At 43.3% G+C, this 288,358-nt stretch overlaps 2 protein-coding genes across 8 annotated transcripts; one reads left to right on the plus strand and one right to left on the minus strand.

Moving 5' to 3' along the window:
* The first annotated feature begins 9,763 nt into the window (after nt 1–9,763).
* LOC137328060 (coiled-coil domain-containing protein 73-like) lies at nt 9,764–166,514 on the plus strand. 7 transcript variants are annotated; one of them, XR_010964603.1, is made up of 20 exons: nt 9,764–9,832; nt 48,761–48,863; nt 49,783–49,944; nt 65,723–65,794; nt 68,119–68,190; nt 68,950–68,985; nt 69,639–69,713; nt 71,799–71,837; nt 76,184–76,319; nt 92,948–93,027; nt 103,700–103,828; nt 106,752–106,811; nt 110,429–110,533; nt 123,929–124,039; nt 130,746–130,886; nt 136,702–136,909; nt 141,727–143,313; nt 146,413–146,546; nt 151,284–151,415; nt 153,581–153,664. XR_010964603.1 is itself a non-coding variant. In XM_067994181.1 (19 exons), the coding sequence occupies exons 3-19, from the start codon at nt 49,783–49,785 to the stop codon at nt 166,490–166,492; spliced, it is 3,342 nt and encodes a 1,113-aa protein (XP_067850282.1). In that variant the 5' UTR covers nt 9,764–9,832; nt 48,761–48,863; the 3' UTR covers nt 166,493–166,514. The 7 variants fall into 7 exon arrangements, 6 of the variants coding, with proteins under 6 accessions (XP_067850282.1, XP_067850278.1, XP_067850281.1 ...); XM_067994181.1 differs by lacking the exons at nt 151,284–151,415; nt 153,581–153,664 and adding an exon at nt 166,298–166,514; XM_067994177.1 differs by lacking the exon at nt 151,284–151,415 and having other exon boundaries at nt 153,581–155,518.
* Nucleotides 154,144–191,688, minus strand: eif3m (eukaryotic translation initiation factor 3, subunit M). Its single transcript, XM_067994184.1, has 11 exons — nt 191,578–191,688; nt 185,449–185,581; nt 185,112–185,250; nt 181,967–182,090; nt 181,305–181,399; nt 172,536–172,619; nt 172,082–172,181; nt 169,983–170,064; nt 157,736–157,879; nt 155,490–155,550; nt 154,144–154,424 (listed from the first exon to the last, which is right to left on the minus strand). Exons 1-11 carry the CDS (start codon nt 191,617–191,619, stop codon nt 154,304–154,306), a joined length of 1,125 nt encoding a protein of 374 aa, XP_067850285.1. The 5' UTR covers nt 191,620–191,688; the 3' UTR covers nt 154,144–154,303.
* Between the last annotated feature and the right edge of the window lie 96,670 nt (nt 191,689–288,358).

Below are 288,358 nucleotides of genomic sequence, written 5' to 3' on the forward strand. Positions count from 1 at the left end.
TGACAGGCACATCACCCAGACACACGTCCCGCTCTCTTGCAGAAGAAGGTGGCGCATATCAAGAGGCAGCAAGTGGCAGTGGTATTTAGCCCCTCGAGCCTGTTCCACCATTCAATGAGATCATGGTGGACCTGTGACCTAAGTCCATATACCTGCCTTAGCCCCATATCCCTTAATACCCGTGGTTCACAGAAATCTATCAATCTCAGATTTAACTTTCACAAGTCAGCTAGCATCAACTGCCTTCTGCAGAAGAGCATGTAGTGCCCGTTATTTCGGCACTACACGGCCTCTCTGACATCCACTCTTTGCGTGTAGAAGCATTTTCTAATTTCACTCCTGCACGTCTTGGGTCTGAATGTTAAGCTTTGTCCCTGCGTCCTAGTATTCAAGTGTAGCAGACCTCCAAAAACAGTTATAATTGTCTCGGCAGCCAGAAGCAATAATCCAGCCACTAACCTGTAAATCCTGCATGGTCCCTTTAAATAGCACCGGTGGGGGGGGGTCCTCCAGGCACTTTAACATAATAGATCAGGTAAGTTAAATCAATTACACGTTCAGATGGTCAGGGTTAGGACTGTGCGTTGAGTTGCGCGTTAAGTCCCAAAATAGTCTCCATCACTTTAAATCAGCATTGCACACTGATTGAAGCCATTTTCTCCCTACTTTACATGATTCCAGCATTCGTTATCTGTGCCTGCGTTAACTCCTATACCAAGATGGCGTCTGGCGCACATCACGCTGGAAACGTGGGTGCGCATCCAAGACGCCATCTTGGATGTCAGAGAGGCCGTGTAGCGCTGAGACAACGGGCACTACACGGCCCAATTTAGCGCCCGAGATGCCTGGGAATGTGTCAATACTTTCTGGGGTCCACACAGCTAGGGGTCCACCACACAGTAAGTTTAAAAACCCTGCTGATCTGAAGTAATAATGCTTTTACAACAATTGCTGTAGGAAAAATTAATTAATTTCAAAGGAATGTTTGGTAAACATTACTTACACTTTTCAGTTTTTAAGAGTCAACTCAGTGATGTGCGCAGTATTTCAAAAGTGGCACAGGTCCCAAGGTTGGCAACTAACAGTACAACCATGTATCATTGCCCTCCTTTATTTTCAATAAGAATGTGTTGATTATGATGTAATTGATTTAACTTACCTGATCTATTATGTAAACAATTATAAAATGTTTCAAATCATAAGTGTTACCATGATTCTAGAGTTTACACATACTTCTATATTTTTTTCAAATTTTTTTTGTAACTGATGCTTATTTAGATCAACCAATGATTTCAGGAACAATTCAGAAGAAACAGATATGCAATCTGGCAATAAAATATAGGAACATAGGAATTGCTAGATGAAAAAAGACCAAAAGACCAAGGTCCATCTAGTTTGCCTTCTCCCATCCTGGTAGTCGCATGTTACAATGATAATGGAGTTGTTAACTAATCAGAGCAATCAATCTCTATCAATTAGTCTACAACAGACCCAGAAATGGCACAATTAAAACCCCAGTGGTGGCGAGCTTTATAAACCATAGGTCCAAAGTCACCTTTTTCCTCCCAAGCGTGTTACACTTACCACATGTCATGCTTTGTGATTATCTTGAGATTCTGTCCAATTAACTAAAGTGCAGCCTTCTTACTAAAACAGGTTGATGTCTTCATTAAAATAGTGGACAGGAAAATATATGAATGTGTTAAACACTTGCCCAGGACTATCATCAACAGTAATTTCTCAAATCCAGAATAGAATTTCTCCAATTCATAGTAAATGGTGGATTCTACCTAATTGTCCATCATACTTGCCATGATTTCCGCACGCAGGTTTGCTTGCAGTACTGAAGAAGGGGTGGTGAAGGATATTATCCAAGTAACTTACATAGAACATTTCAAACCTAATTTTTTTTTGCTCTAAGCACAGACTGGATATGATTTTGATGAAGTGACTTTTCTTTCGTATATTTTAATGCTGGATCTGTGATACCATGTTAATACAGGTGGCAGAATTTCCTTAGTACATGACGTAAAAATATTACTGCTACAGATATTTTTTAAAGAAGAGAAAGAAAAATTCCACATTTCCACATGAGTTCTGATTTATAACCTGAAGAGCATCATTAAATAAATTTAAAACAGAAATAGACAGTTTCCTAGAAGTAAAGGGAATTAGGGGTTACGGGGAGCGGGCAGGAAATTGGACATGAATTTAGATTTGAGGTTAGGATCAGATCAGCCATGATCTTATTGAATGGCGGAGCAGGCTCGAGGGGCCGATTGGCCTACTCCTGCTCCTATTTCTTATGTTCTTATGTAAACTCTGATTGACCCCATCCTGCATGGTTCCTTCAACAAACAAAAAAATGCTGATGAGCTGAGGCTCTATTTACTGCATGACAATTAGATTCTGTGACCACAAGGGACAGAGTTCCATTTTGGTAGTAGAATAATACATCATGCGTTATATATTTTAATACTTTTCTCCTTACAAAAGAGCATATTACCTATCAGCAATGCCATGGGATCTCTTATCCATCACATCACACTTCCTTGTGCCGCAGTTGGGCATCACATTTAATTATATTGAACTCTTGCAACAGATTGGCTAATACATAATGTATCATTGTAGGTACAGCACAGGAGGAGGCCATTCTGCCCACTGTGCCTGTGCCGGCTCTTTGAAACAGCTATCCAATTAGTCCCATTCCTCTGCTCTTTCCCCATAGCCCTGTAAAATAGTACATTCTTCCAGTTGATTGAATCATTTGAAAATTTCTTAATGTGGTTAAATTTTTAATGCTGGCATAGAGATTTGGAACATAATAAAGATATAAACATTTAAATAATTTAGAATGACATTATTACACTTACCTATAATGCTGGCTTTTGTGCCTCTGAGGATTGGGAGAATTTCAGAAACCAGCAAAGGACCAAAAAATTGATAAAGAGGAAGAAAATAGAATATAAGAGTAAACTAGCAAGAAATATAAAAACAGATTATAAGAGCTTCTACAAGTATGTAAGAAGGAAGCGAGCAGCAAAAGTAAACGTGGGTGCCTTAGAGGCTGAAACAGGAGAAATTATAATGGAGAATAAGGAAATGGCAGAGACATTAAACAAATATTTTGTATCTGTCTTCACAGTAGAAGACATAAAAACTTACCAGAAATAGTGGGGAACCAAGGGTCTAATGAGATCGAGGAGCTTAAAGTAATTAATATTAGAAAAAAACAAGTACTAGAGAAATTAATGGGACTAAAAGCTGACAAATCCCCTGGACCTGATGGGCTACATCCTGGCGTTTTAAACGAGGTGGCTGCAGAGGTAGTGGATGCATTGGTTGTGATCTTCCAAAATTCCCTAGATTCTAGAACAGACCAGTGGATTGGAAGGTAGCAAATGTAACATCGCTATTTGTAGGAGGGAGAGAGAAAACAGGGAACTACAGGCAAGTTAACCTGACATCAGTCGTCGGGAAAATGCTGGAATCCATTATTAAGGACAGGTGACAGGGCACTTAGAAAATCATAATATGATTAGGCAGAGTCAACATGGTTTTATGAAAGAGAAATCATGTTTGACAAATTTATTAGAGTTTTTGAGGATGTAACTAGCAGGGTAGATAAAGGGGAACTGGTGGATGCAGTATATTTGGATTTTAAAAAGGCATTCGATAAGGTGCCACATGAAAGGTTGTTGCACAAGATAAGGGCTCATGAGGTTGGGGGTAATATTTTAGCATGGATAGAGGATTGATTAATGGACAGAAAGCAGAGAGTATGAATAAACAGGTCATTTTCAGGTTGGCAGGCTGTAACTAGTGGGGTGCCGCAAGGATCAGTGCTGGGACCTCAGCTATTTACAATCTATACTAATAACTTAGATGAAGGGACCAAGTGTAATGTATCCAAGTTTGCTGACAATACAAAGCTAGGTGGGAAAGTAAGCTGTGAGGAGGACACAAGGGGCCAGTGAAATCGGTGTGCTCCGCACGCGATTGCAGCCTAATTGAAGGTACTTACGCGTGCTTCCGGGTTTCCCGTTCCAGACCTGCGCAACGGGCGCACTGCGCACCCGCATCACAGGCTGTCAGCAGGAGGAGCCCTATTTAAAGGGGCAGTCCTCCAACGCTCCTCCTGCAGCAAAGAACCATATTGGCAGCATGGAGCAGGCCAGAGGCAAGGCTGCTCCAAGGTTCTCTGACTCCTCACTCCAGGTGCTGCTCGATGGGGTCAGGAGGAGGAGGGAAACGTTTTTCCCAGCGGACGGGAGGAAGTGGCCTCCCTCTGCCACCAAGAAGGCCTGGCTCGAGGTGGCAGAGGAGGTCAGCAGCTGCAGTAACATCTCCCGAACCTGGGTCCAGTGCAGGAAGCGCTGTAATGACCTAACCAGGTCAGCCAAAGTGAGTATACTTACACATTCTCCCACACTCTGTCTTCCACATCACCTCCCACCACCACACAACTCCTTCTGCACTGCCACCACAACGCTCTCGCATCACTCCTCACATCCACTCAACCATCATCCTCACCTTGCCTGCACTTACTCACCGCCCCAGTTCCCATTCGAACACTACCACGCAACCCAATCCTCATACAATCTCATGCCTATGTCTCACACGCACCCTCCCATGCATCTCCCTCACGGTCACCCCCACCCACACCAATGCATGCAGCGGGTCACTATGGAACCATCACTCAATCACGCCTCTCTGTGTTTTGCCTTGATAGGAGAAGAGATGCCAGAATGCCCGTGAGAGGGCAAGGTCCGGAGGGGGCCCGCCACACCAGGTGGTCCTCACCGACGCAGAGCAGCAGGCACTAGAATTAAGCCGTACGCTGGAGTGCCTGTCCATTGCGGACGCCGAGACTGGGAGCGCACAAACGGCTGGTGACAGAAATCTAACACTCAGCACTCATGATAGCGAATTATCTTATCATTTGGCATCTGCAGCACCTCAACATCTGTCCACATGCTTAATATTGTTTTCTGTTCTCTTGCAGGGCCATCTGCGACCGCCGTGACTGCGGAGGGCGATTCCTCAGAGGACCTGCCGGCCTCTGAGCGTCACATCCGAGCAAGCCATCCACCAGTGCAGATACACACACCTCGGTGGGTCCCCGTCCTCAGTTAGTTGGGGTTGCACATGGTGAGTTACCATGTACATGTGAGCACGAGCAGACCCTGGTGGCAGGGGCAACCATGGAGAGTCCACGTCGGTAGGAGCACTCTTCTCCAGGCTCTGCTCAGCTGGACCCAGATGCTGAACCCTGGGGGCCAGCCATGAAAAGGAGAATCATCGAGAGACAGCAGCACATTGCTGAGGTACTGGAACAGGTGCCACGCGCACTCTCCACAATCGCGCAGAGGATGGAGGAGTCCAACTCCTGCATGAGTGGAATGGTGGCACAGGTACAGGAGGGTATCTCTGAGATAGTGTCACAGAGATGTGAGGGCATATCTGAGATAGTGTCGCAGGTAAGCGCAGGAATGTCTGCAATGGATGGAAGGCTAGCCTCCATCGAGCTTCAAGCATGGCTCAACAATGAGTCCATTCAGGCCCTGACAACGGCCGTTCGGATTCAGGGTGAGCAACATTCTGCCACCTTAAACAGGCTGAAAGATACTTTACAATTGGCCTTCCAAGGCTTCACACAAGTCCTCCAAACTGTCGTCCAGCAGGGTGGAAGGAGTGAGGTGGGCCTGGCCCAGGAGAGGGATGATGGCAAAAGGGGACATGGAAGTGGGGACGCCACTCAACATCTCACCCATTGCCCCCCTCTCAACCAGTATCCATAATGCTGCCTCCTCTCCAGGTGGTCGAGTCTGCCCCTGCACAGGTGCGGGTGGAGCAGTCTTTGGAGGCTGGTGATGCTGTTCGTCCTCCGATGAGGTCATGACTGCAGCTATGGCGGCCCCCATCCGGAAGATATACATTTAAGGGGGTCCGCAAGGTAGGTAAATGTATCTGCACACCGGGGTTGAGGTTCCAAGTTGGTGAATTTTAGTGTTAGGAGGAGGGTGGTGGAGGCCAAACTTTGTCTAAAGTGACAGAGTGGCCTCCTGCAATGAGTGAGGGTCTCCCTCCCACCTGTCAAATGGGCCTTTGCAGCTCCCACTGGCTGGTGGCTGCAACACGTCTGTTTCAACTGGGAGTGTTTCCCCCAGTACAGGAAACATGCTCTGTTGAGATGAAAATCCCACCCCTCCTAAAATATCCTCCCAATCAGGTCTGCAAATGACCTGAACTATCAAAATAATTGCTTTAAGTGGGATCCCGCCGGCTTTAATTGCCTGTGCAGTCCCGCATGCAGGGGCTGCGCACGCATCTAAGCGCGTCATTGGGGAACCCGGAAGTGGGCGGGTTGGAGCCAGGCTCCATACCCGCTCCGGGAATCCCCGATTTTAGGAGCCCCCTGCCACGACGCACCCGCTCGGCCATCCGAAAATTGACCCCAAAGAGTCTGCAAAGGGATATGGACAGGTTAAGTGAGTGGGCAAGTAGGTGGCAAATGGAATATAACGTGGGGAAATGTGAAGTTATTCACTTTGGTAGGAAGGATAGAAAAACAGAATATTTTTTAAATGGTGAGAAACTATTAAATGTTGGTGTTCAGAAGGATTTTGGTGTCCTTGTACATGAAACACAGAAAGTTATCATGCAGGTACAGAGAGCAATTAGGAAGGCAAATGGTATGTTGGCCTTTATTTCAAAGGGGTTGGAGTACAAGAGTAACAAAATCTTGCTGCAATTGTACAGGGCTTTGGTGAGACCAGTTTTGGTCTCCTTACCTAAGGAAGGATACATTTGCCTGAGAGGCGGTGCAACAATGTTTTCACTAAATTGATTCCTGGGTTGAGAGGGTTATCCTATGAGGAGAGATTGAGCCTATACTCTCTGGAGTTTAGAAGAATGAGAGGTGATCTCATTGAAACATATAAGATTCTGAGAGGGTTTGATGGGGTAGATGCTGAGAGGCTGTTTCCCCTGGCTGGAGAGTCTAGAACTAGGGGGCATAGTCCCCTAGGATAAGTGGTCGGCCATTTAGGACTGAGATGAGGAGAAATTTCTTCACTCAGAGGATTGTGAATCTTTGGAATTCTGTACTCCAGAGGGCTGTGGTTGATCAGTCGTTGAGTATATTCAAGACTGAGATTGATAGATTTTCGGACACTAAGGGAATCAAGGGATATGGGGATCGGGGGGAAAATGAAGTTGAGGTTGAAGATCAGCACTGTGGGAGAACCTTCACCACACGGACTGCAGCGGTTCAAGAAGGCGGCTCACCACCACCTTCTCAAGGGCAATTAGGGATGGGCAATAAATGCTGGCCTCGCCAGCGACGTCCATATCCCATGAACGAATAAATTTTAAAAAATGATCTTATTGAATGGCGGAGCAGGCTTGAGGGGCCATATGGCCTACTCCTGCTCCTACTTCTTACGTTCTTAGTATTTTTATTAACCTTTTCTTACTTGTAAGTCTCAACCTCTCTGAAAAGCTTAGGGTATGAGTTGATATTCTTCCCACAGCCGACACCTTGTCAGCTGAGGTGCCTTAATAATTACAATTCCCAGAATGCATTAGTCTGGTCATGTACACTGTGAAGCAATCTCTCAGCAGGCATCAACATGATTGTCTCCAGCAATGCTGCACAACTCAAACCATGTCTTTCCTCAGGCTATAACAATAACTATGAGTTTGTTTTCCAAATGACTTCCAAGCAAGTTATAGCATGAAATTCAGAACTTTTTTCTGAAGCAAATTCCGACAAGAAAACTATTTTTAACTGCTTACTTTTCCTTCGCTCTTGCCCCTGAGTCAGAAGGTTGTAGATTCAAGGTGCACTAATCCAGGCTGACACTCCCGTGCAGTACTGAGGAATTGGTGCACTGTCGTAGGTGCCCTCCTTCAGATAAGACGTTAAACCGAGACCCCATGGTGGATGTAAAAGATCCCATGGCATTATGTCCTGGTCAATGTTCATTTCTCAAACCACATCACTAAAACAGATTAACTGGTCATTATCTCATTGCTGTTTGTGGGAGCTTGCTGTGCGTAAATTGGCTGCCTTGTTTCCTTACTTTTTTTTCATTCTTTCATGGAATGTGGGCGTCGCTGGCAAGGCCAGCATTTATTGCCCATCCCTAATTGCCCTTGAGAAGGTGGTGGTGAGCTGCTGCAGTCCGTGTGGTGAAGGCTCTCCCACAGTGCTGTTAGGTAGGGAGTGCCAGGATTTTGATCCAGCGACGATATATTTCCAACAATATTAATTACACTTCAAAAGTAACAAAAGTTGTTCAAATAAATTTCTTTATCTCACCGAAATCGGTAAGGAAAAGAATCATTTTTTTTCCAGGAACTAATTAATCATACTTCGTTGTCCCTCGGGAGATCTCTTTACAAATGCCTTCCCAAATTCTTTCACTGGCGATGTCGACCCATGTACTTCTCCATCCAAGCAACCTCACCCTGATAATAGTATTGTAAACAATTTTACAACACCAAGTTATAGTCCAGCAATTTTATTTTAAATTCACAAGCTTTCGGAGGCTACCTCCTTCCTCAGGTGAACGATGTGGAAATGAAGTCCTCGAAAAAAAAAAAAAAATTTTTTTTTTTTTTTTCGAGGACTTCATTTCCACATCGTTCACCTGAGGAAGGAGGTAGCCTCCGAAAGCTTGTGAATTTAAAATAAAATTGCTGGACTATAACTTGGTGTTGTAAAATTGTTTACAATTGTCAACCCCAGTCCATCACCGGCATCTCCACATCATGATAATAGTATGACCTCTGACACACAGAAAAATATTATCAATGTGTAATTATTACAAATCACATTCCCAAAATTGTAGAATATTATAATAACAAACATTTCTAAAATAATAAGCTTGCTGAATAGAGAACGTTTTCTCTACCTGTGGTGTATGGGAAACTTTGTTTATTGTAATGGGGTTGCTAAATTTTTGCACTGCAACACATGTACTTCGCTGTAACCAGGCTTTCTGATTTTCTGTCGCCCAGAAGGAGCAATTAAGGACATCCTAAACCATCTAAGTTAAAGCTTGCTGCAGAAGATGATTCATCTTTAAAAAAAATGCTTGTTGCATTGAGCCACTTTGGAGTGTATTAAATCGAATTACAACTACAACCTTCCACATGTTTCTGTGTTATCAAGCAGGTGTATTAAAACGTGTTGGTTCTTAAAGCATTGAATTAATAGTCTGTATCAAACTGGGATGGAGATTCATTTGCCTTAATGGTCTTGCACTGTGTTGCAGAAATCCACCATTGTCACAATTGGCTCACATCTACGAATTATTTAATAACTCAAAGGAACTAGAAAAGAACAGCTTATTAATAGGCTCAGATTATATTATAATCTCTCGGATATTTCTCTTCTCCTAAATACACACTCCAGGCCAAGGAAGCAGAGGAGGCCAGAATAAGCTGACAGATATTAATTGATTTCCGTCATGGCATATTACCTTTATCTTCCTCAATGTTTCTGACGTTCCACCCCATGCCCGTGGGGGTGCCTTTGAAATCCACCCTTTTTTGCTGCGGCATGTCTCCTTCAGATTTCGGTCTGTAGCTCAAATGTGCGCTCATTTACTTCCTTACCGCGCTGCGCCGCTTGCCTTGCACGGCTGCTGGCGCTGCCGGTCGAGTTTGCAGGAGGACCATGATGGCCGCATAGCTATCCCGGCATGCACAGCCACAGTGAATACTCCCTATATCCCGCGCTGCCGCTGAGGATCTCGGGATGGTTCGTTCCCCCGTCACCTGTTAACGGAGCGCGAGCTGCGGTGGCGGCGACGACCGGCAGGTAGGAGAGGAGAGGAGCGGAGCGGTTAAACCGAGTTTAAGTTAACCCGCCGATTATATCTTTTCGCTGTTTGGGTTTTTTTTGTCTCAGTTTGCCATCTCTTCGTTGCCTCGCACTGTCTCTTTAGTTTTGACCACGCGAGATGTAGGGTTGCCAACTCTCCCGGATTGCCCTGGAGTCGCCAGGAATTAAAGATTAATCTGCAGGACATTTGCTGCCAACAGAAAAATTGTATCTTTTAATTTTTTTGAACACTTTTGCTTATTAGTTATAAAAATATTGGAGATTGGGGAGGAAAAAGGCTGTTTCCCTGGGTGGGGTGGTTGGAGGTCATATAATGACACCTCCAGAAATGCGTCCAACCAGAGGTGGCAACCCTACACAAGAAACCCTCAGCGGTTGACACTTAGCCAAAGATGGGGATATTAGGACAGGTGACTGTACAGGCTCGAGGGGCTGAATGGCCTACTCCTGTCCCTGTGTATCATTTAATGTTTTCACCTCTTCTCTGATGGTCCTCTTGTTACTGTAGTATTAAAAGAATTTTTAATTTTTATGTTTTGTCTCTGCAGTCCTGTATTTAGTCATGTTTCTTCCCACCACACTGTTGTTTACATAGAATTTACAGCACAGAAACAGGCCATTCGGCCCATCTGGTCTGTGCTAGTGTTTATGCTCCACATGAGCCTCGTCCCACCGTATTTCATCTAAACCTATCAGCATATCCTACAATTCCTTTCTCTCTCATGTACTTATTTAGCTTTCCCTTAAATACATCTATGCTATTCACCTCAACTACTCCATGTGGTAGCAGGTTCCATATTCTAACCATTTTTCTGGTTATTCCCTAGTGTCACAGCAGACTCACTTTTGGTCATCTTATTTCTAGTGCTTCTAGTGTTCATATATAAGCATCTTAATGTAGAAGTGCATTCAAAGAGTGCTTTTAACATAGCAAGCAGTCCAAGGTGCTTCCCCTCATCCTGGGGAGCTGAATGAAGATGTGGTCGAAAAGGCATCCTTTGAGGTGGCTCGTGAAGGCGTCAAGGTGGAGGGGCTTCTAGAAAGTTCTAGAATGTAGGGCTAGCAGCTGAAGGTACTGCCACCAATAATGGAACAGAGGAGAGGAGAAAGATACAAAGGAGACCAGGTTAGTAAAGCAGAGGACATGTACTGTCATGTAGACCAGGAAGAGTTTGGAGAGGCGGGTGAGACGAGGCCATGTAGGGATTTATAAATGAGGACGAGGATTTAAAATTCATTGTGTTTGAGAATGGGTAGCTAGTAGAGGGCAGGACTGATAAGGAAGTGGGACTTAGTGCAGGATAAAATGTGAGTAGCAGAGATCTGATGAGTATAGGGTATTGTAGTGTGGCTATGGTACAGGACTAGGTTGTGAGTTCAAACTGAATTTAACAAAGTTGGGTAATTTGTGGGCTAGTACAGTACTAGAAAACTGACTGTGAATGTTGCTGTTGGACTGTTGTAAAAATCTGCAAGTGACTCCAGTCCCACACCAGGTGGTTGACTCTTACTGCTATCTGAAAGTCTCATGAAGGACATCTGCCTCTTCACTTTCTCGGGTAATAAATGTGGCTTTACCAGTTCAGTTTTTATATTACTTGTTCTCGGGGAGGTTGCCCACGTCGTGATTAAATTTAAAAACGCGAGTTGGAGTTTAGAGGAGAGCGTTGGAGAAATTGACAAAGCAGAGGGTGAGGGTGTCAGTGGAAGTGGGGGTAATATGTAAGAAAATAAATCAGATAACATAGTAAGTGTTATGTCATAGTACCTGACTCTTGGGGATTGATCAAAGAATTTCAATATTAAAACCGGCGGCAGCCAGACTCCCATTCATTCATTTATTCATTTAATGAATTCATTCTCTGGATATGGGTGTTGCTGGCAAGGCCAGCGTTTATCGCCCATCCCCAGTTGCCCTGACAGGGGCTTGCTAGGAGTTAAGAGTTGACAACATTGCTGTGGTGGGAATATGGAATCCACAACCACATGGAGTAGCTGAGACGAATAGCATAAATGCATTTAAGAGGAAGCTACTTAAGTACATGCGGGAGAATGGAATGGAAGGATATGCTGATAGGGGTGAGATGAAGTAGGGAGGAGACTTGTGTGGAGCATAAATACCGGGTGCATAGACCTGTTGGGCCAAATGGCCTGTTTCTGTGCTGTAAAATTCTATGTAATGTATTTCTCAGCCACATGGTGTGCATCGGAGAACAGTACAACAGGTATGCACAGCACCATCAAGCTGTTGGAACCTGGTACTGCAACAACGTATGAAATTCAGTGTAGAAGCTTGTTCCAGCATGTCAACAACATCCTTGCCTCCCATCCATGAGACGACTTCTTGCATCCACTGGGACACGGTTTATTCTAGACTGCTGCTAATGTCCAGGAGAATAATGGCAACATTTAGTCAGCTGTGCTGATTAGCATCTAGATTCACACTGTCACTGTCACTGCCACAAGGGTCCCACTGGTGTCTGAGTCCATTCCCAGTATCCAGGAGGATGCCACAAGGTTCTGCATCTGTTGTATTTTATCTTGACCTCAGTATCAGCCTGGCTAGGTCTGCTGCTGATAGTCACTGATAAGCCAGCAGACTGTATTGACATTGGCAGCACAAACAGCTTTACTGAGTTTTGTGTGGCTCCCTGGCCACTGTCTGAGGCTGAACCAGACTGTTCGCAACCTTAGTGTCCTATTTGACCCTGAGATGAGCTTCCAACCACACATCCGCTCCATCACCAAGCCCATCTACTTCCACCTCCATAACATCGTCCGTCTCCGCCCCTGCCTCAGTTCATCTGCTGCTGAAACCCTCATCCATGCCTTTGTTACCTCTAGACTTAACTATTTCAATGCCTTTCCTGGCTGGTCTCCCATTTTCCACCCTTCATAAACTTGAGCTCGACCAAAACGCTGTTGCCCATATCCTAACTTGCACCAAGTTCCATTCACCCATCATCCCTCTGTCTGCTGACCTACATGGCTCCCGGTCCTGCAATGCCTCAGATTTAAAACTGTCATCCTTGTTTTCAAATCCCTCAATGGCCTCACCCTGCCCTATCTCTGTAACCTCCTACAGCCCTCTGAGATCTCTGTGCTCCTCCAGTTCAGACCTCAAGTGCATCCCCGATTTTAATTGCTCCACCATTGGTGGCCATGCCTTCTGCTGCTTAGGCCCTAAGCTCTGGAATTCCCTCTAAACGTTTCTGCCTCCCTTATTCTCTATCCTCCTTTAAGAAGCTCCTTAAAAACTACCTTTCCGACCAAACTTTTGGTCATGTCCTAATATCTCCTTATGTGACTCGGTGTCAAATTTTGTTTGATAATGCTGCTGTGAAGTGCCTTGGGACGGTTTACTACATTAAAGGCCCTATACCAATGCAAGTTGTTGTTGTTTGCTGTCATAGTCCTGCAATTACCACTTTCCTTCATTCTGAAGTTTGCACTTTTGCCTTCCTGGGGAACATTGCTATCTTCCCTAAAATTCCTGCGTGCAGCACATGGCCATTGCTACATTTCCCAGGACTGACAGTTTTTTTTGAGATGTTGCTATCTGCCATGATCAGTGACCCTGTTGCTGGCCTTGCTGATAATGCTTAGTACAGTTTGCAAAGACTGCCCCTGAGAAGCTGCTGCTGCTTTTCTCTTAACAGATTTGAAAGGTTTCTGATGGGAGCTAATCTTGATCACCATTGTATCTTAGATTACATAGAATTTACAACACAGAAGCAGGCCATTCAGCTCATCTGATCCATACTGGTGTTTAAGTTTCACACGAGTCTCCTCCAACCCCTCTTCATCTAACTCTGTCAGCATAACCTTCTATTCCTTTCTCCCTCGTGTCTTTATCTAGCTTCCATGTAAATGCATCTATGCCAGTCACTTCAACGACTCCTTCTGATAGAGTTCCATATTCTAACCACTCTCTGGGTAAAGAAGTTTCTCCTGAATTCTTTATTAGTCACTATCTTATATTTATGGCCCCTAGTTTTGGACTCCTCCAACAAGTGGGAACATTTTCTCTACGTCTACCCTAGCAAAGCTCTTCATGATTTTAAAGACTTCTATCAGGTCACCCCTTAACCTTCTCTTTTCTAGAGAAAAGAGCCCCAGCCTGCTCATAAGGGCCGAGAGCAGAGATGATGCACTTGGTATTTAAGGGAGTAAGTAGACATAGTAGCATTATGAGCTAAATCTGTCTACCCAGAAACAAGCCGATGGGCTATCGCTTTTTCACTTCCCATTTATTTGAATCAACTTGTTGTACTGTATACAATATCGTTGAATAATTGCAGTGAGCCTAATAACTAATGAGCATTGTAGTCAGGAATGACTTATAAAAGACACTCCTGAATCTTGCACATTGTTGTTACTGAGTATCCTTTCTGTACCACAAATACTGGCGAAAGGTTTCCAATAATGTAAGTGCAGTGTTTTGGCTGACGACATGATATGGCATTCATAAGAAAAGAAATGCCATCCTTTGAACCAACACTATTCAGAAGCTTATTGTAGACTAAAATGGTGATCGGTGTTGGAAGATGACAGCCACTGGGATCCCTACAGGAGCTAGTTTGTGAATGGGAATCCATTTTGAGTCGCTGCCTAAATGGAAAGGGCACGAAATTCCAGGGGCCAGGGAGGATAAAGGATGGGCAGATTAACTGGTGGGTGGGGGTGGAGGGGGGATGGGGGGGTGGGGTCGGGGTGGAGGGGGGATGGGGGGGTGGGGTCGGGGGGGATGGGGGGGTGGGGTCGGGGGGGATGGGGGGGTGGGGTCGGGGTGGATGGGGGGGTGGGGTCGGGGTGGAGGGGGGATGGGGGATGGGGGGGGGTGGAGGGGGGATGGGGGGGGTGGAGGGGGGATGGGGGGGTGGGGTCGGGGTGGAGGGGGGTGGGGTCGGGGTGGAGGGGGGGATGGGGGGGTGGGGTCGGGGTGGAGGGGGGTGGGGTCGGGGTGGAGGGGGGATGGGGGGGGTGGAGGGGGGATGGGGGGGTGGGGTCGGGGTGGAGGGGGATGGGGGGGTGGGGTCGGGGTGGAGGGGGGTGGGGTCGGGGTGGGGGGGGATGGGGGGGTGGGGTCGGGGTGGAGGGGGGTGGGGTCGGGGTGGAGGGGGGGTGGGGGTGGGGTCGGGGTGGAGGGGGGTGGGGTCGGGGTGGAGGGGGGGTGGGGGGGGGAGGGGGGAGGGGGGGGTGGGGGGGGGTGGAGGTGGAGGTGGAGGGATGGGGGGGTGGGGTCGGGGTGGGGGGGGTGGAGGGGGGATGGGGGGTCGGGGTGGAGGGGGGTGGGGTCGGGGTGGAGGGGGGTGGGGTCGGGGTGGAGGGGGGTGGGGTCGGGGTGGAGGGGGGGGGAGGGGGGAGGGGGGGGTGGGGGGGGTGGAGGGATGGGGGGGTGGGGTCGGGGTGGAGGGATGGGGGGGTGGGGTCGGGGTGGAGGGGGGATGGGGGGTGGGGTCGGGGTGGAGGGGGGATGGGGTGGAGGGGGGTGGGGTCGGGGTGGAGGGGGGGTGGGGGGGGGAGGGGGGAGGGGGGGGTGGGGGGGGGGTGGAGGGATGGGGGGGTGGGGTCGGGGTGGAGGGGGGATGGGGGGTGGGGTCGGGGTGGAGGGGGGATGGGGTGGAGGGGGGGTGGGGTGGGGTCAGGGTGAGGGGAGAGCAAAAAAATTTGTCATTTTAATCTTCCAGTCTAGATAAAGGCCTTTGGCTCTGACACCTTAGTGTGGCAAGTACCTCTGTTGTGCCCATAAAAGCACTGGCTATGTGTCCTGACATTCATTACAGTCTCAACAATAGTTGCAAGTACCGTATCAACTTCTTGTTTTGGATAATAAGTGTATATATAGTAATTATTTTTTAAAGAATGCACAATTCTCTTTGGATTATGCATTTTCCATATATATTTTTCCTTTGAATTGAAAGTTTGTTTTTAATTAAAGCATGTTCTTATCACTGATCAAAATTTCACTATTTGTACAGAACAAAGTGTGAGTGTTTTGGGAAATCACTCTTTAACTCAATAACACCTGTGCATCGGAAATAATAATCCGGAGTCATGAGTTCAAATCCCGCCACGGCAGCTGGGGAATTTAAATTCAATTAATTAAATAAAAAAATCTGGAATTAAAATACTAGTATCAGTAATGGTGGCCATGAAACTACCGGATTGTCGTAAAAACCCATCTGGTTCACTAGTGTCCTTTAGGGAAGGAAACCTGCCGTCCTCACCCGGTCTGGCCTATATGTGACTCCAGACCCACAGCAATGTGGTTGATTCTTAATTGCCCTAACAAGCCACTCAGTTGTAAAATCTCGCTTAAAAAAAGTCACAATAAGAATAAAACCGGACGGACCACCCGGCATTGGACCACTAGGCACCGGACACGACAAAGGCAAACCAAGCCCAGTCGACCCTGCAAAGTCCTCCTCACTAACATCTAGGGACTTGTGCCAAAATTGGGAGAGCTGTCCCACAGACTAGTCAAGCAACAGCCTGACATAGCCATACTCACAGAATCATACCTTTCAGCCAACGTCCCAGACTCTTCCATCACCATCCCTGGGTATGCCCTGTCCCACCGGCAGGACAGACCCACCAGAGTTGGCGGTACAGTGATATACAGTCAGGAGGGAGTGGCCCTGGGAGTCCTCAACATTGACTCTGGACCCCATGAAATCTCATGGCATCAGGTCAAACATGGGCAAGGAAACCTCCTGCTGATTACCACCTACCGTCCTCCCTCAGCTGATGAATCAGTCCTCCTCCATGTTGAACACCACTTGGAGGAAGCACTGAGGATAGCAATGTACACTGGGTGGGGGACTTCAATGTCCATCACCAAGAGTGGCTCGGTAGCACCACTACTGACCGAGCTGGCTGAGTCCTGAAGGACATAGCTGCTAGACTGGGCCTGCGACAGGTGGTGAGCGAAGCAACATGAGGGAAAAACTTCCTTGACCTCGTCCTCACCAATCTACCTGTCGCAGATGCATCTGTCCATGACAGTATTGGTAGGAGTGACCACCGCACAGTCCTCGTGGAGACGAAGTCCTGTCTTCGCACTGAGGACACCATCCAACGTGTTGTGTGGCACTACCACCGTGCTAAATGGGATAGATTGAGAGCAGATCTAGCAGCTCAAAACTGGGCATCCATGAGGCACTGTGGGCCATCAGCAGCAGCAGAATTGTATTCCAGCACAATCTGTAACCTCATGGCCCAGCATATTCCTCACTCCACCATTACCAACAAGCCAGGGGATCAATCCTGGTTCAATGAGGAGTGTAGAAGAGCATGCCAGGAGCAGCACCAGGCGTACCTAAAAATGAGGTGCCAACCTGGTGAAGCTACAACTCAGGACTACATGCATGCTAAACGGGGGAAGCAATATGCTATAGACAGAGCTAAGCGATTCCACAACCAACGGATCAGATCAAAGCTCTGCAGTCCTGCCACATCCAGTCGTGAATGGTGGTGGACAATTAAACAACTAACGGGAGGAGGAGACTTTGTAAACATCCCCATCCTCAACGATGGCAGAGTCCAGCACGTGAGTGCAAAAGACAAGGCTGAAGCGTTTGCAACCATCTTCAGCCAGAAGTGCCGAGTGGATGATCCATCTCGACCGCCTCCCGATATCCCCACCATCACAGAAGCCAGTCTTCAGCCAATTCGATTCACTCCACGTGATATCAAGAAACGGCTGAGTGCACTGGATACAGCAAAGACAATGGGCCCCGACAACATCCCAGCTGTAGTGCTGCAGACTTGTGCTCCAGAACTAGCTGCACCTCTAGCCAAGCTGTTCCAGTACAGCTACAACACTGGAATCTACCCGACAATGTGGAAAATTGCCCAGGTATGTCCTGTCCACAAAAAGCAGGACAAATCCAATCCGGCCAATTACCGCCCCATCAGTCTACTCTCGATCATCAGCAAAGTGATGGAAGGTGTCGTCGACAGTGCTATCAAGCGGCACTTACTCACCAATAACCTGCTCACGATGCTCAGTTTGGGTTCCGCCAGGACCACTCAGCTCCAGACCTCATTACAGCGTTGGTCCAAACATGGACAAAAGAGCTGAATTCCAGAGGTGAGGTGAGAGCGACTGCCCTTGACATCAAGGCAGCATTTGATCGAGTGTGGCACCAAGGAGCCCTAGTAAAATTGAAGTCAATGGGAATCAGGGGGAAAACTCTCCAGTGGCTGGAGTCATACCTAGTACAAAGGAAGATGGTAGTGGTTGTTGGTGGCCAATCATCTCAGCCCCAGGACATTGCTGCAGGAGTTCCTCAAGGCAGTGTCCTTGGCCCAACCATCTTCAGCTGCTTCATCAATGATCTTCCCTCCATCATAAGGTCAGAAATGGGGATGTTCGCTGATGATTGCACAGTGTTCAGTTCCATTCGCAACCCCTCAAATAATGAAGCAGTCCGAGCCTGCATGCAGCAAGACCTGGACAACATCCAGGCTTGGGCTCATAAGTGGCAAGTAACATTCGCACCAGAATAGTGCCAGGCAATGACATCTCCAACAAGAGAGAGTCTAACCACCTCCCCTTGATATTCAACGGCATTACCATCGCCAAATCCCCCACTATCAGCATCCTGGGGGTCACCATTGACCAGAAACTTAACTGGACCAGCCATATAAATACTGTGGCTACGAGAGCAGGTCAGAGGCTGGGTATTCTGCGGCGAGTGACTCACCTCCTGACTCCCCAAAGCCTTTCCACCATCTACAAGGCACAAGTCAGGAGTGTGATGGAATACTCTCCACTTGCCTGGATGAGTGCAGCTCCAACAACACTCAAGAAGCTCGACACCATCCAGGACAAAGTAGCCCGCTTGATTGGCACCCCATCCACCACCCCAAACATTCACTCCCTTCACCACCGGCGCACCGTGGCTGCAGTGTGTACCATCCACAAGATGCACTGCAGCAACTCGCCAAGGCTTCTTCGACAGCACCTCCCAAACTCGCGACCTCTACCACCTAGAAGGACAAGAGCAGCAGGTACATGGGAACAACACTACTTGCACGTTCCCCTCCAAGTCACACACCATCCCGACTTGGAAATATATCGCCGTTCCTTCATCGTCACTGGGTCAAAATCCTGGAGCTCCCTTCCTAACAGCACTGTGGGAGAACCTTCACCACACGGACTGCAGCGGTTCAAGAAGGCAGCTCACCACCACCTTCTTAAGGGCAATTAGGGATGGGCAATAAATGCCGGCCTCGCCAGCGTCGCCCACATCCCATGAACGAATAAAACAAAATAAGCTAATGCTTCAGTTGGGTCCCTTCATCAGGGTGCCATCTGAAACATTAACCTGTCTTTCTCTTTCAGATGCTAACCTATGTACTTCCAGTTCCATTTGGGTTCCTTGACTGATTTGGGGATTGGAAGAGAGAACCACGTGACAGGATTTCACTGATCTCATTAGTACTGTCAGGTTTGCTGATAGGGTTAGATGAAGTTGGGTGGGAGGAGGCTCATGTGGAGCATAATCTCCGGCATAGACCAGTTGGGCCGAATGTCCTGTTTCTGTGCTGTAAGTTCCGTGTAATTATATGTCATGCTGATCCAGCAGAGGCATGGCTGCATTGGGGTTCTGGCTCTCAGGGTGACAACTCATCTGGACTGCCCCACCAATCAAGTCCAATGACTACAGATGTGACAGAAAATTGATAGCATCAGACGGTCCCTACAGCTGTGGAAGTGGCAACTGGAACGCCGCAGGAACAAGTTTGTGGAGGTGAAAGAGCACCTAAATCCCAAGAACACACAGCAGACAGCCATCTCACTTCCTCCTTCCCCTAGAAGGAACAGCGGGTTACGTTTTAGATCATAAAAATCATACACCGTCACCAAGGGGAAGCACTGAGGTAAAAAGACACTCGGCACAAATGACATTTAAGGAAATAAAATTTCGTTGCACTTAAGTTTTACTCCAGAGAGTGGATTTGGTATAGTGTTGAATAATGTAACATTCTTCAACATATGCCAGAGGGGGTGGTGGAGGCCGATTCAAAAGGGAATTGGATAAGTACTTGAAAGGAAAAAAATTGCAGGGCTACGGGGATAGGGCGGGGGAGTGGGATGAGCTGGATTGCTCTTGCATAGAGCCGGCATGGACTCATTGGGCTGAATGGCCTTCTGTGCTGTAACCTTTCTATGGTTCTATTTATTTGCAGATAATACCTAATGTAGATGAAGTTTCATTAAGTAATGGCATGATAAGATGTACAGAGGCTTTGTGGTGCATTGGGTAGTATTGGTAATGAAGGTCTCTGAGAGCCTGGTGTACGTCTTTAGTAGTTTTAAAAGATGTTTGTGTAATAGGATTCTCTGGCATCCCTTGGTCATTTTGTTGCTGTGGTAAAAGTTGACTGCTCTGTGACCTGGACAGCCACTGATAGTACCGTGCTTGTGGAGTTTGGCTGGAGGTCAGATTGTTATGGCTGTCGCAGCCTCCCCTCATGAATCACAGTTTACAAAGTACGAGTTCCTCTGGAGAAATGCAAGTAAATGTGCCTCTGCCTATGTATCTGGTTTTTAAGGTAATAGGCTTGTCTGCCTCTGGTGCAACCTCTTCTGCTTGGCATTCCTCCTTTGCTCCTCCTCTTCTTCCTACAAATAGCATAAAGGTATTGGAATGCCCATTTCAGTTGCACCGGCTGAAAATTGCAGTGCCAAAACTCCAAAAATCCAAGTGAAAAAACACCAGTTTTCCTTTGAAGCTGTATTGAGAAATTGATGGATCTTATTGACAGCTGACATTCTGTGGATGAGATATATTTAGATTTGAGCAAGGTTTTTGAATCTGTGTCACACAAGTGATTAGTCTACAAGATAGGCAGGCATGGAATAGGAGGCAAGCTTCTAAGGTTGATTTGAAAATTGCTAAATCAGAGAAAGTTTCAAAGGGTGATTGTGAATGGAGCAGTGTCAGCATGACATGGGGTCACCAGCAGGATGCCACAGTGATCAATTTTGGACCGTTGCCATTTATAGTATATAGAGATGATTTGGAGCTGTCTAGGTTTGCAGTTGACACCAAATCAGGATGGCTTTCAAATAAAAGGGAACAATCAAACCAAATACAAAGGGAAAACAAAAAGCAAAAAACTGCAGATGCATGAAATCTGAAACAAAAACAGAAAATGTTGTAAACACTCAGCAGGTTGGGCAGCATCTGTGGAAAAACAGGCAAGTTAATGCTCATGGTGTGGATCCTTCTTCTAAACTGAAAAATAAGAGGTGGACAGGCATATTAATACAATTGGTATATATCAAACCCAGAGAGGAATCATGAGTGGAATGGTGTAACAGATCATGTTGGTCAAGTAAAGGACACATACACGCCAACAACAACTTGCATTCATAGCACCTTTAACATAGAAAAACATCTCAAGGCACTTCACAGAAGCGTAATCAAATAAAAATGGATGCCGAGCCAAAGTAGGAGATACCAGGAGCGGTGAACAAAGGAGGTTGTTTTTAAGGACGGCATTAAAGCAGGAGAGGGAGGTGGCGAGGCAGAGAGGTTTAGGGAAGGAAATGCAGAGCATAGGGCCTAGACGGCTGAAGATACGGCCACCAATGGTGGGGCAAAGGGACAGATAATGCACAAGAGGCCAGAGTCAGCGGGGTCGAGACAGGTGGTGGAGAAATAATGCGGGGTGTCGCCAGTGTAGATGTGGAAGCTGAATCCATGTCTTTGGACGATGTTGTCGGGGGCAGCATGTATATGAGGAAGAGGAGGGGACCAAGGATAGATCTTTGGGGGACACGAGAAGTAACAATGCAGGAGATACTTTGATTACATGCATGCATCCTCTTGGTTTGAATACTTGTCCTTTAATCTGTTTGATTTTGAAAACTGTTAAGGTCAATTCGCCACTTGAAAGATCATAACAGCTTTGAGCAAATGTGCTCAATATTTTTGCATCTGTTTTTATCCTGTTTGTGCCTAGTATGAATCCAGCCAATACTTAATGAGTGAGCGTATATCTCAGTATGCCAGTTCTTATGATAGGACAGCTGAAGGGGAGAAGCCCAAACGGCAATCCTACACAGAACCTTGGTTAGACCACACTTGGAGTATAGCGAACAGTTCTGGTCTCCACACTATAAAAAGGATATAGAGGCAATAAAGATTTACTAGGATGATACCAGAAATGAGAGGTTATACCTATCAGGAAAGATTGAACAGGCTGGGGCTCTTTTCTCTAGAAAAGAGAAGACTGAAGGGTGACCTGAGAGGCCTTTAAGATTCTGAAAGGTTTGATAGGGTAGACGTAGAGAAGATGTTTCCACTTGTTGGGGAGACCAGAACTAGGGGCATAAATATAAAATGGTCACTAACAAATCCAATAGGGAATTCAGGAGAAACATCTTCACGCGGAGAGTGATGAGAAGGTGGAACGTGCTACCACAGAGAGGAGTTGAGGTGACTAGCATAGATGCATTTAAGGGGAAGCTGGATAAACACATGAGGGAGAAGGGAATAGAAGGATATGTTGATAGGGTTGGATGAAGAAGGATGGGAGGAGGCTCGTGTGGAGCATGAACACTGGCGTAGACCTGTTGGGCCGAATGGCCTGTTTCTGTGCTGTATATTCTTTGTAATTCTTTGTAAGAGTGAAAACAAGCAAGGGCAGTCCCACTGAACTGGAGTAGAGGCATTGGAGGAGGATGGTATGGCCAACCATGTCAATGCAGAGTTTGTGAAGGACGAGGGGGGATAGTGCACCATGGTTACAGTCTGAGGATGTAATTTGTGACTTGTTTCGGTTGTTTCAGTGATGTGGCCATTTGTGGCGTTTATGTTAGCTAGCATGGGAAGTGAAGTTGGGTGGTCAGCAGTTTAGTGGGAATGGGGTTAAGAAGCGAAAGATGAGCTTGGAGAAGGCATGAGAGAGATAGAAGCGAAACTAGTAAAAGACGTGGGTTGGTGAGGAAGAGGAGGAAGCAGCAGAGGCAGCTGAATGGATGGTCTCAATCTTAGTTGCAAAGATGTCCATAAGCTCCTTGGAGGTGAGGGTGGATGGTGCATGAGAGAGGGGTTTAAAGAGTTGGTGGACAGTACATAAGAACATAAGAACATAAGAAATTGGAGCAGGAGTAGGCCAATCGGCCCCTCGAGCCTGCTCCGCCATTCAATAAGATCATGGCTGATCTGATCCCAACCACAAATCTAAAGAACACAAGAAGTCGGAGCAGGACCCGGCCACATAGCCCCTGGGCCCTCTCCGCCACCCACAGGGCATTGACCGATCCGAACTCAGCTTCATGTCCAATTTCCTGCCCGCTCCCCATAACCCCTAATTCCCTTTACTTCTAGGAAACTGTCTATTTCTGTTTTAAATTTATCTAATGATGTAGCTTCCACAGCTTCCTGGGGCAGCAAATTCCACAGACCTACCACCCTCTGAGTGAAGAAGTTTCTCCTCATCTCAGTTTTGAAAGAGCAGCCCCTTATTCTAAGATTATGCCCCCTAGTTCTAGTTTCACCCATCTTTGGGAACATCCTTACTGCATCCACCCGATCAAGACCCTTCACAATCTTATATGTTTCAATAAGATCGCCTCTCATTCTTCTGAACTCCAATGAGTAGAGTCCCAATCTACTCAACCTCTCCTCATATGTCCGCCCCCTCATCCCCGGGATTAACCGAGTGAACCTTCTTTGTACTGCCTCGAGAGCAAGTATGTCTTTTCTTAAGTATGGAGACCAAAACTGTATGCAGTATTCCAGGTGCGGTCTCACCAATACCTTATATAACTGCAGCAATACCTCCTTGTTTTTATATTCTATCCCCCTAGCAATAAAAGCCAACATTCCGTTGGCTTTCTTGATCACCTGCTGCACCTGCATACCAACTTTTTGATTTTCTTGCACTAGGACCCCCAGATCCCTTTGTACTGCAGTACTTTCCAGTCTCTCGCCATTAAGAAAATAACTTGCTCTCTGATTTTTCCTGCCAAAGTGCATAACCTCACATTTTCCAATATTATATTGCATCTGCCAAATCTCCGCCCACTCACCCAGCCTGTCTATATCCCCTTGCAGGTTTTTTATGTCCTCCTCACTCTCTACTTTCCCTCCCATCTTTGTATCATCTGCAAATTTTGATATGTTGCACTCGGTCCCCTCCTCCAAATCGTTAATATAGATTGTAAAGAGTTGGGGACCCAGCACCGACCCCTGTGGAACACCACTGGTTACTGGTTGCCAGTCCGAAAATGAACCATTTATCCCAACTCTCTGCTTCCTGTTCGATAACCAATCCTCCACCCATGCCAGAATATTACCCCCAATCCCGTGATTTTTTATCTTAAGTAATAATCTTTCATGTGGCACCTTGTCGAATGCCTTCTGGAAGTCTAAATACACTATGTCCACTGGTTCCCCTTTATCCACCCTATACGTTATATCCTCGAAGAACTCAAGCAAATTTGTCAGACATGACTTCCCCTTCATAAAGCCATGCTGACTTTGTCCTATTAAATTATGCTTATCTAAATGTTCCGTTACTGTCTCCTTAATAATAGACTCCAAAATTTTACCCACCACAGATGTTAAGCTAACTGGCCTATAATTTCCAGCCTTCTGCCTACTACCCTTTTTAAATAACGGTGTTACATTAGCAGTTTTCCAATCTGCCGGGACCTCTCCTGAGTCCAGGGAATTTTGGAAAACTATCACCAAAGCATCCACAATCCCTACTGCCACTTCCCTCAAGACCCTAGGATGGAAGCCATCAGGTCCAGGGGATTTATCCGCCTTGAGTCCCATTATTTTACTGAGTACCATCTCCTGAGTGATTTTAATCGTATTTAGCTCCTCCCCCCCTGTTTGTCCAGTGTTGGGATATTCTTAGTGTCCTCTACTGTAAAGACTGAAACAAAATATTTGTTCAGCATTTTTGCCATCTCCATGTTTCCCACCATTAATTTCCCGGTCTCATCCTCTAAGGGACCTATGTTTGCCTTAGCCACCCTTTTTCTTTTTATATAACTATAGAAACTCTTGCTATCTGTTTTTATATTTTTTGCTAATTTCTTTTCATAATCTAACTTCCCTTTCTTAATCAATCCTTTAGTTACTTTTTGCTGTCTTTTGAAGAATTCCCAATCTTCTATCCTCCCACTAAGTTTGGCTACCTTATATGTCCTTGTTTTTAGTCGGATACTATCCTTGATTTCTTTACTTAGCCACGGATGGCTGTCATTTCTTTTACACCCTTTTTTCCTCAGTGGAATATATTTATTTTGAAAGTTGTAAAATAACTCCCTAAATGAACACCACTGCTCATGTACCGTCTTACCCTTTAATCTATTTTCCCAGTCCACTTTAATCAATTCCGCTCTCATACCATCATAGTCTCCTTTATTCAAGCTCAGTACGCTTGTTTGAGAATCAACCTTCTCACCCTCTAATTGGATATGGAATTCAACCATGTTGTGGTCGCTCGTTCCAAGGGGATCCTTAACTAGGACATTATTAATTAATCCTGACTCATTACACAGGACCAGGTCCAAGGTTGCCTGCCCCCTTGTAGGATCAGTTACATACTGCTCAAGAAATCCATCCCTGATGCACTCAATGAACTCGTCCTCAAGGCTGCTCTGCCCAATTTGATTTGTCCAGTTAATATGATAATTAAAATCCCCCATAATTATGGCTGTTCCCTTATTACATGCCCCGACTATCTCCTGATTAATACTTCTTCCAGCAGAGTTGCAACTATTAGGAGGCCTATATACTACGCCCACTAATGTTTTTTTTCCCTTATTATTCCTTATCTCCACCCAAACTGTTTCATTATCTTGATGCTTTGTCCCAATATCATTTCTCTGTATTACAGTGATTCCTTCCTTTATTAACATAGCCACCCCACCTCCCCTTCCTTCCTGCCTGTCCTTCCTGATTGTTAAATACCCTGGCATATTTAATTCCCAGTCATTGTCACCCTGCAGCCATGTTTCTGTAATGGCCACAAGATCATACCCATACGTAGTTATTTGTGCCGTTAACTTGTCCATTTTATTACGAATGCTACGTGCATTCAGATAAAGAACTTTCAAATCTGTTTTGTGACGCTTAGTTCCTGCTTTTTCCTTTTTTAACACTTTACCTATTACTCCATACCTTCTGTCCCTTCCTGTTACGCTTTCCTCTCTCTCCCTGCTCAGGTTCCCAACCCCCTGCCACTTTAGTTTAAACCCTCCCCAACAGCACTAGCAAACACTCCTCCTAGGACAGCGGTCCCGGCCCTGCCCAGGTGCAGACCATCCGGTTTGTACTGGTCCCACCTCCCCCAAAACCGTTTCCAGTGTCCCAGGAATTTGAATCCCTCCCCCTTGCACCATTCCTCTAGCCACGTATTCATTTGAAATATCCTCCTATTTCTACTCTGACTAGCACGTGGCACTGGCAGCAATCCTGAGATTACTACCTTTGAGGTCCTATTTTTAAATTTACCTCCTAACTCCCTATATTCTGCTTTTAGGACCTCATCCCCTTTTTTACCTATATCGTTGGTGCCTATGTGCACCACGACAGCTGGCTGTTCGCCCTCCCCCTCCAAAATGTTCTGTAGCCGCTCCGAGACATCCTTGATCCTTGCACCAGGGAGGCAACACACCATCCTGGAGTCTCGGTTGCGGCCGCAGAAACGCCTGTCTATTCCCCTTACAATTGAGTCCCCTATCACTATAGCTCTGCCACTCTTTTTCCTCCCAGCCTGTGCAGCAGAGCTACCCGTGGTGCCAGGAAGTTGGCTGCTGCTGCCTTCCCCTGATAAGTCATCCCCCCCAACAGCATCCAAAGTGGCATATCTGTTTGAGAGGGGGATGGCCACAGGGGACCCCTGCACTACCTGCCTGCATCTCTTACTCTTCCTGGTGGTCACCCATTCACTTCCTGCCTGTATACCCTTTACCTGCGGTGTGACCAACTCGCTAAACGTGCTATCCACGAGTTTCTCTGCATCGCGGATGCTCCACAGTGAGTCCACCCGCAGCTCCAGCTCCGAGATACGATCGGTCAGTAGCTGCAGGTGGACACACTTCCCGCACACATGGTCGGCAGGGACACTGGTAGTGTCCATGACTTCCCACATCTTGCAGGAGGAGCATATCACGGGTGCGAGGTCTGCTGCCATGACTTGCCTTCGCTGAGTTACCCCTTTTAGTAGAGAAAAGAAGCCGGGAGTTACCTTTGATGTCCAGAATGATCCTGTAGTAGTAAGCAGTTTTGGCAGAGGGGAGCGAACCCTAATAGTGATTCATATGGTTTAGCCAGATCTGATGAATGATGGCTAAACCAGCTGAGCGCCAGTGTGCTCAAGTCTGTGCACCTTGTACTTGAAGTGAAGATAAGGCCATACATGGCCAAGAATGATCAGGATGGGAGAGTGTATAGCTTTTACTGGGGCTAAGGGCATCAAAGATGGAGGAGAGAGTATGCTTGAGCAGATTAATAGCTGTAGAATTATTGTGGTGAATGGAGAGCCAAAAGCTAGGCAGCTGGGAGTTTGAAAATGTCGTTTTAAGTGACTTGGGGGAGAGTTTTTTTCCCAGGGATGGATGCAGAGGGAAATAGGGTTGGTAGGGGGATGTGGGTGGTGAGAGATACACAGAAGTGGTTGGAGTTGGCTCTGACTGTGACTGAGACCATGGGAGTAGAGAGGTAAGGAGAGATGGCAAGATTGAGGACGTAGCCATGAATATGGGTAGGAGTTTATTTGGAGGGAAAGGTTAAGTGAGGACAACGGGGCAACAAAATCAAAGGAGAAAGGGCAAGGTGAGTTGAGATGGAAATTAAAATCACCAAGGATGAGGAGTCTCTCAGTGCAAAGGTTGAGAGAAGAAAGGAGGGAGGATATCTTGATGAGAAACTTGGGGTGGGGCTTGGGGGACACAAGAAAAGGAATTGAGTGACCTGTAAAGTGCTAAAGTGGAAAACAGGAGATGTTTAAATGGCAGAAATTATATAAGCAGGAGACAATAGGAGGCATAATGAGAGAAATGAAAGACATTTATGACAGTGAATGTGTGACTAGCTGAGGAGGTGGGAGTGAGGCAGGTTGAAATAGAAACACAAAAATTGGCATCTGTAATTTTTTAGTATATCTATTTCCCCTCTTTTTACTGATTATATTAACATGCCTATCAGCCCCTTTTACAGTTGTGAAGTAGGGTGCGCACCCAGAATGCTGTTTTGTCTGTTCTTTCCACAGATGCTGCCCGACCTGCTGAGTTTTTAATTACAAAGGGACACGGATAGTTTGGGAAGGTGGACTGGTGATTAATCAAATTATGTAAAGGAAATGAACAGTGGGAATAAAACTAAATGATTGTGGGCTACAGGGCACAACACAGGAGAGGGATCTGGGATATTCGTAGATAGCTCACTGAAACTTACATCGCAGTGTGCAGCACCAGGAAGGAAAGCTAACCGGTTCTTGGCACGTATAGCCAAAACCACAAGACATCTTGAGCTGTGTACAATTTTGTACAGCTACACTACAGCAAGGATATCCAGGCATTGGAGGCAATGCAGAAAAGGGCAAACAAATTGATTTCTGGCTCAAGGCATCTGAGCTACGAGGAGAGGTTGAAGAGACTTGGATTGTTTATTCTGGCATAGATTCTTAAAAGGAATAGATAACTTAAATCCTGATAGCATTACAGATTTAAAAAAAAGAAAAAAAAACAGCAAATGTTGGAAATCTGAAATAAAAACAGAAAATGCTGGAAGTATAGAACAGGTGAAATGGAGGCTATACCCCTGAAACTTGTAATGTGTCTTTTCTCATTACAAATATTGACTGATCTGATCTGTGTATTTCCAGCATTTGCTGTTTTTATTTTATTTCCAATAAAATGTTTGACTCTGCCACAGACTTTAGAACCAGGGGTCATGGTTAGGACGGCGAAGGTGCACAGACAGTTTAGATATAACTACTTTATGCGGAGGATGGTGAATGTATGGAATGGACTGCCCATTGAGACGATAGAGGCAGATATTGTAGAAGAATTTAAAAGAGAATTAGGTATCAGCTTTTGAACTGTAGAAATTTTTCTAGTCCCGTACTTTCCAAAATGCTGACTTCCTATCACAATTTAGAAATTTTAAATGGCTGCTTATATATTGGCATGTCACATTCTTAGTGTGAATCATGAGTGTGTATTAAAAAGCAATTTAAATGTTCAAATTAAGCTGCATATTTTTTGCAGGAGCTTCCTGCCCCAGTACAGCCCGATTGTAAATGTGCATCAGGGATATTATGGGTAGAGATCTGGTCAGTACAATCTGCCCTGACTCTGGCCCCTTACACTGTATTCAAGGTGCTGTGAACAATTAGAAAATCATTGCATTTGTCTCGTCCATTTCCACGGTTGAAAAAGTTCTCTGCACGAAGGACACGTTGGACAGCTTCTACTTTTTAACCCATTCCAGAGGCCCACATTATCATATTAAATGAGGTAAAAAGAATTTAATCACTTGGTAACATATTTCCAGCAACCAATTTATATTGAAAATGACAGAAAAAAAATACAATGCCCATTTGCCATGTATGTTGACATTTTAGCCCACTAGATGGTGATGCAGCTTGTGTTATGTGCTGATAAACTACAGCTTCATAAGCTTGAGTAAATACGGATGGATCTAGTTAGTGTTGTTACTGTACAACCGCAAGAACCAAAGCGAAGTCTATGTGGGCTTAATCTTTCTCTTTCAAATGCTATTTGTGTCAATGCATCTAATTTCCACCTTTTTTGATGTAAATTATATTGGTATCAAATTTTTCTTTTAAAACTTGATGTCAGTTGACACCATTTATTACATTATTTAAGGGTTGTGTTACTAGCGATGTATATGGTATGTTCCTTGCTACTATTAAGGGCTATGAAACCAACTTTCAGCTAGTGTTAAGGTCAGAGACTGATAAATTCTATTCCTTTCATTAGACATACTTACCCTAACATTTGAGGACCATCCTACATTTAATTGTGTTATTGATGCTCGGGAAAGAGGAAGGGATAGCTTTTTTAGGGGCATATCAGCCCCCATAGGACATTTCTTGCTGTTACTGTAAAACCAGAAGAACTGTCCATAGTTTTGCAGTATTTTTCATTTTACCAGTTTGAAGGAACACTATGCTGTTGACAGGACTTTTCATTACTAACCTTTTGCAATTCTATTGATATCAGCCTGCTGATTGAAAATATAAAGCCCTACAATTTTCTTGAAAAATGTTTTGGGAACCAGAGGATCACTTCACTGGCTGCCACTGACATTGTGGATTGATGGAATTGTGACTGAACTTTCCTACTTACCTGCAGTCTGACCCCGTTTCCCAGGTAGCACACCCTGTGGGACAGATCAGTTAAGCTCACTCAAGGCAAACAGAGAAAGCTGCAAATTCTGGAAGTCTGAAATAAAATTGCAAAATGCTGGAAATGCATAATAGGTCCATTAACATCTGAATAGAGAAAAGATTGGATCATTGTTTCTTGTGGCCAGACTCTGACTCGGTATGGGGGTTGACTGGTAGGGTTAAGGATTCGCTACACCAAGTACTTCAAAAATAGATGGCAGTAATTTATTTTTAATTAAGAGATAATGGGGGGAAAATTGGATAGGGCCTGTTTTTGGGAGGGGGTAGCGCGATCCGCTATTACCCCGCGCCTAATGGCCCCTGCACAGGCAGGACGAGACTTTTATCATGCCTGAGGACCTACCTGCAATTTGCATTGGAAATAAGCGTTGAACTTGGATTCAATGCAATTTGCACTTTCCACCAGCAGGGGGAGCTCCAATCTCTTAAAGGCAGGCTGTCTGTTAGAAATCTCTTAAAGGTAGCTGGTACCTGTCATTTGCTGAAAATAATAGTCTGCTGTCTGCACAGAGTCTGAACGGAGATCAGACATCGCACACGTAAAGCACAGATGCAGGTTCCGTCCCTATGTTTACACACTGAGTTATGTTAAAACATTGAATAAAGGTTGTGCACCACTAAATCCCACATCCTCCAATCTGCATGCCAGACCTCACCAATCTGCCGATTTGAGTTTGTGCCAGGCGTGCGAGAGTGTGTGCACCAAGGTTCTCTGCTGATGCACTAGGGGTCTTGGTGCAAGAGCTGGACAGAAAGAGGGACATCCTATATCTGCGGGGGTGGGGGGGTGGGCAACAGGCCCTCCAAACATATACTCAAAAGGCAGTGGGAGGCAGCGGGGGGCCGAAGTCAATGCCAGGCGCACAGCATCATGAACATGGATGCAGTGTAGGAAGAAGTTCAATGCGTTGACATGAGTGTTCAAGGTGAGTGAGGTCAACCGTTAAGTGGTCTCTCCTACCAGCTGCACCACGCACTACAGCCCCCATCCCCCACATACCAATGAACTCTTTCCATCAGTATTCAACTCTTCCAATCAGATGCTTCCTCCCGCCCTTACACATTACCACTGTTTCAAACCACCCAGAACAGCTCACAGGCCACATACACTGGCAGCTATTCAACCATGACAGGCACATCACCCAGACACACGTCCCGCTTTCTTGCAGGAGAAGGTGGTGCATATCAGGAGGCAGTTAGTGGCAGTGGAATTTAGCCCCTCGAGCCTGTTCCACCATTCAATGAGATCGTGGTGGACCTGTGACCTAACTCCATATACCCTTGGTTCACAGAAAATCTCAGATTGGTTCACAAGTGAGCTAGCATCAATTGCTGTCTACAGAAGAGTGTTCCAAATGTCTCCCACGCTTTGCATGTAGAAGCATTTCCTAACTTCACTCCTGCACGTCCTTGCTCTAAATGTTAGGCTATGTCCCCGTGTCCTTGTATTGAAGTCTAGGAGACCTCCAAAAAGAGTTACAAATGTCTCTGCAGGCAAAAGCTATAATCCAGCCACTAACCTGTAAATCCTGAATGGTCCCTTTAAATAGCTCTGGTGGTGGGTCCTCCAGGTACTCTAAGACACGTTCACATGGTCGGGGTTAAGACTGCGTTGAGTTGAGCATTAAGTCCCAAAATGGTGCCTCTCATTTTAAATCAGCTTTACATACTGATTGAAGCCATTTTCTCCCTACTTTCATGATTCCAGCGTTCGTTATCTCTGTCTGTGCTAGCTCCTATACCAAGATGGCGTCTGGCGCACATCACGCAGGAAACGTGCGTGCACATCCAAGACTCCATCTTGGATGTTGGAAAGGCTGTGTGGCGCCGAAACAACGGGCGCTGCACGGCCCAATTTGGCACCCAAGATATTTTCCTCTTCTGTTTTGCATTTTGTTTTTCTGTCTGTCGATTTACTTCTGCACTTAAGACCTTTTTTATTTCCCTTTTCAGATCATGTTTCTCTTTAGTTTTGTTCTTCTTTTTGCTTGATTTTCAATATCTGACAAGTTGGGAAAGCCTGAGATTTTCATTCAGACCCATTAGCAAATCTGGTTTATCAAGGAAGGCAGTCACACAGTCCTTTTTGAAATTGAAAGCAGCAAGTGGGAAGAAAGTAGTTGTTTTTTTGTAAGGATTGTGGGAATAACCCGGTGTACCACTGCTAAAGTAGCACATGAAGAACACTGGACAAATTAGATTTAGATTTAGACAAAGGTGATACAGTTTATTTCAAGAAAGATTTGGAATTAGTTTTGAGGTTTTTTCCTCCCTTTATGGTTATCAGAAAAGGGTCTCCTTTTATTTCAAACTAGTGTATCTCGTGTGACGTTGCTCACAGTGATTTGAAAGATATGGTTAAAAATTTAGAGAGACCGTGAAGTCAGTGGATAGTGGTAATGTGTTTTTGGTTGATTCTTGGGACGTTTTGAGCCAATCAGAATGGTATGACTGGTTTCTCTTGTACTACGGACACCATTAAGTATGACACTACACATTAAACTTTTAATTATATTAATATATGTTCTGTTCCCTTTCTTGGAGTGGATACCTAGCACAACCGAGACACCTACATTCATCCTGCTTTTCTTTTTTCTTAGTGTATATTTCCAGCTTTTTAATTTTCATTTAATGTCTGGCCTGCATCTTGTAATTGTACAGTTTCAGGAATAAAGATGATATATTCCTGTTGTGCTTTCAAAGCATTATTCATCGTAGAAAAGAAGTGTTTAACATATCTATATATTTATGCTGTTTACCAAACAAAGAGCTCCTAATGATTTTGGTCATGTTCTGGTTTAAGTTGCTAATCTTTTCTTTAAGGTTTTTAGGTTTCATGCATTAACAGCTAATGTATCTATTCTCATATTACTAACCTACCATTCATTTGTTTTGGAAGTGATTCAAAATCCAACTCTATAAAGCTTGAATTCCTCTGAGAATATTTATAGTTAAGTTATTTCAGAAAAGACTCAAGACTAATAACCATGATTAAATCTTATCGAATACACGCCAAGGTGGTATTGTCAGGAATAAAGGCATGATCTAATAGAATGGTGGAACAGGTCCAAGGGGCTGAATGGTGTACTTCTGTTCCTATATTCCTATTATCTTCTTGTTCATTCATGCCACTCTAATTAGGAAAGATCACAAGGATATGATCTCTTCTTCTGGCAGTATAGAAAAATAAAGACTCACATTTATATAGCATCTTATCACTTCTTTCAGAAACGTCCTAAAGCATTTCATATACTTTGAATTAATTTGCAGTGGAGTGACTGGTATGTGAGTAAACACGGCAGCCATTTTGTGTAGCACAAGATCCTAGAGACAACAATGAGATGAATGACAAGTTCATCTTTTTATTTGCTGATGTTTATTTTTATTCGTTCATGGGATGTGGGCGTCGCTGGCGAGGCCGGCATTTATTGCCCATCCCCAATTGCCCTTGAGAAGGTGGTGGTGAGCCGCCTTCTTGAACTGCTGCAGTCTGTGCGGTGATGGTTCTCCCACAGTGCTGTTAGGAAGGGAGTTGAAGGATAGGGAAAATAGTTCCTGTTCTTCAAAAGGTGTCATAGGATTTTTAATGTCCACCTGCCTCACTGGAACAGATAGACAGGGTTTTAGTTTAGCCTTTCATCCAAAGAGACAACATGCCTGGAAATGCAGCTCTCCTTAGTTTTACCCTGGAGTGTCACACACAAGTCCTGGTATGGGGCTTGAACCTTCAGCCTTCTGACTTGAAGTTGAGGGCACTATCAACTGAGCAAAGCTGATATATTAAGACCGTCATCTTATATTCAACCAAAACTACTGTGTTTGGCATAATTAATTGTTTCTAAAACAAGTCCATAAATGTTGTTGTATGTTTTTGAAGTTTCAAGTTGTACATTGGCTAGAGAATAATCTTTCACCATTACTGACATCCAGTATGTTGCCTCAGGTGCTTTCCCTTGACCTGATATCATCTTGTGCAGAATTTGTGCAAGCTTCCAGAAGGTGATGGAACAAAGCAAAAAAAGGCTCTGATGACTGTCAGCCTTCATCTTACTAGAGGTGATTGAGACAAAGATGTCATTGAAAGGACTGAATTAGTCAAACCTATTTTCATTGATCTTGGCAGGCTGCACTGACTAAGGACTTTTCAGACCCCTGTAGGGAATTCTGCAATTAGTTAATCTGCTATATCCATCATTTTGCTTAGACAACATTTGCCTTGGTCTGTTAAGTCAGTCACCAGTTTTCCTCTGGCTTAGTGGCAGCAACAATAAACTAAGCAAGATTTCTTCAATATAGCTAGGGTAAGGCTAATTCTGGACTCTTCCATGATTTATTTATTTGGCAGAATTCATCCTTGTCATGAGATATTGTGAAACAGGCCAAAGCATTGATTATTGACTTTTGGGTCTCAGTTGGTATGGACTCAGGATACGAATAATGAGTGTTTTACAGCTGTAATTGCCTGACGAAGTTTGATACAGTGATACTGAACACTTCATAGACAGTGAGGCTGATCACTCCATATGTAACACCTTCAAAAGAAGTTACAGAAGATGTATGAACAGTGCCTTGGTGGAGATATACTGGATAGTCAAGGTGTTGGCACAGAAATTGTATGGAAAAATAACTGCAAGTTTATCTTACTGTTATAAAGATGGAATAACTGTGTAGGGATTCCTTTTAACACCTTGGTACCGGGGATAAAAAAATATGGCTTTCACGCCTCTTCAGTTCAATGGATGTTTACATGCTGAACGTATCAAATGAGAACTTGTTGTTCAGAGGGAGAGGAATCTTGCCATCATCTTCCATCTAATCTGCAGTTGGCAACCTGAATGTTCAGAGGGACGCATTAAGAGACTTATGAAGTTTGGATAGGAAAGAAGACTTCATTATTCTATCTCCTCCTAGTATTTGCAAAATCAGTGACTAGTCCAGCATCAGTGTGCACATTACAACTACATCAGTCTTCTATTTTCTTACAATGGAGATTGACCACTTTCAAATTTATAAATGACATGAACTCGCTGTTATAACATCCGTACCCTCCTCTTGAACTTATGGCAGTCACTGATGTGAAATTCCTAATTTGGAAAGCTGTCAATCTCACTACACTGTTACCGGCCAGGAAAATGAATGAACAGCATACTCTTGTCACAAAAACAGCCATGCCTTGTTTGGGATGAATTAAGGGCAGTGTTTTATCTACATCATAAATTCTTTATTAAGCTAGTGGCTGAGTTTCAACAAATCCAGGATTTCAACATGCCGTCCTTTTGCCCTACCCCATGCAAGTCTGAAAAGGAACATATTTTCCAATGTATGGATGCCTTGGGGAGCTCAGTAAACAGAATACTGGAATAGATGTTGCATTAGATTTAGTGTTTATTAGTCCACAAGGACTAATTAGTAATTGAGAAATGGGTGAACACTTGGGCTATAATCAGTATGTAGTTATTTTTGATATTTTATTGAAGACCAAAGCCAAAAATAGTAATAAGGAAATAGAATAGAAAACTTTGGAGCCACAAGAAGAGCCCTATGGAGGATTAAGTAGCAAATAGAACTTGAAAATAAAGCAAGAAGAACTTTTTAAAACAAAAGTTTAAAAAAAACATTTTAGGAGATATGGAAAGAAAATGTTTTCCATTATAAATATATATATAAAAAAGAAGCTAACGATTTTCAAATTTTTCTTTTTGGTGGACTCCCTGTAACTGTTTCCACATTTCCAGGATTATCTGTCGTAACTTCATTTAGCTCCCGAAAGGAAAGCAGTGATCGTATACAACTACAGTAATAATGTGTTAGTAAGTAGAGAAAAATATAGACTGCCAAATTCTTGAGATACTGCTTGCAGCATGTGGTAAGTCAGGCCCCAACAATCAAAATTATGGTGAATAAGGAGGTCAAAACTAATTAGAAGGCCTAACAGCAAGTGTTAAATCTCTTGTTTATGTCTGTAACATTGTATTGTTTTGTTGTACAGTAATGAGCCTCTAGCCCTGTTGATTCTTCTATTGTATTTGTTATGAATGATCGGTCTGATCTAGATATTCTCTTGGGTTCAGCATCACTGGTCATTCTCATTAGTGGACCTGGTGTGCCATGTGAAACTGGAGCGCATCTATGCTACCCTGTATCTAGTTAAACAATAATTTGACTTGGGGGCCATAACAATAAGACCCCTTATGTGTACTGGGTACCGTGATCTTCCACATGCGTTTCTCCTATCTTTCGAAAGTCGAATTGATAAGCATTCAAGTGATTATGGGCACAACTCACTTTACTTGTCAGCATTGTTGAATTGATGGTTCTAACTTACAATGTGAGTCTTCTTTGCCTCTCTCACTGTTCCAGATCTAAAACTAGTGTAAACGTCTTCCAGCAAGATGGGAAGCTATCTCCTTCCATTCTCCATTGGCTCGTTGAGCTGCCAATCAAAGCTACCGCCTTGAATGAGGAACCTCTGCCCTCCTGATGGCGTGGGAGAAATCATTTACATTTTGTTTAGCCAGGCCTTCTGTTGTGCCCAGTGAAACTCCTTCAATCTAATAGGTGCTAAACAATCCTCCAATTGCCTCAAACTGATAGTGTTGTGAGACTACACAGTTCTAAGGGGCACTTTGTCTGTTAACCCCAAACTAAAGGTCCGAATCAACATCCTAAAAAGCTTTTGTGTGCCTGGGAGTTAAACCCATTTGAACTGAATTTAACTTCATAGAAACAAAATAATGTAAATTAATCCCACAATCCCTTCCAAGCTAAATAGGTAAAAATCTTGAAATGTGATCGTGTCAAATGGTTAGATCCCAACATTAATCCATTCTAAATGTATGGCGCTAGACCAAACAGATTTTTGGGGAAGAGAATTTCAACTCATTTTTTGGCCACTCTGATAAATTCTCATTTCCTCCTCTCGTTAGTCTTTCACCCGGCCATTGTACTCACTGTACCTAAACACTGCTCCTTCGCAGATCCGCCACCCTTATCGAGTGCTTCAGTTAGAATCATACAGCACAGAAGGAGGCCATTCGGCCCATCATGCCTATGCTGGCTCTTTGAAAGAGTTATCCAATTAGTCCCACTCCCCTGCTCTTTCCCCATAGCCCTGCAAATTTCTCCTTTTCGAGTGTATATCCAATTCCCTTTTGAAAGTTATTTTTGAATCTGCTTCCACCACCCTTTCAGGCAGTGCATTCCAGATCGTAACAACTTGCTGCATAAAAAAAATTCTCCTCATTTCCCCCCTGGAGTTTTTGCCAATTGTTTTAAATATGCTCTATCCCTTTCAGACCACCTTGGGTGCTCCCAGCAACAGTTCCACTTACACCCTTCTCAAAAACCCTACTTGAGTGCTCCAGTCCCCACTCTTTCCTACATCCCATGCCCCTAGACTCCTTTTCTTCCCAACCCCTCCAACTGAGTGCAACATCCTCACTCGTACTGAGGTCTGCCGCAAGTTTGCAGCCCTGGTATTCTGCGTCCATGTCCTACTTAAGGTTGTGAGCAATGCTCTAGTATTTTAAAAGGACACAAAATTGACTACTGGGAGTCATACAGATTCAATTGAAGAAAACTAAAAGGGGAGTTAGAAGACAGGAGCACAATAGAAAAGCAGAATGTAGACAGCAATAGGAGGGATACAATGCACTTTTCTTTACCTATGTTAGTAATAGTACAGTAACAAATACAATTCTCTTTTTAAGGAAAAAGTGGAGAAAAGAGGATCAAGGAATGGCAGATGTATTTAATTAGATTCTTTACAGCCTATGACTGTGGTCAAATTTCCAATCCAGTTGTTTTGGCTCCGGAATCTATACCACAAGTAAACAGCAATAAAGCATACTTGGTGAAGAAATTCATATAATTAATTGTACAAGGTGCCTGGGCTAGATAAGGTACACCCTAGAATTCTCAGAAGACATGAAAGAAGAAAAAAGGGAGGCTCTGGTTAATATTTTTAGGAGCTCCAGAAACATAGGAGCAGTACATGAGAATTGGTAGATTACGAATATTATCCCAATGTTAGGGGGGAAAATAGTGTGATACATGCACCTGGAAATTATAGACCAGTTAGACACACACCTGTGGTGGGGAAAATATTTGACAGCTTTACCCGAGATGAAATGAATGCTCATCTGAAGAGCACCACGCCATAAGGAGAAGTTGTCATGGATTTAAAAGTAAAAGGTCATGTCATGAAAATGAAATATCTGAATCAAACAGCATTTTTTTCCCCAAAAAGAATTTAAGGAGCTCTCTATTACTATGCCATCAGTAGTGTTACTAACTCTAGTTTTCTCATTTAAATGAAAACTGCAGAATTATATTGTGGGTTAATAGTATATTCATGTTTAATGCATTAATCTGAAATTCCTCTCTGCTTTATTTTAGCAAAAGCATTAGCTTATTTATTTTAAACAAGTTAACACTAAAGTAACTGAGAAAGGAATTTCGGATGAGTATATTAAACATTCATACCTGTTATCCCACAACTGGGATGGTGTTTTAACAGAATACCAATAACGGCAGTATATAACTAGCAAGAGGAACAGGCAATCATATGTTTTTGTGAAATCTTCTATATGGAATACAGCGCCTGCCTTATGCAGCTGATTTCAGTTGCAATGGGATGGCTGGTGTACAGGCCTTAGAATTCCTCTACCGTTAGCTCACTGGTTTATACATTAGTGTAAAATTCCTGAATGAGTTATTTTATAAAAGTAGTTATCCTAATTTTAAGGAAAAGGATTAACAACTTTGTTAAAATAACATTTATTGAGAATTTTATTTTATTATTCTTATTGTGTAAATGTTATGTGAAACAATTGATGCCAAGTCAATACAACTTGGGAACTGGATTGGCGATCGATCATTTTGGCTAAAGAAGTGAAACCGTCTCCATAGGTGGTTTCACACTCTCTGGTTTTGCACTGGGTGTAGTATCACTTGAACCTGGTGTGAAGCCACTTTTTAAAACAAAATGTTCAAGCAGTTAGCTGATTAGCACGGTGTAGACACCATATGAACTACCTGCAGCGGTCACTGGGTAGTGAAAACCTTGGTCAATTCCGTCGCCTGCCCTCCCCTCCCAAAAGCAGCACAATTGAGCCCAATTCTAGTTCCCCTACTACCACTTCAGCTGAGATCAACTTATTCAGCATAGACTGGGAATCAAATTGGGGGCCTTGTGTACTGTATCGCTGTGTTAAGCACTTTAACCAACAGAGCCGTGAGGGAAGCTTTATATATTTTATTGCACAATGTTAATCGTACTTCACTTGCACACATCTAGTTATAGTGTGCAAATGCTTGGCTTGCAAGCTGATATTTTAATGAGGGTAGTTTCTCTGTTCAAATAGATGTATGTTGAATTTTTGGAAAAAGATACTACTTTCACTATAATCTGAAGTGCAGTGGATGTGTTGCTTGGGGCATTATTGTCTAAAGGTTATATGTATCTGGACTAATGTTTTAACACGTTTCCTACAGGCGTTTAACCACATTGTAAGCAATAAAGCATGTCTATCATGACCTTTACGTTTAGGCCCTTCCCTTCATCTTCAGGTCATTGTCTTAACCTTGTTTCAAGTAACCAATTACAAATCCTAAAGGCTTACTATGAGTATTTTCCACCACCTTACAATTTTCAGAACTGTTATAGCATTTTCTTAACTTCCATAATACTGACACAAATGTTCGCTAAGTGTCCCATCAATTTTAGGTACTGATGTTTTAACAACTTTAATTTTCCAAAGTTGTAATTCAACTTTGTGAGCTATCAATTTATTTCTATTTTCATGGCTGCAGCAATTTAAGCTTTTGAATTCTGAGACTTGAAAGGAATATAGAGTTCTACATCATATTTGCATTTGTCAAAATATGATTGTAAGTTGTCGACATAATAGTTTGAAATTAATGCAGTAGAATGAATGAAGTAAGGAATGGACCAGGAAAGTAAAATATCTTTTGGCCTTCCCATTGCTTTCAATATGCTTTGTGAGTTGGATTGCAAGCTGTATATTTTATTAAAATGGCCCTTATTATTGCGCACCTATTGAAACAGAATAGGCTTCTATAGATTGAATGCATTTAAACCTGTACACTAAGCACAGAAAACACTTAAGTGGAATAAGCTGTATTAGAGACTTGAAGCTTATTCTCCTCTACCTTTTGGTTCTGGTACAGTGCTAGTGCAAGCATTGAATTCACAGAAATAGATTTACTGAGGTTTACAGTGAAAATGACTGCAAGCACTGGCACCTTGCAGGATTGCTGACAAACTACATGAGTATGGTGACATTGTTGGAAATGAAATCAATGGACTGGAATGTGTTTTTTTAATGCAAAATGTCAGTGTAAATGTTTAAATGCAGTCCTTATTTCTCTCCTGAAAAATGCCCTATACTGAAAGCCAAGTTAAATTTAGTAGCATCCGGTTGGACACTAAGGCGTAGAGTTTCTGTTCGGGGTGCAATCAGGAAAATGCGCCCGGAATGCATTGGACACTTGTTGAGGTGAAGTTACGCCTCGGTTTCCGTGCAAACTCATTAGTATAAGCCTGAATGTAAAATCTCCCATGAATCAGCGCAATCAAACAGCGTTATCGATCGTAATCGATTAGTGACTGGAACAGGGCAAACTCCAGCATCACAAAGAGGAGTGGGATTGTCAGGCAATGAGCCATTCTTCAACTGACTTGATGTAATGCTCTTGGCCTTACTTTTTAATTGGCTTCAATTGACCTGCTGGTCACAGGTCTCATGTACCAAGGGCAGATCAATTGACCAGATCAATTGACCAACTAATTTAAATTGAAGTTAGAGTAATAACGACGGATTAATGTGAACATGGGTGCCTGTGCGCTTGAGAGTCTAGGCGCAATGTTGTGACCACCTTCGAACGGGCGCAGTCAGCAGAAACTTGCCATTCCGACCTGAGGGCATGGCCAGTTTTGTGGGTGGGGACTGCTTGTGGTGAAGGGACTTTTGAAGAAGTGTCAAAGATGCCGGAAACTTCAGTGTAAATGTTTATAGGCACAACTCATTGCACTTAGAATTCCACGATCTTTTGCGCTATTTCATTCCACTGTTATCCAGGCGGGAAATTATGCGGAAACTCCAGCCCACAACTGCTAGTTATTTTCTTTGAAACTGTTTGTCTTGCAGGAGTGGAAGGAGTAGAATGGTTGAGTTATTTCAGTAATGGAAGTACTTAATCCACTGGAATGTATGTTATGCTATAATATCATCTGAAAATAATGATTACTAGGTTTTAAATATAGAAAGATGAATATTATGAAGTGCTCATGGGGCAATACTTTGGTCCTCAAACTGGTTTGTAGTTATACTGTAGCCACCACAGCATAGGGTCATGAAAGAAACACCACTTGGTCTTGTCTATCAGCATCAGCAGTGTGAGATGGCATGTGGCTATTACAGAACAATTATTTGACTGTATATAGTCGAGTTCCAGAACTGTCCAATAACAAGTATGGGAATATTTTTGGACAAGAGCAACAATGACATTTAAATATTGTGGAAAAATTGTTCATAACTTGTGCATATTGTGCTGCCCCACAAACTAACGCAAAATGTTCAAACTGAATCTTCATTTACATTTTAGTTCTCAATCACGTGCTATGAAATCAAATTGATGCAGTTTATTCTGCAAGTGATGCTCAGTATACAATAGCCCGTTTAAGCTTTTTGCTGTCACACTTTTTTAGCAAGAGAGTAGTTAGAATGTGGAACTTGCCACCACAAGGAGTAGTTGAGGCGAATAGCACAGATGCATTTAGGGGGAAGCCAGATAAATGCATGAGGGAAAGGAATAGAAGAGTATGCTGGTAGGGTGGGAGGAGGGTCGTGTGGAGCATAAACACTGGCATAGACCAGTTGGGCCAAATGGCCTGTTTCTGTGCTGTAATGTAATTCTGTGTTTAAAAAAACCTTATGTTTAGGCTTGAGCAAACTGCACTTGAGAACATTAACCTATATATTCCTGTTTGTCTTGCTAGTTAATAACATTTCAGAACTGTGCAGCATTTTGTAAATTTTAGCAAAATAAGATGAAAAATTTCAGTAAAAATTCGCAGAAAAAATACTTGAGAGAAAACGGCTGAAACTCTGAGTTTTAGAGGACGCCTTTGAAACATTTTCTCAATGGCTTTAAAAAGTTGAATCTAAGCTTTCAAAAATGATGGAATTGGGAACTGCACCAGGAAGTGGAAGGTGCATTATAATTATTGAATAATTCTGAATTTTCCCTTCTCTGTGGGGATAAGACTCACCATGACACTTCCCTACCAATTTACATTGAGATTAGTAACGTGTTTGAGTAATTGAGTGCGAACCTACATCCTAATATTCTACAAAACATCTATTGGTACAGTATGGACTGTCCATATTTCATACCTACAAAAAATAAATTGAGATTTATTGGGATGATTGAAAATATTGTATAAAATAATTTTGAAAAGAATCTGAATGGTGTTTCATAAATCATTTTTGTTGTGTAATTGATAACTGTCTAGTTGGTTACTAAATTGATGTCAGCGTGTGATTCTTCCAGAGTGCTTCTAAAAAATACTTTTGCATATTAACTGGAATCTTGCATCATTTGTGTGTTGCCATGATTCTTTTTTTGCAAAAGACCATTGCATGTCACTTATACATCAGTGCTTCTGACTTGTGTTTTCATACTTATGAAATAATTCTTACAATTTGCTGTTCAGTATGTATCAATTTTGAGAATCACGGGTATGAAATCATCTAGAAAGGTCGCATTAAATAGAATATTTTAAACTAAACAATCCATTATGCAATAGCTTTATTAGTGACAGTTCATAAATATAGGCTTTCTTAATTTTTAAATAAATTACAATTGTAATGCTCAGGGTAGGTAAATGTCGCACTAGCTATCCTGATCTTTGGAAAGTAAGGGATTACACTTTGCCTTTTACTGTTGCTTGCATTCAACTCCAGTGACAAATGGCTTTTTGCAATGTGATTAAATGCATATTAGTGTTTGCCCAAGGCACTTGATTATTATCATCTTTATTTTCATTACATTGTTACTGTAAGGCCATATAATTCATAAAGATAATACAGAAATCACTTTGTTGCTGCTAGAAATAATTCTGCTTTATGGATGATGTCCTTTTAATTTTTCCTTTCATGGATTATAAAATTGGTTAATATCCATTGAACTGAACCAGTGGAGAAGCAAATAAAGATGTTGGCCTCAGGTCACAGTGTCATTTGTGATACTGGCAAATTCTTACAGGCTCATTTATCCCTGTACATGATTGATAACGTTATGGGTTAAATGGAGAATGGTTTGCTTCCATTAAAGGATCATCTCTAGTGAAGACCTCCCACTTAAAAGTCAGGCATGGCAACATCTGTGATGAGAAGACAAGAGACTATCTACAGGTCAAATTAAATAACTTAAATAATTTAACTGGAATGACAGTGTAATTTGTCCATTCTGTGTTATTACCTTGACCCCTATCAGACTTGTAGGCCACCTTGCATCCCACCCCAGGGTATTTAAGATGTAATTTTTTTAAATAAATAAAAGTTCAAGATTAGGCATTTATGGCATTCAGTGCTGTGAAAAAAGATCTGAAGGAGAATTGAGTATTAAGCAATAATACTCCTTTAACTGTAGCTGAGAATAAGTTTTTTAAGTTGGGGTATTTTAAAAAAAAACAATAAACATGATTTAACCACGCCATAATTTAGAATAAAACCCTGGCCAGTGTCCCTGCCTCAACCAGCACCACTTAAAAAAAAAACAAAGGATAACAGGTCATTCATCTCGTTGTTTGTGTGACATTGTGGAAAACAACAGTTGACGTGTAACAGTCACTGCGCTTCAAAAGTACTTCATTCGAGGTGGCCCTAAGTGATGAGGCATCATATAAATGTGTATATTTATGTTCGTCTGACTCATATGGGAGCTCTCTTACCTTTTGGGTTGGAAAGTAGTGGGTCAGTCCGGTCTTGAGGGAATGCTAAATTGTAGGATGAGCTAAAACTAAGGTTCCATTTGCCTGTTCTGGTGAGCCTTAGGCAGTATTGGAAACCTGGATTCCAAGGGTTAAATTACAAAGAGAGATTACACAAACGAGGGTTGATTCCCTGGAATTTAGAAGATTAAGGGGTGATTTGATTGAAGTTTTCAAGATGTTAAGGGGAACTGATTGGGTGGATAGAGAGAAACTATTTTCACTGGTTGGGGAGTCTAGGACTAGGGGACATAGCTTAAAAATTAGAGCCTGGACTTTCAGGAGTGAAATTAGGAAACACTTCTACACGCAAAGGGTGGTCGAAGTTTGGAACTCTCTTCTGCAAATGGCAATTGATGCTAGCTCAATTGTTAATTTTAAATCTGAGATTGATAGATTTTTGTTAACCAAAGGTATTAAGGGATATGGGGCTAAGGTGGGAGTTAGGTCGTGAATGACGGAACAAGCTCGAGGGGCTAAATTACCTACTCCTGTTCCTATATTCCTAACAGCAGGGAGTTCCGGAGCTAGATTTTCCTCTTATTTGTTCCTGGAGGATGCTCATTGCGTCAGGTCTATGCTTCCGTCAACGTTGACCTGGGATTTCTGAGGATTCCCCAATTGGATGTTAGCCCAGGATATCAATGTAAATGAGGCAGGAGGGACTGTTCTTGGTCTCTTGTTTCACCTGAGGCACCCAAGAAATATGGCAATGGAACTTGTACTGGAAGGGCTGTGGTGGTTCCGGGAACATCCTGAAGAAATAAGGAGGCATGAAGGTATTTCTGGTTCTTTTCCCACCCCCACCCCACCTCAAGAAAAGTCTTCAGGCCTTTGGACCTTCTGGCTGCTGCTTTCGTCAGCACGTAGATAGCCCTGATGCTGGCAGCGAGGAGCGTACCTCCACTCAAGCCTGCAGATATGCTACAGCCTCTCCCTGATCCCAGTGCAAGGGCCAGGGGCCTGTTAGGAGACAAGCCTGTGCTTGTTGGGCATCCGGTCCAGGAAATTTGAGTGCATTCCTCACCTCAAAGGCATAGTGCACCTCTGGTACGCTGTGCCTGTTGGGCACCCAGTGAGAGCTCAGAGAAGAAAATTGTCCATGTGATCATCTGGCCAAAATTCCTCTCTCAACCAGCGTTATCAAAAAATAGATGACTGTGTCTGCGATGGTTTGGGATTCTTTGACCACATTTTCACAGAAAGGACTTAGATATGAATCGTGTTGAGATGTGTTTTCCAGCAAAAGCTTGCCTTAAAGGAGTTAGCTTCCCAAGACAGGCCTATAGTGAGTTGTGGATTGGTCGGCAGACTATTTGTAATTACAGCTGAAGATAAGATGTTCTCTCTGAGACATGTCTGTTTATTCAAAGAGACACTTTGCACCTTAGTATTGGAAACCTTTTTTTCCCCCTCTATTGGGGTTGTGAGAGAGTCTTTTAAAAATCAGTATGCAAGAGGCAGTCAGGCACCATAAAGCTGTGAACCAGGCCTAGCTTGCACCATTGTCTTGTTCACCCATAACCCCTGTGCTCACTGACCTACATTGGCTCCAGGTCCAGCAACGCCTCGATTTGAAAATTCTCATCCTTGTTTTCAAATCCCTCCATGGTCTCTCTCCTCCCTATCTCTGTAATCTCCTCCAGCCCTACAACCCTCCGAGAATCCTGCGTTCCTCCAATTCTGACCTCTTGCGCATCCCCGATTTTCATTGCTCCACCATTGGCGGCCATGCCTTCAGCTGCCCTGAGCTCTGGAATTCCCTCCACAAACCTCTCCACCTCTCTACCCCTCTCTCCTCCTTTAAGATGCTCCTTAAAACCTGGCCTTAATATCTCCTTATGTGGCTCGATGTCAAATTTTGTTTGATAATCGCTCCTGTGAAGCACCTTGGAATGTTATACTTTGTTAAACGCGCTGTATAAATGCAAGTTGTTGTTGTAACACTTGAACAGAAGTTATACTGATTGTACCAAGTGTGTCTCATTATACTCGGTGTAATTCTACCAAGTATCTCTGTTCTGTATGTTTTACCACATGGAATAAAGCAGCTTACAAATCAAACCGAATCGAACCTCGTCTTGTCGGTCCTCCCTCTGAGAAATTGAAGGAGTACGTGTGAGTAATATGCAGTGATCTAGTGCAGAACACAAGGAAGTTTGTAGAGCTAGTAGGCGTGGGGCAGTGGGAGCCGACTTCTGTTATAAGCAGGTGACCAGACCGTGTAAGGGAGTGACTGACACCACTGGACCTGAGTAAATGTCTGTGACAGACCCAAATTTGTAACATTGTCAGTTGTCTCATTGCTGTTGTGGGATGTTGGTCCTGAATGGTTACTGTGTTTACTAACGTAACAAAAGTCACTCCACTCTGAAATTAATTCACTGTGTGACGTGCTTTGATGTTACGATATTGTGTTATATAAATGCATGTATTATATTAAATGTAACTTTGTGTTCCTATAATAACCAGTTAATTTCAACGAACTTAAGAATGGTGAAGTACTTCCTTTCCCCTACTTCACCCTTACTTTAGGTGCAAAAATCACTGTTCAATGCAGGTAATGTTTGCTTCAAAAGTCATTTTTTAAAAAAAAAGAAAAACAAGATCAATTGTAGCAAAAAACAAGTTATTTTAACACAGTTACTAATTCAGACACAAAAACAGTGCATAATTTACAAATTTGCTAGATTTGTTTGGTTTGGGACATTAGAATTTCCATCTACTGATGATGCTGACTCTTTTTGGGGTACAGTCCCATGCATACTGGCAGCTCACCGAAGTGTCTGAGACTGAGTCTCTATCAATCACAGAGCATCATACTAAGTCTAGTCCTGTCCTTCCCTGACATGAATACACTTTTCCAGCATGGGTGACTGTAACATTTAGGACGGGGAATATTGTTTGACTTTCCCTCTCCCCAGGAGCACTGAGGCCAATTGTAGCACTATTCTGGCTGAGATCAGCTAAATCAGCACAAACTGGGGATTCGACTTGGGACCTTTTTGGCCTTTATGGCTTAATATCACACCACGAGATGCATTTACTCACTGGAACATCTGGGTGGGAGGGAGATGGGTGTTAAAATTTGGGACATTTTACATCATATTGTGAAAACAGCCACAATAGTAATATTTATCAAGCATCAGTGAGATTTGGCATATATGCTATTTATTTCTGTTTTATTTACATACATGTTCTGGGTGCATTTATGCTTTGTGTTTCACAGTAAAAACTGTTTCGTAATATGGATACTTGATGAGACTAATATGCTGTTTTGCAAAAGTCAGGAAAACCTAATAAAAGCAACAAATTTTCATGCAAGTTATATGGGCCTAGGTGACGAGTGTAATAAGGTGTTCCCATCAATAATACTGTTTATGCAACTGGTGCCTTTAATTCTTTGTGTGGTTGCTAATTAACTTTTGACTTCAACTTGACTTCTGCCAGCATCAATAAGTTGACTATTTCCTCACTCCGTTATGTAATGTGCACATTGGTAAGCACTTACTGCATGTTTTCCACCTCAGTGGCTGTTTTCTACTGTCATAAGTAGTTGGAGCAGTAAAACAAAACGCACACAAAAAATTGTGTTTCCTTTTTTAAAAAATAAATGTATAGATGGTGTGGACAGGAGTTAATTTCTAAACAAAAAAGATGTGACTAATATCTACAATGCAAAACAATTTTTATATATAAAAAAGCCAGTCATTGACCTGGAATCTGAAATTGACAAACAGTATTCTCTGACCGTAACAGTTTATAAATAGCTGTAATCACTTGGATTTACCCATTTAGATCACTGGCATTAAAAGTACAGGCCGGATTCACAGCTAAACATCACAATCATGCTCGAAACTTGTGACCACATGTGAGCAATGTCATGGGAGATATACTAGTCTATATCGAATTTTTCAGAATGCCTGTGACACTTCAGATGTCTCACTTCAAAGTACTAAAAAAAGAGAAAGAAACACAGTCATTTCATGCTGGCCATTCCTGACCTGGAGCTGGAAGTTTACAAGCAACGTAAATGTCCCTGTTCAAACAACAATTAAACTCTGATTGTCCTCAGGCTGTGTTTACTTACAACCGTTAGATAGTTTAATGCCTTAAAAGGGCAGGTCAGCTTAAACACAGTTCCAATTTAGCAGCAGTATCATAGTGTGTCACATGATATAATGCTCCTGTTATAAAACTTATCATCTAACCTTCTGTTAATGCTAAATAGAAGAAAGAACATTTCAGCTTCTACCTATTTGCTTATTCTGCTGACATACCCAGGGGTACTTTTGGCATGCAATTTTTGAACTAGCTTCCTAGGTAAGGAAAGAAAATTGCAAGAGTGTTTATTTTGCACTACTAGTAACTGAAAACCTCCTTTGTCAATAATAAATCAGTGACCCTTAAGAATATTGTCGATGTGATTTTTTTCATCCCTTTTTATCTCCTATATGATGTCACAGAATAGAATTTTTACACCAGTGATGTTTGTTGGATTCAAAGATAGCAGTCAACAATGCTGAATAGAAGAGAGAAGGGAATTTGATCTTGTAATCCAGCACTAAGGTACATGTTTATTCTGTGCATCTTATTATAAATGTTTTTTTTTGTTGTTTTCAGACGTACCTTTTTCCAGTTTCCTTAAATTAGGAAATCAAGGTTGAAAAACCCATTAAAGTTGGGAAGGTGCAGTAATGTAGGCTATGGAATTCTCCAGTAATATGAGTGCAATGGAGGAGCAGGAACTCTGTCCAGTAGCCAGGCCAATAACAGATAGAACACCCATCTGTGAGTTAGTGGTAGTCAGCTTGGAGTTTAATGCATGATCTTATGGTTTGGAGGCAAGAGTTTAAAGTCTTGAATCAATCCTATTTCAATACGTTTTAAATATGTTACATATTCATAGTAGGTACAACAGAGGAGGACCATCGTGCCTGTGCCGGTTTTTTGAAAGAGTTATCCAGTTAGTCCCATTCACCTGTTCTTTCCCCATATCCCTGTAATTTTTTCCCTTCAAGTATTTATTTATCTAATTTATGTTACATATTAAAAGGAAAGAAAAAGGGAAACATTTTGGAGGTCAGGGGACTGAGGGGTGCTATGATTAGACCATTGTCTACTGTCAGTAAGAGTTGTATGTGAAATGACTTGGAGAAAATAGTAAAAAAAATGGGTTATCAGTGTAACAGAAAATGGTTCATAACTTTTTTCAGTTAAAATTTCTTTTAAATAGTCTTGAAACTACATTTTTCTAACTGTTAAATGTATCATTTTCAAACTACAATTGTAAAACTTTGGTTTATTTAATAAATCCTGGTGGTAGTTTTTTTTTTCTCCTCAAAAAAGTGCTTTAATTATCACAGACCATCACTGAAGAGGTTTGTCATTAAGTAAAATGCCTTTTGGTATAAGAAAATAAAATTGGAAAATGGTCTGCATTACTGTTAAAAAAATCACTGCCTGAAAAACGTTTCTTGTTGCATAGATGGACAATAAAAAGACTGAAGTCTCAAAAAGAGACTCAAATGCTGGAGTATGTATCGCATACGACTTTCAGAACTCTGCCACAGCTGCACTTAGGTCTGTTCAACAGCTAGAATTTAAAACTAGCCTTCTTGAGGTGGTCGAGGAACTTCGTATCCGTCGTGTGAGTGGAGCATCTTTATTTTAGTAAATAATCAATAGTCATCTTTTGCTCGTATTTTCCTGTAAGGCAAAAACTTGGATATAGAATAAAACCTGTTATTTCATTTCCAGTTTTTGTTTCAAATACTTAATGTTTTAAAGTAACTAATTTATGGGCTCAATGTGTAACATAAATTTGAAATCCAAATAAAGCTGTAAATTAGAGTACTCTGTATTTATCTGCAATATGATCTATCCATGTGTATATATGTATACGTATCTGTGTAAAGATGTATGTGTGTGTGTATAAGTGTGTGTGTATATATGTACAGAGTGAGATAGAGAGCCTCAAGTAGAATTTATGATCTGCGCCAATTATTTTTAGTGTTTTGTTCTTTTGTAAATATATCTTTCCTTACTTCTTAGCTTAGTGGTAGCACTCTCACCTGAGTCAGAAGGTTCAAGCCCACTTGAGGACCTGAGCACACAATGTAATGACACTGTAGTGCTGTACTGAGGATGCTCTGCATTGTTGGAGGTGCCATCTCGGATGAAACATTAAAAACTTTTTTGAAGGAGAGCAGGAAGTTCTCCTAGTGTCCTAGTGAATGTTCATCTCTCAACCAACACCACCCAAACAGATTAATTCATCATTCATCTGACTGTTGTTTGGAGACTGTGTTATGTGCAACTTGCCTGCTGTATTTTCTCATAAAATAACAATGACTATACTTCAAAAATAACTCAATGGCAGTGAAAGTTGGGATGTGGGTGATGCTGGCAAGGCCGCATTTTATTGCCCACCTCTAATTGCCCTGAGAAGATAGTGGTGAGGCTTCTCCTTGAACCGCTGCAGTCTCGTGGTGATGGTGCTCCTACAATAATGTTTAAGTGCTTTGGGACATCCTGAGGACATGATAGGCACTGTAATATTGAAATCTTTCTTCTTTTTTGGGTACAATGGGAAAAGTCAGAGATACCAAATTTCCTTACTATGGGAATCGTCTACCCTACTGGTAATACTGAGCAGCGTAGAGTGCTCCACAAAACTATTTAGACCTACGTTTAATAGAATTCAGTACTCAACAGCTAGAACAATGCCAGTGTATATATAATGGAAGAGGCAATCAATTTTACACTATAGATAGATGGCGTCTCTAAACTGAAGATTTACACTGGTTTATGCTTCTCACTAGTGACCACTGGAACTTAATTTGCTCCATTAGCATCACACAAAGTGGGTGTGGAGTGCATTAAAAGTAGTGATTTCAACATCAGTCATGGCATGAAAATGATGTTATGCACTGTCAAGGCTCTTAAAAATAATTTAAAAAATCATGTCTCTAATTGTAGAAGCTAAACTTGCTGTGCCATCTTAAAAAAAATCTGCCACATTTTAAGAATATGCTGATCATTTAGTAAGTTATTAAATCAGGCTTTCCTTCATTTTTAAAAATCTGCTCTAAGAGGACTTTCCAATTGATGTACTGCCTCAATAACTATGTGGAAAAATATTGGAAGAATGTCTGTCTATCATACATTAGAAGTCTTTGTGTATCACACACTTACTTCCTGCAAAGCTTTCTTGTCCTTTTCTATCACACTTTTTCTGTCGCCCCATTTTCATCAAGCCTGCCTGTCACACTTTTTTTATTGGTTCTTGGGAGGTAGCCGGCAAAGCCACCTTTATTGCCCATTACTAATCGCCTGAGCAAGGGATGGTGAGTCATCTCCTTGAACCACTGCAGTCCTTGAGTTTGTAGAGAATTCCAGGATTTTGACCCAGCAAAGATGAAGGAATGGTGGAATATGTCCAAATCAGAATGGTGTGTGACTTGATGGGGAACTTGCAGGTGATGGTGTCCCATATGTTACTGCACTTGCCCTTCTTGGTGGTAAATGTTATGGGTCTGAGAGGTGCTGTTAAAGTAAGATTGGTAAGTTGCTGCAGTGCATCCTTTAATTAGTACATACTGCAGTTACTATGCCCCAGTGGTGTAGGGGATGCATATTGCGATCAGTGACTGGGGTACCAATCAAGCAGACTGCTCTATCCTGGGTGGTGATGAGCTTCTCGAGTGGAATTGCAGCTTCACCTATCCAGGCAAGCGATGAGTATTCCGTCACACTCCTGATTTGAGCCTTGTAGATGGCGGCGAGGCATCGAGGGCACCGGGACGTGAGCCACTTGTCGCAGAGAACCCAGCCTCTGCCCTGAGCTTGTAGCAACTATGATGATAGGGCTAGTTGATGGTGAGGGACTTGGCGCTGGTGATGCTGTTGAAAGTAAGGAGGAGATAGTTGGTTCTTGTTGGAGATGGTCATTACATGGCATATGGTGCAAAAAATACCTGCCACTTGCCAGCCCAAGCCTGAACATTCATGAGCTTATGACAGAAGGCCATTGACAATGCTAAAGGGATCAAGGGATATGGGGAAAAGCGGGAACAGGGTACTGAGTTAGATGATCAGCCATGATCATTTTGAATGGCGGAGCAGGCCCGAAGGGCCGAATGGCCTACTCTTGCTCCTATTTTCTATGTTTCTATGATGCAGCTGAAGATGATTGGGCCTGTTACAGTGCCCGGAGGAACTCTGGCAGTGATGTCCTGGGGGCTAGTCTCGCACAACCATGACCATTTTCCTTTGTGTCAGGTATGACTCCAGCCACTGAGGGGTTTTCCCATGAATCCCCATTGATCTCAGTTCGTCAAGTGCTGCATTGGTATATAGGGCAATTACTCTCACCGCTCCTCTGTCATTCAATGTTTCCATCTATGTCTGGTTGAAGGTTACGACAAGATCAGGAACCTTAACTGAGCATTGGCGAGCAAGTTATTAGTGAGTAGGTGTTGTTTGATGTCCCACTGACATTCGAGTTTTCGAAGTATATTGAGATGGAATGTTGCGACCCACTCAGCAATCCCAGGTTCTGCTTGCACGTTTATGTATAAGTGAATCTCCCATGGCATTGCTCATAGTCAGTTGGCTTATGTGCTGTTTCAAAAGGATAGGAATATTATATAGCACCTACTGCTCAATATATCACTGCTGCTGTGTCCCTTTATGGCCAAAAAATCTAATTGTTTCAAAATAAACATACAATCAAAGGTCAATCAGAGTTTAATTGTTGTTTTATCAGGGAAACTTTGCAGATTGGAAAGTGCTCATCAGTTTCATCTACAGGTTTAAGATAATTGGCAAAAGAACCAGAGGGGAGATGAGGAGTATTTGTTTTAAGTAACGAGTTGTTATGATCTGGAATGCACTGCCCGAAAGGGTGGTGGAAGTAGACTCAATAGTAACTTTCAAAAGAGAATTGGATATATACTTGAAAAAGAAAATATTGCAGGGCTATGGAGAAAGACCGGGGGAGTGGGACTAGTTGGATAGCTCTTTCATGCCTAATGGCATCCTTCTGTGCTGTATAATTCCATGATCCTCGGACATAAGCACCCAATATTAAACTAAATATGATGTGTGCACACTTCACGTGTACATTGACGGTGGAAAACATACTACTAGCTGTGTACACTTCACACACTGCCAGTAAAATGTTTTTGCATGGTTGAGTGGATTCACATTGGATTGCAGACCAATTCAGAGTTGTAACCCTCATTAAAATTGAGTGTGGAGCTTCACCTGTGTACAGATGGCTCCTCCTTGTCAGTACCTCTTGAGCAGACCCAAAATGACCTGTATTGAGGTGGGAATTTAAAGTTGCTTTTTAAAGTAGCATGTTTATTTCTTCTGGTGCTTTTACATAAAAGACATTGAAGTGCCTTCGATTCAAAATCTTCCCCTTAAACTTTCCTCCCCTTGAATCACAGACATAAAATCAGTTTTCGGCTCACAAAATGTTCTCTCCCTTTGTTTATCTGCGTTTTTGGGAGGTGCATTAATTTATCCTCCAGCCTCAAACACATGAGTTATATGGTTGGTGCCAGTCTGTGGCTTATTTACCATAGACCACTGGTCCTCTTCATTCCTGTTTCTCATGCACAACTAGTTTCAATAAATAGGCCGCACTCAGTAATTAATCTGTGTCTAGCCCGCTTGTTGAGAATAGGTTGATTCTGAATGAGAAATGGGCTTAATCCCCATAATGTCAACAAAGTGGTAACGATACTTGAATTATTTCATTTTTGCCTGGTGATAAAAAGCACAAGGGTACGGCAAAAGCCTGACCAATTCCACATAAGTCAGTTCTACTCCTGTAAATGATTTCATGCTCACCCTGATGTATGAAGAGTTCTTTGAATGCCAAACTTAATGAAGTACAGACCTTTCCTATTACCTGGCCTCCAGCTTGCATGTTGTGCACTATTATCCGAGTGTTCTGTGAAACTTTCTTTTTCCTGAACAACATCAATAAAGTTTCACTTAGACCTGAATGGTTGACCTTATAAAATACAGAGTAGAATTTGTTCATGAGTTAAAGATCAGTTATAATATCATATGCAAAAGAGACCAGCATAAATTAAAGCAGTTTTATAGGATTTTGTCAACTTTCTTCCCCATAAACTGTAGAAAAAGCATCTTAAAGGATGCCGTTATCAATATGATTTATATTTTTTTGGTAAAACGGTCATGTTTTTACAACTGATGTTGTGTTGCCAAGAAATCTTCTTAAGCTTACCCTTCATTTCACCTTTTTTGCTGGGGCATTCTGTGATATCCCAATCAGCGTATCAAAACAGAGGAGGCTGTGAAGTATGAAAACTATTTGGCTTAGAGTCATGAGAAAGAGAAGATTGCTATTTTGTAGGAGGTAGATTATGAGCTTGTAGAAGATAGTAAAAGCACCTAACAACAGTCTTTTTTTAAACTCTCTAGACCTAAGCCAGCTACAGTCTGTCCCTAAATCTGTTCAGGGTCAAGAAGCAAAAATCTCTCCAATCAAAACACTCTGCTTAGAAAATAACTTCTTGCAACAAATAAAAATGAACTTGCTGTTTGGGGGAGTTAGAACGGCGTAGTAAACTATCCATTGTCTGTTTGGTCTGCTGTTAGCATGGAACGCCTGAATCCTTTCATGTAGTCAGACATTCACTGACCTGACACCTTCTGGGTATTTGTGTTCCTTGTGCCACATTTGATCACTCAGAAGAGCAAGGAGGATAAACTCAGCCCTGATTTACTTTGCACGCAGCATGTAGCATTACTTAGGTTCTGATACATAATTTGTAATGTAGTTGAGCATTTCACGATATCTTCTATGATAATTTTACTTGTTAACCACAAGGATGTTTTACTGAACGGCGGAGCCCTCAGGCTGGATGCAAAGGGCAAAGAATCATAGGCACAGAAGGAGGCCATTCGGCCCATTGTGTCCATGTCGGCCGAGAAAGAGCTATCCATCTTAATCCCAATTTCTAGCACTTGGTCCGTAGCCCTGTAGGTTACGGCACTTCAGGTGCACATCCAAGTATTTTTTAAATGAGTTGAGGGTTTCTACCTCTACCACCCTTTCAGGCAGTGAGTTCCAGACCCCCACCACCCTTGGGGTGAAAAAAATTCTCCTCAGCTCCCGTCTAATCCTTCTACCAATTACTTTAAATCTATGCCCCCTGGTCACTGACCCCTCTGCTAAGGGAAATAGATCCTCCCTATCCACTCTATCTAGGCCCTCATAATTTTATACACCTCAATTAAATCACCCCTAAGCCTCCTCCGTCCCAATGAAAACAACTGAGCCTATCCAATCTTTCCTCATAGCTAAAATTCTCCAGTCCTTGCAACATCCTCGTAAATCTCCTCTGTACCCTCTCAAGTGCAATCACATATTTCCTGTAATGTGGTGACCAGAACTGTACGCAGTACTCAAGCTGTGGCCTAACTAGTGTTTTATACAGTTCTAGCATAACCTCCCTGCTCTTATATTCTATGCCTCGGCTAATAAAGGAAAGTATCCCGTATGCCTTTTTAACCACCTTATCTACCTATCCTGCTACCTTCAGGGATCTGTGGACATGCACTCCAAGGTCCCTCTGTTCCTTTACACCTCTCAGTATCCTCCCTTTTATTGTGTATTCCCTTGCCTTGTTTGCCCTCCCCAAATGCAATACCTCACATTTCTCTGGATTGAATTCCATTTGCCACTTTTCTGCCCACCTGACCAGTCCATTGATATCTTCCTGCAGTCTACAGCTTTCCTCCTCACCATCAACCACATGGCCAATTTTTGTATCATCTGCAAACTTCTTAATCATGTCCTTTACATTTAGGTCTAAATCATTTATATATACTCCACAAAAGATCTAAATCATTTACATATACCAAAGGGGAGGAATTTTTGAAGTGTGTTCAGGAGAACTTTCTTGACCAGTATATTTCCGGCCCAACGAGGAAGGAGGCATTGCTGGATCTGCTTCTGGGGAATGATGTGGGCCAAGTGGAGCAAGTGTCAATGGGGGAACATTTAGCGATCATAGTATCATAAGGTTTCGATTAGTTATGGAAAAGGACGAGGAGCAATCTAGAGTAAAAATACTCAATTGGAGGTGGGCCAATTTCAGTGGGATGAGAACAGATCTGGCCTAGGTAAATTGGAATCAAAGATTGGCAGGCAAAACTATAATTGAACAATGGGTGGCCTTCAAAGAAGTGATGGTTCAGGTACAGTCTACGTACATTCTCACAAGGGAGAAAGGTAGGGCAACTAAAGCCAGATATCCCTGGATGACACAAGAGATAGAGAGTAAGATGAAGCAGAAAAGGGGGGCGTATGACAGATGTCAGGTTGATGATACAAGTGAGAACCAGGCTGAATATAGAAAGTTCAGAGGGGAAATGAAAAAGGAAATAAGAGGGGCAAAGAGAGAGTATGAGAATAGATGGCGGCTAACATAAAAGGGAATTCAGAAGTCTTCTATAGGCATATAAACAGTAAACGGGTAGTAAGAGGAGTAGTGGGACCAATTAGCAATCAAAAAAGAGATCTACTCATGGAGGCAGAGGGTATAGCTGAGGTACTAAATTAATACTTTGCATCTGTCTTTAACAAGGAAGAAGATGCTGCCAAAGTCACAGTAAAAAGAGGTAGTTGAGATACTGGATGGGCTAAAAATTGATAAAGGGGAGGTGTTAGAAAGGCTAGCTGTACTTAAAGTAGGTAAGTCACCTGGTCCGGATGGGATGCATCCTAGGTTGCTGAGGGAAGTAAGGGTGGAAATGGTGGAGGTACTGGCCATAATCTTCCAATCATCCTTAGATATGGGGGTGGTGCCAGAGGAATGGAGAATTGCAAATGTTACACCCTTGTTCAAAAAAGGGTGTAAGGATAAACCCGGCAACTACAGGCCAGTCAGTTTAACTTCGGTGGTGGGGAAACTCTGAGAAACGATAATCTGGGACAAAGTTAATAGCCACTTGGACAAGTGTGGATTAATGAAGGAAAGCCAGGACGGATTTGTTAAAGGCAAATTGTGTTTAACTAAACTTGATTGAGTTTTTTGACGAGGTAACAGAGAGGGTTGATGAGGGCAATGCGGTTGACGTGGTGTATGTGGACTTCCAAAAGACGTTTGATAAAGTGCAGCATAATGGGCTTGTCATCAAAGTGAAAGCCCATGGAATAAAAGGAGCAGTGGCAGCATGGATACGAAATTGGCTAAGTGACAGGAAACAGAGAGTAGTGGTGAATGGTTGTTTTTCGGACAGGAGGGAGGTGTAAAGTGGTGTTCCCCAGGGGTCGGTACTAGGACCACTGCTTTTCTTGATAGATATTAATGACTTGGACTTGGGTGTACAGGGCACAATTTCCAAATTTGCAGATGACACAAAACTTGGAAGTGTAGTGAACAGTGAGGAGGATAGTGATAGACTTCAAGAGGACATAGACTGGCTGGTGGAATGGGTGGGCACATGGCAGATGAAATTTTACACAGAAAAGTGAGTATGATAGATTTTGGTAGAAAAAACGAGGAGAGGCAATATAAACTAAAGGGTACAGTTCTAAAAGGGGTGCAGGAACAGAGCGATCTGGGGGTGTATGTGCACACATCTTTGAAGGTGGCAGGGCAGGTTGAGAAAGCGGTTAAAAAAGCATACGGGATCCTGGGCTTTATAAGTAGAGGCATAGAGTACAAAAGCAAGGAAGTTATGTTGAACCTTTATAAAACACTGGTTTGGCCACAACTGGGGTGTGGTGTCCAGTTCTGGGCACCGTACTTTCGGAAGGATATGAAGGCCTTAGAGGGTGCAGAAGATATTTACTAGAATGGTTCCAGGGATGAGGGACTTAAGTTATTTTTTTTATTCGTTCATGGGATGTGGGCGTCGCTGGCGAGGCCGGCATTTATTGCCCATCCCTAATTGCCCTTGAGAAGGTGGTGGTGAGCCGCCTTCTTGAACCGCTGCAGTCCATGTGGTGATGGTTCTCCCACAGTGCTGTTAGGAAGGGAGTTCCAGGATATTGATCCAGCGACGATGAAGGAACGGCGATATATTTCCAAGTCGGGATGGTGTGTGACTTGGAGGGGAACGTGCAGGTGGTGGTGTTCCCATGTGCCTGCTGCTCTTGTCCTTCTAGGTGGTAGAGGTCGCGGGTTTGGGAGGTGCTGTCAAAGAAGCCTTGGTGAGTTGCTGCAGTGCATCCTGTGGATAGTACACACTGCAGCCACTGTGCGCCGGTGGTGAAGGGAGTGAATGTTTAGGGTGGTGGATGGGGTGCTAATCAAGCGGGCTGCTTTGTCCTGGATGGTGTTGAGCTTCTTGAGTGTTGTTGGAGGTGCACTCATCCAAGCAAGTGGAGAGTATTCCATCACACTCCTGACTTGTGCCTTGTAGATGGTGGAAAGGCTTTGGGGAGTCAGGAGGTGAGTTACTCGCCGCAGAATACCCAGCCTCTGACCTGCTCTTGTAGCCACAGTATTTATGTGGCTGGTCCAGTTAAGCTTCTGGTCAATGGTGACCCCCAGGATGTTGATGGTGGGGGATTCGGCGATGGTAATGCTGTTGAATGTCAAGAGGAGATGGTTAGACTCTCTCTTGTTGGAGATGGTCATTGCCTGGCACTTGTCTGGCGCAAATATTACTTGCCACTTATGAGTCCAAGCCTGGATGCTGTCCAGGTCTTGCTGCATGCGGGCTCGGACTGCTTCATTATTTGAGGGGTTGTGAATGGAACTGAACACTGTGCAATCATCAGTGAACATCCCCATTTCTGGCCTTATGATGGAGGGAAGGTCATTGATGAAGCAGCTGAAGATGGTTGGGCCTAGGACACTGCCCTGAGGAACTCCTGCAGCAATGCCCTGGGGCTGAAATGATTGGCCTCCAACAACCACTACCATCTTCCTTTTTGCTAGGTATGACTCCAGCCACTGGAGAGTTTTCCCCCTGATTCCCATTGACTTCAATTTTACTTGGGCTCCTTGGTGCCACACTCGGTCAAATGCTGCCTTGATGTCAAGGGCAGTCACTCTCACCTCACCTCTGGAATTCAGCTCTTTTGTCCATGTTTGGATCAAGGCTGTAATGAGGTTTGGAGCAGAGTGGTCCTGGCGGAACCCAAACTCAGGTTATTGGTGAGTAAGTGCCGCTTGATAGCACTGTCAACGACACCTTCCATCACTTTGCTGATGATTGAGAGTAGACTGATGGGGCGGTAATTGGCCGGATTGGATTTGTCCTGCTTTTTTGGACAGAACATATCTGAGCAATTTTCCACCTTGTTGGGTAGATGCCAGTGTTGTTGCTGTACTGGGACAGTTTGGCTAGAGGCGCAGCTAGTTCTGGAGCACAAGTCTTCAGCACTACAGCTGGGATGTTGTCGGGGCCCATAGCCGTTGCTGTATCTAGTGCACTCAGCCGTTTCTTGATATCACGTGGAGTGAATCGAATTGGCTGAAGACTGGCTTCTGTGATGGTGGGGATATCGGGAGGCGGTCGAGATGGATCATCCACTCGGCACCTCTGGCTGAAGATGGTTGCAAACGCTTCAGCCTTGTCTTTTGAACTCACGTGCTGGACTCCGCCATCATTGAGGATGGGGATGTTTGCAGAGCCTCCTCCTCCTCCTCCTCCTGTTAGTTGTTTAATTGTCCACCACCAACCACGTTATGTGGATAGACTGGAGTAGCTGGGGTTGTTCTCCTTAGAGCAGAGAAGTTTAAGAGGAGATTTGATAGAGGTATTCAAAATCATGAAGGGTCTAGACAGAGTAGATAGAAATAAACTGTTCCCCTGGACGGAAGGGTGAAGAACCAGATACAAAAGACAAGAATGAAGCGTTTGCAACCATCTTCAGCCAGAGGTGCCGAGTGGATGATCCATCTCGGCCTCCTCCCGATATCCCCACCATCACAGAAGCCAGTCTTCAGCCAATTTGATTCACTCCACGTGATATCAAGAAACGGCCGAGTGATTGGCAAAAGAACCAAAGGTTACGAGGAAAAACTTTTTTACACAGCGAGTGGTTAGGATCTGGAATGCACTGCCCGAGGGGGTGGTGGAGGCTGATTCAATCATGGCTTTCAAAAGGGAATTGGATAAGTACTTGAGAGGAAATAATTTGCAGGGCTACGGGGAAAGGGCGAAGGAGTGGGACTAGCTGGATTGCTCTTGCATAGAGCCGGCACGGGCCCGACGGGCCGAATGGCCTCCTTCCGTGCTGTAACCATTCTATGATTCTATGATATGATTCTTCGGAGCAAGTTCACCCCTGCAGGAAGGTCAGGGTGGAATTTCTACCAGCAACAACAACTTGTAGCGCCTTTAACATCCCGAGGCGCTTCACAGGAGCGCAATCAGACAAAAATTGACACCGAGCCAAAGAAGGAGACATTAGGCTTGGTGACCAAATACTTGGTTAAAGAGATAAGTTTTAAGCAGCTTCATAAAGGAGGTGGAGAGGCGAAGAGTTTTTGGGAGGGAATTCCAGAGCTTGGGGCTTAGACGGCTGAAAGCACGGCCACCAATAATGAAACGAAGGAAGTGGGGGATGCGCAAGAGGCCAGAGTTGGAGGAACACAGAGTTCTCGGAGGGGTGAAAGTCTGGAGGAGGTTACAGAGATAGGGCCGAGGCCATGGAGGGGTTTGAACACAAGAATGAGAATTTTAAAATCGAGGCATTGGTGTACTAGGAGCCAATGACCTGCCGCCTGACTCTTCCCCTGACCCCAACGCACTTTCTACCGCTGCAGCTTGCAAATAGCAATGCACCCACTCCAGTGCCAGAAGGAGAGGAGCCAGCCTTAAAGGGGGCAGAAGTGCCTATATATCTAATGACATAATTTATTATAGGACTTGGGCTGACTTAAGGCCTAAAAAGTCAGTGATTAGGGGCTTGCTCCATATATGTAATGTAACCAGCCGCTCCTGGAATTACATAGAATGTACAGCACAGAAACAGACCATTCAGCCCAACAGGTCTGTGCCGGTATTTATGCTCCACACGAACCTCCTCCCTCCCTACTTCATCTAACCCTATCAGCATATCCTTCTATTCCTTTCTCCCTCATGTGTTTATCTAGATTTCCCTTAAATGCATCTATGCTAGTTGCCTCAACTCCTCAGTTCCACATTCTAACCACTCTCTGGGTAAAGAAATTTCTCCTGAATTCCCTATTGGATTTATTAGTGACTATCTTATATTTATGGCCCCTAGTTCTGGCCTGCCCCGCAAGTGGAAAAATCTTCTCTACGTCTACCCTTTCAAACCATAATCTTAAAGATCTCTATCAGGTCATCCCTCAGCCTGCTCTTTTCTAGAGAAAAGAACCCCAGCCTGCTCAATTTTTCCTGATCGGTTCTGGTATCATCCTAGTAAATCCTTTTTGAACCTTCTCCAGTACTGTGCAAGGGCTGCCTGAGGTTATTCATTTACTGAGAATTCTTGGTTTCCCTTTTCTCCCATTAGTTTTTGCTGTCATTGCCATTAATTTGGCTGAGATTGACCGACTGGGGAACAGCAAGTACCAACCCATTTCCCCATTGATCTGTCCATTTTAAATTTATGGATGCTGTTAATATCGCTGTTATATGATGGGAAATACGCATATATTTTGAAAGACCCAGTTTCAATTTGCAAATGAGCCTCAAACATTTGAATATCCCGTTACAATGTATTCATAGAATCATAGAAAGTTACGGCACAGAAGGAGGCCATTCGGCCCATCGTTTCCGTGCTGACTGAGAAAAAGCTATCCAGCTTAATCCCACTTTCCAGCACTTGGTCCGTAGCCCTGCAGGTTACGGCACTTCAAGTGCACATCCAAGTATTTTTTAAATGAGTTGAGGGTTTCTACCTCTACCACCCTTTCAGGCAGAGAGTTCCAGACTCCCACCGCCCTCTGGGTGAAAAAATTTCTCCTCAGCTCCCGTCTAATCCTTCTACCAATTACTTTAAATCTATGCCCCCTGGTCACTGACCCCTCTGCTAAGGGAAATAGGTCCCCGCTATCCACTCTATCTAATCTCATCGTAATTTCATACATCTCAATTAAATCTCCCCTGTTCCAAAGAAAACAACCCAACCAATCCAATCTTTTTTCATAGGTAAAATTCTCCAGCTCTGACAACATCCTCGTAAATCTCCTCTGTACCCTCTCTAGTGCAATCACATCTTTCCTGTAATGTGGTGACCAAAACTGTACGCATTACTCAAGCTGTGGCCTAACCAATGTTTTATACAGTTCTAGCATAACCTCCCTGCTCTTATATTCTATGCCTTGGCTAATAAAGGAAAGTATCCTGTGTGCCTTTTTAACCATCTTATCTACCTGTCCTGCTACCTTCAGGGATCTGTGGACATGCACTCCAAGGTCCCTCTGTTCCTCTACACCTCTCAGTATCCTCCCATTTATTGTGTATTCCCTTGCCTTGTTTGCCCTCCCCAAATGCATTACCTCACATTTCCCTGGATTGAATTCCATTTGCCACTTTTCTGCCCACCTGACCAGTCCATTGATTTCTTCCTGCAGTCTGCAGCTTTCCTCCTCACTATCAATCACACGGCCAATTTTTGTATCATCTGCAAACTTCTTGATCAAGCCCTCCACATTCAAATCCAAATCATTAAGATATACCACAAAAAGCAAGGGACCAAATACACTGAGCTTTGCAGGACCCCACTGGAAACAGCCTTCCAGTCACATAAACACCCGTCAACCATTACCCTTTGCTTCCTGCCACTGAGTCAATTTTGGATCCAACTTGCCACTTTTCCTTGGATCCCATGGGCTTTTACTTTTTTGACCAGCCTGCCATGTGGGACCTTTTCAAAAGCCTTGCTAAAATCCATGTTCGTTACATCGTTACCCCCATCGACCCTCCTTGTTACCTGCTTAAAAAATTCAATCAAGCTAGTCAGACATGACCTTCCCTCAACAAATCCATGCTGACTGTCCTTGATTAACCCATGCCTTTCTAAATGACAATTTATGCTGTGCCTCAGAATCGATTGCAATAATTTGCCCACCACCGAGGTTAGACTGACTGGCCTATAATTACTTGGTCTATCTCTTTCTTCCTTTTTAAACAACAGTACAACGTTAGGTGCCCTCCAATCCTCCGGCATCATGCCTAAAGCCAGGGAGCATTGGAAAATGATGGTCAGAGCCTCTGCTATTTCCTCCCTTGCTTCTCTTCACCGCCTGGGATACATTTAATCCGGGACTGGTGATTTATCTACTTTCAAAGATGCTAAACCCTTTAATACTTCCTTTCTCACTATTTACATAAGAACATAAGAAATAGGAGCAGGAGTAGGCCAATCGGCCCCTCGAGCCTGCTCCGCCATTCAATAAGATCATGGCTGATCTGATCCTAACCTCAAATCTAAATTCATGTCCAATTTCCTGCCCGCTCCCCGTAACCCCTAATTCCCTTTACTTCTAGGAAACTGTCGATTTCTGTTTTAAATTTATTTAATGATGTAGCTTCCACAGCTTCCTGGGGCAGCAAATTCCACAGACCTACTACCCTCTGAGTGAAGAAGTTTCTCCTCATCTCACTTTTGAAAGAGCAGCCCCTTATTCTAAGATTATGCCCCCTAGTTCTAGTTTCACCCATCCTTGGGAACATCCTTACCGCATCCACCCGATCAAGCCCCTTCACAATCTTATATGTTTCAATAAGATCGCCTCTCATTCTTCTGAACTCCAATGAGTAGAGTCCCAATCTACTCAACCTCTCCTCATATGTCCACCCCCTCATCCCCGGGATTAACCGAGTGAACCTTCTTTGTACTGCCTCGAGAGCAAGTATGTCTTTTCTTAAGTATGGACACCAAAACTGTATGCAGTATTCCAGGTGCGGTCTCACCAAGAGGTCTGTTATTTTTAATTAAATTAGAGAGGTCTGTTATTTTCAATTAAATTAAGTGGTTGAAAATAGAGGATGGGAAAGTTAAATACAGGTTTTGTCCATTTCTACCCAAAACCACAATGTTTCATCGCATTTGGTTCTAGTAAATGATAGATGCAACCAAAAATATGTTGCAGGACAAAATGATGACCTATTTGCAGGTCGTGTATGGTCTATACATTATTGCAAAACATTTGAAAAATCAATCATTGAACATTTAAAGGTTTAGTGACAAACAACCAATTAGGACAATTATTTGATGGGTAAATTTTGTGTATTAACTTTCAATTAAGTTGCTTTTCTATAGTGATTAAATTATTTTAGTACCATCATTTTCTAAACTACTCGGGGAGTTATAAAATATATTCCATTATCCTTTTATGTGAATATGAAAAGAAAAATAACCTGCATCATGTCTCAGGAAGTTCCAAAGAATTTCATACACACAGAATTACTTTTGAAGTGCAGCCACTGTTGTTGTGTGGGTGAACATGGCAACCATTTTTGCATGCAGCAAGATACCTAAAAAAACAATGAGTTGAATATCCAGTTAATCTGCTTTTGGTGGTCTTGGTTGAGGGAAGAATATTGTCCATACTCTCCTGTTCTTCAAATGGTTCCATGGGGTCTTTTAACACCCACAGGAACAAGTAGATGCAGCTTCATTCAAAGGATGGCACCTGCAACAATGCAGTCCTCCCTCAGTAGTGCACTGGTGTCAATCTGGATTATGTGTTCATGTCTTGTACATAGCTCCATAAACAAGGTTGGTCGGTTTAAGAATAAAGTGTCTCTTATTCACTGAAGTTAGAAAAAAATTGTTTAGTGAACAGGGTGAACTCAGATTGTGCACAAGGTACGTAAACAACATACCTTGATGTTATCTTTGTCACGTAGACAGAGTGCTGAATTTTATTATTTCTGTCATTGTGCTATATGTAACTGCAGAAAGATGCAAAGAAAGGTTGCTGTTGAGTTACCTCTATAAAACTTCAGCAAGGAGACATGACCTTTCTTTGGTGCATAATCTTTTTTTGTATTCTGCACTTTCAAATACTTAAGTGCTTTATCTTGTGTGTAATTTCCACTGTTATGGTAGCAGCACTCTCTAATGACATTGTATAAATAACACTGCACAAGATTGTACTCCTACCTCTAAATAAAAAATCAGAAGGTGCATGAGGTAATTTGCTTTATTTTTCCACCTTGGGGGAGCGGAGGAGGAATAATTACAGTTTTGTGTGATGTCGTTTTCAGTAAAAATTGTTTTCTTTATAGTACCAGAGTGTTGCAAACTTTATTTTTTATTAATATCACAATAAGAGGCTGTGTTTCATGTAAGATATTGTTGCAGTCAGTTTAGTTTATTGAATTATTTTGCTGGATCATACAGCAGATAATACAGCACTGCTGGCATAATTGAAGTTCGAGTTTTACTAAAAGACATTTTTGTACTGATTTACTGAAGAATACCCTGTTGTATATTTTAGGCTGCAGAAAGTCGGTATGAAGAACAGATCAGTAATCTTGTGGTGGAAAAGCAAGAACTAGAGTGGCAAAAGGTAATGTATTATGTTTACAAAAAACATAGTATAGTATTAGGAGCCATGCAAAAACATATGTTTTGGTACTCTTATTAGAAATGAAGCCATAAATAATGTCCAATATACCAGTGCTGTAAAAGCCCCTTTTAAAGGAAGTCTACTATATAACACAGTTGCTTATTTATTTGATTGTTTTCTGCCCATTTTCCTTTTTTTGATAACTAAATTCTTATATCTACATTACTGTTTGTTGGGGGGGGGCATGGCTCACATTACTGCTCTTTAGCCATTTTGCTTGGAGCTGTGCTGCACTAGTGCAAAGTAGAATCCCGTTCTGGACATTTGCTGTCCCTACTCCAGCTCATTGACAAATTTGTCTCTAGGGAAATCTTAACTGGAGGGCTTGAGACTCCGGTCTCCCAGCCGAGGGCTCAGCACTACCAATGTGACTGTTAGGCTGTATATTCAGTTGTTCTTTTATGGATTTGATTAAAATGAGAGCATCTTATTAGAATGTTACTTGTTTTATGTATTTGTTTTTAACCTTTCTTATAATGAACTATCTATTCTTTGTACAGTGTTGAGTTATACTTGCCTGGAAGTTAAAGTTAAACTGAGAGCAGTCCAGTAAGTTGTATTACAGTACTGGTTTGGTTTCCCAAGCAGATACATGTGGATTAAGTGCCAGGACTGTCTGTTATCTTAATGCACTTGACGCTGTGGTAGTGAGCTACATCAGTCCTTGGCTAGATCACTGGGTACAGAATGAAACACTAGTTGACCGTATAATTTTATGTTCATATAAAATGAGTGGATCTCATGGGGGGTGTTGCTCACGTTGAGTCCTAGAATATGCTGTTTCATAACATCTCTCAGGACAGATGCCTTCTCTCTGCCCCTCCCCCCCCCCCCTCAACAAGCTTCTCTTCTTTTCTCTTCAATTAACAGGGTCTTTCTCTCTCTCTCCTGAATGTGCACATTTTGTTTGTTTACCTCAGGGCCCCAAAAAATGAGCCTTTGCTGGCTGGTTGGGGATCATGAAGCATGGGACAGAGGGTGTACCTGGAGTCCAGTATGCTCAGAGATCTGTGGGGTGCATCATGCTGTTTGGGAGGTGTAGTGGGAGTTGTTGGAACCAAGCTTAGGTACAAGTTGGTGATTTTGGTTTGTGTATGTTTGCTATTTGAGGGGTAGGTGAGAAACCGATGTGGTAGCTGCATGTTGGAATTTTTTATTGCTGGAATGTGATTGGTTAGAAAATTGGAATGGGGAGGAAAGGTTTGCGTAATTTGATTGGCGAATAACAAAAGTGAAAATAACCAAAATAAGCCACTGAAGGATTCAAATACAGACAACCAGTGAGGAAGGCTTAATGGTCATGATGTGGATGATGGTCATAGAAGCAAGAAATTGTCTTACGAAAATTATGTTTAGACATATTTGCCATCTGCTAATTTTGAAGAACTAGTTAATGTTTGCGAATTATGTACAGAAATCTTTTGGAAAGAAAAAACCTGTTCAAAAAATAGAAGTTACATATTTTACATATATATTGATCAGAACTTGATTTTTTACCACATTCATTCGATTTCTATGTATTCTGGAGAAATGGAGGGGGGTGGGAAAGGGAAACAAACAGTAAGGGTCATTGTCCCTTTAAGCGCAGAAATATTTTGGTAAGATGGTCACAGTAAACAACTCCATTATGTGGCAAGTAGAGAGGTAACCCTATCGAGATTATGGTTTTAAAAGCTTGTACTTGCATGTTTTTAAAAAAAGATCTGTATATATACCCATTTCATTGTAAAGTTTTCCCATCTGTCTTTTGGTTTCTTCATTCTCGTGTTATATCTGCCCTTGGCTGCCTTTACTCCGATGGCTAGACCATGACTGGATGCTCACCATGTGGGGGGTTACAAGTACAAATCCATGTCCAACCACTCTGCAAAGTGTGATGTTCACTGACCTGCTTTGATACCAGGCTGCCACTGCTTTTAAAATTATTTCTTTAGCTTCATCATTTACATGTAAATTCTTGGTTATATGAGGACATAATATAAGCTCTGCATTTGAGCTATATTTTAATTGTGGTAGTGTGAAGTAAAATTGTATCTGTTTAAAATAATCATATAGGACAGGTTACATTTTAAAATATATACATTTCATTGAAATAATCAATAATTTAATTGATAGACTTTGATAAATATGTCTGACAAACAGTTGTGGCCAAATATTGAGATCTGTGCTTAAAATGTGAACAACTGAGGCAGTTGTTTGCTTCATTTATTAACCTGTATTTCACAGGATATAGTTTGGTTCACTGGTGTTTATTTGCAAAGCAGGAATCATTACAGCATCAGTACAATGCACTATCCAGTCAGCACGAAGAAGCTATGACTGTCCTAAAAAAGCAGGTATCTATCTTTTGAGATCGATTTAAGAAAAAGTAGATTTTGTTTGACAATGAAACAGTTTATAACAGCCGATCGTTAAATTTTAATGGTGAAAAATCTGTATGGTTTAACCTATTTTATGCTGCTGGTAATGAACAGGCATCTGGAATATGAGAGTTTAATTATTTGTATTATTAATCTATGAGGCTGTGTTGTAACCTTTTCGCTATCCGATGATACTGTAGGACATCAACCCCTCCATTGGTTGTATAAGATGGAACAGTTTTTATCTACTCATAAATATAAAGCACTATCAAAGATAATTAATTATTTCTGCGTTAAACATAAAAACATTATCACAGATTTAAATCCAGATGCCATACATCAAGATTAAAAATACTTAAACTAGCCAGTGATGATATATGCATACTGTAACAATACCATTATACAATTCATTTTCACATGTAAAGTACCTAACCATTGCTGCACCATTTATTTTATGCTTAAGCTCTTAGAACAAGATTGGGTTTTGTGCATTGTGAGATTCTGCTTAAATGTAATATTTTTTCATTTGGTTTATGCTTTGATTAATTTAGTTAAAATATTGATAGAACTGCATAAACACCTTATTTTAAATTTGAGGAGATGAAGCTATTCTGTCACATGTGGCCCAAGAACTGTAAGAGTAAAATGCTGTCAAGTGTAAAAGGGTTATGATGTGGGCTTGTTTTATCTTTATTTTAACGAGCATTGATATTAACTGGATTTGTTTCCTTATAGTTTCAGACACGAGTAACTGCAGTGGAAGAGGAGAAGGTATTGCTTATCATTAGGAATGCTAAACCACACAGTAAACGCTGTATAGGAGAACATTACACATTACTGTAAAACTTGTCTTCTAAACGGTTATTGTGTCTTTTGTTGTTTCCATTACTGTTGCAACCATTATTTCAGTCCTGTGCGTTTGCTAAATGTTACTTGTTTCTGGTAATTAATTATCAGTACATTGATCTCATAGGAGCAACTTCACCCCCTAAGTCTCCCTATCAGTAATTTTAGCAAAACAGTTATCAAAACAGAGACTTTAATCATGGAAATGTGGCTTCATTTTAATTTACCTCTTCAAAGCAAATACAGTAGACTCCCTTTATAATACTGATACACTGCAGTCTTTGACATAATTTATGGCTCCATTACTAATAAAAAAAACACACATAAAGCACCTGCTTCTCTAATTAGCTTTCAATTATGTTCCTGACCACAGTATTTACAAAGGATATACTGTATGTTAGAGCAAAAATCATGGAATATTTGAAAAGACAGAAATATAAATTTTGTTCAATTTTAAAATAGATTCCTAAACAAGAAATTGTTCCTTTTATTCTGCATATACTAATCATGCTGACCCCTGCATGTAGAAATCTGTATATAGGCTAGATAGCTGTGATAATGAATACTATTTTTTGTAGGGAAAATTCCAGCTTACCTCAGAGTCAAAAGAAAGAGAAATCAATGGACTTAAGGAAGAACTGAAAGTACTGCAGGTAACATGGATCAGTGTTTCACATTCTTAAAAACAAAGTAGTGATGTGGTAAGTAAAGTATTAAATAGGGCTCTACACAGCCTAATTTAATCTGGTAAATATTTTCAATAGCCAGATTGACCATACAACATTAGTCATGAAATTAATTAGGCTAGTTTTCGAAATAAACTAGATATGGCTTACAAAGAAAATAGTTTGGAGTTTTTAAAAAAATGTTTTAATAGCTTTGTAATATTTGAAGGGAATCCTATTAGATTTAATGTTGTGGCAATTGCTACTAATTTTTAATCCATCTGTTGTTTATTTCTGCATATGTTATCAATTAGCAGTTACTTGCCACACAGAACTTTGATGTACAATCGAATGGAAAGCCCTATAGTAAACCAGAGGTGATTGGTGCTGATAAATAGTACTTTGTAATTATGCAAATGTTGTAAAGTTGTCCGTGTACTAAGTAGTAGATTAAACTACACAATTATATATCAGATTGTCAGTAAAGGAGTCTATAGTACGTTGTAAATTTATAACTGTCGCACTTTGCTGCAAAAGCAACTGTGACTTATTACTGTATAAACAGATTGATCTTAGCATGGATGGATTAACTACAACATATCACAGAAGCCAGTTTCCAAACTCTTGGCATAAATGTACATGAACAGGGTCATATTCATGTTTTTTAAAAATTTCATGCTTATATTAAGAAATGGAATAGAAAAAGCTTGTAAATTGTGACCGATACAAAGAGAATATGATGGCCATTACTACGATGTTAATGGGACTCGTATTAACAAGGAAATGAATCACATATTAACTATTAAATATAATCAAACAGAGGGACTAGACATATTTACGTACAGGTTTTTTATAGGAATGGATTAATTCTGAATAAAATACTAGTTGTTTCAAGTACATTAAGTGTCGGAAAAGTGCTTCTGTAAATAGATTACCTGGGTAATTCGACAGCTGGTTCTCAAGAGAGCAGCATCCAAAATGAAGTCAATGACTGGAACGTCTACAATAACTCTTGGACTGGGTGCTGCTGACCTCATAAGTGCTGGCAAATATCATACTGTGTTATCTATATAGGTCTCAATATCATTTAATGTAAAAAATTCCATTATCTCACTTAGAGAAGGCCAAGAGTTCTTTTTATTGCTCTACAATACCTATGTGTCATGTGCAGCAGAGCATGGCAAACCCTATACATCACCTATGCTATGTCACAGATTGAACAAGCCAAACAAATCCTTACAGCTACAGCGCAAAAGGTCAGGCATGAGGAGGTATTTTGTTGGTTTTGAAAGCACACCCTACATTAACCAGATGATTAAAACAAGCAGAAGGTGACACAAGTAACTAACTACTCTGTTTATACAGGAATTTTAATTAGATCAGAGTATGCAAAACAAAAAAAAATGGAATACTGCAGCTGTAAATATAAACTGGTTTCTGTGATATGTTGCAGTAAGCTAAACATTGCAATTCACTTTGGAAAATAAGCCAGCTGAGGATCAAGCTTCATGAGGCATTTTTAACTGAAATATTCTATGTGTAAATGGGTCTTACATGACAGAATTGCAAAGCCACTAAAGATTCCATTAAAACCACTTTGTGTCAGATAGTAGAAAGCCAAAAGTATAAATAGTATTATTTGGAAAAGCTATTTAGAATGAAGCTTTTTTAAAAAAAAAAATTAGGAACTTGGGGAGCGCAATAAATTCAAATGACCCTTAGTCCTACTCTGTTGTCTTCCTTTATTCAAGCATGTTAGTGCAGTATATTTAGAAGGAAGGTGTTAAGTATTGTGTAGCAGGCATATTAAATAACACTCAAGAAGATCAACAGAACTGGAAGGTAAATGTTTTTTTTGGAATTGCTATTTTGTACTCAATGTGTTGATTGTATTATTTACAGCTTATTTTTAAAGACATCACAAGAAATAGGAAGAAAGTAACAATGTGTCATACTGCGCGTGTGGTTTTTAAAGCGAGGGAGAACTTGAGCAATCATGCTTCTTTGTTTCAAATTGTTGTTTTTATCTGAGAAATTATTAACACCGTGGCTATCTCCCCTCCCTCCCCATAGGTTTCCAAGTACAGTCTGGAAAAGAAGCTAGGTGAACTGGTAAGGAACTATATTGCTATCCAGTCCATTGTCCAGCCAAATGGGGAGATTGAAGAGTTGAAGGCAGAAAACAAAAATGGGATGGGCCAGTAAGGCAAAGGGAGGCTGTGACTGGAACCTCAAACACTGCAGGAGAGCTTTGCTTCAATGCCAGACACCTTATTGTTCAAATTATTCTAGGCAGTAATTGCTGATAAAACTTTTACAAATCTGTTTATACTACGGCTGTTGAGAATTAAGCCAGGCCATTAAAATATTTCATTGTACTAGTTTTGATTAACAGAGGTGGAATAACATTTCAACCTTTACTGGGTGCTTCACACATTCTCGCCTCCCTCATCCCCAGCCTAAAATTGTCAAAACATTTTTAACTATTTCAAAGTTATGATCCTTTCTTCATGGAGAGTGTTCTTCCTCAAATTGTTTTTGTTGTTATAAATAATGCTGCTCCATATTTCTTTAAAGATTCATCTTTTTTCTCACATGAAAGATCCTCATTTAGAAAACAACAAATGTTTGCTAGTTTATTGTTCTGCACATATAACCTAAACCTATTTTCCTTGGAAAGAACACCTTTGTTTTGTTGATCCTATTGAAATCTAAAATGTAATGATCATTTAGTGAATACCAGTATAAACACTTTATTAGATGCTTATTTGTGTTCTCCAATATAACAATTAGTCGGTGAATGAACTGGACATTTGTGCACTTGATATACCAGTGTTCTTTTTGTCATAACACAAAAGCATACACGGTGCTGAAATTCACGATGAATGTTCATATGGTACAGGTTTCACAAAAGTGCTGATGATGCTTAGCTTTACCTTTTGATTCCCTTAGTGTTGGGTGACTCTACAACTGCTTGCCCAACACTAAGTCTTGAAAGAATCCAAATTTCTTCCAGCTTGATGTTGGCGAAACTAAAGCCACTCCTTTTGGCTCTCTATGTACCTCACCACTTAATTTTATCGACTGCTACCTGAGGCTATGGAGTGTAAAAAGTCGGATAGCCAGGTGGTGAAGGGTGGAATACTAGAGCCTGGTCTTCAGTTGCTTCCAAGCCGTTATTCACAGCGATCCACATTACCCACCATGCACCCCCTAGATGAGCTCTCATATAAATGGATACAAGAGAGTCTCCAGTTGATATGCACCACCTGAATACAATTAACACTAATTGATATAAATCATATGGATACAATTAACAAGTAGGGTGGTGTGAAACTTTGGTATGCTAGTTGATCCTGAGCTATTTCCTTCCAAACATCCATTCTGTCGGCAAGACTCTGTTGCCATGACTGTCACCATCCACCTTGAAAATGTTTTCCACCTCTGTCCCGATCTTTCCCTTATTGTTTCTGAAACTCTAATCCATGACCTTATGCTGAGTTTCTGACCCGATATCTTCTCCATCACAAAGATTACCTCCTTCCACCTCCGTAACATCTCTCGTCTCCGCCCCTGACTCAGCACATCTCACCCATGCCTCCAGATTCGACGATTACAGTGCTCTCCTGGCTAGCCTCCCATCCTTCATCTTCCATAAACCAGCTTGTCCAAAACTCTTCCACCCATATCCTACCCTTGCTGCTCATCTTGGGGGTAATTTTAACCCTGGGGGCAGGTGGGTAGCAACCCAGGCGTGTTTGGGTGCGCACGCGCGCCTCCGAAACTCGGAAGTCGGTCTCCTATTAATGCAAGCAGGCGGATCGTGAAAGGGGCAATTCACCTACTTCACATACTTATGGTAGGTAATTTTTTGTGGATTCTGAACCTGAAACGAATGTTACCTTACGGGTTTCCCATGGCTTCTCAAACTTGCCAGTGAAACGGAGATGAGATTCATGTAAAAGTTGATTTGGCCCTTTAAACCTGTGATTGACACAGCTCAAGAAAAGCTCATGGATTGCAGCTGGTCTCTCAGTTCTCTCGGGCAAACGTTTGGCTGAGTTTTGTTTTCTGTTGGGTCTCTATTCACTCTTCCAGCCATCACTCAATTAAATAAACTAAAAATAATCAATTGTTAACATCCTCCAAACAGTGTTGAGTGTGCACAAGTTTATGTTTTTAAGAATGATGACAACATCTGAAATATTGGAATATTCTGCAGTCAAGTTACTTGGAAGAATCATAACACTTTGTAAGAACTTGGCTGTTTTGCTAATAAAAATGATAGAACTTCAAATGTGTTTCCAATTCTCATCCATTATTTGCCTTTGTGTGGTCCATCTCTTCCCTCCTTTATCTGCCTTTCTCTCTCTCCATCTTTGGCAATAGGCTGCCCATAGATATTTATCACAAGCTCAGACTGCCACAACTATATTGATTGTGTTTCTTCCCGCCCCAGTAAATACTTCATCCCCTTTTCTAATTTTCTCCTCCTCTATTTTCCACACCAGAGTTCCTAAAGGTCCTTCTTTTTCCTCAGCTGAGTCTTCTCTCAGCAGTGGTTGACCAGCCCTTTGATTGAATCCACCACATTTCCCATATGCAGCAGAATATAACTGCCAGGAACATCTGTTATGGTTTTCATCTTTTAATGCTAATGCTGGTGCTGGTGCTATTAGGAAGTTTAAAAAATGAATGTTACTGATCATGAAATCACTTATCTCCTTCTCCACCTCACCACCTTCTCTCCCTCTCTCCTCCTCCTCCTGCTCCCTCTCTATTCCTCCCTTCCTCTTTCATTTTCCCTCTCTCTTCCTTACCATCCTCCTCTCCCCTCATTTCTCCCTAACCCCATCCCTCCCTTGTCCTCACCCTCTATCCGCCCTCTCTCCCCTCCCCCTCGCTGCCTCTCCCCACCCCCTCGCTGCCTCTCCCCAACCCTTCCATTCCCCCTCACTCAGTCTACCTTCACTGTTCTCACCCTCTCCAATTCTCTTACCTCTCCCCTGTCTTGGTTCAAATATCTCCCTTGGTTGATGTGAAAAGTTGCATTGGTTTTGACTCCCCACGTGCAATGCCACGGGAGATCAACTCGCAAGAACAGCAACCAACGATTTAAAAAAAAACTATCCCCTGCAGCACCGCCATTGCATCACATTCTACACCCCCTGGTAGAATAATAAATGAGGCCCCCACTTAACTGAGCAAAAAAATAAGAATCAAACCCACCCACTGAGCAAAGATTGGGAACCAAGCCAATGAATATATATCGGGAAACAACCCCCTAAAAAATGATCATTAGGCCAAATGCATCCCCACAGCTTATGACCACAAACACATAGTAGAAATTCCAGGTTAGGACAACAAACCTTCTCCACCCCATCACTGAGCAGAAATTCTGGCATAGGATTACAAACTCTCATTAATCCCCATCTCAGAAATTGCTGGTTAGGTTATTAAACCAGCATTCAAGCCAAGACCCTCCCCCCCCACCCCCCATGGTCGAGACCCCCCGATGGTTGCCTCGGGCATCAGACCCCCCTGGCCCCCCCCACTCCATGGCCCATGATCTCTCCCTCCCTCCCTCCCTCCCTCCCTCCCTCCTCTCCAATTCCTGGCTGCTTCCCTTCCCGACAGCCAGTCAGCCTCTCAATCTGGCTGGCTGTTGCGCAGGATACCCGGAAGTGAAATCAGTTGCCTTCAATTGGGTTGGAATCGCAGAATCCAGCGCGCTCACTTGACCTCTGGGTTTTCCACTCGATAATCTACCCACCCACTCAGTTTCCGGCTCCATGCTAAAATCATGCCCCTTATCTCTGTAACCTCCTCCAGCCCTGCAACCCTTCGAGAACTCTGCATTCCTCCAACTCTGGCCTCTTGTGCAACATCAACTCCCTTCACCCCACCATTGGTGGCCACGCCTTCAACTGTCTTGGCTGTAAGTTTTGGAATTCTCACGGTAAATCTCTTCGGCTCATCACCTCCCTCTACTTTAAAACCCACCTCTTTGACCAAGTTTTTAGTCAACCCTCCTAATATCTCCTTCTTTGGCTTGGTGTCGATTTTTGTCAGCTTACATGGAGTCCACAGCACAGAAACAGACCATTCAGCCCAACTGGTCTATGCTGGTGTTTATGCTGCACATGAGCCTCGTCCCACCCCTCTTCATCTAAGTTTATGCTTCTATGAAGTGCCTTGGGTTGCCTTTTCTACATTAAAGGCTCTATATAAATGCAATTGCTGTTTATCACTTCGAAACTCCATTACCCCAGTCCTCACCAGATCCTACTGGCTTGCCATTCCCCTTCAAAGTCCTTATTGTTGCATTCGAATGCTCCAAGGTCTCACCCCACCTTACTTCAGTGAGACTTTTAGCCTTATGGAATTTTAGTTCCATTTTGTAGTAATGAATTAGAAACTGCATTTAAATGCATTTTTTTCTTTTTTATGTTTTGCAGGAGCAAAAAGTGCAGTTGCAGTCTGTAGCTAAGGATAACCAGCTCAGTCAACTGAGTGAAGTTGAGAAACGTTTTGCAGCTATCAGTCGCCAGTGTGGGTTAGTCAAACAAGCTCATGAGAAACTTGAACAAAATGGTAAGTAAGATTTGTAAACCCACACACAATACTTTTTTGTAGTTCAGTTTAGTGCAATAAAAATAACATGGCACATTTGAGGTCAGTTCGAATGTAAGAAGCTAGGAATAAAAAAAGGCAATTCCGTTCCATCCAGATCACTTTAGGGTGAAATTCCTGTTAGAACACAGTGGGCTAGAAATTCGGCCGTGTAGTGCCCTTTGTTTCATATGCTATGCGGCCTCCCAAAGTTCCAAAATGGCGTCTGGGATGCACGCGCACACTTCTAGCGTGACGTGCGCCGGATGTATCTTGGTAAAGGGATTTGTGCAGGCGCAGATAATGAATGCTGGCAGCATGTAAAGTAAGGAGGATATGTGTTAGATCAGTGTGCAATGTTGATTTAAAGTGATAGACACTATTTTGGCACTTAAAGCTCTACTCAACGCATTGTCTGAACCATGAACACTTGAACATGTCTTAGACGGCTTGGTGAACCCCCCCCACCACTGCTATTTAAAGGGACCATGTAGGATTTACAGGTTAGTCGATGGATTATTGCTTTTGGCTGCTGGTGCATTTATACCTATTTTTGGAGTTCTCCTGTATTTAAATACTAGGACGAGGGGACATAGCCTAACGTTTAGAGCTAGGAGTGAAGTTAGAAAATGTTTCTACATGCAAAGGGTGGTAGAAGTTTGGAATTCTCTTCTGCAAACAGCAGTTGATGCTAGCTCAATTGTGAATTTTAAATCTGAGATTGATAGATTTCTGTGAACCAAGGGTATTAAGGGATATGGGGCTAAGGCGGGTATATGGAGTTAGGTCACAGTTCAACCATGCATTGAATGGCGGAACAGGCTCGAGGGGCTAAATGCCCTGCCACTTGCTGCTTCCTGTTATGCGCCACCTTCTCCCGCAAGAAAGCGAGAAGTGTGTCGGTGAGTGTCCTGCAGGATATCAAGGTGATGTGCCTGTCATGGGAGAATAGCTGTCAGTGTGTGACCTGTGAGTTGTGGGTGTGCAGCTTGCGACGGTGGGAATGTGTGAGGGTGAGAGGAATCATCTGATTGAAAGAGTTTGATGGTAAATGGGTGATGGGGGGTGTAGTATGTGAAACAGTGGATGCGGCTAGTGGTACAGTTGGTAGGAGATGCCATTTGTCAATTTCCTTACTCACCTTGACCACTTGTGTCAAAGCATTGAACTTCTTCCTGCACTGCATCCATATTCATGGTGCTATGCGCCTTGCATTGACTGCGACCCCTACTGCTTCCCACTGCCTCTTGAGCATATGTCTGGAGGGCCTTTCTCTCCGCTGCAGATATAGGATGCCCCTCCTTTTGTCCACCTCTTGCACCAAGGACTCTAGTGAATCAGCAGACAACCTTGGTGCACGCACTCTTGCAGGCCTGGTACAAACTCAGATCGGCAGATTGGTGAGGTCTGGCATGCAGATTGGAGGATGTGGGATTTAGTAGTGTGCAACCTTTATTCAATGTTTTAACATAACTCAACAGTTTGTAAACACAGGGACGGGACCAGCATCTGTGTTTTATGTGTGCGATGTCTGACCTCCGTGCGGAACTGTATCTTATTTTTTGCAAATAAGAGGTGCAGCCTGCCTTTAAGAGGTGCAGCCTGCCTTTAAGAGGTACGAGCAACTCACTGGAGATTTGGGCCCCATCTGTTGATGGGAAGTGGAGAGAACAGAGAAAATGGAGAGGCATCTATCTTTACCAAGGAAGAAGATGCTACCACAGTCTCAGTAAAGGAAGATATCTATGAGATACTGCATGGGCTAAAAATTGATAAAGAAGAGGTACTTGAAAGGCTAGCTGTACTTAAGGTGGATAAGTCACCTGGTCCGGATGGGATGCATCCAAGGTTGCTGAGGGAAGTAAGGGTGGAAATTGCAGAGGTACTGGCCGTAATCTTCCAAACATCCGTAGATACGGGGGTGGTGCCAGAGGACTGGAGAATTGCAAATGTTACACCCTTGTTCAAAAAAGGGTGTAATGATAAACCCAGCAACTGAAGGCCAGTCAGTTTAACCTCAGTGGTGGGGTAACTTTTAGAAACGATAATCCGGGACAGAATTAACAGTCACCTGGACGAGGGTGGATTGATTAGGGAAAGCCAGCATGGATTTGTTAATGGCAAATCGTGTTCAATTAACCTGATAGAGTTTTTTGATGAGGTAACAGAGAGGGTAGATGAGGACAATGCATTTGATGTGGTGTATATGGACTTTCAAAAGGCGTTTGATAAAGTGTCACACGGTGGGCTTATCATCGAGATTGCGGCCCATGGAATAAAGGGGGCAGTAGCAACACGGAGACAGAATTGGCTAAGTGACAGGAAACAGAGTAGTGGTAAATGGTTGTTTTTCGGACTGGAGGGAGGTGTACAGTGGTGCTCCCCAGGGGTCAGTGCTGGAACCACTGCTTTTCTTGATATATATTAATAACTTGGACTTGGGTGTACAGGGCACAATTTCAAAATTTGCAGATGACACAAAACTTGGAAGGGTAGTAAACAGTGAAGAGGATAGATTAAATTTAATGCAGAAAAATGCGAAGTGATACATTTCGGTAGAAAGAAAGAGGCAATATAAACTCTAAAAGAGGTACAGGAACAGAGAGATCTGGGGGTATATGTACACAAATCGTTGAAGGTGACAAGGCAAGTTGGGAAAGGCATTAAAAAAGCATACGGGATCCTGGGCTTTATAATTAGATGCTTGCCTTGGCAACGGGCAGTTGCAGGGGCATTCTGTAAACACCATGTATTGTTCTATATGTATAAATGCGTAGGCTTCGAGGAGCTCCTGAACATTTACCTGAGGAAGGAGGAAGCCTCCGAAAGCTTGTGAATTTAAAATAAAATTGCTGGACTATAACTTGGTGTTGTAAAATTGTTTACAATTATAATTAGAGGCATAGAGTACAAAAGTATGGAAGTCATGATGAACCTTTATAAAAACTGGTTCGGCCACAACTGGAGTATTGTGTCCAGTTCTGGGCATCGCACTTCAGGAAAGATGTGAAGGCCTTAGAAAGGGTGCAGAAGAGATTCACTAGAATGGTTCCAGGGATGAGGGACTTTACACAGCGAGTGGTTAGGATCTGGAATGCACTGCCTGAGGGGGTGGTGCAGGCAGTTTCAATCATGGCCTTCAAAAGGGAACTGGATAAGTACTTGAGAGGAAAATATTTGCAGGGCTACGGGGAAAGGGCAGGGGGGAGTGGGACTAGCTGGATTGCTCGATGGGCCGAATGGTCTCCTGTGCTGTAACCTTTCTATGATTCTATGATTCATACGCAGCTAGGGCTCTACGCTGCGCATCTATCAGGTAAATTAAGTTGCAGCACCAATCTAACTGCATAGTAGATACCACCGGGCGCAGGCTAATCTGTGAATTAGGATTCGGAGGTTAACCAACATAACCCCCAGTGTGTTTATTTCCTTTTTTTTTGTAGCACAACATCAAGGAAGCGCAACTTTATTCTTGGATTCCTGGAAGCTTGGGTGCATTAAGGGGTGCTAAAAATAGCAAACTACTGAGTGACCGATGCAACAAGTACCTGCAAGAAAGCAGCACAGTTAGCAGAACAGCTGCTTAGCCAGTCTGAAGGTCTTAATTACACATAATAGGCCAATCAAGCAATTTCTGGGAAAAATCGACAGAGAACACAGCAGGTGTAAACCTAGGTTAAGCAATGGTGGCTTGCGACTCACAAACAGTGTGACAGCATGGAGGCCAATTTATTTTTATAATGATGACATATCGATTGATGCCAATCAAAGTAAATTACAGGGATTGGACCTGTTCCCTTAAGTAGCTTCAGTAATTTAATCCAAATTGATTCAGTAACCTGCTGGAATTGAAACACAAAGGGAACTAATGAAGATTGTTGAGAGCTGGTTAAGCCAGCCATACAAAAGAAGAAAATCTAGAAATATGCAGGTGAGAAAGATTGAAGATTTGTTGTCATTATTCAGTCACTTGCAGCTGACAATTACAAAGCTGTGAAGCATTCTGTAGCGTGGTACCGTACATTCAGACAAGCTATGCGAATGGCTGTAAACATTGCTGTTGCCGAAAAATCCTCTTTGCTGAAGTGTATATGCCCCTCATTTAATGCATATTGTTTGCCTTGCAGAAAAAGGTTACTTTTAACAGAAAGCACCAAGCTTTGGAGAGAGGGTGGTGGAGTACACCGAGTCAAACCTCTCACTCCCATTCAAGGAGGCTATAATGCAGGTCATTGTCTGAATGTCTGTACACTGCATGGGCGACGCATAAATTGCAGGAGGCTTCTCTGTTAGCCCCTGTTCCATTCTTTTCCTCCTCCTCATCCTATGACTTGTTTCTGCTCTTCATTGAGAAACAAGCTATTTCTATCTCTGCAGCTGTGTTGTGCAGTACACTACTGCCACTCTGCGAATTCTCTGGGACATTTTGTAATTGACTTGCTGGTGTAATCCAAAATATCTGAACCATTATTTCAGCACACCAAATGTCTGCTCGATGAGATTCCTGCCTCTCTCATGCGCTTAATCATGGACCTTTTGCTGAGCAGTACAGGTGCTATGATCCACATTACTCTTGGGACTTTTGGAAATCGGACACCGAGGTGCAAAATTCTTTAGCACTGGTTGCATGCCACTTGGATGTTCGTAACTTCGTATGCTTTTCCATTGAACCTCTTAGCAGGCCGTACAGGTGCTTGAACAGTGATTTGGGAATGTCACATCCTTAAAAAAAACCCTGTGCCTATCATGCTGCTTCTGTTGAATTGCTGAATTTAATGCTATCGCCAACAAGTCAATGCGGAGCATCTGCAACAGTGAATTACAAACTGGCTAATCCTTACCATGTCTCCAGCTGAGTATTGGAATGATTCTGTGGCAAAAAAAGAAGTTGAGTTGTCACTCTTACCACATAAGACTGTTGCTCTTTGGTTGCAGGAGAAGAAATCTCATCTGTAGCTTCCGTGGTAAGGTTTAGCCTCCTCACACAATACTCTGTGGTGAGTATTTTTGTTAGGCAAGGGTATTAAGGATTACAGAACCAAGGCGGGTAGGCTCGAGGGGCTGAATGGCCCACTCCTGTTCTTATGTGAGCTCTGTCACCTGGAGTAGACATGCTGCTTGGAGTAGTAGGTATCCCGATGGCCCTCCTCCTTTGGTCTTGGACCTCTTCTTCGGATGATCCTCCTACAATATATCTAGGAAATTTAGACTTGTTGCCCTCGAATCCTTCCCAGTGCCCTTTTTTTTATAGTACTCTGGGCAAAATTGGACACAACAAGGGAATTCCGCGATCCCACACTCCCAGTGGGGGACCGTGACTGCAGGGAGCACAGGTCAGAGATCCCTATCTTCAACGCATGTTGCCTTTCTCAAATGCTCATGGTCTCATCAAAGCTTTCCACTGCATCAGTATTCTTTAATAAAAACAGAAAATGATGGAAACACTCAGCAGGCCAGGCAGCATCTGATGGAAGCGAGAAACAGAGTTAACGGTTCAGGATGATGAACTTTCATCAGAACTGGAGAATCAGTATTCCTTACTTGGGCTTGTACTCTATGGATATGTCTCCATGTCAAGGATTCACCGCTGCAAATAAATGTGCAAATCTTATCTGAGAAGAAAGTGAAATGCATACTTCTATTCCTTTTGCATTGCCGTTGCTGAAAGCCAACCAGTGACCTGCTATATAGTATTTTACAGGTAAGGTTTCAAACTACAGAAATTGCTTCCAAAAACATAGAATAATAAAAATATTAAGCAACAGCCAGGTCCTGGATAATAAATGTCAATGCGCAAGACTGTTGGGTAATTCCATGACAAACCATAGCCATCCCAGCATGACACACAAGATTAGAAATTGCTGTTGGCAATATTAACAGACAAAACTTTAACATATTTGTATGAAATTCCTGTCTGCTATTTTAATATAAGCAGTAAGCAGTTTGTTTTAAATGCGTTAATGCCTCTGCTGAAATACAGAGGAATTTTATATAAACGTGTTAACTGTTCCTCCGTTGATATTGCAAATGGTAGTTTATAGGCTATGGTGCATCGGTAATTGTGTATATTTATGTTAAAATATATATAAAATATTATCGTAAAGTGGATTAAAAATAGAATCCAGCAGGAATGTTTGTAAGATTAAAAAGAGATAAGTTTTGTTTTAAAAGCCTCCAGCTGAATTTATAGCCTTTTTTTAATCTAACAGGTTCATGCTAAGGGTGGGAGTTCATTTGCCATTTGTAGTAGTGGGTACAAACCAGCTGGACACTGGCTTTTAGTTTATTGATGGAAACTCAAAACAGTCTTGCTGTCTGATCCTACTTTATTATTACCCGACACGTAATTCTTAAAGTGCAAGGGGTCAAAATCTTAAAATTAGAGCTAGGCCATTCAGGGGTGATGTCAGGAAACACTTTTTCACACAAAGGGTGGTGGAAATCTGGAACTCTGTCCCCCAAAAAGCTGTTGAGGCTGGGGGTCAATTGAAAATTTAAAAACTTTAAAGGAGAAGGAAAATGTAGAGTGAAGTACTTCAATCTAAAATACTGTCCCATGATACAGGCAAGTTTTATTTAAAAAAAACTAGCTTAATAAAACTGTTAATGAGGCAAAGATTAAGCTCAGCTATGATGCTATAGGCTGCCTAAAATTATGGATGAAGAATGGCTGCTAGTTCATTACAACAGTGACTGCACTGCAAAAGTACTTCATTGGCTGTAAAGCGCTTTGGGATGTCCTGAGGTCATGAAAAGTGCTATGTAAATGCAAGTCTTTCTTTTAGTGTTATCAGAGACCCAGGCTGCAGTCAACAAAATTAATGAAATAAAGATTAGGATTTCATTGGGGAAAATTAATTAAATATAGGAGTTGCCCTTGAGGGAAAGGCGGAGAGGGACAGTGGTTCGCAGAGTGAGTCTGACAATCGTCCGAAAACTGAGCAGAGAGCGAGAGCAGTGTGGGCCAATCACAGCTGTCAGTGGATTAAGGACCTTTGGGGGAGGCAGAGAGGGAAATGGGGACGGTGGATGTGGGGGGAGAAGGGGCCAGAATGGGGAGGTCAATTAGCCAGTGACGGTGGGTAATGGGCCACAGAACAAACTGGGTGAGCAGCTGTAGAAGCGATGGGAGCCAGTCCACAGTGAGTTGAAGGGGTAAGGAGAGCAGCAGACCATGCCCTGACTAGTAGTTGGAACAAGCAGCTTGTGGCGGCGTGATTATTTCCAGTGGTTGGTGAAGGGAAGAGCAGGCTTTGGGCGGGTGAGCCTATCAGTGCGCAATGTGGTCACAGCAGCAGAGGCAGTTTAGATTGTTAAATGCCCACAGAAAACATTGATTTACAGACTGGAAAAAGTTCCGAAGGAGTGATTTTGCCCCATGTGCTGAATTTAATGTAACAGATTGGTTAACGCCATCATTAAAATAGCAGGTGGACGAATTGCTCATGATTGCACGAAGTGCTCATTTGCTAATAGTACCTACAGCAGTTTCTAACTTATAGTATTTTTATACCTTATCCTGATATTTTTAGAAAGCTCGGTACTTGCACAGTGCATGCCCAGAGTTAGATTTTTCTGTGCTTACCCTTTTAAACAATAGATTTAATAACTCCAACTATTATGGCTGAAAATGCTACCTTTGCTCCTTAGCTACTAAAATTAACTAGATGTTTATCCTTGTGATCCTGATATTATGATTTTGAATTCCAAATTTGTGTCTAAAAGTGGATATTACTGCTCTCTGTTTTGTATATGTTTGTCTTATTAGGGTGACCTTAGAAGTGATTCCAAGGTTTATCCCGAGAACAACCAGCATGGAGATACAGAATCAGATCCCATGTTTGAGGCTGCGCTGGTTCATAATAAAAAAAACATTGGTTGATTTCCAGTGATAAGCAAGCGTTTGGTTTCTGAACATTTCTAGAATTTGTTTATGTTGCCAATGTAGGAGATGTCCGGTTTGTTTGGATAAAGTAAATATTTAAAATGTTCTGTTTACAGAATAAGTATCTGCACTAATGTTGTCATAATTTGTCCAAAACGGTATCCTGGACATTTGAAGAAAGAGTTCTGCAGTGAAGGGAATTGTTTTTGTACCTTTATTTGTTTGTAGCATTAATAGAACTTTGTGCCACAGGTCTGTGAAATGTCAGCACATTTCACAGACCTGTGACGCTTGCAAATCTCTAAAAATCTAATGTGTAATCTATAATTGACACATAAGATGCTGTATATGAGCAGAGTAAATGACTACATTATCAAAATAGGATGGAAAATGGGGGGGAAAAGGACATAACAATAGCAGAGACTGAGGAGAAAGAACATTATGATTTCTTAGCTGGTGGGATGATGGAAATGCCATGCAAAGCAAGGGGACTGAAATAGGATGTATAATGTTGGATACATGTTGTGAAGTTTTGTTTTATTGATCTTTAGTGAGAGGGGATGAATTTCATGGAACTTCATCAGGAAATTAAATGAGCTGGGTAGAGTCTATGATAGAGTGAATTATACTTGGTCTATGGAAGGAACGGGCGTGATTGATAAAATTGCCTTTTCCAGTTCCATTTTTTTTTTGCATTTTCAGTCACATTTAACCTAGGCCTTAATTTAGTACTAGTCAGTGGAATGAAAATTGACATTATTCAAATGCACAGTAATCAAAAAAAGTTAATCCTGCAAGGGGCTATAACGTCAGTAAGGAAGACGTGTTGCAAATTTATTCTGCTTTACTTCTCAAAGAATGCACATTTGCTGAATGAAAGGAATGCAAGAACCACATGGAGGGAAAAAAAATTGCACTATTGCAACTGGTTGTAGGTTGGGTGCCCTCTATATGGATAAGGTAATATGGTCAGGACACCAAGTAAATAAAGAGCCAAATCAGATTGAACAATATAAATATTGTGGCACTTCTATCCAGGACAGTGAGCAGCCACCATGATGGAAAGTCCATTAGTTGTGAACCAGGCCTAGAGGAGGAAAGGCTTATTGCACGTGTACATTCAGAACCCACACTTCTCTGAACTGATGAGTAGTACTGCAGAGATAATCAAAGAATAAACAAAGAGAAAGAGAAAACCACGCATCTTTTGTGGCTCCAAATTATTCAGTGTGTGTGAAAATCATCCGTGATCTTATTGAATGGCCTACTCCTGCTCCTATTTCTTATGTTTTTATCATAATTGACATGAAACTATAGGGCAGAAAGCTACAACATCAATAATCATTTTGAGCATTTCGTCACCTGTAGGTTCTGCCGATCATTTCTTCATTCCTCTAAGTCTATGCTGTCAGCAGTTCATTCCACCTGAGGCATTCAGGACTTCACTGCATATAACTCATTTACAGAGTTAATGCATCTTGCATTCAAAGAGAAATGAAGTACAGCCTTTTTAGGCTGATTAATGATCACATTCTTTCAAAGAATAAAATGTTAATATTCTTCTATTGCTTTTAATGTAGTATCAACAAAGTGATAGCCTTAATGGTCCTTGTACTAGATATCTTTTCATGTAAAGAAAGGGGTTTCCCCTTAGTAGCCCTTTTTAAAGAAAATGATGATTAATGTCATTTATATTCTTCTGAATCTCAATTTTTAGGATTGTATTTTAAAACAGTGAGTGCTGATGACATTACTGTAATTGACCCTGATCATGTGACAAGGGGAAGCATAGCACGGAAGGAGGCCATTTTAACTATCATGTTTGTGTTGTCCTTTTGCTGGAGCAATCTGGAACTAATCTCACTGCCTTACACTCTTCTCATAACACCCTGTATCATCATCTGCTTAAAATATTTACTCTTCACTTGAAAGTTGCAATGTTCTCTGCCTCAACTACTGTCTGTAACAAAGCATTCCATACTCTTAACGGCTCTCTGCGTAAAGAAGTTTCTCCCAACCCCTCTCTTACTGACCATTTTAAATTGATGGCCTCTTGTCGCTGACTCCCCAACCAGAGAAAATAATTGCAGTAAAGAGTGACAAATCCCCAGGACCAGATGGTTTCCATCCCAGGGTTTTAAAGGATGTTGGTGAGTACATTGCAGATGCCCTAACTATAATCTTTCAAAGTTCTCTCGATTCATGAACCGTTGCTTTAGATTGGAAAATTGCACGTCACTTCACTATTTAAGAAAGGTGAGAGAGAGGAACCAAGGATTTACAGACCAGTTAGCCTAACATCTGTTGTTGGGAAATTACTAGAGTCTATAATTAAGGATAGAGTGACTGAACACCTTGAAAATTTTCAGCTGATCAGACAGAGCCAGGAGTTGTAAAGAACCTGATTAAATATTTTGAAGACGTGACTAAAGTAGTGGACAGGGGAATGTCTATTACTTGTCAATGATATGGATGTTGTTTATATGGACTTCCAGAAGGCATTCGATAAAGTCCCTCATAAGAGACTGTTAGCTAAAGTTGAAGCTCATGGAATTGAGGACAAATTATTGACCTGGCTAGGAAATTGGCTGAACGGCAGGAAACAGAGGGTAGAGATAGTTGGCAGGTATTCAAATTGGCAGGATGTGACTAGTGATGTCCCACATGGATCTGTGCTGGGGCCTCAACTATTCACTGTATTTATTAACCACTTAATTGACGGAATAGAGAGCCACATATCCAAGTTTGCCGATATCACGAAGATAGGCAGAATTGTAAACAGTGTAGATGGAAGCATAAAATAGATTAAGTGAATGGGCAAAACTGTGGCAAATGGATTTCAATGTAGGCAAGTGTGAGGTCATCTGCTTTGGTCCTAAAAAGGATAGATCAGAGTACTTTCTAATTGGTGAAAAGCTCGAAACAGTGGAGGTTCAAAGAGACTTAGGGGTCCATGTACAGAGATCATTAAAATGTCATGGACAGGTACAGAAAATAATCAAAAAGGCTAATGGAATGCTGGCCTTTATATCGAGAGGACTAGGATACAAGAGGGGTAGAAGTTATTCTGTTAATTGTATCTATGTGATTTAAATCAGTTAGTCTTAATTGTATTCAAGTGGTGGGTATGAATTGGGGACTCTCGTATCAATTTATAGGAGTCTGTGTAATGGGATCTCTGTGAATAAAGGCTTGGAAGCAACAGAAGACCAGACTCCAGTATTCTATCCTTCACCACCAGGCTATCAAGTTATAACAATGCTACAGCTATACAAAGCCCTGGTTAGACCACAACTGGAGAACTGTGTTCAGTTCTGGGCACCGCACCTTAGGAAGGATATATTGGCCTTGGAGGAAGTGCAGCGCAGATTTACTTGAATGATACCTGGACTTTTTTTTTTATTCGTTCATGGGATGTGGGTGTCACTGGCGAGGCCAGCATTTATTGCCCATCCCTAATTGCCCTTGAGAAGGTGGTGGGGAGTCGCCTTCTTGAACCGCTGCAGTCCGTGTGGTGAAGGTTCTCCCACAGTGCTGTTAGGAAGGGAGTTCCAGGATTTTGACCCACCCACGATAAAGGAACGGCGATATATTTCCAAGTTGGGATGGTGTGTGACATGGAGGGGAACGTGCAGGTGGTGGTGTTCCCATGTGCCTGCTGCCCTTGTCCTTCTAGGTGCTAAAGGTCTTGGAGGTGCTGTTGAAGAAGCCTTGGCGAGTTGCTGCAGTGCATCCTGTGGATGGTACACACTGCAGCCACGGTCCGCCGGTGGTGAAGGGAGTGAATGTTTAGGGTGGTGGATGGGGTGCCAGTCAAGCGGGCTGCTTTGTCCTGGATGGTGTCGAGCTTCTTGAGTGTTGTTGGAGCTGCACTCCTCCAGGCAAGTGGAGAGTATTCCATCACACTCCTGATTTGTGCCTTGTAGATGGTGGAAAGGCTTTGGGGTGTCAGGAGGTGAGCCACTTGCCGCAGAATACCCAGCCTCTGACCTGCTCTTGTAGCCACAGTATTTATATGGCTAGTCCAGTTAAATTTCTGGTCACTGGTGACCCCCAGGATGTTGATGGTGGGGGATTTGGTGATGGTAATGCCGTTGAATGTAAAGGGGAGGTGGTCATTGCCTGGCACTTGTGTGGCGCAAATTTTACTTGCCACTTACGAGCCCAAGCCTGGATGTTGTCCAGGTCTTGCTGCATGCAGGCTCGGACTGCTTCATTATTTGAGGAGTTGCGAATGGAACTGAACACTAATTCCCACGCCTCCACTATTCGCCTTCAAACAGCCACCCAACCTCAAACAGACCATCGTTCGCAGCAAATTACCCAGCTTTCAGGAGAACAGTGTCCACGACACAACACAACCCTGCTACGGCAACCTCTGCAAGACATGCCAGATCATCGACACAGATACCACCATCACACGAGAGGACACCACCCACCAGGTACATGGTTCATACTCCTGTGACTCGGCCAACGTTGTCAACCTCATACGTTGCAGGAAAGGATGCCCCGCAGCATGGTACATTGGCGAGACCATGCAGACACTGCGACAACGGATGAACAGACACCGCGCAACAATCGCCAGACAGGAGGGTTCCCTCCCAGTCGGGGAACACTTTAGCAGTCAAGGACATTCAGCCACCGATCTCCGGGTAAGCGTTCTCTAAGGCGGCCTTCGAGACACACGACAACGCAAAATCGTTGAGCAGAAATTGATAGCCAAGTTCCGCACCCATGAGAACAGCCTCAACTGGGATCTTCGGTTCATGTCACGCTACACGTAACCCCACCAGCGGAAAAAAAGTTATCTTTTTAATACAACTGGACATTCTCTCTCTCTCTCTCTCTCTCTCTCGCTGCCTTTCGGGTCTCTTTCTCTCTCTGGCTTTGTAATCTGACCCATTGTGTATTCAGTATACTGGGATGTAATGTTTTCCGTGGCTAACCTGTCTGAACACCAATGACATCTTTGATTGCTGTGATCATCTCCCAGGCTAATATAACCTGGTGTTGTAAGATTCCTTACATTTGTCCACCCCAGTCCATCACCGGCATCTCCACATCAAACATTTAAACAGCTTTATAAAAAATACCTTAATTGTAACTGACACTGATAATTTTTTTCCACGATGATCTAAATTGTATCTGGGGAACAACACAATTTGATTATACCTATTCTTCAACCTGATCTTCATAAAAGGTAACAGCATCCACTACACACAATTCGGAAAGGACCTTCAGACCTTTATTGCTTTGTTCATAAATACAGATCACTAATTTGCAAGAAAAGTCCTGGGATGTTACAAGTGATACAATCACTATGTTATGAGGAGAGGCTTGAGATACTCCACCGGAGCAGAAAAGAAGAAGCGATTTAATAGGAGTTTTAAAATAATTATTAAGAGTTTTGATAGGGTGAATAGGGAAAGGCTACAGTATTTCCTCTAGGAACAAAGGAACAGGATTGGCCAGTTAGCCCCTCGAGCCTGTTCCATCATTCAATGAGATCATGGCTGATCTGTGGCCAAACTCCATATCCCCGTCTTAACCAGAGGTATTAAGGGATATGGGTCTAACAAAAATCTATCAATCTCAGATTTAAAATTAACAACTGAGTTCGCATCAACTGCCGTTTGCGGAAGAGAGTTCCAAACTTATACCACCCTTTGCGTGTAGAAGTGTTTCCTAACTTCACTCCTGAAAGTCCTGGCTCTAATCTTTAGGCTATGTCCCCTAGTCCTAGACTTCCCCAACCAGCGGAAATAGCTTCTCTCTACCTACCCTAGCAGTTCCAATTAATATCTTGAAAACTTCGATCAAATCGCCCCTTAATCTTCTAAATTCCAGGGAATACAACCCTAGCTTGTGTAATCTTGCCTCGTAATTTAACCCTCCACAAAAAGCAGGACAAATCCAATCCGGCCAATTACTGCCCCATCAGTCCACTCTCAATCATCAGCAAAGTGATGGAAGGTGTCGTCGACAGTGCTATCAAGCAGCTCTTACTCACCGATAACCTGCTCATGAATGCTCAGTTTGGGTTCCGCCAGGACCACTCGGCTCCAGACCTCATTACAGCCTTGGTCCAAACATGGACAAAAGAGCTGAATTCCAGCGGTGAGGTGAGAGTGACTGCCCTTGACATCAAGGCTGCATTTGACTGAGTGTGGCACCAAGGAGCCCAAGTAAAATTGAAGTCAATGGGAATCAGGGGGAAAACTCTCCAGTGGCTGGAGTCATACCTAGCACAAAGGAAGATGGTAGTGGTTGTTGGAGGGCAATCATCTCAGTCCCAGGACATTGCTGCAGGAGTTCCTCAGGGCAGTGTCCTAGGCCCAACCATCTTCAGCTGCTTCATCAATGACCTTCCCTCCATCATAAGGTCAGAAATGGGATGTTCGCTGATGATTGCACAGTGTTCAGTTCCATTCGCGACTCCTCAAATAATGAAGCAGTCCAAGCCTGCATGCAGCAAGACCTGGACAACATCCAGGCTTGGGCTCATAAGTGGCAAGTAACATTCGCGCCACACAAGTGCCAGGCAATGACCATCTCCAACAAGAGAGAGCCTAACCACCTGCCCTTGACATTCAACGGCATTACCATCGCCAAATCCCCCACTATCAACATCCTGGGGGTCACCAGTGACCAGAAATTTAACTGGACCAGCCATATAAATACTGTGGCTACAAGAGCAGGTCAGAGGCTGGGTATTCTGCGGCAAGTGGCTCACCTCCTGACACCCCAAAGACTTTCCACCATCTACAAGGCACAAATCAGGAGTGTGATGGAATACTCTCCACTTGCCTGGAGGAGTGCAGCTCCAACAACACTCAAGAAGCTCGACACCATCCAGGACAAAGCAGCCCGCTTGACTGGCACCCCATCCACCACCCTAAACATTCACTCCCTTCACCACCGGCGGACCGTGGCTGCAGTGTGTACCATCCACAGGATGCACTGCAGCAACTCGCCAAGGCTTCTTCGACAGCACCTCCCAGACCTTTAGCACCTAGAAGGACAAGGGCAGCAGGCACATGGGAACAACACCACCTGCACGTTCCCCTCCATGTCACACACCATCCCGACTTGGAAATATATCGCCGTTCCTTCATCGTGGGTGGGTCAAAATCCTGGAACTCCCTTCCTAACAGCACTGTGGGAGAACCTTCACCACACGGACTGCAGCGGTTCAAGAAGGCGACTCCCCACCACCTTCTCAAGGGCAATTAGGGATGGGCAATAAATGCTGGCCTTGCCAGTGACACCCACATCACATGAACGAATAAAAAAAAGTTAAATGTTTGATGTGGAGATGCCGGTGATGGACTGGGGTGGACAAATGTAAGGAATCTTACAACACCAAGTTATAGTCCAACAGTTTTATTTGAAAATCACAAGCTTTCGGAGCTTACCTCCTTCGTCAGGTGAGTGAGTGAAGGGTTCTAAGATCTCATAGCATATATTAGCCTGGGAGATGATCACAGCAATCAAAGGTGTCGTTGGTGTTCAGACAGGTTAGCCACGGAAAACATTACATCCCAGTATACTGAATACACACTGGGTCAGATTACAAAGCCAGAGAGAGAAAGAGACCCGAAAGGCAGAGAGAGAGAGAGAGAATGTCCAGTTGTATTAAAAACAGATAACTTTTTTTTCCGCTGGTGGGGTTACGTGTAGCGTGACGTGAACCCAAGATCCCGGTTGAGGCCGTTCTCATGGGTGCGGAACTTGGCTATCAATTTCTGCTCAACGATTTTGCGTTGTCGTGTGTCTCGAAGGCCGCCTTGGAGAACGCTCACCCGGAGATCGGTGGCTGAATGTCCTTGACTGCTGAAGTGTTCCCCGACTGGGAGGGAACCCTCCTGTCTGGCGATTGTTGCGCGGTGTCCGTTCATCCGTTGTCGCAGTGTCTGCATGGTCTCGCCAATGTACCATGCTGCGGGGCATCCTTTCCTGCAACGTATGAGGTAGACAACGTTGGCCGAGTCACAGGAGTATGAACCATGTACCTGGTGGGTGGTGTCCTCTCGTGTGATGGTGGTATCCGTGTCGATGATCTGGCATGTCTTGCAGAGGTTGCCGTGGCAGGGTTGTGTTGTGTCATGGACGCTGTTCTCCTGAAAGCTGGGTAATTTGCTGCGAACGATGGTCTGTTTGAGGTTGGGTGGCTGTTTGAAGGCGAGTAGTGGAGGCGTGAGGATGACCTCACTTGCTACACGTAACCCCACCAGCGGAAAAAAAAGTTATCTTTTTAATACAACTGGACATTCTCTCTCTCTCTCTCTCTCTCTATCTGCCTTTCGGGTCTCTTTCTCTCTCTGGCTTTGTAATCTGACCCATTGTGTATTCAGTATACTGGGATGTAATGTTTTCCGTGGCTAACCTGTCTGAACACCAATGACACCTTTGATTGCTGTGATCGTCTCCCAGGCTAATATATGCTATGAGATCTTAGAACCCTTCACTCACTCACCTGACGAAGGAGGTAAGCTCCGAAAGCTTGTGATTTTCAAATAAAACTGTTGGACTATAACTTGGTGTTGTAAGATTCCTTACATTTAAATGTTTAATGAACATATGTAATGAAAATAATATACTTACAGATGAACTCCAGGTACAAAGTTATATATAAAAATGGGGACTACCTTTTAGATTAACTTGTAACAGAATTTTTTTAAGTGATTTCCAGAAAACATTTTGATATTTCATGTTTTTTTTGCAGTGGAGGAAGCAACAAGGTTGAACAAAAAGCTAATGACAGTGAATAAAAATCAGGAAAATGCCATACATGACCTGAAACAGGTAATTCAGAAACCGCAAGGAAGGATCAATAATACTGCACATTTAAACTCTGAGTGCAATGGATTAAAAATTCCTCAGGTTGCATTGTAAATGTGTTTAATTCTGTTTAATATTCCTGACTTTGGAAATGCATTCTTTTAGAACGTGGTTCTGATTTCACAAGAAATAGCCGACAGAGGAAATCTTTGCAAGTGATTTACAATGCCTACATATCATTATTGAGGAATTTTTACCGCAGTGATAGCATTCTTGAAGTAAGAGGCAGTGATACACAGTTACTGTTTATTTTTTGAGTTTAGGCAATGGTGCAGCGACTGGAAAATTGAACTGTGGTTGATTCAGCTTTCTAAGAACTTTTCTTGTCTGCTGCTGTTTTGTCTGCAACTAATTTGCTTCTCCTTATTGCTTTATGTCTCCTTGTTCACTGACCACAATAGTTTGTTGCTAGATCTCTCCTGGTACCGCTGTAAGCTAGCCACTATTTGGCATGCGAGGGTGACATGGATCTTGCTATATGAGGAATCACTGGGGAGAACCTGCACCCCTTCCACTTTGGCACAGTGTGTCAGTGTAGTAACACATCAAGCCTATGGTTTTGGATTCAATTTTTTAATCAGTAATGTAAACTTACAGAAAATTATTTTGCAAACACTATGATGTGTGTGTATATATGTATATATGTGTATAGTATTTATTTTGACTCAGGGCTCAAAGGATTCTAACAACAAAATATAATGTAAAATGAAACCCTAGATTTAATTGTTTAAATTGCTTAAGGTTGCTTTATGTACTGTACTTGTCCTGTGAATCTGGTGTCGATATTGCACAATGGCATTTTTATAGAAAGTGACTTTAGGACGCTGGTTATCGCTACACATAATTTTCCAGTGTACAACAACGCAGGACTTTGCTGCTGAATTAAAAGCCAAAAATGCTGCAGAGGTGAAACAATAAACAATTCTGGAAACATGCAGCAGGTCAGTCAGCATCTGTGGAGAGGACAGACAAGTTAACGTTTCGACTGTAACACTTCATGAGAACTGAGAAGATGAAAACTGAACAAGTGTTTAAATAGAATCAGAACGAAGGGGAGGGCGAGGGAAAGAACACAGGGAAAGAACACAGGAGAGGAAGTATCAGCGGAATGGCTTGGAATCTGCAAAGAAGGAAAACAGGAGATGGCTGAGATGATCAGACGATGGGAACAGGGGTGGACTGGCTCCTGCGAAAAGGCGCGGGATTCTTTGCGATTCTCACGGAAAGGTGGGGGAGGGGCATGGCGATAATGCAGAGTTATGGAACCATTCACAGAGGGGGCAATCAGGAAATTGTCTGATTTTTCATATGGCCTGCCTGCCCCAGGTGGGAAGTAGCATCAAAAGAAGAGAAACAAAGAATATGTGAACAGGTGAGTCAGTGGAAGATAAATCAGATTTTAAATTGAAACGGTAGAATCTAGCAAATCAGCATGTTACTGCTAAGTGTCTTTAAAACTTGGAGAAACTAATTTTAATACTCATCGTCTGGTGTTTTTATTCCAATGTATGTTACTGTGGACACTTCTAGAATTAAGTTTGATGTAATTCAAAACTTGATCCTGCAGATATTTCCACCCAAGTACTAGGTTATCTGTTTAAAAAATAGATTATAGCAGTCCTTCAAACATTGTTTTAAGAAACAGTAACTTTGGACAAATACTGAGATACAGGTTTAACGATGTGGGGCAGTCGGCCATAAATTGCTATAATATAATAGGATATATAAATAACAACTAGAAAAAATTTAATACATGAGGAGACCGTTTAATCCTTCTTCTGTGAGCTGAATTTAGGCCTATTTTGGAGGCTGATTTTACACAGGCCCCATTTTCCTTATTTCCCGCCCCCATACCTTGGTTTAAATAATCAACCAATACATTTTTGGATGCTGCAGTTGATTTAGCATTAATTAACACTCAAGGCAAAGCATTCCACATTCCCATAACTCTTTTTGTGAAAATGTTTTTTCTAATGTTTCTAGCCAGCACGGACACGATGGGCTGAATGGCCTCCTCCTGTGCTGTATGATTCTATAATCTCCTCCCTTTATATTACTACTGCTTATCTTGAGATATTGGGGGTGAAATTGGGCCGTGTAGCACGTTTTTTAGGCGCTACGCAGACACCTCGGTCCCGAAAATGGGTCCGAGATGCGCGTGCACAGTTCCAATAGGAAGTGCACAGTTCCAATAGGAAGTGCGCAGGACGCCATCATGGAAAAGGGGTTTGCGTGTGCGCACCTAACGAACGTCGGCAGCATGCAGAGTAGAGAGATTATGACGGGGATCAGTGTGAACGCTGATTTGAAGGCAATGCTACTATTTTGCACAGCTGAACAGGACTTAAAGGGCATGAAGGACCCCCCCCAGCAGCTCTCTTTAAAAGGATCGTGAAGTACTTACAGGTTAGTGGCTGGATTATTTCTTCTGGCTGCTGGTGCAATTGCATGTGTTTTTAGAGGATTCCTCTACTTGGATAAAGTTTCATTACTCCACAGGGAGAGTGGTCTGGCTGATTTGCTGTACTCTTTGTGTCATTTGAAATATTGTGCTGAGAAAAGTTGCTTCCAGACATGGGTGGCCTGGTAGGGCTTCCTCTGGCAATTGAACATGACTGGGACACGCAGAGAAGGACAAGCTGCTAGATGCGGGGGGAGGAGGAGGAGTATGGTACACAGCAGCAGGCCATATCTGCAGAGGGTCTTCAGGGAGCAATTCTCTTCCCTCAACTTCAGTGACGACCAGTGCATCAGACGTCTTTGGTATACGAAAGAGGTTGTGACTGAAATTTGTCAACTGCTGCAGCCACAAAGCAGAGCAAGGACAGCACTGCCTGTGGCTGTCAAGGTGACTGTGGCTCTTAATTTTTATGGCTCTGGCTCCTTTCAGGCTGCTGCTGGAGATATAAGCAGTATAAGGGAAGTCACTGAGGCTCTCTATTCAATGAGAAACACATTCATCTCATTCCCTTTTGCCAGAGACAAACAGGAGGAGCGAGCATGAGGTTTTGCTCACATTGCAAGCTTCCCCATGGTGCCATTGACTGCATGCACATTGCCTTGCATGCTCCTCATCTGAACTCTGGCATATTCGTGAACAGAAAGGGATTCCATTCCCTCAATGTGCAGCTGGTGTGTGACCACAGGCGCACATCATGTAGGTCAGTGGTCGCTATCCTGGCAGCAGTCATGATTTGTTCATTCTGCGGAAGTCCTCTATTCCACCTGTATTTCAACCAGCACGGCAAGTACCCAGCTGGCTACTGGGCGACAAGGATTATCCCCACCTGACATGTCTCATGACTCTGGTCAGGAACCCATGCATGTGTGCACAGCAGGCCTACAACGAGAGCCATAGGTGTCCTCAAGCAATGCGTCTGCTGCCTGGACCCCACTGGAGGAGCCCTGAAGTACTCAGCTGAACGGGTATCAAGATTTGTCATTGTATGCTGCATGCTGCACAACCTCGCCATTATGAGGGAACTCTCCTTGCCACTGCCTATCAGGTGAGAACCTGAGGAGCATGAACAAGAGGCGGAGGAGGAGGAGGAAGAAGTGCAACAGGAAGTGGAGGAAGAGGAAGGGAGGCTACAATGTAGACAGACCCTTTCTGCCAGGACTCTATGTGATCAGATTATTAATGAGCGATATCAGTAACCTTAACTACACCTCCCCATTCACTAACAGTCCCACACTCCTTATCTTTCCTCTCACATGACCATCACATCGTCCTGCTTATGATTACACATTGGTTTCTCCCTCAGCTCATTGCAGAAATAAAAACCACCACCAAATGCAAATTCAAATCCACATTTATAAATTAGTACATGAAATTAATGCAAACAAAAAGAGACAATTCACCCTTGTGCATTCCCTTAGTATCTGTCTTTCGTGTGCCTTTTATATTTTCTAGTGCTCCCATGAGGAGTTTCCCCACTGGCTGGAACATGGGAGGTGGAAGGCTGCTGACGTTCAATTGAGGAGACTGCAGATGGCCTTGGAGGACGACCTCAAGCAGTTCTGGGCCTAGAGGGCCCGGCTTCAGACCACACCATCTCTGCCTGAGCTGCAGCAGTATGGGCCGGCTGGCTAAGAAGCAACAGCAAGGGCACTGGCGGAACGGCAGGGGTGGGAGCAGGAATACTGTCAACACGAGAAAGGACAGCAGGTTCGTCTTCCACGGAGCCACTGTGACTCTCTCAGGCGGCGCCTCAGCAATCCTGTTCGAGAGCAGATTGTTGGACTGCTGTGACGCCCTGGAAGCACCTTTTATCAGTGGTACCCAGAGCCATGAAGGCAGCAGTCAAACCTTTGATGGATGCTGTTATATCGATCATTGGATGCTGCATTGTGATGGGTTCCACAGTTGTGCTGATGGAGGTGACAGCCCGTTCCATGTTGAAAAGGATGGGCTCCAAGCTCTTCGCAAAGCCCTGTGCCAAGTTGGAGCTGGACTCTTCCATGCTCCTTGACATTGTGCGCAGGCTTTCTGGCAGGCTTTCCAGTGCACCAAGCATTTGGTTGTGTACGTCCATCAGCCTTCTTCTGTAGCCTGGCCCATCGAAGTCATCTTCTGAATCCTCTGTAGCAGAGCTAGTCTGCGACCTTGCCGCGACCTCTCCCTCCGGTGAGCTGGCACCTTTCCCCCCCGCCCTGACTCCTGCACACTTGTGCCCGGTGTCTCACCACATGCAGATCCCTCCTCTATCCTCGCCTATAAACTATGCGCAGTGTCAGTCTCTAAGCTGGTGGCTGCGAGTGTAAGATTGAGTGACGGTGTTGCTTCATCATCACTGTCATCTTCCTCTGCCTCCTCTGACTGTGCAGGTTCCAGTTCTTGGGTATCTGAACTGACAAAGGGACACGGGTTGGGTTGTGGTGAGGGGAGAGGAGAATGTAAAAAGCGTGTGCTTACACAATCTACTGCACGTGAGTCAGAAAAGATTGTGGGATGAGGGAAAAGTGGGAAGAGAGAAGGAGGATTAGGTATGCAGAGACCCTCATCATTGATCCTTCCAGCACCACCAGTGGCCACAGCCTTAGCGATGGCTTTTCCCATGATGGCCAGCAATGTCTCTCCATGGGAGTTAAAACATGTAGACAGGCTTGTCCTCCTCCAGTTGTTTCTTGCTGCCTCTTGATACGCGCCAGAAAGAGGGAAGTGTGTCAGTGAGTGTCCTGCAAGATGTTTGGGTGATGTGGCTGTCATGGTTGAATAGTTGCCAATGTGTGTGAACTCTGTGAGTTGTGGGTATGAGACTTGCAACAGTGCTAGGTATGTGAGGGTGAGATAAAGCATCTGATTTGAAAGGTTGAGTACTGATTGAAAGAGATTGTTGGTAGGTGGGTGATGGGGGCGTAGTGCATTGAGCCGTGGAATACGCTAGTAGTGCAGTTGGTAGGACATGCCACTTGAAACTTGAACTCACTCACCTTGACAACTCGTGTTAAATCATTGAACTTATTCCTGCACTGCATCCATGTTCTTGGAGCTATGCTCCTGACATTTACCTCCTCCGCTACTTCCTCCCACTGCCTCCTGAGCATATGTCTGGAGGGCCTATTACCCCCCATGCGGAGACAGGATTCCACTCCTTTTCTCCACCTCTTTCACCAAGGCCTTAAGTGCATCATCAGAGAACCTTGGTGCACGCTCTCTTGGCGCATCCATTCTTCAAAGTATTACAACACTGGATTACTTCACAAACGACTCCTACCACTTCTTGCAACCACAATGCACCTCCCCCTTAAGAGGTGCAGGCTGCCTTTAAGAAGCGCGAGCCACTTGCGATATCAGGGCCCCCTACCGATGCGTGCAGCCAATTAACGGTGCAGGTAGCGATGGCTGCACGTAGCATTCATTTAAAACAGCACAAATATAACATGCTGCCTGCATCGCAACGACTGGGCACGGGTTAATTGTGTGCCGCACTCTCCATGCCCGTTTTCAGGGGTTATCCAATTTAACCCCCACTAGCTTCTTGTCTTCGATTTATTTGCAATGGAAATAGCCTATCTATGTTCACCTTTCTTATTCCTTTTATAACTTCTACTGCAAAATTACAGCTCAGATACAAAAAAACATTTTTCTTCTTTACCAAATAAACAGTAGGGCTTTTTAATGCGAGAGGGCATGGAGAGTGTGGCACACAATTAACCCGTGCCCAGTCGTTGCGATGCAGGCAGCATGTTGTATTTGTGCTGTTTTAAATGAATGCTAATTCTTTGGCCACTTGTACATTGGAACTGCCCTTCCACTTCTATCAAATCCTGCCTGGTGTAGCTGCAGTGAAATATTCACTAGTTTTAGATTAAGCTATACACCGGTATTTGGATGTTGAGAGACACCAATCACAGATAATAACATTGAGAAATAATGGGAAAAAAAATTTGCTCTGAGGCTATATAATTGCACTGTTGGTCAATATTAATGCATCGTAATTATTCTTTATTAGTCTGTATTTTATAGTTGTGTCTGTTCACAATTATTTATTACTTAAGATTATTATTAAATTCTCTGGTGCTATTTGATGATCTGCGGAGATTTGTACAGAGATATGAAACTATCAGCGCTGGAATCTGAATAGTTAGTTGGCAATTTGCTATAATTATAGTAATATTTTTAAGAGACATAACAGCTATTTAATGATTCTGTCACTTGTTTAAAAAATCTGATTTATAGCCTTTGCTCAGCAGGAATATTTAGCTTTGATTATTAACTCTAAATAGTGCTCACTTAAAAGCCTAGAAATTACTATTGACGATATTAGTGGATGAAAGCTTAATGTGTTCATATAACATTGCTTTCACCGCTATTTTAGCGGAGGCTTTAACCGATTTAAAATAAACTGACTAATGCCTGCTTTAAAATAGCAGACAAAGAAAATCTCAAGCAAGCTCATTAAGAGTTCTATTCTTAACATCAACTTATTTGATATATATATGTCATTGAAAGAGAAGATAAGTTGGTATTAATAATATATACATACACAGTAGTCCAGGTCACACATATTTGACTTCGATGAGGTCAAATTCCATTCACAAAACTATTTACATTTATTGCAATGAAAAATATGATCACTAAGGTCAATTCTATGGAACAAAAAAGGCACAGGATGAAAATTTTAGTAAGTTCAAATTTCCTGCCCTTTTTCCCATATCTTAATTTGTCACTCAAAATCACTATTTTAAACATTAACCAGTTAACATTTCTAAACCAGAAAACAGCTGGAAGCTACTTTGACGATGCCATCTACAAATGCCTAACACCCTCATACCAAATTCTTCCTCTGTTATTTAGTGGAGGCGATAACCTGTTTTATTTTAATGGCGTTGTTAAAAACTGCATAATTTTGAATATATTAGATTTTTTTTGGCAGTTATTATTAAATGTACAGTTTGACTGTTAATGGGATGTACGTGCAAGTTGACGATATTCCAAACAGCTAAAAGCTCATGTCCCAAGTGCTGGATGGCACAGAGGGTGCCCATTCTCCACAGGGAGTTCGGTTCAGATCTAGTTCAGATTGGATGACCGACTCCTTTGCTGGCTGTGAGTCTGTTGTGAAATGAGTTTGGAAAGCCTCAATACAGTTCCTGGGGAAATGGGCCTACAGCACAAAGCTGTCCTTAATTTGGCATTAATTGGCAATGGTAATCAGACAGGCCCAATGATGGTTGGTGTTGAAAATGGTGGGAGCGGGGGGGGAGTTCAGCATGCTGGGTAGGGATTGTAAATTATGCGATGGAGGAAAATTATATGCAGATCCCAGAATGTTCACAGGCTCAGTGGGGTGCATTTTGCTATTTGACATAACGTCTGGTTCCACATGTACGCTGACGGCACCCATCTCTACCTGATTACCACCTCTCTCGACCCCTCCACTGACTCTTTGTTGTCTGACTGCTTATCCGAATTCCAGTCCTGGAATTTCCTCCAATTAAACATTGGAAGATCGAATCCATTATCTTCGGCTCCCATCAAAAACTCTGTTCCCGCCACCAATTTTATCCCCCTCCCTGGCCACTGCCTCAGGCTGAACCAGATTGTTCGCAGCCTTGCAGTCCTATTTGACCCTGAGGTGAGCTTCCGACCCCATATTCTCTCCATCACCAAGACTTCCTATTTCCACCTCCGTAATAACACCTGTCTCCACCCTTGTTTCAGCTTATCTGCTGCTGAAACTTTCATCCATGCTTTTGTTATCTCCAGACTTGACTATTCCAATGCTTTCCTGGCCGGCTTCCCATCTTCCACCCTCCATAAACTTGAGCTTATCCAAAGCTCTGCTGCCCATATCCTAACTGGTACCAAGTCCTGCTCACCCAGCTCCCCTGTGTTCGCTGACCTACATTGGCTCCCGGTCCACCAATGCCTCGATTTTAAAATTTGAGATCCTTGTGTTCAAATCCTTCTACGGCCTTTCCCCTCCCTATCTACGTAACCTCCTCCAGCCCTATAACCCTCCAACTCTGGCCTCTTGCGCATTCCCCACTTCTTTTGCTCCACCATTGGCGGCCGTGCCTTCAGCCGTCCAGGCCCAAGCTCTGGAATTCCTTCACTAAACCTCTCCGTATCTCCATCTCTCTCTCCTCCTTTAAGACATTCCTTAAAACCTGCCTCTTTGACGAAGATTTTAGTCACACGTCCTTCATTGGCTCGGGGTCAATTTTTGTCTGATTATGCTCCTGTGCAGGGTCCTAGAACATTTTCCTTTGTTAATAGGTGCTATAGAAATGCAAGTTGTTGATGTTATGGGGTGTGATGAAGAGACAGTTGTTGGAGTCAAACTTCTGAGCGACCTTGTTTTTTTGATGACCCTTTTCTGTGTTTTTTCATAGAATCATACAGCACAGAAGGAGGCCATTTGGCCCATCATGCTTGTGCAGGCTCTTTGAAAGAACTATCCAATTAGCCACACTCCCTGCGCTTTCCATAGCCTGCAAGCTTTTCCTTTTCAAGTATATCTCCAATTCCCATTAGAAAGTTACTATTGAATCTGCTTCCACCACCCTTTCAGGCAGTGCATTCCAGATCATAACAACTTGCTGTGTCTGTTATCTGGTAAATTTTATTTTTAGGGGTGTAGACAATTTTTTTTGTTGAATGTGGCGGGGAGAAAGGTTATGTGCAATATGATACATAAGTAACAAAAGTATACAATAACCAAAACAAGCAATAAAAATATAGAGCCTTATAATAATGAAGAAGAAGAAAAGATGTTTAATCAATAAGGAAGGAATTTGATGTGTAAAACAGACATTTTATTATAAAAATATATTTTAAAAATGAATTCTAAATAGTATTATGATTAATTGTACATGTTTTATGTAAACATTCTGCAGTATTCCCAAGGATGTATTTTTTTATTAAGCAAAAAGTATTATGCTTTGAAATCCTCCCCCATGGGCACTGAGGGTATGAAGTATGTGCCAGGGAGGATGATGGCATATTTACTTGGGAGTTTTCACAAGTTTATGTCGCTCTCCCAAATATAAATCTGCATTTTAAAATCATAATCTACTTGTAATATTTCTTTGATTTGGAACCTGTGAGTGAGCATAATTTTAAAAATAGCTGCAATGATGTTGACGTTAGATTACTCATGAACAAATGATGAACTTCCACAGGACATCACTCTATAAATGCAGTTGTATTTATGAAAAAAAATATTTCCTTCACTTTGACTCTGTTTTAGTTTCCTTATTTCCTTTTGGTTGCTTTGGGAAAGATTTAGCTGACATTATTTTAGGTAAAATGAATGAGATACTAGACCGTTCCTGTAAAATATGAGAGAATTAACAAATATGCAGAGCCACAGAGAGTGCCCTTGTACTCATCCCTATTTACAGTCCATCCCTGCACTTCACCTAACTGGCAACTGACTGCTGAATTGCTGTAAATTAGTTCAGTTAATGAGCAAGTAGTTTTATTGTGCACGAATGTACGTATATATTTAATATAAAAAAATGCTACATTTTAAGATTTGGATGTAAAACTACTGCAATGCGTTTGCAATTACCACATAAAATTAAACCTTCTGTTTGTACCATTATTTGATTTAGTCCAGAGCAGCTCAACAATTGTGATGCGATAAGATGGAATTCCAGTTTTTCGTGAAAAGTTAAACAGACCAAACATTTGCCAGATAAAACTATTACTGTGCTGAATCCTTAGTTCAATATGATGGCATCATCAAGAATCCTTGATATTATCAGAGAGCTTACATTCATAACCTCTGCCGTTTGTCTGAGTAAATGTCAATGTGCTCAAGGAGTGAAGGATATAAAGCAGACTACCCTGCACCAGAAAGGGAGGGGGTGGGGGAGAAAAGGGCAGAATATTTATGACTTGAAGTTCCATAAGTTGTCATTAATTGAGATCAAAGCTCGTAGCTTTTTTTTACACCCATCAGTTCAAACAGTGGAGTAAATTAATGATTTAAATTTGTCCCATTCTTATTGAATTGAAAGGGTAGCTGGTGAAGTGGGAAAGAAGGGTTTGGCTTGTAATGGTGACCACCAGCTTTATTTTCGAGAGTTGTTTAGATTTTCTTTTTGAAAAAAAGAAAAGAAATGGCAGTTTCAGAGTGGATGATATTCAAATGACCTATTGTACACTTTTGTCCCTATTCAGGAACTGGAGAAAGTAACTGCAGACTTGATAAGATCCAAGGTCACTTCTCAGTGCAAACTGGGAGAAGAAAACATCCATCTTACAGCACGGCAACAACAGCTGCAAGAGCTGAAGCAAAAACTGCAGATGGTTTCATAACAAATTTTAAATTTAGTCACTATGTACTCTTAAGCTGGAACTAAGTAGATATAAACATACATGATTTTACAGTGAAGTTCTCCTTGGGATCTGTAAATATATTTTGAAACTATTTCTAAAAACATTGGCAAAACTGATGGGGATCATTTTGACTTTGTGTGATAGTGTAAAACGGGTGATAGGGAATCGGCAGCCTGTTTTACATCTCTCCCCGTTGAAGTCAATGGAAATAAAAATGGGGAGAGATGTAAAGCGAGCTGTCGATTTGCTATCACCCTGTTTACACTATCGCGCAAAATCAAAATTGCCCCTAATGTGTTATACTTAAGAAAATTGATTCTAATTTTGACTTTCTGAGAATTAAAATGATGTGGTGTGCTGGGGAATTACAATAGCATAATATTGGGTCAAGAAAATTGAAAATAATGTTTAATAATTGTCTTCAGTTCCATTTTTTAAAATACTCCATACCTCTCTAGTGTGGTACAACATTTGAAACAATGGGGTCAATTTTCGGATGGACGAGTGGGTGCATTCACGGCAGGGGGGGCTCCTAAAATTGGGGATTCCCGGAGCGGGTCCGGAGCCCGACTCCAACCCGCCCACTTCCGGGTTCCCCATTGACGCGAATCGGTGCGCGCGCAGCCCCCGCATGCGGGACTCCCACCGGCAATCAAAGCCGGTGGGATCCCACTTAAGATCAATATCTGGGTACTTGAGGTCGTTTACAGACCTCATTAGTTGGAGATTTTAGGAAGATTTGGATTTTGGACTACCCAGGGCGTGTTTCCCATGCTGGGGGAGACACTCCCTGTTTAAACAGACGTGTTGCAGCCAGCAGTCAGTGGCAGCTGCAAAGGTCCATTTAACAGGTGCAGGGTAAACCCTCATTCATTGCAGCAAGGCACTTTGTCACCTCAGACAAAGTTTTGCCTGCCATACCGTTGTCTCCACACTCCAAATTATTAAATCATACCCTAAACTCTGCTGTCCAAACACATTTACCTACTTTGTGGACCCCCTCACACTCACACCGTCAGGATGGTGGGGGGTCCATTGCTGCATTCATCACTCCACTGGAGGATGAGCAACATCACCAGCCTCGCCAGGCATGCCGTCCACATCCGCCACGTGGAGCTACACAACACAGTGTTGCGCAACAGGCACCTGCACAATGTAGTCGTGAAACTACACATACACCCACTGTAGGGTGACCCAATGGGTGGCATCAAGGGTCTTCATGGAGAACCTCATGAAAGGGCCTTATTGCACAAGTCAGTCAAGAATGGCCAAGACGTGGCAGTAGTGGTGACAATATAATATGTAATGTGAGTTGATCAGAAATCAAATATAAGTAAAAACCATGACAAATCCTCAAACACCCTTGTGCATCCCCTTCATGCTCACGACACGTTTGCCTTACGCTTCCTACTACACAAACGTGATGCATGCCCTGTGGCTGCAGCACAGGTAGCGGCAGGTGCGGTGAGGCTGACCGTGAAAGAGATGCACGAGAGGGTGAGTATGAGACAGAGCCATGAGATTGTATGAGGATTGGGTTGAGTGGTAGTGGTGGGATGAGTACTGGGGAGATGAGGAAGTGCAGGTAAGATGAGGATGAGGTTTGAGTGGGTGTGAGGAGTGATGTGATAGAGTAGTGTTGGCAGTGCAGAAGGAGATGTGGGGTGGGGGCGGTGATGTGGCAGATGGAGTGTAGGGGAATGAGTAAGTGTACTCACTTTGGCTGACCTACTTAGGTCATTGAAGCGCCTCCTGCACTGTATGCAGGTGCATGATATGTTGGTGGTGCTGGTGTCCTCCTCTGCCACCTCGAGCCAGGCCTTCTTGGTGGCAGAGGCAGGCTACTTCTCTGTCCTCCCCCTCCTCCTCACCCCATCCAGTAGGCCTGGAGTGAGGCATCATTAAACCTGGGAGCAGCCTTCCCCCTGGGCTGCTCCATGCTGTAATTTTGGCTCCTTTCTGCAGCATCAGTCAGTGGAGGACTGCCCCTTTAAATTGGGCTCCTCCAGCTGACAGCCTATGATGCGGGTGCGCAGTCCGCCCGCTGCACAGCTTTCCAGCGTGGAAGCCAAGGTAAGTGACTTCAATTTACTTACGATTGCATGGGGAACCCATCGACTTTACTGGGCGGGTTACCCACGCACCCAGTCGACCCCGCGCTGGCAACCCGCCTCCCTCCTAATATTGGGCCCAATGAACTGATTTTTTTTCATGCAGCTCCCCCCTCCCCGCCCCCCACCCCAGTTGAGTTCTTGATCTGATCGTACTGCTACAGTGAGGTGCTTAGCTGAAGCCAGGAACCTTGCCATAGGAAGAGTGGAAAATGAGGGAGAGTCATTTTAGGGCAGCAGTTGCCCACGTCTCGATGGCTGGCTGAAGAGAAGTATTCTGGAGGCCTTGCAGCTGCTCTTGCCCTCCTGGCTGCAGGAGATGGATGGCTTGGTGAGACCTGTACATGGAGAAAAGTAGGGCAAGGCAGATATATTTCATAACCTCAAGAAAAGTACTTTTCTCTCCTTGCACAAGTCCTCAGTGCACCATTGCCTCAATGAGAGGGCAGGCAGGTGATCTGTTTCTCGAGCCTGCTAGGAGTTTTGCAATTATGGCCTACGGTGACTCTCCGTTCTCCCTTTCTCTTTGTAAAATGGTGCTTGGCCTCCATTTCTTAGGTTACATCCGAGACTAGGAACTCACAGGCATGAGCCCATATCCTGCCATTTCGTGATGCACTGCTCCACAAGTTGCCTCAGGGGGTTTAAGATACTAATTTTAGGATCAGTTTGGGCATTTTGGCTTCAGTTTCCTAATTACAACGTAAGAGCAAACAAACAGTTGTAGAAATTTGTGTTGTGAAAATTTATGTAACTTTTTCATATTTTTAATTTTTCAAAAGGAGGTGGAATTAAACAAGAGGTTATCTAAAGATGCATCAGCCGTTCAAGAAGAAAAACAGGTTGGATTAAAACCATTTTGATAAAAAAAAATTGACGAATGTCTCCATTGTAAGCTGAAATGTCTGTGTAAGTGGACTGAAATTTTAATGCTGTTTTTTCATTTTTAAGACCGTTACCATTGGCATTATCAAAGGATATTTCTCTGTCTGCTATTTTATTTCAGTTGTTAACCCATTTGAAACAAAAAGCAGTCAGGGATATGTCGTACAAATGCAGTAGGTGTTCATCTTACCACCATATCACCAACAGTAATTTCCAGGCCACAGTCATCACAGAGTTTTATATCGTGGCGTTCTTTGTTTTGGCAAAAGGATATATTTTATCAACAGCATTCCTGATCATTGCAACAACAAAAAATGAACAAAGAAATGAGCTAAAATTCAACAGATCAGCGTTGTTTACCAGTGGCATTCGTGTAAATAGGCGTGCAGTTTAAATGATTATAAGAAAAACAGTACTGTTAAATGCAAATAAATGCTATTAAATTCACAGTGGCTTGAATATGATACGAATGGGAGGAATGCCACAGGTCAGCTAAGCAGATAGTTTAAGCTCAGTGTTTATTGGGATCAGTATGATATTTTTTTGCCCAGTCAGTACTATGATGCCATCATATGCAGAGCAGAAGTACTTTTTTTAAACAAGATGTGGAGATGCCGGTGATGGACTGGGGTGGACAAATGTAAGGAGTCGCACAACGCCAGGTTATAGTCCAACAGCTTTATTTGAAATCACAAGCTTTCGGAGCTTTGCTCCTTCATCAGAACTTCACCGGACAAAGGAGCAAATCTCCGAAAGCTTGTGATTTCAAATAAAGCTGTTGGACTATAACCTGGTGTTGTGCGACTCCTTACATTTTTTAAACAAGCATCTCTTCGTGTGCTGTTCAGTATGTTGTTTGTGTTTATTCCTAACTGCAGTGAAACAAGCTTGGTAAACTAATCAGTGCTGAAACTTTGCTCTTAAGGATATATTTTGCTGTTTCACAAATAAAAGATTTGGTCTTGTAGAAAAATAACAAATGGAAATCAAAATAATGGGTGTGCGCCATTTTGCTTCTGAAGTTTCCGTTCAATCTGACTCATTAACAAAAGGATCTGCCCAATTGGGACCTGCCTGTAATAATGAACCTAAATTGGCATATAATTGGGGGAATATTTTATTCATCCAGCTGTGGTGTGCACAAAGTTTAATTAAAATGACCCACAGAAGATTTCACAAATCCTGTTTTAACAGGCTGGAACACAGAGGTCCTGTCAGATAGTGCAATTGAAATGTGTGCAGAATCTTTTGAGTCACGATGTGGGGTGGGTGCCAGGTTGACAAACATCCACAGCATGGCAGAGAACAGTGGCAGATTTATTCAGAATGTAGTTCTACCCCTTATTAACTCAACTCTCTCTGCCTACTCCAACCCAGCTTCTGCTGATAGCCATGGCCCATCTCAATTTTCTTTGGCAGCTCCCCCCTGACTGACTCCTATTGGTGGTTCGACCCAGCATTGGTGGCAGCTCACGCACATGATTGAATGCCTAGCAGACAAATTAACCGCTCTTGGGTCAGAAGGTTGGTTTAGCATCTCATCCAAAGGATGGCTCCTTCGACAATACATCTCTCCAACAGTACATCATTGTCAAGGCGAACGTAAATGTTTAAATTCATATGGCACTGTTCAAAGAACAACGGAGAATTCTCCCAGTGTCCTGGCCAACATTCCTCCCTCAACTACTAGCACCAAAAACAGATTAACTCATGGAGAGGCAGTATAATCTAACTGGTACTATTTTGAGGGGAGTGCAAGAGCAGAGGCACCTGGGGGTGCATATCCACAAATCTTTGAAGGTGGCAGGGCAAGTTGATGAGGCGGTTAAGAAAGTGTATGGGATACTTGGCTTTGTAAAAAGGGAAGTGATGCTAAACTTTTACAAATCACTGGTTAGGCCTCAGCTGGAGTATTGTGTACAATTCTGGGGACCACACTTCAAGAAGGATGTCAATGCCTTGGAGAGGGTGCAGAGGAGGTTTACCAAGATGATACCAGGGATGAGGGACTTCAGTTATGTGGAGAGATTGGAAAGCTGGGATTGTTCTCCTTAGAGCAGAGAAGGTTAAGGGGAGACCTTATAGAAGTTTTAAAATTATGAGGGGTTTTGATAGAGCAAGTAGGGAGAAACTGTTTCCTCTGGTAAGTGGGTCGGTAACCAGAGGTCATCGATTTAAAATAATTGGCAAAAGAACTAGAGGGGAAATGAGGAGATATTTTTTCACACAGAGGGTTGTTAAAATCTTGAACGCGCTACCTGAAAGGGTGGTGGAAGCAGATTCCATAAGAACTCTAGAAAGGCAATTGGACATGTACCTTGAAGAGGACTAATTTGCAGGGTTATGGGGAAAAAGCTAGGGTGTGGGACTAAATTGGACAGATCTTTCAAAGAGCCGGCACAGGTACGACAGGCTGAATGGCCTCCTTCTGTGCTGTATGATTCTATGATTCTTCATTCATCTCATTGCTATTTGTTGGATCTTGCTATATGCAAAATGGCTACCATGTCTTGTCTACATAATAGCTACTGCACTCCAAAGTATTGCTTTGTGAAATATTTTGCAACGTTTCTGTCAATACAAATCTTTGTTTGATATATTAACAGTGAAATTATACTGAAAGCAATGAAGTGATGGCTTACTTATCAGCTGTAAGTTCATTCATTCTTTTCATTGTGTGAGCTGCCACACAAGTGGGAGTCAGGTTGTACCAGGATGGGAGCGGCCAGCAGGAATTGGGTCAGGATTGTACAGGAGAGTTGGGTTGGGCTGCCAATTTAAGTCAGGTTAGTAACTGGGATGTGGCTTGCCCTTCCTTTGTAAAACCAACTTGCATGTAATGACTGTAAGTAATGAATTCAATTTTTATATTTATCCCACACTAAGCAGAATCGCCTTTTAACCAGGATTTAATAGTCCTTAGCGAGTATTTTTTTGTGTGGGCTAACTTTCGTGAACTACTTAAACATGGGAACAAGACTCTGAGTAGTAGTAAAAATGGAACGAAACTCTGATGCCACTTTCTACCAGTCTTGCACAGCTGTTTATTCACATCTACTTTATCATGTATTACTGTAGCTGCATAGAAAATACCTTAAAGTCACTGAGTCTCTCTTATATTTTATTCTAAGCTTATTCAGTTTTGTTTTCATTTTATCCCTGATTTAGAATTGCCTGTGTCTAAATTAGTGAATTATCAAAATATTAAATTTATTTTGGAGCTTTTTAAATTGCTCTGTTACCAGTTCTAATTTGAAACTTGGGCAGCAAAAAGAGAGTCAAGTAATGTCCAAACCCTTGCAATTTATAAAGATCATCAGAACCCATAGATTTTGTTGCTGCCTTTAACTGTGTTCTAGGTATGTGTTAATTGCAATAATGTTATACAAAAAACAGTGTGTATTTGAAAATGTTAAGCATGCAGTTTTATGCGTGATAGTGAATATTGGAAACATTCACAATATGCACAAATGCATGGTCACTAGGTTCTAGTGCATTCTGTGCTCTTGAATTCCTAGTTACATTTTACATATTGTGTAAAAAAAATAACATTTAAAACATTTGTTTCCATCAGGAAGTTTTAAAATTGCTTCAACACACTCAGCAGCTGCTACAGCATCAGGAACTGGCACTAGGCAGAACTGAAAGAGAGCTAAAAGTTTCTGGAGAGAAGCATCAGGTCAGAATGTTTATAGTGTGTTGTTTTTATTGATGCCACATGTTGTGAAGTTTTCCAACAGTGCTTTATGATTAATGGTTTATGGGTGTTGAGCACTAAAGCAGGACTATTTTAGAATGTTTTGGTGCACCGTCAACCCTTCTCCTCCCTTTTTACAGTAATCAGTGCCGCAGAGTATAATTTTGAGTTAAACCTATCTTCATCTGACTTCTCACCTATGAGGTCGTTAATTTCAGTGCGTAATTTCTTTCTTTATCTTTTAAAAAAAAATTAACACATAACTTAATTAGCCATATATACCCGTCCTCTTCACATTAAGGGTAAATGATGTTTACTGTCAATTCATTTATTTGAGTGTGAGAGCTGGGTGCCATTGAGAGTCAGGTCAAATCAGGGCTGTCAGTGGAAGTTTGGTCGGGGTTGCTGGTGGGGGTTGGGTGAGGCTGGGACTGCCAGTGGGAGTTCGCTTGAAGCAAGGCTGCCAGCAGACGTTGGATCTATTTCTATCTAAGCTTTTTTTTAAAAAAAAATTATATATACTTTACTTCTCTTTCTTAGCCTCCTGGGATGCACTGTGCACTTTGGAGGTGGGTGCTGATTGGTAAAGAAACAGCTGTAAAGATTTGGTATTTGGGCAGGCAAGACCTGAATCTCCGAAGATTGACTTAATTGGAAGAAGAAAATAAGTTGAAGAAGAAAATTAATTGAATTCCTTACGATAAGTATTCTGAACATAGAATACAATTATTTGTGGATTCATATCCTGTACAGGTTATGGGTCAAACTGATGGAGCTTATTTCCTTGTGCAGCACAGTCAATTATTAAATAAAGTTTAGTGCAAATGTAGTAGAGCTGAAAAATTTAGGGTGCTACCCTTGAAAGGAGAGCAATGATTATAAAGGCAGATGGATCTGTACTATGGTAGAACAAATTCTGATGATCAATTCTTAGTTATTGTAAAAAAGACAACTGAATCATATGACAAATCTTTACCTCGCACTGCTATGGGTTAGACAGTAAGAAGCTTGAGTATTTGTTTTAGTAATACAATAAATCTAAAAGCAGGGGCTAATTGGAAAACAGGGCTATGGGGAAAGAGCAGGGGAATGGGACAAATTGGATAGTTCTTTCAAAGAGCCGACACAGGCATGATGGGCCAAATGGCCTCCTTCTGTGCTGTAAGATTTTATGATAGGTAATAGCAGAAAAATACACAAGGTACATGCAACTACTTGGAGAGAAGAAATTTGAACATCAAAGATCTGTTTGAATGAGGATTACAGTTGAATGAGAAAGAGAAACAATCATACTATTGTGTTTAATATACATGTTAAATATTTGTCTTAACTTGTAAGAATTTAAGTCCTGCTGGAGATAGTTAAAATATTTAAAAATAAATGGATTGAAACTTGAGGATCATGTTTATCCAAAACGCTGCCCGTATCCTAACTTGCACCAAATCCTGTCACCCATAACCCCTGTGCTTGCTGACCTACATTGGCTCCCGATCTGGCAATGCCTCGATTTTAAAATTCTCATCCTTGTTTTCAAATCCCTCCATGGCCTCGCCCCTCCCTATCTCTGTAACTTCTTCCAGCCCTACAACCCTCTGAGATCTCTGCATTCCTCTTATTCTGGCTTCTTGTGCATCCCCGATTTTCAGCGCTCCATTGGCATCCATGCTTTCAGCTGCCTCGGCTCTAAGCTCTGGAATTCCCTCCCTAAACCTCTCCACCTCACTAGCGCTCTCTCCTCCTTAAAGACGGTCTTAAAACCCACCACTTTGACCAAGCTTTTGGTCACCTGTTCTAATATCTCCATATGTGTCTCTGTGTCAAATTTTGTCTGATGACGCTCCTCTGAAGTGCCTTGGGACATTTTACTACGTTAAAGAGGCTTTATAAATGCAACTTGTTATTGTTTTATATACTTTTCTGCTTTAATTATTTCATGTTCATTTCTTGCTCGGAAGTTTGGAGCAATTCAACTCTCTGGCACAATTGGTAATCAGATACTTGAGCCAGGCAGGTCTGCAGAGCACCATTGATGATTGGCACACTAATGGAATCTGGAAGGTTAGACCTGCCACTCGGATAACTGTACAAGCCAGTGCCACAACAGATAGAGTGGGCTTGGCTAGACACACTGCGGGAAGCTTACCAGTACTCTGTGCTGATCGGCTGTGAGATTTTAGCTGGTCACAATGCAGCAGTACCCCTGTGCACACTTGGCTGCCAACCTCTGCCTAAGTTCTCCAGGTTGGGTAATTGGGGTGTGTCCATTCACGAGCGAGAGTGTGCATTCCACATCGGGCACCTGAAACCCTACCGTTACAGATTTTTCAGTAGTTTTTTTGGAGTCTTTTAATCACGGTGATAGGTTTCTGTGTGGGTCACTCTCAGCCGACCACAAAAAAAATTCGTGGTTGTGTATAATATTTTTTAAAATCCTGTTTTATATTCTTTTCCTGATGTGTATGATTTATAAGCATTTCCATTCAATCAATGGACTGTGCTATCTAATCTCTACTCTAGTACCTTTACTGATATTGGTGGGGTGTCCAGGCATCAAATGTGAAAATACTTGACAGGAGCTAAACTTCTAGAGTTTCTTATTTGTGAGTTGTTGGCAGGTTTTGCAAAAACGGTTAGATTTATATATTTTTACAGGAATAACTATGCTTTACAATATTTTTAATGTTCATTTTGAGTTGGAACTAATTCTAACTTGCCAAAGACGCGCACTTACAGGAGCTGTTGATTCTAAATGAGCTGTCGTGTCTCCTTTATCTTGCAACGTTAGTGATGGTAGTGGTAGGATAACTGGTAGACAAATGTTGCAGAAAAGGAAAGGATATGCAAGCTAAAAGAATGTCTCTCTAAACTTTACTGTGGTTTGGCCATCTCAGTACAGATATGTTTTCCCAGATCTAAAAGATTTGTTACAAAGACTTTTGTGCAAGAACAAGTACTGGAAAAATTCCAACTTTAAAGGAAACCAGAATTTCATCCAGTGCAGGTTTTATTGTGGTTGTTTGATGTGCAGCTGTGAGTTTTGTTAACTAAACAAAGTAAATTGTTGGTGCCTTGTAGATTAAAATGAAAAACCATTCAAGTTAATATTTTTAATTGAAAACAGTGCTTTCTTATTTATGACATGATGTTTCATGAAATCTCTTCCAAAATGAGTTGTCAGAAAATGTTTACATTCCTTTTTTTGACTTTGTATTGATGACAGGTGGACTGATTGAGAAAAAGCATGAACACTTATCTCTATCTGTTCCCTATGAGGTATCAGAAAGCAAACTCAAACCATACCACAAATTTAATCTGGCAGATTGTTTTGTGAAGATGAGCTGAGAAAGAAGAAAAGAAAGAAAGACTTCCATTTATATAGTGCCTTTCAGGACTCTCATCCATGCCTTTGTTACCTCTAGACTTGACTATTCCTATGCTCTCCTGGCCGGCCTCCTATCTTCCACCCTCCATAAACTTGAGCTCATCCAAAACTTTGCTGCCGGTATCCTAACTCGCACTGAGCCCCGTTCACCCATCACCCCTGTGCTCGCTGACCTACGTTGACTCCCAGTCTGGGAACACTTCGATTTTCAAATTCTCATCCTTGTTTTCAAATCCCTTCATGGCCTTGCCCCTCCCTATCTCTGTAACCTTCTCCAGCCCTACAACCCTCAGAGATCTCTGCGCTCCTCCATGGCTTGCCTGTTGTGCATCCCTGATTTTAATCGCTCCACCATTGGCAGCCGTGCCTTCAGCTACCTAGGCCCTAAGCTCCGGAATTCCCTCCCTAAACCTCTCCACCCCTCTACCTCTCCTCCTTTAAGGCACTCCTTAAAATCTCCCTCTTTGACCAAGCTTTTGGTCACCTGTCCTAATATATCCTTTTTTGGCTCGGTGTCAAATTATGTTTGAAAATCGCTCCTTTGGAAGCGCCTTGGGACGTTTTATTACATTAAAAGCGCTATATAAATGCAAGTTGTTGTTGTTCATGACCTCAGGACGTCCCAAAGTGCTTTACAGCCAACGAAGTACTTTTGAAGTGTAGTCACTGTTGTAATGGGTAATATATTTTTCATATCTGGGCTGATTCCTGCTCACAAAGAGAAAGGATGCCTACTTCACATCCGTAACATCACCTGTCTCTGCCCCTGCCTTAGCCCATCAACTGCTGAAACCCTCATTCGTGCTTTTGTTACTTCCAGACTCGGCTAGTCCAATGCTTCCCTGTTCAGACTCCCATCTTCTACCCTCCATAAACTTGAGCTCATCCAAAACACTACTGCCCATATCCCAATCTGCACCGTCCCACTAATCTATCATCCCTGTGCTCGCTGACCTACATTGGCTCCTGGTCCACCAATGCCTCAAATTTAAAATTCTCATCCTCGTGTTCAAATCCCTCCATGATGTGATTCTCATCACCCTTCCCTATATCTGTGACCTCCTGCAGTCCTACAAACCTCTGAGAACTCTGAGTTCCTCCAATTCTGGCTTCTTACTCATGCCTCTCTCCCTTCACCCTACCATTGGCAGCCGTGCCTTCAGCCGTCTTGGCCCTAAGCTGTGGAATTCCCTCCTTATACCTCTCTGCCTGTCCACCTCTCCCATCTCCTTTAAGTCTTTCCTGAGAACCTACCTCTTTGACCAAGCCTCTAGTCACCCCTCATAAATCTCCTCCTTTGGCTCATTGTCAATTTCTGTCTTATTATGCTCCCGTGAGGTGCTTTGGGACATTTTCCTATGTTAAAAGTGCTACATTAATGCAAGTTGTTGCTGTTGTCTAATTTGGTTTTGCACAAATGTACAAACTTTCCCGTTTGACAGTCATTTGTGAGCAGAATTGCTGTTAAGGATTTGGCAGAATTTCAGGTGGAAGTCATTGAGATAGTAAATTGTCTACTTGTGAAAGATCAGGATTTGAGGGTTAGAGACAAAATATCCACTGGGGTTACTACTCTGGAACTGGAAGACATCTAACTTTGAAGAACAGCGAGTAGGTTACTCACCATACTCACCCAATGTATTTCTTCATAATTTGCTACTGCCAAACTCTCCCTTAAGTGCTTCTTCCCTATCCATGTTTAAAAACAAGGGGTAACTATTAAAAAGTAAACTTTGTTACTAATTTCAATGTATCATGTTACTAATAAAAGCAATATAGATAAGTGGTTTAATAATTTTGTATTCTACATAGAATAATATCAATACCATTTTAATTTATATTTTAATTTTAAATAGCCATGCTATATTTCTCAGATTATAGCTTTATTAATGGAGGAAAAGAAAACTGCTTGATTTAAAAATTCTTGAAAACTGTCACATTGGTGGTCCAATACACAAACTAATTTCACAGTATTCCTTTATCTGAAGGTTTGGAGGAGTGCTGAGATCTGGTTCGCTTTCAATTACACATTGCATACCTGCTTAATAGAATTCCATATTTTTGTTTTGAGTCCAGTGAATCATCTAAAAAGCACTCAAAGCATCTAAGTACCCTTGATCACGTCTTAATGCAAACAGTGCTTTTAACTCTATTGTGTAGTTAAAACTTTGTTTACATTACAGAAGGTCCCTGTCACTCCATTAAGATTTACACTGAGATTCAATGGACTTTCACCGTAGTCCTTTAAATCAACCTCCTCTTTTATTTTAATTTTTAAAAGTATTTAAGTAAATGCATGCATCAGCACCTGAGATGTCTAAGATTTATATGTGCCAGTTTTAACAAAATAATTTGTAATGCCAACTGTCCGTGAATGAGATTGACTAACCCCAAAAATGTTGAAAATGTACATTGTCAAGTAGAAATGAAATGAGGTAACCTAGTTGAGAAATGCTTTTTGGAGCTGTAACTTCACAAAAATTTAAGAATTAAAATTCTAAGAATGTTTAAAAGATATAGTCACATTTTTGGAGGTTTGTGAAATTACACAAATGAATTTTGCTTAAGAGAAGACAAAGCTACCCACCAAATATACAGCAGAACACGTGCCTTATACAATATATAATGAACTGCTACACCATTGTCTTTGTATTGATGCTGCCTTATTAACAGTAACGATGGTTGCATTGGACCTAAGACCGACTATTGGCAATTAGGGTAAAAAGGGCAGGTCAGCTTTACTATGAACCAATAGCCAAATAAACCACATCATGAGGATATTTAAAAACTATTCAGTGGAGATTAACTTTTATTTATTTATTTATTGCCAGTTTTCTTGCCTCTTCTAAAGATACTGACTCCTGCTCGGCTGTGGCCCCACAGGTGTCAGTCACCCTCCAGTACTTTTCCCCAGATGACCGTTTTTCATACGCGAGCCTGGGCAGAGAGAGTTGTCAATCTGTTTGACCATGTGGAGAAATCATAGTCGAAGCTAATCTTGTCCTCTTATTTGTGTTCTTTGTAGCAAAGCTGAGTTTGCAGTGCTGCAATAAAATTATGTGGTGGCAATTTTCTTTTAAGGGTAGCTGGTGGAGAGTGTTTGCCATTAAAAATAAACGTTAACATTTAATAACTTAGATGTTGGTATAGGAGAGTTTTATACTTGACTTCAATGAGACCACAAAGTGACCATGCCTTTTGCAGTGCCACATTAATCTATTTTGGCAGCAGCAGCAGCAACAAAAAATACTCATCCTGACAGGACAAGACCCCTGAATATGGTTTGTCAGACCTAAAGCATGTGGAAGAGCATTAGTGGTCTGATGCAATGAGCCATAGCGCCAACAGTCTCTAGTGCAATGAGCAAAGATGAAATGGCTTCTTGCAACATTTGCATAGCTTTGATGAGCAGGCTCCAAAATTGAGAAGCCACCCTCATGAATGCAATCTATTGCAGGAGTGAACTCAGTTAGGGCCAGCAACACCTTTGACTTGGCGTTGATGTGATTTTGATGCCTATGAGACACCATCCGGGTTCAGCCTCGTCCTCACTGACGCCGTGAGGTTATTCTGATTTGTTATTGCTTGCAAAGGTCCTCTGCTGTCAACCAGTATTAAAGAACATATGCCCGCTGGGACACCTTCTGTCCAGACAAGCTGCGGCCCTCCCCAAGCCCATTAATTGAATGCTAGTTGGCACCAGTTGTATTTCCTCCAATATGACATTCAGCATTAGCTAGCACTGAGAATAAAGAGAGGTTGGTGCCAATTAGAAAAAAGAACAAACACCATCACTTACCAGCTCTGGCACTTCTGATATTCACAACATTTATTAACGACTTAGATGAAGGCATAGAAAGTCTCATATCTAAGTTTGCCAATGACATAAAGATTGGTGGCATTGTAAGCAGTGTAGATGAAAACATAAAATTACAAAGCGATATTGATAGATTAGGTGAATGGGCAAAACTGTGGCAAATGGAATTCAATGTAGGCAAATGTGAGGTCATCCACTTTGGATCAAAAAAGGATTGAACAGAATACTTTCTAAATGGTAAAAAGTTAAAAACAGTGGATGTCCAAAGGGACCCAGGGGTTCAGGTACATAGATCATTGAAGTGTCATGAACAGGTGCAGAAAATAATCAAGAAGGCTAATGGAATGCTGGCCTTTATATCTAGAGGACTAGAGTACAAGGGGGCAGAAGTTATGCTGCAGCTATACAAAACCCTGGTTAGACCGCATCTGGAGTACTGTGAGCAGTTCTGGGCACCGCACCTTCGGAAGGACATATTGGCTTTGGAGGGAGTGCAGCGTAGGTTTACTAGAATGATACCCGGACTTCAAAGGTTAAGTTACGAGGAGAGATTACACAAATTGGGGTTGTATTCTCTGGAGTTTCGAAGGTTAAGGGGTGATCTGATCGAAGTTTATAAGATATTAAGGGGAACAGATAGGGTGGATAGAGAGAAACTATTTCCGCTGGTTGGGGTTTCTAGGAGTAGGGGGCACAGTCTAAAAATTAGAGCCAGACCTTTCAGGAGTGAGATTAGAAAACATTTCTACACACAAAGGGTGGTAGAAGTTTGGAACTCTCTTCCGCAAACGGCAATTGATACTAGCTCAATTGCTAAATTTAAATCTGAGATAGATAGCTTTTTGGCAATCAAAGGTATTAAGGGATATGGGCCAAAGGCAGGTATATGGAGTTAGATCACAGATCAGCCATGATCTTATCAAATGGCGGAGCAGGCACGAGGGGCTGAATGGCCTACTCGTGTTCCTATGTTCCTGTGATAGATGGTCCATTTTCAACTAATCCTGGCAGACTTAATCAACTTTTTTTGAAATGCCAAATACAGATCTGAACAGGGCAGTATCTTGTGTGTAGGGTCTGGAAGAAGCTGATCCCCATCTACATCTACATCTTGTAATCTGGTGCTTCCTTAGTACTGGTGACCAGCAAAGTTTCTCCCTCCTCCTCCAGTGTTGAGATCAAGAATGCCAAGAAGAGGGCATCATTGCTTAGGAGGAACCACTGTCTCCAGATACTTTCAATAAGCCTTCACCATAGTTATATTGCAGACTTTGGAGATCCTTATAGTTTAACTCGAAGGGAGACAGGGAGACATGTTTGTTGGCAAGCATCAAACTCTGTTCACAGAGTTTGATGAGTGCATCTGAGAAGTGGCATGTTGCTCACTGAGTTCCTGCTGCCAGAGTACTCTTTGGGCTACAGATTTCATCAGAAGAACCTCAAAAAACCTGTTGGGGCAAATTTTCCTATAAATAGGCTGATGCAGATTCCTTACACATAGCTCCTTCAGACACCAGACACTCATAACCAGGGCATGGTAGGTAAAAATTCAACCTTATTGGCGATACCGTCATGATCATCAAACAGTAATGCCACTTTTGGCTCCTTTTAGTTTTTTATGGAGTATTTAAGGAGTATTCTCCACAGAAAATTTTGGCATGTGACTATCCTTTACATCTTGAAAAAGATTCTTTAGATTTACAAGAACTATTCATTTAGATCACCAAGGGAGCTCTACATGAGATCAAGATTACCAAGAAGAGGGCATCATTGCTTAGGAGGAACCACTGTCTCCAGATACTTTCAATAAGCCTTCACCATAGTTATATTGCAGACTTTGGAGATCCCTATAGTTTAACTCAAAGGGAGACAGGGAGACATGTTTGTTGGCAAGTTTCACAGAGTTTGATGAGTGCATCTGGGAAGTAGCATCTTGCTGACTTCTACCTGTAGTGAGCAATTTGATACACTTGAGAAACATAGGGAATGTTCTGGCAGGTTAGGAAAGGAAGGAATTTTATTCATCGTAGTTTGTGGTCCTCAAACTAATTGGTGATTTCATTCTAAACTGAACCATTGCCCAGAATGGCCCCTCTGGCTCAGATCATTTAATCAGTGTCCTCGTGAGATCGCTGGTCACAATCAACCTCAGTGGTATCTACTTCTGTTTTTTGTGCACATCATCAGAAGCTCATGAGGTTCCATTTTCGGGCAAGGAATTACCGATACGATATCAATTATCAATCAGCCTTGAGCTTTCATTTGTCCGAGAGTGCACACGAAACGCTTGTCTGTTGCTGCACCATCTGTGTGACTATCTCAATTTAGCTGATTGGCATCTTGTTGAGAAACCCATAGTTAGCAGTTTCTACCCTTTCTTCAAGTCCTTGGTTTCTTCGTCAATTACAAGAATTCCCTGTTAGAGCCAAAGCCAGAATTAACATTTTTAGCCTTCCAGTTTTGGACAACTCTAAGAACCGCCTACCAGACCATGATGCATAGATATCTGCTGAACCCTACTTACAAATCTGAGTTCTGGTGGCAGAACCATTTTTGTGATACTGAATGCAAGACTATTCATGAAATTGTTGTAACTAAACTTCCTTCTTTACTCAATCACCAATATCCCCAATAGTGAGAATAGACCAAGCAAATGCTGTGGAGCCCCAGTTGAATCAAGTGCCCTGTCGGGTTCTGATTCGAACTGGCCCCAGTCATCTGTGATTCTGACAATGTAGGAAAATACTCAAATTATAATGTTGTTTATTTTAATATTAAAGCTGAATTACATAACATTTGAAAACCCCATGAAAATTATATTAAGCATTGAAGTGTTAAATTGGGAATAATTTCCCAAAATCAGGTTTTCTTCCCTTTAGTCAAGCAACTGTCAGGAAGTTCTTGTCTGTGTGAAAGTGAGATCATTAACATTCTTAGAGACAAATGTGTGAGAGAATTGTTTCATACGTGCATTTAAGTAGGAAATTATGAATAACACTTAAATCATAACGGAACAATGGTCAAAACAAGGCTAAACTTTCCTTTAGCTGATTGAGCAGGAAGACTCTTATCAATTGGGAAAGCAGCCTTGTCAAAAGCCCCAAAAAGGAAGATTTATGTATTAATTATTGAGATCATTTAATTGGATTTCCTGTCAGCCAGAATGCAATACTTGTTCATTAGGAGTGAGCAGCTGGCCTGTTTTCTCATCTGTATAAATGAAGAGCGAACAAGAATGAAAGTTGGATTCAGATTTTTGGGCTTTTCCACTCTTGCAATAGTATAACAATCCATTTTGATCTATATAAATGTCTACAAAGTACAATAATCTTTTGGAGAAAGAGTTGTGAAAAAAGTTATTAAAGAGTAGGAATTAACTCCGATAGCTCATCTTGGAAGTTTTCTTTTTCTGCAAGCATGTATTGTTGCTCCCAAGACACTAGAAAAGACACAATCAGCTCATTGGAACAAAAGATTCTTTGGAAGTAACTTGTGAACTCCACATCAGTGTAGTTTTTGTCGGCTGAATTAAAATTGGAACTAATTTTTTAATGTAGGCTAAAACTAAAATGAGAATAAAATTTGAGATAGAGATGAGACTGAAACAAAAACTGTTGTTAATAATCCACAACTTTTGTTGGAAATTAAAAAGGCGGAATAAAGTCTTGGGCCTGGAAACTCCTGAGATTGTGGAGGGTGAAAGGCCTGATTTCCCTGACCCCGGGGCGGGGGTGGGAATTTGGGGTGGAACCCTGTTATGCCTGGAATCCACCTTGTTTAGACTGGCCCTTTAAATTCTGGTCGGGGAGTGGGGTGGGTGTGGGCCAATCTTCTGCCCGTGCTCCTCTAGGTCAAGGGGGCATCTCTGGGGGCATTCCCGGATTTCCCAAAATTCCAATCTTTATGCCCGCCTTGGGCCTCAGTGACTCAGAGTTGATGTGAGTGCTGTTGAGATCTGTCCAATAGTCCCAGACCTTTAGTAGGGAAAGATAATAGATCTTAGAGGGGATCAATTACCTTCCTGGAGAGGCCCCATTTGTTCCATCGGGAGCAGAAGATCTGAAGAACAGGAGTTTCTTTGGGGCCTCGTCATGCTTTCTCTCTGCTATTAGAGTGGCATGATGCTGCTTCAACGTTGCAGCTAGTGGCTTTGAGCAAGCACTGCTGATGTGCCCTTGCGGGTGCAAAGCACCCACTCTGCCATAAAAATAACCCTGTCCCTGGGATTTGCGATTTGGGATGGAGTCTCCAGGGTAATTTTTGTTAATTGTATCCATATGATTTATATCATATGGATACAATTATTATTGTATTCAGGTGGTGCGTATCAATTGGGGACTGTTCTATCCATTTATATGAGAGCTTATCTATGGGATGCACAGGGGCAAGGGGGATCTCTGTGACTAAAGGCTTGGAAGCAACTGAAGACCAGGCCCTAGTATTCTATCCTTCACCACTTGGCTATCCAGTTTATGACAATTTTAACCTAACCCGCTTGGCGGGAAACTGACCGGATCGGATCAGCCACCCATTTTACACCCTGCCCGATTTTACTTTACGTTGACGGGATGTAAAACGGGCGACCGATCCAAAGCTGTCAATTTCCTGCCTGGTGGGTTAGGTTAATATTACCGCCCCCTCCCCCCACCTCCGTCTAGGAGCTAGGGCAGGCAGGGGTTCCGCTGAACTACACTTATGTCGGTGGAGTAGACCCCCAGGAATTTCAGGGCCCTAGTTATCATTCAAGCACCAGTTTATTATTTCTCAACATTTCTTGTGAGTTGCATAAAAGGTAGAACAACAATTATGCTATTTTGTGAAACATAATACATTTTGAAAAAATAATCCCAAAGAGAGAAAGATAAAAATACAGAAGCAAAAACTAAATATATACTCCCCCCACCCCCCCCCCCCCCTCAAAGGATAAAGCTTGGCAACAAAAGACTGGAGTAAAACTAGAACTAAACTTCTTGCAAGGATAAGATTAAAATTCAAGGTCTCGAGACGAGACTAAGATTAAAATTAAAATAATTTCTAGGACTGAAACAACTTTAACAGGGAACATCCCATGTGGAGAATCAAGCTAGCCTGAAAATATATTTTTTTAAAATCATGTGCAGCGTCTTGGGAGTGAAGTGCCAAAGTTGGAGAAATAACTAAATAGATGTGGAGAATGGATATATACATAGAACTGAAAAATATTGCAAGATTGGCATATCATACCCTTCTAGTAAAATGTTTCAAAGGGAAAAGTTCATGATGTCTACCACCTGGAACTAAACCAGGGGCACATAGAGGACATCTGAATGTGACAGCAAGTATACAATAATAAGCCAGTTTTCCAAATACACGTAATTCTATAGTTGGTGCTGGAAAACGTGTTTACTCATAATTACAAAATTAGAAAGTACAAAATTGGCTATATATGGGATTTACTTTTCAAGCAAAAGTGTAGCAGTTGCTGAATTGGTTGGATAAGATAGTGTGGTGGATTAGTAACAAAATAGGTCATTTTACGGCATACTTTAAATAAATTTAAGTAGGCTTTTAAACAATTGTCCACGTCACTAACAAAAATAATTTAAAATTGCTCACTTCACCAATGTCAAAAGTATGTCCGGTGTGTACATTTACCAAATATAGTAATACATTTATATTTCTCCTGCTAAATAACTGCTTAAATTAATCAAGAGAGGAACCATGCAAAATTTATAGTGCTTATAGTATTAATTATACTTTTCACTTGAAAGATGAGCAGTTTTCATTCAATTTTAACATTTTTGCTCATGGTATTTTAGATTAGTCCAAAGTCTATCGCTTATCACTCAGCTCAGCATTTTATATTGCTTAGCCTAGCACATTAGAAGTTGTGCACTGAGACAGAAAGTTATAGCAGATGTGTTTATTATACCTATTACTGACATCAGTTTTGTGAAAAGGCCATCTTTTTTCTCTCCATGTACTCCTCCAGGTTTCTGTGAGCCGAGTCAGATGTACATTTCTTAAATTCAGTGGCCTGCTAATTTATGAAATTCATTGGCAACATGGCAAATCAACACTGATCTTTATTGGAGCACGAATCTATTAGATGCAACACACAAGAACGATGTAGTAGAGGGAGATCACGTAACGCTAAGAATGTCATATTAATTTTCTGGGGCAATTAATTTTATGGCAGGTTCTGGAAAGGGATAATGAGCTACTTCGGGAGAAGGTGAAGGAAAATGAAGATAAATTTCAGATTCGAGAGCGAGAAAATGAAAAGTCTACAGCTCAGTGGAAAATAGAGGTAAGAGGAATAAAAATAATACGTTTATACATAGATTTACATTTTTTTTAGATAGCAGTTCAATTAGTTAGAAAAACAAAATGGTAAAAACACAATAATATAACCAACTTAGAAAAAATATTACGGTGGTTCTGCTTTATATTATTATTTCCTGTGTCAAAGAACTCATACCAATGTCCCATTACAGTAATGTGGGTACAGATTACTGAAGGATGATTTTGGCACCCTTTGTTCCCATTAAATCAATCACGGTCTCCCACCCCATTGCTCCCTCTGGTATAGGTCCCATCTTTGCTCCACCAAGATAGAAGAGAGCAATCTCGAGCATACCCGATGTACAATTGGTCTAGCCATCAATCACTAGATCTGGTTCAACTATGTCAAGCATTACAGAACTATGCTCTCCTCAGCCAAAACTCCCTGTTACTCCAAGATCATTCTGGATGGCAAGGCAGCCCCAGGCTGATTTTTTCCTACAGCCAACTGTTTCTTTAAACCCCTCTCCCTCGCTCCTCCACGCTCGTCTCAAACACCAAAAGCGAGGAGTTCGAGGACGTCACCTCAAAAATCAAGACCATCCATGCAATTGCCTCCGCTGCTTTGTCCCCAAGTCTCCCACCCTGAGACCCCTGTCTTTTTGCAGTTTCTTGCCATCTCTCCCGTTTGCTCTTCAAGCTTATCTTGTGCATGAGACCCACATCCTACTCCTCTGAGCTCCTACGCATTGAATTTCTGACCACTCAATTCCCCTTCCTGACTCCCATGCAGACATTATCAGTCACGGCCCTCTTCATTTTAAAACTGCCATCGTCTACCCCCTCCTCAAAAATATACAAACCTTGACCCATCCGTTCTCTCCAACTACAGACCCATCACCAAATTCCCTATCCCTTCTAAGGTCTTTGAACATATTGTCGCTTCCCAGTTTTGTACCCGTGCATGGCTCCATTCCTACCTATCCGACTGCAGTCAGTGCAACTTCAACAATGTTTTCTCTTCCCTCCAAGGTCTATCCTCAATCCCCTCTTTGTTCTCTAAATGCTGCTCCTCTGTGACATCAACAGCTTTCACATGTACCGTGATAATACCCAGCCCTGTATCTTCATCATTTCTCTTGACTCCCTCAACTGACTCTGAGCTGTCATACCGCTCGTCTGGGATGAGCCACGACTTTTTCCGTGTCCAGGATGAGGCACAGCTTCCTGCAGCTCAACAGCAGGAAGATCAAAGCCATCGTCGTTGACTCCTGACACAAACTCCATTCGCTTGTCCCTCTCCTTCGCCGCACTTTCAGGGTGAACCAGATGCTTAATTCTATCTCTTCAACTTTGCCTGCTTCTACCCCAGCTCATCACTTCCGCCACTAAAACTTTTATACCTGCCTTTGTCGCTCTCCAGGCATGACTACTGTTAACACTGACTCCATTTTGCAATACCACAGTGCACTAGAATTTACTTAGAGTTTCCATTCCATCTCCTATCCATTACACTCTTGTATCAGGCTAAAATCATAATAGCATTTATTTGCATTTAGATCATATGTATAGAAGCTTAGGAACTAGGCAACACTATAAGCACAAACAATATTCAGAGTATAGTTGGAGTAGAAAATAAATAGGAACAGTGTGTAGGACTATAAACAATACAATAGGGAGGCTTTAGTAAAAAAACACTGCAAAAACACTGTCAGCAAATGTGTAATGGTGGTAAAAAAGACAAATGGGACCTGAGGATGTATAGGTCAAGAGTCGGAGCACAAGTCGTATGATATGATGACTATACAAAGCACTGGGACTCCCCCAACTTGAGAATGTGTACAGATCCGGGCACTATATCACAGTGTCAGGGGAGGGAGAAACACCCTGGCCTTGGAGAGAATACAAAGAAGGAGCTAGATGAGATTGGGTACCTGTGTTATAAAGAAAGACTATAAGCGCTAGGGATGTTTACATTGCAAAGAAGATGGTTTAGAGCCTGCTTAATTACCTTGGGAACTCGAGGAGGAATTTCCCAGTTTTTCCTGATTTTTTTTTTTCCTTTTTTTGGCCATCTTTTGATGCATTTGTATGTCCTCTTAAATTGCCCACAGCCCTCTCAGCTACCTTGGTAAAAAGGAAAGTGTTCTGTCATTTAATGACACAATAAGCCAAACTCCATCAATATCTTTTGGTTCCTTGAGGTCCATCTTCCCTCCCCCCCCCTCCCTCCCCCCCGCCCCACCCCACCTTGTGCATGTATGTAATGCCAGCATGCCTTTTGAGTTAGTCAGATTGAGAAATAATCTGCGTACACAGAAGTGCTTTAAGGGCATTTTCCATTTAAAGTTAGAATTATCAGTCATGGTTGATTAAATCAAATATCAGAGTAACAGTACTGTTTTGACACGTGACAGTATTGCAGACTCTTTGTCTATAATATTGTATTTGAGAAATACTATTATTGCTGTGTGTGGCTGAAGTAGCTTACTGTAGAGTTATCAGAATGTTTGTTCAGTTGCTGACACCTTGCAAACTTAATTTGCGTTTTAAGCAGACTGTTCCAATCAAGAAAACTTTTATCTCCTTGATTAATAAAGTCTTCCACTATTTCCTTAGAGAACCATTGCTGGTCATCCATTTTAATCTTGGAAAAATAACTGTCTCCATTTTAATCATAAAAAATTATAATGAAGGAGTGGCGATATATTTCCAAAATTATATGAGAGAGATATAATAAAGACAATGGGCCCAATATTAGGAGGGCGGTGGGTTCACAGCGGGGGGTCAACTGAGCGCGTGGGTAACGCGCCCAGTGAATTCGGGGAGCTCCGCACGCAATCGCAGCTTAATTGAAGCCACTTACCTTTGCTTCCGGGTTTCTCGCTGGAAAGCTGCGCAGCAGGCGGACTGCGCAAGCACAGCATAGGCTGTCAGCTGGAGGAGCCCAATTTAAAGGGGCAGTCCTCCACTGACTGATGCTGCAGAAAATAGGCAAAATTACAGCATGGAGCAGCCCAGGGGGAAGGCTGCTCCCAGGTTTAATGATGCCTCACTCCAGGTCTTATTGGATGGGGTGAGGAGGAGGGGGAGGACAGAGATCTTCTCCCTGGCAGGCGGGAGGAAGCGGCCTGCCTCTGCCACCAAGAAGGCCTGGCTCGAGGTGGCAGAGGAGGTCACCTGCACCACCAACATATCGCCCACCTGCATACAGTGCAGGAGGCGCTTCAATGACCTAAGTAGGTCAGCCAAAGTGAGTACTCTTACTCATTCCCCTACACTCCGTCTGCCACATCACCCCCACCCCCCCCACCCCACATCTCCTTCTGCACTGCCGACACTACTCTATCACATCACTCCTCACACCCACTCAAAGCTCATCCTCATCTTACCTGCACTTACTCACCTCGCCAGTAATCGTCCCACCACTACCACTCAACCCAATTCTCATACAATCTCATGGCTCTGTCTCATACTCACCCTCTCGTGCATCTCTTTCACAGTCAGCCTCACTCAACCTGCCACTACCTGTGCTGCAGCCACAGGGCATGCATCACATATGTGCAGTAGGAAGCATAAGGCAAACATGTCGTGAGCATGAAGGGGATGTACAAGGGTGTTTGAGGGTTTGTCATGGTTTTTACTTATATTTAATTTCTGATCAACTCACATTACATATTATATTATCACCACTACTGCCACGTCTTTGCGAATCTTGTCTGGTTTGTGCAATAATGCCCTTTCCTGAGGATCACTATGAGGACCCACAACTGATGCCACCCATTGTGTCACTGCAGAGTGGGTGTAGGTGTATTTGCAGGGCTCTTTTGTGCAGACGACTGAGAGACGTCAGCGATGTCCCCGGTGGCACCCTGGAAGGATACGAAGGAGAAGTTGTTGAGGGCAGTGGTGACTTTGACAGCGACAGGTAAGAAGATGGTGCTCGGGCCAGCCGGGAGCAGCTCGGCATGAAGGAGGTTGCAGATGTCCACGACTACATGTCGAGTGACTCTGAGCTTCCAAGTGTACTGCTGCTCAGAGAGGTCCAGGAAGCTGAGCCTCGGTCTGTGGACCCTGAGGCGAGGGTAGTGCCTTCTGCGACGCATCTCTCTCTGCCGTTGCCCTCCCTCCTGCTGTGCAGGTGGATGTGTCACAGCACTGTGTTGTGGAGCTCCACATGTCAGAGGTGGCCGGCGAGGCTGGTGATGCTGCTCGTCCTCCGAGGAGGTCATGACTGCAGCTACGGCGGCCCCCACCCGGAAGATATACATTTGAGGGGGTCCGCAAGGTAGGTAAATGTGTCTGAACACCAGGGTAAGTGTGCAGGCTGATGGCTGCAACATGTCCATTTCAACTGGGAGTGTTTCCCCCGGTACGGGAAACAGTCCCAGTTGACTTGAAAATCTCACCCCTCCTAAAATATCAGGTCAATCAGGTCTGTAAACGATCTGAAGTACCTAGTTAATTATTTTAAGTGGCATCCCGCCGGCTTTAATTGCCGGTGGGAGTCCCGCATGCGGGGGCTGTGCGCGCATGTAAGTGCGGCACTGGGGAACCCGGAAGTGGGCGGGTTGGAGCCAGGCTCCGGACCCGCCCCGGGAATCCCTGATTTTCGGAGCCCTCCGCCACGAACGCACCCGCTCGGGGGTGTGAAAATCGAACCCAGTATTTCAATTTTGTAACAGTGCCCACACCCTTTTTCTTTTATTTGTTCGTGCGATTTGGGCATTGCTGGCAAGGCCAGCATTTATTGCCCATCCCTAATTGCCCTTGAGAATGTGGTGGTGAGCCACCTTCTTGAATTGCTACAGTCTGTGTGGTGAAGGTTCTCCCACAGTGCTGTTAGGTAGGAAATTCCAGGATTTTGACCCAGAGACGATGAAGGAACGGTGATATATTTCCAAGTCGGGATGGTGTGTGACTTGGAGGGGAACGTGCAGGTGGTGTTGTTCCCGTGTACCTGCTGCCCTTGTGCTTCTAGGTGGTAGAGCTTGCGGGTTTGGGAGGTGCTGTCGAAAAAGCCTTGGCGAGTTGCTGCAGTTCATCCTGTGGTTGATACACACTGCAGCCACAGTGCGCTGGTGGTGAAGGGAGTGAATGTTTAGTGTGGTGGATGGGGTGCCAATCAAGCGGGCTGCTTTGTCCTGGATGGTGTCGAGCTTCTTGAGTGTTGTTGGAGCTGCACTCATCCAGGCAAGTGGAGAGTATTCCATCACACTCCTAACTTGTGCCTTGTAGATGGTGAAAAGGCTTTGGGGTGTCAGGAGGTGAGTCACTCGCCACAGAATACCCAGCCTCTGACCTGCTCTTGTAGCCACAGTATTTATGTGGCTGGTCCAGTTAAGTTTCTGGTCAATGGTGACCCCCAGGATGCTAATGGTGGGGCATTCGGTGATGATAATGCCATTGAATGTCATGGGGAGGTGGTTAGACTCTCTCTTGTTGGAGATGGTCATTGCCTGGCACTTATCTGGCGCAAATGTTACTTGCTACTTATCAGCCCAAGCCTGGATGTTGTCCAGGTCTTGCTGCATGCGGGCACGGACTGCTTCATTATCTGAGGGGTTGCGAATGGAACTGAACACTGTGCAATCATCAGCGAACATCCCCATTTCTGTCCTTATGATGGAGGGAAGGTCATTGATGAAGCAGCTGAAGATGGTTGGGCTTAGGACACTGCCCTGAGGAACTCCTGCAGCAATGTCCTGGGGCTGAGATGATTGGCCTCCAACAACCACTGCCATCCTCCTTTGTGCTAGGTATGACTCCAGCCACTGGAGAGTTTTCCCTCTGATTCCCATTGACTTCAATTTTATTAGGGCTCATTGGTGCCGGACTCTGTCAAATGCTGCCTTGATGTCAAGGGCAGTCACTCTCACCTCATCCTTGGAATTCAGCTCTTTCTGTAATGTTTGGGATAGCACTCCTGTGCACTGAAAACTGATACACAACTAAAATCTGACCACCATTGTACACAGTTGACATTCAATGTATGTTTGTCATAATAAATATTTTATCATGGTATATGTTATTAGAATATATAGTTCAGTTTTTTAAAGGTTGGTATAGTTTCTTCTTCAATAAAGAGTTAACAATGGTTGTCTTCCCTATTTTATGTGTCAACTTAGCTGATTGTGTCAACAATGAATGATAACATTATTAATAACGTCTTTAAGTGGAGACCAGATAACTTTAGGCACCTTACAAAACACATCATGCAAGTTGAATAATTTTATATTGTCATTCACATTCATTCATATAATTTGTCAAAAACACTAATATAGATGCTTCTTTGATCACAAAAGTGTGATACACAGATTATATTACTGCGGTATATAAGACAATTTTATATGGCTTGTATACCCAACACAGAGGTGATTTTTGAGCCTCCCGCATTTTTAATAAGTTAAATCTCCATCACATGTAGCATTTCCTAACTGAGAGTTCGGGCAAGTGATTTAATCTCAAGTCTTTACCAGTGCTGCTCTTGAACAAGGCCCCAGGAGGTATGGAAGAATGCCTCAACAAGTGATCTCCCTTCACTCTTATGGGAATGTGCCTAAATTTTGCTCTCTACTTCCCCTAACCATAGACACGATGGAAGCACATTGTTATCTGTAAATTCCTACTTTACTACAGGACCAAATTGAAGAAATCAAACCTTTCATATTTAGTCATTTGCATGTTTCCATTACATCAGTAGAGTAGAAATCTGTGATTTTTGCTTGCAGGAGACTAGATTAAATGAAGAAAATCACCTAATTAAATCTGAGTTAGAATCATTCAAGGAGGCTCATGCGCAGTGGCAGGAGATCCACAATAAGCTACCTGCTCACAGTGTACAACAAGAACAACAAATGCAGGTCCCGCAGGCAAGTCTTTTAGTTTGAAGGCTCCAGATTAAGAGCGTGTGGTTTTTAAAGGATGGTATGTTTTCATATAATATCTTACATTGGCATGTAAATATGTTATCTGGATAGTTCTAACAGCTTAACGCTTTTATTGTGATGTAAACCAGATACTATAAAGACATAAGAAAGCGGTAGTGATTATTTGAACTCTGTGTAAACTTTTGGTTCACCAACAGTAACAGTATTGATGTGGAGATGCCGGTGATGGACTGGGGTTGACAATTGTAAACAATTTTACAACACCAAGTTATAGTCCAACGATTTTATTTGAAATCTACAAGCTTTCGGAGGCTTCCTCCTTCCTCAGGTAAATGTCAGGAATTCCTGACATTTACCTGAGGAAGGAGGAAGCCTCCGAAAGCTTGTAGATTTCAAATAAAATCGTTGGACTATAACTTGGTGTTGTAAAATTGTTTACAAGTAACAGTATTGTAGAAGACAGAACGAGTTCTTAAATTATTTACTTGGAACACAATAAACAAAAGAGGACACAAGACATTATTAGTTAGAATCATAGAATCATAGAAGTTACAACATTGAAACAGGCCCTTCGGCCCAACATGTCCGTGTCGCCCAGTTTATACCACTAAGCTAGTCCCAATTGCCTGCACTTGGCCCATATCCCTCTATACCCATCTTACCCATGTAACTGTCCAAATGCTTTTTAAAAGACAAAATTGTACCCGCCTCTACTACTGCCTCTGGCAGCTCGTTCCAGACACTCACCACCCTTTGAGTGAAAAAATTGCCCCTCTGGACCCTTTTGTATCTCTCCCCTCTCACCTTAAATCTATGCCCCCTCGTTATAGACTCCCCTACCTTTGGGAAAAGATTTTGACTATCGACCTTATCTATGCCCCTCATTATTTTATAGACTTCTATAAGATCACCCCTTAACCTCCTACTCTCCAGGGAAAAAAGTCCCAGTCTGTCTAACCTCTCCCTGTAAGTCAAACCATCAAATCCCGGTAGCATCCTAGTAAATCTTTTCTGCACTCTTTCTAGTTTAATAATATCCTTTCTATAATAGGGTGACCAGAACTGTACACAGTACTCCAAGTGTGGCCTCACCAATGCCCTGTACAACTTCAACAAGACATCCCAACTCCTGCATTCAATGTTCTGACCAATGAAACCAAGCATGCCGAATGCCTTCTTCACCACCCTATCCACCTGTGACTCCACTTTCAAGGAGCTATGAATCTGTACTCCTAGATCTCTTTGTTCTATAACTCTCCCCAACGCCCTACCATTAACGGAGTAGGTCCTGGCCCGATTCGATCTACCAAAATGCATCACCTCACATTTATCTAAATTAAACTCCATCTGCCATTCATCGGCCCACTGGCCCAATTGATCAAGATCCCGTTGCAATCCCAGATAACCTTCTTCACTGTCCACAATGCCACCAATCTTGGTGTCATCTGCAAACTTACTAACCATGTCTCCTAAATTCTCATCCAAATCATTAATATAAATAACAAACAACAGCGGACCCAGCACCGATCCCTGAGGCACACCGCTGGACACAGGCATCCAGTTTGAAAAACAACCCTCTACAACCACCCTCTGTCTTCTGTCGTCAAGCCAATTTTGTATCCAATTGGCTACCTCACCTTGGATCCCATGAGATTTAACCTTATGTAACAACCTACCATGCGGTACCTTGTCAAATGCTTTGCTGAAGTCCATGTAGACCACGTCTACTGCACAGCCCTCATCTATCTTCTTGGTTACCCCTTCAAAAAACTCAATCAAATTCGTGAGACATGATTTTCCTCTCACAAAACCATGCTGACTGTTCCTAATTAGTCCCTGCCTCTCCAAATGCCTGTAGATCCTGTCCCTCAGAATACCCTCTAACAACTTACCCACTACAGATGTCAGGCTCACTGGTCTGTAGTTCCCAGGCTTTTCCCTGCCGCCCTTCTTAAACAAAGGCACAACATTTGCTACCCTCCAATCTTCAGGCACCTCACCTGTAGCGGTGGATGATTCAAATATCTCTGTTAGGGGACCCGCAATTTCCTCCCTAACCTCCCATAACGTCCTGGGATACATTTCATCAGGTCCCGGAGATTTATCTACCTTGATGCGCGTTAAGACTTCCAGCACCTCCCTCTCTGTAATATGTACACTCCTCAAGACATCACTATTTATTTCCCCAAGTTCCCTAACATCCATGCCTTTCTCAACCGTAAATACCGATGTGAAATATTCATTCAGGATCTCACCCATTTCTTGTGGTTCCGCACATAGATGACCTTGTTGATCCTTAAGAGGCCCTACTCTCTCCCTAGTTACCCTTTTGCCCTTTATGTATTTGTAGAAGCTCTTTGGATTCACCTTTGCCTGATCTGCCAAAGCAATCTCATATCCCCTTTTTGCCCTCCTGATTTCTCTCTTAACTCTACTCCGGCAATCTCTATACTCTTCAAGGGATCCACTTGATCCCAGCTGCCTATGCATGTCATATGCCTCCTTCTTCTTTTTGACTAGTGCCTCAATCTCCCGAGTCATCCAAGGTTCCCTACTTCTACCAGCCTTGCCCTTCACTTTATAAGGAATGTGCTTACCCTGAACCCTGGTTAACACACTTTTGAAAGCCTCCCACTTACCAGACGTCCCTTTGCCTGCCAACAGACTCTCCCAATCAACTTCTGAAAATTCCTGTCTAATACCATCAAAATTGGCCTTTCCCCAATTTAGAATTTTAACTTTTGGGCCAGACCTATCCTTCTCCATAGCTATCTTAAAACTAATGGAATTATGATCACTGGTCCCAAAGTGATCCCTCACTAACACTTCTGTCACCTGCCCTTCCTTATTTCCCAAGAGGAGGTCAAGTTTTGCCCCCTCTCTAGTCGGGCCATCCACATACTGAATGAGAAATTCCTCCTGAATACACTCAACAAATTTCTCTCCATCCAAGCCCCTAATGCTATGGCTGTCCCAGTCAATGTTGGGAAAGTTAAAGTCCCCTACTATTACCACCCTATTTTTCTTGCAGCTGTCTGTAATCTCCTTACATATTTGCTCCTCAATTTCCCGTTGACTATTTGGGGGTCTGTCGTACAATCCTATCAAAGTGATCTCTCCCTTCTTATTTTTCAGTTCTACCCATATAGACTCAGTGGGCGAACCCTCGGATATATCCCCTCTCACTACTGCCGTGATGTTCTCCCTAATCAAGAACGCAACTCCCCCTCCTCTCTTACCTCCTGCTCTATCTTTCCTATAGCATCTGTACCCTGGAACATTGAGCTGCCAGTCCTGCCCCTCCCTTATCCATGTTTCAGTAATAGCTATAACATCCCAGTCCCATGTACCCATCCATGCCCTGAGTTCATCTGCCTTGCCCATCAGACTTCTTGCATTGAAATAAATGCAGTTTAATCTAGACTTCCCTTGGTCTTTGCCCTGCTTTCTCAGACCATCTGTCCGGTCATGTTCTGTACACTCTCCCTTACTGCCTTTTGTTTCTGTCACCATTTTATTTCCCACTGACTTCCTGCATCGGTTCCCATCCCCCTGCCACATTAGTTTAAACCCTCCCCAACAGCACTGGCAAACACTCCCCCTAGGACATTGGTTCCAGTCCTGCCCAGATGCAGACCGTCCAATTTGTACTGGTCCCACCTCCCCCAGAACCGGTTCCAATGGCCCAGGAATTTGAATCCCTCCCTCTTGCACCATCTCTCAAGCCACGTATTCATCTTAGCTATCCTGTCATTCCTACTCTGACTTGCCCGTGGCACTGGTAGCAATCCTGAGATTACTACCTTTGAGGTCCTACTCTTTAGTTTAACTCCTAACTCCCTAAATTCAGCTTGTAGGACCTCATCCTGTTTTTTACCTATATCGTTGGTGCCTATATGCACCACGACAACTGGCTGTTCACCCTCCCCCTCCAGAATGTCCTGCAGCCGCTCCGAGACATCCTTGACCCTTGCACCAGGGAGGCAACATACCATCCTGGAGTCTCGGTTGCGTCCGCAGAAACGCCTGTCTATTCCCCTTACAATCGAGTCCCCTATCACTATAGCTCTGCCACTCTTTTTCCTGCCCTCCTGTGCAGCAGAGCCAGCCATGGTGCCATGAACCTGGCCACTGCCACCTTCCCCTGGTGAGCCATCTCCCCCAACAGTATCCAAAACGGTATACCTGTTTTGGAGGGAGATGACCGCAGGGGACCCCTGCACTGCCTTCCTACTCTTCCTCTGTCTGTTGGTCACCCATTCACTATCTCCCTCAGTAATTTTTATCTGCGGTGTGACCAACTCACTGAACGTGCTATCCACGACTTTCTCAGCATCGCGGATGCTCCAAAGTGAGTCCATCCGCAGCTCCAGAGCCGTCAAGCGGTCAAACAATAGCTGCAGCTGGACACACTTCCCGCAGGTGAAGGAATCAGGGATACAGGAAGGAGCCCTGAATTCCCACATCTCACAAGAGGAACATGACACGGCTCTGGGATCTCCTGCCATGACTTAACCCTTAAGTTAGCTTAACAACAACTGCAATGTCAAGAGAAAAAAAAGGAAAACTACTTACCACTCCCTTTAAGGAGTTTACTCCTTTAAATTGTTCTCAATTTAGAGAATGTTAACTACACTAGGGACCTTGATTCACTAAAAAATAAACGCTACTTCCTATAAGACCTGCAGACCTTCCCTTTCCTTTTACTTCAGTTACTGTCGATAAGTAGAAATACTCACCTGAACCTACTCACCAATCAGGTGCCTCCCCTGTGTCGCGTCCCGATCTGATTCCTGACGTCACTTTGAACTCGGTCGCAGCTCCGCTCGGCTCGGCTCGGCTCCTCTCAGCTGTTCTCAGCGCTCTGAAATCCCGCCTTTTATCGGACGCTCCCTCAAATTAAATGAATCCCACCAATTTCACTTCAATTAAAAAGGTATACTCAAGGGCCCTTGCTGAACAGCAGTCCCCCACTACACAACAGAGACCCGAGAATCCACAAACTCGAACCTTAGACAAATTCAGCAGGAAAATACTCACCAGCCAATCACTTAGTTGAGGACTAGTTGTAACTACTCATTACATATTGTTTGCATAAATATTATAATGTGCTTTATAATGATTGATCACTCCAGACGTCAAAATCTTTCTATCATTTAGCAGGCTGAGAGCTGTGAAAGACTGACATAGAAAAAAAAATGGAAACAAAATCAAATAGAGGGGGAAATTAAGGAGGCAAAGGAAGAACTTGCATTTATATAGGGTCCTTCATGATGTCCCAAAGTGCTTTACAGCCAATGAAGTACTTTTGAAGTGTGGCCACTGTTGTAATGTAGGGAAACGCAGCAGCCAATTTGCGCACAGCAAGGTCCAACAAACAGTAATGAGTTAATGACCAGATCTTCAATATTTATCCCCCAGCCAACATCACTAAAACAGATGATCTGGTGATTTATCACATTGCTGTTTGTGGGAGCTTGTGTGCGCAAATTGGCTGCCGCATTTCCTACATTACAACAGTAATACACTTCAAAAGTAATTAATTGGCTGTAAAGCCCTTTAGGTTCGAGAAAGGCGCTATAGAAATGCAAGTTTTTTCTTTTTAAATCACCAACCTTCTGACTCCGACACGAGTGCTAACTACTGAGCCACGGCTGACATCTAGCAAAATAGAAAGATGAAGTGATGATATATGTAAAAATAGGAATGTTTCATTTTAAGTTAAATAATAAATTGGCAACACTGAAGTTTTTGTTTTATGTCAAAACTGCTTGTTCAATTTTTTTTCTCTTACTAGAATAATTTAAAACAGCACACAGTACAGGGAACTCCGGTACTACAGACCGTTGTGAGTGAGGCCTTGATGGTTACTGACAATGAGGTTAAGCATGCAAGAATTCACAACACAAAAGAGGAAATAAAAGAAGAGTCCAATGAGAGAGACTACAAAAAACAAGGGATTAGCAATCACAGTCAGGATGGAATGGTCAATGCAGATAATATAGGTACATGTCAACTTAGAAATAACAACAGGAATCTCCCATATTATTCTGTGTGTGCTTTTGTTGTTTCTGAACCAGTATGTTATTTAGTGTCAATGCAGAATTGAACTAGGGGATAAAACTGTGACAGTTTGGGATACTGTACAAGGAAAAGCTTATTTATCTCTCTCTATATATGTCATTGTATATCTACTCTTGAATTATTCTTAAAATTGAAACTGGAAAAACACATAGTAGTAGGGAACAGGTCAGTTTGTACTGAAATATTGGTATAATTTTCATTTTTATGTCTAGATACTAGTCGCTATCTCATGAGATTGTACACACTGCACGGTTTGTATATTTAAAATGTCTGATCTGTTACTGTGTGTGATCGAATTTTTTTCACATGTTGGCTTTGGCTAGTGAAGGTATTATTGAATTGTATGTATAGACACATTTCAGAGAGAGTAGAATAAATTTGACAACAACTAAGTGTGATTGAGAAGTGTTACAGGAAGTGTGTTGACTGCAGACTTTTAATATTTTGCTAGCGGGTTTCCAGTGGCGCTGCTCAAGGTGAGTCAGATGAAGTTATAAGCCATGTAATGTTCAATATATTATCAGGGCTACTGATTTACTTTGATTGAATAAATCAAATTGCATATTATTACAGTGTTGTAAGAGCTTCAGTGATATTCTTGGCCTCAAATAATGAGATTATGTGCACATCTACGTGCAAAGCATAGATCAGATAACTATTATTATTAATAGTTTAACTATGCAGTTAATTTTAGCTCTTTTGTTTTTTTTAAAAGTCCAGCATATGGAGGATGGTTGAAGGGAAGAGTTTGTGTTTGTTGGGTTGCGGGAACTGCACGTAGCAGCACTGGGTAGTTGAAGGTAATGCGTGGGTTAGTAGTGTTAGGAGGGTAGTAACTGGCCCATCACCACATTTGTAAGAACTAGCCAAATGCCATGGCCAAATTATCCTGACCTCCAAACAGTGAACTGTTTACAGCCTGCACACAATGTACCGACGGCCAAGATAGTCCTCTAAGTACTAGTAGTATAGTGGTTATGTTACTGGACTAGTAATCCAGAGGCATGGACTAAATCCGGAGTCATGAGTTCAAATCCTGCCATGGCAGCTGGGGAATTTAAATTCAATTAATTAAATTCAATTAAATAAAATCTGCAATTAAAATACTAGTATCAGTAATGGTGGCCATGAAACTACCGGATTGTTGTAAAAACCCATCTGATTCACTCGTGCCCTTTAGGGAAGGAAACCTGCCGTCCTTACCCGGTCTGGCCGAAATGTGACTCCAGACCCACAGCAATGTGGTTGACTCTTAAATGCCCTCTGAAATGGCCTGGCAAGCCACTCAATTGTAAAATCTCACTAAAAAAGTCACAATAAGAATAAAACCGGACGGACCACTAGGCACCGGACACGACAAAGGCAAACCAAGCCCAGTCGACCCCACAAAGTCCTCCTCACTAACATCTGGGGACTTGTGCCAAAATTGGGAGAGCTGTCCCACAGACTAGTCAAGCAACAGCCTGTCATAGCCATACTCACAGAATCATACCTTTCAGCCAACGTCCCAGACTCTTCCATCACCATCCCTGTCCGACCGGCAGGCCAGACCCACCAGAGGTGGCGGTACAGTGATATACAGTCAGGAGGGAGTGGCCCTGGGAGTCCTCAACATTGACTCTGGACCCCATGAAATCTCATGGCATCAGGTCAAACATGGGCAAGGAAACCTCCTGCTGATTACCACCTACCGCCCTCCCTCAGCTGATGAATCAGTCCTCCTCCATGTTGAGCACCACTTGGAGGAAGCACTGAGGGTAGCAAGGGCACAGAATGTACTCTGGGTGGGGGACTTCAATGTCCATCACTAAGAGTGGCTCGGTAGCACCAATACTCACCGAGCAAGCCGAGTCCTGAAGGACACAGCTGCCAGACTGGGCCTGCGGCATGTGGTGAGGGAAAAACTATCTGTCCATGACAATATTGGTAGGAGTGACCACCGCACGGTCCTCGTGGAGACGAAGTACCGTCTTCGCACTGAGGACACCATCCAACGTGTTGAGTGGCATTACCACCGTGCTAAATGGGATAGATTCAGAACAGATCTAGCAGCTCAAAACTGGGCATCCATGAGGCGCTGAGGGCCATCAGCAGAATTGTATTTCAGCACAATCTGTAACCTCATGGCCTGGCATATTCCTCACTCTACCATTACCAACAAGCCAGGGGATCAACCCTGGCTCAATGAGGAGTGTAGAAGAGCATGCCAGGAGCAGCACCAGGCGTACCTAAAAATGAGGTGCCAAACTGGTGAAGCTACAACTCAGGACTGCGTGCATGCTAAACAGGGGAAGCAACATGCTAAGCGACAGAGCTAAGCGATTCCACGACCAACGGATCAGATCATCCAGTCGTGAATGGTGGTGGACAATTAAACAACTAACGGGAGGAGGAGGCTCTGTAAACATCCCCATCCTCAACGATGGCGGAGTCCAGCACGTGAGTGCAAAAGACAAGGCTGAAGCGTTTGCAACCATCTTCAGCCAGAAGTGCCGAGTGGATGATCCATCTCGGCCGCCTCCCGATAGCCCCACCATCACAGAAGCCAGTCTTCAGCCAATTCGATTCACTCCACGTGATATCAAGAAATGGCTGAGTGCACTGGATACAGCCAAGGCTATGGGCCCTGACAACATCCCGGCTCTAGTGCTGAAGACTTGTGCTCCAGAACTAGTTGCGCCTCCAGCCAAGCTGCTCCAGTACAGCTACAACACTGGCATCTACCCGACAATGTGGAAATTTGCCCAGGTATGTCCTGTCCACAAAAAGCAGGACAAATCCAATCCGGCCAATTACCGCCCTATCAGTCTACTCTCGATCATCAGCAAAGTGATGGAAGGTGTCGTCGACAGTGCTATCAAGCGGCACTTACTCACCAATAACCTGCTCACCGATGCTCAGTTTGGGTTCCGCCAGGACCACTCGACTCCAGACCTCATTGCAGCCTTGGTCAAAACATGGACAAAAGAGCTGAATTCCAGAGGTGAGGTGAGAGTGACAGCATTTGACAGAGTGTGGCACCAAGGAGCCCCAGTAAAATTGAAGTCAATGGGAATCAGGGGGAAAACTCTCCAGTGGCTTGAGTCATACCTAGCACAAAGGAAGATGGTAGTGGTTGTTGGAGGCCAATCATCTCAGCCCCAGGACATTGCTGCAGGAGTTCCCCAAGGCAGTGTCCAAGGCCCAACCATCTTCAGCTGCTTCATCAATGACCTTCCCACCATCATAAGGTCAGAAATGGGCATTTTCGCTGATGATTGCAGTGTTCAGTTCCATTCGCAACCCCTCAGATAATGAAGCAGTCCGAAACATCCATGCTTGGGCTCATAAGTGGCAAGTAACATTCACGCCAGAAAAGTGCCAGGCAATGACCATCTCCAACAAAAGAGAGTCTAAACACCTCCCCTTGAGATTCAACGGCATTACCATCGCCGAATCCCCCACCATCAACATCCTGGGGGTCACCATTGACCAGAAACTTAACTGGACCAGCCATATAAATACTGTGGCTACAAGAGCAGGCCAGAGGCTGGGTATTCTGCGGCGAGTGACTCACCTCCTGACTCCCCAAAGCTTTTCTACCATCTATAAGGCACAAGTCAGGAGTGTGATGGAATACTCTCCACTTGCCTGGATGAGTGCAGCTCCAACAACACTCAAGAAGCTCGACACCATCCAGGACAAAGCAGCCCGCTTGATTGGCACCCCATCCACCACCCTAAACATTCACTGTCTTCATCACTGGCACACCGTGGCTGCAGTGTGTACTATCCACAGGATGCACTGCAGCAACTCGCCAAGGCTTCTTCGACAGCACCTCCCAAACCCGCGACCTCCACCAGGACAAAAGCAGCAGGTACATGGGAACAACACCACCTGCATGTTCCCCTCCAAGTCACACACCATCCCGACTTGGAAATATATCACCGTTCCTTCATCGTCGCTGGGCCAAAATCCTGGAACTCCCTTCCTAACAGCACTGTGGGAGAACCTTCACCACACTGACTGCAGCGGTTCAAGAAGGTGGCTCACCACCACCTTCTCAAGGGCAATTAGGGATGGGCAATAAATGCCGGCCTCGCCAGCGACGCCCAAATCCCATGAACGAATAAAAAAAAACTAGTGTACATCTCTGCAAGTACTATGTGACAAACTGCACAGTGACTTCATTAAAAAAAAGTTCAGCATTTGAGTAAAAATTTAGTGACAAAAAACTGTCTTTAAGAAAATCTATCAGGAAATAAAAGAAATTGAGTACATCAAGCAAATGAACATATTAGAGCAACACTCAGGGATTGTGAGACATACTTAGATAGGAGGAGACTCAGAAATATTGAGAAAAAGAGTTGGTGACGAATAGAAAAATACAGATACCACACTAGTTGAACAGAGAGAAAAACTGGAAGACAAACAAAGACAGAGAGAGAGACACACATTCAAAGAATTAGAGAGTGGGAAAGAAGTAGAGAGACAGCTACTGTAAGATTTTTTTTTCATTTGTATGTTGCAATGCCACGGGACATCAATATTATACAATAATACATTGCGCATTACATGATTTGTTTCCTTTCGTTATAAAACAGTGTACTTGCTGACTCACCATGAGTAAAGCCATGGGAGATCTACTAGTTTAAACATCATTTACTTAAACAAACCTGCATAGAATAAATTGAAGAACTGAAGAAATTTAAATGTGCAGATCTGCTTTCTAGGTTAATCTTGTCTTTTATCATAACAGTTAAAAACAGTAATGTATTGCCACCAGACACTACTAAGCCAGCTGCAGAAATACCAGAGAAGGCGACTGATAATGGGGCCCCGTTTGTGAATGAAAGACAGTACACCAGTGTATCAACTATGAACGTTAGTGCTGGAAAGTCCAAAGACTTTCAGCAGGATGAAACAGGAAACACTTGCTATGAAGCAGAGTCTGCAAGTGCAATACTCAAGTCACAGTGCAGTTCTGTCTGTTTGGCAGACGTCCCAGTGAAAGGAGGAAAGATGCTCCCAGACAGTGCTGATGCATTAGGTGTCTGCAGTGCAGATGTAGGTCAGCAGACAGACTCCATCGCACATAAATTCGATGGAGGCAAAAGTGAAGCAGTTTATGATACAAATGATAAGACTAAAACCACACAGTGTGACAAAGGTGTCTTTATAAATGAAGCACCTAGGACTGAAGCCAGAGCAGCTGCTGGCACCGATGAGATTCTAGCAAGGGAAGTCGGTGCAAATGAAGTACGATGGGACACTAACCAAACTCAGCACCAAAGTGTTTCAGACCTGGTATCTCAACCAGTAACACATGAAAATAAGAGTGACCAGGAATCCACTTTACAGCAGCAGCATAGACACCAGAGCCAAGCAGATATTCTGATGGAAGAAAATTGTGTGAATGACGATATAGTCGAACTCTCTCAATTGTATAATCCCTGCGATAAATCAGATGTCAGTCCCACAAAATCACCTGCTGACCAGTTCAATCATTGCGTTCCGTCAGTTGCAGCCTGTAAAATTAACTGCAGCATTGATGCTGAAAACAAACTCCAGTCAGACATTTCGGTTGAGATAAGGGATCTCGGGCCTACCAACCATGGGAAAGATATTACCAAGGAAATCAGCAATGCACAAAGCAGTCTTGTTAATACTGATCCTCAGTGGAAAGAAACGAATAATCCAGAAACGGTCACTTCTGTCAGCGAAGCAACTGAAGATTTGCACGTAACTGTGCCTAATGATGAAGCTTTGGGAAACCTAGAAAATTTGCATGGCAATACGGCACAAAGGAATGACTGTATAAGTGTGACAAGTAACCACTCACTAAACTTCGCCACTAATGCTGACCATGGTGTGGTTCTAGCCCAAAACTCCCAAAATACAAAGGAAGACAACTGTGCAAACGATTTTGCGGCTACAGTGGAAAGTCAGCCAGCAGCAGTTTATAAAATGGGTTTACACACTGAAATAGGAGAGGCTGGAGGCTCTTCCAAGATAACAGAAAATGAATTCAAGCCTATCTTTATAAGTACTTCGTTTAATCCAGCCACAACCATAATTTTAGATCACAGGAATGAAACATCAACTTCTGAGGCAGAGGCCGCAAGTCGCAAAACAACGGCAAGTCAAAGTTGCTGGAAATTTCATGGCCTGCCTCCTTTAGATTTTGGCAAAGGAAAGGATATGCTGAACAAAGACATACCGTCACTCTCACTCTCATTACCAAGAGACAAATCGGAGGCTCCTGTCAAAGGCAGAAAATTCCCTTCAGCATTCACTTTTCCAGGACAAATCAGTGAAATGAGTTTGCGAAGGCCCAGTGCAGCAGGTAAAGTCTGCTTTTCTTTTTACGTAATCCTGTGGTCGCAAATGGATGATGCGAGCAGATACAATTGAAACTGTTATGGTTTAATGCTCAAGGATATTTTATATTAAATTATAATGTAACTGACAGTAGTGAGGTCTACGTAATATATGGCAAGATTTAAATTTACTCAATTACTGAACCACGAAACCTCATGATATGTTTTTATAATGTGTTATTTGTCCTTATATAATTTACAGAGTAGAATTTATTTATAGAAACTCGCTGCTCAAACATCTCAATACTATAGCGGTAGATATGCATCAGGCCCACTATCACTGTTCACTACCATTATTGAATTGAACTTAATAAATCTGGTAATTTGTGGGGTGCCCCACTATGAAAGCTCAAAAACTCAACTGGTTTACTAATTCCACTTCTACCCGCTCTAGCCTAGGCTTGACTCCAGTTAAACGCTACACGGTGGACACTTAATGCCCTCAGGATGGACAATAAATGCTGCCATGCTGATGTTGCCCACCAGCACCCGGAACAAATAATAATAAAAAAAAGGATCTACTTTAATCTGTAATATCTAGGATCAGTCAACAGTAATAGAATCCACCAGTGGGAAGGTGTTTGTATTTATGGGAGTTGGAACAATTCCTGATTAGTGAACAGTTGCAGGGTTAATTAATCTGCAGAGATTGTTCCAAATCTATAAAGATTTGAGCGCCGACTTCAAACTCCAGTTGCCACATTTTGTACAAAACAACTGATGATCTTTTTTAAAAAAAAAGTAACTAAAGGAGAAAGTTATTTCTTATTTCTGCTGTTTTTTTCTTCACCTTAAGATTTCCGGGAAAGGTTGTTGAGATAACCCAAGGTGTCAAGCAGCTTCCAATCTAGAGAAACATCCAACAGCAGCAATAACTATCCTCAGGACCTATTTAGTTATAGCAGGCCCATGGAGTCTCTGCTGGTGTTTTCCCCAATGTGAGCTACCCAGCTTAATCCCACTCTCCTGCTCATTCATCATACCTTTTAGTAGTCCTCTTTTTCATTCAGCTATGTAATTCTCTTTTTAAAGTAGTTATAGACAATGCTTCAACAATGGTTTATGGCAGAGAATTCCAAATTCTCACCACCTTCCGTATCACTGGCCCCCTCCTATTTCTCATCTACATGCTGCCCCTTGGCGACATCATCCGAAAACATGACGTCAGGTTCCACATGTGCGCTGATGACGCTCAGCTCTACCTTACCATCACCTCCCTTGACCCCTCCGTTGTCTCTGATTTGTCTCACTGATTGTCTGAGCACTGGATGAGCAAAAATTTCCTCCAACTAAATATTGGGAAGACTGAAGCCATCCAGTCAGTCCCCGCCACAAACTCCGTTCCCGAGCCACCGACTCCAACCCTCTCCCTGGCTACTGTCTGAGGCTGAACCAGACCTTTCGCAACCTTGGTGTCCTATTTGACCTTGAGATGAGCTTCCAACTGCATATCTGCTCCATCACCAAGACTATCTACTTCCACCTCCGTAACATCGCCTGTCTCCACCCCACCCTCAGCTCATCTGCTGCTGAAACTCTCATCCATGCCTTTGTTACCTTTAGTCTCGACTATTCCAACGCTCTCCTGGCCGACCTCCCATCTTCCACCCTCCATAAACTTGAGCTCATCCAAAATTCTGCTGCCCATATCCTAACTCGAACCATGTCCCGTTCACTCATCACCCCTGTGCTCACTGACCTGCGTTGGCTTCTAGTCAGGGAACGCCTCGATTTTAAAATTCTTATCCTTGTTTTCAAATTGCTCCACAACCTCGCCCCTCCCTATCTGTAATCTCCTCCAGCTCTATAACCCTCCTGGATCTCTGCACTCCTCCCATTCTTGCCTCTTGCGCAGCCCTGATTTTAATCACTCCGCCATTGGCGGCTATGCCTTCAGCTGCCTAGGCCCTAACCCTCCCTGCCTCTCTATCTCTCCTCCTCTAAGACGTTCTTTAAAACCTACCTCTTTCACCTGTCCTAATATCTCCTTATGTGGCTCGGTGTCAAATTTTGTTTGATAATCGCTCCTGTGAAGCGCCTTGGGACGTTTTACTACTTCAAACACGCCAAATAAGTGCAAGTTGTTATTGTATAAAAGCATTCTTTCTAACTTCCCCTTTAATTCTTTGTGATTTGTCAATACATTTCTTCCCCCTGCTTTCCATTTTTAGACCCATTCACTCCACAGGAAGTATCAGAGCAATAGCCTCAAATGGATAGGCCAGATTCGCAGCCATTACAACCATGCTTCTGAACCCAGCCTATCCATGAGCAAAGCTAGGGGAGATCGGGCTAGTGTGTGTGTATACGTACCGGTACCAGCGATCAAATCTCAGGCTTAAAATAACAAAAATGTTGACTTTCACTCCTGTTGTTTATGATGTTGTCTAAATCCTTTGATTAGATAACTGCCTTGTAATCCACTCCCATGAACCCAGTATCCTCGATATAACTTTGAAGCCTGCATCCAGCTCATGGTACTCAAGTCTATCTCCCAACCTGGCTTCCTCCCAAAGGCCCAAAATGTATTGGTCACATGGGGGTTTTCCAATCAAAAATGATTTACGGTCTCACATGATCAACTTACCAGACCCTATGTGACTAAGTCCAGACACAGACATGAACTCTAGGAGTGTATTTCTCTTTACTTCTGACAGGAAACCAAGAGTGCCCAGTAGAAATAACAGAAATTGCACATCTGAGACCTAGTAAGGTGAAATTCAGGCAATTCTGCACCACAAATTAGTATTTGTTCTTCCCTAGTAATTATCATTCGTTAAACATACTAAAGTGTTATGGTATTTGTCAAGGAAAGATATATTTTGAAGAAATATTTCAAACGATTTGAGTATTTTGTGGTAGTGTAAGATCAAAGCCTACATTAGAATAGGAAATTGTCTAGTGAATGGATGAACGGTGAAGTTTCTCTAATTAAACTCGAATAGCCATAATTCTCAAGGTCAGATACAAACTAGCAGTTCAATGACTTCAAAATTAGCATCTGGGGAATTTCAAAGTTTGGCACATTGAGTGTAGTTGTAACCATTTCCTCTCTTGTCACTCAGATTCTCCCAATACTAAAAGGGTGAATGACACTTTTAATACCTCCAGTGTTCCTCTTTACTCCAAGAGAAATTCCAGTGAGGAGTGGAATGCAATAGCACAGACGTTTTGCAATTTTTCACGTATTCCAGAGCAGGTAAGTAGATTTTAAAACATCATTCTAAACCTTTGGTGAGCTAATGAGAGGAACGTGTCATTTTGTAAACAAACAGACAATTTGTGACACAGGTGGCTTTCAAAAATATTGGGACTTTTTTTTTACAATTAAAGTTGATATAGAAGGAAATAGGTATAATATATACATCAATGAGACTATATCTGGTTCTTTTGCAAGGCTGGAAGAAAGGGGGAAAGGTGGTATGCAGTATATCCTGAACAAAGCATTAATTGTCAAGGGAAATGTAATAAAAAAGTTTAAAAATCCCAGACTGTACCTCTCAAAAGTGGCACATGACAGGGAAGCATAGATTGGAATATATCTTAACAAATAATTGGCAGTTAAGATATTTTATATCAAAAAAAAGTCTTGCATGAAGTATTCATCCATCACATTTCAAAGTGTCAAACATATTAAAAAAATGGTACTTATTTCCAGTTGGTTTGTCAAACCTGGGGCAACTGGGGATTTACAAGCAGCTGCTAATCTCTTGAGAAACAATTACCTTCTAACTGACTTCAGGACACAAATTTACATTAGTTAGACCTTGTGGCCTTAAAGGGATGAGCCATTTTACATTTAGCTCCACCTTAACAGCGGAATAATGAGGTAAGTATTGACACCACTGTGTCAGCCAATGAGTTGGAGACAGGGTGGGACTTATGGCAGGACTCACAGCAAACAGTCTATTTTACAGCAGAGTCCATTTAAAAAGAGTCTTTACGAACTACAGCAAACAGAACTCATAATCGAAACTACAACAAAGTCGCCCGATAAAAGGAGGAGAGTTACATGATACAAATTATTTGCGTAAAATCAATCCCAGTCACTTACAGCAGTGCGGGCTCCAGGCGTGATCGATGGGGTTATTACCCAATCATCTCCATTCAGGCCGGGAATAGTGGTGTCACTATATGCAGCTGCGGAATAATACATTGTGCATTGCATGGTGTATTGTAACCTGTCGTCATAAAACAGTGCATGCTTTAACTTAACTGTGAGCAACACCAGGGGAGATCCACTTTGGGATATAAATGACATACAGGACTTGAAAAAAGTTTGAGAGTTTCATCAGATTAACTTTTCACAACCTGGGCACTTTTATCACTTGAACCAACCTGGAAAAAAAAAATTGAGCCCTGAAAGAAGACAACCTGATTCAGTGTGAGGCAGCATTCCATCAGATCTGGCGCCGCCAGCAACAGGTCTTAGAGCCCTGTTCACTATAACGAGGGATTGTGGATAGTAGAAGCACAGGAAAGACCGTGTTTTGATACCTCTTTAACTGGTGAGAGCATTTCAGTGACAAATGAGTCTTGATTGGGATAGCAACTGTAGAACTTTGGCAATTTGGTAACGATGCAGGGAGGTTTGTGGACATTGAATGCAGAGGTTATGCTAATGAAATGAGCAGCCTTTGGATGGCGAACCTGCTTACTAATTAGTCAGTTGGTGTGATATTGAGGTGAGGTGGATGGTAGAGATCCCACTTGTTCCTCAGCTTATTTGGACGTATTTTTGTGCAGTGTGTGTATGTGAACGGATATAAAATCAATAGGCAGGAGGAAACGATAGGGTAGAAATTACTGTTCATGACTCACTTAACGTGCTATTTTAATGAAAGCATTAATCTTTAATTTTAAATTTGATTTTATTCACTAGTTCCATGGCGTTTGCTGCATAATACTGAGCTTCTTCATGTTTGATTAGAACATAATAGGAGCAGCAGTAAGCCATATGGCCCTCCAAGCCTGCTCCGCTATTCAGTAAGATTATGGCTGATTTTTCTACCTCAACTCCACTTTCCCGCTCTATCCCCATATTCCTTGATTCCCTTAGTGTCCAAAAATCTATCGATCTTAGTCATGAATGTACTCAACGACTGAGCATCCACAGCCCTCTGGGGTAGAGAATTCCAAAGATTCACAACCCTCTGAGTGAAGAAATTTTTCCTTATCTTGATCCTAAATGGCTGACCCCTTATCCTGAGACTACGACCTCTAGTTCTAGACTCTCCAGCCTCTCAACATCTACCCTGTCAAACCCTCTAAGAATTTTATACGTTTCAATGAGATCACCTCCCATTCTTCTAAACTTGAGAGAGTATAGGCCCATTCTACTCAACCTCTCTGCATTGGACAACCCTCTCATCCCAGGAATCAATCTAGTGAACCTTTGTTGCACCCCATCTAAGGCAAGTATATCCTTCCTTAGGTAAGGAGACCAAAACTGCAAACAGGTGTGGTCTCACCAGAGCCCCATATAATTGCAAACCTCTTATAAGACTAACATACCATTTGCCTTCCTAATTGCTTGTTGTACCTGTATGTTAACTTTCTGTGTTCATGTCCAAGGACACACAAATCCCTCTGACTACCAACATTTCTTAATCTCTCACCTTTTAAAAAAATGTTCTGCTTTTCTATTCTTTCTACAAAAGTGGATAATTTCACATTTCCCCACATTATACTCTATCTGCCACCTTCTCACCCATTCACTTAATCTGTCTATATCCCTTTGCAGCCTCTGTCCTCCTCACAGCTTACTTTCCCAGCTGGCTTTGTATCGTCAGCAAACTTGGACACATTGCACTTGGTCCCCTTATTTAAGTCATTGATATATATTGTAAACAGCTGAGGCCCAAGCATAGATTCTTGCGCCACCCCACCAGTTACAACATGCCAACCCGAAAATAACCCATTTATTCCTACTCTCTGAGGATTAGTTAACGGACAGAAAACAATCTATGCTATTACCCCCAATCCCATGAGCCCTAATCTTGTGTAACAACCTCTTGTGTGGGACCTTATTGAATGCCTTTTGAAAATCCAAATGTACTACATTCACTAGTCCCCTCACCCCTGTATCTACCCTGCTAGTTACATCCTCAAACTCAGATTTGTCAAACACTATTTCCCTTTCATAAAACTGTCAGAATGCTCAGGTTCAGAATGAGTCCAGCACTGTTCAGTGGAGATTTGAGATGGCAACCTGTCTTTCTGTATAGACAGTCACAATGGCTCTGGTCTTGCTTTAAGGATATTGTCAGCTGTCCACCACCATTCTATGGCATTTGTAAGTGAAATAGGTGATCATCAGAACTGAAGGAATCATTATTGAGGCACCAGTGCAATCGAACAAATAACTATGCATACCGGGAAATGTGAGGTCAATAGAGTGAAGGTTAACCTGACCATATGGATGAGAGTGAGGAAAACTGTGCCTAAAACAGTTAAAGTGACTTCACAAGTTCATCGGTGTTGGAGAAGTCAGGAGGTCGCACTCTGCTAATTTAATGGCAAAGTAACTGCAACACTCTTATTGTCCCCTTTGAGGGGCAAGGCGTAGATACGTTCGCTTGCATTGAAACTAACTAGCTTATGGTGTATTATTCTCAATAGGGCCAACATAGAATCTCAAGGGAACTGGTTTTAAAGGAATACATTTTAGAACTTAGTAATATAACTGGGTACATTCACAATATATCAAGAGTTCACATTCATTATAGGGGACAATATTTGCTTTGTACGATTAAGATGAGATCTGAAGGATTTAACGTTATATTTCAGTTTTCGGGTTGCACAAACTGTGCACACGTTGAATCATGCCAGCTTCCATGTAAGTGTATTGGTTTCTTATGTTTCGTTCATTTTTCTCTCTACTGCCCTTTTTGCATTGTGATTCCTGCACACACAGCTCAGACTACTTTATGCCCATTAACTCATGAAATCAATTTGATTTAGTTTTGCTGGTTTGGTCACATGAACAATGAGATTAGTCTGCAATTTCAAATCTGTCTGGTGCATTATTATAATTAACATATAAAGAGTCTGGGAGAAACTAAAAAGAGGCCATCCCAACATGGGATATAACCAGATTAAACAACATTGGGGGCAGCTTGTCTCCTGTCTATTAAGAACACAAAACTATTCTAAATATAACCCTTAAACTACTGCAGGTTATTGCCCCTCCTTAGATGCTACACTGGCAGTATTGATGCTACCATGTTGATTCTTCGAATAACTAAGGATCTGCCTTTCCACATAGGTTAAAAATAAAGATTTTAAATCAATCTTCCCATAATCCTCATCCTATCAGATACTAAGTTTACGTTCCGGGACTCCTATTGGCTTCCACGCCCAATAAATACCTAACTATACTATAACATTAATCTCCTTCCTCCCCCCTTTCTACTTTTGGTCTGGGTTTGTTTTCCTTTTTGCCTTATACATGATGAAATTTAAAGCTAGTCAGAGGTAGCGTTTTAGTCAGTCTTTAGTATTGCATTTCTTTTGGGATGTCTATCTTGAGTTTTTCTGTTCACTATCCATGTTTATTTATTATTCCCCTTTATCATCAGAGTGTTCTTATTATTTCCTTTTAAATCTGAATTGGCCACTTTGCCTCTCTATGGAAGTGCCTCCTCCACTTTCATAAAAATTCTGAATGTTTTACTGTCTGTTTATAACTCAGGCCTTAGGAGACTGCATGCTTTATTAATTCACTTCCGCTGTAATTCTAGATCATCCTTACCTAGGTTAAAATAATAAAACCAGCTCTTCCAACAAAACCTGTTGTGAGAATGTGGCTCTAACGCTCAGTTGAGATTAGAACCCTTGAATACATACATTTCTTCCCATCTTTCTCTTGCTACTCAATTACTTTCTCACCAAATCCTGAACAGAAATGTGACTTTTTTTCACATCTCTGCCCTAGGTTTAATTTACAAAAAAACTTGTGAACCATTCTTCTCAGAAGCAGAGTGCATAGGCTCACTATTGGCTCTGCTTCCCTTTCGTTTATGAATGTGGTCTTACACTATGAACAGAGCACTATAACGTGGGACTTGTAAGTATTATCCTATTTTTTAAATTCATTCTCGACTTGGCAGGAAGAAATCCTTGTGGAATCATTAATATTCATTTACCTCTTCCACCATTTGTTGGGTTAGTGTAAAAAAATTAGTATCCAAAATATCTATATGATTGTTATTTGGAACAGTTATCCTACACTTACTAAACTTTATTTATAGCAGTCTTCCAAAGGTGGCCTGCTTTTGGAAAATCTGTTCGTAATGTAAGAAAGGCCTACCTTTTCCATTACTGGATTAAAAGATGGAAATATTTATTAACCAAAGCAACAGCCAAGATTCCACTGGCATATAGTTAACGTAACACTGTGACCATTTGTGATGAATGCCAATTGAGAGTGCATAAACAAACTTCAGCTAATTTAATTGTTCAAATTTGTAACTTGTTACAACAGACCCAGTCCCAAGAAACTAATTGGGCCAATTTCCCCCATTTTAGACTCAGTTAAAATGACAAGCTCGACCGTTGGAAGCAATATGAACTATTACTATTTATCTGCTTTTCTTTTCTCTTCACATGTATTTTTCTCATTTTGTAACCATTTTCTCATTTTTACCCAACCTGAATTAGCGTTTCATCTCACGGTCTATAGATGGGAGTGGAGCACTTGGTTGTCAATAGATAATCAGTTCCTAAATGCAAGAAATGAGCTGAACATTGATGAAGTTGGCAGCTCCTCTTTCTCCCCCCCCCCCCTGCCAAAAAAAAATCTTAACACAGGGCATAATCTAATTAAACAGGTCACATTTCAAACTGTAAACCATACCAAAAGATATTCATCTATGTGAGGTAGGCCATTTGATAAAATAGGATTTACCAAGTGAAATTTGGAACAGTTATCCGACACTCGCTAAAACTTATTTGTAGCAGTCTTCCAAAGGTGGCCCACTATTAGCAAATCTGTTCGTAGTGCAAGAAAGGCATTTTAAAATCACTCCACTATTGGCGGCCGTACCTTCAGCTGCCTAAGCTCTGGAATTCCCTCCCTAAACCTCAGCCGGTCCCTCCTCCTATAAGATGCTCCTTAAAACCTACCTCTTTGGTCACCTGTCCTAATATCTCATGTGGCTTGGTGTCAAATTTTGTTTGATAATCGCTCCTGTGAAGCACCTTGGGATGTTTTACTATGTTAAAGACGCTATATAAATGCAAGTTGGTGTAAAAAATTCATTAGGACTTTTCACTATAGAGTACAAACCATTTCAATCATGAGCTGGAAATTCTCGTAATCCTCCTTCACTGCTGCTGATTTAAAGCAGCTGTTTCAAATGGAAAATTGCAGTCACCTTTAGATTTAGTCATTGTCAATCAAATGAAGTTATCCTTCATATACCACATTTAAGCCACACTCTTGTATTGTGTCCAAGTACTATGAACTTTAGTTCTGTATATAAATCTTTTTTTAAACTGTTTTCTCCATTAACTACAGAGGGCCAATTCTCCAAAGATATATTACAATCTGGGAGCCTCGCCCATCAGTTGCCCGCATTGGGAAATTGCAGGCGCACTGCCCACAAGTTTACATCCATGGATTTTAAATGGATGGAAAATTGTGGGCAGTATACCGTAATTTCCTGTTATGTGCAGTTGGTGGGTGAGGCTCTCCACTGGCAACGTAGACCCTAAATTTTGTGTTATAGCTCACCAGCCCCCATAGTTGGATTTTCTAGTCCCTTTGCTATTCTTGTTGGCTGACTTGCTAAAAAAGATTAGCTGATCATTATCACATTGCTGTTTGTGGGACCTTGCTGTGCGCAATTTGGCTGCCGTGTTTCCTACATTACAACAGTGACTACACTTCAAAAGGACTTCATTGGCTGTAAAGCACTTTGAGACATCCCGTGGTCATGAAAGGCACTGTACAAATGCAAGTCTTTTTTATGGTTGACTGCAGACAAAACTCTTTTAGAGTTTTGAAATCTAGAATTTTAAGTTCTGATGATTGGTATAACCATTTAAATAAAGAAACCTTCAGGCAGAAAAGCTATGCTGGATCTCCAGCTGCTTCCTACACGAGAATAAAGCCAAAGATTATTATTGGGAGTCTCACAATATGCTATTTAATTAAATCCTGTTAATAGACAGTTTAATTAACCAATAATTATTACAATACATGTAACAAAATTCTAATTTGACATTCAGGAAAAAGTGTGTTCATCCTCCAGTGAAAGTTTCAAGATTCCTTATCCACCGGCTTCAATGAAACATCATGGACAGTTTACAGAATCTTTCTCTGCTTCTTGCTCCCAATCGTACTTTAATCCGCAGTCACCAGTGATTAAGTTGCCAGAGGTTTCCAGATCAAACCCTCTGCCTAAAGCTGCCACCCAAGAGTTACTATTTGAGGATGAATGTGATTCCCAGTATTCCACCATTAAAGGACAGATCAACAAAATAGAAAGGTTTCTCAGTTTGGACCGGCTCAAGCACACGAGAAAAAGGAAAGCCAATGATAGCACAGATAAGAGTGAAATCAAGATAACAGCAACAACTTAATGTCTATTATACTTATGTACAGTTTCATTGGTTTAACTTCCAGGTAATAAAAAACAATTCAGGGAGGCACTTTTTTGGCAGTTGTTCTCTTGTTAGTGAACAGACATGGTTAAAGATTTCAAATGCAAATTAGATGTTAGTGTTATCCTTAATGTTCTGTGTAAAACTAACACTGTGCTGCCAGACAAATTAAGAAAAAAAGACTTGGGTAAAGCACACAGTTTTTATTAGATACTTGGAACTTACAAATGATTCCCCAGAACAGCCATGATCTTTACCCAAATAGCTGTTTAGTTTTTAAAAACAAACTGAATTCTGACAATGGCCTTAAAATGAAATGATTGGGAAGTCCTGACACTTTATGGGACTTCAAGTGTTGGAAATGCTGAGGAGGCTGTTCCGCACCTGGTTCAAGTTCAGTTTCCAGGAGTTAAGACTATCATACAACTGCTGCCACTGCTGTTTCCCAAAGGTTCTGTGTGTGGTGTGACTATAATGGAGAAGGGGGAAAAAAAAAGTTAGCTACATTTTGTTGATTACTTACAATACATTATGGAAATGTAAAGCTTGTTTTAAGATCACTATGCTCAACCGTTTCATTCAGTTTATGTTGATGCACAAATTCTCTGAAATACCGTTTACTTTTAATCACCAGTTCAGGGTAGACTGAATCCAAATCAATCAAACTAGTTTAAACAGGGCCTTTGCCTTGAAGTATGAAGATTGTGGATTGAAATCCCATTGCAGGAGTTAACCACAATCTGTGCTGATACTCCGGTGCAGTACTGCGGGAGTACTGTTTGGTGGTACTGTTCTTCAGATACGATGTTAAACTAAGGGCACTCTGTCTACCTGTTCTAGTGGACATTAAAGATGCCACAGCACTATTCAAGGAAAAGCAGGGAGGTCTACTGGTGTCGTGGTCAACATTCCTCCATCGATCAACACTTCCAAAAGCAAATTAACTGTCATTCATCTCATTGCTGTTTGTGATCTTACTGTGTATTTGCCTACACAAAAAAACAATGTAATACAAAGTCTGTCTAGATATGGACAGAACAAAAAGGTTTGTGTCTTGTAAAACAAATGTGCCTCTGAAGTAGATGGTGTGCAAATCAAATGTTAAAAATTAGTACACACACAAAGGAGGAACACATTTCAAATTCCACACAGATGAACACCACTGTCCTCATTTTTCAAAAGTTGATCTTAAAGTTTCTACTTAAATTTTTGCTGTAATTGTATAAAAAGTTTGAACCTTTTAGCCAATAGATGTTGCTAGCTCATATTATAAACATACCAGACTTGTGTTTTATATAATTTATTCTTGTAGACTTGGCCTGAATTCATACAGATAGCGACTCAAACAAGTTATTGCGGTATTGGAACAAAAACAAGAAATGTGACCTTAAGTAACCAAGGACTAAGATTCCCAATATGCAGCTAATCCAAACCATGACCATTTATACAGCAGTGACTAGATATAACCACATACATTTAACATTTTTGATGTGAGCAGAATTGATTCACTGTGCTTTGATTAAAATGGACTTACCTTACAACTACTTTACGTTGGGTTTGATCAATTTTGCAGTATACCATCTTCGTCCGAACAGCTGGAAAATTCAATTTTATTTTCAAATGTTAAACTCAAGACATTTTTGATTTGTAGAATTAACTTCTGAAATTGAAGAACTTACATTCATTTACATATATGCAGCAATGAATTTCAAGGTATTTAACAGGATATGCAGTAAACCAAAAAAACATTTGAATGGTGAATATCACTTACAATTTTTTTTACCTGGCCTTTTAAGTTAAAAAAACAAAGTGCCTCACATCAGATATGGGAACGTAAACATTGGGATCTTTTAAAATCAACACAAGTGAATGCGGTACTAAAGTGGAAACAGGACATTTTAATTCTCTAAACTAGCCAAACTCCTGTTTGTTTTTTTGTAAAAATAACCTCATGTAAATGACTCGAGATAAATCCTTATCCTGTGATTGTGACTCACTGCTCCGAAGTCTAGAAAGGCTCATCCTCAAGGGGGATTTAGGATGGGGAGCATGCTTTCACAGCAGTGCGATACAGCACAGCTGACTCGAGTTTTAAAGCATCCTTCATGGTTATAATACCCATGGTTAGATTTTTCATCAAAAAAAAGCTTACCACGTGTAGAAAAAGAATACCCAATGGTAATTTTTTGTAAACCCCATTTGCGAAGGATAGTTCAAAAACGCACATAAATGAAAAAAATCTAATTCATTCTACGTGACATTCGAGATGTGATAAGGCGCTATATAAAAAGGCAAATTCTTTATTTTACCTACAGAGTATACTCTGCACATGAAAAATAAATTGAGAAAAACAAAACAAAAGCCTAATTGAAGATAACAAAGTTCTGAATAGCCGTTTTGCTGCTCGGAAATGTAAATAAGGTTATAATGCTTTCCAATGATTCATTTTAAACATCACAATTTAATTTTTATACAATAAATGTAAAAACTTCTAAAAACAAAACAATTAACCAAAACACTTCTGGGAGAGGAGAAAGAATTAGGAAAACAACTTGACATTGAGATAAAGGATTTTACAAACCCCTTGCCAACTTGTTAAATGCAATATCCTGTCTGTTTGTGGAACCTCCTTTTCTCTACCAAAACACATCCTGTGTTTATGATGCCATATAAAACCAGATAAATTAAATCTAGACATTCGGCTCACACACAAAAGAAAAAATTATTTTTAAGGATTGAGCATTGGACCCTGTACTGTGAAACACAAGGCTAAAAGACTTTAAATGGCGTCTCCAATATACGGACTGAAATGCTTTGTTCTTATAACATGTTGGCTATTAGTTGCAAGTCAATTGCCATCAATTTAACTATGACAAGAATTTTTTGACATTTGGTTAGTTCCTGTCCAACTGCAATTAGCTGATTTATTAGGGCATTACAGTTCTTAACCAGAATTGGGTACCCTTAAGTTCACATTATTTATCACCGGGAGTAGTGTCTGCAGCTTTCAAAACAAGACTATCACATTACCATCATCATTTTTCTTTGCAAATATATAATGTTTAATGCTAGCAAGTAAAATCTGAGATGAAATAATATTGCTGTATTTTTTAAACATAAGAAATATTGTGCCATTCTAGTTTAGTGCCAGAATGCTACTGCAGTCCTCAAAGACTTTAAAATATATATATTTTTTGTGTAAGGTCTCCTTGTCCTTCCCTTCTGACATAAGCAGTATCCGCCTTGATTAGAGTGGTCCAGCCAACGATCAATGCTGTTTCATGAGTGATCCATGACGTATGCTTGAAAAGCCTAAAAAAGGAACCATTCCTTAACAAGTTTACCATCCCTCCCTGGGAAAGTATGGAAAAAAAACAATCGATTGCAGAGAATTAAAGGAGAATAGGACAGGCAGGAAATTATTTTGTTTGAAAAACTGTTTAATTTCCTCCACCTGGAATGAGAAGTTCCATATTTCCAAGCGAAGCAGCTCACTGAAGTGCCAGCATCAGCACCAGGACTAGAAATATACTAATATCCAGCTCACTTGCTGGCGAAAATGTGGAAATTCCTCAGTCAGGGGAATGGATAACAAAAGTCTGGGGCAGAAGGGGGCTGAGGTAGCAGTACACTACATTCAAAACATCCCCAGAGTATTATTACATCTTTAGTCACTTTAAAGTTTTATCGGCAAATTTGATCGCCCCCCCCTCAAAAAAGTCAATTATAGTACACCTTTTTATTAGTAAATTCAACAGAGAGTTTGTTCAGTTTGCTTACCATCGATAACAAATGCTTCAACATCATCTTCAGCAATCTGAAGTTCCTGCTGGAGAGTATCAAAGGAAATCTCCTTGTTTTCTACCGCCATTCCCATTAAGGTTAAGAGCCTCATCTTTGCGGTGTTCTGTTCATGAGATAGTCCTGCAATCAAAGAAAACTAGTTAGGCCATTGTACCGAGCATTTGTTGTCACTACAGTTTTTTTGGGGCTTATTTTTAGTTTGCCTTGTTTCAGATGTGGATAATTGCATAAAACTGGGGACCTTCAACAAACAGCTTCCATTCACCAATTACAACATCAAAGTTCCAAACCATATGAAATCTTATTTTTGTTATTTACTTGCTTTGACAATCTTTTTTTTAAAAAATAAAAGTAAACACCGGGGCAAGAATTATACCCAGAACACCACCAGATCAAAACTAAACAAAAAGGGGTTTATTGAACCTCATTCCACATGGAATGTTATATATATTATGTACTAAATGAATTAAAATCAGGAATGATTTTGGACTAAGTCCATAAGATGGAATGATTAAAGAGCAGTATCAAAACTTTTCCTCCATAGAACAGAAAGCAAACCTTGTGCATAGTCTTTAAGTGTTACAGCCAGTGTTCAAATTTTAATTAACATTGCCTCATCAAACAGTGCATTAATGGCAACAGAAGTGAAAAACATAACTCATTTGAATGAGGTACACTAGGGCAAAACTACAGCTAATGCGACTTAACAGGAAATTACACAGAAAATCAATTAGCGCACACTACCCCTAATTAACAAATGCAAATGAGATACTGATGAACTTTAAGCAGGGTGTTGGTGATGAGACTAGGTTTATTGAAAGGGTACACGTGTTAGGGCAAAGCAGTTGACAAAAGATTGTTACTTTTGGCCTATCTTGTCAACATTAATAAAGGCAAATTACGACTTTAGGAATCATGCCGCCTGTTGGAAGAACCCTGTAAAACTTCATCCTGTACTTAAAATGCATTAGTGATCCATAAATATTAGGCTGCCCTTTCATTTTGTATCAAGAGTAAACATTGTAAAATACAAATTAATTCACAACCATAAATCTTGAGTTACAGCTTCTGTTTGTACACAAAGTCAGCAGGAATACAGGGCAGCTTTTCAGAAATGTCAGCCCATCTGTCAGCCTCACGGGTACGTTTAATTAGTGAACAAAATGGCAGAGTTCCCCAACATTCTCGCTCATATATCCAATGGTCATGTGAAGAACCAAGCAATCTGTGCAGTTCACATTGGAATACCCCCGTTAATAGTCAATAATTAAACGGGAACCGCTACACCTTTTGAGATGGGAGCCGTAATTTGCTCAGAGTACCTTAGCTGGAGACATGAGTGTCGCATATCATATTTTTGGGCAGTAATTTTGTTTATTCAAACTGCTGCAGTTTTAGGGCTCAGAAAGAGGAAAAGCTAAATTAGATTTACCCAAAGTGAGATTACAAGAGCCAAAAGGTGATGAGTTGGGAGGATTAAACTCAGCTTCCCTTTTCATTTCATGCCTAGTTGTTTTGTGAAAACTAATGCCTGCTTACTACTAAATGTTTGCAGGAAACTACAGGAATACATTAATAAAATGAAACTTTTTACTATTCAGAAAAAGCAGCAGCTGCCCAGAATAGTGTCAGGTATTGCCTCGCCCTTCTATAAATCATACCCCTCTGACAGATCTTTCCCACATTAATCCACGGCAGAAACAAAACCTGGTAATATTATTTGGTTATGTAGCAGTTGAAGGGTGCATCATGTGTTGTCATCTGCCTTCACCATTACTGCCACACTTATCACCCTTTTCATCTGCCTCACATTGGGCTCTATTTCAACACCCGCGATCGGGTGCGTTCCTGGCGGGGGGCTCCAACCCGCCCACTTCCGGGTTTCCCACAGATGCGCTGACATGCGCGCGCAGCCCCCGCACGTGGGACTCCCGCCGGCAATTAAAGCAGACGGGGTTCCACTTAAGCTATTTATCTTGGTATTTCAGGTCGTTTACAGACCTGATTAACAAGATATTTTAGGAGGGGTGGGATTTTACAAACAACTGGGACTGTTTCCCGTACTGGGAGAAACACTCCCAGTTGAAATGGACGTGTTGCAGCTATCAGCCTGTGGCAGCTGCAAAGGTCCATTTGACAGGTGGGGGGGGGGGGACCCTCACTCATTGCAGGAGGCCATTCTGTCACTTTGGACAAAGTTTGGCCTCCGCCACCCTCCTCCTAACAACAAAATTCACCAACTTGTAACCTCAACCCCGGTCCAGACACATGTACCTACCTTGCGGACCCCCTCAGATGTACATCTTCCGGATGGGGGCCGCCGTAGCTGCAGTCATGACCTCCTCGGAAGGCGAACAGCATCACCAGCCTTGCCATCCACCTCTGACACGTGGAGCTCCACAACGCAGTGCTGTGACACATCCACCTGCACAGCAGGAGGGAGGGCAAAGGCAGAGAGAGATGCGTCGCAGAGGGCACTACCCTCGCCACAGGGTCCACAGACCGAGGCTCAGCTTCCTAGACCTCTGAGCAGCATTGCACACGGAGGCTCAGAGTCACTCGACATGTAGTCGTGGACATCTGCAGCCTCCTTCATGCCGAGCTGCTCCCAGCTGGCCCGAGCACCATCTTCTTACCTGTCGCTGTCAAAGTCACCACTGCCCTCAACAACTTCTCCTCCGCATCCTCCCAGGGTGCCACCGGGGACATCGCCGACGTCTCTCGGTCATCTGCACAAAAGAGCCCTGCAAATACACCTACATCCACTCTGTAGTGACACAATGGGTGGCATCAGGTGTGGGTCTTCATTGTGATCCTCAGGAAAGGGCATTATTGCACAAACCAGACAAGATTCGCAAAGACGTGGCAGTAGTGGTGACAATAATATGTAATGTGCATTGATCAGAAATTAAATATAAGTAAAAACCATGACAAACCCTCAAACATCCTTGTGCATCCCCTTCATGCTCACGACACGTTTGCCTTACGCTTCCTACTGCACATATGTGATGCATGCCCTGTGGCTGCAGCACGGGTAGTGGCAGGTTGAGTGAGGCTGACTGTGAAAGAGATGCATGAGAGGGTGAGTATGAGATAGAGCCATGAGATTGTATGAGGATTGGGTTGAGTGGTAGTGGTGGGATGAGTACTGGCGAGGTGAGTAAGTGCAGGTAAGATGAGGATGAGGGGTGATGTGACAGAGTAGTGTTGGCAGTGCAGAAGGAGATGTGGGGTGGGGGCGGTGATGTGGCAGACGGAGTGTCGGGGAATGAGTAAGTGTACTCACTTTGGCTGCCCAACTGAGGTCATTGGAGCGCCTCGTGCACTGTATGCAGGTGCGTGACATGTTGGTGGTGCAGGTGACCTCCTCTGCCACCTCGAGCCAGGCCGCTTCCTCCTGCCTGCCCGGGGGGGGGGGGGGGGGGGGTGTTCTCTGTCCTCCCCTTCCCTCCATCCAAAAAGAGCTGGAGTGAGGCATCATTAAACCTGGGAGCAGCCTTCCCCCTGGGCTGCTCCATGCTGTAATTTTTCCTATTTCTTGCAGCATGTCAGTGGAGGACTGCCCCTTTAAATAGGGCTCCTCCAGCTGACAGACCTCACTGCGCATGCGCAGCCCGCCCGCCGCGCAGCTCAGCAGCGGGGAACCCGAAACAACAGGTAAGTAGATCCAATTAGCCTGGGATTGCGCGCGGGGCAGACTGATTTCACCGGTCGCGTTACCCACGCGCCCAATCGCCCCCCCCTGCCGCCCTGGTAATATCGGGGCCCATTATCTCTACTGCAATAAAACAGTATAAAATTATTTTAAAAAAGGAACATAATTGCTTGCCCGTTAGAAGGCAGCAGTTCAACATGTGGTTCTGCTGACATTCAGGAACCAATTGAAAGGTTTGCTTTTGTTATTGATATCAGAACTACTCAGCTGGATGACTGTGGTAATCACTGTGTAGACCTCCATTATCCTACCTCTAATCTACCAGCTGCCGTACTGAGCTTTCTATTAAAATAAGTGCGTCCTTTTAGCCGAAAGCTTGCATTCCCTCCCTTCCCCCGCACCAAATTTAATTTTCAATGTACATAAGCCAATACAAACAATTGTATATAAAACAGCCATCACAGCACAAATCACATAGCAAACACATGGACAAAGGTGTCCTGTACAGTCCAGTCCAAAAAAAAAAGTTGGGCCGAACGTTAGCAGCCCAAAGTTGCTCATGGAGAGGGACAGGAGAAAGACAAACAGCAGAAAATAAATGGGGTCCAGAGGAAACACACCAAGTTCCTGCAGTGCCAGAAAGGGTTGGTCTACTGACCAACAGATCCACTCGAATGCTCCACCTGTGGATAGGCAGGTTACTGGCAAAACGTAGGTGGATAATGTATCACAAAAGGAACTCAAATTGCCTGAAGGAAATAAACGGCAATAAGCAGAGAGGGTCAAGTTGTAGTTTTCTGAATTATGACTAACCCTCATGGCTTTGTAGCTTATATTGTTGCTGCCAGTGTAAGAGGAACAGGTTATTACATTGAACTTACAGCATAGAAACAGGCCATTCAGCCCAACAGGTCTGTACTGGTGTTTATGCTCCACACAAGCCTCCTCCCACCCTACTGCATCTAACCCTATCAGCATAACCTTCTATTCCTTTCTCCCTCATGTACTTATCTAACTCTTCCTCTTAAATGCATCTATGCTATTCGCCTCAACTGCTCCATGTGATAGCAAGTTCCACATTCTAACCAATCTCTGGGTAAAGAAGTTTCTGGTTAAGTACAACTCTTTTGAGGCAGTGTCAATTTGAAAAGATCGAATTCAACAAAAGTTAAACACTGCATTTATTTTTAAAAAGAAGCCTGGGACGCACTGGTGTGTAAGAGTTTACAAAAAAGGTTTAAAAGCCTTGATACTATAAATAGTTCTCAAGGCTTCTCCAATTACATATCTTACTTTTAAAAGAGATGAAAATTTTTAAAAAACATTTACTCAGCTTATGCAGTGTCCTCCTGATAATTCAAAGTTTCTGCATTAAAAAAAATTGAATTATATAATAATTTGAATTGAACAATTTAAATGACAAAGTGGTAATTGAGTACCAAAGAAATTCAAATCAGAAAAGGGATAAGGTCCTGCAAGCAGAATATAGGGAGTTAGGAAATAAATTAAAAAGCAGTACCTCTAAGGTAGTAATCTCAGGATTACTCCCAGTGCCACGTGCTCGCGAGAGCAGAAATAGGAGAATAGACCAGATGAATGCGTGGATTGAGAGATGGCGTAGGAGGGAGGGGTTTAAATTCCTGAAGCATTGGAACAGATTCTGGGAAAGGCGGGACCTGTACAAGCTGGATGGGTTGCACCCAAGCAGAGCCAGGACCAATATCCTCGCGGAGGCATTTGCTAGTTCTGTTGGGGAGGGTTTAAACTAATATGGCAGGGGGATGGGAACCAAAGGGCAGGTGCAGATAGGACAAATTCACACCAGGAAACGGGAAATAGAAAAGCAGTTAGTGACGTAGCTAGCGACTCAAAGGCAAAAGAAGCAAAAGGTTAAATAGTGTTCAGCACAGGAATTTGACAGGGTTAAAGGGTATATACTTCAATATAAACAAAGCAGATGAGCTAAGGGCACAGATAGACATATGGCAGCATGATATCATTGCTGTAACGGAAACCTGGCTTAAAGAGGGGGGTAATTGGCAGCTCAATATCCCTGGATATAGAGTTTTCAGGCAGGATAGAGAGTAGCATTATTGGTTAAAGAATCAATTACAGTTGTGAGAAGAGATGATATGCTAAATGGATCATCAATTGAGGCCATATGGGTTGAGCTAAGAAATAAAAAAGGGGCAGTCACACTACTAGGAGTGTACTATAGACCCCCGAATAGCGAAAGGGAGATAGAAGAACAAATATGTAGGCACATTTCTGAGTGCAAAAGTAAGAGGGCAATAATAGTAGGGGACTTCATCTACCCTAACATCAACTGGGATTCAAACAGTGTGAGGGGCACAGAGGGCGCAAAATTCTTGATCGGTGTCCAGGAGAACTTTTTTAGCCAGTACGTGACAAGCCCAACAAGAGGGGATGCAATTCTAGATTTATTCCTGGGAAATGAAGATGGGCAAGTGGGTGAAGTGACAGTGGGTGACCAAATTGGAGATAGTGATCACAATTCAGTTAGTTTTCGCATTATTATGCAAAAGGACAGAGTTAACTCAGGAGTAAACGTTTTAAATTGGGGGAAGTCAAATTTTACAGAACTAAGGTGATTTGGCAGAAGTGGACTGGACACAACTACTTGAGGAGAAATCAGTGGCAAGCCAGTGGGAGGCACTAAAAAGTGAAATTCTACAGGTACAATGCAAACATGGCCTCTCAAAGGGGTGGCACGGCCAAATTTAGAGCCCCCTGGTTGTCTAGAAGTATACGGGGCAAGATAAAGCAGAAAAAGAAAGCTTATGACTGTCACAGAAAACCTGGAGTATAGAAAGTACAGGGATGACGTAAAAAAGGAAATAAGGAAAGCAAAGAGAAGGCATGAAAAAATATTAGCTAGTAAGATTAAAGAAAACCCAAAGATGTTTTATCCGTACATTAAGAACAAGAGGATAGCTAAGGAAAAGGTGGGACCTATCAGAGATGATAAGGGTAACTTGTGTGTAGAAGCAGAGGATGTGGGTCGGATTTTAAATGAATATTTTGTCTCCGTATTCACAAAGGAAAGGGATGATCCAGACGTAGTAGTTAAAGAGAGGTGTGAAATATTGGATAAGGTAAACATTACAAGAGAGGAAGTACTAGAGGGACTGGAATCCTTGAAAGTTGATAAGTCACCAGGGCCGGATGGATTGTTTCCTAGACTATTGAAGGAAGACAGGGAGGAAATAGTGGATGCTCTGAGGATCATTTTCCAATCCTCACTAAATACAGGGGAGGTACCGGAGGACTGGAAGACTGCAAACATAGTACCATTGTTTAGAAAGGGTACGAGGGAAAGTGCCGAACAATTATAGGCAGTCAGTCTTACCTCGGTGGTGGGCAAACTATTAGTTTATCCTATCTCTCAGTATTGATTCGGTCACTTGGAAAGGCATGGTTTAATCAGGGAAGGTCATGCCTTACAAATCTGATTGAATTCTTTGAGGAAGTGACAAGGAGGATTGATGAGGGTAGTGCAGTGGATGTTGTCTACATGGATTTTAGTAAGGCATTTGACAAGGTCCCAAATGGCAGACTGGTCAAAAAGGTAAAAAGCCCATGGGATACAGGGAAATGTGGCAAATTGGATCCAAAATTGGCTCAGTAACAGGAAAAAGGGTAAAAGTCGATGGACGTCTTTGTGAATGGAAATCCATTTCCAGGGGTGTGCCACAGAGCTGAGTGTTGGGTCCCTTGCTGTTTGTGGTATATATTAATGATTTGGACTTGAATGTAGGGAACACGATTGGCAGATTTGCAGATGACACAAAAATTGGCAGTGTAGTTGATAGTGAAGAGGATAGCTGTAGACTCCAAGAAGATATCAATGGGTTGGTGGAGTGGGTGGAAAAGTGGCAAATGGAGTTCAACCCGGAGAAGTGTGAGGTAATGCACTTAGGAAGGGCAAACAGTAAAAGGGAAAACGCAGTAAACGGGAATATATTGAGAGGGGTGGAGGAAATGAGACCCCTTGGAGTTCATGTGCACAGGTCCCTGAAGGTGGATAAGGTTGTGAAGAAGGCATACAGAATGCTCTCCGTTATTAGCCGAGGTATAGAATACAAAAGCAGGGATGTAATGATGGAACTGTATAAAACACTGGTAAGGCCACAGCTGGAGTATTGTGCGCAGTTCTGGTCACCACATTACAGGAAGGATGTAATTGCTCTGGAGAGTGCACGGAGAAGATTTACAAGAATGTTGCCAGGGCTTGAAAATTGCAGCTACGAGGAGAGATTGCAAAGGCTGGGGTTGTTTTCCTTGGAGCAGAGGAGGCCGAGGGGTGACTTGATTGAGGTGTACAAAATTATGAGGGGCCCAGATATAGAGTTGACAGGAAGTACCTGTTTCACCTAGCGGAGAGTTCAAGAACTGGAGGGCATAGATTTAAGCTGATTGGCGGAAGGATTAGAGGGGACATGAGGAAAACATTTTTACCCAGAGGGTGATGGGTATATGGAATTCGCTGCCCGAATTGGTGGTAGAGACCGGGACCCTCAACTCTTAAAAAGTACCTGGACCTGCACCTAAAGTGCTGTAAGCTGCAGGGTTACGGACCAGGTGCTGGAAGGTGGGATTAGAATGGGCACCTGGTTGTTCTTCGAGCCGGCGCGGACACGATGGGCTGAATGGCCCCCTTCTGTGCTATATCTTTTCTATGGTTCTATGAATTAAGCAACTTTGAGTAGACGGTGTAGACACGACTAATTCTGTAAATGTCAAACATCCATCATCCTAGGTAGGGGAGCGAATGTCTATAGCTCAAGCTACACAACTTGAAATTCAGTTTCTACCACAAGATCAAAAATGTTCCTAATATTCTCAAAATGTTCTTCCAACAGAGTTTACTTGCTGCCAGATCAACATTTCCAAGCACGAGCTATATTAGACATCAGACGCATACGCCAATATTTCAAGTACGAAGTTTTAAAAGCATCTCATTTTCTGCCAAAGAGATTTACTTATTACTAGTGTGTCAAAATCCTAATGCAGCAATAAAGTATTCTGCATCACTAAGCAATTTCTGCATTTGTTAAACCCTGCCATCCAAAAACAAGAGCAATATGAAAATCACATTTTAATACAAATAGTACATTAGAAATCACTGCACCTTTTAAACAGTCAATTACACAGCACTGTGGGAGTGCTGAAGTGTTAATTACCACTCCCTCCTGGAGTGTGTAAATAAGGAGACTGCTGACATCAACACTCCCTGCCTTAAGCGATGAAGCAAATTGTCTAGTTCATGGAGTAGAGGGTGATAGAACCATAACAGCTTTCTGCAGCAATCCATTGCGCACATCTTTTCCACACTTCAGTCACTCTACTGTACAGGTTGCAGTTATGTACATTTCATCAGATCCCTCTCAAGTATAGTTCCTGGTGATGAGTGGAGTTTGTGCCATCTACATATTAAGGACATAAACCCTTTGCACACAGAAACTTCAGAGTCAGCACATTAAATGCGGTCACTGACACTTTAAGGTTAGAAGGTTAATGCTCAACCCAATGTTTCCCCCAACCTGCTGCATAATGAGAATTCACAGGTCAAGGGGCACTGGTTGGTACAATTCCACCTCACAAACAAAATGACCTAACAAAAATTGACCTAATGTTCAAGAATTTTTGCTACCCTGTACCAGAAGACTACCTCAGTTTCAAAATATGCAGCTCTTTTATATAGAATATCTGGAAACATTATGGAAAATTTGCAGTGATGTTTTAAAATGGAATTAGAAAAATGAGATAAACAAAGAACACTGCTGAGATTATAGCAAGTCAACAAATCAATTAAAACATCTTACACAGAAATTCACCATCCAAAACATTCTCATATCCAGCAAAATTCTACCAATAACTTTAACCAGCAACTTTAAAGTACAATGTATTTGAAGATACTACTTCTTATAATGTATATTAGCATTTGTTCTGTTAATCATACTAGTTTAAAGGGAGGCTAAGGGTTAACTTTATTAGAGCTTTGTAAATTAAAGCATTCCTTCCTGAAAAGACCAGGCTTTTGTGGATATGAACATATAAAGAAAGAAACATTACACAATGTCCTGAATATGAGTAAGAATATATTGTTTAGGTACAAGATACAAACAAGTTGAAATGATTCTCTTTTTCCTCTCCCATTTCTCCTTAATGATGTGGAGATGCCGGTGATGGACTGGGGTTGACAATTGTAAACAATTTTACAACACCAAGTTATAGTCCAGCAATTTTATTTTAAATTCACAAGCTTTCGGAGGCTTCCTCCTTCGTCAGGTCGTTCACCTGACGAAGGAGGAAGCCTCCGAAAGCTTGTGAATTTAAAATAAAATTGCTGGACTATAACTTGGTGTTGTAAAATTGTTTACAATTTCTCCTTAAAGCAATATGATGGTGCTTTCTTGTCTGATACCAGGTGAAATCCCTTTTCATGTTGCCAAAACAATGTCTCTTAATGGCCATGTACTGTACAATGTAAAATTTCTACTTCCCATTTCTTGTGAACTGCCAAACTGGTGACTTGCTCTCTGAGTTTAGCTTCTCTCCATCTAAAAACGTAATCTACACAAGGAATTGCCTGCAGACGACATGGCCAAAAAAAGGGAACCTACTACACAGGGAATCAATGGCATAAAGCCACATATATGCATCATATCATAGTATATACCCAACACCTTGGACTACCCCCACACCTATAAACTTAGAAGATCCATAAAACAAAGTTTAGTGGCCCTTCCTTCTCCCCCCGCGCCCCCCCCACCCCCAAACTTATTTTCATCCTGGCTTTACCTAGTCCAAGGCCTCTGCTGATTTCAAGCCAACGGCTGCAAAGTTAACAACAACAACTCCCTAATGTTCCCTCTCTTTCAGGGGGAAGTTCCTTTGCGCAAAATTCTCTCCCCTTCCAAGATGCTGAGGTTAGGAACTCTGTGTAAGGAATCTCTAAGCAAACTCACATCCTGCTGCTTCATGGGACCATGCCAAAATTTTGGTGAACAAACCTTTTTGAACACTCAAGCATGCAACACAGCCTTTAAACAACAAAAAGACAGCATGAGAACTATGGTTAATCCAGCACAAAGACATTTCTTCATCCTACAGAAAAGTACTTTATTTTTTTAATTTGTAAGTGGCTACTGTCAAATGTGGAACATATATATATATTAAAAAAAAATCAAAATGACCATTTCAAAAGGATTTAATCCATACTTAGTCAAATTTATTTAATACATTTGAGTGACTGAGGCACCCAGTGTTTGTGAACATACAATTTATTTTAATGAAGTTTTTAGAACTTAGTATCAAAGTAGATACAGTACAGGAGGAGGCCTTTCATCCTATCGTGCCTGTGCCAGCTCTTTGAAAGAGCTATCCAATTAGTACCATTCCCCTGCTCTTTCCCCATAGGGCTCTTATTGTCCAAAGTATATTTATAGCCTCATGTTCCCATCGCGAATCTTGCAGACTACACACCTTGGATTCCAGCCGAACGATGGACAAGGGACATGGGGATATTTCTACAGCGTTCCTCAGTGTTGTTCCATGACCAGCTGCTGGAAATACTGAAGCCCAATCTTGGTGCTTCTCCCAAGAGCTGCACTAAGCGGCCTAGCCCAGACCCAACAAATTTCCATCTTAGGGAACCCAGACTATGAATATGAAGGAAGCCTAGAGTTCAAACCTAGTGTTGCCCTTCTGCATACTGGACCAGCAAGTCACCCATTAAGTGCCTGCATTACTGGGGTGGTTGGTTACTGTTTATAACCGTGCAATAGTACACAACTCCTTGGAGTACGGTAGTGTAGTGGTTATGTTACTGAGAGGGGCCTGGTTAATAATCCATAAAAAGTGCGTTCAATCCCACTGTGGCAATTTGAGAATATGAATTCAGTTTTTTTTTTAAAAAATGGAAATAAAAATCTGGTATCAGTAAAAGTGACCGTGGAGCTGTTGTATTGTTGTAAAAACTTAACTGGATCACTAATGTCCTTTAGAAAGGAAAGATTTTTCAATTTATATGGCACCTTTCACAACCAATGAAGTACTTTTGAAGTGTAGCCATTATTGTAGGAAACCTGCCGCCTGGTCTATATGTGACTCCAGTCCTACACCAATGTGGTTGACTATTAACTGCCTTATGAAGTGGCCTAAGCAAGCCACTCAATTGTATCAAACCCCTTCCAGTGGTTCAAAAAAGTGGCTCACCACCACCTTCTCGGGGCAAATAGGGATGGGCAATAAATGCCAGCCTTGCCAGCAATGCCCACATCCCAAAAATCAATGTTAAAAAAAAGTATCCATTTGGAAAGGAAACCAGTGATTGGTGACAGGAAGTCAACATTGAGCTTTTTTTAAAAAAAAATGCTAGAGAATTTTGAAGATGCTTTTCTGACAAGCAATTATTCAGAGAAAAATAATCCATCTCCCTAAACCACCCAGTAGTGAGGGTATGAAAGGAAAAAAATAAAATGTATTCTTTCCAAGTACAACATTATTCTTACACAAATGCTAACTGAAGGAATGAAATCTCACCTAGTGAATCGATGAAATCCTTGTTGCTCTGGTAGAATTTAACATAGGCTGCTAATTTTCCGCTAACAAAAATGGTCAAGAGCTGTTGAAAGAAGACACACGCGTCAGATTAATGTAAATTCCAATGTGAAGCAACAAAATACAGAACGTCAGATGCACAATTAAAACGCATATATTTATATGGACTGAAAAATGCTGTGCCAAATACTCTCTCAGAAGTTAACTTGCACAACACAGCAATGGTTTGGCAAGCTGCCTGAACACTCTGATTTCACGGAGAAAACTGTGGTTAATTAAACATTTATCAAATGGCTTCTGCAAACAAGTTTATTTTTCTTCAACAGTCAAGGACCAAAATACAAAACTATATTAATATCAAAAAAGTCAGTAATTCACCAGGAGGTCTTGATTTGTTAAAAAAAAATTTACAACTGCTCACAAAAGTAAACCATTTTGTGAAATGCTAAGCAATTATAATTTTTAAAACTCATTTGGTCCTTTTAAGGGTGAAGGAAAACCTAGTAGATTTTAAGTACAAAGTACTCCATCTGTATTTTTAAAAAAAGCTTACGATCTCTCCCCCTTGTAGGAAATATCCAATTCACTAATTTTCTTCTCCTTCCCATACCGGCCCACCATTTCAGGTCAACTGCACCAACAGCTGCTCCAAAGACATGAACTGAGGTCCACCAGAAGCTTTCTTCACCGAGAGGTTGATGCTTTGGATCTGTCTGGAGGCCAATGCAGAAAAGTCACTAATGCCCAACTGCACCAACCTTTCCTTACTAGAACTATATCGCCATTCCTTTATCGTCGCTGGGTCAAACTCATGGAACGCCCTACCTAACAGCACTGTGGGAGTACCTTCACTACCCAGACTGCAGCAGTTCAAGCCTTCCCAAGGGCAATTAGGGATGGGCAATAAATGCTGGCCTTGCCAACAATCCCATGAATGAATAAAAAAGTCACTGCTTTATAGGACTGAGTTAAGTCCACAGTGACCCACTGACATTGCACAGCATTGTGACCAGTTAGATAAACCCTAAAACAAAGGAATAGTATTGGAGCATCAAGGTGTTAATCAAACATATCCCACAACCTAGCTACAGTAACCCCACATCAGGTTATTTCTAGCCTGATCTGAAATAGGCTCAATCAATGCAAGATTCATGACAAGAATCCCAGGCCCGCAGTCCAAATAAAAAAGACATCAAAACGCTTGCTTAGATTAGATTCTCTTCCATGTAACCTTGACAGTTTCTGCCTCAAACTTCCTGCAGTCCTAACGCAATGACCAATTCAAGCTGTGGAAAAAATAATTTAAGGCACGGCACTTAAAAAAAAATTCAGCAGCATGTGGGAATTGAATGTCTGCCCAATAATCCTGCTCACTTCAATACCCCCTGGGTTATAACTAAAAGATCAAAGAAACTTTTGGGATCCATCCAGTAGCAGCAATTGTATTTGACAGAGCATTGTGCTGATTGTTATTAAAGAGCTTACTATGCTCAAATACAACACTAATAATTTACAGGACACTCCATTAACTTTCAGTGTACCTCCTTGATTACCACTTATGAACCAAGATTACACCTCCCATTATAAAGACACCTGAAGTAAAAAAAAGTCAAAGCTATGGACAAAGGGATTTCCCCCAATGTACTTAGCAAGTGGATGACGTGGAATGACTATACTTTGCATTATTGCTAGGTATGGGAGGGAGAAGAGAGCGAGAAAGACTGCAGCTTGACCTAGCATGGTGCTCTTATACCTAGGAGAGTCACATGCTGTTTACAGGCAAAAAGTCCACTATCAGCATGAAGTACAACTTTGCTTTTAAAGTGGAAAAAGATGGATATTCTGCTTAAAATGAAATTGGTTTTTCATTTTGCAATCAGGATGAGAGAGGGCCATACATGAGCTACAGTAATTTGTTGTCAGAGTGCTTCGCCAGAGTCTTCCCCTTAATTTTCCAACAATTTATAGGAAATGGAATGCATATAAAAAATAAAAATCTCCTTTAACTGGTGTACAACAAACAGGATTGGAGAAGACAAACGGATGTTATGTAAGCAGGCCTCAATGGTCAGACCACTCACATCATGAATGAGCTCCCCTTCCAGGAATCGAACCGGTTTCAAAGCAAGAAGATGGTCAAACAGAAATGTGTTTTGATCCTTCAACGCTCTTACAATGCACCTGTTCAAAAGAAATTCAACAAAATATTTACTTTTGTTTTCGCTGCAAAGTACTCCACTTAGCGAGACAATTCTCAATCACCCTTTTAGATAATTACATAGAACTTGCAGCACAGAAACGGGCCACTCAGCCCAACTGGTCTATGCCGGTGTTTATGTTCCGCACGAGCCTTCTATACACACACACACACACACACACACACACACACACCCCACCCCATTAATCTGGCTTAAGCATACAATTCTGTGGCATTTGGGATTTTTTTTTTCTTCTGTAGATCCAACCACTTGAAAGGTAACCAACATTTAGTTTAGATAGTGCAAACTGAATCACTGTACATATAAACTACTTTACCTGTGAGCATCAACTCTTGCCTGTGAAGCATTATCTTCTGTGTAACTGCCCAGCAATTCCACCATAATTTTAGCAGCAGGATCACTGTCAAAAAACAAAACATTTTGAACGATTTAAATACACAGTTGATACCAAAAAAAGAACAAATGGACTCGAATATATTTAATCGTATTTAGACGAGGATGGGTTACGTAAACTTGGTTTGTATTCCCTGGAGTTTAGGAGGTCGAGCAGTGCTGTAATTGACGTGTTTAAAATTATAAAAGGATTCAATAGAGTAGATAGAGAGAAATTATTTCCTCCGGTGGGGAATCCAGAACAAGGGGGCACAATCTTAAAATTAGAGCTAGGCCAATCAGGGTTGAAATCAGAAAGAACTTTTTCACAAAGGTTAATGGAAATGTGGAACTGTCTTCCCCCAAAAGCCTGTTGATGCTGGGTCAATTAAAATTTTCAAGACTAAGATTGACAGATTAGGTACAGGTATCAAGGGATATGGATCACGGTGGATACATGGAGCTGAGATACAGATCAGTCATCACCCAATTGAATGGCAGACAGACTCAAGGGGCTGAATGGCCTATTGCTGTATCAGCAAATCTCTGGTGGTACTGATAACAGTAAATAAGAAAATGTGCAGTTTTAGAAGGACAGGAACATTGTACCATGCAAAAAAAAAGGCTACTCTTCTGCTAAAGTGAAAATATGCCTCTCTTTGAAGGTTACAAAGCCCTAGTTCTGTGAAGTAAACACTAGAGGGGTCAGTTTGGAGGATGTAGTATTTTGCTTCTTTTTATTTTCAAGTTTGACAGAGAAACACGAACAGGAAAATGTATTTTTTTTTAATATTATGACATACACCATAGAAACACAATTCATGAGATTGTTGCTTTCTTAAGAAAAGTAACATGTCTTAAAATCTATCAAATTAAAAATTGATCTGATGTGAAATCTGAACAGACCGTAAGTTTTTGCTGCAGTTGTTTGAAAATCTTTTCCCCTATTAATTCTGCATTATGCGTTACTTGGTCATTTAATCAATACAGTGCTCCCTAGTTATACTTGTAGCTTTGTCCCCACTGCACCTTTGAAGTTGAGACTTCATTTCCACCATACTGATCCATTCATTCAAGATTTTAAGATAATTGGCAAAAAAATTCCTGGGGGGGGGGGGGGGAAAGAGAGGAGAGAGAAATGAGAATTTTTTTTCACAGCAAGTTGTTGTGATCTGGAATGGACTGCCAGAAAAGGTGGTGGAAGCACATTTAACAGTAACTTTCAAAAGGGAATTGGATTTATACATGAAAAAGAGAAATTTGTAGGGCTATGGGGAAAGAGTGGTGGAATGGGACTAAATGGATAGCCCTTTCAAAGAGCACTACAATATATAAGTTTCAAATGACAATACACCGAACAAAATTTAGGGGCAGTGAATGGAAACTGGGCTTGCTTTTATTATAAACATCCAATGAAAGCTGAAATATAGGGCCTACTTCCAAAGGATCTGGATCCTTACAGTGCAAGTTACAGTATTTTGAAGCACAGGGACTATGAAAACTTGTACTTTGTATGGCTGAGCGGAAAAGAAGAGAAACAGATTTTTTTTAACCCCTTTAGAGCTCTTTAGCCCTAGGTCACTGCAGATTTTAAAACATGACATCTTTTTAAGTCTGGCAAGCGCCTATATAATTTTACACATAGCACTGTGTAAGAATAAAGTGCTGTATTTCTAAAAAGAAAATGCAGAAGTTTCTAAAGGTTTTCAAAAGAATACTAGAATGCAAGTATGACTTCGCTGTAATCTGTATTGCTTTCAAGCCCAAAGTTTAGCTTATTTTTCAATACTATTGCTGACTGATGTGTTAAAAGACCCACTACGCACCCAGAACCACAGTGACTGGATTAACAAGTTACTGCTGTAACCTAAGGGCGGGCAAGTTTATGAGTCAGAAATATTTCCCTTTAAAAATTGATTTTTTTTTTTAAGTAGGATTTGATCAAGATTTTTACCATGCAGTGAGTGAAAATCATTTTGTAAACAAAAAGGTTTGTTCTGAAGTATCCATTACAATATAAGCAGTAGGAATCAAATTCAAAAATAGTACTGAATTAACTTGATTATGTTGATTGAGGCTCATATAAAACCATGAAAGGCAAATTAAAATGCAAATACAACCAGACATAAAAGTCATCAATGTAATCACTTACTGCACATTAATCTTCTCACTCAAAGTGAACTACGGCAGTTGAAAAATATCACAAAGCAATGACACTTTTTATCTTTTTAATTGGTTTTATTGATTTAGATAGTCGCAGTACTAGAGAGCTGGATCAAAAGTTCTCTAAGTGCATGGCTGGTCTGCTCATTCCAGTGCACACACACTTGTAATCTTGCCTCATTATTCATTTGGCAAAAACATCTGTAAGTGTGCAGAGGTTCACCCTTTAGACACAAGAAATAAGGCCGCTTTCCTGTGTACTTTAAGACTTGCTCTGAGTCACTTCCTATGACACGTAGCTAATTCATACTTTATAGTGCCATTCAAGTATTTTAATATTTTCTTTCAAAGCAATTAATACGCTTTGCAGCTGCTTTTCACAAGAGAAAAAAAACAGGCACTTCAGTTGATTAAAAGCTTTAAAAAGTACAAATGTATCTCCTTCTGCTAAAACCAGCACATTTATGCATCAAATTTGTTACAATCTAGGGTTGCCATTTTGAAGTGCCTTTCAAGGAAACTAGATCCAAATGTCCTAGAATCTGACATGGCAGATTGTAACAAACTACAGAAGGCATAAATTGTGTTCTATGTTACCCAGCTGGGGTTGAAGATGTTGGTTTAAGTATGCAGATCAAAAGATTAAAAAGATCAAAACTACAAAGTGAAAAATATAAGAACGCATACATCAAATTTTATAGGAAGTGACAACATCCCTCGAGAGACACTGAAGGAGATCAAAATAAAAGAAAAATACAAACTGGGGGTCAGTTTTTAATTTGGGATAGTGATTCAACACTTACAAACTCTAAAATATTGGTGCAATGGGGCTTTTAAAAAAGTATTACAAGATCTGTCTTAGCAAGAATCATAGAACCATACAGCACAGAAGATGGCCATTCAGCCCATCATACCTGTGCCGGCTCTTTGAAAGAGCTATGCAATTAGTCCCACTCCCCTGCTCTTCCCCATAGCCCAAGCACAGGCAACTTTACAAATGACAGGACATCAATGTAAATTATTGTTAGTGGTTTGTTACTTGGGTTAACTTTATACATTGAAGGGAATCATCATCAATTGCCAGCAGAACCATTGCAAATACAATCCGCCCCCATCCTCTTGAAAATTGGGCAGGATAGCTGCAACAAGGCATCAACAGCGCATTACAGTAATAGAGGTTTTCAGAGAGGCAGATTTCATACCAGAGCTCCCAGGATATGTTGGATTCTAGCATAATGGAATACTGTTATGTACAACAGGCAGAGCTCAGAAGAAAAGAAAAGGTGCACGTAACTAAACCTCTGCATAACCAGAATGGTCTATGTACCATTGGTGTCAAATTAGGACTTGGTAAAGAGGGGATTTCAACATGTATCATTAAAAAAGTAACGAGTGCTAAAACCGAGGTGCAGAAACTGCAGCCTAGTGCCACAGGCAGCAACGAGCCCTGGAATTCCGGGTCTCAAAACCCCAACCATCCCATAAGAACATAAGAAATAGGAGCAGGAGCAGGCCAATCGGCCCCTCAATAAGATCATGGCTGATCTGATCCCAACCACAAATCTAAAGAACACAAGAAGTAGGAGCAGGACCCAGCCCCTGGGCCCTCTTCGCCACCCACAGGGCATTGACCGATCCGAACTCAGCTTCATGTCCAATTTCCTGCCCGCTCCCCGTAACCCCTAATTCCCTTTACTTCTAGAAAACTGTCTATTTCTGTTTTAAATTTATCTAATGATGTAGCTAGTTCTACGTGTGCTTATAGTTCTTATTTTGTGGGCCTGAAAGTTTGGAAAGGAGTGCTTTTGGTACCGTTGCCTCATTAGTGCAGAATCTTTAATGAGACCACGAAGGTAGCATCAACTTCAAATATATGCAAATTGACAGGAACGCGGAAATTGAAACTCTATACACAGCCCCCGAGGAACCATGGTACACATCTGTGTAGCCCACAAAGAACAGAAGGCTTGAACACCTCCAGTTTAATAGAACTTGAGAAATATTTGTAGAGGGAAAAGTTGGCTTTGGCTGAGCAGGAGGCAAAAAAAATGGGTGTGACCCAAAATAGCACAAGGCAACATCGAATGGCTATGAACACAAGTGTAGACTCTGTATTCGATAAAGACGACAGTGATTTGGAATTGCGCCCTTAACAAGACTGCACCCTTCAAATAATCTTAAATGATACTGATGTTTTCATCAATTGTTGGGATTTTAATCTTCATTTATATATAGATTTAATTTATCAAATTTCATCACCAAAATTGGTCAACACCTGACCTTGCAAGAAACCAATCAACTTTAGGTAGGCAGTTAGTACTTAGGAACCGGAGTAGGCCATTCAGCCCCTTGAGCCAGTCAATTAGATCATAGCTGATCTGTATCTTAACTCCATCTATCCAACTGGGTTCCATATTCCTTGCCTAACAAAAATCTATCAATCTCTGTTTTGAAATTTTCAAATTGACCCCCAGCCGCAACAGCTTTTTGCCTGGGGGGGGGGGGGGGGGGGGGGAAAGAGAAAAAGAGTTCCAGATTTCCACTACCCTTTGTGTGAAGTGCTTCCTCACATCACCCCTGGACGGCCTAGCTCTAATTTTAGGGCTATGCCCCCCCGTTCTGGACTTCCCCCCACAGAGGAAATAGTTTCTCTCTATCTACCGTATCAACTCCTTTAATCATCTTAAACACCTCAATTAGATCACCCCTTAATCTTCTATACGCAAGGGAATATAAGCCTAAGCAATCTTCATACTCGAGTGATAATTGGAGACAGAAGAGACACCTCTTCTAAAAACTCAACCTGTCTGCCAGAAAACTGGGCAAGAGAAAAGCTGCCTATATTTAAGTTAAGCTACAATATTGTCGTGTCAATTAAGCAGTTCGGTATAATATCACTGCTTGTCAAATCGTGCAAATCAGCAAAGTTGAGAGTCACCACCGAGCCAGATAAGCGATGGGACTCCTGACCACACTAGGAACTGGAGTGTGAAGGCCCAGCAGCTGGGGTTTCAGAATCAAACCCTTAACTGCAGTGTAAATGAGGTCTTCCACCAGTGCTTCCTTCATATCATGGGTAGCCTTGTAATGTCATGACGGCAAGAGCATCACAGGACTTGAAAACCGGCTTTAGAAAAAGGAAGAGAAATCAGATTTGGAAAAGCTTGTGTAAAACGGCTCTTCAAAGCTGCAGCAAATTTGATTTGCAAGGAAACACTCCTATTTAAGGACTGAATTGCTCTCATTTTGTCATGCACCAAGTTTCTATATGATATACAGGAATATATTCTGGAGTGCGTTCAAACAAAGTAACACATCTTGGGCATGAGATGACAGTGATAAGTTGCTCAAGCTTTGCTCTTATTTCAACCCTTTGATGTGTAACTGTTTTACAAAACACCACAGGCCGTATTATCTCATATGTAAATCAAATACATATTCAAAAATCAGTAGAAACTAGGTAACATTACCTCCAAAATTTCCACCTACATATTTTTTAATTGGCACACGATTAATGAAGTTCGAGAACTTCAGAGATCGCGCTATGATTTAGAAGTGTAGGTTTTTCTTGAGCAGCCAGGTGTAACCAACTGGTTAAAAGCTTAAACTGATGAACCCAGGCATGTTTATCAGCTTTTCTATCCTTGTAAAACATTGACCAAGGGGGACTAGCTTTCTGAGATGCTGTAATTCATCTCACATGAACTATTATGTTTTCTGTACTCATGAAAGTGATTACGGGGGAAATGATTTGTTAATATGTAGTTTTACCTTCTAACGTTCCCAATTTTGTCTCGATCAACATGCAATATAGAGGGTGGGTGCAGTTTGTTCCTAGACCTTTGACAACCCTGTTTCGAGCCTCCATAAAAAAAACATGCGAGCAGGCAAAAGCCAAGAAGATCCCACACTGTGCTGAGATCGTCCCATAATGAACCTCCCCTGACACTGTGAGGTAGCATGATTGACTCTCGTACTTGTTAGTTTGGGTCACCACATGCTCCTCTGATAACCTTGTTGCGCTCCCCCAGGGAGCAAGCGCCTCAGTTTGGGAACCTCAGAGACTAATCAGTCCCATCTCCACTGTGATGCACAGAGGTCCAATCTTTGCATCACCTGCCAAATAAAAAAAATGAGGCTGTGAGATAGAATTCTGGGTTAGGGAAACTGTAGTCTCCCTAATCAGCTTTCTGATCAATGGCCTTGACCCTCCCTCTCCATCCCCCCCACCCTCATTTCATCTCATCATTTAATTTGCATGGTAGCTTTCTATTTTGATGTATTAATGCACTATGCAAATCGAGTTAATCAGTAAACAGCCCATCTCCTACAACTAATGGGGGGGGGGGTTTCAAAATTATGAAAGGTTTTGATGGGTAGTGAAAGATTGTTTCTGTTGGTTGATAGCAATTGAGCATAAAGTCAGGACTACCACTAGAAGGATGAAGGGAGAAATTTAAAAAAATCATTTTTTAAAAAAAACTGATAGAGGGATATTAGAATGTAGAATGTTTTACCACAAGGGCAGACTATCACTTAAAAGGGATAAAAATTTAAAACACTACAGGTAAAATACAGGGGAACATGATTAGAGTAGTCGGCTCCAGTTGATGAACATAACACCAACACAGGTGCGATGGATTGAATGGCCTCCTTCTATGCTGCAATTTCCATGATTCCATACTGTAGGTCGTATCTGTATGAAATTGTTGGGGTAGAAGATCTATACATATATACCAGCCCAGGAATTGGGAATATGGAAACATTCAGGTGTTCTAGGATTTCACAGAAGTTCCATCTGGTATTCCAATGCTAAGGAATGGGTTTCTGCCACTACAGGCATGGAAATAGAGCACAGCCAGATTGTGGTACTGGAGCACTACAATTTACTGCCCAGGACCCAGAGCTTTAGCTTTTCTGATGGCTTGGACCTCCATTTGGTGGGTCCAGGCCTGTTGAAATTTTCTATCCCATAACTTGTGCATATTGAAAGTTATGCTGATGAGAACTTGCGCATCCACAGTAAACTGGAAAAATCAACTAAAAATTCTTAAGTTTTATCACTTAAAAAAAATTATCTGGTCATTATCACATTGCTGTTTGCAGGATCTTGCTGTGCGCAAATTGGCTGCCGTGTTTCCTACATTACAACAGTGGCCGCACTTCAAAAATACTTAATTGGCTGTAAAGCGCTTTGGGATGTCCTTAGTTTGTGAAAGGCACTATAGAAATGCGAGTTCTTTCTTTATGATGGTTGAAGGGTATGGCAATTACAACCATTAACTCATCTACTTTAGGGAACACATCAAAAAAAGTTCTCAGTCCAATGGACTCAAGACCATGAAATGAAATAGATTGCCTTGCACTTCATTCTGTTAAATAAAGTGTTTAAATGTTTTTTTACTTTCTATCCAGTCTTTTTTATTTGAACCCTCTATATTTTATATTATTTTCTTCAAGAATCCTTTTCCATTCTACTTTCTCTCCATCTGCTAATTTTTACTTTATCTCTCATGAAATGAAAATTCTAAAAATCAGTTGCACTCCACAGCTAACCTATAAAAGGCTTTAGAAAGGCATAGTCATTGTCTCTGTTAGAGTCTCTCTGCACCTCCCCTGCTTAACATGGGCATTCATAAGAACAGAGTAGTCCAGTCGGCCCCTCGAGCCCGTTCCACCATTCAATTAGCCCATGGTTGATCTGTATCTTAATTTCGTCTACCTGTCTTTGTTCCATAACCCTTAATACCCTTGCCTAACAAAAACCTATAAATCTCAGTTTTTAAATTTTCTACTGACCCCCAGCCTCAACAGCTTTTTGGGGGAAGTGAGTTCCAGATTTCCACTACCCTTTGTGTGAACTGCTTCCTGACATCACCCCTGAACGGTCTAGCTCTAATATGAGCGAAGCTCGAGCAGCTCATCAATGTCTTCTCATGCAGGAACTTGCAAAGCTTGGGGCAGAGGATTTAAAAGGAAAAGCCATCAGAAAGGCAGGAGATGGGATCTGTGAGAATATAAAACAGCAGTCGTGCCTCAGAGAGGCTTAACGGGAAAGCTGGCAGTTATAACATCCAGACAGTGGAGGCAGATGGTGCAAAGAGGAATAACTTAGAGCTTTAATTGTTTCCTGCCAATGGCTGTACACAGCAACTGCTTCCTCCAATATTAATAGCCTTTACATTTACTATGGAGAGTAAACTGCCATAATAATGTAAAGATACATTGAGCAGAACCCCACCCCCCCCCACACAAGTAACACACTGAAGTCCTCGTGCAAGCAGTCAGTCATACAAAATATAGCAGTTACTGGAAAAGTTTCTTAAATGAATTGAACAAATTGCCAGCTAACAGAAAATACAAAATAGAAACAGAAATAGGCCATTCAGCCCCCTTGAGCCTGTTCAGCCATTCAATTAGATCATGGCTCTGTATCTTCAACTCCATTTATCTGCAAATACCTTAAAAGTCTCACCGATAGAGATCAGTCAAGTGTAATGACTCATGTAATTAATTAATTTTCTTGGTTAATTTCAAAAAATGCTGATACCTTTTCTTGCAGTCCACCAGTGCTTCATAAAGCAATCTCAGCAGATGGTGTTTCTTGTCAACGCTGAGGTTCCAGTCCGCTATCCATTTTCGAACCTAGTTGAAAACAATGAACTTCTTACTCACTGATTTTTGTTGTCGTATCTGTCATGTAGACCACAGGGCCAGGACTGTAGGAGCAATGCCAGCTCATGACAAATTTCTACCACATTTTACCTAGGCTGCTGATCTAGCAAATAACAGTCAGATTATCAATTTTTCCAGCAATTGATAATTTATCACAGGTATTATTGATACATACCTAACATACCCGGGGGGAGTAGATCTGTGCAACAGTAAATAAACCACTCATCTGTTAACAATACTTTCCGTCCCAGTATAAATGCCAATGGCAAAGATGGTTGCTTCAAAACCAGCAACATAAGTTATTCCACTAATGGCTTAATACAATAACAAGCTGCATTACAAAGTGCACACACAAAATAAAACAAATCCCAATCTGCCTCAGGCTGGCAAGGGACACCACCAAGCAGAATGCTCTGCCAGCAGGAGAACTGTGGTAGTGTTGGGAATGGAACAAATTCTCCCCCTAACGTTGCCCAAGCAGCAAATGGCACTAACGAGCTGAAGAGAAGTAAAGAACATGAAGAGGCAGTGGCTCACCTGGTCAAGATCAGAAGGAATGTACTGAATAGCATTACAGGACGCTGCCACCTTGATGAGACTGCAGTATACTATGTACCTGGCAGGAGCATTCTCCTCCATTCCATGGAAAAGATTACGCAACCTAATTGAAGAAAAGACCAACATTCACGTTGCATACTAATAAAATACAAACACGAACCAGTGTTCTCAAAATAAATTAAACAGTTCTTGCAATAATCATATTTTAGTTTAAGCAAGCTTATATTTTTGGTGATTTTTTTTAAAAATGAAAGGCATCACTGAGAAAGCAAACTCATTCCCACTTTGTCTCAGCATCAAGCACTCCCACGTCATAAATGGCATGTGATGCAGAGTGAACATTTCTCCAGTCTGTCAGCCCCAGAAGAGTGCAGTAGGGGCTTCATGAGTGTTCTCAGCTTTATCCGAATGACATGGTGAACTATGAACAATTTGGGCTGTGGGGCCAGGTCCATTAGGGAGTATATAGGCTCTGTCCAAACTCATTTCACAACTAATAGGGGGGAAACATGAATGTTGATATGATTATGTCACAAAAAGTTAAAAGAAAATCAAAGAGTTAGTATGCAGGTGCAGCAGGTGATCAAGAAAGCCAACGGAATGTTGGCTTTTATTGCTAGGGGGATAGAATATAAAAACAGGGAGGTATTGCTGCAGTTATAGAAGGTATTGGTGAGACCACACCTGGAATACCGCATACAGTTTTGGTCTCCATACTTACGAAAAGACATACTTGCTCTTGAGGCAGTACAAAGAAGGTTCACTCGGTTAATCCCGGGGATGAGGGGGCAGACATATGAGGAGAGGTTGAGTAGATTGGGACTCTACTCATTGGAGTTCAGAAGAATGAGAGGCGATCTTATTGAAACATATAAGATTGTGAAGGGGCTTGATCGGGTGGATGCGGTAAGGATGTTCCCAAGGATGGGTGAAACTAGAACTAGGGGGCATAATCTTAGAATAAGGGGCTGCTCTTTCAAAACTGAGATGAGGAGAAACTTCTTCACTCAGAGGGTAGTAGGTCTGTGGAATTTGCTGCCCCAGGAAGCTGTGGAAGCCACATCATTAAATAAATTTAAAACAGAAATGGACAGTTTCCTAGAAGTAAAGGGAATTAGGGGTTACGGGGAGCGGGCAGGAAATTGGACATGAATTTAGATTTGAGGTTAGGATTAGATCAGCCATGATCTTATTGAATGGCGGAGCAGGCTCGAGGGGCCGATTGGCCTACTCCTGCTCCTATTTCTTATGTTCTTATGTTTGTACGGTTGAGGTCTTCCACAAACTTCAAATGGAGAGGCTAGAGCAGGATGGAAGAGAATACCACACGGACTGCAGCTGTTCAAGAAGGCGGCTCACCACCTTCTCAAGGGCAATTAGGGATGGGCAATTTAATGCTGGCCTTGCCAGCTACGCCCACATCCCATGAACGAATTTTTAAAAATTCAGTGGTGTCAGTAGTAAAACCTAAGCTTCTGGGAGAAATGGTACAGGAAATGTACACATATACAAGAATTTTAATAAAATATAGATGTAGGTAGCTGCCGTGCCACAGTCCATTTTGTTTGTCTGGTATTTGCGTACATTATTCTAATGAGTTTATCAAATTAGTTGGCACATTTGGGCAGTGTTGAAGGGGGTGGGGTAATTGTAGGGGTCTCTCGTACACTGGCTTGAGATGCTGTTCTTTGTGATGCCTGGGGTATCTTCCTCTAAGCCAGCCCAACGCTCCCTACAATTGATGCTGTGATATTAAAAGGGGAAAGCCTTGGCGGGAAGGGGAAAGAGTACTTTTTATTCAAACTATTCCTTCCTTTTTACTGAACTAAAAGGATAAATTAAACTCAAATTCTGCAGCTTTTTCTTAAATTAATTTTTCTGCCAGCATAAACACTCAAGTAAGATGTGCCTCCCTACTAGGCTGCTTACGTGACGTCAAAACATGGAGCAGCTGAACACCTCTTAGCAACAATAGAAAAAGCTGGAGGTTGAGAAGGGAAAGCTGCTCTGGAGCCACCCATCCCAAAAGGCACACATTCGAAGTGGCTAATGCCTGAAAATGCAATTGTCAGGCAACGGTTAAAGTAAAGAACAACAAACTTGTATTTGCAATTAAGTACTTTTGAACAGTAGTCACAGTTGTAATGCCGGAAATGCGGCAGCCAATTTGCGCACAGCAAGGTCCCACAAACATCAATGAGATAATTTTTTTTAAACATGAAGTTGGTTGAGTGGTAAATATTGGCTAGGGGAAAACTTCCCTGTTCCTCTTCAAATAGTGCCATGGGATCTTTTACGTCCACCCGAGAGTGCAGATGGGACCTCGGTTTAATGTCTCATCCAAAAGACAGCACTCCTTCAGTACTGCACTGAAGTGTCAGCCTGGATATGTGGGCTCAAGTCTCTAGAGTGGGACTTGAGCCCACAACCTTCTAACCCAGAGGTGAAAGTGCTACCCACTGAGCCAAGGCAGACACATAGTAGGTTCAATTCTAGTCATCACACTACAAAAATGTATGTGCACTGAGAAAGATGCAGAGAGGAGCAAGGGTGATCCTAACAATAAAGGATACGAGTGGTGTGGAAAGAGTAGAGAAAATCAAGTTCTGATGATGATCAAGAGGTAACCTCTCGAGATACAAAAATATTAAATGTTGCAGGTAAATATCTCCAAAATATTACTTTAAAAGAAAGTCAGGCTAGTAGGATCAGAAAACATAAATTTACATCAGTGAAAACTAAATTTAGAACAGATATTAAGAAGTATTTCTTTAATCGAAGGGTGTTGAACGTTGGGAATCATCTGCCAAGCATGATGGTGCAGAAAAAGACCGTAGGGCTTTCAAAAGGCAGGTGGATGCTTGACTGGAAGAATTTGGGTACCAGAGGAACAGACTTTGTTGGGATGAATGGCTCTCTCATTGTCCTGGACTGTTCTTATGAACCTTAATTAATTTAGCTCCATTACACTGCTGTGTTCAGGAACTCAACCATTTGCCCCTGTTCACGTCATGTGCACTTAAGAAAAAAAGTGCACGGAAAAATATAAAAAAGATAAAAGTTGTTCATAAATCTTTACTTTCCAAGGGGCCCTGATGGCATCTAAGATAAACTACATACTTACAGCTGCAGTCGGAGAGATGGGCGCTCACCCTCACGAGCTTTCAGCAGCTTCTCGCATAAGCTTTCGGTGAGTGCTTCCTGCTTTTCAGTCTCCAGAATTAGGAGCAGAGACACAATGCTGTTCATCACACTCTCCACATCTAAATAAAATTTGTAAAGAAAAACATTAAAACGCTAGCAGAAAGTTCACTGGACTCTCGGGTCCCCGGACGCTTCAGCCCCTCCCGGACGTTTGAGAGTGGCCCTTCAGTGAGTCGCTGCTTGGAATTAAGGCCCTTGAACAAAAGTTAAGTCAGCGCTGACTTCAAAACGAACCAGATAATTTGTGGAAAACAAACCTTTGTCATCTTCCTTCAGACAAATATCACAGACTTCGATGATATGCGCCAAGTCAATGTGCAGCCCACCTTCTGAGTTTTCTTCCGAAATTTCGGCCCCTTTTGACTTCAGGTAGGATCGAAGCTCAGAGGCCTGGGAAACACAAATCATTCATTTAAGCGTAGAATTTTTTTAAAATTAAAAACTCCCAACTTCACCATAGTTTACATTCTGTAAAAACGAGGAAAAAGTGCACCCAGGTGCAGACAGAGATTTTGTTTTAGAGATAGTGTGAGCTTTCATTTAATGTGTCCGTCACACCTGTAACCAATTGGCTCAATGGTCATTTATAAAATAGCAACAAATCGTAACTACCTTCAGCAACAGCAATTTACCTGTAATTGATCTCATGACATGTTGGGGATTTACAAGCAGCTGCCAACTTAGCGGCAAACCTTTTCTCTCCAACAGCAATTAGCTGCTAAATGACTTCTAGATCTGCCATAGGTTTTGTGGACTTAAAGGGGCAAGCAATTCAACCCAAAATATACAACTTTTCTGAAGGCAATCCATTTACAACTATTAGGACAGCTATTAATACTGCATTATTACATAATATATTGCACATCCATTATAAGACTGCGTATCCTCCATCTTACTCGGAGCAACAGCACGGGAGATCCTCGAACATTCATAAAAATGTCCAGCAGGACTGGAATAAAACTTCACAAAAGGTAAATAGAGCTCTATAAAACATTTGAGTCAGCACTCCCACGACTCCCTGCCCAAAGGAATGGAAGCCTCAAGTTTTACTGTAAATTGTGGGGAAATGATTCTGCAGGACATCCCAATGATCCAAGGCACTTTGATCACAAGTGTGTTACGAGGAATGAAAGTTTTCAATCATTGTCAGATAGTTTCCTTAATCCATAACCTCTGCAGCTCCAGAAATGAAGCAATGCTGTTACAGTACTCTCTCATCCCTGTTAATGATATATACTATCTGTGCTTTTCTTGGTAATTAACAGAAGATTAATTTCCAGTAAACTTGTAGCAATTATCTTATAATAATCTTTAATTAGTTTTTAATTATGTCACTCCATAACAACTGTGGCATGTACCTAAAACAACTTTGGTCTTAAGAGGCAAACTTTACTTGGCCTTCTTTGTTTAGTATCACCACATACTGAAGTTGAGCCAGTCTGAATCAAGTTCTGGTGAAACCACGGATGGGCCACAGTGCCCGGAGATGTTTGTGGTCTCAGTGGTGCGATGATAAGGTGACAGTAGAGCATGACCATGCAAAGTCCAACCCACTCAAGACCCTAGCAGTAAAACTGCTCCCCCCTCCCCTCCCCACCCTGCACCACCAGCAGTTAGCTCCCGAGATTCGTGAGGTTTCGAAGTGATTTGTTAATTCTGTCAAATGATTTAGGATCTAGAAACCTTGCGTCATTTGAGGTTCATGATAACGCTAACTTTCCTGTACCGCCAGATAAGCCAATTCTAACTCTCGGGCCACACCTTTCTGGGCTCTTACTAACTACTGTTTGCTGCTGGTAGTTTAAACAGTACTTGCGGTTTGTCAGTGATATTTACCCCACTTTTAACTGTTACTAATTGTTATGGTTACGGCTTTCACTCAGTACCTTTTCTTTCTGTTCGTGGAAGAGAAGCAGTGCCTGCAAGCAGGCCAAGTCTCCGATCAACCTGAACCTGTCACCTTTTGTGTACTATGATAAGGATAACCATCTCAGTTACGCCATCATACTGTATAGTGCAATCGAGATTACATGGTTGCCCACCGTGTTCCATAGTTTCCAAGAGTCGGTAAATACCACATAAGCAGACTAATGCTTTCAAATTAAGTCTAACAGCCAGATTTATTTACGGGATCATGTTTATAAGTTACGCAAGGGTTGAACTAGGTTAGATGTTAAGCAGTTCTTTTCCCAGAGAATAGGAACAAGTCAACCGGTGCGTGCAGTGAGTGCTGATTCACTGTATACCTTCAAAAGGAGAGCTGGACCAGTTCCTGGCTGAGGCAGAGATCATGTCATACAAAAGGTAGGTGCAAATTATAAGTCACGGCCAATGTAGTCCCCAGGACTAGTTTCGATCACCAGAGGTCGGAGAGGAATTTTCCAGGAGATTACATGGCTCCTGACGTGTCAAACTCGTGATGCACAAAGCATCAACTGTATGGGACAGGCTAAATGGTCTTTTCCTGTCTGACATTTTCATATGTTTGTATGTTCATCAAGATATTATAATAGAAGCAATATGATAAAGCAAGAAACTTAAAGTATACATAAAACAAATTGCATTCATAAAGCACCTTTAACATAGTAAAATGTCCCAAGGCACTTCACAGGAGTGATTATCAAACAATATTTGACACCAAGCCACATAAAGAGATATTAGGACAGGTGACCAAAAGCTTGGTCGAAGAGGTAGGTTTTAAGGTGTGTCTTAAAGGAGGAAAGGTAGCGAGGCGGAGAGGTTTAGGGTGGGAATTCTAGAGCTTAGACAGCTGAAGGCATGGCCACCTATGGTGGAGCGATTAAAATCATGGCTGCGCAAGAGGCCAGAATTGGAGGAGCATAGAGACCTTGTAGGGTTGTAGGAGGTTACAGAGATAGGGAGGGGCGAGGCCACGGAGGGATTTGAAAACAAGGATGAGAATTTTAAAATTGAGGCATTCCCGGACCAGGAACCAACATAGGCCAGCGAGCACAGGGGTGATGGGTGAACGAGACTTGGTCCAAGTTAGGATACGGACAGCAGTGTAAATAATTAGTCCATAAGAGGTTAAAATATCCTTTTCCAAAACATTTCTTCCACAGTTCTTGGTTTTCGGCCAAGAGACCTACAACAACATAAGGCTCCACGTGACCCACAAAGTCCAGAAGTCTATTCAAACCAGTATATATTTCAGACTAAGGGTGCCCTGGAGACATTGCATCAACTAACCAAGATAAAGAACACAGTGGATTGTACCACTGCATAGACTAACTGACAAGTCAACTCATCAGTTTACTCCAGACCTGTTAATGTTTCAACCAAGTACAACTTAATTTACACTTGAGACAAAGCCTCTGTCTCCTAACTAATTTACAGATCAAACATGCTGACCGGTACATCACAGACAACTGGGCTTCTGTCTCCGTTTTGAAATTTGGTATTTACTAACTCTCGGTCCGCTTTAACTCAGGTTATCGTGAAATCAAAAAAAAAACAGAAAATGCTGGAACACTCAGCAGGTCAGGTGGTAGCTGTGGAGAGAAACATTTAACGTTTCAGGTCGATAATCTTTCAACTGGAAGATGTTAGAGTGATGAACAGCTTTTAAGCAAGTTATGAGCCGGGGAACTTGGGCAGGAAAAGAAAAGGGAGAGGTCTGTGATAGGGTGGAAGGCAGGAGTGATTAAATAAAGGGACGATGGTGCAAGGGAAGTAATAATGAGACAAAAGATGGATCCGGAGGATATGTATATGGTTACAGCAGAATAGCACAGGGGGCAGGAAGCATAGAAATATCAGACAAAGGGAAGAAAGTTCCCATGGCCCAGGAACAAGATGGAAGGTAGACCCTAGGAGTACAGACTACCCTGTCGGCCGTGTACCGATAGGGGATTCCCACCCCAAGCACCAGTCCACACCTCCTCTACTCCCAGTGGCTCTAGATTGCTTCAGAATTCTCCAGAATCTGAGGAGAATGATTTGGGAGGGATCGGGATTTCTCTGGATGAACACTGCAGGTTCCTCTGTCTGATGGCCACAACAATCTTCATTCCAAACACAGAACTGTTCATGAAATCCCTGTAGCTAAATCTGCTCCATTAGTGATCCTCCATTCATTAAAAAAAATTCATGTTTCTCCCTGTGATCCCAGGTAGTGGTTGTACATACTGAATAACACTCCCCTGATCTCATGGCCTGCCACTCAACTGTCAGACCAAATCCTACCCTTGGACCCTTCAGGTGTCCGACTGACTAACCTGGCTCTTGAGATGGGGTGGTTGTTTCACCTGTGTCTTCCACCATCTGTGGTAAAACCCCTTTTTTGCATCTCGTAAATCTTCCATCAACAGAGCCGTTAACCTTAAATAGAATAAGTTTACCGAATGGTGTTTCTCTAGGTAGCCACACCACCTGCTGTCTATCTTGCATTTCAACACCTGTTCGAACTTCCGTTGAAGACTAGCTCCATCTGCGAATATATTATAACCACTTCAGCATCCTGTGTCTCTCTGGTGTCAGGTTCAATACGTGAACATCCTCTTGCATTTTGTTTTATGAAGGCACCTGAACTCCAGATGATAAAACTACCCAGTAATTGTTCCCAGGTGTCCATTTTGTAACTGGCAGATCTGAAGCTTCAATAGAAAAAACAAACTTGCATTTATATAATGCCTTTCACATCCTCAGGATGCTTTACAGTCAATGAAGTACTTCTGAAGTGTAGTCATTGTTGTAATGTAGGAAACGCAGCAGCCAATTTGCACACAGCAAGGTCCCACAAACAGCAATGTGATAATGACCAGATAATTTCTTAGTGATGTTGGTTGAGGGATAAACATTGGCCAGGACACCAGGGAGAACGCCCCTGCTCTTCGAAATAGTGCCATGGGATTTTTTACATCCATCACGGCAGACGGGGCCTCAGTTAACGTCTCATCCGAAAGACAGCACCTCCAACATTGCAGCACTCCCTCAGTACTGCAGTGGGAGTGTCCGCCTAGATTTTATTCTCAAGTCCCTGGAGTGGGACTTGGACCCACAGGCGAGATTGCTACCCACTGAGCCATGGCTGCCACCTAATAGGGAGCATAACCACCTCCCCTTGACATTCATTGGCATTACCAACCCAGAGTCCCCCATCATCAACACCACTGACCAGAAAGTGAACTGGACCAGCCGCATAAATGCTATAGCTACTAGAGCAGGTAGGCTAAGATCTTAAGAGCAGATAGAATTCTTTGAGGGGGTGAACTATCTGTTTCTATGGAATTGAGTTTCCATTCACAGAGCAGTAACTGTGTCACTGGGAGCACTTAGGCTCATAAGTATTCTATTTAAGATCTTGTGTGCATTGGTCTTTGCTAATCACTTAGGATCCTTTGCACAATAAGAATTTGTAACCAGCAACAACTCTTCTCTATTTACCAGATGCTATACAATTAATGGTGGAAGACAATTTGACTTCTAAGGTTCTTTACATTACAAACCCACTGGTCAATGTTCTGGCCCCAAACTGCGGTAATTACTTTGCAGTGGAGTCGGCTAAATTAGTTTTTCAGAAAGCCAGTTGGGGAGAGGAAAGCAACAGAATTATCTAGATTGTTTCATGCAATGGAAAATGGCAGCACTTTTCCACTTGCTAAAGCCTAGTAAAAATGCATCATACATATATAATATAGCAATACATATGGTATAAATGTGAGATTTATATATAAATGTTGGTGGACGTAAAAGATCCCATGACACTATTTCAAAGAGCGGGGGAGTTCTCCCCGGCTGTTCCTCAACCAACATCACTAAAAAAAATGACCTGGTTATTATCTCACTGCTGTTTGTGGGATCTTGCTGTGCGCAAAATTGGCTCCCGTGTTTCCGACATTTTAACAGTGACGACACTTCAAAAAGGTACTTCACCGGCAGGAAAACACTGTGGGCCGTCCTGAGAATGTGAAAAGCGCCTGATAAATGTAAGTCCTCTTTATATAAATATTATACATTTTTATGAATGTACTTAAACATAATGTATGAGTATAAAGAGTGTAATACAATTTATAAATATTTAATCTCAGTAACCGATGGAGATGAGAATTATCGCCCAATAACCGGCAGTGACCGGAGTGGGCGATGTGGACGGAATGATTTTATAAAATAGAACAGTGAACAGGCGGCGGTGAGGCCTCGGCTGCTCCAGGGATTTCACACCAAAGTCGCTGCGCCTCAAACACCGGCGGCCCCGGCCCCACGTGTAGGAGGCGGCGGCAGGGTCAGGGGGGCCCGGCCCGGCCCGGCCCGGCCTCTCGCCACTGGGCCCCTCGGGGGAGGCCTCCGTCCGCCCGCTGCACCCGCCACCCACTTTCATAAATAGGGCCCCGGCCCCCGGCCCCCGGCCCCGGCCCCGGCCTCACCTGGTCCTCCTCCGTGATGTCGATGAAAGCCGGCACGCTCATCGCCGCCACGACAGCCTCCACTCCGGCACAAACAGGCCGCCTTCCGGCGCGCAGGCGTCACTTCCGGCCCGACCCCTCCTTAAAGGGGCCGCCAGCCCCTGAAACGCTTGTGGCACAGGAACAGGCCCAGAGAGAGAGAGAGAGAGGAACAGGCCCAGAGAGAGAGAGAGAGAGGAACAGGCCCAGAGAGAGAGAGAGGAACAGGCCCAGAGAGAGAGAGAGAGGAACAGGCCCAGAGAGAGAGAGAGAGGAACAGGCCCAGAGAGAGAGAGAGAGGAACAGGCCCAGAGAGAGAGAGAGAGAGGAACAGGCCCAGAGAGAGAGAGAGAGGAACAGGCCCAGAGAGAGAGAGAGAGGAACAGGCCCAGAGAGAGAGAGAGAGGAACAGGCCCAGAGAGAGAGAGAGAGGAACAGGCCCAGAGAGAGAGAGAGAGGAACAGGCCCAGAGAGAGAGAGAGAGGAACAGGCCCAGAGAGAGAGAGAGGAACAGGCCCAGAGAGAGAGAGAGAGGAACAGGCCCAGAGAGAGAGAGAGAGAGGAACAGGCCCAGAGAGAGAGAGAGAGAGGAACAGGCCCAGAGAGAGAGAGAGGAACAGGCCCAGAGAGAGAGAGAGAGGAACAGGCCCAGAGAGAGAGAGAGAGGGACAGGCCCAGAGAGAGAGAGAGAGGGACAGGCCCAGAGAGAGAGAGAGAGGAACAGGCCCAGAGAGAGAGAGAGGAACAGGCCCAGAGAGAGAGAGAGAGAGGAACAGGCCCAGAGAGAGAGAGAGAGGAACAGGCCCAGAGAGAGAGGGAGGAACAGGCCCAGAGAGAGAGAGAGAGAGGAACAGGCCCAGAGAGAGAGAGAGAGAGAGAGGAACAGGCCCAGAGAGAGAGAGAGAGAGAGGAACAGGCCCAGAGAGAGAGAGAGAGGAACAGGCCCAGAGAGAGAGAGAGAGAGAGGAACAGGCCCAGAGAGAGAGAGAGAGAGGAACAGGCCCAGAGAGAGAGAGAGAGAGGAACAGGCCCAGAGAGAGAGAGAGAGGAACAGGCCCAGAGAGAGAGAGAGAGGAACAGGCCCAGAGAGAGAGAGAGAGAGAGGGACAGGCCCAGAGAGAGAGAGAGAGAGGGACAGGCCCAGAGAGAGAGAGAGAGGAACAGGCCCAGAGAGAGAGAGAGGAACAGGCCCAGAGAGAGAGAGAGAGAGGAACAGGCCCAGAGAGAGAGAGAGAGGAACAGGCCCAGAGAGAGAGAGAGGAACAGGCCCAGAGAGAGAGAGAGAGAGGAACAGGCCCAGAGAGAGAGAGAGAGGAACAGGCCCAGAGAGAGAGAGAGAGGAACAGGCCCAGAGAGAGAGAGAGAGAGAGGGACAGGCCCAGAGAGAGAGAGAGAGAGAGGGACAGGCCCAGAGAGAGAGAGAGAGGAACAGGCCCAGAGAGAGAGAGAGGAACAGGCCCAGAGAGAGAGAGAGAGAGGAACAGGCCCAGAGAGAGAGAGAGAGGAACAGGCCCAGAGAGAGAGGGAGGAACAGGCCCAGAGAGAGAGAGAGAGGAACAGGCCCAGAGAGAGAGAGAGGAACAGGCCCAGAGAGAGAGAGAGAGGGACAGGCCCAGAGAGAGAGAGAGAGAGAGAGGGACAGGCCCAGAGAGAGAGAGAGAGGAACAGGCCCAGAGAGAGAGAGAGGAACAGGCCCAGAGAGAGAGAGAGAGAGGAACAGGCCCAGAGAGAGAGAGAGAGGAACAGGCCCAGAGAGAGAGGGAGGAACAGGCCCAGAGAGAGAGAGAGAGGAACAGGCCCAGAGAGAGAGAGAGAGGAACAGGCCCAGAGAGAGAGGGAGAGAGGAACAGGCCCAGAGAGAGAGAGAGAGAGGAACAGGCCCAGAGAGAGAGAGAGAGAGGAACAGGCCCAGAGAGAGAGAGAGAGAGGAACAGGCCCAGAGAGAGAGAGAGAGGAACAGGCCCAGAGAGAGAGAGAGAGGAACAGGCCCAGAGAGAGAGAGAGAGAGGAACAGGCCCAGAGAGAGAGAGAGAGAGAGGAACAGGCCCAGAGAGAGAGAGAGAGAGGAACAGGCCCAGAGAGAGAGAGAGAGAGAGGAACAGGCCCAGAGAGAGAGAGAGAGAGAGGAACAGGCCCAGAGAGAGAGAGAGGGAGGAACAGGCCCAGAGAGAGAGAGAGAGAGAGGAACAGGCCCAGAGAGAGAGAGAGAGAGAGGAACAGGCCCAGAGAGAGAGAGAGAGAGAGGAACAGGCCCAGAGAGAGAGAGAGAGAGGAACAGGCCCAGAGAGAGAGAGAGAGAGGAACAGGCCCAGAGAGAGAGAGAGGAACAGGCCCAGAGAGAGAGAGAGGGAGGAACAGGCCCAGAGAGAGAGAGAGAGAGGAACAGGCCCAGGCCCAGAGAGAGAGAGAGGAACAGGCCCAGAGAGAGAGAGAGAGAGGAACAGGCCCAGAGAGAGAGAGAGAGAGGAACAGGCCCAGAGAGAGAGAGAGGGAGGAACAGGCCCAGAGAGAGAGAGAGAGAGGAACAGGCCCAGAGAGAGAGAGAGAGAGGAACAGGCCCAGAGAGAGAGAGAGAGAGGAACAGGCCCAGAGAGAGAGAGAGAGGAACAGGCCCAGAGAGAGAGAGAGAGAGGAACAGGCCCAGAGAGAGAGAGAGAGGAACAGGCCCAGAGAGAGAGAGAGAGAGAGGAACAGGCCCAGAGAGAGAGAGAGAGAGAGGAACAGGCCCAGAGAGAGAGAGAGAGAGAGGAACAGGCCCAGAGAGAGAGAGAGAGAGAGGAACAGGCCCAGAGAGAGAGAGAGAGAGAGAGGAACAGGCCCAGAGAGAGAGAGAGAGAGAGAGGAACAGGCCCAGAGAGAGAGAGAGAGAGAGGAACAGGCCCAGAGAGAGAGAGAGAGGAACAGGCCCAGAGAGAGAGAGAGAGAGGAACAGGCCCAGAGAGAGAGAGAGAGAGGAACAGGCCCAGAGAGAGAGAGAGAGGAACAGGCCCAGAGAGAGAGAGAGAGAGAGGAACAGGCCCAGAGAGAGAGAGAGAGAGAGGAACAGGCCCAGAGAGAGAGAGAGAGGAACAGGCCCAGAGAGAGAGAGAGAGAGGAACAGGCCCAGAGAGAGAGAGAGAGAGGAACAGGCCCAGAGAGAGAGAGAGAGAGGGACAGGCCCAGAGAGAGAGAGAGAGAGGAACAGGCCCAGAGAGAGAGAGAGGAACAGGCCCAGAGAGAGAGAGAGAGAGGAACAGGCCCAGAGAGAGAGAGAGAGAGGAACAGGCCCAGAGAGAGAGAGAGAGAGGAACAGGCCCAGAGAGAGAGAGAGAGAGGAACAGGCCCAGAGAGAGAGAGAGAGAGGAACAGGCCCAGAGAGAGAGAGAGAGAGGAACAGGCCCAGAGAGAGAGAGAGAGAGGAACAGGCCCAGAGAGAGAGAGAGAGAGGAACAGGCCCAGAGAGAGAGAGAGAGGAACAGGCCCAGAGAGAGAGAGAGAGGAACAGGCCCAGAGAGAGAGAGAGAGAGAGGGACAGGCCCAGAGAGAGAGAGAGAGAGAGGGACAGGCCCAGAGAGAGAGAGAGAGGAACAGGCCCAGAGAGAGAGAGAGGAACAGGCCCAGAGAGAGAGAGAGAGAGGAACAGGCCCAGAGAGAGAGAGAGAGGAACAGGCCCAGAGAGAGAGGGAGGAACAGGCCCAGAGAGAGAGAGAGAGGAACAGGCCCAGAGAGAGAGAGAGGAACAGGCCCAGAGAGAGAGAGAGAGGGACAGGCCCAGAGAGAGAGAGAGAGAGAGAGGGACAGGCCCAGAGAGAGAGAGAGAGGAACAGGCCCAGAGAGAGAGAGAGGAACAGGCCCAGAGAGAGAGAGAGAGAGGAACAGGCCCAGAGAGAGAGAGAGAGGAACAGGCCCAGAGAGAGAGGGAGGAACAGGCCCAGAGAGAGAGAGAGAGGAACAGGCCCAGAGAGAGAGAGAGAGGAACAGGCCCAGAGAGAGAGGGAGAGAGGAACAGGCCCAGAGAGAGAGAGAGAGAGGAACAGGCCCAGAGAGAGAGAGAGAGAGGAACAGGCCCAGAGAGAGAGAGAGAGAGGAACAGGCCCAGAGAGAGAGAGAGAGGAACAGGCCCAGAGAGAGAGAGAGAGGAACAGGCCCAGAGAGAGAGAGAGAGAGGAACAGGCCCAGAGAGAGAGAGAGAGAGAGGAACAGGCCCAGAGAGAGAGAGAGAGAGGAACAGGCCCAGAGAGAGAGAGAGAGAGAGGAACAGGCCCAGAGAGAGAGAGAGAGAGAGGAACAGGCCCAGAGAGAGAGAGAGGGAGGAACAGGCCCAGAGAGAGAGAGAGAGAGAGGAACAGGCCCAGAGAGAGAGAGAGAGAGAGGAACAGGCCCAGAGAGAGAGAGAGAGAGAGGAACAGGCCCAGAGAGAGAGAGAGAGAGGAACAGGCCCAGAGAGAGAGAGAGAGAGGAACAGGCCCAGAGAGAGAGAGAGGAACAGGCCCAGAGAGAGAGAGAGGGAGGAACAGGCCCAGAGAGAGAGAGAGAGAGGAACAGGCCCAGGCCCAGAGAGAGAGAGAGGAACAGGCCCAGAGAGAGAGAGAGAGAGGAACAGGCCCAGAGAGAGAGAGAGAGAGGAACAGGCCCAGAGAGAGAGAGAGGGAGGAACAGGCCCAGAGAGAGAGAGAGAGAGGAACAGGCCCAGAGAGAGAGAGAGAGAGGAACAGGCCCAGAGAGAGAGAGAGAGAGGAACAGGCCCAGAGAGAGAGAGAGAGGAACAGGCCCAGAGAGAGAGAGAGAGAGGAACAGGCCCAGAGAGAGAGAGAGAGGAACAGGCCCAGAGAGAGAGAGAGAGAGAGGAACAGGCCCAGAGAGAGAGAGAGAGAGAGGAACAGGCCCAGAGAGAGAGAGAGAGAGAGGAACAGGCCCAGAGAGAGAGAGAGAGAGAGGAACAGGCCCAGAGAGAGAGAGAGAGAGAGAGGAACAGGCCCAGAGAGAGAGAGAGAGAGAGAGGAACAGGCCCAGAGAGAGAGAGAGAGAGAGGAACAGGCCCAGAGAGAGAGAGAGAGGAACAGGCCCAGAGAGAGAGAGAGAGAGGAACAGGCCCAGAGAGAGAGAGAGAGAGGAACAGGCCCAGAGAGAGAGAGAGAGGAACAGGCCCAGAGAGAGAGAGAGAGAGAGGAACAGGCCCAGAGAGAGAGAGAGAGAGAGGAACAGGCCCAGAGAGAGAGAGAGAGAGAGGAACAGGCCCAGAGAGAGAGAGAGAGAGGAACAGGCCCAGAGAGAGAGAGAGAGAGGAACAGGCCCAGAGAGAGAGAGAGAGAGGAACAGGCCCAGAGAGAGAGAGAGAGAGGGACAGGCCCAGAGAGAGAGAGAGAGAGGAACAGGCCCAGAGAGAGAGAGAGAGAGGAACAGGCCCAGAGAGAGAGAGAGAGAGGAACAGGCCCAGAGAGAGAGAGAGAGAGGAACAGGCCCAGAGAGAGAGAGAGAGAGGAACAGGCCCAGAGAGAGAGAGAGAGAGGAACAGGCCCAGAGAGAGAGAGAGAGAGGAACAGGCCCAGAGAGAGAGAGAGAGAGGAACAGGCCCAGAGAGAGAGAGAGAGAGGAACAGGCCCAGAGAGAGAGAGAGAGAGGAACAGGCCCAGAGAGAGAGAGAGAGAGGAACAGGCCCAGAGAGAGAGAGAGAGAGGAACAGGCCCAGAGAGAGAGAGAGAGAGGAACAGGCCCAGAGAGAGAGAGAGAGAGGAACAGGCCCAGAGAGAGAGAGAGAGAGGAACAGGCCCAGAGAGAGAGAGAGAGAGAGGAACAGGCCCAGAGAGAGAGAGAGAGAGAGGAACAGGCCCAGAGAGAGAGAGAGAGAGAGGAACAGGCCCAGAGAGAGAGAGAGAGAGAGGAACAGGCCCAGAGAGAGAGAGAGAGAGAGGAACAGGCCCAGAGAGAGAGAGAGAGAGAGGAACAGGCCCAGAGAGAGAGAGAGAGAGAGGAACAGGCCCAGAGAGAGAGAGAGAGAGAGGAACAGGCCCAGAGAGAGAGAGAGAGAGAGGAACAGGCCCAGAGAGAGAGAGAGAGAGAGGAACAGGCCCAGAGAGAGAGAGAGAGAGAGGAACAGGCCCAGAGAGAGAGAGAGAGAGGAACAGGCCCAGAGAGAGAGAGAGAGAGAGGAACAGGCCCAGAGAGAGAGAGAGAGAGAGGAACAGGCCCAGAGAGAGAGAGAGAGAGAGGAACAGGCCCAGAGAGAGAGAGAGAGAGAGGAACAGGCCCAGAGAGAGAGAGAGAGAGAGGAACAGGCCCAGAGAGAGAGAGAGAGAGAGGAACAGGCCCAGAGAGAGAGAGAGAGAGAGGAACAGGCCCAGAGAGAGAGAGAGAGAGGAACAGGCCCAGAGAGAGAGAGAGAGAGAGGAACAGGCCCAGAGAGAGAGAGAGAGAGAGGAACAGGCCCAGAGAGAGAGAGAGAGAGAGGAACAGGCCCAGAGAGAGAGAGAGAGAGAGGAACAGGCCCAGAGAGAGAGAGAGAGAGAGGAACAGGCCCAGAGAGAGAGAGAGAGAGAGGAACAGGCCCAGAGAGAGAGAGAGAGAGAGGAACAGGCCCAGAGAGAGAGAGAGAGAGGAACAGGCCCAGAGAGAGAGAGAGAGAGGAACAGGCCCAGAGAGAGAGAGAGAGAGGAACAGGCCCAGAGAGAGAGAGAGAGAGGAACAGGCCCAGAGAGAGAGAGAGAGAGGAACAGGCCCAGAGAGAGAGAGAGAGAGGAACAGGCCCAGAGAGAGAGAGAGAGAGGAACAGGCCCAGAGAGAGAGAGAGAGTGGAACAGGCCCAGAGAGAGAGAGAGAGAGGAACAGGCCCAGAGAGAGAGAGGAACAGGCCCAGAGAGAGAGGGAGAGAGGAACAGGCCCAGAGAGAGAGAGGGAGAGAGAAACAGGCCCAGAGAGAGAGAGGGAGAGAGAAACAGGCCCAGAGAGAGAGAGAGAAACAGGCCCAGAGAGAGAGAGGGAGAGAGAAACAGGCCCAGAGAGAGAGAGGGAGAGAGAAACAGGCCCAGAGAGAGAGAGAGAGAGAGGAACAGGCCCAGAGAGAGAGAGGGAGAGAGAAACAGGCCCAGAGAGAGAGAGGGAGAGAGAAACAGGCCCAGAGAGAGAGAGAGAGAGAGAGAGAGGAACAGGCCCAGAGAGAGAGAGGGAGAGAGAAACAGGCCCAGAGAGAGAGAGGGAGAGAGAAACAGGCCCAGAGAGAGAGAGAGAGAAACAGGCCCAGAGAGAGAGAGGGAGAGAGAAACAGGCCCAGAGAGGGAGAGAGAAACAGGCCCAGAGAGGGAGAGAGAAACAGGCCCAGAGAGAGAGAGAGAAACAGGCCCAGAGAGAGAGAGAGAGAGGAACAGGCCCAGAGAGAGAGAGGAACAGGCCCAGAGAGAGAGAGGAACAGGCCCAGAGAGAGAGAGAAACAGGCCCAGAGAGAGAGAGGAACAGGCCCAGAGAGAGAGAGAGAGAGGAACAGGCCCAGAGAGAGGAACAGGCCCAGAGAGGGAGAGAGAAACAGGCCCAGAGAGAGAGAGAGAGAGAGGAACAGGCCCAGAGAGAGAGAGGAACAGGCCCATAGGGAGAGGGGATTATATAGAATGTACAGCACAGGAACAGGTCCATAGGGAGTGGGGATTATATAGAATGTACAGCACAGGAACAGGTCCATAGGGAGAGGGGATTATATAGAATGTACAGCACAGGAACAGGTCCATAGGGAGAGGGGATTATATAGAATGTACAGCACAGGAACAGGTCCATAGGGAGAGGGGATTATATAGAATGTACAGCACAGGAACAGGTCCATAGGGAGAGGGGATTATATAGAATGTACAGCACAGGAACAGGCCCATAGGGAGAGGGGATTATATAGAATGTACAGCACAGGAACAGGCCCATAGGGAGTGGGGATTATATAGAATGTACAGCACAGGAACAGGTCCATAGGGAGAGGGGATTATATAGAATGTACAGCACAGGAACAGGCCCATAGGGAGTGGGGATTATACAGAATGTACAGCACAGGAACAGGTCCATAGGGAGAGGGGATTATATAGAATGTACAGCACAGGAACAGGCCCATAGGGAGTGGGGATTATATAGAATGTACAGCACAGGAACAGGTCCATAGGGAGAGGGGATTATATAGAATGTACAGCACAGGAACAGGTCCATAGGGAGAGGGGATTATATAGAATGTACAGCACAGGAACAGGTCCATAGGGAGTGGGGATGATATAGAATGTACAGCACAGGAACAGGTCCATAGGGAGAGGGGATTATATAGAATGTACAGCACAGGAACAGGTCCATAAGGGAGTGGGGATTATATAGAATGTACAGCACAGGAACAGGCCCATAGGGAGTGGGGATTATATAGAATGTACAGCACAGGAACAGGCCCATAGGGAGTGGGGATTATATAGAATGTACAGCACAGGAACAGGCCCATAGGGAGTGGGGATTATATAGAATGTACAGCACAGGAACAGGTCCATAGGGAGAGGGGATTATATAGAATGTACAGCACAGGAACAGGCCCATAGGGAGTGGGGATTATATAGAATGTACAGCACAGGAACAGGTCCATAGGGAGAGGGGATTATATAGAATGTACAGCACAGGAACAGGTCCCATAGGGAGTGGGGATTATATAGAATGTACAGCACAGGAACAGGTCCATTGGGAGTGGGGATTATATAGAATGTACAGCACAGGAACAGGTCCCATAGGGAGTGGGGATTATATAGAATGTACAGCACAGGAACAGGTCCATAGGGAGAGGGGATTATATAGAATGTACAGCACAGGAACAGGCACATAGGGAGTGGGGATTATATAGAATGTACAGCACAGGAACAGGTCCATAGGGAGTGGGGATTATATAGAATGTACAGCACAGGAACAGGCACATAGGGAGAGGGGATTATATAGAATGTACAGCACAGGAACAGGCCCATAGGGAGTGGGGATTATATAGAATGTACAGCACAGGAACAGGTCCATAGGGAGTGGGGATTATATAGAATGTACAGCACAGGAACAGGTCCCATAGGGAGTGGGGATTATATAGAATGTACAGCACAGGAACAGGTCCCATAGGGAGTGGGGATTATATAGAATGTACAGCACAGGAACAGGTCCATAGGGAGAGGGGATTATATAGAATGTACAGCACAGGAACAGGTCCATAGGGAGAGGGGATTATATAGAATGTACAGCACAGGAACAGGTCCATAGGGAGAGGGGATTATATAGAATGTACAGCACAGGAACAGGTCCATAGGGAGAGGGGATTATATAGAATGTACAGCACAGGAACAGGTCCATAGGGAGAGGGGATTATATGGAATGTACAGCACAGGAACAGGTCCATAGGGAGAGGGGATTATATAGAATGTACAGCACAGGAACAGGTCCATAGGGAGAGGGGATTATATAGAATGTACAGCACAGGAACAGGCCCATAGGGAGAGGGGATTATATAGAATGTACAGCACAGGAACAGGTCCCATAGGGAGTGGGGATTATATAGAATGTACAGCACAGGATCAGGTCCATTGGGAGAGGGGTTTATATAGAATGTACAGCACAGGAACAGGTCCAGAGGGAGTGGGGATTATATAGAATGTACAGCACAGGAACAGGTCCATAGGGAGAGGGGATTATATAGAATGTACAGCACAGGAACAGGCCCATAGGGAGTGGGGATTATATAGAATGTACAGCACAGGAACAGGTCCATAGGGAGAGGGGATTATATAGAATGTACAGCACAGGAACAGGTCCATAGGGAGTGGGGATTATATAGAATGTACAGCACAGGAACAGGTCCATAGGGAGTGGGGATCATATAGAATGTACAGCACAGGAACAGGTCCATAGGGAGTGGGGATTATATAGAATGTACAGCACAGGAACAGGTCCATAGGGAGTGGGGATTATATAGAATGTACAGCACAGGAACAGGTCCATAGGGAGAGGGGATTATATAGAATGTACAGCACAGGAACAGGTCCATAGGGAGTGGGGATTATATAGAATGTACAGCACAGGAACAGGTCCATAGGGAGTGGGGATTATATAGAATGTACAGCACAGGAACAGGTCCATAGGGAGAGGGGATTATATAGAATGTACAGCACAGGATCAGGTCCATAGGGAGTGGGGATTATATAGAATGTACAGCACAGGAACAGGTCCATAGGGAGAGGGGATTATATAGAATGTACAGCACAGGATCAGGTCCATAGGGAGAGGGGATTATATAGAATGTACAGCACAGGAACAGGTCCATAGGGAGAGGGGATTATATAGAATGTACAGCACAGGATCAGGTCCATAGGGAGTGGGGATTATATAGAATGTACAGCACAGGAACAGGTCCATAGGGAGAGGGGATTATATAGAATGTACAGCACAGGATCAGGTCCATAGGGAGAGGGGATTATATAGAATGTACAGCACAGGAACAGGTCCATAGGGAGAGGGGATTATATAGAATGTACAGCACAGGAACAGGTCCATAGGGAGAGGGGATTATATAGAATGTACAGCACAGGAACAGGTCCATAGGGAGAGGGGATTATATAGAATGTACAGCACAGGAACAGGTCCATAGGGAGAGGGGATTATATAGAATGTACAGCACAGGAACAGGTCCATAGGGAGTGGGGATTATATAGAATGTACAGCACAGGAACAGGTCCATAGGGAGTGGGGATTATATAGAATGTACAGCACAGGATCAGGTCCATAGGGAGAGGGGATTATATAGAATGTACAGCACAGGAACAGGTCCATAGGGAGTGGGGATTATATAGAATGTACAGCACAGGAACAGGTCCATAGGGAGTGGGGATTATATAGAATGTACAGCACAGGATCAGGTCCATAGGGAGTGGGGATTATATGGAATGTACAGCACAGGAACAGGTCCATAGGGAGAGGGGATTATATGGAATGTACAGCACAGGAACAGGTCCATAGGGAGAGGGGATTATATAGAATGTACAGCACAGGAACAGGTCCATAGGGAGAGGGGATTATATAGAATGTACAGCACAGGAACAGGTCCATAGGGAGAGGGGATTATATAGAATGTACAGCACAGGAACAGGTCCATAGGGAGAGGGGATTATATAGAATGTACAGCACAGGAACAGGTCCATAGGGAGAGGGGATTATATAGAATGTACAGCACAGGAACAGGTCCATAGGGAGAGGGGATTATATAGAATGTACAGCACAGGAACAGGTCCATAGGGAGAGGGGATTATATAGAATGTACAGCACAGGAACAGGTCCATAGGGAGAGGGGATTATATGGAATGTACAGCACAGGAACAGGTCCATAGGGAGAGGGGATTATATGGAATGTACAGCACAGGATCAGGTCCATAGGGAGTGGGGATTATATGGAATGTACAGCACAGGAACAGGTCCATAGGGAGAGGGGATTATATAGAATGTACAGCACAGGAACAGGTCCATAGGGAGTGGGGATTATATAGAATGTACAGCACAGGAACAGGTCCATAGGGAGAGGGGATTATATAGAATGTACAGCACAGGAACAGGTCCATAGGGAGAGGGGATTATACAGAATGTACAGCACAGGAACAGGTCCATAGGGAGAGGGGATTATACGGAATGTACAGCACAGGAACAGGTCCATAGGGAGAGGGGATTATATAGAATGTACAGCACAGGAACAGGCCCAAAGGGAGAGGGGATTATATAGAATGTACAGCACAGGAACAGGCCCCTAGGGAGTGAGGATTATATAGAATGTACAGCACAGGATCAGGTCCATAGGGAGAGGGGATTATATAGAATGTACAGCACAGGAACAGGTCCATCGGGAGAGGGGATTATATAGAATGTACAGCACAGGAACAGGCCCATAGGGAGTGAGGATTATATAGAATGTACAGCACAGGATCAGGTCCATAGGGAGAGGGGATTATATAGAATGTACAGCACAGGAACAGGTCCATAGGGAGAGGGGATTATATAGAATGTACAGCACAGGAACAGGTCCATAGGGAGAGGGGATTATATAGAATGTACAGCACAGGAACAGGTCCATAGGGAGTGGGGATTATATAGAATGTACAGCACAGGAACAGGTCCATAGGGAGAGGGGATTATATAGAATGTACAGCACAGGAACAGGTCCATAGGGAGAGGGGATTATATAGAATGTACAGCACAGGAACAGGTCCATAGGGAGATGGGATTATGTAGAATGTACAGCACAGGAACAGGTCCATAGGGAGTGGGGATTATATAGAATGTACAGCACAGGAACAGGTCCATAGGGAGTGGGGTGAAATAGAATGTACAGCACAGGAACAGGTCCATAGGGAGTGGGGATTATATAGAATGTACAGCACAGGAACAGGTCCATAGGGAGTGGGGTGAAATAGAATGTACAGCACAGGAACAGGTCCATAGGGAGTGGGGATTATATAGAATGTACAGCACAGGAACAGGTCCATAGGGAGAGGGGATTATATAGAATGTACAGCACAGGAACAGGCCCATAGGGAGTGGGGATTATATAGAATGTACAGCACAGGATCAGGTCCATAGGGAGAGGGGATTATATAGAATGTACAGCACAGGAACAGGTCCATAGGGAGTGGGGATTATATAGAATGTACAGCACAGGAACAGGTCCATAGGGAGTGGGGATTATATAGAATGTACAGCACAGGAACAGGCCCATAGGGAGTGAGGATTATATAGAATGTACAGCACAGGATCAGGTCCATAGGGAGAGGGGATTATATAAAATGTACAGCACAGGAACAGGTCCATAGGGAGAGGGGATTATATAGAATGTACAGCATAGGAACAGGCCCATAGGGAGAGGGGATTATATAGAATGTACAGCACAGGAACAGGTCCATAGGGAGTGGGGATTATATAGAATGTACAGCACAGGAACAGGCCCATAGGGAGTGAGGATTATATGGAATGTACAGCACAGGAACAGGTCCATAGGGAGTGGGGATTATATAGAATGTACAGCACAGGAACAGGCCCATAGGGAGTGAGGATTATATAGAATGTACAGCACAGGAACAGGTCCATAGGGAGTGGGGATTATATAGAATGTACAGCACAGGAACAGGTCCATAGGGAGTGGGGATTATATAGAATGTACAGCACAGGAACAGGTCCATAGGGAGAGGGGATTATATCGAATGTACAGCACAGGAACAGGCCCATAGGGAGTGGGGATTATATAGAATGTACAGCACAGGAACAGGCCCATAGGGAGTGGGGATTATATGGAATGTACAGCACAGGATCAGGTCCATAGGGAGTGGGGATTATATGGAATGTACAGCACAGGAACAGGTCCATAGGGAGAGGGGATTATATAGAATGTACAGCACAGGAACAGGTCCATAGGGAGAGGGGATTATATCGAATGTACAGCACAGGAACAGGTCCATAGGGAGAGGGGATTATATAGAATGTACAGCACAGGAACAGGCCCATAGGGAGAGGGGATTATATAGAATGTACAGCACAGGAACAGGTCCATAGGGAGAGGGGATTATATAGAATGTACAGCACAGGAACAGGTCCATAGGGAGAGGGGATTATATAGAATGTACAGCACAGGAACAGGCCCATAGGGAGAGGGGATTATATAGAATGTACAGCACAGTAACAGGTCCATTGGGAGAGGGGTTTATATAGAATGTACAGCACAGGAACAGGTCCATAGGGCAGGGGATTATATAGAATGTACAGCACAGGAACAGGTCCATAGGGAGAGGGGATTATATAGAATGTACAGCACAGGAACAGGTCCATAGGGAGCGGGGATTATATAGAATGTACAGCACAGGAACAGGTCCATAGGGAGAGGGGATTATATAGAATGTACAGCACAGGAACAGGTCCATAGGGAGAGGGGATTATGTAGAATGTACAGCACAGGAACAGGTCCATAGGGAGAGGGGATTATATAGAATGTACAGCACAGGATCAGGTCCATCGGGAGTGGGGATTATATAGAATGTACAGCACAGGAACAGGTCCATAGGGAGAGGGGATTATATAGAATGTACAGCACAGGAACAGGTCCATAGGGAGAGGGGATTATATAGAATGTACAGCACAGGAACAGGTCCATAGGGAGAGGGGATTATATAGAATGTACAGCACAGGAACAGATCCATAGGGAGAGGGGATTATATAGAATGTACAGCACAGGAACAGGTCCATAGGGAGTGGGGATTATATAGAATGTACAGCACAGGAACAGGCCCATAGGGAGAGGGGATTATATAGAATGTACAGCACAGGAACAGGCCCATAGGGAGAGGGGATTATATAGAATGTGCAGCACAGGAACAGGTCCATAGGGAGAGGGGATTATATAGAATGTACAGCACAGGAACAGGTCCATAGGGAGAGGGGATTATATAGAATGTACAGCACAGGAACAGCTCCATAGGGAGAGGGGATTATATAGAATGTACAGCACAGGAACAGGTCCATAGGGAGAGGGGATTATATAGAATGTACAGCACAGGAACAGGCCCATAGGGAGTGGGGATTATATAGAATGTACAGCACAGGAACAGGCCCATAGGGAGAGGGGATTATATAGAATGTACAGCACAGGAACAGGTCCATAGGGAGTGGGGATTATATAGAATGTACAGCACAGGAACAGGTCCATTGGGAGTGGGGATTATATAGAATGTACAGCACAGGAACAGGTCCACAGGGAGAGGGGATTATATAGAATGTACAGCACAGGAACAGGTCCACAGGGAGAGGGGATTATATGGAATGTGCAGCACAGGAACAGGTCCATAGGGAGAGGGGATTATATCGAATGTACAGCACAGGAACAGGTCCATAGGGAGAGGGGATTATATAGAATGTACAGCACAGGAACAGGCACATAGGGAGTGAGGATTATATTGAATGTACAGCACAGGAACAGGTCCATCGGGAGAGGGGATTATATAGAATGTACAGCACAGGAACAGGTCCATAGGGAGAGGGGATTATATAGAATGTACAGCACAGGAACAGGTCCATAGGGAGAGGGGATTATATAGAATGTACAGCACAGGAACAGGTCCATAGGGAGTGGGGATTGTATAGAATGTACAGCACAGGAACAGGTCCATAGGGAGAGGGGATTATATAGAATGTACAGTACAGGAACAGGTCCATAGGGAGAGGGGATTATATAGAATGTACAGCACAGGATCAGGTCCATAGGGAGAGGGGATTATATAGAATGTACAGCACAGGATCAGGTCCATAGGGAGAGGGGATTATATAGAATGTACAGTACAGGAACAGGTCCATAGGGAGAGGGGATTATATAGAATGTACAGCACAGGATCAGGTCCATAGGGAGAGGGGATTATATAGAATGTACAGTACAGGAACAGGTCCATAGGGAGAGGGGATTATATAGAATGTGCAGCACAGGAACAGGTCCATCGGGAGAGGGGATTATATAGAATGTACAGCACAGGAACAGGTCCATAGGGAGTGGGGATTATATGGAATGTACAGCACAGGAACAGGTCCATAGGGAGAGGGGATTATATAGAATGTACAGCACAGGAACAGGTCCATAGGGAGAGGGGATTATATAGAATGTACAGCACAGGAACAGGTCCATCGGGAGAGGGGATTATATAGAATGTACAGCACAGGAACAGATCCATAGGGAGAGGGGATTATATAGAATGTACAGCACAGGAACAGGTCCATAGGGAGTGGGGATTATAGAGAATGTACAGCACAGGAACAGGTCCATAGGGAGAGGGGATTATATAGAATGTACAGCACAGGAACAGGTCCATAGGGAGAGGGGATTATGTAGAATGTACAGCACAGGAACAGGTCCATAGGGAGTGGGGATTATATAGAATGTACAGCACAGGAACAGGTCCATAGGGAGAGGGGATTATATAGAATGTACAGCACAGGAACAGGTCCATAGGGAGAGCGGATTATGTAGAATGTACAGCACAGGAACAGGTCCATAGGGAGTGAGGATTATATTGAATGTACAGCACAGGAACAGGTCCATAGGGAGAGGGGATTATATAGAATGTACAGCACAGGAACAGGTCCATAGGGAGAGGGGATTATATAGAATGTACAGCACAGGAACAGGCCCATAGGGAGTGGGGATTATATAGAATGTACAGCACAGGAACAGGTCCATAGGGAGTGGGGATTATGTAGAATGTACAGCACAGGAACAGGCCCATAGGGAGAGGGGATTATGTAGAATGTACAGCACAGGAACAGGTCCATAGGGAGAGGGGATTATATAGAATGTACAGCACAGGAACAGGTCCATAGGGAGAGGGGATTATATAGAATGTACAGCACAGGAACAGGTCCAGAGGGAGAGGGGATTATATAGAATGTACAGCACAGGAACAGGCCATTCGGCCCAGCTTGTCTGTGCCAGCATTTATGCTGTGCATGAGCCTCCTCCCTCCCTACTTCATCGCACCCTATCAGCATATCCTTCTTTTCCTTTTTCCTTCATGTGTTTGTCTGGCCTCCCCTTAAATATATCTATTCTTTTCGCCTCCACTGCTCCTTGTGGTAGCGAGTTCCACATTCTTACCACTCTCTGGGTAAAGAAGTTTCTCCTGAATTCCCTGTTGAATCCCTTGGACTAGTACTCGGTTGGAAAAGGGAAGAGGACTAGGAACAGGGCAGTGAGACCCAAAAAGCTGAACCTTTTTGCTTTTTTAAAAATTCGTTCATGGGATGTGGGTACCGCTGGCATTGCCAGCATTTATTGCCAATCCCTAATTGCCCTTGAGAAGGTGAGCTGCCTTCTTGAACTGCTGCAGTCCGTGGGTGAAGGTTCTCCCACTTTACTGATTTAACTTCACCTGCCCTCTCTCTACACCAACAAAATCATTTCTGACATTGGCTGCGCCAGCTCAGGAATCTCCTCACTGGGCTCTTGAGGGAGTGGTCGACTTGCGGCCCACTCCCTCTGCACGATAGGGGTCGGTAGTTGGTTGCGCTAGGCTCTTGTCATGGAGATAGCCATAGCCAGCCTCAACATCAACGGCAGCAGAAACGCCGTAGATTTGACAAGTTCTCGGTCCTCCGGGACGGGAAGCATGCGGTGTGCTTTCTGCAAGAAACCCACACCGTTCCGGGAGACGAGGCCACGTGGATCCTGGAATGGGGAGGGGGGGTCTACTTGAGTCACCTCGCCAGCACTTCGAGCGGGGTGGCCATCTTGTTGACCCCGACTTTTCAGCCGGAGATCTTGGGGGTCAAGGAGCCGGTGCCAGTTCGCTTGCTCCATGTAGCCCTTCGCCACGGGGACATGCCGCTTCACCTGGTGAACGTGTACGCCCCCCGTTCCGGAGCCGAGCAAGCGAGCTTCTTTCAAGAAGTGTCCATTTACCTGAACTCCGTCGACGCCGGCGAGTGCATTGTCCTCGGGGAGGATTTTAACCGTTCCCTTGAGTCGAGGGACCGCTCCAGTCCGCTGCACTGCTGGTTGGCGGTGGAGAAGTTGAGGGATCTGGTCGGGTCCTTCGACTTGGTGGACATGTGGCGGAATCTCCATCCCGACTCCAGCCAATTCACCTTTGTGAGGGCCGGAGGAGGGAGCTCCAGAATTGACCGCCTGTATGTTTTGTGGGCGTACGCCTCCTGCGTCCCGTCTGCCTCCATACGGCCGTTGTCGTGCTCGGACCACCACCTGGTGTGGATGGAGCTCGCTCTGTTCCGCGCTCGGGCGGGGTCCGCGTACTGGCACTTTAACAACTGGCTGCTGGAGGACGCGCGGTCCCGGGACTCGTTCCGTCGATTCTGGACCGACTGGAGAAGGAAGCAGGGAGGCTTCTCCTCCTTGAAGCTATGATGGGACGTGGGCAAGGCTCACATCCGTCTCTTCTGTCAAGAGTACGCGAGGGGGTCGACCAAGAGGTGGGAGTCCGAGGTCAGGCGGTTGGAGCAGGAGGTGCTTGGCCTGGAGTCCCGTCTCGGTCAAGCCGCCAAGGATCCGGCCCTGCGGCGGGCGTACGAAGAGAAAAAGGGCGCTCTGAAGGACTTGCAACTGGTCGGGTCCCGAGGACCATACGTGAGGTCGTGGCTCCAGCTTCTTGAGGACCCGGACCGCGGCTCCCCCTTCTACTCGCTGGAAAAGCGGCGGGGGGGTCTGTAAGCAGCTCCTTACACTGCTGGCCGACGACGGGTCCCTCGTCTTGGACCCGGAGGGAGTCAGTGCCCGGACACGGTCCTTCTACGAGGCTCTGTTCTCTCCGGATCCGTCCAGTGAGGAAGCGCGCAGAATTTTGAGGGAGGACCTGCCGAAGGTCGGCCCAGAGGACACCGACCGGCTGGATGCTTCACTGAGTCTGGGAGAGCTGACCGGTGCCCTTCACCAGCTCTCTAGGGGGAAATCCCCGGGGCTGGTCAGGCTGACCGTGGAGTTCCTCAGGGCTTTCTGGGACGTCCTGGGGGGCGACTACGCGTGGGTCCTGGGGGAAAGTCTGGCGACTGGGGAGATGCCCCTTTCGTGGCGCAGGGCGGTCATCATCCTGCTGCTGAAGAAGGGGGATCTCCGTCACCTTAAAAACTGGCGCCCGGTCTCCCTCCTCAGCACGGATTATAAGGTCTTCACCAGGGCGATGTCTGCTCGCCTTGGCACCATGCTGGCCCACATGATCCACCCCGACCGGTCCTACACGGTCCCGGGCCAGAGAATCCACGACAACATCCACCTGGTCCGGGACTTTATCCACCATTCCCAGAGAGCTGGTCTGTCGGTCACCTTCCTTTCCCTGGATCAGGAGAAGGCGTTCGACAGGGTGGATCACGAGTACTTATTCAGGATTCTGCGTGCTTTCGGGTTCGGGTCGCATTTCGTCGCCCGGATCCGACTTCTGTACGCTGCCGCGGAGTGTCTGATTAAGGTTAACGGATCCTTGACGGCGCCCCTTCGCTTCGGGAGAGGAGTGCGTCAGGGATGCCCCATGTCCGGCCAATTATACACCGTCTGCGTGGAGCCTTTCCTGCGCCTCTTGCAGAAGAGGTTGTCGGGACTGGCTCTGCGCGAGCCGGGCGTGGAGGTCGTCCTTTCAGCTTACACCGACGAGGTGCTCCTCGTGGTCACGGATCCCGTTGACTTGCAGAGGATGCGTGAGTGCCAAAAGGTGTACTCTTCCGCAAGGATCAACTGGGAGAAATATTCCGGACTCCTGGTGGGTCAGTGGCAGGCAGACTCCCTGCCGGAGAAGCTACGGCCTTTTGCCTGGAGCACCACGCACCTCCAGTACCTGGGAGTCTACCTTCGCCCTGCCGAGGAAGCGAGGCCAGCGAACTGGCAAGAGCTGGAGGCCAAAGTCACCGCTCGCCTGGTGCGCTGGACAGGACTGCTCCGAGTGTTATCCTGCAGGGGACGAGTGCTGGTCATTAACCAGCTGGTGGCCGCAATGTTGTGGTACCGGTTGGTCACTTTGATCCCTCCTCCTGAGTTTGTCGCCAAGATTCAGAAGAAGCTTGTTGACTTCTTCTGGGCCAAAGGGATACACTGGGTCGCTGCTGCGGTCCTGAGTCTCCCGCTTCGGGAGGGTGGTCAGGGGCTGGTGTGCCTTTCCGCCTTCAGTCCCTGCAGCGATACCTGTACATTGAGGATCCTCCTCGATGGCGTGCGCTGGCGACGTATTTCTTCCGCCGGCTGCACGGCCTGAACTACGACACGCAGCTCCTGTTTATCGCGTTGCCGGGCGGCCGCACATCTTTGCGGGAGCTGCCTGTCTTTTACCAGGATCTGATCAGGGTCTGGAATATGGTTGCCTCCTGCCGGTGCTCTCCCCCGTCGGGGGTGGTGGCCGTCCTGCAGGAGCTGCTGCTCAGGAATCCGTTTCTCCACGGCGTTGGCTTCGGTGGCTCGCGGCTGATGGAGCAGATGGCCGTGGCCGGTGGGGTAACCAGAGTCAGGGACGTCCTGGATGGCGGAGGGGCGGGCTGGATGGCGCCGGGGACACTGGCTGCCCGGATGTCCTTGTGGCGTGTCCGGGACGCGGCCGCCGCCATCCGGGCGTTGAAAGTGGCTCTCGGCCCTGACTCCGCTCGGGGTCTGGAGGAGGCTCAAGCGTGTGGAACTATCCCGTCCGATCTGACCCCCGTTCGGACGGAATTCCTCAATGGCGTCAGGCCCCGAAACCTCCCTCGGGGGCCTGTGCCTCACAACTTGAGCTGTCTTTCAGAAATCCCCTCCGTGCCATTTCACTCTGCGCGGAGTGATTTCCTGATCGGGCTGCTCCTGCACACTCTCCACTTCCTCGCCCTCGTCTCTCGCCCGGACAAGCCCTGGCATACCATCCTGACATCCAGCGGAGGCGGGGGTCCCCAGTGGAGAGCTCTCTACTCGGGGATCATCCTGTGTGCCATTGGGGATCTGGGGTGGAGAGTGTTGCATGAAGTGGTCACGACCAATAGGCGGTTACGCCATTTCACGGACTCCCAGACCGCCTACAATTTCTGCGGCCTGGACGAGTCCGTGTTTCATTTGTTCGCAGGGTGTGGCAGGCTGCAGCCCCTGTTTGACTATTTAAGGGGGCTGCTCCTCAAGTTCTGGCTGCACTTCAGTCCCACGCTCCTGATCTTTGGCCGCCCGGTGAGGAGGGGGGCGGGTAGGTCGGTGGACGTCCTCGTGGGCCTGCTCCTGGGCCTGTCCAAGGTGGCTATCCACAGGTCCAGGTTAGACGTGGCCCGTGGGGGCGGTCGATCCGACTGTCTGCCTCTCTTCCGCAGAATTCTCCGCGCCCGGGTGGCCCTGGAGATGGAGCACGCAGTGTCTGCCGATACGCTTGAGGCTTTCCGCTACCGGTGGGCACCGCAGGGGCTGGAGTGCATCCTGGACCGAAATAATAAAATTATAATTTGACACTTGTGTTGGATTTTTGTTTTTTTCTGCACATGAACACACCCTAAACCCCACTTCTTGTAAAAGGGGGGTCTAAAACACACAAAAAAAGATCGGATTGTGTCAAAAGAAAAAAAAATCAATTCTGACATTCTCAGTGCAGTGCTGAGGGAGTGCCTTGGGGGGGTTTTCCTACATTAAAGGCATTATATAAATGCAAGTTGTTGTTATTGCTGCACTGTCAGAGGTGCCGTCTTTCGGATGAATCGTTAAACCGGGGCCCAGTCTGCTCTCTCAAGTGGATGGAAAAGATCCCATGGCACTATTTTGAAGAAGAGCAGGAGAGTTCTCCCTGGTGACCTGGCCAATATTTATCCCTCAACCAACATCATTAAACAGATTATCTGGTCATTTAGCTCATTGCTGTTTGCTGTGCGCAAATTATCTGCCGCGTTTCCCACATTACAACAGTGACTACGCTTCAAAATGACTTAATTGGCTTTAAATAGCTTTGGGATGGCCTGAGCTTGTGAAAGGTTAACATCTCCAATTTTGTCATGAACCTATTTACATTGTTCATTGCACTGCCCTTCTCTGTTAATCTATTCATCTTTGCTGTCTTGTTTGCTATTCCCCCCTCCAAAGCCTTAATGTGTCACACTTTTACACATCTACCATTTCAAAAGATTTATGTAAAATTTACAGAATCACTTACTCAAAAGCTGGTCAGACAGCAACAACAACAACAAGCAGCATTTATATAGCGCCTTGTCGTTAAACGTCCCAAAGCGCTTCACAGGAGCACTATCAAACAAATTTTGACACCAAGACACATAAGGAGATATTAAGACAGGTTGGTCACAGAGGTAGGTTTTAAGGAGCATCTTAAAGGCGGAGAAGTAGAGAGGCGGAGAGATTTAGGGAGGGAATTCCAGAGCTTAGGGCCTAGACTGCTGAAGGCATAGCCAATAATGATGGAACGATGAAAATCGGGGATGTGAAAGAGGCCAGAATTGGAGGAGCGCAGAGATCTCAGAGGGTTGTAAGGCTGGAGGAGGTTACAGAGATAGGGAGAGGGCGAGGCTATGGAGGAATTTGAACACAAGGATGAGAATTTTAAAATCAAGAGCACCTTTAAATAAATGTTTAATCCTAAATTACGTTGTTGATCTAAAAGAAATTTTATGGTTGAACACAATCATATTCCATGCATTTTGCTGGCAGGATCTGTGCCACAGACTGCTCAATAATCACTTACAATACCATCAGGAGGTGCAATTCAAATTTCTTCACTCAGAGGGTGGTGAACCTGTGGAATTCTCTACCACAGAAGGCAGTGGAGGCCAAGTCATTAGATGTATTCAAGAAGGAGATAGATATATTTCTTAATGCTAAAGGGATCAAGGGATATGGGGAAAAGATGAAACAGGGTACTGAGTTAGACGATCAGCCATGATCATTTTGAATGGTAGAGCAGGCCCGAAGGGCTGAATGGCCTACTCTTGCTCCTATTTTCTATGCTTCTATGTTTCTAAATGGATTAAACACTTATTCCCAGCCTCTCCTAGAGATGCAATTATGCAGCATTCTATATAGAAACTTAGTTGAAAACTAAGTAAGCACAATGAACTGAGGTTGGTGGTTTGAGTTGCCAGGCACCCTGGAGTTTCTGTACATATGAAATTTTGGTTGGGAAGCAGATGCTCTACTCTATAACAACAACAATTTGCATTTATATAGCGCCTTTAAGATAAAGAAACATCCCAAAGTGCTTCACCGAGGTGTGATCAAAATGGACCCCAAGCAAAAGAAGGAGGTATTAGGAGGGAGTGACCAAAAGCTTGGTCAGAAAGGTGGGTTTTAAGGAGGGTCTTAAAGGAGGAGAGGGAGGTGGAGAGGTTTAGGGAGGGAATTTCAGAGTATGGGGCCCAGGCAGCTGAAGGCACTGCCGCCAATGGCCAGGCCCTCGAAATGGACTGGGCCTCCTCTGCCGGAGGAACAGGCTGCCGTGCCTTCTGCTGCCCCTCAGTTCCACACCTGGAGTTAAAATCTACACCATTGTCTGGTGGTTAGTCTCAGTGCTGTTTGTGGGATCTTGCTTTCAACAAATTGGCTGCTGTACCTCCCTTCAATACAACAGTGACGACACATCAAAATCATTTTGTTGGCTTTAAAGCACATTCGTACATCCTGGGGTTATGAAAGGTGCTATATAAATGCAAGTTCTTTCTTTCTAAACTTGCATTGCAAATCCACCATAAGATGATCAGAATGACCACAAAATAATGTAATGCTTATATAAATTATTTTTTCAATACAGGGATTGTTGGGAGGTGAACAATTCAGGCAACAGTTTGGAACATCCTTAGCCCCTAATCTTAGCCTGAAAGCATTGTATGTGAGGTGGTGTTGGAATGCAAGTGTGCCACAAATCTTTGCAACATTATTTCTTCGAGCTTGGACATTATGATCTTCAAAGAAAAGCACCTAAAAGAACAGTCTGGCTCTTCAAAAATAACTTTAGTTTAAAACAAATGCTATAGGTTTACAGCCCAGTGCCATCATGGACAGTACAAAGTAGATTTCATAACAACAAAACCCCTCTTAAGTTTCTTTTAGAATTTATTGAACATTGGATTGGTGAGGTATGTTTATAATGAAATCCTGAAACAATGCAGCTTATGTTTGTACTACTCTTTCTACAAAATACTAAAACTTCCTATTGATTTCTTTACATTAATATTTGTTTGCACATAATGAACAAAGTATACATTGTTATATGCAATCATTCACATGAACATATATTATACTTAATTTTTTTTATCTGTGCTGTGCTGATAAAATCTTAAACTTTCCTCTTGTCACCTTCTTCTATTTCATGGTTATCTGATGTTTCAAATATCACTTCCCTGTTTAATGGGTTTTTATAAGTTGACCTTTCCAAAAGGATGACAATTCTCCCCCTTTCTTCTCCCTAACCTCTAACACATGACCTCTCACAGTGGATTTATTATCTGCCATTAGGACCATCATTGCTTTCAAACTCTTGCTGAGGTCCCATCGACATTGCCAAATTTCAGTTTTGGCTCACTGAGAGACTGTGTTATAAACCTCCAAAATCAAAACAGAATACGTTGGAAATAGACAGCATCCTCTTCAGCATCAGGAAAGAGAAAAGGCAGGTTAACGTTTTGGCTGTAGACTCTTTGTGGGAACCTCCAAGTCACCCTCTGAATCATAGACCATCCTAACTTGAACATGTATCACTCTTCCTTCATTGAGTCAGTATCCTGGAATTCCCTACATAACACCATCTTGGGAGCACCGTCTGCACAAGGACTGCAGCAGTTCAAGGAGAAAGAATCCTTGTTTTCAAATCCCTCCATGGCCTCGCCCCTCCCTATCTCTGTAACCTCCTCCAGCCCTACAACTCTCCGAAAATCTCTGAGCTCCTCCAATTCTGGCCTTTTACGCATCCCCGATTTCCTTCAGCTGCCTAGGCCCTAAGTTCTGGGATTCCCTCCCTAAACCGCTCCGCCTTGTTACCTCTCCTCCCTCCTTTAAGACGCTCTTTAAAACCTAACTCTTTGACCGAAGCTTTTGGTCACCTGTCCTAATATCTCTTTATGTGGCTTGGTGTCAAATTTTGTTTGATAATCTTCCTGTGAAGCGCCTTGGGATGTTTTACTACGTTAAAGGTGCTATATAAATTCAAGTTGTTGTTGTTGAAAGCCCCCCCACCTCATCACCCACCACCTTCTCAGGGCATCTAGGGATGGGCAATAAATGTGGCCTGGTCAATGTTGCCCACATCCCAAAACCAAATTTTAAAAATACATTGAGTGGCACCAGCAATGAGCATGACAACAGACTGATGGGAATCTTGTTTGTTCACCATCCCAACGAGGGGACTAGTTCACTTCAATGCCTTTTTATAAAATTGCAGGCTAAGGAATTTCGCACAAACGCATCAGTAAGCTTGTCACCTCAAACACAACTTCAACCCTGGGGAGTTAATTTCCTCAAAGTAGCACACTGCATAATAATTTTGTGTAAAATTCTGTTGCATGCTATTTCATTGCTTCTTTGCGTTGTGTTCAAAAAATATAGAAAATCAGAGTTTCTGCTTCAAAGTAGCTGTCCAGCAGGTGCTGGGAATGTAACTTATTGGTATTGATGGACAAGTTACTATGTGAAGTAAACATAAATGCTATTTTGGTTAAATTCTGCTAAGAAAGAGGAAGCATGCATTGCCAACTAATGCTTTGCACTTCAAATCGTCTATCGTTTGTAAATTATGCCAGGAAATCTTCTTAAAGTTCTGTTAAAATTTCCTTTGGAAGGTTGAATATAGTCCAGCCTGTCAAGCGACTACGTACAGTTTTAATAACACGTAACAGCTGTTGAAGAAAGGTTTTGAGAAAAGCATCTCATTTTATTCCTTTTGCATTGTATAGGCACTATTTAATAACTGATGCTACGTCTGCAGACTGCATCAATGTTAGGAGACACAACTAAGGTGACTCCTGGGCTGGCTACTCCTTACTGAGCTCCTCTCCTCTGCAACTCATGGTCATTCGTTGCCATCCTTTGTCCTTTCTCCCTCCAATCTCCTCTCTCCCATTGCTTAAAATCCACTGGCTCCAACAATGGGTTCATTTTTGCCCAAATTACAAGTTCAAGCTGCAAGTTGAAAGCTACCTGTGCAGAGTATGGTTGCCAACTCTGGTTGGACGTATTCCTGGAGGTTTCATCACATGGCCTCCAACCTCCAATCACAGAGCCTTTCCCACCCCCCCCCCCATCTCCAATATTTCTATAACTAATAAACAAAATGTTCAAAGAAAATGAAAAAGAACACACCATTTTTTTATGCCTCTATGATTTTTCTCCTGGTTTGCTTGTAGCAGTATCCAGAAGATTAATCTTTAATTCCTGGAGACTCCAGGACAATCCTGGAGGGTTGGCAACTCTAGTGCAGAGCCCACTGCATATTCCCCAACCCAGCTTGTTCTTTGTTTTGCAATGGCTGGAACTCAGCTCAAATTTGACTTCCCGGACTCCTCGATTCCTCTGCCACCAGGAGTACTGTGCTCAAGTGGGCTACACTGTAAGACTCGGCTACTGTGACTCTGCTCTGCTACTCAGTCACTTCAAATTTCAAGATAACTTTTTCTAGCCTACAGATCATCCCCACCACCTGCTGCTGTTACCTACTGATCTTCTGACTGTCCTTCCATGCACTGCTGGTTTCTCAGCTTTATTCTGCTGCTGCGTGGGTACTGGGCAGAAATCCCCTTTCCCCTGGGCCGAAGTCCATTTCTCCGCTGCTTATAGCGACCTCCAACATCGTCGCCATTTTCTAGGAAGACTGTGTCCAAAATTCTGCTGCCTGTATCCTAACTCATACCGTCCCGTTCACCATCACCCCTGCACTCGCTGACCTACATTTGCTCCTGGTCCGCCAATGCCTCAATTTTAAAATTCTCATCCTTGTGTTCAAATCCTTTCATGGCCTCATCGCCCATATTCTCTGTAACCTGCTCCAGACCAATAACCCTTCGAGAACTGTATATTCCTCCAACTCTGGCCTCTTGTGTATCCCCCACTCCCTTCACCCCACCACTGGTGGCTGTGCTTTCAGCTGTATAGACCCTAAGCTCTGGAATTTCCTCCCTAAACATCTCCGACCCTCTCCTCTTTTAAAACCCTCCTTCAAACCTACCTCTTTAACCAAGTTTTTAGTCACCCATCCTAATATCTCTTTGGCTTGGTGTTAATTTTTGCCTGATTACACACTTGTGAAAGGCCTTAGGAAGTTTTCCTATGTGAAAGCCGCTATCTAAATGCAAGTTGTTGTTCTTGTTGTTGTTCCTCCTAGGGGTACACCGGATGTCTGTCCAATATTACTGTCTACAAAAAAATGCCACAAAAATCTCAATAATTTGCTAAATGTCAACCAGCGTTACATCATTAAAAATATAAAATGTTTTACAAGAACTTACTTTTTACATAACTGGATCTAAAAAAGAAAGACTTGCATTTATATAGCGCCATTCATGATCTCAGGACATCCCAAAACGCTTTACAGCCATTGAAGTACTTTTGAAGTGTAGTCACTGTTGTAATGCAGGAAACACGGCAACCATTTTGTGCACAGCAAGATCCCACAAACACAAATAAACGACCAGATAATCTGTTCTACATGTTTGTTGAGGGATTAATATTGGCCTCCAGGGAGAACTCCCTTGCTGTTCTTCGAATACTGCCGTGGGATCTTTTACATCCACACCTGAGAGGTCTTCATCTCATCCAAAAAAACAGCACCTCCAGCAGTGCAGCACTCCCTCAGTACTGCCCTGGGAGTATCGGCATGGATTTTGTGCTGGAGTCTCTGGAGTGAGGTTTGCACCCACAACTTTCTGTCTCAGAGGCAAGAGTGCTACCCACTGAGCCACAGCTGACACTTGAAGAGAAAAAACAATAATTTCAAAAAACTCACCAAAGGAAAATGCCTGAAAAAGATTAATTTGAATCATAGTATGTAATCTGAGTTAGGAAAGTGGAAAAATAATTGTAAATCTCTAGGATTAATTGAATTGTGGCCAAAATATAAATATTTATATATACCGCTTGACATGTGCTCCAATTGCTACTTGACATGTCTATGTGAATTTAAATTATAGCAGCAATGGGCCTAACTTTTATTTATCTGCATACTCGTGCTTTTGCCACTCGGCATGGGAGGTGGGGGAGAGGTCTATAAATTATTATAGTAATCTAATTCAAATTGCAAATGTGTGTGTTCTCATTCGGTTATCCGCCATCTCCAGAGCTACACACATGAGGAATGGAACCCAGCAAATGTGATTCACCTCAGATTTTGGATATTTTAAAAATATTAAAGCCATCGCACACAGATAAGTTTTGCTGGTAGTAAATCGTATCGTTGTAGTGAGGAATACAGGAAATAGGATAGCTCCATGACTTGGTAAGGGTCAAAAATTGTGTTCATTCTTTTACCTGCGAATTTAGCAGTTTGCTTTTTGTTTTTTTAACTTTACAATATAATCCTAACTATGACTGTGCCTCTTTAGATATTGCCGTAATGGATGACTATCCTTCTCCAGGAAACCAGCCACGTCAGTGCGAATTCTGCTCAAGGCAGCCCAATTTCCCTGAGGGGTTCTAAAACAGACGTTAAGCCCCTTATTCGCATCAGCAAGGGGCCTACCGCCTGTTTTAGGCACCAACCCGGATGCATAAAAATCGTCCAAGGCCAATATGGCGTTGGACATTTTTCATGCATCCTTAGGGTGCAAGGCATGGCCCGGTGAAATTGTTCATGTTTCTCTCCCCTCCCCCCCCCCCCACCCCAGCTTTCCCCTCTGGAAAATAGGTGCAGCGATGACCAATTTCTACCCCATTATCTCTAGCTAGTGGCCCTTACTAGAAGAGAATGGGTGCTATGTTGAGTGAGGAGCAGTACAGGTATGGTTATGAATGCCTCCTGCAGTTGAATAGCCTGCCGGCACTCATTGTAAAGGCTCACACATGAAGAATAGGTAATTGGACGGAGGAACCAGAAAGTGACGGGCACATGTGGAACTGCTCCCAACCACAAGACAACACTTTCAGGAGATGAAGAGGGAAGAGGAGAAAATTGATAGGAAAAAAAAGTAGAAATCACATTTTTGGAAGCTTGATGCTACAAATGACTGTTTGCAATGATTTATACAATAAGAATAAAATCTTGCCTATTTTCAGTTCTGAAAATAATATTTGCTTTTCTCTATGTATAAATATTCATCAATATCAATGCTGCTTTCATATCTTTGAATGATTGTTAACCAAGCGTGCGTATGCTTCATATAGATTAATAACTGGAATTACCACTAGGCTCCCAAGTAGTGTTTAAAATAAGGATGGAATGATCACTTTGTGACAGTCATTCATGTTTTATTCTATCATTTTAATGATTTCACTTTCAATAGTCATTTTTGATATTAAATTGTCAGTTTTCTGGAGCAATTGAATCTGGATCTTTTTATCCCATCTATCAGAATATATTCTACATAACACATCTGTAACTGATAACTTCCTGACTGCTTATTGTCCATTATTTTGAGATATACATTATTAACCCATCACTGTCTATCTAGAACTAGTGCTGTTATTTTAAGTGTAAAAAAAATTAAAAATGTATTTTTGTTTATCCATAATCTTCATTATTTTTCATCACCAAGTCTAAACCATATTAAAAGCTGATTGTCCCACCAGCTTGATTTAACCAATACTCTGCACAGTGGAGGTAGTTGGAAGTTGCTTTTTTTGTTAATTGTTGTAGAAAGCTTTATTCTGTTTTACCCTAATTTACTCCCTTTATTTTCATCCTTCAACAACAACTTGCAATTATATAGCACCCTTAACGTAGTAAAACGTCCCAAGGTGCTTCACAGGAGGGTTATCAAACAAAATTTGACACCGAGCCACATAAGGAGATATTAGGATAGGTGAAATAGGTAGGTTTTAAGGAGCATCTTAAAGGAGGAGAGAGAGGTAGAGAGGCGGAGAGGTTTAGGGAGGGAATTCCAGAGCTTAGGGCCCAGGCAGCTGAAGACAAGGCCGCCAATGGTGGAGCGATGAAAATCTGGGATGCGCAAAAGGCCATAATTGGAGAGGCACAGATATCTCGGAGAGTTGGAGGAGGTTACAGAGATAGGGAGGGGCGAAGCCATGGAGGGATTTGAACACAAGGATGAGAATTTTAAAATTGAGGTGTTGCTGGACCAGAGTCAATGTATCTCAGCGAGCACAGGGGGTGTTGGGCGAATGGTCTTTGTGCGAGTTAGGATATGGGCAGAGGAGTTTTGGATGAGCTCAAGTTTATGGAGGGTGAAAGATGGGAGGCCGGCCAGGAGAGCATTGGAATAGTTGAGTCTAGAGGTAACAAAGGCATGGCTGAGGGTTTCAGCAGCAGATGAGCTGAGACCGGGGTGGAGATGGGCGATGTTACAGAGGTGGAAGTAGGAAGAGGTGATGGCCTAAACACAAGGATGAGAGTTTGGGTGTTCAGGTTCAATGATAATGCCAACTTTTTCTGTGCATGACAAACTTTGGCTCAAAGAATCGAAACCAATTGAGAAATACCTGAAGATCTGCTTTGGATCTGACGTCCCTTAACTTCAATTGGCCGAAAGCTGAATTCAAAACGGCAAACTGCTAAAATTGTATGTTTATTCGTTTCACAAATAAAGCTTGGTATTTGCTGACAGGAAGTTCACTGTACAGTGCAGAATAGATATTGCAGATGTCTTGTTCTCCATTAAGGTTGAAGAAACTGCCACATCTGTATCTAGCATGGGCCAAATAGCCTTCTTCATCTGCATCTATCTTATGATCTTGTGACCAAGTCCCGGCAAAATGCAACCAGAAGGCGGTAATCAGGCTTGAATGTCAGTCAAGCTGGAATTTAGGTGCCCTGATTGGGGAATCCAATGGTTTACCAGTGGAGTTATCAAGCTGCCTTTAATTGGTTGGCATTGTAATTTGAACTCATATCGGCCGCTGGTAACTGTAACCAACATGTAAATATCATACCGTAAATGAAAGACTTGCATTGCCGCAATTAACATTAAAATCTAAACTACATGACATGATATTAGCTCCTGCAAACAAGTTAGAATAATCAAAAACGAATATATTTAATGTCATGGAAATACCTAAGTTATCGTAAAACCTTGTCAACTGTTTTATACAAATGTGTCTACAGATTAACGCTTCTCCAATTAGTACTGAAGATAACTAAATATTTGTCGAAACAGCTGCTCCGTTGTTCTCCAGTAGTGCAATATATTTTAGTTAATTAACACCTTAATATAACATTAACTTTATTTCACTGGAGTGCTCACTTTTGACCACAGTCATTACCATCAGGGAGCAGTGGTGGCAAATTGTTCACCAGGCATTATTGTGTCAGACTTTAAAATATTTAGTTTACCAATTCTGTGCCAAATATCAGAGTTCTAGATTATAGGATAGATTAAATAAATGGGTGCGTGTCTCCATTCAAATGATGGAGAGGAAAATTTGGTACGAGCTCGTTAAATTTTTGTATGACAGCAATTTTTATCTTTATGAATTTTGTTATCAATTAATTTTTACATGAGTCTATGTGCGTAGTCAAGTGAGGGATATCATTGCTGCGGAATTGAATAGTTTTCCACTTTTGACCCCTGACCTCAGCATTGAGTACCTCCAGGTCAGGTATAGCACGGCCAGATGCAGAGTGAAGCTCCTCCTCTCTGTCCAATCTCTATCTTAACTCTAAATTCAGGTGAGCACCTTTACCCTATCAAAGTGATTTTTCCATCTCCCACAGCAGCCATTCTTATGGTACCTCCGAGTGAGATTGCCAACATGATGTCAATTTGTGCTAGATTTTAAAAAATCTTGCACTGTGAACGCATTCCCATTAGGAGGTGGCTTGAATGTGCCCAAACTCGTCGAACAGATGATGTTTACAGCCTCCATCCTCCATAAATGTCAGCTCATTGCCTGTCCCTGCTGTTGCTGCTGCCTCAGCTCATCTGCTGCTGAAATCTTCATACATGCCTTTGTTACCTCTGGATTCGACTATTCCAATGCTCTCCTGGCCGGCCTCCCATCTTCCACCCTCCATAAACTTGAGCTCATCCAAAACTCTGCTGCCCATATCCTAACTCGCACCAAATCCCCGTTCACCCATCACCCCTGTGCTCACTGACCTACATTGGCTCTCGGTCCCCCAATGCCTCCAATTTAAAATTCTCATCCTTGTGTTCAAATCCCTTCATGGCCTCGACCCTCCCTATCTCTGTAACCTCCTGCAGCCCTACAAATCTCGGAGCACTCTGCTGATTCCAATTCTGACTTCTTGTGCATCCCTCATTCCCTATGCCCCACCACTGGTGACTGTGCGTTTAGCCATTTATTTCTGTATTTCCCTCTCTAAATCTCCCCACCTCTCGGTCCACCAATACCTTGATTTTAAAGTTCTCATCCTCGTGTTCGAATCCTTCCATGGCCTCACCCTCCCTATCTCTGTAACCTCCTCCAGCCCTACAATACTCCAAGAATACGTTCCTCCAACACTGGCCTCTTGTGTACCCCCACTCGCGTTGCCCCACCATTGGCAGCCATGCCTTCAACCGTCCAGGCTAAAGGCTGTGGAATTTCCTCCCTAAACCTCTCTGCCTCTCTCGCCTCCTTTAAGACTCTCCTTAAAACCTACTTCCTTGACCAAGCCTTTCGTCACCCATCCTAGTATCGCCTTCTGTGGCTCGGTGACAATTTTTGTCTGATTACCCTCCTGTGAAGAGCCTTGGGACATTTCCTAGATTAAGGGCACTATATAAATGCATTGATGTTGTAATTTCACGCATCTAGAACTGTATGCAATAAAATTAAACAGTATTAGATACGATAGTTTAGTAGTTATGTTACTGGACTAGTAATCCAGAGGCCTGGATTAATAATCCAGACAATGTGAGTTCAAATTCCACCATGGCAGCTGAGAATTTAAATTCAGTTTTAAAAAAATCTGGAAATAAAAAAATTGGTATTTGTAGAAGTAAAAACTCAACTGGTTCACTAATGTCCTTTAGGGAAGGAAACCTGTCGCCCTTACCCTGTCTGGTCTATATGTGACTCCAGTCCCACATCAACGTGAATTGTCCTAACAAGCCACTCAGTTGTATCAAACTGCTTGCAACGGTTCAAGAAGAAAGCCCACCGCCACTTTCTCAGGGCAACTAGGGATGGGCAATAAATGCCGACCTTAACAGTGATGCCATATCCAAAGGATGAATAATAATGAGGGAAAACTGCAAATTTTTTTTTTATTTGTTCATGGGCTGTGGGCGTCGCTGGTGAGGCCAGCATCTATTGCCCATCCCTAATTGCCCTTGAGAAGGCGGTGGTGAGCCGCCTTCTTGAACCGTTGCAGTCCGTGTGGTGAAGGTTCTCCCACAGTGCTGTTAGGTAGGGAGTTCCGGGATTTTGACCCAGCGACGATGAAGGAATGGTGATATATTTCCAAGTCGGGATGGTGTGTGACTTGGAGGGGAACGTGCAGGTAGTGTTGATCCCATGTGCCATGCTGGAAATCATCATAGAATCATAGAAAGTTACGGCGCAGAAGGAGGCCATTCGGCCCATTGTGTCCGTGCCGGCTGAAAAAGAGCTATCCAGCTTAATCCCACTTTCCAGCGCTTGGTCCGTAGCCCTGTAGGTTACGGCACTTCAGGTGCACATCCAAATACTTTTTAAATGAGTTGAGGGTTTCTCCCTCTACCACCCTTTCAGGCAGCGAGTTCCAGACCCCCACCACCCTCTGGGAGAAAAAAAATCTCTTCAGCTCCCATCTAATCCTTTTACCAATCACTTTAAATCTATGCCCCCTGGTCACTGACCCCTCTGCTAAGGGAAATAGGTCCTCCCTATCCACTTTATCTCATCCCGTCATAATTTTATACATCTCAATTAAAGTGAAGTGATCCCGAAATCGGGATCAAAAACAGAAAATGCTGGAAAGACACAGCATTAGTCAGCATCTGTACAGAAAAAAGACAGGTTATGATGTTTTGGTGCAAACCTTTCATCAGGATCTGGTGGTAGATGTAACATTTGCCTTGTATTTCCCCATCTGGAATTGTTGGAATAAACAGCAGCAGTATAATGAATGTTTCTGGTGAGTGCTGATGTTACATACCGACATGCATTTCTGCAATATTGCATAGTGTACAACTTGACAAACTTTAGTGAGAATGTACAGGGTCGGAAAGAGTTACAATGCTAATCTTATCTGCATTTTCTCTTTGTGGTAATACTATATATTACAGTAACTGCTACTAGCTCATGATTTTTACATGCAATATTTATAATATTAATAATGTTATGTCTGTGCGCATTTCCAGTGTCAGGTTTTCCCATTCTGAATCCTTATGTCCACATTTGTAATAGAAACTGCCTATGTAAACTTGTCATGCTGTAATTACACCATTCCATGGTGGTGGCGCTGTAGTGCCTTAGTTTTGCCTCCCCCAGCTTCAGTCTGTACCATAGTATCATATGTTACAGCACAGAAGGAGGCCATTCGGCCCATCGTGCCTGTGCCGGCTCTTTGAAAGAGCTATCCAATTAGAGAATTATTGCAAAGAAATCCTAATGCTGCAATCAACCCTTCCCAAATTGCTGTAAGTTTTGTCAAAGTATTATATAAAAACAGGGACAGAATGTACGTCTGTAAAATGGGGACTGAATTATGTCTGCACACCCTAGTCCAATTATATCCGACCTCCTTTGTCCTGAAGGCTACACTTGATCTTCACTGGCCATGGAAGACCGTCTAGTATATAAAAATGTTTTGAATAATGTGTGTTTGTTCCCATAATGGAACCTAATAGATTCCTCTAACCTTGCCTAATACTTAGAATATAAGTTTCTGTAAACTTAATTGGTATAAATTCCTAATTCTTTCATTTTATTTGTCTTTGTTTCCAAAAGATGTTAGTGACCGACTTAGAGTAACCTCCGAATTGTTTAAATGTCTTATTGCGATGTTAATCAGTTAACTTGAATCACCAGCTTCACGGATCTCTATAGAGGTCCACAAATCGAACATCACTTTATGTTTCAGGTGAAAATATGTAGCACATCTAATCTCAGTATCCCACATTTTTCTTCCTTTGAAGAGTCTCAAATCTTTAATAAGAAGATGATATGATTTTACAAGACGGAATTTTTTGAATAATGACAAAATGTTAAGCACTAATTTATGAGCTGATCCGCTCAAAGACCACCCTGCTTTTCACTGCGGGTTTCCACCCCTGCTTGGACGCAGAGTCACAGTGGCTGCATATGCGTTCGTCTGCAACGGGCTGTCACGGCTCTGGTCAGTGTAAAGGGCAATACCAGACCTTTAGTGATGAATCCCGCGTCATTTATGAGCAGGGTGTTAACTCACTTCACTTGTGCTACTACCAGCCATCGAAGGCGGGGCTCGCTTTCACTCATAATAGATCTGTTTAATCTTTAAGCGGAGTCAAAGTCACTTTACCTGGCAATGGGCTTGACCAGTAACAGATACATCAGTACAAGTTACACTGGGGAAGGGAGGAATGTGGTGGAGGTGCTGACGTTCTGACAGAAAATAGGAGTTACTATAAAGTCTAAAGAATGGGCAAACAATACGTTCGGCAGTTTAACACGGTTCCTTTAATTTATTACCGTTGCAATCTGAAAGGATCGGTGGGGGCTTGCCCTGAAATTGCAAAAACTTAGTACGGCCGTAGATTAATATTCAAAATCGATGACAACAAAAGCTGGCACCCTTATTTAAAATTTTGGCCGTGCTGGAATTAATAAATAATTTGTTAAAGTTTGAAGTCCAAAGGAAAAAAAAAGTTAACTAAAACATGGAAAGAAATGCTGCATTGAATTTTCCTTATCCAGAATAAAACACAATAACTTAGCAGATTTTCAATATGTAAAGTTCCACAATAATAGGGAAATAATAGAGTTGCAATAGTGATTAAAATTATTTTAAAATAAATAAACACAGTAAGGGCTAAGAACAATTGGGGGAATTTCTTGCTGGGATTTTGCTCTCGATGTAATAGTATTGTGAGTGTATAAATGACCCATTTATATAGGCATATGTGTGCATGATTTAGACATTTAAATAGGACAGTAGGTTAAATGATATATCCTTGTATTGATGAAAGAGTTTCAAACGAGGGGTGAGTTCGCCACAGGAAATGCATATATCATGCTTTTCCATCAAAGATCTGAGCAAGGGCAGCGACCTCATCGCTGAAATCCTAACTCAGGAATTTTAGTCCAGCTCGAACAATGGAGGAAAATAGCCAGCTAATAAAATCGTGGCGTCATTTATATTTAGCAAGTTACATAAACTACGCATTGCCATGTGACATTCCCTTTGATATCAACTTACTGCGTTTTTATGTGTAATCAAGCAATTTCAAAGTAGTGTAATCCATACTCTCCATATGTATTGCATTCAGTGCTTCTGTCAACTTGTGAATAGTGAAGAGGTTCACTTCCATCTTCTACAAGTTCCAAGTTTCTTTCTTTGTATTTGATTCATGTTGACCCTGGATTTAAGATGAACAGGTCAAAGGGGCCGAACCCATTTCTAGTAAAGCAGCGGTGAGATTTTAATTATTCAAATTCCTACGTAAGAATTGTCCAACAATAGTCAGTGAATCATTTGTTGTACAGAAGTGCGAATCAGAGTGCAGATGGCTGTCACTAAAGCTGCAAAAGGATACAGCCACCTAACAGTTAAATCCTATACCTACAGTGATTCGCTGCTTTGCCATTGGCTGTTTGTTAGCATAAGAAAAATCAGCAGCAAATGGAAATCTCAACGACAAAGAACTTACCAGGCAGAATTTCTGAGTAAAGTCTTTTAAAATTAATTTTTAATATTTTTCTTTTACACATTCATGGGATGTGGGCGTCGCTGGAGGGGCCAGCATTTATTGCCCATCCCTAATTGCCCTTGAGAAGGTGGTGGTGAGCCGCCTTCTTGAACCACTGCAGTCCCTGTGGTGAAGGTTCTCCCACAGTGCTGTTAGGTAGAAATATTCAATTGCATACTTTCCCCTTTTTATTACCCATTTCCCTTATGGAAATCAATATTAGCCTCCCATTTAAAGATTTTAGGGACTGATAATCACACCACCGATAATTTTTTATGCCCATTTAATGCTAGGCAGAGAATGTCAGTCTGAGTATTAAGACTATTTGGACAGTCTGCAAATCAGCTCTTCCTATTTTTTTTTGGAACCTGTTGTGAAGTGGAGATGTGTGGCTTGTTGTATTGATTTATTACCAAGTTGCTTGATTGCATTAAGGGAGGGGGAGGAATTACCCCAAGTTTTCCCCCAAATTAGCTACAGATTTGCCTCTCGGGTATTAGCATTACCAAAAGTTCAGGAGGTTGATGCATGGGATTATACTGTCTGATGATTAGGGTGAGCATTGACGACTCTGATGGTCCTTTCTCACCGTTCTCTTTTGTATGTACGTATTGGACTATAGATATTACCACTCTTCTCAAATTATTGATACATATTTAGAGAAATCCTGTGTACCTTTTTGGGGGGATTTTTAGAAGCTTACTTGACTTTAAAGGGTAAATTCACCAATCCCTGGCTCCCAACAGCAAAGTAAGGCTGGGTCAGAGAATCAGTGCTACCATCTTATAATGTTATGTTCGGTGTTGGTGCTTTCCTCCAGCACGGCCCCCCTCTGGGAGGACTGAATCAATGAATTGGCCCTTGTGTAATTATGTGTCCTCCAGTAATTGGTAAAACAAATTTTGTGTTCCTTTATGTTTGAGGAACTGTTCAACCAGAATAAACAATTCAGCCTCTGGCAATCATGCTCATCCTTGTCACTTGGCTTTGCACATCCTTTTTCTGCCTCCACCAGCTTATGATGTTCCATTCATAGCATTACATAGAATGTAAAGCACAGGACGGGCCATTCGCCACAACTGGTCCATGCCTGTGTTTCTGCTCCACATGAGCCTCCTCCCACCCCTCTTCATCGAACCCTATTCATTAGCTATAGCTCATCTACCCCACCTCTGCGGGTGACAAATTTAAATCATTTAAACCAAAGATTGACCAGGTGTCTTAATGTTTTGTGTCTTGGAATTCCTGGCTGCATGGTAAGTGAGTGCACTTATTGCTCATACCCATTAGTGGCCGTGCCTTCAGCTGCCTAGGCCCTAAGCTCTGGAATTCCCTCCCCAAACCTGTTCACCTCTCTACCTCTCTCTCCCTCTCTCTCCTCCTTTAAGACACTGTTTAAAACCTACCTCTTTGACCAAGCTTTTGATCACCTGTCCTAATATCTTCTCCTATGGCTTGGTGTCACTTTATGTCTGATTACACTCCAATGAAATGCCTTGGATAATAGTACATTAAAGCCACTGTATAAATGCAAGTTGTTGTTATAACTGTCTCAGGTGCCTTAACACCTGACTTTCTGAATATAGCCCCTATATCTTTTGCGTAACTACTTAGATTCAAAACAATGGCGAGTGGAAAGTGGTTAAGATGCTATTGTAAATAGTTGATTGATGATATATTAGTGTCTATCCTTCATTTTGAGACCTGCAGTGAAGGAAAAATTCAAGTATATATTGTACTGGTTTTTTTTAAAGCTTGTACTTTAATTTCTGATTTTCCCAAGCTCTCTGCAGCAATTGTACAACTTCTGGGTTTCTCCATGTTTGGTTTTGCTACTATTGTGAAAAAGAAAGAAAGTGCTTTCATTCATATAGTACTTTTCAGCAATGAATTACTTTCAAAGTGCAGTCACTGTTGTAATATCAGAAACACGGCAGCCAACTTGTGCACCACAAGATCCCACTAACAGCAATACTCTGCTTTTTTTAGTGACGTTGGTTGAGGGATAAATGTTTGCCCAGGACAACGGGGAGAACTCCCCTGATCTTCTTCAAAATAGTGCCATGGGATCTTTTACATCCACCTGATGGGACCTCGGTTTAACGTCTCGTTCGAAAAACATCTCATCCGATAAACGGCACCTCCGACAGTGCAGCACTCCCTCAGTACTGCACTGGGAGTGTTAGCCTAGATTTTGTGCTCAAGTCTCTGGAGTGGAACTTGAACCCATGACCTCCTGACTCAGAGGTGAGAGTGCTACCACTGAGCCATGGCTGGCATCTTTATTCTGAGCAAAATCAACGGCATGTTTGGAATGTTTCACAACTTCAGTTGATTTCTCAGAGTAGGCCAGCTACTGCAACTAACATAAATTGACACAAGTTCAACAAAATAAATGAGTTCTACTGAAAAGTCTGATGATCAGTACATCAATATTCTTAATTTTAATTATTGCTTTGCTTCTACTTTTTAAAAATTTAATTCTCTCAGGATGTGTCATTGGCAAGGACAGCATTTATTGCTCATTCCTAGTTGCCTTTGTGCAACTGAGTGTCTTGCTAGGCCACTTCAGAGGTCAGTTAAGAGTCAACCACATATGTTGGTGTGGGACTGGAGTCACGTATAGGCCGGCAGGTTTCTTTCCCTAAAGGACATTAGTGAATCAGCTGGGTTTTTACGACAATCCGACAGCTTCACTTTTACTGATAGCAGCTTTTTTTGGAACTGAATTCAAATTCTCAAGCTGCTCATAATTGGGATTTGAACTCCCATTCCTTGGAATTGGAATTAGTAGTCTAGTTACATAACCACTATGCTACTGTACCCATAAGTCTGAAACTTGATTTGGAAAAAAAAGTCAGTAGATTGTTATTACTTGATTTTAAAATAATTACACAGAAAGTAGGAGGGCTCTTTTAGACAGGGTTAAAGGGGGATAGCTCCAACTAAAACCTTAAATAATCTTCAATATGGGAACATAAACTGATCACTCACATAGCTGATACAAACACACCCTGTTATTAAGTACTGATTGTCGGATTTAAAAGAATACGAGACTATAGGATCCTTGCTACAGTGTTTATTATTCTAATGGAGGTTGACATTTTATTGTAAGATTTAGATGAGGGTTTTATAACCTACTTTACTTTCAAAGAACATGTAACTTTTGATCAAAAGAGTTGTAAAACTTAGAAGAAGCTATAGATTTATGTGATGTTGTGCTAGTAAAGGCCCATTGCCCCTTTGTGGACCTGTACAGGCCTGAGGAAATCCGTTCCTGCACCATTATCTTCTTTCTCATTCATTCCTAACTTTTTTTTTTGCAAACCTTAATGTTTTCATAGCTGATTAAATCACATTAAGCCTGGCTGATGAAACAAACATTGTGTACTTTTATTGCACCGTACAAGTTACATTTGCGATATATCAGGACATTTAAAGGGACACTTGGTAGGTTTGTTTTTCTTGTTGTTGCAAATTGTGAGGTATGTCAAAAGATACAATATATTCAATTCTTTTTTTTTGCTTTTATAGGTTTGTAAATTATCCCTGTGTAGGTTAACAAAAAAAAAGGCATGTCGTTCCTCATCATGATAAGGCCATGTCCAAGGGCTGCTGTCTTCTCAAAGTGGGCCTTATCCAGTGATTTTTTTTTAACAAGGCTCAAGATTCTATAAATTAAGACCATTGATTCCTCGCGCCACACACCAATGATCACTGAATCACAAGCCTCCATGGAATGAACACAATTACCAATCTTGCACAGGCTCTGAAGTGTGATTCTTCTCTCTTATCATCAGAGTATGTGCAATATAAATTATGCTGCCTTGATTTAAAACAAAGAATTTCTATGACACTTAGTAGGAAACAGTCAGTGCCTCACATTGTCTTAGATTAGCTTCTCCAGATGTGATTCTGTGGCCTCTAAGTCACTACAGATTATATACAGTCTTTTTTGTGACAACAAAAGATACTCATATTAATTATTACTGTAGTGAAACATGTAATAATAATAGGTGGGATGAACGATTAACAGAATTTTTTTTACAGAACCACTGGAGCAATATTGAGATTCTGGGATCAAGATGCTACCTATTAGCAGCTATTTGGTGTCAACCATGGCTCAGTAGCCCTTCAGTAGACTCTCTTGCCTCTGAGTCAGAAGGTTGTGGGTTCAAGTCCCAATCCAGAGACTTGAGCACAAAATGTAGGCTGACACTCCAGTGCAGTACTGAGGGAGGTACTCTCTTTCAGATGAGATGCTAAACTGAGGCCCTGTCTGCCCTCTCAGATTGACATTAAAAATTCCATGGTACTATTTTGGTGAAGAACAGGGGAGTTGTCCCTGGTGTCCTGGCTAATATTTATCTCTCAACCAACACCACTAAAAAAAGATTACTGGGTTATTATCACATTGCTGTTTGTGGGTCCTTGATGTACACAAATTGGCTGTAGTGTTTCTTACATTACAACAGTGACTACACTTCAAAAGTACTTCATTCACTATTAAGTGCTTTGGGATGTCCTGAGGTTGTTATAGGTGCTCTTTCTTTTTCTCCAATATCATAGGATTTGCTCTGCAGGTTTTAAAAATCTTCACAATACCTGGTTGGGTAAGTGACATATTGCCCTTCAACTTCACAGGAGGGTTTAAATTCAGCCAAGAGATTATAGCTGGTGACGATTATTTCATAATGATGGATTTGCAGGGTCATGAATTACAGCTAGCTCGGTAACAAGTCCACAACATCAAACTAGTTTGAGTTCAGCTGCGTTAGTATTGAGAGGCCTGGTCTGAATGTGTGAAGACTGGGAACTGAGAGGAACTTACACGCAGAATACATCCTTCCCCTCCCCCCAGACACAGTATTGTCCTGGTTAATACCGTGATGTTACATTTACATAGAATTATATAGAATGTTACAGCACAGAAACAGGCCATTCAGCCCAACTGGTCTGTGCCAGTGTTCATGCTCCACACGAGCCTCCTCCCACCTTACTTCATCTAACCCTATCAGCATATCCTTCTATTCCTTTCTCCCTCATGTATTTATCCAGCTTCCCCTTAAATGATTCTATGCTATTCGCCTCAACTACTCCTTGTGGTTGCAAGTTTCACATTCTTACTATTCTTTGGGTAAAGAAGTTTCTCCGGAATTCCATTTTGGATTTATTAGTGACTATCTTACATTTATGACCCCTATATTTAGCTGCCTATTTTCTGAAATTGTTTCAATGGGAGCTAAATTCGTCAGCGACTGTTTTTGGGCACGAACTGGGTGGCGTGTCGCAATCGCCAGAAGAGGCAGGCCCGAGGAGTATCCTAAATTATTCCTCGGACTTCATTATGTTCAGCCTGGTGAGCTGCGGACGCCAATCGGGCACCCTGATGCAGCTCGCCGGTCTGGGCCTGCTAAGGTAAGTCCTGTGGGGGGTGAGGGACGGGAGGTGAACAGGGTGGGAGGGTGGGGGGGGTGGGTGCGAGTGCAGGCCGGCAGCAGTTTAACAAAATTTACCCAATGGTTTCCTCAGCAGCCTCCAGCAGTAACTTTAAGAACCGTTGGTTAGGCTGCTGTACATCCGGCAAAACTACACTTACTTAACAAATTTAGCAAATGGGTCCAGAATCGGCCACTAGGCCTTCACTTGAAATGAGGCCTGCGCCAAGGATGCCTAAAAAAAAGGGCCATGACGAGTTTAGCAGTGGCCCAAACATACATGCAGATCAGGCGCAAGCCGTCTCAATGCTAAATTCGTCATCGTTACACCCATTTTACGAGTGTAAATGGGCCGGACTGTAAAAACGGACGCAACAAAGTTACATTTCTCCCCAGTTGGTTTGAAGTGAATTGGTTGAGGATGGAAGAGTGACTCAGGCTGCCAGCAACACAATTGGGCAGGTCCTTCAAGGGGCGGGAGATCCGCTCTGCCAGGTTACTGCCCAGACAATGAATCAAAAATTCCCCCACCCCCTTGATGTCACAAAAATGGATAAATGTAATAGCAGTGTACTGGGCTTGAGATGAGGAGGGGAGAGTGGGGTTTGAACATTGAAGTTGGACGTCAAAATATGAATCTAAATTTGGATTCAATTAATTACATTCAGCCATAGGGGGAGACAAAGCATAAGGCTGTTGTTTGTTTGTGTGTGTGTGTGTGTGTGTGTGTGTGTGTGTGCGTGCGCTCGCGTGTATGTGAAAACTCTAGCTTGTTATGATGACAAACTATCAGTCGGCTCTTTATATAAAAAGGACTCTGTTTCAGCCTTTTTATAAAATGTAATGATAAAAATGAGTAATCCAGCAAGGAAGATGAACAGCAAATGAACAGAGCCATCACTTAGCATAACGGTTGGTAGTTATTACTTCAGCAAATACAATCGGTGAGTGTAATGGTTGATATGTATGTGTATAAAAACATACATAAGAACATAGAAAAAGGGCAACAAAAGACCATCAGACAACTGTGATCCTTTTATTGTTAGATATGGTCTACCCCCTCCACCCACAATCTGTAGTAACGCTAACACCCAGAGGCAGCAAAAACACAGAATCGAGGGCCAATTTCATACTTCAAACAAATTGCAGGCACACGTGATTCATTGACATTTTACACGTTATGTTTGATTATGAATGGTGCAAAGAAGCTTCTTATTTTTTAAAAACAACCTATCTTTCATGAAATATTTTTCTTTTTGTTACCAATTAGCGGTACAAAAATTTTGGTGATATCTCGTTACCTTTGTTTAACTTCTGTGTTGACGCTGGAGTACAACTCCCTCTTTTGGCTGATTGAAAATTAGCAACAATTTGAGAAAACTACCAGCTGTGTGAATATTGCAATTTGCTTAAACTGTAATAGCAGTGGTGCTAATTTAAAATTCTCAGCCTTGTGTTCAAATCCCTCCAGGGCCTCACCCCTCCCTATCTCTGTAACCTCCTCCGGACCTACAACCCTCCGAGATCTCTGCGCTCCTCCAATTTTGGCTTCTTGCCCATCCCTGATTTCCATTGCCCCACCATTGGTGGCCGTGCCTTCTGCTGCCTAGGCCCTAAGCTCTGGGATTCCCTCCTTAAACCTCTCCGCCTCTCTACCTTTCTCTTATCCTTTAAGTTGCTCCTTAAAACCTACCTCTTTGACCAAGTCTTTGGTCACCTACCCTAATATCTCTTTACATGACTCGGAATCAAATTTTGATAACGCTCCTGTGAAGCACCTTGGGACGCTTTACTAGGTTAAAGGCAAGTTGTTGTTGGTGTTATGTTTCTAGTCATGAATATATTCTCTATTTTACTGTAGTTTTTTTATGTACTCATCATGGTGAGGGATGCTGGTGCTAGGGAATGGAACATTTCCATTGTGAACATCCATTGTCAGCACTAAGCACTCCCAGGTCAGGCAAAACATGGTTAGATGCAGAGCAAAGCTCCTTGTACTCTACACCAACCACACGTCTTGGCCCCGACCTCAGAGGAGTATCCTTCACTGCACTAGTGCGACATTTGTAAATTCCCACATTAACCATTCTGCGGTCTCTCTGATTGAGATTACCAATCCACAACAGCTGCAACTTGTGTTTATATAACGCCTTTAACCTAGTTAAATGTCCCAAGGTGCTTCACTAGAGTGTAATCAGACAAAAAACAAAATTGAAACCAAGCCAAAGAAGGAGACATTAGGACAGGTGATGAAAATCTTGGCCAAAGAGGTAAGTTTTAAGGAGCGTCTTTAAAGGAGGAGAAAGATAGAGAGGTTTAGGGAGGGAATACCAGAGTTTAGGACCTAGACGACCGAAAGCACAGCCACCAATGGTGGGGTGATGGAAATCAGGGATGCGCAAGAGGCCAGAGTTGGAGGAGCACAGAGATCTCAGAGGGTTGTAGGATTTAGGAATTAGGGTTAATTTTGTGCTGTGGACCAATAGCTTCTGAGAGCTGGACTGAGACTACCCAAAATAATTTCTAATGCTGCAGCTTTTAATTTTAATTTTTAAAATTTACTGTCTTCTGGGGATTATTACGATCAAGAACCGCCCGTTTGGGGAACCACAGAGATGACTATGCATCCTACCAATCTGTGACCCAGCTCGTTACAGCATCAACTCTGTGCCAGAGGTGGGATGATGCCTACCGCACCTGAGATACAACTTGGTGCAGAGGTGCAATACCTGGGAGCCACGGATTGAGATATTAATGTTTGATTAATGCTCTTCAACCGGATGGTGCAATGTGCATTCAGTGCAGGCACTCGCAGTTTCAATCTAAATTAGCATTTAAAACAGAAAGTGTCACGACTTAGAGCTCTTACAGGGGACAGAGTGACCACTGGCTCAGAGATAGTATTCCCGCCTCTGAGCCAGAAGGTGAAAGGTGCGGGCCTCACTCCAGACAGCCCCGGTGAGCGGAGATCGGAGCTCCAGCTCTGAATACTAGATTGACGTCCAGTGGGGGTACTCATGTCCGGTAGGTGTCCCCAATCCTAAAGGGTAGGTGGGTCTTTTTAGCCTTGGTTGGAACCCACCTTGGAGAAGGTACTAAGAAAACAACGAGAAACCACCTCAGCTACTCTTCCCTAGTTAAGTGGCTCAGAATCTCCTGTGTGAGACTTGAGTTAGGACCTGCCCTAGGACACAAAGCAACACAACGGGACGTATGGTGTTATAAATCTGTAATATAAATCTTTACATCAGCTACAATGCTGTAACTGACCAGAGGGGGAGTCTGGTGTTTTGCAGCAAAGAAAGGACTCGACAAAAACATGCAATGTGCTCGCAGTTGATAGTGGGAGCACAGCCTCATATTTGGGAGACTCCTGTCAAAAAAGATAATTCAAATACACACACAGACGAATTGTACGGCCATGCACACCTGCACTGCACTACTTTTGGAGAATTTATTGGTCAGTTAGTTCCTGATACACCCAGGCACAGCCTGCAGTACACATTCGGTTTGTAAAGCAGATATAAAAGTTACTGGGTAAGGTTGCACTATAGCAAATGTAATACCTGATGCAATGCAAGCTATTGTCAGGCGGTTTTTGCAGCAATGTTGAATTTTTAAAGAAACATTTGATATATATATTTTTAAGGGTGCACGTCATCAGTGATGGAATGACATTAAAAATTTACCAGACGTGTTATTGCACAGCACTTGTTTACAAACTTGGAAAAATTAGTTGCTCACCAATTTACTGGGAAGTTGATGACCCTTTTAATGACTGTGGTGTTACAGGTGGCTATTGAAGCTGATTCAATCACAAGATTTAAGAGGGAGTTAAATAGACACCTGGAGGAAGAGAAGGAGGAGGCAAAGATTAAAGAAAGAACTTGCATTTATATAGCACCTTTCACAACCTCAGAATGTCCCAAAGTGCTTTACAGCCAATGAAATACTTTTTGAAATGTAGTCACTGTTGACATGGCAGCCAATTTTCGCACAAGCTCCCACAAACAGCAATGTGATAATGACCAGATAAAGTGGTGGTGTTTGAGGGATAAATATTGGCACAGACACTGGGGAGAAATCACCTGCTCTTCAAAATAGTGCCAAGATCTTTTACATCCACCTGATAGGGCAGACATTTAACATCTCTTCCGAAAGACAGCACCTCCGACAGTGCTGCACTCCCTCAGTACTGCACTGGAGTGTCAGCCTAGATTTTGTGCTCAAGTCTCTGGAGGAGGACTTGAACTTACAACCTTCTGACTCAGAGGCGAGAGTGTTACCGGCTAAGCAGACACCGTGGGGAACAAGCAGGAAATGAACACTAAAATAGGTAGCTCCACTGTAATGTTAGCAGTGGCACAGGACACAATGGGCCAAATGGCCTCCTTCTGTGCTTAAATTTTTATGATTCTAGGTAATTGTGTTTAGGATTATTTTTATAAGCTAACTTTTTTTTAAAGAGGTTAGAAGAGATTAAAATCATAAAACTATTTGCTTCTGAATGACAGTGTTATAGTGAGACAGCTCTTTAGTCTTTGATGTGTGTGCTCAAGGACTGTTTTGGGTTTGCCACTATTGTGAATAGCAGCCTTTCAAGGACTGATAGACAGGACAGGGAGCTCATGTCACTCAGAGAGACAAACTGAAGATTGGGGCAGAATTTTGACTTCAAGCGGGGAAGAGAGCTGAGGTGGGGCGGGGAGGGGGGAAGATTTTCGGGTGCGAAACCTGGAAGGTAAGTTGGCGGCGTGACCTTAATGATCGTGGGGGTCCTGTCGGCCAGGTGAGCTTGTTGGGTCTGGATGAAGCACTCCTGCTCCTTTGGACCCATAAGCAGCAATAAAGGCACTCACCTCATGGATCCGACCCCGACCTCCAGCTTTCACCTGACATGAATTGGAAGCAATGGGAAACCCGATCAGGTAAGGTTAAATTCATTTTAATTTTCCAATACACAAAATATTGAGTACCTCAAGTATTTCAGTCTTACTGATGTGGCATTAACGGGTGATATGCTCTCCATCACCAAGACCGCCTAACTTGAGCTCATCCAAAACTCTGCTGCCCGTTTCCCAACTGGCACCAATTCCTGTTCACCCATCACCCCCATGCTTGCTGACCTACATTGGTTCCCGGTCTAGCAACGTCTCGAATTTAAAATTCTTATCCTTGCTTGAAATCCCTCCATGGCCTCGCCCCTCCCTATCTCTGTAACCTCCTCCAGCCCCACAACCCTTGAAGACCTCTGCGCTCCTCCAATTCTGGCCTCTTGCGCAGCCCAGATTTTAATCGTTCCACCATTGGCGGCCGTGCCATCACCTGCCTAGGCCCTAAGCTTTGGAATTCCCTCCCTAAACCTCTCCGCCTCTCTCTCCTCCGTTAAGACGCTCTTGAACCCTATCTCTGCGACCATCTATCGTAACATCTCCTTATATGGCTCGGTGTCAAATTTTGTTTGATAACACTCCTGCGAAGTGCACTGGGATGTTTTACTACGTTAAAGGTGCTATATAAATGCAAGGTGTTTTTGTTTTGTTGTAAATCACATCAGGAACGAAGAGGGAGAAATAGCCAAATACAGGAAAAGGTGAGAGGCTGCAAAGGATAGGGATTTAAAAACAAAAGGTGAATTTTGAAAGACGGTATGTAAGACTCCCATATCACTGAGCCCTGGCGGCTACTCGATGAGCTATTGAAAGATCGCGACTGCTATGTGTTTGTAAAACCAGGCCAACGCTGGCCTTATCTGTGCATAATTTTTCAGAGACCTTATCCTGTTGTCAAAGGGAACATGGCTTGCCAGAACAGCGTTACCTGCACTCCCTCAGTTTCAACAGCATGTCTGTCTTAGTACTAGTGTAACATCTCCTATTGCCTGAACAGGTAGGAAGGAATTCATTTACTCTTTGCTGTTTCAGTTGCAATGGCTGCTGGTCATATTTCCGCTGCCCAAAAATACATTTCTGCATCAGTGCTAAAAGAAAAAAAAGGGAGGAAGAAGAAAAAGAAAGAAAGACAGACTTGCATTTATATAGTGCCTTTCATGACCTCAGGTCACCACAAAGTGCTTTACAGCTAATGAAGTACTTTTGTAATGCAGGAAATGCGGCAGTCAATTTGCACACAGCAAAGTCCAACAAACAGCAATGTGATAATTGACCAGATAATCGTTTTTTAGGTGTTGGTTGAGAGATAAATATTGGCCAGAATACCAGGGGGATCTCTCCTGCTCTTCTTCAAAATAGTACCATGGGATCTTTTACACCAGCCTGAGAGGGCATACGGGCCTCGGTTTAGCCTCATCCAAAAGACAGCACCTCTGACAGTGCAGTACTCCCTCAGTACTGCACTCGGAGTGTCAACCTAGATTTTGTGCTCAATTCTTTGGTCTTCCAGTGAGTCATATTTTGTCTGAGAGGTCAAGAGAGGAGGATGGAGATGGAGGGGACAAGCAACTCACTTCCAGGTTTCTGTCAGTTTTGTTCTGTAATTGGCAGCTGGAAGGTGCCCAATAACTGGTTGTTTTAATCTGAGTCAGAAGGTCATGGTTTCAAGGCTCACTCCAGAGAACAAAATCTAGGCTGGCACTCCAGAATAGTACTGAGGGAGCGCTGCACTCTCAAGAGATGCCGACTTTCGGATGGGATGTTAAACCGAGGCCCCGTTTGCCCTCTCAGGTGAACGTAAAAGATCCCACGGTGCTATTTTGAAGAAGAGCAGGGGCATTCTCCCCATTATCCTGGCCAATATTTATCTTTCAATCTATCCATCACTAAAAACACAATATCTGGTCACTATCACATTGCTGTTTGTGGGACCTTGCTGTGCCCAAATTGGCTGCTGTGTCTCCTACATTACAACAGTGACTACGCTTCAAGAGTACATGATTAGCTGTTAAGCGCTTTGGGACGTTCTGAGGTTGTGAAAGGTGCTATATAAAGGTAAGTCTTTCTTCTTTTGAAGTACCTTGTGTCCACTTAGAAGTCCCCCTTGTTGGCCAGAGATTGACTGAGAGCTTGTTGTGTTTGAAATTTTGGGTGCAAACCTGCGGTGTCCCTTTTTGGCATTAGTGTATCAGTGCTCTGATGTTCTACAATGATTTTAATAAGAGTTCTATCGCTCATTAGAATTTCAAAAAATTTAGATCATTTAGACCAGAAAGTTACTTTAATTTTTTTTTATTCGTTCATGGGATGTGGGCGTCGCTGGCAAGGCCGGCATTTATTGCCCATCCCTAATTGCCCTTGAGAAGGTGGTGGTGAGCCGCCTCCTTGAACCGCTGCTTCAAATGGTCTGGAATCAATGTGAAATAACCAGCTTGTGCCACAGGGATAGTGTAGCAGTAGGGGGGCAAGCATTACACCACTGCCCACGTCACAACAAGAGTACTTCAGCAGTCATTCACTGTATCTGAAATGTTTCCGAGAGATGTGATGAGATGCTACGTAAATGCGAGTCTCTTTCCCTGGCCAAAGAACACTTACTCTTCAAAGGATTACCATATGAATTCTGTCAGTTCTCAGTGAGCTGTTAGTAGCGTGAAGTTGGGAGACTTATTTATCCATAACTGCTGTTAGACAGATGTACACTTCCTACTGACTGATAAATTCTAGTCTCCCTCTATGCTGTTTGGACTGGGGAGAGGAGGAGGAAGAGGAGGAGGAGGAGGAGGAAAAATTGTAATGAATAAAAACAAAGTGGAAAATCATGATATAAAATGGAAAAAAAAGTGACAAACTGCTGGTTTCATACACAATCCTAATCTCAACAATAACTGTGATGACCTCCTGTTATTCTGTATACTTGCTTTGAGATAACACTTAGGATTGTGTTTCTATGAATACTATTATGGTTGTACAGACCGTTCTTTCTTATTTTCTGTTACCATTGGGGCCTTGAGCTTACACAAGAAAGAGAAATTACTTACTGGTAAATGTTTTTCCCAGATGAACTCACTCACAAATCTCACAGTCTACACCAAATAGATTTCTCTTTTTCTTTTTGGTAGTTTTATTGTATCTTTCTCTCTTACCTGCTCCTCCAATAGTTGCCCAGTGAATGTACCTCTCTGACCCCCATCACTGTTACTCTATAGCTGACCACCAGGTGATGTACAAGTATAGCCAGCCTTCCATCTTCCACCCTTTATAAACTTGAGCTCATCCAAAACTCTGCAGCCTGTATCCCATTTTGCACCAAGTCCCATTCACCCATCACCCTAGTGCTCGCTGACCTACATTGGCTCCCAGTGCACCAGTGCCTCAAATTTAAAATTCTCATCCTCATGTTCAAATCCCTCCATGGCCTCGAGCCTCTATCTCTGTAACATCCTCCAGCCCTACAACTCACCGAGAATTCTGCATTCCTCCAATTCTGGCCTCATGCGCATCCCTGAATTCCTTCGCCCACCATTGGCGACGGTGCCTTCAGTCTAGGCCCTAAGCTCTGAAATTCTCTCCCTAAACCTCTCTGCCTCTCTCCTCCTTTAAGATGCTCCTTAAAACCTACCTCTTTGGCCAAGTTTTTAGTCACCTGCCCTAATGTCTCCTTGTTTGGCTCGGTATCAATTTTTGGTCTGATTACGCTCCTGTGTAGCACCTTGGGACATTTTACTAGGTTAACAGCACTATATAAATTCAAATTATAAGGTGATTTCCTCCCTTTTCTGATGGGGAAGCATTTGGGCTCCTCCTTAGAACCACCCTGAAGCAGCATGGTTGAGTTCGGAAGACTGAATCATTAGAAATAAACCCATCTCCTAACATGCTGTGGAATTGCATTATGTGTTTTTCTTAATTAAACAAAGGGTTTGCAGGGAATGGCACAAAACCTGTCCTTCCCCTCTGGGATCTGGGTTCAATTTCAACCTGGACCAATGGATTGAAAATCTGCTCTCTTTGCTGGATGTGAAATGAGTTTTGAATAGTTTCAAGTTAGTTCCCAGAAAGCCCACTATACCCCTAAGCATTGATGATTGAGGGGTGATCTGATCGAGGTGTTTAAAATGTTAAAAGGAGTCGACAGGGTAGATGCAGAGAAAGTATTTCCTGTGATGGGGGAATCAAGAATGAGGGGACATAATCTTCAAATTCGAGCGAGGCCATTTAGGAGTGAAATCAGAACATGAGAAAAGAAGAAATAGGAGCAGGAGTAGGCCATACGGCCCCTTGAGGCTGCTCGACCATTCAATAAGATCATGGCTGATCTTTGTCCTCAACTCCACTTTCCAGCCCGATCCCCACATCCCTTGATTCCCCTAGAGTCCAAAAATCTATCTATCTCAGCCTTGAATATATTCAACGACTCAACATCTACAGCCCTCTGGGGTAGAGAATTCCAAAGATTCACAATCCTCTGAGTGAAGAAATTCCTCCTCATCTCAGTCTTAAATGGCCCACCCTTTATCCTGAGACTATGCCCTCTAATTCTAGACTCTCCAGCCAGGGGAAACAACCTCTCAGCATCCACCCTTTCAAGCACTCTCAAATCTTATATATTTCAATTAGATCACCTCTCATTCTTCTGAACTCCAGAGAATATAGGCCCATTCTCTCCTCATAGGACAACCCTCTCATCCCATCAGGAAGCACTTTTTCACACAAAGGGTAGTAGAAATCTGGAACTCTCTTCCCAAAAAGCTGTGGATACTGGGACAATTGGAGCTTTCAAGACTGAGGTCGATAGATTTCTGTTAGGTAAGGGTATCAAGGGATATGGAGCTAAGGCAGGTAAATGGAGTTGAGGTATCGATCAGCCATGATGTAATTGAATGGCAGAGCAGGCTTGAGGGACTGAATGGCCTCCTCCTGTGCTGTACATACTATGATACTATGATGCCTTTAAATTCTTAGAGCTAGTTTACAAAAAACTGACGGGGGATCAAACTGTCTTCAGACTGGTCTAATCCAGACTAATGTACAGCAAGCAAAAAGAGTTAAGTGTTAGTTATTTAACTAAGTTAAAATGCAATCACTTCTATTTGGACCAGGTTTCTATTGTATGTATTTCATCCAAAAACAAATTTAAATGCATTATTTGTGCAGAAATGTAAAGTAAAAATCAAATAGCTTGAAGTATCTTGAAGCAAATACCATAGGCACAGAGTCACTATATCTGGCTTAGGAAAGAGAACACAACCAAATTTACTATTGTGATACAAACATATTTGAATTATAATTGAATCTGGATCCACAGGGTTTTCATTGTTATTATCAGACATTACCTGGTATCATTAGCAGCACCTAAACTGATAACCAGTATCTAATACTAATCCACTGTAATTTACATTTGAGTTACAGTGAGTCTACAGGACAGAAACAGACCACTCTGCCCAACTAGTCTATGTCGGCGTTTATGCTCCATATGAGCCTTCTCCCTCCCTACTTCATCCACCCCTATCAGCATACCCTTCTTAAGGCAAAAAGGAACATTTTAGTGCACCATTGCTTATCAAAGAGTAGGTAGACCAGAATGTTTTGTTTTTCTTTTCTTTTCAGACTCGCTGCAAAGCAGGAACTTTTCCAGACATCATCTTCTTGGCAGATGCTGACAATTACATTTCAAATATTTCTTTACAGGAAGAGATGACCTTGAAAGAAAGAAAGTAAGTAAAAAATAAAACTTCCATTTCTATAGTGCCTTTCATGACCTCAGGACGTCCCAAAGTGCTTTGCAGCCAATGAGGTACTTTTTGAAGTACATTATTGTTGTAATGTAGAAAACGTGGCAGCCAATTTGCGCACAGCAAGGTCCCACAAACATCAATGTAATAATGGTCAGATAATCTGTTTTAGTGATGTTGGTTGAGAGATAAATATTGGCCAGTAGTTTGAGCTGTGCTATGCCTCTTGTTTTTAAGGTGCTTTCCTGGATGGTGAAAAAGTGAGTAACAGTTAAGTGGAAAATCACTTGTGGCAGAATTGGGGCCGGACAGAGAATAAAGCAGCTATCCAACAGCTTTAGACTGTAAGCCCCACTGTCCTCACAAGTGAAAGCCTCTGAAAACTGAGGAGATTTCTTGAGCATTGTCTGAAAGAGAAATAGTTAAAGATGGAGAAGCTAAGGGGCAGCAACAACAATAGGTGATGTACAGAAGATTATGGATACATTTATTACAATATCATGAATCCATTTTTGTTTCTGATTGCTGTGTTCCAACAACACCGACACTGAAAAGTGTCTCAAGCTGCTTCACAGAGGCATGAAGAAAACAGACGCCAAGCCAAAGGAGAGATTCAGAGGAGCTTGGTCAAGAGGTGCGCTCTAAAGAGATACTTAAAGCAGGAGAGGGAGGTGGAGAAGCGGAGAGGCTTAGGGAGGGAATTCAACAGAGTGGGACCTAAGTGGCTTCCAGCATGGCTGCCAATAGTGGGGCGAAAGGAGGGGGGGTGGTGCACTTATTAATTCAACAAGAATTAATTAAGAACAGCACAATGGATTAAAAATACTTACAAAGGATTCAATGTAAAAATAGTACATAAAATGTACGAAGTGCACTGTACTTGAGATAAAACACAAATTTCACCTTCTATTGATAAGAGTTGTTCATATCCTTAGTTTACAACGGGCTAGCCCTGGATTATGTTAAAACTGAACAGGAGGTAAAACAAACACAAGTACACCATTGACAATCACAAAAACTAAACAAATGGTGTAAATCACTCTCAGTCAGGTTGTTACTGATAAGGACCTATAGCTTAAGACCTTTCTTCACACCAGCAATCTACTAAACTGTGGAGAGGTTAATACCCAAACAAACAGGGGATTAAGGGGAACTATTTCAGATAAACTGTGTAGAGAGTTCCCCTGTTTGAAAACGGTGTTGATAATTCTAATAGTAAAAGTTTAATTGTAGAGAGGCATCAAGTTGTTGTGTTCCTGTTGGTTATATCGCTTTCTAACCTTACATCAGTCCCGAAGATTAGTCAGCAGTATGGAAGTGATGTAATTGGAAATACTTACAGTTTTCCAAACTTTGCCATTTTATCTCAGAGTTTTATGTGATATTTTTACCATTCAGATTAGAAAAATACTCCCAAATTTATCCCTTCAGCACTCAAGCTATGATACAAATTGTTCTACAGCACTGAAAGCTGCTTGAGTTTGAACAGCTATAGTCCGTCACAATGTAAATAGCCTCCCTGTCAGCCTGGTATGATTTCCCCTTAAATACCCTTTGTAGGTGCTAAATTATTTGGCAAGTGAGCTAAACTGTTTACAAGGATGAAAATATTTGCAAAACAGAAATAATAAAAAACAGTCTTGTGGCAGAATTTAGTAACCAGTCCAGTAATTACTTTCATGTGGCAAACAGACTTTTGTTAGCAAACATGGTCTAGAAGTTACTATTGGTGATATTAGCAGATGAACACTCAGTGCGTCCAAATGACCTTCCTCCGTACACTATTTTAATATGTACATTAAATCTTTTTATTTTAAGTTTGCTATAGCCTCTACTGCAACAGATGGATGTCATACAAACAGGTTAACTGTCTGCTAATAATATTAACAGGAATTTCTAGGCTCATATTTTCTCAGGAGAAAACCAAACCATATCAGACTTGTGAAGCATTAGTGTTTATAGAACAGTAAGAGGCATTACAGAATATTGGAGAAAATTCTTCACAAAATACACACGGTGCAATAGATGAAGATTTAAACTCTTGAAGCACTTCAGGCTGTTTTAACTCTACAAACTATACTCCCTTCCTATCCTCCTTCCCCTCTCTCTTTCTCTCTCTCATTTTTCAATTTGCCACAAAGAACCAAAAATTCTACAAATCACACAGTAGTGACCCTGAATTGTTGGAGGTTAGACTGGAAGTTTTCAGTCATGGACCCTTTGGCCAGGTCAGTACAAGGCCTGTAATGTGAAGCACTCCATCTTCTCATGTGTCTTAATAACCTAAAACACTATCCTGATAACTGTAATCCTGCTTTTTAACAAAGATAACTAGCCTATGCTGGACAGATAAGAGCAGTGGTGTCTGTTTTAAGATTGGAAGTATCATCGACATCATTAGCTTGACCCCGTGACCTTTTCCTGCGCTCCTTTGGAGCGTATCTTAACGAAGTATACTCAATTTCTTCTCCAGATGCCATGCTGGTGCCACTTCCACACTAGCCCAGCGGTGGTTCATGGAACAGATCACTGGAAACATACTAACTCCATTGGGTTATAGTATTTACAAATATATAGAAAGAAAGAACTTGCATTTCTATTGCGCCTTTCATGACCTCAGGACGTCCCAAAGTACTTTACAGCCAATCAAATGCTTTTGAAGTGTAGTCACTGTTGTAATGTAGGAACCGCGGCAGCCAATTTGCGCACAGCAAGATCCCACAAATAGCAATGAGATAAATGACCAGATAATCTTTTTTTTTAGTGATGTTGGTTGAGGGATAAGTGTGATTAGGTTTGGCTGTGGAAAGACTTGGCACACAATTATTGAAAAAAACAGGTGCAATATTACGAGATTAGCACTTAGGGTTTACAATGAATAATATTCACAAAGTCAAGATTATGCCTTTCTTTCCAATAGATTTTGGTCTGCATTTATTATTCACATTAAGACTCTCTTGGATTTGTGACAAGACAGAATCCAGGACAAGCAAAGCACTGCAACGAACCTAACTGTGTGTGTGTTACAGATTGTTTGTTAGTTTAAAGGGTAAGTATTATCAGTTCTAAGTATGTTTTTTTTCTTTGAATTTTAAGACTGGTAGACATTTATTTATACGGCAGTATCAACATGCAATGTGTTCTGGTTTTAAGTATAAATTATGCCTCTCTGTCAATTCAATTATATTGCTTGGTTATTGACTTAAAAACAAGGCTGATAAATGGTTAGTTTGAAAGACTCACATTTATACAGTGCCTTAACACATCTCTCTCAAAATACAATGACAGTCTTTAAAATGCAGCAACTGTTGCTATGGAGACAAACGTGGAAGCCATTTTTGGCACAGCAAAATCCCACAAGCACCAATGAGAAGAATCTGTATTTTTTGGTAGTATTGGTCAAAGTTAGCCAGGACAACATGCAAAATCTCTGCTCTTTATTTTTCAATAGTGCTTTGGGTTCTTTGACATCCACCTGAACATTTTCTGTGAGCTGCATGCATTAGTTTAAAAAGTTAGAATGAAAATTAGCCCCCCTTTGTCTTTTTAAATAGTTTGCATTCTCTACAGAACAAGTATATGTAAAACTAATTGAATCAATAGATCTTTTCAGTGCAAGTCATCTAAATAATGTAAAAGATGCATTATATCTACATGAAACCTTTATTTTTTTTTGGGGGGGGGGGGCTAGTCGCAATTTCTTTGCCCATATTTCATCTCCCCTGCACCGTTATCTTGGTTCAACAGAGAGAAAAGTCTCATTTTTCAGCAATGCTGCCCTAGGCCCCAGGTTCCCATCATACATCCTGGGTCTAGGGTGACAGTTGCACAACTGACTGAACCACTGGTATGTTGGGCGTGGGCTCCTGCCTTGTAGCTGTCAGCCTGTAAGGCCCGTCTTCCCAGGCTGGGCCGTGATTTAATGGTGGATGAAAACCGCAGGCAGCACAGGTGCTGTACATCAAATCTTCATTGACTGCTGCGAAAGGTTTAATCAGTGCTTTTCTGAATGAGTTTTTGCTCTCTCTCTCTCTCTCTCTCTGTGCACTCGTTCTCATGAGTTTTATAGTGGAGGGGAACCAGAATATATATTTTTTATTCATATTTTAAGACAGGCGATAATCCATTTTGCTTTTGTAATTAAATATGTTAGTGTTAGTTAGCTGAACTGCTTTTGCACCGTAGTGGGTTACACACACATACACGTATGTGCACACACACACATATGTGCACACGCACACACGTACACACATGTGCACACACACGCACGCACATGTACACGTATGTACACACACACAGTTTGAATCATAGAATGGTTACAGCACAGAAGGAGGCCATTTGGCCCGTTGAGCCCGTGCCGGCTCTTTGTAAGAATGCCAGTTGAATGACAATACATAAATAACTCTTATTTGCTTTGTACTTTCTATAACAGCAGTGACTGGGAGTGGGGTTGTGGGGGGAGGGGGGGGGAAAGAGAAGTATGCATTCCTGTTGGAGCAGTATTACCAAGTAAGTTGCAACACAGGCTGATACGGACACTGAACGACTTCCATTATTCCCAGCACATAAAGAGTTTCCAGCCTCAGGTGGTGGGGTGCGGGGGGCAGGTGGAGGGGCTGTTTGGGGGTAGAGTGATACAATGAGTGGTAGGTTGGAAAGTCCCGCACACCTGTGTTACCGATCTCAACTGTACCAATATGGGGAAGCACCGAGAGAAGAGCAGGCCTTGCCCGCAAGAGAATCAGGCTCAGGCCACTCCTGTACACCTGCCAACACCCACTTGTAGAGCAGCACCAACTGAGGCCTGGGAGCAGGTGTATGCCACGGAAGCCTTTCAGGAAGTATAGAGAATATAAAAAATAATAAATATATAAAATGAAAAAAAAGAAAGACGTCCATTTCTATAACGCCTTTCATGACCTCAGGACCCCAAAGCGCTTTTACAGCCAATGAAGTACTTTTGAAGCATAGTCACTGTTGTAATGTAGGAAATGCGGCAGCCAATTTATGCACAGGAAGATCCCAGAAACAGCAATGTGATAATGACCAGATAAAATGTTTTTTAGTGATGTTGATTGAGGGATAAATATTGCCCCCAGGACACCGGGGAGAACTGCACTGCTCTTCTTCAAAATAGTGCCATGGGATCTTTCATGTGCACCTGAGACGGCAGATGGGACCTTGGTTTAACATCTCATCTGAAAGATGGTACCTCCAACAGTGCACTCAGTACTGCTCTGGAGTGTCAGCCTCCAAGCTTATGTCAGAAATAATTACTGCCGTACTACTCCCCCCAACCTGGCCAATGGCTCAGTCCGTAAATGCAGCACTTAGTATAGAAAGGTCCTTGTGCTGAGCTAGCTTCTTGGAGCTTGTCCTTGTTGGTGCGGCCACTATAAATGGGTGACAGGTCCCCCTTGTACATCGTTACCCAGTGATGCCAGCTGGATGAGTGTGTCTATGAGTGTGCATATATGTGTGTGTGTACGTGTGCGCGTGTATCTGTGTGTGTGTGTGTGGGTGAGTGTAAGTGTGTGTTTGCACAGCAGTGAGAGTGACTGTGATGCCAGCATTCTTGCCAATGCATAAAAATATAAGAAATAGGAGCAGGAGTAGGCCATACGGCCCCTCGAGCCTACTCCTCCATTCAATAAGATCGTGGCTGATCTTCTACCTCAACTCCACTTTCCTGCCGTATACCCATATCCCTTGAGTCCCTTATTGTCCAAAAATCTATTAATCTCGGTCTTGAATATACTCAACGACTGAGCATCCACAGTCCTCTGGGGTAGAGAATTCCAAAGATTCACAATCCTCTGAGTGAAGAAATTTTTCCTCATCTCTGTCCTAAATGGCCGACTCCTCATTTTGAAACTGTGACCCTAGTTCTAGACTCTCCAGCCAAGGCAAAAAGCCTCTCAGCATCTACTCTTTCAAGCCCTCTCGGAATTTTATATGTTTCAATGAGATCACTTCATTCTTCTAAACTCCAGAGAGTATAGGCCCTTTCTACTCAATCTCTCCTCATAGGACAACCCTCTCATCCCAGGAATCAATCTAGTGAACCTTCGATGCACCGCCTCTAAGGCAAGTATACCCTTCCTTAGATAAGGAGACCAAAACTGTACATGGTACTCCAGGTGTGGTCTCACCAGAGCCCTGTATAATTGCAGCAAGACCTCCTTACTCTTATACTCCAATCCCCTTGCAATAAAGGCTAACATATCATTTACCTTCCTAATTGCATGCTGTACCTGCATGTTAACTTTCTGTGATTCATGTACAAGGACACCCAAATCCTCTGAATACCACCATTTCTTAGGCTCTCACCTTTTAAAAAATATTCTGCTTTTCTATTCTTCCCACCAAAGTGGATAATTTCACATTTCCTCACAGTATGCTCCATCTGCTACCTTGACTTTTACTATTCTATAGATTTGAGGGTCTGCTGTCACTGATTTCACAATAGCTATGTTTATGAGCAGATACAAAGACAAGATCAGGATTATTTGAGTGTGTTTGTTTTTGGATAGCTTGTAAAGGACCAGTAAACTTGAATTAGAACCCTGTGGGCTAGTTGCTTGCTGTTATGGATTTCTTTTCTTCCTGTATGTTTGAGCACTGTTGTTAATATAATAAATTTCTTGTACTCCATCCAGATGCTTCAAAAACGTGGCCTTTCCTAAAGTGCCTTCTATTAAGGTGATAGGAACATAGGAATCGCTAGACGAGAAAAGACCAAGGTCCATCTAGTTCCCCTTCCACCATCCTGGTATGGAGATGCTGGTGATGGACTGGGGTGGACAAATGTAAGGAGTCTTACAACACCAGGTTATAGTCCAACAGTTTTATTTTGGAGCTTACCTCCTTCATCAGGTGAGTGAGGGGTCACCTGACGAAGGAGGTAAGCTCCGAAAGCTTGTGATTTTCAAATAAAACTGTTGGACTATTACCTGGTGTTGTAAGATTCCTTACATTTGACCATCCTGGTAGTCACATGATACAACGATGATGGAGTTGTTGATTAATCAGAGCAATCAATCAGTCTACAACAGACCCAGAAATGAGGTGAGGAAAACCCCCAGTTGTGGAGAGATTTGGGAACCATAGGTCCAAAGTTACCTTTCCCCCCCCAATCATCCTACATTTACCACATGTCATGTCTCAAATTACTCATATACCATATCCCAGAATGTTACTTTCTGAAAGAAATCTATTCAATTTTTATTTGAAAGAATCAATATTAACTGCTTTCACCAACCCCGTAAAGAGCCTTTCCCCTAAATTTACCACCCACTCACTGAAATAACCTCACATGGCACCACCATGTTTGCAGCAGCTGTCACTGGGCTGCTCCATCACTTGCCTGCAGACTTACACCTCTGCCTTCCTTTATGTTTGCCTACCATTTCTTAGTTCTTCAGCGTTGGCGAAGGCTGCTGATGAGTTGAGGGGTTTCCTGATGCTCCCTAAAGGCCTTCAGACTTTTTGTCCACCCCCCCCCCAACATTGGCATTCCCCTTTAATCATTCTCATCCCTTTAATTCTGACTTCTGCAGAATTTTCCGTACCCACTGGTTTCTTCTCCACGCCCATCTGAGTTTGCACCTGTTGCTAGGAATAATTATGCCAATAAGCTTAGACCGGAGAATTGGGTGCTATTTACATGTGAACTTTTGAATGTGATTTGCATCTGTTCCGTATCATTTATGGCTGACATGGACCTGCAGACAAAAAATTACCCCAATATCTATAGTGATTCCCCAATGTGAAAACTGTGATCTTATTTTAAACACGCAAAGGGACAAGCTCAGGTCAGGCAGAAAACTGACTGACTTGTAACTTGCACGCAGTGACCTTATCTTCTGCGGGAGGCAGCAGCAAGATTCACCAGGTGGCAGTGGATTGATTGGGTTAGACTGATGTGTGAGACAAGATGGCTCCTTCCTCACATTAGTGGACAGCTATATAATCCATCGCTAATTATCCAAGTTATTGGACTGTGAAGTAATGAAGGATTAATTAACATTTCCACGTGTGTTTTCCTGATCTTCCACCGGGTTTTCAGCAGGAGATTGGCAGAAATCCTGGAGAAAAGGTGCAAATGGCCATTTTATGCCATTTCTGTAGGGCTTCTTATGAAGTTGCAATGGGAGATTGACAGAATCCCAGCAGAAATTCTACACCATTATAGAAAGAAGAAAAGACTTGCATTTATCTGGAATACACTGCCTGAAAGAGTGGTGGAAGCAGATTTAATAATAACTTTCAAAAGGGAATTGCATAAATACTTGAAAGGGGAAAATTTGCACAGCTGTGGGGAAAGAGCAGGGGAATGGCACTAATTGGATTGCTCTTTGAAAGAGCCGGCACAGGCACGATGGGCTGAATGGCCTCCTTCTGTGCTGTATCATTCTATGATTCTATGATAGAGCGCCTTTGATGACCTCAGGACATCCCAAAGCGCCTTACAGCCAATGAAGTACTTTTGAAGTGTAGTTACTATTGTAATGTAGGATATAATGGCATTATATCAAATGCCAGTAGATAGCAATGGTAAGGTTAATGCATGATGAATAGATTACCATAGAACACAGTTGTTTCATGACCTAAGTCAAGTTTGAGTTGATTGCCTTGGGTTTGAGTTAAATGTTTCCCAAACTGAGACAGATTTAGATTTTCGTTAACACAAGGTTGTACTTTTTTTTTATTGCTTAAACCCTTTTTTAGCCCTTCAAATCTAACAAGAAAAAAATAGGCTGAAAGTCTTGTGCAGTTGTCATGGGGGTCAACTTGTGACAGGTACAGCTCCATGAGTTTAAGGGATTTTTAAAATCATTTTTAAGGAAGTCCTTGTTGGAGTTGTCGTCAGCCTTGTTCCTGTATGTACCTTAAAATTTTTTTAACTCTTTCCGTGTGTGGTGTGCGCTGCTCTTAATCAGAAGAAACTGAGGGAAGTAAATGCAATTTTGAAAAATGACTATTGTGATCGGCTGAATGAGGCAACTGGAGTAGAAATCTTTTACTTTAATTTAGAAAAAAATTTAGTTCAACCTTTCCCCCTCAAAAAAAAGGAGTCAATTTATCAGAGTAACTCCAATCAGCAGTACATTTTCCTCAGAAATCAAAGAAATGGTCTTTCCCTGACCAGGCCGAATTTCTTTCTATAAAATGTACTCAGTGCATTGGACCTAATTGTGTGAAGTACAGCTTAGGGATCAGTGAACCAGCCCCAAGTTCAGTGGGTTAACCTGAACTGACCCCAGTCCATCAGACTCAATGAAAGGCTTCGGTCCCCATTCCATCCCGCACATTTCAAGGTCCAACAGTTAAATCCTGATGCAACGTGTCAAGGAATCTAATTCATAGCTTAGCTCCCCTCAGTTTGATTTAGCTCGCCATAAGCCACCTCCCATTCAGTCTACTTTACAGATGTTCCCAGCAATCAATCTTTAGCCCTGCAGGACTCCTTTATGAGGGTGTGTTACCCTCCATTGACAGCAACCCACCCCACCCCCACCCCCCGCAACTGATTTCAATTGCTTACTAGAGGCTGAAATTCCATTGCCAGCGTCATTGTGGTTTATGTGACAACGCCAATTGTGCCAGAACAGCAGCTTACCAACTGCCCTGAAATTTCTGTTCCAGTTCGGTTGAATAATTATGCAGAGCTACCTGCAGCTTATTTGAATAATTATGCAGAGCTACCTGCAGCTCATTTGAATAATTATGCAGAGCTGCCTGCACAGCCCACTCCAGCTCATTTGAATAATTATGCGGAGCAACCTGCAGCTCATTTGAATAATTATGCAGAGCAGCCCGCACAACCCACTCCAGCTTATTTGAATAATTATTGGGAGCTGCTCGCACAGCTTTGCCCTTGTGCAGGGAGAAAGCCCAATGGGGCAAAAGGCCCAAATTAAAGGGACGCGTGCAATTAAAGGGGAATGACTGAATATGGGGAGAATATTTATTTCAGTTTTGTATTTATTAATTTCTGATATTTGTGAACCTTGGCTAAGGCTGGGGGTGTGGGGGGGGGTGACAATTATAGTACAAAAATGAAGTGAAAGGAACCCCTAGTTTTACAGTGGTCAGGTTGCGCCAATGATGCAACGCATTGGAAATTACGAGGCGACAAAGACATGTTCCAAAATATATTAAATTAAAGACACTAATGAGGCTTGTGCCACGAAGCAGAGTTAGAGGGGCGATGAGGACAATTTTTTTTTAACGCAGTGAGTTGTTATGATCTGGAATGCGCTGCCTGAAAGGGTGGTGGAAGCGGATTCAATAGTAACTTTCAAAAGGGAATTGGATAAATACTTGAAGGGAGAAAAGTTGCAGGATTATGGAGAAAGAGCAGGGGGAGTGGGACTAATTGGATAGCTCTTTCAAAGAGGCATGATGGGCTGAATGGCCTCCTTCTGTGATATATGATTCTACCATAGTTTCTTGCTCCCCTAGTGCAAAGCCTGGAACAGTGCGCTTAAAATAAAAATTGATGCTTAAGCCTCTGCCCTCGGCCTTCACCTCCTCTGCACCTGGTTCAAACCTGTGCTGCTAATGCATTGGGAGTGCCTTGGCTGGTGGCTGACAGCAGCCAGTAGAGTCACCTCTTCTGATTTTTCTTCCCTTCCCTTCCTCACACTTGGGGAGATGGTTGGCCGTTGTCTGACACCTGGCTCAGTGGTAGCATTCCTGCCTCTGAGCCAGAAGGTGCAGGCTTTGAACCCCAAGAGTGGAGGCTGGAGCTTGGCTCTGAATGCTGGGTTGACATCTACTGGGATATTCGTGTCCCCCCCCCCCCCCCGCCCCCGCACCATCGGATGGGTTGTGTGTGCCCATAAAACCCTCCCGCCGTATAGGACTAACCACGCTATTGGCTGGTATAAAGATGGTTACGGCCATGGAAGGAGCGTTCATATTGCAGCCTGCCAGACTGTTAATCAGCCTGCACATCTTTCCACTATTCTCCGAAGGAAGAGTGTGAAGATACGAAAAGAGCAACAACCCTCCACAAAAATACTAGTGTTCCACCATTATTGTGCAAAGTGTGGGGTAGGTTTTCCTGACATTCCCTCCCCCCCCCCCCCCCACCCCAGTCTAGGCTGAGGTATGGCAGAATTCCCTGTTCCAGTCTGATGAGGTGGGCTAAGTGTATCCCTGGCAGAGTCTCGTGCTGACGAAGGAGGGAGGAAATTGGGGTACAGCTGCAGGCAGCCTGCCTCATTTACATGATAATGATGGGCCTGTGCCTATTGTGGGCACTGGCCCAACTCTTCCCCCCTGGGGAAATTCAGGAAATCCTAGGACAATGTAAACAGGGCAGTGACCCAACAGAATTGGTTTAAAAATGGCATCCTTCTAAAGAAAGCACCTTGTAACTGATGATTCAACAATCCCTAAACTGCATTCTTCAAAAATAATTTTTTCCCAAGAAATCAATTTTTTCTCAAGTTTATACAGCTGAAATTCTAGCTCTTGACCTGAATCCATCCACATCAGGGATGCAAGGTTCAGGAGATGTTTCTGGAGATAAGCGCCTTGGGACGTTTTACTACAACAACTCGCATTTATATAGCGCATTTAACGTGGTAAAAACACCTCAAAGTGCTTCACAGGAGCGTTATCAGAGAAATTTTGACACCGAGCCATATAAAGAGGTGTTAGGATAGATGACCAAAAGCTTGGTCAAAGAGGTAGGTTTTAAGGAGCGACTTAAAGGAGGAGAGAGAGGTAGAGAGGTGGAGAGGTTTAAGGAGGGAATTCCAGAGTTTAGAGCCTAGGCAGCTGCAAGGCACGGCCGCCAATGGTGGTGCGATTAAAATCAGGGATGCGCAAGAGGCAAGAATTGGAGGAGCGCAGAGATCTCAAAGGGTTGTAGGGCTGGAGGAGGTTACAGAGATAGGGAGGGGTTGTTGTTGTTGTTGGTGCATTTGCTTATTTACAGTTCAGATATGCTGTAATTTAATTCCAAATATCAGGATTTTGTTTTTCCAAGCTTTTATCAGGCTCTGACAAGCAATGTGTTTTTACTGACAGAGGGGGCGTTGTTGGAGGTGGTCGGATATTATTCACATTGCCCTTTTACTAACTGTAAGGGATCCTGAACGTGTATAGGTATACTGTTAAATTTTAAACTATTAGAGGACGAAAACACATAGCTCATCAAAGAATGTCAAAGATTTCCCTGCAAATCTTTCTCCCTGTTTTTTATCTTCCCGATGGTGCCACATCTTCGGGGCAGGTGAAATATTCCAGCTATGGCCTTTTCTACAACAATGGCCGTTCTGCTGTTGCCCGACAGGAACCCCGATTCTGATAGACCAAGCTACTTGGGCTCAGTACACACTCCCCCACACAGGGTGAGACGACTGGCCTTCATCCACACCCTCGTCTAGACTCCAGTGAAGTTCATTCAACTAAATGCAAGTGAGCTGGCAGTGACAGGCAGCTTTGACTCAAATCTATGACCTCCTGGTTAGGAGTCAAGTGCTTGAACTACTAGGCGACCATAGCTGTAAACGTTCTTAATTTTTCTTAAAAAGAAAAAGGCATTTATATAGCATCTTTCAGAACCTCGGGACACGGCAAAGCGCCTTACAGCCAACAAAGTACGTTTGAAGAGCAGTCACCATTGTAATGTAGGAAATGCAGCAGCCAATTTGCACACAGTAAGGTCTCACAAACAGCAATGTGACAATGACCAGATAATTTGTTTTTTTTAGTGATGTTGGTTGAGGGATTAGTTGGCTAGGACACCAGGGGAGAACTCCCAGGTACTCCTTCAAAATAGTGCCATGTGATCTTTTAAGTTCTAGCTATGATGGCAGGCAGGGCTTTGGTTTAATATCTTATCAGAAAGATGGCACCTCCAACAGTACAGCACACCCTCTGCACAGGGAGTGTTAGCCTAGATTATGTGCACAAGTCCCTGGAGCAGGCCTCAAACCCACAACCTTCTGACTCAGAGAGGCGAGAGTGCTACCCACTGAGCCACAGCTGACACCTACAGCCTCAGTTGGACAAATGGGAAGTGCTCCAACAACTTGACAATCAGAACGATTGTCTCGGTCAACGCACTTGCAATGGCGAAAGATATACAGGAAGTTGCTGATGATAATATACAATGGTATCAAGGTTCTTATAAGTAATTTTGTACCCAGCGTTGCAAGTTCACGTTCACAGAATCACCGGGTATTGAAAGCCAGAGAGTAGCTGAAACCATTCCAAAAGAACACAGACTGCCAGAACACCATTTGATACAGGATATTACAGTCAGATGGAACAAATTTTCTCTGCTTCTAGTTGAGCAAACAAGGCACTGGAATAAAACATTAGTAGCAAACGTAATTGTGGATCATCAGCAGCCGATTAATCTGCCGAAGTTGTTTTTTTTTAAAAAATCACACCCGTAATCTGAACTGCACCATCTCTCTCTGTCTTTCTGCCAAGTGTCCTACTGCACATACTCTCCAGAACCTAACACAAGGTTTGAGAAAGAGAATTGCTCAGGTCTCAGCCGCTGATGGAACTTTTTTCCTGACTGACTCTGAAGATGATTCAGCTCCAAATTTTTTTTAAGCTGCATTATTTGATTCTTAAGCCTTAAGTAATAAAAAAAATATAAACCAGATGGGGGCCCTCAAAACAGTTCAAGGACTAATTTGTCAGGAAGATCCACACAATCCAAGTCCTGCCAGATCGTGGCAGATCAACTCAATTTATTTGGCTGTCACATAATCAGTTTTATAGGAGCCAACTGAATCATCACCCACAAAAGAAACTGCAAATCGTAGCACCTCTGTCATGTTGTGTAAAACCCGATTATAATATATATACTTTTTTAATTCATTCTGGGATGTGGACATCGCTGGCAAGGCTGGCATTTATTGCCCATCCCTCGTTGCCCTTGAGGAGGTGGTGGTGAGCCTTCTTCTTGAACCGCTGCAGTCCGTGTGGTGATGGTACTCCCACAGTGCTGTTGGTTGAGAGTTCCAGGATTTTGACCCAGTGACCATGAAGGAATGGCGATATATGTCCAAGTTGGGATGGTGTGTGACTTGGAGGTGGTGTTGTTCCCATACACCTACTGCCCTTGTCCTTCTAGCTGGTAGAGGTCGCGGGTTTGGGAGGTGCTGTTGAAGAAACCTTGGCGAGTTGCAGCAGTGCATCCTCCATCCAGGCAAGTGGAGAGTATTCCATCACACTCCTGACATGTGCCTTGTAGGTGCTGGAGAAGTTTTAGGGAGTCAGGAGGTGAGTCACTCACCACAGAATCCTTACTGGCTTTCTTTAGCACATTTGTGCAAAAATAAAAATGGAAAGAGAAGCAGGGTGATTGAGTGGTCTAATCCAGATCTTCAAACTGTTTTGGGGGCTTTGGAAAACCAGACGAAGGCCAGACCAGACAGTTTAGTGAAGGTGAAAGTAACCAGTGGGTTCAGGATTCACTCAAATGATAACAGCAGATGTATCAAAAATGGATAAGGAAAATAATTATGTAGACAAACGCTGGGGATGGGATAAGTACTTGAAAAGGAAAAATTTACAGGGCTATGGGGAAAGAGCAGGGGAGTGGGACTAATTGGATAGCTCTTCCAAAGAGCCTGCACAGGCACGATGGGCCGAATGGCCTCTGTCTGTGCTGTATCATTCCATGATTCTATGAAACTGGGATGAGAGCTCTGGGAAGAATCCATAAACAGCAGATAGAAACAGCCAGAATGAGGAGTTTGTACTATGTGTTTCAGTAATATTAGACACTATTTTATATACTAGCCAATCTCCACGGTGTTGCACACAAGGATCGTGACCCACTATATTCTTCAGGTGAAGAGGCCAGGCCTATGGATTTAAGAAAGATTTAGATGGGTATACTGCATGAAATATATACATATTCTGTCCCCATTTTAAAGTGATACATTCTGCCCTTATTTTCACATAATACTTTGATTTGATATTATTTATAGTCAAATAACAAAACTCAGCAATTTGGGAAGCAGATAGGTAGAGTTGGTTGGATGTAGAGGTTTCTCTGTAGTGCAGGCTGAGAGATGGGAGATGCAAAACGGAGGCATTACAGCACCACCACTAGTGGGAGGGTGTAATTACAGCGTGACGGGTTTATTATAGGAAGTTTCTATTATAAATTTATAATGGAAAAAAGTTGACACAAAATCGTGACAAAAGCATAACAGCAAGTAAGGTTTTGTAGATAGGAACTGAGTGCAGACATAAGGGGCATGATTTTAGCTGAGAGCCAGGAACTCAGCCCATCTTTAGATATTCACGTGGGGAACCCTGGAGCCAAATAAGTGCATTGTAATCTGCGACCCAATTGAAGGTGAGTATTTGTGCTTCCGAGCTTCCCACTTGCCAGGCAGCCAGATTGACAGGCTGGCTGATTATCGGGAGTGAAAGGAGCCGCAAATCAGAGAGCGGGCATGCGGGAGAGAGATCGTGGACCCTGGAACAAATCGGATGGGTGGCGGAGGTGGGGGGACGTGGATGACATCGGGAGGGCCTTAAATAAGATCGGGGGGTCCAGCATCGGGAAGGGCTGGGGGGGGAGGGGTGCTGACCAATCGCAGGGGTCCGATCGCGGCAGGTAAGATTGTTGGGCCTGGAAGAAACCTTCCTACTCCTCTGCGCACAAGCAGTGCAATAAAGGCACTCACCTAATGGACCTGGCCCTTCCCGCCTGCTTTCACCTGACATGAATCAGAAGCGATGGGAAACTCGAACGGGTAAGGTTAAATTTGTTTTACTTTTGTAATACACAAAAAATTAAGTACCTCAACTATTGCAATGAGGTACATTGCCCCTTTAAGTATCGGCCTGCTGACTTTAAGTGGGGGCGGGACTTCTGGGTGTCTGCTGCCTAACATGCCTGGCTCAAACCCGGAAGTGGGTGCGATGGAATCGGGATGCGGTCCCGCTCCAAAAAGCTGGCACTTTAACCACCCACCCCCAACCCACCCGTTCTATGGGGTTAAAATTACCCCCAAGATTTTTAATAAATTGATTTAAAATGAAAAATAATAGGCTTGCAAATATACAGTACTTTATTGAAACCTCTCATAACACTTCACACAATGAATTACTTTTTACAGTGCAGTGACTTGTCCTGCAGGCAAATCTAGCATCAACACCATCCCACTAACAGCAATGAGATAAATGACCAATTATAGAATAGTTAGCTTAACCTATAGACCAGTTAGCTTAACATCGGTGGTAGGAAAGATAATGGAATAGTTACACAAAGATAACATAAGAACATAAGAAATAGGAGCAGGAGTAGGCCAATCGGCCCCTCGAGCCTGCTCCGCCATTCAATAAGATCATGGCTGATCTGATCCTAATCTCAAATCTAAATTCATGTCCAATTTCCTGCCCGCTCCCCGTAACCCCTAATTCCCTTTACTTCTAGGAAACTGTCTATTTCTGTTTTAAATTTATTTAATGATGTAGCTTCCACAGCTTCCTGGGGCAGCAAATTCCACAGACCTACTACCCTCTGAGTGAAGAAGTTTCTCCTCATCTCAGTTTTGAAAGAGCAGCCCCTTATTCTAAGATTATGCCCCCCAGTTCTAGTTTCACCCATCCTTGGGAACATCCTTACCGCATCCACCCGATCAAGCCCCTTCAGAATCTTATATGTTTCAATAAGATTGCCTCTCATTCTTCTGAACTCCAATGAGTAGAGTCCCAATCTACTCAACCTCTTCTCATATGTCCACCCCCTCATCCCCGGGATTAACCGAGTGAACCTTCTTTGTACTGCCTCGAGAGCAAGTATGTCTTTTCTTAAGTATGGAGGCCAAAACTGTATGCAGTATTCCAGGTGCGGTCTCACCAATACCTTATATAACTGCAGCAATACCTCCCTGTTTTTATATTCTATCCCCCGAGCAATAAAAGACAACATTCCGTTGGCCTTCTTGATTCAAAGATGTAATAGAAAAACATCAAGAAAACAAAAATATAACAAAGAATAGTCAGCATGGATTTCAGAAGGGAAAGTCATGCTTAACCAACCTTACTGAATTCTTTGAAGAAGTAACAGAAAGAGTAGCCAGGGGTAATATATTTGGATTTTCAAAAGGCCTTCAATGAGGTATCGCATTGTAGACTCATGACTAAGGTCAGAGCATGTAGATTCAGGGACAGATAGCAGAATAGATAGCAAGATACAAAAGAGAAAACAGAGAGTAGGGGTTAACTGTTGCTATTCAGACTGGCAAAAGGTGGGAAGTAGTAATCCACAGGGATCGGTACGGGGACCTCTATTGTTCACAATTTACATTAACGATTTGGACTCGGGGAATCGGATGTACAATTTCAAAATTTACAGACACCAAATTGGGGAGTGTAATTAATACAAAGAAAGAATGTATCAAAGTGCAAGAAGGCATTAATAAACTTGCAGAATGGGCGTGTAATTGGCAAATGAATTTTAATACAGATAAGTGTGTGGTGGTGCATTTTGGTAGGAAGAATAAGGAGGCCACATACTGCTTGGATAATAACAGTCTAAATGGGGTAGAGGAGCAAAGGGATCTCAGGGTACAGATACACAAATCACTAAAAGTAGCGATACAAGTTAATAAGGCAATAAAAAGTATTGGGGTTCATTTCTAGAGGGATAGAATTGAAAAGCAGAGAAGTTAGGTTAAACTTGTATAGAACTTTGGTTAGACCACACTTGGAGTATTGTGCACAGTTCTGGTCTCCATATTATAAAAAGGATGTAGAGACAATGGAGAAGGTGCAAAAAAGATTCACAAAGATGATATCAGAACTGAGAGGATATACTTATCAGGAAAGGCTGGAGCTCTTTTCTCTAGAAAAGAGAAGGCTGAGGGGTGACCTGATAGAGGTCTTTAAGATAATTAAAGGGTTTGATAAGGTACACGTAGAGAAAATGTTTCCACTTGTGGGGGGTGGGGGGGGGGGTGGGAGTCCAAAACTAGAGGTCATAAATATAAGCTAATAAATCCAATAGGGAATTCAGAAGAAACCTCTTTACCCAGAGAGTGGTAAAAATGTGGAATGCACTACTACAAGGAGTAGTTGAGGCGAATAGCATAGATGCATTTAAGGGGAAGCTAGATAAACACACAAGGGAGAAAGGAATAGAAGGATATTCTGATAGGGTTAGATGAAGTAGAGAGGGAGGAGGCAAGTGTGGAGCATAAAAGCCGGCAAAGAACAGTTGGGCCGAAAAGCCTGTTTCTGTGCTGTAGACTTGTTGTAACTTGAAGTGAATATTGGGAAGACCAAAGCCATTGTCTTCGGCCCCTACCACAAACTCTGTTCTCTAGCCATCGATTCCATCCCCCTTGCTAGCCACAGTCTGAGGCTGGACCAGACTGTTTGCAATCTCAGCGTTCTGTTTGACCCTGAGCTGAGCTTCTGATCCCATGTCCTCACCATCACCAAGACTGCCTATTTCCACCACCATAATGTCACCCGTCTCCGCCCCTGCCTCGACCCATTTGCTGCTGAAACCCTCATCCATGCCTTTGTTACCTCAAGACTCGACTATTCCAATGCTTTCCTGGCCAGCTTCCCATCTTCCACCCTCCGTATACTTGAGCTCATCCAAAATTCTGCTGCCTGTATCCTAACTTGCACCAAGTCCCATTCACCCATCACCCCTGTGCTTGCTGACCTACATTGGCTAGCAAAGCCTCAAATTTAAAATTCTCATCCTTGTGTTCAATCCATGGCCTCACCCATCCCTATCTCTGTAACTTACTCCAGTCCTACAATCCTCCAAGATCTCTGCGCTCCTCCAGTTCTGGCCTCTAGTGCATCCCCAATTTTCTTCTCTCCACCATTGCTGTGCCTTCAGCTGCTTAGGCCCTAAGCACTGGAATTCCCCCCTAAAGCTCTCCACCTCTTTTAAGATGCTCCTTAACATCTACCTCTTTGACCAAGCTTTTGGACACCTGTCCTAATATCTCCTTTTGTAGCTCAGTGTCAAATTTTGTCTGATAACACTCCTGTGAAGCGCTTTGGGACATGTTACTACATTAAAGGTGCTATTTAAATTCAAGTTGTTGTTAAAATGAAAGGGGGGGAAAAAAAAATCAGCAAAAGCTGGAAATCTGAAACAAATGACCAGATAATCTGTTTCTTTTTTTGGTGGTATTGACTGAGAGCAGAATATTGGCCAGGAAAACTCCCTTCTTTTCTCCCAGTAGTATGACAGTGAAAACAAGGTAAAGCATGAATTCTTCAGCTTTTTCTGAGGTAATTTCCTTGAAAAAAACAATTCAAGTAACGATATTCAAGGGTTGTTTATGACATGTTGCAAGTGTGACAAAGGAGACTTAAGAATGCCAATTTACAGAGTTAGATCTTCATATTCTGTAATGTTTCGAGAGCAGGCCAACATCTGCCTTCCATTTATTGTTTATGCTCAAAAACAATAGTTTTGCAAAGAAATAAATGTTTTCATGTAACTGTGGCATTTATTTATTTACATGAAAAGAGTAAAGAAAATACAAAATTATTTTCCAGGAACCAATCAATAAAAAACATTTACAGAAATGTCCCTGGAGAGGTCTCTTACTGACTTCCTTTCAAGTTCTTTCACTGGATGGACTACCCTACTTCCATAAACAAACATCCCTTTCCCCATTGCAACAGTATAATATCTGATTCACCATAAGCAGTATCAGGTGCCAGTTGTGGCTCAATTGGTAGCACGCTTGTCTTTGAGTTAGAAGGTGGGTGGGTTCAAGTCTCACTCCAGAGATTTGAGCACATAATCCAGGTTGACAGTACCGAACTGTCGGAGGTGCTACCTTTTGGGTGAGACGTTAAACTGAGGCCTCCGTCTGCCCTCTCAGGTGGATGTAAAATATCCCATGCCACTTTTTGAAGAAGAGCAGAGGAGTTCTCCCCTGATGTCCTGGTCAATATTAATCCCTCAACCAACATCGCTACAAAAAACAGATTATCTGATCATTATCAAATTCCTGTTGGTGCGCAAATTGGCTGCTGTGTAGCCTATGTTACATCGGTGACTACATTTCAAAAGTGCTTCATTGGCTGTAAAGCATTTTGGGATGTCGTGAAAGGCGGCAATGTAAGTTTTTCTTTTCTTGGAAAATCTGCTAGTATATCTATGTAAAATTGGTACATCTAGTGCATGTTTTCCATCATATTTTCCTGTCTGACACTTCCTACGTCATGCTTCACACTTTGGATGTTTCACCTTGTCGTATGCACATTTCTTGCAGTTAGTTGACACAAATTTCATTTGCATAAAACAGCAATAAAGCACAATTGAATAGATAGTTTCTACTTGGTGATTGGTAAGTTGCCTAAGAATGAAAACCGCCAAGCTAACAGGCATCAATAAAAGAAATGAAAAACTGACCCACTCAAATTGCATCAATATTTTTTGAATGCCATTGGCCACCATCTTGGGTTCTCCACTAAGTTGATACTTACCACTGGAAATAGGGATCGTAACATAATGAAGACATAAAATATAAAATTAATACAAGAAAATTATGAAAGCTACTTATACGATAGCAGTGACTGCATTTGAAATGCCTGTAACAAGATTTCCCATCAGAGGTCTTGTCTATGGGAGAAGTCTGATCCTTGAGTTTCTGGACTCATCACTGTTAGCTGAAGAGACTCGAACTAGATGGCTCCAGATCCCCAGCATGCACCTGTGTGCACAACTTCCAGAAATTGTTCTGACTGACAAGATAGCCCATTCACAGAGCATTTTCAGCACAGTGACTATAACTAGAAAGTGTGTTTTTAGATAAAATATCAGACGCAAAGTAAGATATAAATTCTTAAACATTTTCTGAGTTAAGTTTCATGAAAAAAGCAATTTATATTACGTAGAATGTACAGCACAGAAACAGGCCATTCAGTCTAACAAGTCCATGCCAGTGTTTATGCTCCACAAGAGCCTTCTCCCTCCCTTATTCATTTAACCCCATTAACATATCCTTCCATTCCTTTCTCCCTCATGTGTTTATCTAGCTTCCCCTTAAATGCATCTATGCTATTCGCCTCAACTACTCCTTGTGGTAGTGAGTTCCACATTCTAACCACCCTCTGGATAAAGAAGTTTCTTCCGAACTCCCTATTGGATTTATCAGTGACTATCTTATATTTATGGTCCCTGGTTCTGGTCTCCCCTGCAAGTGAAAACATCTTCTCTACATCTGTCCTATCAAATCCTTTCATAATCTTAAAGACCTCTATCAGGTCACCCCTCAGTCTTCTCTTTTCTAGGTATAACCTCTCAGTTCTGGTATCATCCTAGTAAATCTTTTTTGCAACTTCTCCAGCGCCTCTATACCCTTTTTATAATATGGAGACCAGAACTGTTCACAGTACTCCAAGTGTGGTCTAACTAAGGTTCTATACAAGTTTAACATAATTTCCCTGCTTTTCAATTCTATTTCTCTAGAAATGAACCCCAGTGTTTTGTTTGCCTTTTTTAAATGGCCTTATTAATTTGCGTCGCTACTTTTAGTGGTTTGTATATCTGTACCCCTAGGTCCCTATGCTCCTCTACCCCATTTAGACTCTTATTTTCCAAGGAATATGTGGCCTCCTTATTCTTCCTATCAAAATGTACCACCTCACACTTACCTATATTGAAATTCATTTGCCAATTATACGCCCATTCTGCAAGTTTATTAATGTCTTCCTGCATTTTGTCCAGTCCTCCTCAGTATTAACTATACCCCCAATTTGGTGTCATCTGCAAATTTTGAAATTGTACTTCCGATTCCTGAGTCCAAGTCATTTATGTAAATAGTGAACAACAGTGGTCCCAGCACCGATCCCTATGGAACACCACTTCCCACCTTTTGCCAGTCTGAGTAACTATACTCAAGCTACCGTTTACAGCATATTACATGTATAAAATGAAACTTTAAACAAGATGCCAGATTTTGAAGTGGAATCTTTATATGTTGTGATGTATTCTAAATGCTAATAGCTGCTGCATTCCTTTCATTTGTTTATATTGAGAATGTGAAAATGATTGTTCATTTGAACAGGTTTCTTTATATACTGCAACTCTAATATTTATTTACCCACAGTGCATAAGAACACTATTTAATTTCCAGGAGTTAATCAATTATTTGATTGTTGCTGGGGAGATCTTTTACAAACTTCTTTCCAACTTCTTTCACTGGAGATGTACATCTATCCCCAGTTTCCACAACCAGCACTCCCCTTGCAACAGGATAACTTTTGACCCACTATAACCAAAGTCGTGGAGAATTTGCGTGTACCTTTGTAGAATTTTGGAGATACACCTGTCACACTTGAGGTATCATATTGCCACGTGAGCAAAGTTCCACATCACATTTAAAAAAAAAGAAATCAGCCATTTCCAATTTGTGGAGAAAATAGCTTCTAACTGACTTCAGAAGCCACACTTAAAAATATATATGCAAGTAAGAAAGAAAACAAGTCTCACCTTTAATTAACCCGAGGATCTGCTTGAGAGCAATTAGCCTCCAACTGTCCTCAGGAAGGGACAGCAATTAGATCACGAATAGAGTAGTGAGTATGTGGAACTCATCACCACGAGGAGTGGTTGAGGTGAATAGTATAGATGCATTTAAGGGGAAGCTAGATAAGTACATGAGGGAGAAAGGAATAGAAGGATATGTTGATAGGGTGAGATGAAGTGACTAGAGTGACAGGAAGCTCGTGTGGAGCATAAACATTGGCATGGATTGGTTGGGCCAAATGGCCTGTTTCTGTGCTGTAAATTCTATATAATTCCCATCATTATTATACAATATACTGTCTGACCTATTGTGAGCATTTTGGGAGTTCATTCAAAATCATTGGGATATCTCTGGTTTCATTGGTCTTTATTGGTTGGGTAATTTACATATTTATACATATTGATAAAAATTAAAGTATCCACTGTATTTTTCCACCTAAACAGGTTTATTTTTTGAGGGTATGTGCTCAGCTTATGATAATCCAATGAAAATATGCTTTATTAAATAACGTCAGAAATCTATGAAGATTTTTGCTTGTTCCTTTATAGAACTGATTATACGGTATCAACAAAATCTTCTCTGGAAATGATCTTGGCCCGGAATTTGCTCTGAGTGGTGAACGAACGGCACCCGTTGCTCATTAGACTTGCACTTACCAATAAACTTTTTTGTTTATTTTCATGGCAAGTTCCTCTCATGGGGCGCTGAATCCAAAATGGCACGTTTTACAGGGCATCTGGGACGTGTGTGAACGGGGCAATCAGGTTAAAGTGTCTGATGTGCAGCAAAGAGTCAAAACCAGGAAGTATGAGTTGGAATAGTGAATTCAATATCAGATCAGGTACAGAAAGTGAAATAAAGAGGGGGCAAGAAATATTGAATTAAGAGACAGAGATAAAAGAGACAGAAAGAAAAAGTAAAAAAAATTTTAAATTTTTTTTTTAAAAAGTCCAACAATTAAAATCTGAAGGAATGAGACTCCACACTTGTTAAAGCAAATTTTCAGTGCCAGAGAGGTTGTTTGGCAGTCATTAAGACTTAGCATGCCATTAAAAGTGTGCTTCAACTTTAAGTAACTTGATGTACCTTTTCCTTGGCGAGATTAGTTCGTATCCATTAGGGCAGTGCAGGAACTTCATGCCGTTCGATTCATTTCAACGGTGAGTCAGCCGGCGAGATCTCCTTCCCACGAAGCTTCTGGAGGAGCAGGGCATCCAGTAGAGGAACTCACGGATTTCCGCATTTAACTGCGCATGTGCGGTCGCCAGAAGTTGCTCTGCCGTTTGCACTGAAATAACGGTGAGCCCTGTTAAGCTCACCATTATTTTCAGAGCAAAATCAGGCCCAATGTGTTGGCATGAGTTCAAGAGTTCATCAGATGTGCAAACAAATCTCACTGGAAAATTCTTGAAAAGGCGCATTCATTACAATTACTCTTGCAATAAGTTTTATACTTGTTACAAAGATTGGGTTAGGAAAACAGAAAAGGTAATTTTACACAAGATATACCAATGAAAGACAAAATGACCTTGATCCAAAACAGTTCTCTTTCTTACAGTGGATCAAGTGCTGAAATAACAGTATGAAAATTGTGCAGAAAGATTCAATTCTCCATTCAAAACAGATCCCAATGATCAGAACCAGGAAATACTTCATATAAATATGATCAGACCCTGAAAATACTTCATATAAATGTGATCAGACCCTGGAAATACTCCATATAAATATGATCAGAATCAGGAAATACTTCATATAAATATGATCAGACCCTGAAAATACTTCATATAAATGTGATCAGACCCTGGAAATACTTCATATAACCCACAACTTACTTTAGTTTTTACCAGATAATGAGGAAATCGACCAAGAATTATTGTGGCATAATTTGTACTTCATTCATTCAACATTCGTCACTTCTGTCTCTTATCTCCCTTTATGTAGAATAGATCGTGGAGTAGCCTGGTTAGAGTGCGCATTAATGAGTGACAAAATGCGAAGAAAGCCAAGTTTCCAGTAGATGTGGTTTACAGAAAGTGTATGTCAGATATGATAAATATAGCAGTGAAAAGATGGGTTGCTGCAACAACTCCCTTGAGCTATGGTTTCCTTTGCCAAAAACTGCGCAAAATTATTAAAAACAAATTCTTGGCAGTTAACTTGAAAGGGATTGGTTTGGAATGTTATCGTTCAGTGTATAAAAATCTGTGAACTTGTTGGTGCGCTCCAGATAAATGGTTATGGCTCATAGACACCTGGTACTTTGGGCACACAGAAAGATTTGCTATGATTAAGGGAAAATAGTCTAAATCTGTTTTTAGTGACTTGATTCTTTTTTTTGTGTTTCAAAAAAAGACATAGAAACATAGGAACATTAGTAAACCCTCGAGCCTGCTCCACCATTCAATTAGATCACGGCTGATCTATACCTCAACCCCATTTACCCACCTTCGCTCCATATCCCTTGATACCCTTCCCTAACGAAAATCTATTGATCTCAGTATTGATAGCTCCAATTGACCCTCAGCATCCACAGCCTTTTGGGGGAGTGAGTTCCAGGTTTTTACTACCCTTTGTGTGAAGAAGTGCTTCCTGATTTCCCTCCTGAATGGCCTGGCTCTAAATTTAAGATTATGTCCCCTCGTTCTTGAATTCCCCATCAGAGCAAATAGTTTCTCTCTATCGACCTTATCAACTCCTTTAACCATCTTAAACATTTCAATTAGATCACCCTTTAATCTTCTATACTCAAGGGAATACGAACCTAGTCCGTGTAACCTGTCCTCATAATTTAACTCTTTTAGCCCCGATATAATTCAGAAGAATCTGCGCTGCACCCCTTCCAAGGTCAAAATATCCTTCCTGAGGTGCGGTGTCCAGAACTGAATGCAGTTACTCCAGATGGGGTCCAAGCAGAGCTTTACATAACTGTGGCATAACTTCTACCCCATTGTATTTCACCCACATTGAGATAAAGGCCAACATTCTATTAGCCTTTTAAATTATATTTTGTACCTGTTGCTTAGACCCAATGCCACAATCCAAACATAAGCATGTGGAGGTTGTGAAACTTGCCCTGTTTATGCTGATTTTACAGTAATCCAATGACCATCCACTTTTCTTTTCAACATTGTGAACTGTGAAAATTTTGTTTGTAAATGCAGCAGGCATCAACACTGTATTTGTTTTCTTTCTCATTAAGAGGTTGTGGATTTATTGCTGGTTTAATGTAGGTGAATCCAATTTGGCCAAAAATCTTGCTTTTCTCCTTGGCAGCAAAAAAAAAAGCATTAAATATCCAGTGGACAGAATTTTTGGTCTGTAGTGAACTTTTCCCTCACCTGTTCCCAAAATTTACCACACAACACAAAATGATAATTGTTTTAAAATTCTCATCCTTGTGTTCAAATCCCTCCATGGCCTCACTCCTCCCTATCTCTGTAACCTCCTCCAGCCTGACAACCCTCCCAGAATCCTGCCTTCCTGCAACTCTGGCCTCTCATGCATCCCCCACTCCCTTCGCCCCTGCATTGCTGTGCCTTCAGCTGCCTGGGCCTTAAACTCTGGAATTCCCTCCACTAAATCATCCCTCCTCTCTACTTCTTTCTCCTCCTTTAAGAAGCTGCTTAAAACTTACCTCTTTGACCAAGCATATGGTCACCTTCCCTAATATCTCCTTATGTGGCTCCGTGTCAAATTTTGTTTGATAACGCTCCTGAGAGGTGCCTTGGGACGTTTCACTATGTTAAAAGGCACTATATAAATACAAATTGCTATTGTTATTGTTTTACTAGGAGCTACTGTGTATCTTTATACATTATTTAATACCTTTTAGAAGAATGGTAACAACAGACTGGGCGATTGATACCGGTGTGTACAATAATCATTTACTGGAGTAACTGTTCAGTCTAAGAACTATGGGGGCTGAACAAAGCTTAGTTTAACGCCAGACTGATTGAACCTGCCAAATTCCTAATAGTTGAAATTTCTGGTCCAGATTTGATTTGTTAATTAAAAAACAAAAGGATTGAATTGCTTTTGCAGATTTGGAAATATTTTCAAAATTCAAAACCATCCAATGCATTGTAGTTATGCAAAATATCATTGGATAAGATTCTGCTCCCCAGTTATAAAAGGAATTACACACACAAATTTCTCACTGTAGTTAATTGTCACATCCCCATGTTGCTGCAGGAAAGTAACTCGCTACAGTTATAGTTTGCTCTAAGAACTGTGGAAAAGAGCAATGCTTCAAACAAAAGCATTATTAACAGATAGGAAGGTAGGTACGTAGGTTTTAGGTAACAGATCAAAGAAGAAAGAACTTGCATTCATATAGTGCCTTTCACAACCTCTGTACATCCCAAAGCGCTTTACGGCCAATGAAGTATTTTTGAAGTGTAATCACTGTTCTAAGGAGGGTCGATAAAAGTAGTGCATTTGATGTAGTCTACATAGATTTCAGCAAGGCTTTTGACAAGATCCCACATGGCAGACTGGTCAAAGAAGTACAAGCCCATGGGATCCAAGGGAGAGTGGCAAGTTGGATCCAAAATTGGCTCAGTGGCAGGAAGCAAAGGGTAATGACAGGTGTTTTTGTGACTGGAAGGCTATTTCCAGTGGGGTTCCGTAGGACTCAGAAATGGGTCCCTTGCTTTTTGTGATAGATATTAATGATTTGGACTTAAATGTAGGGGGCATGATTAAGAAGTTTGCAGATGATACAAAAATTGGCCGTGTGGTTGATAGTGAGGAGGAAAGCTGTAGACTGCAGGAAGATATCAATGGACTGGTCAGGTGCGCAGAAAAGTGGCAAATGGAATTCAATCTGGAGAAGTGTGAGGTAATGCATTTGGGGCGGGCAAACAAGGCAAGGGAGTACATAATAAATGGGAGGATACTGAAAAGTGTAGAGGAAGTGAGGGAACCTTGAAGTGCATGTCCACAGATCCCTGAAGGTAGCAGGACAGGTAGATAAGGTGGTTAAGAAGGCATACGAGATACTTTCCTTTATTAGCTGAGGCATAGAATATAAGAGCAGGGAGGTTATGATGGAACTGTATAAAACACTGGTTAGGCCACAGCTTGTGTACCGTATACAGTTCTGGTCACCACATTACAGGAAGGATGTGATTGCATTAGAGAGGGTACAGAGGAGATTTACGAGGATGTTGCCAGGACTGGAGAATTTTAGCTATGAGGAAAGATTGGATAGGCTGGGGTTGTTCTCCTTGGAACAGAGGAGGCTGAGGGGTGATTTAATTGAGGTGTATAAAATTACGAGGGGCCTAGATTAGATAGGAAGGACCTATTTCCTTAGCAGAGAGGTCAATAACCAGGGGGCATAGATTTAAAGTAATTGGTAGAAGGATTAGAGGGGAGCTGAGGAAAACATTTTTCACCCAGAGGGTGGTGGGGGTCTGGAACTCACTGCCTGAAAGGGTGGTAGAGGCAGAAACCCTCAACTCATTAAAAAAGTATCTGGATGTGCACTGAAGTGTCGTGACCTACAAGGCTACGGACCAAGTGCGGAAAAGTGGGATTAGGCTGGGTGGCTCATTTTCGGCCTGCGCAGACATGATGGGCCAAATGGCCTCCTGTGGCGTAAATTTTCTATGATTCTAAAGCAGGGAAATGCAGCAACCAATTTGCGCACAGCAAGGTCCCACAAACAGCAATGTGATAATGACCAGATAATCTGCTTTTAGTGATGTTGGTTGAGGGTTAAGTATTGCTACAGGATACCTGGGAGAATTCCCCTGCTCTTATTCGAAATAGAGCAGTGGGATCTTTTACCTGAGAGGGTAGACAGTGCAGCATTCCCTCAGTGCTGCACTGGAGTGCCAGCCTAGATTTTGTACTCAAGTCTCTGTCGTGGGACTTGAACCCACGACCTTCTGACTCAGGTGAGAGTGCTAACGACTGAGCAATGGTGAACTAGTTAACTTTCGTTGTTGTTGTGACACATTTGACGTTAATTTGTGCATTGGGGCCAGATTAGCTGAATTTGAATAACCCGGTTGAAATTCTACAGTCTTTCTGCAAGTTGTAAAAAAAAGGCAAAATTCAGCAGAGGACGAGATTGCGAATACTAAATGTCAAAAGCAGATATGCAAATTCTTAGGCACAGCTCATAATATTTTATTGACAGTAAACATGTACATATTAGGTTTAAGAATTCTGCAGGCTGGCTTTTGAGCTTAAAATTCCAAAGGCTCAAGATCAGCAGTTTTAAAAAAGTACCTAATTTTCAAACTGCAGAAAAAAAGTACTTAATTTTTAAAACGGCACTAACATTTCTTCATAAATATATTAAGGGGGAAGTGGAGATAAGAAGTTTCCAAAACAGCGCTTTGTTGAAATTATGCTGTAGATAAGTTGAAAGTGACATTATACATTACTAATGCGTTTCAACATCTCTGGAAGACCTTCGCGAGTCAGAGAAATTACTTCATCCCTCGTTGGAGAGCCGGGGAGGGGGGTGGGTGGGGATGAAGATTATCTATTGTTATGAAAACAGTTGCTTCACGTGATGCTGCAAGCTTCACTCTGACCCAGGCATGAAGAAAGAGATATACTGGTAATTTAAAGCCCCCGAAGTTAGCCTTCCCTGGTAGGTATTAAGCAACGTCCACAATTAGGTCTAATTTACTGCTTTGAAAGACGGCAGAAAAATGCGCGAAGGCACTCCTTTTGGAGATACCGCGTAGAAGTGGAAAAAGCATACTTTTCCTGTTAAGAGTTATCTTCTGCTCTTCAACAAGTATCAAGGTCACTCTTTGCTGCTACATACCGCGGTACGTTATAATTAATGTGCTTGCAGCTGGCAGTACCACTGTGGCTGTTTCAGTCTCAGGCTGTTGTTCCATATTTCTGCAGTCTGTTTGACCGCAATTGGACTAATTCCCATCTCCCTTCAAAACTCTGAAACCGCTCGAGTTTCAGCACTTTTTTTCTTTGGAGGGGAGCCAGTTAGATTTTTAGAAATCACCTCATTGTTCCTTTCCATTACGGTTTTGGTAATCAATTGTATTTTCGGATTTCAAACTTCGACCCAGTGAAACTCAAGCAGGATGGTACTGTTTTTAAAACTGATCTCTGTTTCCTGATTGTAATGCTCATGTTACTCACGGTTACCATCGAATGGTAGTTGCTGTCTAAGGGGTGGGGGTACACAGTTTCACTCTTTGGCCTTCTCAGTGCTGGACTATATGGCATGAGGTCAACAGGAATCAGACTCCCTAACCCTTTCCCGGAAGTAAGATCCTGCTTTATTTTCACATATTACTTCAAAGGCACTTTTAAATGATTGTTTTTCAAAAAAATATTACAAGTAGCACATGGTATAAACAGGTGTATATGTACAACAGTTAATGCGGCTTGTTTGGTTGGCTAATCTGATTCCCCTTGTGAGCTTGATTGACGCCAGTACCTTGGCTCTATTTGTTCCCTGGGGTTCAAAATCCTCATCCTTGTTTGGAAATCCTCTATTGCATTAGTCCAACCTGCCTCTGCAATCTTCTCCCGGCCTATATCTCCGTCCATATCTCCTGGCTCTGGCCTGCTGAGCGTCTTCCCCCATCGGTGGCAAAGCATTCAGTCATTTTGCAGGTGCTTTCTTCGTAAGCCTCTCCACCTCACGATTTCTGTCCCACCTTTACCAGCTTCCTTAGCATTGGCCCAGTGGTAGCACTCGCACCTCCGAGTCAGAAAGTTGTGGGTTCAAGTCCCACTCCAGAGACTTGAGCACAAAATCTAGGCTGACATCTCAATACAGTACCGAGGGAGTGCTGCACTGTCGGAGGTACTGTCTTTTGGATGAGACGAAAAACCGAGGTTCTGTCAGGCGGAATAGATCCCACGGCACTATTTCGAAGAAGAGCAATGGAGTTCTCCCTGGTGTCCTGGCCAATATTTATCCCTTAACCAACACCTCGAAACAGATAATCTGGTCATTATCTTATTGCTGTTTGTGGGAGCATGCTGTGCGCAAGTTGGTTGCCGTATTTCCTACATTATAAGAGTGATTACACTTCAAAAGTACTTGATTGGCTGTAAGCGCTTTGGGGCATTCTGAGGTCGTGAAAGACGCTATATAAATGCAAGTTTTTTTTTGTATCTCTTTGACCATGCTTTCAATATCTCTCTTACTACTGCAGTATGAACCGTTTTGGGAAGGCACTACATAAATGCAAGTAGTGATCTTGCTACTTGATAATTGGGCAGATAGGTTCATTCCTGCACATTATAGGGTCAATTCTGCCTTCCCGTGCTCCCGCGCCTCCAGTAAGGCATTGGGGACATTGTGAGTATGCAGCTCATTAATTTTAGTGGGCAGAAAATCACAGGCCATGTGGCAATTATCTTAATCTTGTGTCCTTTGGTTACCAACCCTCCTGCCAGTGGAGTGTTTCCAGAGGAGTGTTTCCAGTGGTGTTTTTAGTGGAGTATTTCCAGCATTTGCAGTATTTAACTTTGTAATGACGTGTTAAACTACATCACTTGATATTTCAGAGGCTTGTGAAGAAATTATTGCATTTCTCATTAAATAGATCCACGGCACAATGGCATTATTCTAACCACTTCTAAACAAATGTTTCTGTTATACTAAGGCTTTAATAGTAGTTTAGGAATATATACTGAATGCATGTATAAAACAGAAGTCACCACCTGTGTACTTCCACATAGCAGAGTTCTAAGGAACAATATGTGTCTATTAAGCCAGTGCTTTATAATGCTGCCGTACACATAAGTCTTTAAATGACTGTTGACCATATTAGTGAATAATGCTTATAATAACAACAACAACTTGCATTTATATAGTGCCTTTAAGGTAGTAAAACATCCCAAGGCGCTTCACAGGAGCGTTATCAAACAAAAAAATAATTGACACTGAGCCAAAGAAGGAGATATTAGGACAGGTGACCAAAAGCTTGGTCAAAGAGGTAGGTTTTAAGGAGCGTCTTAAAGGAGGAGAGAGAGGTGGAGAGACAGAGAGATTTAGGGAGGGAATTACAGAGCTTGGGGCCTAGGCAGCTGAAGGCACGGCCGCCAATGGCATTTGTCTGCCATTCCTCTGCCTGGCATTTCAACCATTTATTTTCCACTAAAATAGTAGCTGGAGGATTGTCGTACGAGCTCATTACCCGTGAGCCTGCTAAAATCACCAGCTGTAAACTCTAGTACATCGCTCTTTCAAAATCTTTTTACTTTTGTACTTAGCTGGTGAGCTGTTTGGAAATCTACTGCACAGTGGAGTCAACAACAATTACAACAGAATCAGCAAAAACACTCAGTATGACTCAGTGTGCACAGCAAAACTGTGGTTCAAGTGAACCGATTCACATCGTGCAGAAAAAATACTCATAACAAACAATAGGGAGATAGAAAGTCAAATCAACAATATTTTTTTCCATACAGGGACTGACTCAGCTGCAGTGTAAGTAAGAGATGACATCGTCGTGGTTAATTGGAGTGTGAGTTGCACTGGATTGAAGGTCGCGGTTATTACATCCAGGTCAGGGCTGCCAAAGATCATTCTCACTCCTTACCTTGTTATGATGCCTGAACAATTACTCATCCATCCAATGTGATGGATTAGATGCTGGTACACGCAGGGGTAGAAATCCATTTAGTTGTTGCATTGATCGCAACAACAACAACTTGCATTTATACAGCGCCTTTAAAGTAGTAGAACATCCTGAGGCGCTTCACAGGAGCGATTTATCAAACAAAATTTGACACCGAGCCACATAAGACGATATTAGAACAGGTGGAAAAAAGCTTGGTCAAAGAGTTAGGTTTTAAGCAGCATCTTAAAGGAGAAGAGAGAGGTAGACAGGTGGAGAGGTTTAGGGAGGGAATTCCAGAGCTAAGGCCTAGATGACTGAAGGCACAGCTACCAATGGTGGGGCGAAGGAAGTGGGGGTTGCGCAAAAGGCCAAAATTGGAGGAGTGCAGAGATCTCTGAGGGTTGTAAGGCTGGAGGAGGTTACAGAGATTGCAACAAGTGAGGCCGTGGAGGGATTTGAAAACAAGGATGAGAATTTTAAAGTTGAGGCATTGCTGGACTGGGAGCCAATGTAGGTCAGTGTGCACAGGGGTGATGGGTGAACGGGACTTGGTGTGAGTTAGAATATGGGCAGCAGAGTTTTGGATGAGCTCAAGTTTACAGAGGGTGCAAGGTGAGAGGTCGGCCAGGAGAGCACTAATTCTGCATTAACATAGGGGGATTTCAGTAGAACCATGGAATTGTAGAAATTTCAGTACAGGAGGTGGCCATTTTAGCCCACCATGCCTGTGTTAGCTCTCTCATTGGAGCTATCCGTTATAATCTCATTTCCCCGCTCTTTCCCCACACCCTTCATTATTTTTCCACTTCAAATGTTTATCTAATTTCCTCTAAATGCCGGGGTTAAATTGGTTTCAGTAGCCATTTGTGATAAAGCTCTCCACATCCTAATTACCCTGTGAGTGGAAACATTTTTTCTAACCCCCCCCACCTTCTGCTTTATGTAGTATATCATTGATTTTTACCACTTTTAAAAGAAAGGCTTGAATTTATATAGCGCCTTACACAACCTCAGGACGTCCCAAAGCATTGTACAGCCAATGAAGTACTTTTGAAGCGTAGTCACTGTTATAATGTAGGAAATGTGGCAGCCAATTTGAGCAGAGAGTGGTCCCACAAACAGCAATGTGATAATGACCAGATAATCTGTTTTAGTGATGTTGGTTGAGGGATAAATATTGGTCAGGACACTGGGGCGAACTCCCCTGCTCTTCTTCCAATAGTACAAATGTGATCTCTTAGATCCACCTGAGAGGGCAGATGGGGCCTCGGTTTAATGTCTCAGCCAAAAGATGGCACCTCCGACAGTGCAGCACTCCTTCAGTACTGCACTGAGGTGAAGATTTTGTGCTCAATTCTCTGATGTGGGACTTGAACCCACAGCCTTCAGAGACAGAGGTGAGAGTGCGACACTGAGCCACGGCTGACACTCCATAATGTCATCAATGCTACCAAAATTTTTCCATCCAGGTTGCTGATGCGCATCGGACTACCAGAGATTCTGTGCATAAGCATAGTTCAGCTCGGTGAATCTGTGGTAATTAGCACTTAAAAGGTATGTCACACTTTGCAGAGGCTGTGTATTTAGAAGGCACATTTAAAATTAGTACGGCAGAAATGGCTGCAGTAAGTGTTGTTTTACTGATGGCTTCCGGACTTCAGCACATAACCTAAGTTGACACTTCAATACAGTATTGAGGGAGTGCTGCATTGTTGGAGGTGTCGTCATTTTGATGAGGCACTAAACCAAGGCCCTCGTCTCCTTTTTCAAGTAGACGCAAAGAATCCCATGGCACTGTTCGAAGAGTGGGGAGTTCTCTTGATGGCATGACCAATATTTGTACTTCAATTAACACCACCAAAACAGATTAACTGGTCATTTATCTCATTTGCTGTTTGTGGGACCTTGCTGTGTGCAAATTGACTGCTGCTTTGTTAACAACAGTAACTGCACTTTGCAATACATTGGCCGTGAAGTGCTTTGGGGTGTCCAGAAGTGAAAGGGGGCTATATAAATGCAAGTTCTTTCTTTCTTCTTTCTTTATATAATTGCCAATTTGTTCTTTAGCAGAGCAGCAACTGAGCTACTGTGGTAACAGCTTGTTTTCATTTTGGATGTCAAAGGGATAGAACATCATTTGGCGGAAGAGGATTAGGGAGATCAGCCAGGGGTGGTTCATATGGCAAGACGCTATTAAAGGTATATGTCCAGTTCTCATTGGTACTCTATACAGTGGGTGTACTGGCCCAGACAAAGTTACCTGGGATTCACAGAGGACCATGACCTTCAGAAACTACAAATAAGGGAGACTGTAGCTGTCTTCTGCAAAAGTCATGCAGACGCACTCTCTATATTGCACTACTAGTAGCATTGAAATTTACTACGGTGCTGAATATCTATGTAACAGAACACATTCCAATCATCTACTGGTGTCAGCCAATTTTCTGCACAGATATATCATTGAAGTCTTTCGGATGAGACTTAAAAGTTCCTAAGGCACTATTTCGAAGAAGAGCAGGGGAGTCCTCCTGGGCCAATATTTATCCCTCAACCATCATCATTAAATCATTATCTCATTGCTGTTTGTGGGATCTTGCTGTGCGCAAATTGGCTGCCACGTTTACTACTTTACAACAGTGACTACACTTCAAAAGTACTTCATTGGCTGTAAAGCGCTTTGGGGTCGTGAAAGGTGCTATATAAATGCAAGTCTTTTTTGAAGTCACAGATAACTTATTTCACCATGAACCATTTGTGTTCTTGTGCCATATTTGGATAGAAAAGGATTTTACTCCATCAGTGTCCAGCTGGTACATAACAGCAAGCACAGAACAATGCAGGCTAGTACTGACTGTCCTTGTCGCCCACATAAATGTCCGGAATTTCCTCCTGGCTTCTCCCGCTCCGTCGCTGTAGCTTTGGCCAAAGTTACGCTGGCGGAGTGGGAGAAGCCCCTGGGACATTCCCAGCGAACATCTTCATTTGAAGAGTTCTCGATGTTAAAAGAGGACGGAAAACTGGCATCTGGGAAACCTTGGTTACCTGGGAAACCGTGGCAATCGATAACTTTGTGGCACTCACGTGCACCAGTGGAACACAATTATGATGAGGCTCATGCAAAGGCAAGATTTGAATTCTGAAGTAGCTCTTCTGACATTTGGATTAATCAGGGTGAGAGGAGGAAGGGGACTTGGGGGGGGAGGGTTCTCCAGAATTAGTGTCATTAACTGTGTGCCGTACAAATTCACTGCTCAAAGAGGCCTCATCATGGAAGATGATGAGGAATGTCCTCAAACCATGGCAGACCAGGATAAATATTGGCCAGTACACCGGGGAGAACTCCCTCATTCTTCTTCGGATAGTGCTGTGGGATCTTTTACATCCATCCAAGAGGGCAGACAAGGCCTCGGTTTAATGTCACATCGGAAGAAATGCTTTAAGCATTGGGCAAACCAGATGAACCTTCGCACTGACGAGGCATGAGGGTGTAAGGGGAAAATACAGGTAGATGATGTGGGCTGAGGGTTTGAAAGAAAAGAGAAAGATAGATTGTTTCAGTTTGACAGATTGGAGAGGACCAAGGGTCATGAGTTTAAACTACGCAAGAGTAGGGATAGACTGGATGTTAGGCGGTTCTTCACTCCCCAGAGAGTAGTGAGCCTCTGGAATGCGTTGCCGGCTGGTGTGTTGGGTCCTGACTCTCTGTACACCTTCAAGAGGCAGCTGGACTGTTTCTTGACTGGGGCAGAGATCGCATCATATAGAAGGTAAATGGATTAACAGTTAAGGTACACATGGTCCATGTGATCTCCTGGGCTGGTTTCAATCGCCTGACCGCCATTTTCGTTCCCTCGTTATTTCCTTCTGTTTTTTTACCTCTCTCAGGAGATTACATGGCTGGGAGGTGGGGGAACGGGGACGGGGTAGGAAGTGTCTAGTTGTGATGCTCCAGGCATCATGATTGTGGGGCAGGCTTGATGGACCAGCTGGTCTTTTCATGCTTGTCATTTTTGTATGTTCGTCTGTTTGTAATTGAGGCCACTTGGAACTGGCTGATCATTTAATGGTCCGTTAAACTCAAGTGGCTGCACGTGTACCCAGAACCCTAATTAAAATAAATAATACAGTAACTTATCTGTATTTACCCAAAAAATTTTGGCAGGGAGATTGTCTTCAAGGCAACATTGCGAGATCCAGTAAAACAAAATCTTTAAGGGGCTTTGTGGAAAACTGATGTAAACAGTCTGTCTACTTGGCACTAATTTAACATAACAGCAGAATCAGTCTTTTGTAGAGATTAAAAAAGCAATCTTCGTATAGAAGGATTTATACAAGGACTGCACTGTTTAAACTCTTCAGAAATTATGCAGAAGTTATTTATTGTTACAGGACTGGGGTAAGACTGAAGAAAGTACTCGGGCTGCTGGACTCCCATTTGCAGACCTTCTTGGGACGTGGGTGACACAGGCAAGTTTGCGTCTGCGGCCCATTACTGACTTGCAACTGAATGGCCTGCTAGGCCATTTCAAAGATCAATAAGGATCAACCACACCAGAGGAGAATTCCTACGGGCTTCGCTCGATCTCCCACCATTACTTCGGCAGAAGATCGGTGGAAAGCTTGGAGGAACAACGTGAGCAGTAAGCGATAGTGTGGACTAGAGTCGCGTGGAGGCGGGACTGGGTAGGAGGGGTGGGTTCCCTTTGCTTCGAGAACGTTATTGAACCAGCTGTGTTTTGGTAGCTTTTGTTGCCATTTTTTCTAATGCTAACTCACTGATTGCAGTCCCCACTGTTTATAACGGGCGCTTTGCTGTTAAGCGTTGGACGGTCTAATGTCTTTTACAGGGACTAAGACTGTCCTCGATAACAAGGACTGAGAGCAGTGACCGGGATTCACACACTCGCTCTCATAGCCAGGTATTACTCCACGCCTGTTTGTTTAATCTTCTTACCTGCTCTCCAAATTGAATGTGCACTACCCTGTGTTTGACCCATCCCTCCAGAACTGATCACCCTGCTCATCTCCAACAACGGGGGGACTGGGGGGGGTGGGGACGGCTCCCTCCAACATCTACTGGCTGATGAGAGAAATCTACAACCCTGACGACCACCAAATCTAACTTAACAAAACCCGTTGAGACCCGGAAAAAAGGCACAGAATGATCCAAGGAGCGATTTAAATACAAACACAATAGGCCGGATTTTGCTGTAAAAATAATGTTGAGGCTAACAGCGCTCACTGTTTGTTGTTCATGTGCAAATCGGGCAGTAACTTCCAGCGACCACACATGCACAGTTAAACGCGGAAATCTGGAAGTTGCTGTACCAGATGCCCTGCTCCTCCAAAAGCTGCGTGAAAACGGCATCTCGCTGTCTGGCTCCCCGTTCAAATGTTTTGAATGGCGTGAAGTTCCCATATTTGGGCATTAGATAGAATTACAAAGAATGTACAGCACAGAAACAGGCCATTCAGCAGGTCTATGCTGGGGTTTATGCTCCACATGAGCGTTCTCCCTCTCTACTTCATCTAACCCTATCAGCATATTCTTCTATTCCTTTCTCCCTCATGTGTTAATCTAGCTTCCCCTTAAATGCATCTATGCTATTTACCTCAACTGCTCCTTGTGGTAGCGAGTTCCACATTCTAACCACTCTCTGGGTAAAGAAGTTTCTCCTGAATTCCCGATTGGATTTATTAGTGACTATATTATATTTATGGCCCCTAGTTCTGGACTCCCCCGCAATGGAAACATCTTCTCTATGTCTACCCTATCAAACCCTTTCATTATCTTAATGACCTCTATCAGGTCAGCCCTCAGCCTTCTCTTTTCTAGAGAAAAGAGCCTCAGCCTGTTCAATCTTTCCTGATAGGTGTAACCTCTCAGTTCTGGTATCATCCTTGTAAATCTTATTTGCACCTTCTCCAGTGCCTCTATATCCTTTTTCATAATATGGAGACCAGAACTGCTCACAGTACTCCAAGTGTGCGATACAAACTAAACTCGCCAAAAAAAGTTACGTCAAGCATTTCAAGTCTAAGTACCATTCTAAGTCTTAATTACTGCTAAACAACTTCTCTGGCACTGAAAATTAACTTTTACAAGTGTGGAGTCTCATTCCTTCAGCTTTTAATTATTGTTGGACATTTAAAAAAAATTAAATTAAAAATATTTTTCTTACTTTTTCTTTCTGTCTCCTTTAACTTTATATCTTAATCCAATATTTCTTTCTCTCTCTTTATTTCACTTGCTGTACCTGATATGACATTGAATTCACTGTTCTAACTTACACTTCCTGGTTCAGTCTGCGCTGCTCATTAACGATGCTTCAATCTGATTGATTAAGTAGATACACAGTTGCTTGCCTGTTCGCACAGGGCCCCGATGCCTTGTAGAGGTGCCACTCTGTTTGACTCTCTAATTTACAGGAATTTGCTGTGCAAAAGCTCATAGAAAGTCTATGGGCAAGTGCAAGTCTAATGAAAGGCGTCACAGGAAAATCCGGCCCGTTATGATAATAACAAAGTGGGAAAAGCTTATTGAACTGCCAGAAATAGCCAGCCGCTTAATGTGTTATAAGCGGCACCTTCATAATTGACTTCAGTGAAAATGGCAAATTTGCCTGATATAGGCGGCCGCCTGAGATAAGGGTGGGGACTGCACCAGATTTGATCAGATTTGATTTTACAACTTGCCATGGGGGGCGTTCGAATTTCAACCTCTGGTTTGCACCATAACCACTACACTACCGACCCTAATAAATAAATTCAAAGCAATAAACAAATTGGGTTAAGTTTGTGATGCTCATCCTCAACAGACACCATCCAAGTTGGGCAGATTAGGAGAGGTGCTATGTATCCTAACTCGCACCAAGTCCCATTCACCTGTGCTCGCAGTCCTACATTGGCTCCAGGTCCGACAATGCCTCGAATTTAAAATTCTCATCCTTGTGTTCAAATGCCTGCATGGCCTCGCCCCTCCCTATCTCTGTAACCTCCTCCAGCCCTACAACACTCTGAGATCTCTGCGCTCCTCCAATTCTGGCCTCTTGTGCATCCCCGATTTTCATCGCTTCACCATTGGCGGCCGTGCCTTCAGCTGCCTAGACCCTAAGTCCTGGAATTCCCTCCCTAAACCTCTCCACCTCGCAACCTCTTTCTCCTCCTTTAAGTCGCTCCTTAAAACCTATCTCTTTGACCAAGCTTTTGGTCACCTGTCCTAATATCTTTGTATGTGACTCGGTGTCAAATTTTGTCTGATAACACTCTTGTGAAGCGCCTTGGGACATTTTTACTATGCTAACAGTGCTATATAAATGCAAATTGTTGTTGTTGTATCTGGAAAGGTAAAATAACATATGGGGAGGGGTGGGTCACAATTTTCCTGAATATTGCAGAAATCTGCACATAAAGTATAATATGGGGCTCCAAAAAATAAACCTGGGGCCCGATTTTAGCACTGGGTTTTGTGTGCGTTCTCGGCGGGGGGGCCTCGAAAATCCCGATCTCCAGGTGCGTGACCGGATCGCGCCGCGATCCCGGCCACTTCCGGGTTCCGCGCTGACGTGCGGGGCTGCGTGCGCAGCCCCCGCTGGTGGGAATCCTGCAGGCAATTAAAGCCAGCGGGATGCCACTTGAGTGTATTTACTTTGCTTGTTCAGGTCATTAAATGACCTGATTCAGCTGTCTTATTAGGAAGTGTGGGATTTTACCTTCAACTCAGACTGTTTCACATACTGGGGGAAACAGTCTCACTCCAAACGGACGTGTTGCAGCCAGCAGCCGGTGGCAGCTGCCAAGGTGCACTCCACAGTGGGGGGGAGACCCCCTCACCAACGCAGGAGGCCACTCCGTCACATAGGGCAACGCCTGCCCTCCACCACCCCCCTCCAAGCCAGTGGAACCGCAGCCCCAGTGCGAGGAAACACCTACCTACCGTGCACAACCCCTCAGACCAACACCTGCCAGATGGGGGCCGCTTCGACATCCTCGGAGGACGAACAGCATCACCAGCCCCAGCAGCCTCGCAGTCCACGCTGTCCGCCTCATCGACGTGGAGCCCCCCAACACGGTGCTGCGGCACACCCACCTGCACAGCAGAGAGAGCTGCGTCGCAGGAGGCACTACCCTCCCAACAGGGTCTACAGACCGAGGCTCAGCTTCATGGACCTCTCCGAGGAGCAGTGCATATGGAGGCTCAGAGTCAATCGCCAGGTAGTCGCCGACATCTGCAGCCTCCTTAACGACGAGCTGCTCCCGGATGGACCAAGCAGCATCTTCCTACCCGTCGCCGTCAAAGTCACCACTGCCCTCAACTTCTTCGCATCCGGATCCTTCCAGGGTGCCACCGGGGACATCACCGGGGTCTGCCAGTCCTCTGCACACAAGTGCATAAGGTAGGTCACCGATGGTTTGTTCCACCGGGCCTCGTACTACATCAACTTCGCCATGGACGAGCGCAGCCAGATGGAGAGGGCGGTTGGATTCCATGCCATGGCTGGCTTCCCACGGGTGCAGGGTGTAATCGACTGCACCCACATCGCAATACGGGCACCTCCGCATGAGCCAGGGCTGTTCATCAACAGGAAGGGGTATCACTCCATGAACGCCCAGCTCATCTGTGACCACTGCCAGAGATTCCTACACGTGTGCGCCAGATACCCCGGCAGCTGCCACGATGCTTTCGTCCTCAGGGACTCCACCGTCCCGCCCCTCTTCCACGCACCCAACACCGGCAACGGCTGGCTCCTCGGCGACAAGGGGTATCCACTGCACACGTGGCTCATGACACCTCTAAGGAACCCCATCACCGAGCCGCAGCGTCGATACAATGACAGCCACATTGCTACCAGGTCTACAATTGAGCAGACCATAGAGCTGCTCAAGATGCGCTTCAGGTACCTCGATCGTTCTGGGGGAGCGCTGCAATACACGCCATTCAGAGTGGGACGAATCATAGTTGTCTGCTGTGCCCTGCACAACATGGCCCAACAGGGAGGGGTGCCGCTGGAGGAGGCCCCATCCACACCCGCCACCCACATTGAGGACGGCGATGAGGACGAGGAGGAGGAGGTGGAGGAGGAGGTGGAGGAGGAGGGGGAGGAGGAGGAGGAGGAGGAGGAGGCCGCGTGAGAGGATGATGTACGACCCATGCGCCGAACACCGGCTCACCGGGATGCTCGCCAGGCCAGGGAGGCACTCATACGTCAACGGTTCTCCTAGAATCAGACAGTCTGAGGCGTTCACATCTCATCACCTGCACATACGAGGGGCCATACCAGCACCCTCCACAGAAGAGTGCTGCCAGTAATCCTGCACCCACAGCAGTGTGCCCAATGGGTGGCAGCAGGTGTTCGCCGTCATGATGGCCTCCACGGAACGCAACTACTGCACAAGCCGCGGAAGAATGGACGAGAGGTGGCAGGAGTGGTGAGAACGATAGTGTTTAATATGTACATGGTGAACGACTATAAACAAAATGTGTATAAATGAACAGACACCCTGGTGCATTCCCTTTGTGGCTATAACGCCCTTGGCTTTCGTTTACGGGAACCCCTACGTGGTGCTACCCCTGTGGCTCCAGCAGAGGTAGTGGCAGGTTGCTCCTGTTCTTGCCCTGACTGGGTAGATGCTTTGGGCCGACGGCCCCTGGGTTTCGGTGCCCGTGAGGGCACCTCCACAGACTGCTCCTCCTGCACCGGGGCAGGGGCAGACTCGGCCACCCGGAGAGGAGGCACCATTGTGGGTACTGGTTGAGAGGGGGGCAACGGGTGGGACATGGGGGCACCTTGAGTAGCGTCCCCGCTTCCATGTCCCCGTTCACCATCATCCCTCTCGTGGCCTCGGCCCACATCACCCCTTCCACCCTGCTGGACGACAGTTTGGATGGCATGTGTGAGGCCTTGCAAGGCCACCCCTAGTGTATCCGTCAGCCTGTTTATGGTGGCGGAATGTTGCTCACCCTGAATCCGTACAGACGTTGTCAGGGCCTGCAAGGACTCGATGTGGAGCTGTGCGTGACGCTCGAGGGAGGCCAGCCTGTCCTCCACCGCAGACGTTCCCGCACCTACCCGCGACACTGTGTCGCCGGTACCCTCCTGTACCTGCACCACCAATGCCCTCATGCAGGAGTTGGACTCCTCCATCACCTGCGCGATCGTGGACAATGCGCGTGGCACCTCCTCCAGTACCTCGGCAATGTGCTGGTTCCCCTCGACGACTCTCCTTTTGACTGGTGGCCCCCTGGGTTCAGCATCTGGGTCCGGCTGAGCAGAGCCTGGAGATGAGTGCTCCCACCGACGCGGACCCCCCGCGGCTGCCCCTGCCACCAGGGTCTGCTCATGCTCACACGTGCGCGGTGAATCACCATGTGCAACCCCAACTAGTTGGCGAGGGGGACCCACCGAGGTGCGTGTCTCTGCGCTGGTGGATGGTTGGCTCTGATGTGACGATGCACCCTCAGAGACCGGCATGTCCTCTGAGGAATCGCCCTCCTCACACACAGCGCTCGCAGACGGCCCTGCAAGAGAACAGAGGGCACTATGAGGCATGTGCACAAACGTTGCGGTGCGCCAGATGCCAGGTGATGATACAGTCACTCGCGATCATGAGTGTGGAGTGGCATCTTTCCCTTACCGGCCGTTTCTGCAGCGCCAGACTCGCCATCCGCCACGGAGAGGCGATGTTGCGTTCCGCTGATGTCGAGCGCCTCCACCTCTGCATCCGTAAGTTCCAGCACGTGCGGCGGGCCCCCTCCGGTGCGGGCCCTTTCTCGGTTGTTCTTGCATCTCTTCTCCTGTCAAGGCAAAACACAGATGCGTGAGTGGGTGCGTATTGCATCGTGAGACGCATCAAGCATCGGTGTGGGTGGGTTGAGCGTGGCGCAGATGGATGGGAGGATGCGTGTGCCACATGCCCATCCCATTGCATGGGGATTGGGGTGTGTGGTAGTGTTCGGGTGGGGTCAGGGACGGTGGGTACTTGCGGGCACGGCGAGGATGGTGAGTGAGTGGCTGTGAGGATTGCTGCGGCAGCGCTGTGGTGGCTGTGCAGAAGGGGTTGTGATGTGTTTGGCGTGATGTTGGATACGGGTTGTGGGAGGGTGCGTTAGTGTACTCACTTTGCCGGACCTAGTGAGGTCATTGAATCGCTTTCGGCACTGCTCCCATGTCCTGGTGGTGTTGGCCCTGCTGCTGACCTCCGCCGCCACCTCTGCCCATGCCTTCCTGGTGACGGAGCCAGGGCACTTGCGTCCGTCCGTTGGGAACAGCGTGTCCCTCCTCCTCCTCACACCCTCCAGAAGCAGCTGCAGCGCGAAGTCGGAGAACCGTGGCGCAGCCTTGCCCCTGGGGTGCGCCATGCTCTGATGCCTCTTGCTTGAAGCAGGAGGGGCTTTGGGGGACTGCCCCTTTAAATGGAGCTCCTCCATCGCGATACCGTTAGTGCGCATGCGCAGCCTGCCGGCGCGCAGCTGGGGAGCGGAGAACCCGTAACCACGGCTTAATGGAATCAATTATCCCGCGATCGCGCGGGGGGCGCACTCATTTAGCCGTCTGCGTTTTCCACGCTCCCGGAGGACCACCCGCTGGGGCCCTGGATTTAGAATGGTGACGGCACATCCCATTATAAACATAGAAAGGAGTTTGTGTGTCTCAGAGTTATTGTCCATTGTAAAATTGACTATATTTGTGAGATTATACTGTTGTCCCCACTGAAAGATTTCTTTACTAGTTTTAACTGGAGGATTAGGGATTTTTGGGTGGCAGCAGCATTTTCGTAAGTAAATAGGTTGGAGCACTTTAACAATAAGCTGGAGGGAGTTATTTTTTAAGTTGACAAATGTGAACGTGTACTAGTTTCCCCCAGAGATTAAACTGATGCTTACTCATCAAATATGCATGAGTGCAGCCCATATCAGATTGGGTGCATAAATGACAAATATAGTTTTCTGCCATTATAAGTTAGCAAGGATTTATTGATAGATGAGACACCCAGACATAATCCAGAACAGAGAGGATAATCCATGAGGTTGGAGATCTATGGATGTTGCTAGCAATGCTAGCATTTATTGCCCATCCCTAGTTGCCCTTGAGAAGGTGAGCCTTCTTCTTGAACCGCAGCACTGCATGTGGTGAAGATTCTCCAACAGTGCTGTTAGGTAGGGAATTCTAGGAATTTGACCTAGTGACCATTAAGGAACACAAATATATGCCCAAATTGGAATGGTGTGAG

This window comes from Heptranchias perlo, chromosome 12, assembly GCF_035084215.1.
Source record: "Heptranchias perlo isolate sHepPer1 chromosome 12, sHepPer1.hap1, whole genome shotgun sequence".
Taxonomy (NCBI): domain Eukaryota; kingdom Metazoa; phylum Chordata; class Chondrichthyes; order Hexanchiformes; family Hexanchidae; genus Heptranchias; species Heptranchias perlo.

Bases quoted from the DNA above. Each gene is read 5' to 3' on its own strand.
- LOC137328060 (XM_067994177.1), top strand. From the start codon at position 49,783: ATGGACAATAAAAAGACTGAAGTCTCAAAAAGAGACTCAAATGCTGGA. The intron at 76,320-92,947 runs GTAAGTAAGATT...TTTTTTTTGCAG, and splicing joins TGAGAAACTTGAACAAAATG to TGGAGGAAGCAACAAGGTTG. The intron at 136,910-141,726 runs GTACATGTCAAC...TTATCATAACAG, and splicing joins GGTCAATGCAGATAATATAG to TTAAAAACAGTAATGTATTG.
- eif3m (XM_067994184.1), bottom strand. From the start codon at position 191,619: ATGAGCGTGCCGGCTTTCATCGACATCACGGAGGAGGACCAG. The intron at 182,091-185,111 runs GTAAGTATGTAG...TTCTTCAATTAG, and splicing joins CCATCTCTCCGACTGCAGCT to GTTGCGTAATCTTTTCCATG. The intron at 155,551-157,735 runs GTAAGCAAACTG...TGAATTTTCCAG, and splicing joins TGAAGCATTTGTTATCGATG to CTGTTCGGACGAAGATGGTA.